At 39.7% G+C, this 288,358-nt stretch overlaps 12 protein-coding genes across 30 annotated transcripts; 3 read left to right on the top strand and 9 right to left on the bottom strand.

The window, feature by feature from the left end:
• Positions 1 to 17,941: 17,941 nt before the first annotated feature.
• Positions 17,942 to 96,355, bottom strand: LOC137125999 (neural-cadherin-like). Of its 4 annotated transcripts, none has more exons than XM_067502340.1 (33): positions 94,785 to 96,353; positions 73,085 to 73,282; positions 68,808 to 69,033; positions 68,258 to 68,462; positions 66,996 to 67,107; positions 63,860 to 64,109; positions 60,969 to 61,111; positions 59,275 to 59,447; positions 58,090 to 58,258; positions 57,286 to 57,456; positions 56,694 to 56,866; positions 51,203 to 51,370; positions 50,018 to 50,267; positions 48,098 to 48,225; positions 47,522 to 47,708; positions 45,989 to 46,132; positions 44,303 to 44,586; positions 42,299 to 43,907; positions 41,458 to 41,551; positions 40,462 to 40,646; positions 39,275 to 39,504; positions 38,569 to 38,846; positions 36,472 to 36,686; positions 34,937 to 35,064; positions 34,629 to 34,756; positions 32,767 to 32,890; positions 31,374 to 31,557; positions 30,976 to 31,142; positions 28,413 to 28,677; positions 27,585 to 27,768; positions 24,700 to 24,950; positions 19,561 to 19,715; positions 17,942 to 18,956 (listed from the first exon to the last, which is right to left on the bottom strand). In XM_067502340.1, exons 1-33 carry the CDS (start codon positions 95,782 to 95,784, stop codon positions 18,390 to 18,392), a joined length of 8,745 nt encoding a protein of 2,914 aa, XP_067358441.1. In that variant the 5' UTR covers positions 95,785 to 96,353; the 3' UTR covers positions 17,942 to 18,389. The 4 variants fall into 4 exon arrangements, with proteins under 4 accessions (XP_067358441.1, XP_067358443.1, XP_067358442.1 ...); XM_067502342.1 differs by having other exon boundaries at positions 38,755 to 38,846; XM_067502341.1 differs by lacking the exon at positions 51,203 to 51,370.
• Positions 96,356 to 101,165: 4,810 nt separating this feature from the next.
• Positions 101,166 to 123,555, bottom strand: mtss1la (MTSS I-BAR domain containing 2a). Of its 6 annotated transcripts, XM_067500271.1 has the most exons (17): positions 122,939 to 123,555; positions 120,022 to 120,083; positions 119,841 to 119,914; positions 109,101 to 109,185; positions 108,764 to 108,855; positions 108,603 to 108,677; positions 108,149 to 108,163; positions 106,837 to 106,994; positions 106,583 to 106,690; positions 106,216 to 106,313; positions 105,037 to 105,060; positions 104,804 to 104,936; positions 104,092 to 104,166; positions 103,696 to 103,851; positions 103,191 to 103,367; positions 102,908 to 103,073; positions 101,166 to 102,653 (listed from the first exon to the last, which is right to left on the bottom strand). In XM_067500271.1, exons 1-17 carry the CDS (start codon positions 123,005 to 123,007, stop codon positions 101,833 to 101,835), a joined length of 2,388 nt encoding a protein of 795 aa, XP_067356372.1. In that variant the 5' UTR covers positions 123,008 to 123,555; the 3' UTR covers positions 101,166 to 101,832. The 6 variants fall into 6 exon arrangements, with proteins under 6 accessions (XP_067356372.1, XP_067356373.1, XP_067356376.1 ...); XM_067500272.1 differs by lacking the exon at positions 108,149 to 108,163; XM_067500275.1 differs by lacking the exon at positions 103,696 to 103,851 and having other exon boundaries at positions 122,939 to 123,554.
• An 8,483-nt stretch (positions 123,556 to 132,038) lies between these two features.
• On the bottom strand, positions 132,039 to 137,488 carry mapk12a (mitogen-activated protein kinase 12a). Of its 3 annotated transcripts, none has more exons than XM_067500279.1 (12): positions 136,999 to 137,488; positions 136,102 to 136,231; positions 135,856 to 135,914; positions 135,653 to 135,764; positions 135,529 to 135,558; positions 135,275 to 135,322; positions 134,942 to 135,056; positions 133,923 to 133,994; positions 133,676 to 133,755; positions 133,443 to 133,521; positions 133,175 to 133,348; positions 132,039 to 133,009 (listed from the first exon to the last, which is right to left on the bottom strand). In XM_067500279.1, exons 1-12 carry the CDS (start codon positions 137,115 to 137,117, stop codon positions 132,942 to 132,944), a joined length of 1,086 nt encoding a protein of 361 aa, XP_067356380.1. In that variant the 5' UTR covers positions 137,118 to 137,488; the 3' UTR covers positions 132,039 to 132,941. The 3 variants fall into 3 exon arrangements, with proteins under 3 accessions (XP_067356380.1, XP_067356381.1, XP_067356382.1); XM_067500280.1 differs by having other exon boundaries at positions 137,028 to 137,487; XM_067500281.1 differs by lacking the exon at positions 136,999 to 137,488 and adding an exon at positions 136,435 to 136,984.
• A 339-nt stretch (positions 137,489 to 137,827) lies between these two features.
• On the bottom strand, positions 137,828 to 144,158 carry selenoo1 (selenoprotein O1). The gene is made up of 9 exons (XM_067500278.1): positions 143,523 to 144,158; positions 143,070 to 143,273; positions 141,953 to 142,130; positions 141,523 to 141,653; positions 141,074 to 141,351; positions 140,788 to 140,956; positions 139,628 to 139,813; positions 139,226 to 139,382; positions 137,828 to 139,041 (listed from the first exon to the last, which is right to left on the bottom strand). Exons 1-9 carry the CDS (start codon positions 144,074 to 144,076, stop codon positions 138,817 to 138,819), a joined length of 2,082 nt encoding a protein of 693 aa, XP_067356379.1. The 5' UTR covers positions 144,077 to 144,158; the 3' UTR covers positions 137,828 to 138,816.
• A 502-nt stretch (positions 144,159 to 144,660) lies between these two features.
• Positions 144,661 to 152,590, bottom strand: trabd (TraB domain containing). The gene is given in 11 exon segments (XM_067501889.1): positions 144,661 to 147,396; positions 147,502 to 147,598; positions 148,246 to 148,418; positions 149,430 to 149,569; positions 149,665 to 149,775; positions 150,294 to 150,434; positions 150,778 to 150,944; positions 151,575 to 151,641; positions 151,944 to 151,984; positions 152,484 to 152,545; positions 152,547 to 152,590. Coding segments are annotated over 11 exon segments (1,200 nt in total). The 5' UTR covers positions 152,576 to 152,590; the 3' UTR covers positions 144,661 to 147,224.
• Positions 152,591 to 153,432: 842 nt separating this feature from the next.
• On the bottom strand, positions 153,433 to 161,474 carry panx2 (pannexin 2). Of its 3 annotated transcripts, XM_067501886.1 has the most exons (7): positions 161,230 to 161,474; positions 159,505 to 159,617; positions 158,768 to 159,418; positions 156,584 to 157,698; positions 155,529 to 155,664; positions 155,180 to 155,365; positions 153,433 to 154,778 (listed from the first exon to the last, which is right to left on the bottom strand). In XM_067501886.1, exons 3-7 carry the CDS (start codon positions 158,994 to 158,996, stop codon positions 154,456 to 154,458), a joined length of 1,989 nt encoding a protein of 662 aa, XP_067357987.1. In that variant the 5' UTR covers positions 158,997 to 159,418; positions 159,505 to 159,617; positions 161,230 to 161,474; the 3' UTR covers positions 153,433 to 154,455. The 3 variants fall into 3 exon arrangements, with proteins under 3 accessions (XP_067357987.1, XP_067357988.1, XP_067357989.1); XM_067501887.1 differs by having other exon boundaries at positions 159,505 to 161,474; XM_067501888.1 differs by lacking the exon at positions 159,505 to 159,617.
• A 1,397-nt stretch (positions 161,475 to 162,871) lies between these two features.
• Positions 162,872 to 168,131, bottom strand: mlc1 (modulator of VRAC current 1). 2 transcript variants are annotated; one of them, XM_067501878.1, is made up of 12 exons: positions 167,700 to 168,119; positions 167,009 to 167,327; positions 166,403 to 166,492; positions 166,155 to 166,208; positions 165,956 to 166,057; positions 165,725 to 165,826; positions 165,561 to 165,632; positions 165,355 to 165,471; positions 165,167 to 165,223; positions 164,291 to 164,413; positions 163,956 to 164,117; positions 162,872 to 163,670 (listed from the first exon to the last, which is right to left on the bottom strand). In XM_067501878.1, exons 2-12 carry the CDS (start codon positions 167,264 to 167,266, stop codon positions 163,590 to 163,592), a joined length of 1,218 nt encoding a protein of 405 aa, XP_067357979.1. In that variant the 5' UTR covers positions 167,267 to 167,327; positions 167,700 to 168,119; the 3' UTR covers positions 162,872 to 163,589. The 2 variants fall into 2 exon arrangements, with proteins under 2 accessions (XP_067357979.1, XP_067357980.1); XM_067501879.1 differs by lacking the exons at positions 165,956 to 166,057; positions 166,155 to 166,208 and having other exon boundaries at positions 167,700 to 168,131.
• A 3,100-nt stretch (positions 168,132 to 171,231) lies between these two features.
• btbd11b (BTB (POZ) domain containing 11b) lies at positions 171,232 to 235,612 on the bottom strand. 2 transcript variants are annotated; one of them, XM_067501876.1, is made up of 17 exons: positions 234,476 to 235,612; positions 193,138 to 193,290; positions 185,689 to 185,893; positions 183,075 to 183,227; positions 182,614 to 182,779; positions 181,971 to 182,060; positions 180,050 to 180,151; positions 178,238 to 178,331; positions 177,805 to 177,940; positions 176,760 to 176,980; positions 176,465 to 176,643; positions 173,551 to 173,656; positions 173,139 to 173,241; positions 172,791 to 172,872; positions 172,631 to 172,699; positions 172,339 to 172,452; positions 171,232 to 172,240 (listed from the first exon to the last, which is right to left on the bottom strand). In XM_067501876.1, exons 1-17 carry the CDS (start codon positions 235,326 to 235,328, stop codon positions 172,031 to 172,033), a joined length of 3,036 nt encoding a protein of 1,011 aa, XP_067357977.1. In that variant the 5' UTR covers positions 235,329 to 235,612; the 3' UTR covers positions 171,232 to 172,030. The 2 variants fall into 2 exon arrangements, with proteins under 2 accessions (XP_067357977.1, XP_067357978.1); XM_067501877.1 differs by lacking the exon at positions 180,050 to 180,151.
• Positions 235,613 to 238,932: 3,320 nt separating this feature from the next.
• On the top strand, positions 238,933 to 249,422 carry cry1b (cryptochrome circadian regulator 1b). The gene is made up of 11 exons (XM_067502211.1): positions 238,933 to 239,940; positions 243,511 to 243,619; positions 244,356 to 244,498; positions 244,637 to 244,821; positions 245,833 to 245,921; positions 246,141 to 246,281; positions 246,406 to 246,717; positions 246,822 to 246,973; positions 247,187 to 247,389; positions 248,007 to 248,144; positions 248,444 to 249,422. The coding sequence occupies exons 1-11, from the start codon at positions 239,783 to 239,785 to the stop codon at positions 248,521 to 248,523; spliced, it is 1,710 nt and encodes a 569-aa protein (XP_067358312.1). The 5' UTR covers positions 238,933 to 239,782; the 3' UTR covers positions 248,524 to 249,422.
• A 1,440-nt stretch (positions 249,423 to 250,862) lies between these two features.
• zgc:153031 lies at positions 250,863 to 256,994 on the top strand. 3 transcript variants are annotated; one of them, XM_067501951.1, is made up of 7 exons: positions 250,863 to 251,027; positions 251,954 to 252,003; positions 252,236 to 252,341; positions 252,480 to 252,606; positions 253,018 to 253,133; positions 253,682 to 253,778; positions 256,863 to 256,994. In XM_067501951.1, the coding sequence occupies exons 1-6, from the start codon at positions 250,915 to 250,917 to the stop codon at positions 253,773 to 253,775; spliced, it is 606 nt and encodes a 201-aa protein (XP_067358052.1). In that variant the 5' UTR covers positions 250,863 to 250,914; the 3' UTR covers positions 253,776 to 253,778; positions 256,863 to 256,994. The 3 variants fall into 3 exon arrangements, with proteins under 3 accessions (XP_067358052.1, XP_067358051.1, XP_067358050.1); XM_067501950.1 differs by lacking the exon at positions 256,863 to 256,994 and adding an exon at positions 254,620 to 254,756; XM_067501949.1 differs by lacking the exon at positions 256,863 to 256,994 and having other exon boundaries at positions 253,682 to 254,529.
• A 173-nt stretch (positions 256,995 to 257,167) lies between these two features.
• mterf2 (mitochondrial transcription termination factor 2) lies at positions 257,168 to 261,203 on the bottom strand. The gene is made up of 2 exons (XM_067501947.1): positions 261,106 to 261,203; positions 257,168 to 260,158 (listed from the first exon to the last, which is right to left on the bottom strand). The coding sequence occupies exon 2, from the start codon at positions 260,131 to 260,133 to the stop codon at positions 259,006 to 259,008; it is 1,128 nt and encodes a 375-aa protein (XP_067358048.1). The 5' UTR covers positions 260,134 to 260,158; positions 261,106 to 261,203; the 3' UTR covers positions 257,168 to 259,005.
• A 13,763-nt stretch (positions 261,204 to 274,966) lies between these two features.
• Positions 274,967 to 281,843, top strand: si:ch73-62b13.1 (Carbohydrate sulfotransferase 1-like). Of its 3 annotated transcripts, none has more exons than XM_067502623.1 (4): positions 274,969 to 275,762; positions 278,690 to 278,832; positions 278,924 to 279,095; positions 279,957 to 281,843. In XM_067502623.1, exons 2-4 carry the CDS (start codon positions 278,728 to 278,730, stop codon positions 281,081 to 281,083), a joined length of 1,404 nt encoding a protein of 467 aa, XP_067358724.1. In that variant the 5' UTR covers positions 274,969 to 275,762; positions 278,690 to 278,727; the 3' UTR covers positions 281,084 to 281,843. The 3 variants fall into 3 exon arrangements, with proteins under 3 accessions (XP_067358726.1, XP_067358724.1, XP_067358723.1); XM_067502622.1 differs by having other exon boundaries at positions 274,970 to 275,593; XM_067502625.1 differs by lacking the exon at positions 278,690 to 278,832 and having other exon boundaries at positions 274,967 to 275,593.
• The last annotated feature ends 6,515 nt before the right edge of the window (positions 281,844 to 288,358 follow it).

Raw genomic sequence — 288,358 nt, 5'->3', positions numbered from 1 at the left:
ATGATTGAAATAACACAGAGGGTCTTTTATCAAGTCAGTGCCAAAGTAATTTAAGCCAATTTAGACATACATTTTATTTTTGCTGGAGGCTTCAAGGTTTCAAACACTGTGATTTACTGGTGCGCAGTGGAAGTTGACTGAAAGATGAATGATTGCTCATCTACAAGTTATTTCAACAGCACATTCACCTGCGCATATGCAGGAGTAACTCTACTAATATATTCATTTAGGAGGGGAGGGAGGGGTCAGGGGTGTGGTTGAGGCTCTTGACTCACTAGCAAGGTCAGGCAAGGTTCACTTTAAATGCAATGCACAATCCCAGAAGGATGAATATTTAGGTTCATCTTCTCCACTGTGAGCCATGTTTAATTTATTATAATTACAGAAAGTCTGACTGAAGGCAGCGTGTTTATGAGCAGCGGTAACAACCCCAACATAACCCTATTATGGAGGGGTTACGTTTCCCCCTGGAATCAGTGTAAAAGACGTGACCTGAAACAGCTCAGGACAGGTTAATGAAGCTACATTTGGGATATGCATCTCATTATAGCAGCCAGAGGGAAGGTCACTAAACACTACTGTTTACCTTAGCCCACTGCATTACAGACTCATCCATGAAAAGTAGAGCAATATGTACCACAACACCAGCAAATCATCACATTGCTATGGCATGACTCGGATACTAAAAGCTTGCGTTGCACTTAGGAAAGGTCATGTGCATATGTCCCACGGCGAACGCGACCACCATGTCTGACCTGTTGTTAAAGCGATGATAGCAATTGTTTTACGCCAGATGAGCCTGATACACAATATGATTTAGAAGCCATAAAAAGCGATGAGGTAGTGTTGATCTCTCCGACAGCTATCACAGCTGATGAATGATTGAGCTTTGGACGGGCTTGAAGCCGACGACGGGAGGCCACGAGAAGGTGCGTGTTCATTTATGCGGCGGCATATCGCAGCCAAAAGCAGTGTGTGGCACTGCTGTCTGTGCCCGCATGCGGAGCGTGGCATTAGTCAGAGTGTGTAAAGCCCTACCAGTCAGATGGGAGACGTGTTGAGGGAGATGAATGGGAGGCAGGTTCACTTTATTACTGTCACTCTGCTCTCTCCCAGTCTGCCTCAACCTCCCCACTACCACTCATCCATTAATCACATGTTACTGCTTTCCCCCATCCTCTCTCACTGTCTATTTCTCCTCCCTCCACCTTTCTACTCCTCCTTCATTGCTCAGCTCTCCATCTATCCTTTGTGTCATTCACAATTGCATCACTTTTTCCAAACTCTTGCTTACTTTCTTTCTTTACGCCCCCTTTCTATCATCCCATCAAGCCCTGCTTGTCCCACATTGTGGTCTTACATAAAAAAATGAGCCTCACATAAGAAAAACTGTAAATCAGTATAAAAAAGACAATTCTCTTCTGTTGGACTGGGCTACACCAGCTTTCTCATTGGTGTAAAGTTCTTGGTGACTGCTTACAAGTTGCTTACTAGCGAATAATATGATAGCTACTTAAGTAACGTGTTAATAGGGTGCAAGAAAACATTGGTATAATAATTCAATGAAAAACAATCAGCTATGAAAAGATGAAGATGCTGTGCGTCATATACAACCAAACTGCCATACTGACAGTTTTAGAGCTCATAGTTAACACCTATTCAACAGTCAATCCTTTTTAAACCTTTAATTCTTTAGTGCATATATGCAGAATTGTGTTTTAGATGTGTATTTCAAATCTAAAGAAAGCTATATTTTAATGCTAACTTAACCAAGCCTGGCATAAGGACATAATACATGATGTCATAAATGACATAGATTGACAGTGTTTTGTCTGTTGGTATTGTGTTAATTTTGTGCAATTTAAAATAAAATCTTCCCAATTTATTGCTACACCATTATTAAATGGCATTATCTTCAAGCATCACCTCAGATATTTTGAGCATATTTCATATTACCTGCTTTGAGTAAGCTAACATTATCTTTGTCAGCTAGATACGCAACAATAAGCCTACACCTTGCACTGACTGGGTGTAAATATGTCATGGCAACTCTTCTTGCTGATCTTCGCTTAATGATTAGTGTGTGTGTGTGTGTGGTCCAACCTTGACACATAACCCCTTTAAGTTAACAGTTGATTACATATGTAACCATAACTAGTCTAACTAATCTAAGCATCTTATTCCTGGTCCACAAAGATACAGACTGTTAGGGGTCAGACCATATGCAGTGAATGGCTGAGACACTACAGATCGGAGCGGAGCAGCAGCATTACCCTGCAGTGATGCCACCAGCTCTCCCTCTGTCCCAGCAGCTATCAGCCTCTCTGCAGCTCCCATGGGCCACACGTCAGACAGTAGTGCTGTGTTGATGCTTTTGCTACATACTGTGTGTGTGTATATATATATATATATATATATATATATATATATATATATATATATATATAGCCAGCTAGCTTTGGCTCTCAGGGGTACCTGGATGAGCTGTGTGCTACTTGGAAACCCGACCAGAGAGGGAGGAGGGAGAGAGGGAGGAGAGGCCCTGTAGGCCGACCATGCCGCCGCTCCCCCAGATCCTACCAGCTAATGGGTCGGCAGGGATTTGGGGAGGGGGGTGGAGCTGGACAGAGACGGATGGCTCCTGACAAACACACACTGACAGCCAGTGAATACAGGGCAGCCTAGCAGAAAGGTCAGAGCAGGGATGGATAAAGGACCGCTTGACTTTCAAAGTTTCACTCTGCTTGGTGCCACCGCACTGTTTACGGCTCGTCAGTTGGTTTTTCTGTCAAGTTTGATGCCCTAACCTCTGTGTCTTTACGCACCAAAATGTTTTAGATTCCTCAAAAAAAGAACTTGCATGTTATGCAGTACACAAACAGATTTGTCCCCACATTTAAAAAATGACAGCAATTTCCAAAATGACTATGACTTTAAAATGTCCAAATCCAAGGCTAACGCATACAGTATATTCAGCAGCACTGACATTCTCATTAAGTCTCTACTAAGCTGTGTACCTTCAAGGAGAGAGTATCAAACCCTTTCTAAATGAACTAATCTGGTGTTCACCCTAGAGGCTCAGTTACTGTGTGTGTATGTGTTTGTGCGTAGGTGATGTGTTTATTGACTCCGGTAGAGGAGTGGATAAGAGGAGAGCCTCTGACTGAAGAACACTGATCCAGTCAGATGTCAAAGGCCCTCAGAACTGCCTCTAATGGGGCCCCAGAGACTCTCTATCTCTCTTTCACCCTCTCCCCTTTTCTCTCCCTGCCTCACTGGCTCTCTATAGCCAGTCCCTCTGTGTCTGTCCCATTACACTTTGTGAATGCACTGTTACATGTGTGTAAATTACAAAACTGCAAATTTTACTATGTAAAGTTAAGTTCACCTTCAAAAGTGCCACCCAGATAATTCTGCCACTTTCATGCAAAGAAAAATGGAAGGGAAACATAAGGCCAGGTCCAGGCTTTGCCATGCCATGTAAGCAGATAGAGAACAGGTTGATATTTTAGGAATGACTCTAATTTACTTACTGGGAGTTAGATGAGCTGATTGATTGCATTACACAAAGATACCACTAGGAGTTGGATTGGTTCGCTTTGCACAAAACCAGGCAACAGGGGAATTTCCAAAAATCTTTAAATACTTGCTAATTGCTGAATTGCAAATTCAATGCATGCCAGTGAAATGCTATAGATTTTGCATGGACTCCTTCAGTGATCCTTTAGAATATGGCAGTGTGTGTTTCATTTTGCTATTTTGTGGCTGGCAGATTCTTCCACACTGTGGGGCAGCAGTGACTCAGCTGGTTGAGTGGTCACCTATCAAACATAAGGGTTTGTGGCCTGATTCCCTTGGCCATACCTCAAAATGTGCCTGGGCAAGACACTACATGCCCACATCTAAGTGCCGGATCCCAAGCCTAATAAAAATCGGGGAGGGTTCCGTCAGGACCGGCAGCAGCATCAAAACGTGTGCAAAGTCAATGTGAGAATTAAACGCTTCTCCGAGCCTGTGGGATAAAGAAAAAAAGATGTTTATTCAAAATGTAGATTTCTACATGGCTGCAAGCACTGACAACGGTCATGCCTGCCCTGATTACATATGTAGCTGTCCACACTTTCTTAGAATGAGCCTCATCATGTGAGATCAGTGAGGACACCCCTCGTCAGCGGACAGGAAGAACCGGAAGGGACAGTTCCCGCCATGACGTCCACTTCTCCCACTGCTCCCAGAAGGCCATGCTTCAGCCATGTGTCCATCATCACTGTCGGGAGGCGTCCATTTTTTAGTCCTCGCATCCTCCATCATAGGCGCCCCTGTCTCTTTGACGAGTCGTGTGACCTTTTCCCCACGTCAGATGTTGTACTCAGTTACTTCAGGGCAGCGGCTGAGTGTCAAAATGTGGTCCTGTTTGTGTCTGTTGACTCTGGTAATGGTTTTACCCAAAGAGCACCACTCTGGAGTGAAACAGGAGATGATCTGACATGACAGAGGTGACACAGACAAAGCTAGCCTAGCTGTGTTCATGGAGGTGGCCCTGGCACTATGGAAGGCGTCCTATTAAGACAGAACTCACTGTTCATTAGCAGCATGGTGGACAGCAGATCATCGAACAAACACCAAAGAAATAGTGTATTTGTACATATGTGGGTACATGTTTCTGACACCTCGAAGGCAACACGGGGGCACTGCACAGTCAGTTTTAGCATGGATACATAGATGATCAAAGAAAAACAACTCTGATGTACAGTCAGTGTCACAGATTGTTGTAAACTAGCCCTTTTTTGGAAAGCAGACTTGAATCTGAAATAGACTTTCACCTGATTACATGGAGATGGATTACATGGATTACACTCATCTGTGTATGAATTAAGAAGCAAATACAGGATAGTGGACATACTGTACAGTAGCTAATGCCAGACAGACAGTGTGTGTCTTTCCACCATGTCATAACCCCTTTTCTTCTCCTTCATTACATTTCATAGGGTGGACAAAACACATCGTGCTCACACACCATTGCCTGATCATGTTAGTGTTGACTGTGGCACCAGAGTGGGCGTCCACTGGTCTCCCCCATCTTTTTTTACCCCCCACTGCTACTGTACAATAACTTGGACAAGGGTCAGTCTAACCATGCCCTTTGAAAAGCAACACTTTCCTGTACATTAACTGCACACTGCTTAATTTTATGTCTGAAAACGTCGCCTACACAGTTTTGAGTGCTATGTATCATCATAAATCTGTCATGGTTTCATGGCAAGTGCATTATAAAGGGCTTAAAAAAACAGTATGTATTTCAGCATGCACACACACACACGCACGCGCGCATAAACACACACACACACACACACACTTTTGTACAGTTTATTTGGACATGTATTTGCTCCAGTGAAACACCCCTTAACTGATGGTCTTGTTCCAGCATTTAAACTTGTTTGAAAGACCTGTTTGAAGCCTTGAACATTTGGTGTTAATAGGGCAGAACGGCAGGGTGTATTTGATAACCACAGCAGCTACAGTATGACATCCACAGCCAAACTATGGCTACCAGGCAAACAACCACCACACCCTCGATCCATTTTTATTGTATTTGAGCAGCAGTGTTATATTTCCTGGCCTCCCCTTAGCACCACACACACAGGGCACTCCAAACAAAAAATCCATACTATCGACCCGCCAATGTCACCACAATTACTCTTCCCAAACAGCCATTGAGGACAAATTACATCTGCACTGCCTTTTCACCCGGTCAGTATGGCTGAGCAGTAGCCCCCTCACAGCAGCACCTCCTCCTTGTCCTCTTCATTCTCAGCCTCCCGTCTCCATCCCTCCATTTGCCCCCTAACTAAATGTCTGAATGGCAATATGTAGAGAGAGGGGTCACAACAAGAGACGAGACAGCAAAAGAGCTAAAGTGCCAGAGCTTAGACTAAACATAATAAGAGACGTTTCATGAAATAGACCTTCAGCTTATCACTGATCACACAATTTTAAGTCATTTGGGCTGCTGGCAAGAAATGTGCAACAGTTTTTCTGGTTGGCCACTCATTATCAAAGTGGAGATTTTCCCTGCATTGACATGTAGCGTGGGCCACCCAAATAAATAAATAAATAAATAAATAAATAAATAAATAAAAAGAAAAACCAATAAAAAACCTATGCATATGTCCTATTGTAATAGGTGATATTCCAATAACATCTTCCTCCCAGTGGCAGATTGAAGCAAAGAGCTGCATCTTCCTCTGCACCCGGGCAGGCCTCCAGTAGGTAATCTCGCTCTGAGGTGTGAAGAAAACCACTTCCCATGTTTACATGAATACAGAAGCCCAACACCACAGAAAACTCTCTGGTATTGATTTCCCCGTCTGTATACACTGCCAAAATCATTTATTCACTATCGGCAGCAGAGCTAGCAACAACCAGCATTTAATGCTCTTAGCTATTAAGTTTCTTTGCAAGTAATCTCAGAGAACGTTGTCCCCCATCCAACAGCAGACAGGGTGATTGAATTTTCCTGATGTTACGATGGCCCAGGAGGACATTTAAATGACTTCTTGTGCAGGTGGTGTATACCTGGGTGTCAGAGTTTGATTCTGTTTCAGACAGAGTGTAGGTCCCCTTTCTGAATCAGGATCATCAGTCACCACCCACACGCACTCACACACACACACACACACACACTCACTTACACACTCAGTACTTTTCACCTTCATCTTAAACAATGAAACGCTCTACACTCTTTTAACTGTAATAGCTCCAATGCCAGCTACTCAGTATTTCTGCTCATAGAAGCAGTCGTGTAGAACTGCTTCTCTCTAAGGTGCATCGGTGCCCACAGTAATATTTTCTGCAATTGTTTCTAAGGCTGGAATCAGAGCAGATTCTTTTCTTATTGTTTCTAGATCTGGAACAACATGCAGACACAGCAGAGGTGAATTTGCAGCAGTCAAAGTAGGAAGTGCATATTGCCTTTCATAAACACATAGGATATTATTTATTTTCTTTCATTTGAAATGAAAGAATTTTTTTTATCTAAGCTTATTCTGATGAATTTTTAAAAAAATCAATCAGGCAGTGACTAGCTTATATATCACATTTCATTCTTATAGATATAAATGTTATTCATAAACAACACCTCCACCCAAGAAAGTTTTTTTTCACTGAGAATAAGAATATGCAAAAAAAGCTGTTTTTTTTTTTTTTTTAAGAGCAGCAGAGAAGCAAAGAAAATAAATCTCTGCTTTGGTAGTAAACGTGGCAGCATCAAGCCGTACATCAACAAAATCTCATCTTCTTGAACTTGAATGATTTGAATGACAGAAGATATTTGATGGAAGTCATTTTCACAGAATCATGTGTACAGTATGTTACTAGGAGACTGTTATATTTCAGATGGAAGAGATGAAACACTTCTGCCGTGCTTTAGATACGAGAAGATTATAAACAAATCAGACATTTTAAACAATTTTGTAACACAAAAATGTATCCAAATAAATCAAAACTGCCTCCAATCCACAAGACAAACTATTACACTCCCTGTCTAGAATTTGCATTAATGCAAAAATGTGCATTATGACACTAAAGCTCCACCTATCAAGAGATTGTGTGTGTGTGAGGGGAATCATTCATGCATCTGTAAGTGTGTATGTGAATGATATATGGTGATCAGTCACAGGAGGGTTTTTACTGCGTGATTATTTCTGCTGTGACACTAACGAGCTTCGGCTGCAGATCCACTGCAGACCAATTACACTGGAGAACGAGGCTGCTTGCTTATTACACTCAGATAATCAGCGGGTTTTACCCTCCACGTTACAGCTTCTGCTACACACATGAACATTTGATTTTCTCAGGATGTGCATGAGCTGACTGCTGCAGTTTTATTTCCACATATGTGCCAATATTACTGCTCTGCTATTGTCTGTGATGCTGTGCTGTCTATATAGAGGAACTCCAGCTTGTTGATTTATCACTCCTGCATTGTGTTTCCTGAGCTCTCCACTCGATTGTATATTTGGTGCACCAATATGCCACCTCTGCATGTGTCAGATTGTGGCCAGGCTTGGTATGAGGGATTTGTGACTGGAGGGGGACCCTGCATTAAGGAGACCTATGAGCATCGAGAAGATGAGGGGAGAAAGAGGGATCAAAATCTTTGTATTCAGTGACTGGGTATTCGAGACAGCACTGTCAGCACTTTCCACAAAGAGTTACAGAAAACCAGGGAGGGTGGTAGGGGAGATCTTTTGATGTATACTGTACCAGTGTGTGTGTGTGTGTGTGTGTGTTCGTGCGGCACGTGACACGCTCTAATCACCTTAATTATTTCCTCTAATTACCTGCAAACAGCTAATGAATTCCTCAGGAATCCTATCATGTTGTGTATGTGCTCACATCATCATCCGTTTTGCACGGCTGCCATTAATTTGCTCATAAACAAATACAATTAGCATAAAATGTTTCATTACAGGCTCATATATCTGGTTTAGTCTCTGGTAAGGATTTGAAACAGCTGAATAACACACACACACTAAAATAGGATCTTTTTGTTGCATTTCCTCTCTCACTTTACAAATGGTGTGAAGACATGAGTGCGGTCCAGAAAAATATTTCATGGTGTGTATGTTTGCTGTCCTTGGGGATGTGGATGTGCGTACTAGTTTGCATGTTTGCACGACCCCGTGTTTGTTATTTGTGTGTTATTTTTTCGCTTTAGAAATTTTCCATCCAAGGTCGTTCGTAGAAGAGGGACAATGCACTCGGTGGACTGATGATGAATGTGTACATTTCATGACAACAAAAGCATAATGACCTTATTCTATAATGAATGGATTCATCATTAAAAATCTCTGGCCTGCGGCAAAGTCTTTTTTGCATATTCTGATGTCACCTCCTCTCTGAACATCACATGCATTTGTACTCTATGCCTCTGGTGTACGTGTGTGTGTATGTCCTCATGTGTTTGCGTTTCTATTTGTGCACTCTGCATATGTGTGTATCCCCTGTGCGTTGTATGTGTGGTGCACCACCAGATCAGACACAGCAAACTACACCACCCATTAACACAGTCATGCAGCATGCTAGCTCAAACAGACTGGGGTTCAATTACTCTTGTCATAGACATGTTTATGGAAACGCTCTTGTTTATGTAACTAATGCCTTCATGATTGCAGAGTGTGTATGCAGCATCTTTCCTCAGATAATTAGCAATGAACCCCCCAATGGAGACTCCGTCCTACACAATGTCACCAAATCCAACAGTGAGAAACCATGTTTATAAAATCCTGAGACAATGTTGTAACTGTATTGTAAAATGTGCTTTGCAAGTTGCACATGATCTGAAGTGTTAAAAACCTTGCTTTTACTGTAATAATGATGTTTCAACTACAGCACATGTCTCAGAGGTGATATTCCCCATTTAGCAACAAAAGCTTAAAAATTGCACAGGCCATTTCAAGTCACAGATGTGTGTGGTTTTCTATGCTGGAACAAATATGAAATGTAAGTACTTATAACAAAAAGACTATCCACCAGCCTATAAAACTGTCTACATTTGCTCAACTACAGTAAAATTATTAATGATCAATCAGTAATAATAACCTAATGTAAATATATTAGTATTATCCAATGACAAGTGACTTTTTGTGCGACGAGTACTTTAAACATTTGATAATTTTGCTAATAATACTTTATTATATGTCATTGTCGATGCCTGATTTGCATTTTTATAAAGCAGTATTATAGTTACACCAGTTATTCCGACTTTAGCAATGTTGAGACAAAAAGAAAATCTCTAGCTTTTATTTGCCAATGTTTCCTCAGTCTTGCTTCCACGAAGAGACATTTATTGGCTGCACAAACACAGCACTGATTGATTGACAGTGGTCAATTATCAGTGAGTCTCTGTGCTGTATTGATCCCTGAGCAAGATTAGTATCTTTTTTCTGGCTCTCTGTCCTGCAGGTCATGTAACATGCTCTGACCCTGCCATGGATACAAATGGCACATACATTTCCTGAACCGCTCCAAATGTCAACTGTCAGACAGGAGCACAGAGAATGGGGGGCAGAAAGTGGTTTGGGGTAAACTCAGAATCCTAAGTATACACCTTTATCAGACTATAGGACACAGTAAAGCTGCAGAGATGTCTCTTGTTATAAAATAGTAATTATGTCACTTGACAGGTTTGCATCTCCTTCTCGTATAGAGCTTGTCAGTTTCATTATGTCTGCCCAGCAGGTATGCATTTTTAAAAAGCAAAGAAGGTAAAAACACTAGCACTAAATCACCCTTCTCAATAAACACTTTGAAATTGAAATTGAAATATCTAATACAGAGCGACAGTGTTACTAGGCAAGCGACCACACCAGTGCTTTTCATAGATAAAGAAGTCTGGTGAATGCAGAAGCCACAAAGGATCTACTGTACAGCATCGGGGGAGGAAGCAGTGGAGTCCGGGTGCCAAGTTGAGAATTCAGAGCTTCCCCTCTGTCTGTAGTCAGGTGGGATGACAGGGGGCGAGTGCTGGTTGGTGGCTCTTCGGCGGCACTGACAGCCTGTCACAGGGAGATCACTGCCACATGCCTGTCTGTCCACAATGCTGACGGCTGACCCGTCCAACATGGCCCGGCCCGCTGGTCATGCCATCCCTGTCTGCTGTTGGACGTCTCTGACAGCTGACAAGACACCTGGGACACGGCAGGCAGGGGCCAGAGCACTGCTACCTGTATAGACATCAGGATTTACTGCTGCCAAGGAAAAGAGAAGAAAGAAAAGTGGAGGAGGAGAAGGAGGAGAAGGAGGAGGAGGAGAGAGAGGATACACACATACTGGACAAGCACTTAAAGTATCACATAGTGAAGCATATAAAATCTATTATTAAGAACAATAAGGCTTTGTCTCCAATTAGTGAGACTTTGTCATCAATTCTTGTCTAAACATGGAAACACACTACAGTTAATACAGCATATCCTGGCTTTTGACAAAAACATGTGTGTCTGTGTGTCTGTGAAATCGGGGGGGGGGGGGGGGGGGGGCAGTGTGAGTGTGTCTAAGTGTGCATTGTTTGTGTGTGCGTATTACATTTTTCATAGCATAACTCCCTTTAGATGTGGAGACAAAGGAGGCTGGCGGCTAGAGTCTGGGCTGCTGAAACATATGGGCCATGTCATTTATCACGTCTGTTGGTGAAGGAATGAGAACCCATCAGTGGCCTGGCATTGATCCCTGTATGGGCCAGCCATTGTTTCCAGCAGCACCTGGTGGAGTTCTGTCTGCAGTAATGGGGAAGAGGCGACACAAAGAGGGGAGAGGATTAGTTTGGAAAGGGGGGTGGTAACTGTTTCTAGGCTACTCTTTTGGAGCACCAGAAAACTGGAAACTAAAGTTTAACTTTTATATTAGTAGTTTGTAGTTGTATTTTCTCTGATCATTGAAAAACGTCCTGCTTGATTTGGCAATACACTGCTGCTGTGTTGTGATACTACGAATCCCTTCATTCTGAGGGCAAGATTTCTTTAGAAAAACAACACAAAAGTAACTGTTGAATCTGTTTACAGGCCAAGCAAATATAATTAAAATCCCTAACAATAGGTTCATATTCTGTCTATCTGCCTTTGATAGTACATATGTATACATCACAGCATAAAAGTACAAAGAAAAAAGTTTAAATACATTTAGCTCCTGCAAGTACAGCGAAATGCAGGATTGCAGCATTTTTCCACACTGTGCAAACATGTTGTTAGAACAAAGAGGAAACCATAACTTAAAAAAAGAAATATGAATAATAACATTGCAAAGATAGGAGATAGAGGTATTTGTAACATTTAAATGTCTCTGTATGCTTTGCCGCTGCTTGGCTGTGTGCCCACATACAGCATACCAAGAAATGATGTGCACATAAATACAGATTATATTTTGAGGCTCTGAAAAGAAGCTGTAATATTTTCACCTGGCTTTGTTAAAAACACATTTGCTTACTCAGCATTGTTTGTCTGCAGTAATTCATCACATAGGCTTGAGCTATTGATGGAGCCAGCATCCGTTAGCAGGCCCCTGTCAATGATTCACTCACTAAGCCCATCTGTCAGGCGCCCTCTGTTTCTCCCCTCTTCCTCCCCACCACTGCTGTTCAGCTCAACCCTCCTCTTCCTCAGTGATGGATGGACAGACTCCTTGACAGCCCTGAATGGCCACATTCAACATAAGAACACAGGTTCACTTTCTCATATGTAATGCCCCTGCAATATTCAATCAATTATTGTCTCAAAGTCACCTGTGGCATAGAATAAAAACCAATTACAACTTTTGAAGAGAGACGCTGTGTAGGAAGGTGATTTCCGTAGGTGATTGCTAACTATTTGAGTATTCACAGCCCAGGACAGTGATCAATAAGTCAACTCCTCACAAAATCCATCATGATTGTGCCATTAAATGCTCCCAATACAGTCAATGATAAACTGTAGCCAGCGCATTTCTGGGAGGAGGTGGTGCATCCTTGCAGAGTGGAGTGTCGGTGCACTGAACCACACAGGGAGAGGATGAAGTATCTAACTGTCTAAAAAGAAACCTGAGGATCTTCATGTGAGCACTGATCAGTGGTGTGAGTCAGAGCTCAGGTGTGGCGAAGAGAGCCACCTGTGGGTGGTTGATGAAAACTGCAAGATGGTATTATGTAAAACTAGTCAGACTATAGCAAATAGACAAAAACTGCATCTGTCACTGAGGGTCAAGTTTCCATTTTGGCATCAGAAACAGTAATTGAGAGGTGAGATTAGTCGTTTTTATGGAGTTGTCTCTTTGATTATATGATTTTTGTCAGCAGATAGTTCTCCTCAATTGTGGAATTGTGTTAACAATTTCCTTCTGAAGACTTTTGTGAAAATGTTCCCCATGTTGACTTAAAAACTGAAGTCCTAAAGATATTCAAGAGAATGCAGATGAAAAACAAAAGAAATTAATTTCATTCTGTAGTTACTGTTGATTTAGGGACAGTGCAGAAAAAACACAGGATGTCAGTACCATGGAAAAAAAATTAACTGCTCAGAAGAAAGTATTGTAGTGGTAAGTAGATTTTACACATTGTACTAATTTACCTAAGTAAATTTACGTAAACACTGTACTTAAGTATAATTCGGGGAAATTTCAAGTCTAACTACAATGGTTGTACTTTTACTCTAAATTTACTTGAGAACTCTATAGTGACTAGTTAATTTTCATATTCAGAAATGCAAAACACATAATTATACAAATCTTTGGATCTACAGTGTAATATCCACAAGCTACCCACCATTGCTTCATGTAATTCAAACTTAAATGGCCAAAAAAGGTGTGTAAGGTTTTTACACTAAGCTCCAATATTACCAGCTTCAACATTATTGCGATCAACATGTGAATGATGTAATGATTACAGTATGATGCAAATTAAAATCAAATACATTAAAGTAAAGAGCTAGTCTACATAAAGTACTTTTTTCTTTTTGTACTTCAAGTACTATTAAGATGAAACTTGTGTAGTTTTTACTTAAGTAACATTTTAATGAAGTAACTAACCCTAACCCTACTTGTAACAGACTATTTCTACACTGCTGTGTTGACACTTCCAGAAATAGGATTGGAGCCAGCTGCATATGACAAATCACACCTTTATGACACAATGTTCACCCCTGAACTATCATTGGTAAGTATTTTTCAAACTATTCCTACAAAGAAAGTCATAAATATATTTATTTTTAGAAAAATCTATCAACAAAGACAATATTATACATACAGAGGTCAACACTATACATGCAGCCTGATCTAACATTCTGGTTTATTATCTCTTACCAAGTTTTACCTTTAGCAGTATTATTTGGTAGCTGGATAGCTGAATGCTCTTCTTGGCACAATCGGTGGAGGAGCTCACTTAAATGGGTTGTTTTGTTGCCTCTTAGCCAATAGTTTTTAGCTATACAGGAAATGCAGATGTAGTCCTCAGAGACTGTTTGTATTGAATTTACCACAGTGGGACCTGTTGCTACCCCCTTTTGAATCTGCAGTGTTTGTTTGTGTGCTTGTTGTTTTTATTCCCCCCAAAAACCCATTACCCAAACTATACTCAAACACTGCATCCTGCCTCATCCTGTCCTTGTGATTCTTCTTTTGCATGCAGTAATCACCCAATCTCATACTGTAATGCAAATCCAAGATTCAGAATAAGGTAGAGAATACCAAATAATAGTGTTCTTTGTTATTAGTAGTGCTTAGTCTGGTACTTATTTACTGATGTTAACATGCTGCATGTGGCACATTTAAGAACCATGACAGTCTAGCTCAGAAAAAAACAGGTTTCCCTTACATCCACATAGGGAACAGAAAACTGTAAGTAAGGTGTAGTCACTGGATCCCCAGCTGTGAAGAGATAACTGCAGCTTTCACTTACCCCCTGAGAACCCGGGCCCTCAGAGGTGACCCCCCCACATTAAACTTGAATGCTCGTGTCCTGTCTGCTCACCGAGTTGTCGTGTATGCTGTGTCGCTCTGTCACAAGACATGTCCCACATTTGCAGCCGCCATCGTTGGCCAGCAGGATGAGAGCGTCTGTCAGGAGAGCTGACACACATGCCACTTTACTGGGCGACTGACAGAGGGCCACGCCACACTGTCACTTCTCCCAGATCTATTGCCTGAGGATAAACACGGACACACACACACACACACACACACACACACACACACACACACACACACACACGTTAATAACACAAGAGTAAACAGAGCTGGAATCTCAGAGAGTGACTGACTGACAGTGTGACTGGATGACCGGCTGGGGCTGTGGAAGCTGGATCTCTGTGTCACCCCTCATTCCTACGATGTCCAGCTGTCACATCAAACACTCTGGTGCTCCGCCTCCAGACTAAACCCAACCACCACCACCTTCCTCCACCCCCGCCTTCTGCACTGAGATCTCATCAGAAATGTATCCTGTAGAGCAGGAGGACACCCGGACTCGTCCATCTAGATAGTCCCTGAGTAAACACAGTCATGCTGGTGGTATTCTATTGATTCTGTTGTGATTCAAATTATGTAATGATCACAGACCTGATGTAGAGGGTTTGTTAATTTAAGGGTTTTAAACTTGTGGGAACTATAGACTGGTGACGATAAAACACACTGTCACTATAAATTGAGCTTACAACAAGCTTCTTAACCACTTCAATGCTTCTCCACTTCTCTGGACGATATTAAAAGGATGAACAACACATGCCATCTAGTGTCATTTAGCAGTGGTGGAAAGTATTATATAGTACTATAGTATAGTTGAGTACATGTACTCAAGTACTGTATTTGTGATATTTACTATGTGTTGATTTATACTTCTACTTCACTATAATTTAAAGGGAACTATTGTAACATTTTACTCCACTTCATCATCTGAAAGCCAGGATGTATTCAGATTCTATACTTACTAAAAGTACTGTGTTCCATTCAGTAAAAGTACTCAGTAGCTCAGTTTGCAGAGCAGTTGTCGATGGGTCACAGGGCCACTGGTTTGACTTCTGGTCCTCCTGGCTGCAATTTCCCTGGGCAAGTTTGCTACTTGTTTATGAGTTGTTTTCATAAAAGGGTCTGCTAAAGTTCAGGGTCGCCACAGCAGATCATTTACGCTGGATGCCCTTTCTGACCCAACCCACCCCAATTTCTAGCGGGCTTGGACGGGCACTGCACAGCTGGGGATGGGAAAGGGGATCAGTGACACTTCGACATATAGCCGGGACTCGGGATCGATTTCTCCAACCCACATCCAACCCACATCCAAACCTCGGAATAAAATAAAGTAAAAAAAGCCTCATATTTGAAATCTGGAATTTCTGCTATTTACTTTTTACAAATTTTACTGGTTAATATGTTTCAGTAAAGCTTAAAAAAACAACATATTGTTAAAGCATGAACCAGTGGATTTTAACATTTAAGTTTGTGATTTCTTATAAAACCAGTGTCTAACTAGGGCTCCCATCTCAGTTTTCCCAGATCTGAGCGAATGTTTGCGCACCAAAGAGACAGTTTCAATATAAACATCAGAAATGGTTTCATTTGAAATAAAAAGTAAACTATTTTCAGTATATTGGTTTTCTGCATAAATTGGTCATAAAATGTGATCTGTATTGTGACCAAAGTCACAATTTGACACAACATTAACAAACACAATATTTCCAAGCTGATAAAACACATTCATGATCTTCCATGTCTTTAAGGAACAAACCATATAAAGTCCAATCACAGAAACACAAATGAAGGTGTGGTTTAGGATTATAATGAAAAAAAAAACACTCGGTGTCAGTATGTCAGATATTCGTTAGTCCACAGTTAGAAATATTGTCTATAAATAGAGACAATTTGGTATTTTGGCTGCTCTCTATAGAAGTGGGCACCCAGGTAAGATCATTCCAAAGGCAGAATGGATTAAAATCTCTGTTCATATGTTAACCATAAGCAAAATACTGAATAGGTATGATATTCATGGTGGGACACATGGAGGAAGCCATTGCTCTCCAAACAATCTGTCTTGTTGACAGAGATGTGTTGGACAACACTATCACACATGTTGGTCAATATTCAGATATTTCTACCCAGATATTTAGATGGGTAGACATCTTAGGAATGTGAAACTCCTATCATCTGATTCACATAACCTTTATACATATTTAACCAACATTCATTCAGAATGGTTCCCATGATGCAGTTTTAAGTTTGCTCTTGTATATCTGGCTGCTTTTGCTGCAGCAAATAGACTTACAGTGACCTCTAATGGTAAAAAGGTAAAATCCACCCATTTACATAAATGTTGGCACATTTCTTTTTCTAATCATTTGTAGTTTTGCAATGAATAAAGAGCACTCTCTTTATTCCAAAGCATTCTGATCATAGTGACACCTGGAAGCTGCCTGGAATAACTACACTCCTTATGCAAACACTCCTTGCTCTACTTTTAGAACTAAAACTCTTTGATATAAATTGTAATTCATTATGCTAAAGATAACCAACCAACTTGTTCAAGGATCCTTAGATCCCAATAAAGGAAATCCCATATGGACACAGAGATAAACTAAATCTGACATGAATAAACTGTAGTGTGAGTAGCTCATCAATAGGTGGCAGTGTGCATTCACATAACATTTACTTCTGAGCTCACTGAACACAATTGAAGTATAATTTAGCAACATTAATAACCGCCAAGAAAAGATGATGTGATGTAGCATAAATGTTGCTTATTGGGTCCACACTAATTTCATATGTACACATTAACACTAATGAATACAAAATAGATACAGCTAATAAAAACTCTGCTGTGAATTGAAAACGCCTTTTTACCTCTCAGATTAGCTTGCTGCATCATGTAGGTGTAGATGGGCCCAAAAGCAACATCCAAGACCATCAGCTGGATGCAGCAGCTCTGTGCGCTTCCCCGGCGGCTTCAGTGTCACAGCTGTTTAACTCCAGTAATGCTGGCAAATTAAGTGTGGTGTAGGGCAGCCTGCTGGGACCCTCATACTTTTGAGTTTGTACTAGAGACTTCCAGAAGCTCAGGTCAGAAGGCTACAGGCTCTGGATATGAATGGTTAATCCTGCAATTGACTTTGTTCTTCTCATCAGAGCTTCATTGCTGGTAATATTTAGCTGAATAAAACAAGAACAGATGTTAAGGTTTATTTCTTAGTCATGATTCATCCTAATCACTGCCAGGAATAAAGGAAGATAAATAAACCAGAACAACACAGACAGATTATTCATGTGTAGGTAATACGAAAGACATCTTTACTTTGTGCCTGCAGACCAAAAAAAATAAAAAAATAAAAAAGCCTGACCAACGACTGATGATGAAAGTTGGCTTGAACTTCAAAAATAGGAGATTTGAAGATCACTAATGTGGACTCCTGTTTGAACACGATCAAGCTCAGAATACTATCAAAGATATTCATTTATTTAAAAGGAAAAAGATAATACAAATGAAACAAAATGATTTTGTCACATAAACGGTTTCATGAGCCATTAACAGAAATCTCTCACAGGAAACTTGTTTGCTGTCTTGCAGACATTACTCATATGAGATTTATAACATATGAAGTTTTGACACAGGGCACCTTCAAAAAGTGCTTTCTGTGAAGTAAATGCTGTACAAGTAAACAATACAACACATCTGGTCATTCATTGGTAAACATCTTTTATATCAAAGAACTTAAATGTTCAAAGTTTCATCAATACAGTACAATAGCAGACTTCACATAGACTCTGGAAACGTCCCAGTCTCAGAGTATTTCACATTTAATTATCTCCCTCTGGATTTCCAACACCATCTTCTGATTAGTGTTGCTTCTCTGCAGCCTTCAGTTCTGTTTCTCTGAGCTGCCTCACCCACTCTTCTCACAGTTCAGCTGCCCTCTGCTCTCCTTCAGTTTGTCTCTCTTGTCCTCCGGAGCTTTTGAGTCTCCTCTCAAATCGCTAACCACAGCTCGGAGCGTTTTGAACCTGTCCAGCCGGGTGCTCTGGGCCCCCTGGAGCCTGACTTCCGAACCCTGAGATGCACTGAGGGAGCTGAGGGAGTGCACAGCCGTCAGGCCGCGCTCCTTACCAGAGGGACGACGCGGCATGGTCATAGTGCCGAGCTCCCCTGGGTGCTCCATGTCCCTGATGACCTCACACAAGTATCGGGCCAGATCCTGGCTGGAGAAGGAGAGGGTTTTCTGGGACCGGCGGAAGGTCAGAGGGGACGGCAGCATTTCTGCCTCGGAGGGGGGGATGGCCAGACGCAGGGCAATAGCTGCACTGCCATTTCCATTAGACACTGCCTTTTTATTGTTGTCCTGGGGAAGCTTGGTCTGTGGGTACGAGATGATGCTTTGTGGATAGCTGTAGCGAAGGGACTGTGCTGGGCTGGGCTGGAGGGAGCGCTGCAGCTCCACCATATTAAAGGCATTCTGAGGAAACAACAACAACAAAACAAGCAGGGAAGGAAAAAAAGGATAAATAAGAAAAAAAGTGCCTATTTTTTCCCGTATAACGTTTTAAGAAATTCAGGAGATAATGAAAAACATCATTGCCACATGACACCAATTGGTGCACAAAGCAGTTTAGCTCGGCTAATACCTCTGCTAGCAAATGGACCTGTTCATCAGATTAACGTGAGGATTCACCATGTAGGAAGAGCAACAACAGCACTATTGATTAGCCAAGTAATTAATTATCTGATTGCAGTCAGGGTTTGCTATTTCCAGCACTATTAAAACCATGGCATTAACAGCCAGTGGTGTATACTTGCTTAATTTCAGCTAATTGACTCACATTGGTGGATCTCAAGGGAACTGATATTTGGTTTTCTATCCAAGGCAACAATAAACACTGTTCTCTATCAAATGTTAATGTTTGCTAGTGTCCCCTTCATACTTGTTTCCATGCTTTTTAGATAGTCCTCGAATATAGTATAGTGACATTTAAAATGCATAACCACAGTAATGAGAACTTAGAGACGTGTCATATTTTCTTTGCCTTCCTGACTAACAATTTGTGTGTGCATATGCTTACCTGGTCTTGCTCCCCTCCACCTTCTTCGTCATAGTTGAGCACATTTTCTCGAATATCCTCCCACTCGCCGTGGTGAGCAGACACATGGTACACACCCTCCTTCAGGCCCTTGTGCCTCCTCCAGCAGGAGTAGAGAAACAGGCCCAGCATCAACACTGAGGGGTGCCAGAGAGCATGTTAACACAGCAGGAGCACTCGCACATAATTAAAATGAGATTCTGAGCAGAAAAACATATCTTTGGGTGTAAATGGAATTGACAACGTGAGCGGAAAGTGATGATACAACACTGAAATACAAGTAAACACCACATGCAATGATAGCACTCTGCATGTATTTGTCATCAAGTGTAATAAAACACTCCTTAACCGATAATGTAGACTAATAATATTTAACTGTAAATGGATTTTCCATTGCATTGATTTGTCCTGTAAGTCCTATTAGTTGCACTGACTCTTACAGTTAAGACATACTAATGGAACATACATGGAAACTGAGGCACCACCTTTTCCACCTATTCCCTTTGATGTTGCCTCTGTTTCCTGTCTTATCAAAGACCACAGTTCCTTGGAAACCTATTAACAGAATTTGTACTCCTCCCAGCTTAAACTCAAAGCCTCCGTGGCTCGGCTGAACGCAGAGAGGAATGCTGCAGGAGCCGAGCAGGAAAGGTCCTAAAGCATACACATCAATCACAGCTATTGTGTGCTGAATTATACAACATGCTGGACTGACCTTTAAAGTCCATTAATCTCAACCAATATTTTTTTCCCATCTGCCATCCCTATTTCTCTTTTTCCTTCCTCACTATCTGTTTTTACTAGTTCACACTTTGACTCTCTTTCTTTTTATCTCCGTAATTCGTTTTTTCTCTCCCTATACTGGAACTTGCCTCTCTTTTTTCTTCTTTCTCACTCATTAAGCCCCTGACTTTTCCTATTTTTCAGTCTCTCTCTGGCCCCTGTCTGGCCTCTGCTTTTATTTCTCACACTAGATAGGATCCATTTTAACCGGAATAGTTTATATGTTATGTGCTAAGTATCAGTTTAATTGGAAATCTTCAGAGAAATGCAGGGTAATCACATTAGTCTGGATTTTTAAAGTAATTGCTTCGAAAGAGAATATTGCACTTTGGGGTCACTCTAACAGGCAGGTACTCATAAACAAAGACAGAAAAACAACTCCCTCGGGGCTAACCTCGGCTAAAAAAATGTTATCGCAATTAAAAATGATTATCTGTTTATTCAGTGGCTGAAACATCTTTAACACACTTGCTGCTATACTTGTCCATTGCGATGCTGCTCTTGTATCACATAAAAAAAGACTGTAAAGCCCCCTTCCCCCCGCTTCAGAGCTGCCCATTGATATCGATCAGCTGACCCGACTTCTTCGCCACTGAGAGCCCTCATAAAAACACCAGAATGTTGATGAGACCCTGCACAACCAAATGCCGGCATTCCCTCTCACCTCCAAAATTACCTGCTCTGAAGTGCTGCCCAGAAATCTGCACTCACCTCACCCCTTAACATCACCTGAACTGGAATTAAACACACACCTATATAGGAGAGGAGTTCGATACTCATCTTAGAGGGGCTGAAGAATAACCCACAATCCCAACCACAACTAAACACATACTCTAGCACAGTGGTTGCCAGTTACACCTACAACCAAAACTGCCTGGAGTTATGTATGTGTATGTGTGTGTGTGTGTGCAGCTACAATATCACTCTGGGTGAAGAACAAACATCACAGTCATTCATCAATCAATAATGCTGCTGCCTCTTTGCCCTCTAACTGTTACTGTAAACAGGGTATTATGTTGTTAGCCTGGACCAGACTGTGCATTACAAATGAGAGTCAAGTAAACAAGTACAACATAGCTTGATCAAAACGCTTTGAATGTAGCTCCAGTCTGAAGTTAATTAGAAAAAATGAGCTGTGAGGTAGATGAAACATCAACATCTGGGAGAAAGGAAGGCCAACGAGCAGAAGGAAATGAACATTTTTTATTTATAATTCTCTAAGGGAATAAAAAGATTGGGCACTTTACATGATCACTTGGCATCCACAAACCCACATGGGAAGCTTTCTTCCTTTGTTCAAAAACAGATTTGATGCTGGACTTATGAGGCTTGGTCAGACAACAGCTCATCTGGCTCTGTCAATAACACGTACTGAGCTCACATTCTGGTCGCCTGTGATGGCTTATTTAAAACTTAATAATGGATGATCAGTTTAACTTTTAATGCACATTGAGGCAGAGTAGGAGTCCCCCTTTAATTTAGCACCCAGCTAGTAGTCTTGCTTAGTGCAGCGAGTGTGCATGTATTTATGGTAGTGGTTCCTGTGGTGATGAGAGTCCTTGTTAAACACCTGCATCTTGTTTAACCAGATGTTCAATAAACCCAACCTATGGATTCCTTTTACAGCATTCAGGACAGTACTTTTGCTTTAATTTTGAAAAATGAATAATTAACTTAATTATATGACTAATTTCAAGATGTAAAATTTTATTACCTATAATGGTATACTGTAATATTGTTATATAGAGTAATTCTAGTAATAAAGGAATCTTGAAACTTGAATTACAGGTTATGCATCTTGTTGAGGTGAAAAGTTTGAGCTTTGAATATAAATACCTCATCTGCGACAATGGGTAAGCTACTTGAAATAGACTGTAACTTCTTTTACTTAGCATGCAAGCAACACATGAATTTTCATGAATGAAGCCAAGGCCGCACTTTATCATCTTTGAATTCATTATCAAATATTGAAGAACGCTTTTTATGTTTCACTCTCAAGTGTCAGAATAAATGATGTCCCAATACTAGCCACATGCCCTGGAGGGAATGTTGAGTCAGTTATAGAGGCAGGGACAGTGTATTGAATTGCCCAAGTGTTTTATAAGCCTGTCTTTGACAGAAAGACTCATAAACAGTGATGTGGCCCTACAGAGGGTAGAGAGTGAAACAACATGAAAGTCACTTGGATGCACGCACACACACACACACACAAACTAAAATTAACTAAACCCTTCAAGATTGACCACAAATGTATTTTTTGTGATGTCTCTTTATATTGAATCTTGATCGAAATAAATCTTAAAAAAAATCTTGTAACACCTTCGACCCTGCAATTTTATTAAAATCTTTACACCAACAGGCCAGCGTCATATCCTTTAATAGGTTCAGGTTTAGAGCTGAAACATTTAGTTGATTAATCGTCTGACAGGAAATTAATCAGAAACAATTCTGAGACAACTGATAATAATTTGTTTACAACAAAGTCACCAAATGTAAATTTTCACCTATAAAAAAAATATTTGGGTTTTGTTATTTAGAAAATAGACTAGACTAGTGACATGATATTTTCAGGTTTCTCAAATTTTATAGATGAATTCATCAAAATAGATGTTTAACTGATGATCAAAAACTAGTTAACTGCAGACATAGATCACATCTTAACTAATCCGCACAATTTTCTCGCCTAAATTGATAATTGTATTGAATTGTATTGTATTTTTTCATATTACAATGTATCATTATATTGATATTTCTTTTCTTTTTCTTTTCTTTACATATTTCATACATAAATGTATAATCTGTAAAGACAAATGATGATGCTGGTCTCTGAACCCTTGCCTACTTTGTGATCACATAAATTCTCTTTCTTCTTTGCAAATAAATAAAATACTTGCTAAAAGCTTAAACACTAAAATATAAAATGTGTTTTTTTTCCAAATTAATAAAATATATCCTTACATTTTAAACTGCTACAATAAATGTATTAAAATTTCAAAATCACAGTTGTGCTCCTATCTAAGTGCAGGCTTAGCTCAATTGACAAGTCAAAGTAATCAAAGCAGGGAAGGCCTTCAAATTCGCACATTCAAAGCTTCATAATTCGTATAATATCTATTAAATATTTTATTAAAACCTCAATTTTAAAATAATAGAAAACATAGTCCTTGGTGGGCAGCTAAGACTGGATATTTTTTCATGATAGGATGTAAAACCAGAAGCAAGCTGTTAAATTGTTCCCCAGTGACCATGCTTTAAGATTCTACATTACAAACTCAACAAACTAGTTTCTTGAAAGTTTTGAGAGAAGATACAAAATACATACATATTTCCTATACAATTTCTTTTGTAAGTGGTTAAAATGTTTAGCATCTTGTATTTTGGTAAAAAATGTTTCTGAAGATGAACAATAGCAGTGGGGTACTGCTATTGTTCTCTGTTTTTCTTCCATGTTGCTTGCTGCCAGATATCTGACCATATGAATCTTGGCCCAGGTTTTGTCCATTTAGCCAACAAACTCCTTTTCATTAGTAGATTTTAGCTACTGCCCTCAAGAGCGTAATTTTTATGAAAATCAAGAAACACTTACCTAACCTTTAGTAAATATTGAACTAGAATGACCTGCTCATACTTTGAAGGTTTTTCTTGTGGTGTACAGCTCCAAATATTGTACATAACACTGAATTGCACAATATGGACACATTTGGCAGACTTGGGAAAATGGAAATGTACAGAGAAAGAAAAGAAAAAAAAACATCAAGGGAGTAAAACGAGTGGATGGTGGGATATAAAATAAGTTGGACAGATAAAAAGTAAGGCTCAGAGTGAAATTGACTTCTGAAGTCAGAGCGTAACATTGGAAGAGACAGGAGACACAGAAGTGATGAAAAATATAGAAAAACACATAAAGAAGCTCCCAATATCTCCTGGGACACTTACAGTACAGCTTCCATGTGAATCACAAATTAAAACATACACTGTTTCCCTCCTTGCTTTTGTTCCATTGAATATATTTGTTTCATGCCTCCACCAACCTCCCATGGATAAATCACATCCTGGAACAACTCGAGAGATCAATACAGCTACAAGATACGTGTATGAATAGATTTCACAGAAGCAAGCATGGACAGAAAACAAATAAAAAGAGTGGATGTTACAGATAAAAGCAAACAATGGGGAAAAATGGCATGAAGATGACAACAAACAAAAATAAAAATACAATGAACTGAAAAATCAATGTATTAAAGACAAAAAATAAATATAAAAGACATTAAAAACATGGGAAGAGTTGATAACGGTGTCTTTACCACAGGTAAAATATGACATAGTCGATATAGCTACCTAGAAAGGCCATGACACAGATGCTTATGGCGAACATGGAGCTGAGGCTGAGGCTGTTGCTGTCCTCGTTGTGGAACATGGCAAGAGCCACCTCACAGTGCCGTCCCCGGTAGCCCTCACTGCAGTGGCACGAGTAGCGGGATGGAGAGTGAGCCACACAGGTGCCATGGCGACACGGCCGGCTGGCACAGAGTGTGTAGACACACACTTTGCCCAGGGAACTCTCCTTGGTCAGGTGGCCTGAAGGGCACCTATTCAGAGAAGAGACTATTGTAAAGCAAAGACAAGAGACACTTGGGAACTGTCAGATAAAGAGAACAGTGAATTCTATAGAGCTATGAAACCTAAGCTGACAGTGTAAAAATAAATCCCCCAGGAGTTACACTTTATATCAGATTCAAAGGCATGGTTATAATGTCGACTTGTACTTTAAGAAAAGAGAAAAAGAAACTAACAGGCTAAGATTGGCTTAGCAGTTGTTGTCCCTCTAGTATATTTGTAAAAAATCCTCTGAATATTATTCACCTATGCCCTTGCTTCTCTCTGTGCTTTGTATCCTGAGGCTGTGCTGCAATCACAGAATATGGATATTCAACCAAAGTGAAAAGTCACACACTGGTTTTGAGTCTTGAAATCATAACCAGGAGACTTAGTGGTCCTGCAGAGTTTAAAGGGGCAGCAGAGACTCTGATAGCCACTGCTTTTGTACACTATTCACCCAGGTTGACATGATATTAGACACACAGGGCTGAACTCAGCCTAGCTGCCATCTGGTGGACATTCACATTTCAAGTGTTTTGCAGGGAACTCTGAGCAGATGATAAATACACAAATTAATGCATGTTCAATTTTCATCTTTACGTGCATCCTTGTAAAATATGTGAGCATAGTGTAATACTTACTGTAATACAGGGTGGACAAATATCCTTTCAATACCCCCTTGTAGTAAAACGCTTAGAGAAAGTGTTGTAACCAATGACTATAGCATTTATTAAAATTAAATGTATTGCTTAATGAGTAGCAGGCAATTATATGACATAAATCCTAGGGTTGCAATTTTTAAATAGAAGTTACTAAGAAAAATGAGCAAGTATTTGTATATATATTTATAATATTTATATAATATTTTGTCTCCTTTGATGCAGTTTTCTGACACCAATCAGCACATTATCCTGCTGAAACAGGGCACTGCCATCAGAAAATATAATTGCAATAAAGTGATGCACAAGGTCAGCAAAAACGTTTAGGTAGGTGACAGTATGTCAAACCGACACGATCCACACAAATACCAGGACAAAGGTTTCTAGCAGAACACCAAGCACTGCACATTACTTATACTTCTTATTGTGTATCTCTCCCCCAGGTAAACAACAAACATGTAACCTCCTCAGGTCCACAGTCCAGTGATGCTCACATGACCACTGTGGCCACTTTGACAATGGACAGGCGTCAGCACACAGGAAGCTGCAATGAACTGTGCATTCGGACATTTGTCCATCATAACCAGACTTGAAAATTTCAGCAGTTTGTGCTACAGCATCTCTTCTGCAGAAGTGAACCAAACGTGCCACGGTTCACCCCTCACATGCATCAGTGAGCCTATGAGCCTATGAGCCTAGTGAGCCCATGACTTTGTTGCAGTTTTACTGTTTCACGGATCTCTTTTGGTTGATACCGCCCTTTATATACCAGAACACCACACAAGATCTGCTGTTTTGGAGATGTTTTGACACACTACATTGGGTATCACAATTTGGCCTTTCTCAGAAGTGTTCAGATTCTTACAATTGGCAATTTTTCCTGCTTCCCACACATCAATTTCAAATACTGACTGTTTATTTGCTGCCTAATACAGTATATTCCACCCGTTGCCAGGTGAGATTGTAACGAGATGATCAATGTTATTCACTTCACTGGTCAGTAGTTTTAATGTTGTGGTGGACTTATGTATCTGTCTCATAAGCTGCTAAATGGTTAGCAGGGAGCGTACAGTGGGTCTTTAGAGCTTTTTTTTCCCTGAGAACAGCTTCCTAAACAACACTATGTGAGCTGTGAAAGTGAACACCAAAATAAAACTCAGTATAAAACTCAGAGAAGCTGCTGCTATCAACTCAGGTGATAATTATCTGCAGGCTAATCACTACAAACGAGCCCTTTCACAGTGTCATCTGATACATTGAGCTGTAGATTCACATCAATTACTGCATCCAGATTTCCCAACACAAGTTTTTAATATATACTTTTTGATTTTTTCATTAGTTTCAGATGTGTTTAAAATACTGACCATCGCTGACCGTTTTATCATATTGCTCCAACATAAAGCACATATGAGTAACATTCGTGTACAAAATACGGTCAAATAAACTCTGTTGCTATTCACATTCTTTTATTATCATTGAATTGTTTGTTCATCTCTGCACAATAATGTCAGGATTGTTAAAGTTGTTCCCTTTGATATACAGTATGATATTTTCAGACCAATGCACCTGCTATTTGGTGATTTTTTATTTAGTCAATCCTTTCTGATGTTTATGAAAATCTATGCATCTAACTGTTTATTCTCAATTAAAGATGGCAAATGATAACAAACTGGGTTTAAATTACTGTGACCCACCACTGTGATCATTTTCAATTCCTATTTAAAGAGGATTACATTATTTTTATTACATAACATTACATTCATACAGTGCAGGTGTGTCAGTCTTGACATCATTTGGTATTTGTGAGATCAGCGTCAGTGTTACAGTACTAATTTTATTATAAGCGAGGATGTGGTATGCATTTCTTGTCTTTGGATGTATGTGTGCAAATATTTACAGAATGTGCCTGGCAACTGTAGTGCCTCATTAACATCCTGTATTATTTATTCTGTATATGTGCAGCACCTGCATTCATGATGTCTCCAGAGGTCCACGCAGACCAAGGGAGGGGAGCAGTTATGTTTCCTGCAGGCTTCTGAAGAGCAGCCGAAGGTGACGCCCTGCGAAGTGACCACCTGAAGGCCCTCTGAAGGCTGCTCCAGATCCAGGGGGACAGAACGCCCATTAAATCTCACATCCCGCAAACATCCTGGTAGAGCACAACAGAAACATAAAAAAAAAGCAGGAGGAGGCAAGAAAAAAGTCTAACAAGAAAAAAGCAATAAGACACCAGTCCTCAGGCAAAATCTTTTATGGACATATTTATGCCACTGCAGGGGTGCAGGCTCAAAAAAATAGACACATGCATTGACGCACATTAACTGACTTTTCTGACACACCTGCAAACCAACACACATGCACGCTCCCCTGCCCGTAACACATAAACAGCCTGAGGCTAAGCTGCCAGTGTGGACTTTTTATTGTAGCAAATTTTTCTCTGCTGGTTAGTATGCTCACTCTGTGGGAAGCATGAGGTGTAGCGCATCATTTAAAGAGAGATCAACACTAACGATTCACGATTTCTCTAATCTACTTGAAACTTTGGGATCAAAACATCTTTGGGCCAGGTTGTGAGATATGAAGGCTCCAGGAATTGGTGAAGAAAGCATTAAATCATTTATGTATGCACTCCTTTAAGTAACTTTGAGAAAATACCCAAAAATAATGAAAATACTTTGCTAATTCATTCATCTTATCAACTGAACAATTATTAAATATGTTCACTCACTTTTCTTGATATCTAACTTACTTAACTCACTCCCACCCTACCAAAATACATCAGCAGCCACGCACCGAGGAAGCTCCAGTTGAGTCTTGATGGAAAAGAGTTTCCAAGTATCACCCCTGAGGGGTCGATAATGATCTCCTGACTCTGCCCTGGCGAGGCTGTAACCTCTCGCCGTCCACCACCTCCATCCAGTCGCAGTGTAAACTCTCTGCCGTAACGATCCAGCTCCACTTCATGCCACTCCCCATCATCAAGGCGGTGGTATGGCAGAGTAATGTTGTAGTCTCCATCACCAAGGTTGAATAAAGCTGACAGAAGACCCTGAATGACCTGAGATACCAAATAGTACATATGTTATTTGAAATTCAAGCAGGGGAAGCTTGGAAAAAAGATTATGTTAAATTAAATTTAATTACATTTCTCGATGGGTCTCATATTTAAGGGGTCAAAACTCTACAACTCTGCATTGTCATTGTCACAAGCTAGTGTTTCTGTGATCAGCTGCAGTAACATTATGGTCATAGTCTGTATTTCAAGGCTTGAAATAGTTGTCAAAACTGTGAAATGAGGTGACACACATTCCAGTTTGATGGACCTGGACTCTTGCCATATTGTGCTGTGCTTATTAGCAAAAACAGATCTTAACAACATAGCATAACAACATTATAAGAAGTAGGTCAGATCCCATGGTAGATAAAGGCAGCAAAGGTTGGGCCAGGAAAGAATTGTGAAACTTAACTATCAGGGAAAGAATATACTGTATGTAGTGTACCTGCGAAAAAAATCTTGTTACACTTTCAGTGCTAAAAATTAAATCAGCAATTTGTAGCCATAATAATTGGTGGCAATCCCAAACCCATCACTGCATGGCAGAAGTTGGAGTCATCCCAAAGGGAAGGTATACTGGAAACAACAATTATCATTAGCAGTTAAGGATGAGTGAACACAATGGGCGCAACCAATGAGGTCCCTCATAACTGCACCTTGTACAGTAATGCCCAAAGCTGAATTAGAAACAGTATCAAAAGATTATACACATTCAGCTCTGCTTGAATTAACGATTGTTCCCTCAGCATGGGCATCTCAAATGCATCTCCTCCACTAGACAAACACACACACACACACACAAATGCACACGCAGTAAAGTAAGTATGCTTTCAGTACTTCATCCTACCCTGGAGTCAACAACAAATAGGAGCAAAGGAAATATTAATACTCATGAAAAAATATGATGATACAGACTTTTTGTAATGTTTCTGTAATTTTTGTAGAGTTTTACTGTTGTTAAGGGTTAGTGCTTTTTGACAAAGCAGTGTATGCCAGTCGCACCGGAAAAACTCCTCCACAGGCTGCATTAGATAAATGTTTTCTTTACAGAGACACTATACTCCTCAGAGAGCTGCATGGTGTTTATACCCAGCTAGCCCCTAGTAACCTTTGTGTGAAAGTGTGGTTATTTATTCAGTGCGCACTCTAACCCATATCTACTCTTAAGAAAAAGGGGGAGAGAGACAGCTCTTTAAATTAGGGTGTGCTGTTGGCAAACACACCATGCTTGTGCTCAAGTGTTTCTAAGAGCTTTCAGACAACCAGGCTGAAAATGGTTCAGCGTGCTGCCGCAGACAGACATCAGATGTTTTATACAGCTCACCAATTCAGCTCCAGAGAGGGTTTCACAGAGAGAGGCTTCAGGGCCCACATACAGTGAATGCTACAGTCTTTTACTTTTCCTGTCACAGCGGTGCTGCAACAAGGGAAGAGGACAACATTGTTTTTCCTTATGTTGTCTAAAGACCCAAAGAAGAACAAGAGATGAGGGTGATGCTTTAAACCATGCTGTCTAACAAATAACAAGCACAGACAAGATGTTTTTAAAGAGAGACCAGTGTTGTGGAATACACCACAACGGGACAGGTTCACTGCAAACAGCTGACCTGTAAGTTGGCGAAAAGTGACAGTCATAACAGAGACATTTACTTCCAGGTGCTGTTCACACTTGGCCTGTCTGTCAACGAGACGAAAAGCTTTGACAAGAAACACTGGCTTCATATCCACTCAGGAATATGTCAGGCAGAAGAAGCAAGCTATTATTGGAGGTTTGGCAAAGTGAAGTAGACTTGTCTCTTGAAGAAAACGTGCCGTGTGAGCAACACTCCACCCCAGTTGCCGCAAAGAGAACAGCATGCATACAGACATCAATTTGAGCTCACCACTTGGAGCAAGCTCTGTCAAAACCCTCAAGCACAGAGCAGGGGATCTGACCTTCATTCAAGAGTATGCCCTTGAATTGCGATGCACACATTGGCTTTCTTACCATACTGAACTGTGTTTGAAACAGTAACCAGAGATAGAAATAACCTTGAACAAAGCAGGGCTTAATTTTTTAAATAGCATCTTCTCAATAGCAACATTCTGCAGACTTACTGAAAGACCTTGTCGAGAACATACATATGTCAATCACCAGCCCCCACAGTATCCACCCATTTGTCTCCAACCCTGATATTACTCACTCTCAGCTTGACAAGCATTTGCAGCAATCATTGTCTGGATTCTCATCATCATTTTAGGGCTCACAAACAAGACAATCAGAGCTGTCAAGGTGGAGGGTAGCGACCAGTCATGACTCACCTCTAAACGCAGGTATTCATTCTGATCCAGGGAGAGCAGGCTGAGAATGACACTGGCAGCAGCACGGGTCCGGACTCCAAGTTGAACTCGTGTCTGTCGCGCAGGGAGGGACCACAACAGCTGGAACTGAATGTGGCTTCGGCCATCAAAGGAGAACTCTGGAGCCGCTTGTTATTGAAAAACATAATTTTTTTCACTTAATTCAGCTGTCATATGGGAAATACACAAGGATATTACTGCGGGGTCATATTGCTCTACCAAAGCACTTTATGTAAGTCAAAAAGTCATCTTCTTACAGGAAGATGTACCAGATAAATTGTATGGAACAATGGGATGTTGCTCCACAGAAACTCCACTAACTCAGAAAACCTCAATTAAAAGCAATTTTATATACTCACCTTGATCACAGTGTGGCCCGGTAAACCCAGATTCACACAGGCAACTGAAGGAGCCCCACTTGCCATCACAGCGACCCCTTTTTCCACAGGAGGGAAGTTGCTCTGTGTTGGTACATTGGTCATCAATAAGAGAACAGCCTGGCACTGTGTTGGAGGATTCAGCTGGGGAACCAAGGTCATAGAGCTAAATGGAAGAAGAACATCAGAAAAATATGACTGCACTGAAGGGAGAAAAAAAAAAGGCTGGATATCTCTGTCCTTGCAATCTTATTGGAAAGGAAATTTGATCACAAAGACAAAGAAAATTGCATATTATTAAATGTAAGATAATAGAGTTTAAATGGGATTGTTTAATCATATGTTCATATCAGACCATTTTGATTTATCTTTTCTAAAAACATTCACAATTCATAATGCTATGATTGCTTTTAAGATAACTATAAAATACTTATTGGCCCCTCTTAGGGGGGTTTAAATGTGAAGAGAAATACAAAATATGAAATGTAACCTAAAACCCTAAATAAACTAAAAACTGCATTTCCAGAGAAGTTAGAATGTTGTGTTAAAATGTAAGTTACATAACCAATCCATTAAATGTAATAACAAAACACTATTCTGCTTCTCAATACTTATTTTCACTTTTGAAAGTCAGGTATGTTTTGGTGTATTTACTTCTGATATTATGACTCTATATTTACATACTTTGTTAGAGTTTGTCATGTACTGTAGGAGGAACACACACTGCTCTCAGCTGTTTAACAATATTCTACAGATTCAGTTTTTAGTAAAGAAACAACACAATGCAGAGATGAAGAATAGTGTAAGAAAGTAAGCATGGACATAAACAATGCTGTTTTAAGACTGAACTTGCAAATTTTCTATGAGGGTCCCCCTCACTATGTTATTTAATCCTCATAATTTTAAGTGTTTTAGTCAAAACAACTTAACAGAAACTTTACAGAGTGTCATTAAGTACAACTCTGGAGGGAAAACTACTTGTAAAGCCGTATGTTTGTTCTGCAGTTTTACCACAATAATATAAATTCTCAGGCAACTGTTTAATAAACAAAAAAGCAATGAAAAAAAAAGCAATGATAAATATGGCAATGAGCATGGATAGAATAATTACATTGACCAAACTCTCTGTAGCTCCAGATGCACAGAGAGTGACAGGGACTTTGACCCGAATTAAAAACTTAACTCGGTAAGTGACATCAACTTTAAAAGATTTTCTAATGTAGCCTTGAGGCCTCATTTACTGTAGATACCTACTGAAGTGCAGTTCCAAACAGGTAAATAATAAGAGGATACTATACAGTAAATTATTCATCCAAGCTATTCATCTGAAAAGAAGCCTCACATGGTAGGTGTATAGAAAAGTCTGCCATACTACCTTGCTGTCCACAAGCAGGTTCCTTAGACACCCAGTAAAGTGTTTGTGCTGCAATTGTGGGTATTCATAAGATAGGTTCTCACTGACCCCTCCGAGCTGCAATACATGACTTCCATTCAGATACCTGAGAAAGAACGACGAAAGGCATCTTTCAATATACAAGTAAACAGGCACCACGTAAGGTCTCATGGTTACAATTTAAAACAGACCTTGCAATAAAAAGAAAGAAAATTAAAGTAAAAGTAAAGAAAAGCACACAACATATGCTGCTGAAGTTAAGATGCAAGCTTTATTCTTTTCTTGCTGATGCTGTCATCACATTTACTACTTCCTGACAACAAATATGACATCCTATTATTGTTCTGTTGCTCTTATTTTGAAACTATATGCGTGATGGGTAAATTACATTTTCCTGAAATCATCAAAATGCAAATGGATTCAGCACGGCACCTCTGGTCTTGTTGAAACTGAAGCTGGCTAGACAGAACAGGGTACATCACAGACAGCTATATTTATGGCTAATTATAGCTTGTTAAGTGGCAAGTCTTTCTTATTAGTGACATCGCTGTATTATCTAGTACTACCTGTGCAACCTAAAAACAAGTTTCTTGTTTTAGGGGTGAAGCTCAAACATACATACATTGTTAAACTTCATTAACTCATTGCTAAATTGCACGTCAAAGCAATGAGCACAGTGCCAAGCCAACAGTGAGGGAAAACAAACTCAGCTGGGGCAAAGCAAAGCCCCCATAGTCTGTACAGACACACAGTCAGAAAGATTAGTTTGTATTTTATGTCAGAGAATTTGATCAACAGTTTCCTCCCTCCAGAGCAGAAAGACATTAAGAAATTGGACAATGTGAGCCTAAAGCAGTCTGAGCTGCTACTTGATGTGATTTTGATAAACAATGCAGCTGGTACATAAACATAGTTTTAGAATTATTAGAACATAACCTGTAGGAGTATGTGATTTTTGTATAAAAAGTTGAGGGAGTTTTGAGGGTACATGGGTTGTTATGAGTTTTTATAAGTGTATGACTTCGAGGAAATATATGATTGATGCTAATTATTTGGACAAAACCAACAATAAAAAGATCAAATTTGTTAATTTGAATCCCACTTTAAGACCCAAATTAAGCTGTATGTGATCATCACAGTCAGTCCGTTAAACAATAGCTAACACTGATTTATGCAAATAGTAATACAAAAACTACAGTTACAAATGTTACTAAGCATTGCATGCCAGGCTATAATAAATTAAAGCAAATATTAAAGAAATAAAGTCTAATAGGGCACAGCAATCAGGTCTTTTCATTTCCTTCCAACGAAGTTGTTTGATTTCTAAAACTGAGAGAACAAGGATTCTCTACCTCTATCTATTAATTAATGTGCATAAATAAAGTATGCCTTTTTGCTAAATGCCTGTATTTTAAAAAAATGACTTAATTCTTAATTTGTATAACTTAGCAAATTGCTGCCACAGTGATTTTGATTGCTAATTCTCTGCTCTATAGAGGAATGTTTACCCCCGTGGGAGCATGGGACATTTAGACACTGTCTCCAAGGGCCAAGCTTACTCTTACAATGAAAATTGTAAACAACAGAAACACAGATAGATAAGTAGTTTGCAACCATAGCAAAGTACCAGAAATTCTCTTGAGAATTTGTAAACCCTAATTGTTGGCTATTTAAATTTATTTTAGCAAAACAAATATAATTAATAAATTCAATGTATTCTTTAACTTTATTTTATCTTGTGATTCACAATTGGAGGCCTCTCTTAAGAAGAGCTGCTACTCCAGTGTTTTATTGTGCTGGTTAGAAGTAGTTCATTAATTAATTAAGTAGTTCATTGCGCATACTTGTCTCTGTTGGGTGTGACCCCCCAGATTTCACAGGATGAACGGTCCTCTGTCATTGCCCATGAGTCCACACCTTCTGTCTCCATGACAATTGCACTAGAACATCGATCGAGAGTGAAGCGCACTTCCTTTAATTTGGGGAGAGGGAAGAGAGGTCATCATTGCTGCATGTGTGAAAGTGTGACTAAATTGTAGCAAGACAACCTCTAAATATCACTCAACTTGTTTTAATTTGACATTTTCTCCATACACTAGGAGTAAAAAAGAGCAGCATATAAAAGGCACTAGCATTAGTGCACTCCACTTACCTTACTGTTGCTTTTTACATCAAGGCGATGCCAGCGCCTGTCAGCCACCCCAATGTTATTTGTTAACTGAAGAACCAGGGTCCCAGACCCATGGTTAATTTTCAGACTGGGAGTCCCACCAATCAGCTCTAAAGAATTAACACTAGGTAAATAAACATTATCCCTAAGTTTTTTACCCCCCCAAAACCTCAAAACAATTCTTACAGATTTGTACAGTGAAAAGATAGCTCAGCTTGCTTGCACAGAGAAATACTACAGGCAAAAAGAAAAAAGTGATGAAATGCACTGCATAAGAAAAGAAAGCTGGCAAGATGCAAATAACTACTTTGTGTAGGCATGGGGAAAAACCCAAGGGAAGCATGAACATCTCACCTCAAAACAAACATTCTGTATGAACAACAAACAGAATATGACAATACAACACAGCTGGATTATACAGTACTGTAGCTAGAAATGACACCCGACACAAGATGACAGGAAGTAGTTACACATGATTGTGTAGCAGGAAATAACTCAATTTAACTAAATTACTTACTGGTTAAGTTAACCCTAGTGTTGTTAACAGCAAAATAAGTTATACGGTTATATTCTTAGATGAGGTGAATCCCACAGACAAAACCAAATTTACCTTCATCATATCTGATATGGAGGCAGAAGCTTGAGACACAAATATCTCAAAATCAAAACATTAAGAGTGCACAGCTAGATAGTGGTAAATTAGAAAGTGTCATTAGGATAAAACTGTGTATATGCATGTAAGAAGCAGTATTATTGCTACATCACTGTCATCAAAACACAGAATTGTTACTGGTTTCACATTTAATGATGTTTATCAGGCCCATAAAAATTACTTAAATAACAAAATGTACCTTTATTTTTTATTATCAGCTTCATAGTGATCAGCATTTTCCTGGTCTTTGTTTTCTGCACCAGTTTTCATCTACTAATTTAGTAAGGCAACACTAACTATTATATCAATTAGTAATAATTATAATAAAAAGGCTCTTTAGTTGGATTTTTGTGGAATTAAACATTATTCTTCAGAAAGTGCATCACTATTTATACATTTGTTGTAAGAGTGAAGTCTACCTACCCATCGCTATACTCGATCACCTATTCAGTTTGATCAAAATTTAACTACTGTGCTTCACCTGGAGGATTTAGAGACTTTGTCAGACAAGAGGAAATCCTGCTGATGTGTCTTTGAGTATGAATCTGACTGTCTACCATCCATTCTGCTGAGAAGCAGGAGTAAGCAAAAACAGAATCCCTTCTGGCACACGACAAAGCATTACATACACAATAAGCTGTAAAACTGGGTTGCTCATGTACCACCGCATTAAGTACTTACTATATAACTCAGTGGAGTGAGCGCTCATATCCCTCAGGAGTACACTAACGAACAAAATTTGCCTCATATATCTGATTAGCTACCACCCAGTAATTAAACACACAAAATTAACTTCCAAGTTTTAGTGCAATAAAGGCCCAAAGGCCCCTTGGTGCACATCTAATTATCCAGACTCATTCTTTACCTATGGCGATGTAGTCCTCAGCATCTCCAGGCATGAGAGTAGCCAAAGGGCCGGCATACAAAAGCAGTCCGTCATCTTCTTCTGTCATAAACTCCAGTGAAAGATGGCTATCAAAGCACGGCCTTATGGGGGGAAACCAGGCATAGCCGTTGCCAAGGAAACTAAGTCTCGTTTGCTGACAGTTTGGCCCCTCAAGCTGTGGAGGGCAGTGGCACCTGTAGCACAGAAGGGAACAGTGAGGGAAATCAAAGCAAAACATTGGAAAGAAACAATCAGTGTTGTTCACATTTTGTGCTTGGAGAAATCTTTACATTGTTCATTCTGTGGATCTATGTGAGGTGACCTTTTTTTTGCAGATATGACAGTGTTGAATTATGCTCGAACACACTGGCTGTCAATGGACTGCTAAGAAACACTTTTATCAATCAACTGTTTGCATTAACCACGTAGCCATGAATATTCAGTTCTACATTAAAACAATTAGCTACGAACACAACATTACTCATGTCTATGCTTTATCTTTCATGGCTACCCAAGCTCAACCCCCCGGAGACTGTTCCTGCTCCACACATCACATCTCCTTTGTTAGGCCATAATTAATTTTATTTCTCTCACTTTTCTATGCACTGCACCACTGATGATTTCCTGTACTTTTTTCTCAATTATCCCCACCAACCTTCTTCTTATTTTTAAGGTATTACACACTCTGGTTGATATGTGTGCAACTGCCTCTTCTTGCACTTATCTACTTTGATTAGAGCTTTAGTGTTAAGGATCATTGCTCTTGTAGAGACTGGAAATTAAATGTTTTCCACGGCTCTCTTCAATGTGTTGTTGCGTATGCACTGTAATCGAAAATATTACTAATCATAGAAAACACCCAAAAGCAAGCGATACAGGCAGAGATCAGAAACAGCCCATTCAATCACTATGATGGCAGAGGTGGAAGGGACCAGTTGATCTCATCCTGTCCCTCCACTGCAGGCATGTGAGACAAGCTGGCTTTGCTGATAATGTCAAAGCCATCTATTTTCATGCAGTGTCTGAGAAAGGCTGTGTGTACTGACGCTGTTAGGGGCTGTTTCTCCCCATCAGTGTTTATTCTGCAGAGGGGCAACACATGTCAGGAATACTGATCCACACGCAGCAAAAGGGACGGCTTATTCTGAGTGTAGCCTTATGCATAGATATGCACGTATGTGCCAAGCATAACACCTTACTCTTTCGCTGGTCTTTCATGTGATTTATGAGAGCAATGCCAATCCAAATCAAGAAGTACAGGGCACGTTTTTCTCACTTTCTGACTGTCAATACCTGATTAGCTGCTGTCTAAATTTTGCCTATTAAGCTTCGATGACAGTGGACAGAACCAAAAATTGGATTCATTATGGATTTGTTGCATTCACATGAAAGCACATATGGGGAAATATTTTTCTTTTTGATGAGATATGCACAGAGGTAACGATAAGAGCTCTGTAAATTCTCACACTGAAGAATATGTTTTTGACAAAGTTGTATGTTCATGTAAATGGCATTAAATGGGGTTTTGAGAGGTCGTGAGGTTCCCTATATTTATTTAATCTGAGCATTATTGTGTGCATGAAAAGAACTGCATGCTGTTTCTTGTGCATCTCCCACAGAGGCCTATTCCTTAGGACGTGAGGGGCCTTCATACTGACTGCAAGACATTCATTACTATTTAGGGTTAATATTCACAGTAATGGCTAATAGCCTTGATACAAAAACTATGTTCCATATGTTTATTAATATTATGTTCTGCAAAGTTTGCACCAAAATCTGCCATCAAACTCAATTTCAAATTCATGGCAAGATACACAAGAAAACATCCACATACAAGTAAATTGCTAACATGGATAATGGACCAAAGTCTTTTCAAAAATCCTGCTAGTCGATATTCAGCTGAAGACACGGCAGGACCGCTCAAGCAAGTTAGGTCAAATTGGAGATACAATTTTTCTCACAAAGGTTGGAATTAGTAATTCTGTCCTGTCAAAATCAGTATCTATTACTGTTTGCCCTCTTTCGGAGCACTACTTAACTCTAGTCCTCCTGAACAACTTTAGGCATGTCTCTCACCTGTAACCATTCTGGGAGTCGACACAGGTCCCACCATTAAGGCAGGGGTTACTGGTGTAAGAAGAGCACGGTTGGTGGGTCATTTCCCTTGCAGCGCAACCACACACAGCGAAGGTAGCCACTTTCACTGAGACCAAGGATAAAACACCTGAGTCTAACAGGGTGGGCGTGTCACCGATGCTTAACTGTGTAGAGCAGCCTCCGGATGTCTTGCAGTGTGTGCGCACACACTCATCTACCTGCACCTGGCTCACATTCACGCGCAGCAGTGACTGCAGCTGCAGAGTCAAAAAAGGGAAGAAGGGAGTAGATGAGAGGGACAAAAATAGGATTTATAATAAATGGTAGTAAGAATACAAACAGGTAAGCAATGACATACGTTTAGAGGCCTAATCTACGTAAATACTTTGGATTTTCTATAATTGTTTGTTTTTAAAGGAGCAATGTGGCAGAGTTGACAGGTGAATTAAATTGATTCTCAGTTAAAATATCGCTGACAGGAAGGAAATAAAAAGGAGTAGGGACATAGACAACAAATGATTGGACAAGGAGACATGACAGGGCCAACCAATACACAGACAGAAAGTTGGTGTGAAAATAAAAAGGCAGATGAAAAGCCCAGTTATCGCTTCCCCTCAAGCTCCCAAGTGTATCATTTGATATATGAGCATTGATTTCTATCTATCAGACAAGATGGTACATATACCTTCTTTTTATATGCTGCGAGGACACCGTGTAGTTTCTCTGGGCGTAGGTAGCCATTATCGGTCAGAACATAGAAATGGATGTCTACTGTTTTATCTTCTACATCTGCTATGCTGAAAATGTTGACACTCCCCGGTCTGACAGACAGGGTTTCGGACAGGAAGTCCCAGAACATCTCAAGCCGACTCTTCCCCTCGACGTAAGAGTCAATAAAATCTTTTGCTGTGATGCCTGCAGGAGACAAAGATAGCAGGGGTTCATGCAACAAACACTACTGACTGGTCAGTATCAACTACAGAGTTGATCAAAGTCCTGATTGCGTTAGCGCAAAAGGCAGCCTAACATCTCCCTGTATTTATACACTTTGTTCCTAATTCATCCATAAAGTGACACACTTAAGCACAAATCATTGATTTCTAAAGTAAAATACATTCAGGGGTCTTGAAGGAGTGCCTTCTACAAAATATTTTAATGACCCGAGGATCAATCACACTTGTTGTGCTACCTTCCAATAATGTCCTGGGAATGTGGGTATTCAACTTTAATCCCCAAAAATGATAAGGACTTGCAGTCAGAAGCATCCATAATAACCTTTGCCTCTGTTCGCCGAATGGCTTTTTAAATGTCAAGGACTTTACCTGAGACTTCCAAATTGACCTTTATAACTCCGATTTGCTCTGAGAGACTGACAGAAAAATGAACACTGTAACATTAACTTCAGAGTGTTGAAGAATAATAAGAAGGAAACTATTACCAACATGCAATGTGAACAGTCCCTTTACAATGCTTAGAAACGTTAAATAATGCAAGTACAAAAAGTTTTCTTGACAGCCCATTATTTCAGTGTTAACTGGATTGACAACCTGATAATCATTCAATGAAAAGTACCAATTTATTCATGCCTGTGGCAGATGCTGCCTCTTTCAACATTAGCTCCAAAAAGAATTATAAAAACAGCAGTAACAAAGACCAAGCGTTCTAGTTTTTGGAGGATGAGTGAAAGAGGGAATCAAATTGAAAAACTATTATTTTATATTTTTTTTAACTGATAGTTCTGTGGGTCATGTAGAGACTATAGAAACTGATTTAAAATAATAACCGTCCACCTGTTGAGATACAAGTTACTCAAAATTAACCAGCTGTATATGCCAGCAGGTGAGTTAGTGTTTCTGCACTTTTTGACACTACCTGTCAAACGGAGCGAAGCAGATGACAGGATAGCCTTTTCCTCCAGCTCCTTGACATGAACTCTTACACCTGACATCACATCGGGCCACACCCCATCCGATACACTGACCCTCAACCAGTAGCTGCCGGCTGGAGTGTTCTGTCGAATGGTCAACACTCCCGAGCTTTGGTTCAGGCTGAAGTATCTGAATAAAAAAGGCAGAGGAGGCGTTAGGAAGTAGAGGACAGCTTCAGTGGAAGATGAGAGCAAGAAAAAAGAAGACAAGTGGCTTCTTTTGTTTCTGAGCTGTTGTTCAGAGGAAAAAATACCGGACAGATACAAGACAGACAAATAGAGAATTGGTCAGCAGTACCTGGGTTTCCTCCAAAAGGAAGTGGATGCGAATTTTTTTTGAACATGCAAACAAAGAAACAGAAAAACAAAAAACACCAAGAGAAACGATATATATCTCAGGCTTTAAAAAATCTTCTAAAGGAGCTTGATAGTTGTCATGGTAACTGTCAGAATATGTTTTATGAATAAAACAAATGTGCAATTGGTATTTCTAATCTGATCTTGAGGGTGTGAATGCTAAATAGCTGATGGAGATCCCTGATGGAGTCTGTGCTGTGCTCATACAGAGTGTTTCATTACGGTAAGATCATACAGGTGGATTGAGATTGCTTAGTTTGTTGGAATCTGATTGCATTTTCCAGAATGGCAATCACTGTTGACAGCTATGATTAAAGTCCCTTTGGATAGTGTAGCTTATATTAGAGGCCAGGAAATTGGATCTAAGATTAGCTGAAGTACCTGTTAGGCATGTTTCAGGCCGAGTCATATCACTGAAAGAGGCCTTGTTACAGAAAATAGCTATATCCTTTTTCTTTTACAAATTGTACTCTGTTGGCAGTTCTTCTTGTACTGTCTTGCTTTAGCACTTGTACTTGTACAGCACATTTGGAGATCAGCATGTTTTCAGAAAAAATTATATGCATTTAACAGTGAGCTCTTACTTGGCTGCGCTTGTCTCCAGAGTGTAGCTCTTGTTGTCCCAGTCATCAGGATCTGGGGCATACACCTTCCCCAGTGCTGCATTTGCCATCCTTCCTGTTCAATGTAAAAACACACACCCACACATTTACACACACGCAAATGCACATTGATTTCATCTGACCAGAATCTGCTGATGCCAACACTTATCTTTTTGTCCCTCTCTTCTCCTTATCTTGCATTCTTGCATTCTGTTCTACTTATTATGCTCATAACTGTGGAGCCCCACTGCTGGAATGAATAGGCTCTCTGTGCTCCACTTCAGACAGCGTGGAGCTTAAGGAAGCAGGGCTATCTCAGTATGGATTATGTTATTATCGACCTGCAGTGCCAGAGAACTGCAGCAGGGTAAACAATGGCAGCCTGGATGACTCACAGAGCTCCTGATTTCCACAATTACTAAAAGTGCCATGTAAGTGAGTGTGCGATCAAAACACTAACAAGCCAGCATACCTAACCAACTTACCTGAAGGGTAAAATGAATGAAAGAGGGCAAAAAAAAGAATTCATGGTCCTTATCGTAATGTGATGTTCAGATGAGCTTAGGGCGTGAGGCTGGCAAGTGGAGAATGTGCTGAAGGCTTGAGAAAGGATTTGACAATGATATTACCATAACAAAACACTGTTAAAAAGTAAAAGGAAGAGCGCAATTATGAATTCCAGACAACATCAAGCAGGTGTGGAATAACTTTTCCCTTCAGCTGTAGCCTCAGTTTTCCCTCTTTACTCAAGCGTTGCCTGCAGTGAAAAGCTCTGTTACAACAACAGGGAGCAAAGAGAAAGAAATTAGAGTGAGAAACTCACCCTTGTGGCTATGCACATAGACATCTTTCTCCCCTCCCTGATGGGCGTTATCATTCTGGTCACCGATGGTGATGGTGAGTGTGTTTGTGGCTGTCATTGGTGGATTGCCGCTGTCAGTCATAATCACCGGCAGGTGAAACTCACTCTGCCTTTCCCTGTCAAATCTCCGTAGGGCAGTCAGTGTGGCGGAGCCGTTCCCGTGATCCTGTAGGTGGAAGTCAATGGAGTAAAGTGAGGGTAAAGAGAGAGAAAAAGGAGGCCCGTGCTCTGGGGAGTCTCTGTCCACAACATGAAGCAGAGTTGAGCTCCTGTTGAGCCAGACCACTTGAGGTGCTGGACTGTTCTCCCATAGCACAGGGGTGTAGTCTATCTCCAACTCAGGGCCGTTGTCATTCATGTCTAGCAGCGTTAAGTGGACCGTGACACTGCCAGTCAGTGCTGGGTTACCCTGGTCTGTCGCCATGACGACAAGCTCATAACCTGCCACTGTCTCCCTATCCAGCGGGCTGGCAACTGTGACCATACCAGCTTGGCTGACTGTAAAATGTCCATATGGGTCAGACTGAGGGAGAATGCTGTACAAAATGTCCCCGTTCAAACCTGAGTCAGAGTCAGTGGCCACAACCTGAATGATGCTGGTTCCTACAGTTGTGTCCTCAGGCAGAGGCAAAAGAAGATTGGAGCTTGGGGCAAAAACAGGGGCATTATCATTCTCATCCTCCACTAAAACCAGACAGTGGATAAGGCTAGAGTAGTCAGAGTCTTCCACTTTGATGGTAAGATTAAACCGCTGCTGTCCTGGCTTCTCAAAGTCAAGTTTCTGCTTCAGTCTCAGAGTGCCTGTCTGATCCAGTCTGCGGCTGACTATGTAGAATTGTTGCTCTGGGTCTCCAGCCACCACGCTGAATGTCAGCTGTCCATACGTGCCTGCGTCAGGGTCCACAGCGTTCAACTCCAGAATAGAAGCATCTTCTTTGGTGGTCTCTGGCACATGAGCACCACACCAGTCCATTTTAAATTTTGGGATGTGGTCATTGATGTCTGTCACTAGTATAGTAGCAGTAGCTGTACCTGTCATACCTCCACCATCCCTTGCCTCCACTACTAGCAGGTGGCTGTCAGCAAACTCCCTGTCCAGACCATCTGCTGCCACAGATATGGTGCCGGTGGTGGAATCAATAGAGAAAAGCTCCACGTTGTTTGCGTTGTGTGCATTCTCTGTAATCCGATAGGTGAGGATTGCATTCTGACCTACGGCTGCGTCGTCAAGGTCTAGTGCTGTCATTTCCACAACAAACGTTCCAGGAGTTGAGTTTTCTGCTACACTACTATGGCAATTATCAGGCGCACACGAAAAGGTGGGGGCATTGTCATTGATGTCCCACACATTGATAATAACATCCGTAAAACCAGTAAGTCCCTCGCCTTCTTCATCCGTTGCCATAACAACAAAGCGCCAGACGGCACGCTCTTCTCGGTCTAAGGTGCGCTGGGCATACATCTCTCCGGTGATGTCGTTGATCATAAAGTGTGACTCTGCCCCTTGGCCATGAATAGAGTACCGTATCGCACCCTGATCTGCATCTTTGTCTGGGTCATTAGCTGTCACCTGTGGAAATAAAGACAACTTTTTTTTAAAAACGGGTACCTATTCATCTAGTCAGCTGCCAATCACTCTTCTTTGCTTTTGGAAGTTTCTAGACAGTTCATTTAGGTGTTTGCCCTTTTTCCTGACCACCTACAGTCAATTAAAGAAATGAAGTCGGATCAGGCATGTCTGACAGCCTCACTTCTGTCTCTCTAACTTAACAGAATGACAATTTTATAATGTTTCAAACCACAGAAATGTAGAAAAAAGGATGATAGCAAACAAATAAACATATTAGACTAAAGAAAGTGTAATGTAAAAATACATGTATATATACAAATAGTGACCATATACAGCTAAGATTTTGATATAAAACGTATATCAACTTCTTAGCAGTACTCATCTCAGCCTCTCACCTGTAGTACAAACACAGGTGATCCATCAAGCTCCTCTGTGACAGATGCATAATATTCGTTCATTGAGAACACGGGTGCCTCGTCATTCTTATTAACCACAGTAACCACCACTGCGGCATAGTCTTCCCACTTTCCATCAGAGGCTAGAACCAGTAGCTTGTATCTCTTCTGTTGTTCATAGTCCAGTGGTTGCGCAATAAAGATTGTCCCCACCTCTGGCTCGATGTCAAAAACACCACCCTTGTTTCCGGACGTTATCTGGTAACGTAGCTTGGCATTGGCCCCTGTGACAGGAATTACAAAAAGCATGATTGAGAATGTGATGAAGTAGTCCTGGTTAACAGTTTTTGTAAAACAGTTAATGAAATCTGAAGTTAAAACAAAGGCGCTTTAACATTTTGATGATTTACACATTTCCTCAATCTTTTAATCTCTGCGTGCTGAATACTTTTTTATTGTCCCTTTCCTTACTCTTAGCAGCATTACTATAATTCTGGCATCAACAGAAGGGTATAAACACAAGGGTATAACATCTTATTGTCTCTGAGACTGGAGCATTAGTGGGTTTTCAGGTATCCCTTTCTTGATTTGATTACTTAATTAAATAGAAACTTTGTACCTCGTCTCCTCAGCTTTAATCAGATACTAATTTAAAAACGTGTTCAGAAAAAAGTAAAAGGGAATCACAGAGTGAAAACAGCCTAATGCACTTTGATAGTGCCCTCCAGGGAATGATTTTGAGGCCTAAGAGCTGGTAGAGGATGTAGCTGACTAAAGACAAAGTCGATATCTAAATGTATCTAGTGTCTCCATGGAGACCATCCAATCTAGTGGTTTAGCACTGGAATAGATAAGATAATCTCCTTGAATGCACAGTCGTTGCTTTCAATCATTTCATTGGGTTAAAGTAGCTACAATCCCAGTTAAATACACTAATCTGTACTATTAACACAACCCTTGCCGACAAAGTGCTCTCTGCCTCCCACAGAGATCTGGAAGGCTTACAACAGTCAAGCCCAGGGTGGAGTTTTTAAACAGACAGATTGAGTGTGGCCTCTGAGCCGCAAGTGCAACAGTATTGTAACTTTAATGTTGGGGGTTGGTGTTATTCCACAGCTATTCTTCATTAGTATTGCAGCTCAGCCTAAGCTGCACCCCCGCTCACCATAAATACTTGATTAACGGACCTAAACATGCCTGATAAAGGGATCTTATGCTACTGCTGTACAGAGGATGAGCAACTGCTTTATTGCTTAAATCCCGCCCACCTACTGTGTGGGAGCGTGTCACTCTTTTTGGAACATATGTGCTACCATGCATTGCTAAGCACTCAAATGGCTACTGCTAAATCTAACACAGTGCATGATTTTAGCAGAGCTCCTATATCCAGATTGGGAAAGACTGCCCATAGATACAGTTTATGCCAGCCATCTTGTCTTGCAAAAGAGTCTCTATTTGGCTCACTGCTGGAAAAAATGAGCTATAGACTGCCACTATTATTCGAAGAAGGGGTGTCTGGTGAATTATAGAGAAAGTGCAATTTGGAAACTTGTGTAAAGTTTCAAACTGGCTCACAAAACTTTATATTGGTTCTGGTTGGCTAGCTTCTTCAACCTTTATTTCTGGGAAGTAGTATTAGGAAAATCTCCTTGGGATCTCCTCAGTGTACTGCCTCATCAAGCGTACCTTCATCCTCATCATTAGCGCTAACAGTCACAACAGCCAGGCCCACATCTGCATTCTCGTCGACACCGACTTCATACAGCCGCTGAGCGAAGACTGGCTTGTTGTCGTTGACGTCGCTGATGAAAACCCTCACATACGCTGTGTCTGCAAGAATGACAGAGTGGCAGAAGATTAAACAACACAACACACCAGACACACACAAACGCACACAGTTAGCCAAACACTGTTTGCATGTATTCCCCCTCCATCTGGTTATTGATTCTACAATTCATTGCCATTGTTTAGCGGGGAAGAGGCACTTAACCCGACGCAATGTGCCTCACTGACATGAAAATCAGACAAAACATTACTCACAAAGACGTGCAATAAATTACATAAATTATTCATTTTGTCAGGAGTTTATTGGTTTAACAGGGCTAACAGTTTTCTACAGAGAGAATAAAAGCAATGGGGGTAAACCTCTTTGAGAAACTGCTGTTTTGCAGGGACTAGATAAAGAACCTCTCTACTGGGAAGGTTAAATATTTATGAGATGACAAGTGTTTGTTTTATATCTGTGCCCCCGTCATTACACTGTTTATTTCTTTAGTTAGAAAAAGTAAATTATCTGCTCAATGAAGGCATAGGTGACATGTTAATTTGGAGCTTTAACTAAGAGATGATGGTGCTGGAAGGTGGCCCTTTTTTCACAGCTTGTTTTTACATTTCCCCTTCCTCTTGGTGTTTCCCCAAAGGAAAAGACGCAGAGAGACAGGTAACGTTTGTAGAGGAGATGATGCCCTTCTGGATGTGAGAGATATGTTGCGCAAGACACATCTAAGTCTCATTGCAAATGCTAAGCAGCCCTGGCAACCATGGAGAAAAGGCTTTGCTGCTCCAAAACATAACCCTTTACCCCTAATACTTCCTCCCCAAGCACTGGCAAAAGACGCACTCCTTAATATAAACATCATATTCCACCATTCTAGATACAGACTGAGGTTTAAAGACTGCCAAAATGTCACAAAGTGAACATGGTAAACAAACACAGGCTGGACTGGTTAAATATTAAACAACAAAAATTAAAAGTAAAGGGAGAAAAAAAGGAGTTATAGCATAAACAGTGTCAAGAAATCTCTAAGCTACTTTCACGTGGAAAAGAGTGAGGCTGTCTGGTCATGGTAGTGGAATAAATCAAATTAAGATTCACTTCTCAACATCAATCCCAAGGTGTAAACGAATGTAATGTAATGCCAATGCAGTCTGTTTAAAACACAGTGCACAGAGGAAGCACTCTTCGTGGTTAAGTTTTCAGTACTGCCCTGCAGGCTTATGGGGAATGTACAATGCTGTTTTTTATGAATAGGACACTGCACCAGGGCAGAGGTCACTTTAAAGTTAAGTCTGCCAACTTCATTAAAGACTTACAACCAAAGGATAAGGACAAAAGGTAGGAATATTTTCTATGAAATAAATCAACATGCAAACTCATGAGCTTTTTAATGCTAAAAGTAAAAAAAAAAAAAAAGCATTAAAATCCCCACAATGTCTAACCTGTGTTGGCCTGTTTGTTCCTTCCAGGTCGCGCTGACTCTTGGCCATCTTCCGACTGAACTTCTAACAAATGGGAGCTGCGAGCCTCACGATCGAACACAGCTTCAGTGTAGATGATCCCAAGTTCGGGGTCAATGCGAAACAGACGGTGGTCACCACTGCTGTCACTCAGTAGTGAGTATGTGATCTGTGGAGCACATGGGAATTTGGAAATAAAGTTACTTTAAGTTATTTCAAGCAATAACCTGTAGAACTAGTAGAAATTAAAGGCTTTGTAGCTGAAAATGTCAGGGGGTCTCTATTACCCTCACAGAGTCTGTCTTCTCATTACAGGCAAAACCAGATCGATATACTCTGTCCCACTAATATTATCACACTCAATCACACAGTTTCCAACACTACCTCTAGAACACTTTGACAGCTCTGGAACAAAAGCTTTCCAGTAGAGGAATTTTGGTGTGACTAGAAGCATGCCCCTTCTAGTGAACCATGGATGGTGCAGTAAGGAAAAAGAATCTGTAGATGTGGCTGAAGACATTTCTGAAGAGAACACAATAGAAATAGATAAGCACAAACCTGTCCATTAAGACCAAGGTCTTTGTCGTGAGCAGAAACTTGGAGAACCATTGTCCCTATCTGAGCTCCTTCTGTCACCAAGGCCTCGTAGATGGAGGAGGTGAAAAATGGCACATTGTCATTGACATCTTAGGAGAAAAGAGAAATTTAGAGGCAAATTGATAATGTGCTAATTTCCAGACAGTAGTTAGTTAATACATTCTCTTGCATCCAAAGCTGAAGCCTTTCCTACTGCTCTGTCTACACATAAACCTAAAAACAAGCTGAACAGCTACAAATACACACACACACAGACAAACACAATCACAGTTTGATGCAAAAGTGTATGTCAAAGTATGTCACAAAGAGTAAAAGAATTTCTTCACTAATATGATATTCAACTTTAGTCTATGATGACTTCGGCATGATTGTCACAAACTAATGGGAAAGATCTTTTGATGTTGTACATTCTGGTAGAATCAACTGGGGGGTGCTGTAGCTCAGTTGGTAAGGCAGTCGTCCAGAGCTGGGATCAATCCCTAGTCCCAGATATATGTCGAAGTGTCTCTGGGCAAGACACTGGACCCTCAAAAGCCCATTCCCATCCCCAGCTGCAGAGTGCCACTCTAAGCCCGGTACAAACTGGGGATGGTTGTGTCAGGAAGGGCATACAGCTTAAAAACTGAGCCAAATCAACACGCGGACAATGACCCGCTGTGGCGACCCTGAACTCACGGGATAAGCCAAAAGAATAACAACACATTCTGGTAAAATCAAAAGTTTTCAAAAACAACTGCAGACTCCTCAGGGTTATTGCACATTCAGTTGTTCTTTCATTAGAAACAAAGTAATGTTTAATTAATTAATTTATTAAAGGGGAGGCAAACATTTCTTAACTCTCTTTGACCGTTTTTGTTACTTCTGATGATAAATGAACATTTGTACAAGATGAATGTGTAATGTTATTTTAGTGGCAAGTCTATGTCAGGGCCAACACAACGACACAAACACAGACAGACAACCATTTACACACACACACACACACACACATACACACAGACACACTCAAGGGCTTTATTAGAATATCCAACATTATCCAACATGTGGCCTTTTAAGTAGAAATTACATTTATCCTGAATTACGGTTTTATTCAGATGTAGTCTACTCCCATGCAGCTATCACCAAACGTTGTCAGATTCATTATTGTTGCCTCAATAGCGTTAATTGCCTGATTACAGAACAAGAATACAATATCATGACATACAGTATACCAAATTCAACAATAGTATACCTCATATCTGTAAACTGTCTGGGATGAATATATGCATGACAGCACCCTGTCATTCTCTTTATCACTCAGGATTCTTTAGGTGGGGATCAAAGCACGGTAGACAAACTGCTCAAGTGTGTCTATTCAATATCCCATATGACATTACTAATAACTAAAAATCATACCTTTTGAATTGAACCTATCAATAGTACGTTGTGTATCTTATATGGTAGGATACGCATGGTAAGTTATTATTTACTTTTGTTGCAGCCTTCATAGAAGTCCATTTCACATGCGCTCGAGCCCAAGTGCTAGTTGATAGTTTACCGTAAATTTCAGATATTCCTGGATTAACAGCAAGACAGAGAGGACTGAACTTTGTAGAAAAGTATAGGCAGAAGCGGTTACAGCTAAAGCATGGAAATAATGATGGTAGATGAGAGTGTAGACAAGTTGTACGGATGTGGTTAAAAGCATGTTACAAAGACATGAGAAATAGCCTCAAATGACAAGTCCTCAGCATCTCAGTGTAGCAAATAATTCTTATACTTTCATCATTTTAAAACCTAGATTTATACAATGGATGACTTATTTAATCATTCATTTGGCTGGGTGTTGATCTGTTGATTTAAATTTTTGTTGAAAGAACAAAGACATACAAGAAATCATACCTGTAATATTGACGTAAACTGTAGTGAAAGCCGCAAGAGGAACTGCGGCAACGTTCTGTGCTCTGACCCGGAGAGAGAAAAAGGGCGTGGTTTCATAGTCCAGCGGCTCAGACACCAGAATAGATGCAGACCCATCTTCTCGGTTGGGGGAGAGGTAGAAACGAACTGGCATATTTGTTTCAGGGACCATCCCATCCTCGAGGTTGTAGGTCACCCTTGGGTCACCCAAATGAGAGGTTGCTTTGATTGTCTGAATAGGATGACAAGTTACATCATGATTTTTCATGACTGAAAGCTGGGAATTTTGGGTTATGATAAAACTAGTCAAGATTGACTCAAAAAAGCAGAAAACAAGCCTGAGCAACACTTATTTGCTTCTGGTTGAGAGTGAGATGAGAAACTGTTACGTGTGTCCACTAAGTACAGAACTGGGACCAAGAGATAACTAGATCATCATAATGATTGGAAGCAGGGGGAAACAGTTCCTCTACACAAAGTTAAGATAAAAATCTACCAGAGTTACAGTCTAAACAGGCTACCTGCTAATTTCATTACAACATATCCAAATGTTCTAAAGCTAATCTAAATTAAGTCTATTGACCAAAACTTGAATTGCTCCATTACTTTGTTATCTATCAATATTATAATGTTATAACTCATGTTTGGTTTGTAGTCTGACACAAAGAATGGTTATTTCAGATTTTGATCACTGCGACCACTGACTATTTGAGTAAGAATCAGTGTAGGATGAGAGTCAAACCTGCTGCCTGAGCCCTGAAATAACCTCTTATCTCAAAGCGAATCCCCTTGTGAAGACCTTGGGGAAAATGTTGTGCTCTTCAGATTGACAGCTATATAATTTCCACATCAAAAAAGACAATTTCAATGGATTTAATTAGCCTGGAGTCATTAAACTTGTATAGCACCATGTGATCCAATGTAAGCTTTCTCCTACATCATCAAACTAAAACATGTTTACAGATGACAAGCTTTAAAAGGTGTAGACTAAGCGCAGACAGAACACAGCATCTGAACACCGCTCAGACTATGTACTAATCTGGGTAAGTATGCAAACAAACATTTAGTTGAATCACTTACAGCACCTCAATATGTTACGTATTAGCGATACCAGCATAACAACATATGGCTTAATATGTTCGCAATCATAGTAACATGAACATGTACCACTATGGGTGTGTCCCTGGCAGTGTTCTCAGGGATGACAACACTGTAGCTCTCTTTTTCCCACTGTGGAGGCTGATTCTTCACATTGGTAATGGTGACTGCGAGCTCCACAGAAGTGCTTCGGTTGCCCCCATCAGTTGCTATGATGTCCCACGTGATATAGGTCCTCTGTAGTCAATAGTGACAATTCTATTAGTAAAATCATCATCATGCTGCTGTAACAATTACTTGTTTTTCTTAAAAACATTTATTTATTTTTTAAATATGTTTTTAAAACAATCATTTGACTTGTTTCCCATGCAAAAGGCAAAGCACATTATAATTTCTGATTTTAAAACATGAGAATTTGCTCTTTTCCATTAACTTGAATTTTGTTAAATATTAAAAATTTTAAGGGCTTTATTATGCAAATTAGACCCACCTTAATTTTGCAAATTAGACCCACGGTAAAGCAATTCATTTGAAGAGGTCAACTTGTACCATGCAGGAATATGCAATGGTAAACAAAGTAGCTTACATGCCAAATCACACAGTCACTGTTGCAGTGCAATATATTCACATGCCCAATGTGTCAGAAATAGTAAAAAAACTAACATACAATCAGTAATTTTAGAGTTGTTTATATAATTTGTCTTGAGCCTGCAGGGTGGCAGTGTGCTGGGAGAAACTAGTGTTTAAATAGAGCTCTCTGCAATCTGAATAGGTGTGTTGCTAACACTGAGTAATCAGCTCATGATCAGTTGGCCTGCAGTAATGACTTTGTGTTCCTGCCTGAACTCAAACTTTTTCTTTGAACTCCACTGAGGAAATTATTTAATTAATCCAAGAACAGTTTCCTTAGCTCAGGTGGCACAAAACCTGCTCCGTTTTGTTACAGTGCTATAGTTGAACCGCTAACAAATGTGCAGTGCTGTGCAGGTAAAGCTTTAAATTTCCTTATGAGGTTGTTAGAGAAGGGCTGCACAATATATTGGGCTCGATCGGAATCAACTGGGCTTCGCCTGGAAAGCGGAAAAGAGCAGGCTGCAGCATCAGGGGCCGGTCACAAAATCTGCAGTTAAGTCGGACAGTTTCCCAACATTCTAACTTTCTAGTAAAGCTATCATCTATAAAGAAAACTATGAATCATCATGTGGGTATCAATCCATATTAAATAAAATGTTACCAGATAACTATTAAAAATTATGCACTCATTCTTCATAACCTTTATCTATTTGTTCTTCTTAAAATTTGCATTTGTTCTTAATTTAAAATTCTACACAAGGATCTGTGTTTATGGCTTAACCTCCATATGACTCATATATCTACCATGAAACTGATTAAAATACTCATGAAATGCAGTCATCATCAGTTTACTGCGGTTCATAAATGATCTGACTGATTTGATTTGAGCTGCATAAATGCAAAACAATCAGTCAAAATACATACATTTGCAATTTTGATCTCTTTTATATTTGGACTATCAGGGCTTCACATCTGTGCAGATTTCTTTGTAAGATGCCACTAATCACATACCACTAACCATACCTTTCTGTGATATTTAACACTTTAAAACTTTAATAATTACTGTTTATTTCATATGCTATACTGTTAGCTGTAGAACACACACTGTGAACAATGTGTAATATGAACTAATGTATTTAGGCTCCAGTAAATCATTACAATTATTCTGTTTACAGAATTGATCTTCTCAGTAAAATAATAAAACCATAATTTACTCCAATTTTAGGGTTCTAGGATACATGCAGTTGGTGGAGTGTTGCATGCCATGGATGTACAGTATAAGAAAACTTTATACCAGATATAACATGGTATATTTATTACTGCTTAGTGGTACTCTGAAAAAATATTCTCATTCTTCCAGATTCCAGCCTTTAAAATTACCCAGATGATTTTTTACGTTTCCAGGTTTTTTGATCCATAGAGCATCAGCACTAGCGGGCTCTCCTCCAGTCATGCCTATTTGCTCCCCACACACATTAATGGGAATTATCAGTTTTTTCACTATTGTGCAGCCCTAAATACATTAGTGTGAAACTGGTTAAACTAGACAATGTTGAAATTCATCAATACACACACCAGAGTGAATAAAAAAAAAAACATCTAAAATTGCTTTTTTCTCCCACACATGGTCATTTAAGCACTCACAATAAAAGTGAACGGCTAAATGGCTACTACTTTGCTCAAATAAAAATTCAATTGTTAAGATGTAACATTTCACCTACCAGCTGCATTACTCTATCAATGCAAATCATAGCCTGGCAATGAATTATTGTGCTGCAGATGCCAGATAAAAAGAAATCTGACTCAACTTAAAAATGACATCTTCATATTCGTGGGACAATTCAATTAGTATTTATGAACAGTAAAATTGTTTTCCACAGCTTGAAACCAGAGAAAGAAAATTATACACCATAAATGTTAAATGTGGATCGTAGCAGCAGCTGCTGTGACAATACATAAATGACTGACTGACTTTGTTGTAACATCCAGGTAAGGTTTAAACGTAGATTTGTGTCAGATCTGAACCAGGAATTATCCATAAAACATTCTGGATATGATCACAGCAACATTTTACAACCCCAATTCCAAGAAAGTTGGGAAGATGTGAAAACATAAACAAAAACAGAATGCAATTATTTGCAAATCTCATGAATCCATATTTTATTCACAATAGAACATAAACAACATATCAGATGTTCACCATTTCATGGAAAATATTAGCTTATTTTGAAATTGATGGAAGCAGCACATCTCAAAAAAGTTGGTGCAACAAAAGGCTGGAAAAGTAATTGCCAGCATTTGACAACTAATTAGGTTAATTTAATATGACTGGATATAGAGGTAACATTTCAGAGAGGCAGAGCCTCTTGAATATAAAGATGGGCACATGTTCACCAATCTATGACAAACTGTGCCAAAAAAATGTGGAACAATTTTAGAAAAATGTTCCTTAACGTAAATTGGCAAAAAATATGAACATCCCACCCTCTACGGGATATAATATCATCAAAAGATCCAGGGAATCAGGACGAATCTCTGTGCACAAGGTACAAGGCCGAAGGTCAAAATTGGAATTATGAAATCTTTGGGCCCTCAGCTGGCACTGCATTAAAAAAGGCATGATTCTCTACTGGACATCACTGCATTGGCTCATGAACACTTCCAGAAATCACTGTCTATGAACACAGTTCACCGTGCAAAATGTTAGTTAAAGCTGTATCGCGCAACAAATAAGCCAAATTTGAACACAATCCTGAAACGCAGCTGTGTTCTCTGACCCAAATCTAATTTAAAATGTTTTGAGGCAAAATGGAAAACTGTTCTATGGTCAGATGTATCAAACTTTTAAACTCCTTTTGGAAAGAATGGATTCTGTGCCCTGTGGATTAAAGAGGAGAGGGGACATCCACCTTGTTATCAGCTGACAGTTCAAAAGCCAGCATCTCCGATGGTATGGTGGTGCATTAGTGCCTATGGTGTGGGCAGCTTACACATCTGGAAAGGCACCATCAATGCTGGAAATTACATAGGGGTGTAACATATGCTCCCATCCAGACAACGTCTCTTTCAGGGAAGGACTTGCATATTTCAGCAAGACAATGCTAAACCACGTACCATATTCATCACAACAGCATGGCTTTACAGGAGAACAGTCCGGGTGCTGAACTGACCTGCCTGAAGTACAGACCTTTCACCAACATTTGGCAGATCATACAATGCAAAATCCAGCAACAAAGGCCCAGAATGGGACAACATTCCTCTACTAAAACTCTAGAAACTGGTCTTCTCACTTCCCAGATGTTTATAGGCAGTTGTTAAAAGAGGCAATGCTACACAATAGTAAACATGAACCTCTTCTAACTTTTTTGAGATGTATTGCTGCAATCAAATCAATTCAAAATGAGCTGATATTTTCCATGAAATGGTGAAATTTCTCAGTTTCAACATCTAATATAGTATGTTGTTTATTTTCTATTTTGAATAAAATTTAGGATGATGAGATTTGCAAATCTTTGTATTCTGTACATTTTCTACACTGAATTTTCCACAGAGCTGTTCTACACAGTGTCCTGTCACTGCATGACCTTGGCACTGGTTGTGATCTCTTAGGGCACAGAATTATCTGCTGTTGTTCAACGGACTATGTCATTCAAATTCCACTGAAATGCTGCAAGTCATCTGGGAACTTCGCTGCATACTCTATAGTGAAGTGAACATTCGGGCTTAATACTTGTTGAATGTAATCAGAGGCTATCATAAAAAAATCAAAGTAAAACAATGTCTCCGACAAGTCAAGACATTTACCATTCAATTAAGGGTCTTTTTAGTCTTAGTTACTATACAAAGGTTATGGAAGATTCAAATAGCTTCTGAAACCGTTCTAAAATATGCAACAGCTTTGGTGAGTGAGGTTTTAGGCTTAACATTTTCAATTTTGCATGAAGTCAGCAGCAGAATTGCCAGAGAAATCTAACACCAGCACTCAAAAAAAGTATGTTAAATAATAAAAGGCTCTATAGTACGATAGCACATCTCTTGCCAAAGAACTTCTGCATATGAATAAGTAAAAGCGCAAAATAGGAAGAAGGCTACAGAAAAACATGGTAGCCTACAACACACCTATCAAAAATGTAAAAAATATAACACTGACACTATAAATCAATTAAAGATCATAATTAGTTCACAAATATCAACTACTGAAGGGCAGCTTGCAAAGCCTTTTTGCTAGATGTCATGTTAAATACAAACGTAACTAAAAGAATTCATCTTTAACAAAAGTTAAATTAATCTTGAAAGAAATTATCTTTGTAGCAAATGGCTGATCGGCTTAGTTTTTGAGAAATTGTTATCATTGAAGTAACCATGCGCTGCAAGTTCAAAATCTTTTTAATATTTATTATTTTAATACAAAAAAAGGCTCAAAATGCATGACTTGTCTTAAGCAGCTGCATGCTGTCAGCCTCCATTGAGAATTTAAATGAAAAGGTTTTGAATCCAACTTAATAAAGCCAGAGTGTTTAAGATGGACAAAGAGTATTGGTTTGTGATAATTAGCTTCTTAAAAACATGTGCCATTCATTTATGAACAGCATGTCTTACTTGACAACTACCGCACGTTAAGATAGAGGATTTCTTAATGCATATTTAAAGGACAGCCTTTACTAACAGACCAAGAAACAGAACTATAGACATCAAATATAACCACAGGAATCCAAAGCTGCTAACATCTATTTTAATTATTTGTTTAGCCTGAATTAGTCCCTCCATCTTCTCTCTCAGTGGTCTTTCCACATGCAGCACCACTGGGAGTACACATAACTCAGAGTAGGAGTAGCAGACAGAGGCACTTTGAGGTGGCTCATTCATTAACTTAGTTGACACAAACACACAGGCTGTCACTAAATACAGAGTGTGTGTGTGTGTGTGTGTGTGTGTGTTGGTGTGCATGTGCTAGCTGACAGAGAGGCTGATAAAACTGCTGACTGACCTGTGATATGGGCTGGTTAACGTAGACCCATCCGGTCACAGGGTTGACGCGCAGGTACTCCGGCTGCTCCAGGGACATTGAATAAGTGATAGCTGCATTAGTCCCGAAGTCGTCATCATGAGCAGCTACACGCAGGAAACTGGTACCAACCAAAGTGTCTTCTCTCAGAAAGTCTACAGGGGATAGAAATAATGTTTGTACTTTGTTGGTCAAAGAGCAGTATTTTATAAGGCTGAGAGCATTATATGGTAAAGTTCAAGTATAATGAATCTATATGATGAGTTTGCTCTGACGTAAAAATAATTTAGATATTTTTAGATATTTTATAACAATTAGAATATTTATTAAGCAAGGGAATTATTGGCATTTCATATTGTCAAAAATTAAACCCAATCTATACAGGTATTTACTGCATTTACATTCAAATACACATTCTGTGTAAAATTACAAAATAAAAATAAAACCAAACATTGCACGCCATACAACTCCATCCCACCCTGTTTATGTCAACGTTTTTAAGGGTCCTGGTTTTGGGCCCTTTTTATTAATTTCATTTGGATACAAGCACATACACGTTTTTGCCACCACTTACACTCATAGCGCAAATTCTCAAACTTGGGGCTGTTATCATTCTGATCCAGTATTTGGACAGTGAGCTGACAGATGCCAATGAGTGGCTCTTCCGCCCAATCAGTGGCCGTTACTGTAACCGAATACTCTCTCTGCCGCTCCCGGTCGAATCGCCTTGCTGTAACAATCACTCCTGTAAACACAAAACACTAATCAGCCCATTCCCTGACTCCCAACAAACCTACATGCATGAACAGATATAGACTCATTAGTATATTCAGCAGGACTCCAATCCATCCTTCCATCTCTCTATCTACATCTTAACCAGTAAAGAAATATAAATTAATTTTAAGTAATTTGAGCATTCCTTTTAAGTGCAGTGACTCTGTTATTAAATCTTGAGATGAAGAAGATAGGACAGAAGCCTAAAAGAAAGTGATTGACAGAATAGCATGTTGACTGCACGTGTTAGGACTTCAGAAAAGCTTCTTGTGGCCATTTTGCCTTTCCCTTTATTATGAAGAATCTGTTTTATATATCCTTTTGTCTTGGGTTGAGTGCAGTGCTTTACATCTTTATACTAAGTAGTCACACTGAGCATCACCAGATTAAGTGAAATGATGATTGATAGAAAGGTTTTGGCATTTGAGTCATATTCCTAAGAATATCAATTTGAAATATGTGTACACAAATTTCCTCCTTCTCTCATATTTCAGCTCAACTGCAATGCCCATTATAGATGTGAATTACCATTTAAAACAGTAAACTATGTGCTCTGTATCTGATTGAGACCTATTTTATCCCAGACAATCTGTGACTCCGCTACCTGTGTCTGGATGAATTTTGAAGGCAGGCATGACGCTGTCTCTGTGCATTAAGCCGTATTTGACTTTTCCATTTGCTCCCTCATCTGCATCCACAGCATGCACTTGCAACACAAAAGTCCCCGTTGGCTGGTTCTCCAGCACTGAAGCCTGCTCACGATATTGCTGGCACTGAGATAGAGAGAGGTAGGGGGTGGGAGAGAGGAGACACAAATACAAGAAGCAATACTCATATATGAGAATATATTGTCAGAATGGGTAACATTAATGAGAATACAGGATCAAAGAAAATAGACTCTTTAAATGGATGGTCACTACACAAGCATAGGAGGTACTTGTTGGAAGCACAATATTAAAGTTATGGATACAGTAGTGCATATGTGGTAACACAAACACTTGAGTGGATTTCTTTTGAAGCCACAGCTTTGCCTTGGCCATAAATTCAACCCAGATAAAGGGCTGATCCATGGATTCTGTTGTTTTAATTGTTTTTGTTATCAGATATACTCTTTCAACAAAATGACCATGAAAGACAGGGAGGGAAATGGATGAAAGGAGGTGAGGAAATGATAGGTATAAGAATAATGCAAGGGTTAATGGGACAAGATGACACAGACAGTATGGCCTATAAGTAGCTGTTCATAAAAAAAAAATCACATAATATTCAACATAAGGTCACGGTAGCCTAGATAGTTCAGTGATGTGACTTGATATTTAAACACATCAAGTTGCCAAGACTTCCCGACAACTCAAAAGACCTCAGGAGTATGTCTACTGCTAAAGTTCAAGTCATTCCTAATTAAGGAGGAAGTTAATTAAACAGGTATAGTATATTGTGATGATATTGCTTTTTTTTTTTCATAAATTAATTGAAATCCCCATGAAGTGCCTAAAGATAGAGTGGGTGTGCGGCTAATCAGAACTCATGGGAAAACAGAGGAGAGAGACGTAGGCCAGGGAAATAAGAAAGCCTGGGCCAAAAATATAGCAGAACTGAAGGGTGAGGAGATACCACTCTCATGTCTGTACTGCAAATATGTTAGAGCCAGCAGCTTGTTAGCTTAGTTCAGAATTACAAGTAAAAACAGGTGCTGATGGCTGCTCAGCAACTGGCCCCAATCACTTTGAACAGAGGAAGGCTCTGTAAGAAAAAGATCAGTACCAGTTTTGCCTAAAAATATCCTCACCTCCTCAAATACAGGTTTGTTGTTGTTGACATCATCCACCCCAACAATAACCCGTGCAGTGGAGGAGAGAGGCTGTGGTCCACCCGATGCATTGTCATCTGTGGCCGTTACATTCAGGATGTACTCCAGGCCTTGAAGTTTGGGCAGGGGAGTGGAGCGGAGACGAATCAAACCTACAAAGAACCCAGGCCCATTAAATTACACATTGTAAAACATGGTCAAACCTAACAGAACAGGCATTCCATTAGTCATCAAGCAGGATGTTACTACCACTGTGGCACCACATGGTTAAGGAGGAGCTATTAATAAAAACAAAGCAGAAAATTCATGCTGCATGTTGTTCTGAAAATCGGGTCGAGAAATGGTAGAGAAGTGGTAGATAGTCACCTCAGAAGTCTAAAGGAAGGTAAAAAACTGATTATAGACTAAATCCAAAAACCAATTTCACAGTGGTGATTTTGTCACATTTCCAATCTAAGAATTCCATACTCTCTTATACAAAGATGCCTGTCCTGCTCAAGCACTTGAGCATAAAGCAGTAAGCGACTCAGGTAAGAAGTTAACCAGGCTCAGCAGATGCCTATTAACTGTTCCTCTCTCCCTCTTTGTCTGCTTTCATGTGAAAGTCAAGATAAAAGTTGAGATAAAAGGATGCAGCATCTGAGTCAACATCTTTCTCGCAATAGTATTACAAAAAGAAATCTGAGGTTGCAGGACGAGCACGAAGCTTGTGATGTGTAGTGGGGAGCTTGTTGAAGTGTGAGCATGGGGAGTTTTTTTTTTGTTTTCTTGTTGTTTCTATTCATCTCTTTCAGTGCTCTTGATTAAAGACAACACAGCATGCTGATACACACAGATGTGAGGGCCTGACTTTCCTCTCTCCCAATTTACTTAGGAGCCTTGCTGCCCACAGAGCAGAGAAGGGCCCTAGCTCCTAATAACAATGTATGATGTTGACAGCACAGCAACACTACATTAAAATAACTGAACTGTGGGATGTACACGGTAATTCTTCCAGCTTAAATGTCAACCTTGTTTACAAATGTGACATGAGCTCCAGCAGCTATTCAATGAGCCAGCACATATACAGTAAATGGGAAGCTGCATAGTGGTGTCCCTGCACCCAGAGCATATCAGCCTTAGCATTTTGCTGCTCTGAGAATACAGAAAAAGGGTGGAAAGGAATATAAAAAGATGACACAAAAGAAAGAGGAGCCGGCAGAGCGCAGCCTAAAGATTGTCAGCTATGATAGAGCAGTTGTTGTGAAATTGAATTGAAAGGGTTGGGTGACAAATGTCACAGCGATTGCTACTGGTTTCGGATCAAAGGGTAAATAAAAGAGATAAACTGTGCAGTCACCAATTCTAGAAAGCTCAAAAACATGGGGGACATTCCTCTTTGTGCTTGCAAAAAGAAAAAGCCACGTGAGGACATTTCCTAAGCAGTGTCATCGTTTATACTTATGACATCAATAACAGAAGTGTGGCACTCGTATTGAAATTACAGCTTTTAATATCAGCTTTCAATATGATTCCTTATCCTTTCGTTGACATTGAAACTAGAGGGATTTCACTGCACACCACTGTTTTGGGAGTACAGTGGAGAAAATGGAATGTGTGATTTGACGTAAAGCCTGTCAATTAGGGCAAGAGCAGCAAATATGGAGCCTGCTCCACAAATTAAGATATATCACCTTTCTGGCTGTCAATGACAAAGTTTCCTTCTTCATTGCCTGCTGCTATAGAGTAGATTATACCGTCACCATCAGGGTCTTTGGCCAGAACTGTGGCAACAAGGGTGTTGGGGCCCGCGTCCTCAGAAACAAATGTGCGATATCTGCAAAGAGGAGAGGTACTTTAACAAGTACAAAAAAATGGAGAATACACACAAAAGTCTCACAGCAAAGATATAAACACACCCAGACGGGTAATATGAATCATTTACACAGTCCAAAGCATCAGCGGGCTGATTAGACTCATAGTTGTCGATTTTGCTTGTCACTATGATTTAACCTGTCCTCTTACTGGCCAGACTAGAAACAAATGACAATGTCTACAGGGAAGTCATTGAATAAATAGCACTTCCACATACCCAGCCCACTGTGGGCCATTTGATCCAGGCCCTTTTAAAATGTCAACACTGATTTGCTTTCTCTGTGGTGCTGGGCAGTGAGTTTCCCAGCAAGACACAAGAGACTGATGTGCCACTGTTGTACACAGCACAATGGGGTGGAGATAAACTGTGTGACTTGGCGGACACAGGGATGAAGAGAAATGGAAAACAGAGCAAAACAAGTGAGAGACTAGCAGGTGACAAAAAGGAAGGCTGGCACTGAAGTGACAGGTAACTTGATATGTGGGAGTGAGAGAGAAGAGTGGGAGGAAAGCGCAAGCCGGATAGACGAAGAAGAGGCAGATATAACAGGGGGCGGTATTCTGACAGAGTTTGAGTTGACTCGTCAGCAGAACTCATCCCCAGTGAGATTTTGTGCTGTATCCTCTCCTAATGTATGTGTGCCAGTATGTGTGTCTGCGAGGGGGTGTCGGTGTCTGTGCTGAGAAGTCAGAGGTGATTGATGGTTTACAGAAGAACGCTGATGGGTGATTCATCTCCGCCAGCCACGGCAGTCTCCGTGGCAACATGAGTGACCTGTAATCTGTCACCCGGCTCAGAGGCCACCTCTCCGCAGCTCTGTGGGATGAGACATATACACTCCCTCCGCTTTTCTTCCTCAAGCATCTCCCTACATCTCACTGAACTGTGAAGTTATACTCAGAGAGAATATGCCTGTCTGCCTGTCTGTCTGTCTGTCTGGCCTGCAAGTCTGGCTATTTGCATATCCATAGGCTCTCTGCTTGTCTGTCCCACACTTCAATCACTTTTAGCCTCTCTAAAACTCATTCGGATGTGAAGTGAGAGGACATGCCAAGGAACACTAGCCTGTCCAATTACATGTCTAAGTGTCTCAATTAGACTTAGTTCATAAACATCAAAGTATGCATCAGTCTGCCTCTACAGTACATGTCCTCCTCTTTGTTTTTATGGGCATTTTGACCTCTTCTGCACTCTTAAAATTTATCCTTAACTCAGTAAGCCACAGTATTGTGAAGCGTCCAACACAACCCACCTGGCAAAGTGCCTGAATTTCTATCTGTCTGCTGGTCTGGCAAGAGTATTTGTCTGACCGCCGACAGGCTTCTCTGTTTATCTGCATATCTGACTGGCTGTCTCCTGTCTACTTGCTGTGTATGTTTTGGTATTCTATACTTGCTTGCCCTGCAACCATGTTTCAGTATGTGTTTTTCTCCTCAGTTTTATGTTTGTCTGCCAACATCTCCACCTTTCTGCCCGCCTGTTTGTTTGGCTCTGTGTCTAGCCACCGACCGAGACTGACACCTGACAATGCAATGGGTAACAGAGGTCCGCAACATACTTCTTCGAAGGTCAGGGAAACATGACTGGCAGGACATGCGGCTTACTCATTTGGGGGAATAAATGCAGCAGATCCACAGTGACAGTTTCTGCCCACCCACTCACACAGCTTTGCCAAAAAGGTGGTTGAGGACACACCGGATTGCATCTGTATGACAGTTTGCTGCTTACCTTTAGAGGATCCAAAAATAAACCTCAGAGAGAGCTGTTTGAATGTTCTATTTTACTACAATACTGAATAAGAGACATTTTTAGCAAATTTCCAGAACATGTTTGGACAGCAACAATATCATACTTAATGTATGTAATGCAATGTATTGTTTAGATGCCAGGTGGTTGTGATTAGCACACCAAGTAAAATATATGGAGTTTTACTGGTAGAGGTTTTATTACAGCAGTCTTGATGCAAGTTGGCCACTGAGCATGGCAGGACTCCCAGCATCAAATATTACTGCAATGAATAGCCTGAAGGAAGGCAGGACTGTGATGTGTGATGTAACGACCTATATATCTGTGATGCAACTACCTTGCCTGCTCAAAGAGCAAAGCATCGATATAATGAAATATGATCAGCTGGTGAATCAGAGATAAAAAATTGCCAGCAGGAGGAACGTTATTTAAACTTGTTTCGTGGTGGCAAATTTTTATCATCTTAGCTGGTTAAAGCCAATTTTTTTTGTTTTTATAATTTTAGGCATCAGTAACTACACTATGTAATGTATGTCACATATTAAGCGTACCTTAGGCATCTTTAGAGCAAATATACACATTATTGTGTATCTAAAGATCATCATAACATTTGCACACATAAATAAAAACTCACAATCTAACACTTTTGTGTCTTGGCCATGCACTTTTTCCACCCAGTACATGGTCTGCAATGTTTTTTGAACTCAATAGGAATGTATTATTATCCACATACACTATATCAATATAAATTTTCTCTTAAAAGTTCACATTAAGGCTGGGATTAAAATTTTGAAGGAAATAATATTTTTAACATTATATTTTATGTTTATTGTTTGCTAAGAGGGTATGGGGTGGAATGAGAAAATAAACAGCAAATGGTCAAAATGAACAGAAAATGAAGAAAATAGACGCATGTAAGAATTAACAGTTGCGCATATAAGTTTAAGTTATAAAGCTGCTCACACAGGCTGGGAGAACTCAGGAGCCTCATCGTTGATATTTGCCATCCTCACACGGACCGTGGCAGTGCCAGAGTGAGGCTCATCCCCACCGTCCACTGCCATCACCACAAATTCATAAAGATGGTTAGGTTTCTCATAGTCCAGCCGTGCTGCAGGGAAAACGGTCCCATGAGGTGAAATGCTGAAGTCCGCGCTGAGAGTGTAATAGGTGAGCTCAGCGTTTAATCCTGAGTCACAATCCGTGGCCAAAACTGACAAGAGGGAAGACAGCACACAAGACCCATCAATTAACAGTTAATCGAAATGGGCTGATGAAATGGCATCAGCTGATGAATATGTTGACGTCTGTGTAGATCACTATCTCTTTATGGCCTTGCTAAACACGTAATAGATCATAGGCCCTGACAGCTACAATTACTAGCACACAAACTGCACTGTGGCCCTCCAGAATGATTACCATCATTTACAAAAATAAGTCTAAAGACAGCAAAAAGACTGTGTGAGATGAAGGAGTTGTATTTTCTGTAGTGTTTCAAAATAATTTTTTCTCTGAAGTAATTACACAGAAAAAAAGAAAGATTTATATCTAATGTGTGTTGGGATTTCTTTTTCTACCGCTACAGTGTGTATTGACAGACTTGGTTTACTGTATGGTGAATTTAACTTAAAATTGTTTCATGCACAGCCCCTTAAGCTCATATCACTTGCATATTCTTTTGATGTGTTTATTTCCTCCATGTCAAGCATCACCACTAGCAGCCTGTGCATCTCAGTACTTCATTCTCCTTCCATCTCAATTTTCTGTAATACTTCTATAAAAACAATTCAGTATTTTTGACTAAACAATGTGTTTATACTCTAATAAAGATGAATGAATGAGTAACTGTACTTTAAACCTCATTGTCACTAATGTTTCACAGTATATTTTCTTTACCATCAACCCAGAAGAAGCAATGTTGATGGTATAAAGGGGATTTCAGTCCCTGGTTTTCCAAAATGTTGCTATTTCATTATTCTGCAGTCCACCAGCTTAAGAAATTAATTCCCCACAATGTTTGTGCCCCTTGAACTGGATTCCTGATACATCCTGCATTTGTACTATAAAGTGCAAACATTAGTGTGCTGTATCAGCTACATTCTTTTTGTAGCATGAAGATATACAGTAACTTTCGCATTGGCAGGTCTCTCAGAAGACTGCCTGTCTTCACTCTCTCTAGCTTTGATCCCACCGCTGCTGGTTTTTTTCCTTCCACGTACTGGTTGTCTTCTTTTTTTGTTGATATTTTATTGGGTGCCATTTTCTCCTACTGTTGCCTCTGCAGTGCCAACAATTTCTAACCCTCCAGGCTGTGTATTCGAATGTTTTCAGATTAAATTTGTTCCATGTTTCAAAGCCAGAATGCACTACTTTTTTTTTTATTAATCACAAAAATCACCTATGGTAGTTTATGGGGGTGGGGGCTAAGAGTCTTTAAACTGGTTGTGTATCAGCTTCTGTATTATATGTGTGTGTCTGTCTCTCTCTCTCTCTCTCTATATATATATATATATAGATACATAGATAGATAGATATAGATATAGATATATATATATATATATATAGAGAGAGAGAGAGAGAGAGAGAGATTTTAACAATATCACACAAGAGGGAGAACTGTTGTATATCGGCACGGCTGTGGTGCGATCATAGGCACTAGGCCAAAGACGCTGAAGATGTCACAACAACATGACCTCGAATGTGATATTGCTTTTATACTACAGTTGTACAAATGCTATTTATTAGTTGAGTATAATACGCAACAACAGATTATTGTTTGTTTATTTAATCAGTTATATAGCTCCACCAACACAAATAGATCTGAAACTGTACCTGACTTGACTTGCATCATAGACAAAGAGCACATTTCTACACACTAGCTTAACTACACGTTACAGCAAGCCGTGGTCAGCTATTTTTATTCATGTACATTTATCTGTATGCTTCCACTTATGGTGCAACCAGAGAACAAAGTGTCTGTTGAGATTCGCTTTGGTGGTACCACTGTGGTGGTACATAGTTTGGTATAATGTAGCAGTAAGCGCTCGCCTGACATTGTAATTAAGCAGAGGGATACATACGGTTAAGCGTCACAGTGCTGTTATACTCTTATCAGCGCTCATGGAATGCCTCTTGTCCAATCAAATTGCTTGGTTGGAACTAGCTTTTATATAATGATAGATGTATATAGATATATAGATATTTGTATAATTTTCATTTCATCTTTTAATTTCATTTTTATTATTGTCTTTTTTTGGGGGGGTTTCTATTTATCTAAATCTGATTTGGTTTATAAATGTATATCTTTTTATTATAATGGCCATTAATAATTATATTTAATCTTTTATTAGTCTTGTTGTCTTATAGTTATAATTTCAATTGTTACTGCCCTTTAGTGTTTAGTGTGTCTTTTTGTCAACTATTCTTTTTTAATATTCTTGTTTTGTGGGCAATATTATTACTGTTTTGACTGTTTTTAATCTTTTTTCATTGTTTAGTAAACCTTTTATCAATCATCTGTTAAACACTTTGAATTGCATTAATCTGTATAAAAGGTGCTATATAAATACAATTTTGATTGATTGATTGTTTGATTGAGCTAGCCCTAGTTAATTTAGGAGCATAAAAGGACCATTTTTCTCTCTAGACTGTAGCTAAAACACATCTCATATGTAAAGTAACTTGCATCATTTTTTTTCTAGTAGCAAAGAAGGAAAACTGTCTGTAGCGCTATCTCTTTGAGGTCATACTACGTTATGAAGCAAACATTGGGATCTGATCTGAAATATGTGTACATATTTCTTTACACCATCCACAAAAATACATACATAGTGTCTTTGTACCAACAACTTTAGTTCAATACTGTATAATTGAGATTATGGTCACAGAGCTGAAAGATCATTTAGTTTATTTTAGCAGAAAAGGAAGCATTGTGGGTCTGTAAGCTTAAACAATGACTAAAGGTCTGAAGTGCAGCTTTGGCTTTCTCCCAAAATACATCTATTGTTTTCCAGTAGAAAAAGTGAGTTTTTAGGTAGTTTCTCTGACCACTTCAAAAAGAAACAGATGGAAGTGAAATATAGGGTCAGAAGATTCTCACCCTGCAGCAGAGACGTTGCCGTGGTTACAGTCTCAGGGACTCCATCCACACTGTAGATGGATTGGAGGAACTCTGGGACACAATCGTTCTCATCTGTTATCAACACCTGAACCTGATTAGCACCAGTGTGATGGGATGAGAGGAGAAGAGTGGAGAAGAGCAGAGGAGAAAAAAGGAGAGGAGGGAAAGGGAGAGGAAAGGAGAGGAGAGGAGAGACAAATCAGAGTAGAATACAAAATTAGTCTCTCCCTAATAACCCTCAAATCCAGGAGACAGCCACATGAAATTCTCTGCACAGAAAACTGACCTCAAAACTTAATCGAAATTGCATTTTATAGTTTCACAAGTTGCCAGTTCAACACATAGTTTATCTTCCACTTCATGATTTCCCTGAGTCAAAAATAGAAATTTTCTGAGCATGTGTGTGCCTCACTGTGTGTTTTTGACAAAGGCCCTTAGCCGCCATGCGCCCTACAAGCTCCCTGTCACCACTGTGTGTAAAGTGTGAAGTGACAGCTGAGTAATAGTCCTGAAATAGCTGGGATAGGTTTTCCCAGTCTCCATCTCCTTCTCCGCAACATGCAGCTGAGCAGAAGGAGGTTTTGCATTTTGCCTGCTAAATCCATGCGCCTGACGTGATAATTGGGTAACAAAATAGTGGAATTAATTATTTAAATGATACTGAATTCATGAATAGTTTATATGAAAATATTCGTTTATGAATGAAGTTTTGAGATTTTAAGTTTCCATTGCAAATGCGTTACAGTGTGTTGTATATTTTTTAAAGTTCATCTTCAGATCACACTCAAAAAGTGTGAAAAGAGTGAAACAATATGTAAAAATAAATCACTTGAGCCACCCAGTCCACTTGTTAACATTTAAAACCAATTAGCCATGCCATTGCTGTAGTCAAAAACAAAATCAGCTTCTTTTCCTTTGTGGTTATCTGCAAGTGGTGTGATGTCAGTAGGTCAACACTGAGATCATTGCTGTTAATACAGCCTAAGCTGATATTTCAGCTGATATGAGCCATAGCAATCTGGTATGTCTGAGAGCTTTAAGAAAGTCTGGTGGGAGATTACAAGACAGCAAATTTTTAAAAATCCAGTTTTTATTTTTATTTTAGTTGAATTTAGTGGTAAAAGCAAACACTTGTATGACAGATGCAATAATAAAACATCAGAGTAGAGCTCAGGTTTGGGATTAGTTTATCTGAGTGCATGAAATTTTTGCTGCCTGTATCACTCTCTAATTAAACTAACCTCTGTGGCAGTGCTGAGGCTGCTGGGCTCCTCGCTGGCACGCACCATCAGCAGGTAGCGTCTCTGGTCACTCTCATAATCCAGTGTCCTGGTTAGACTAATCTCCCCTGTCTCTTGCCGAATGACGAAGAGGCTGCTGGGATTGATCAGCAGGCTGTAGCTGACTGGCTGCCTCTGGAAGGAAATGGCAAACACCCCCAGAAAGCTGCCGAATAAAGAGACAGTTATTAAAAAACAGTAAGACAACAGTGTTCCCTATTTCAGTAGCACACGTGTTGAATAGAAACCTTGTTTGCTAAAATCACTAATAAAGTCACTGTCATGAAATTATGAAAGTGTAATGAAATCAGTTACAATATGGCCCATTGGCTGTGTGCATAAACATGGTCAATCAGTACATGTCAGTTCTGTATAGTTATGTTTTTTTAAGATTAGGAAGTTTGCTTGACTAATGCTGTGTGATGCTATGCCAATTTTTGCTTTTATACTGTAAATAAAGATTTTCTCTGCAGAGAAGAGAGAAAGTGCATGTTATCATGTGTGTACTCACGGCTGTCCTTCAGGTGTATTCTCAGGTATGGAGATAGCGTAGCTTGCATTGGTGAACTGTGGCGCTCTGGCTCCTGCCACCACAGACAGCATGGCAGGGGCACTGCGGCTGCCCAGACCATCAAGGGCCACTACGCTTAACAAGTACTCTCTGTCCCTCTGAAGAACCAGCCCTGTGGTCACCACCTGGCCTGTCTTCTTTTCCACTGCAAAGCAGCCGTCACCGCCTACAGGGAAATATAATGACAATATATTCTAGAGCTGGATTCAAACCAACCCAGTAATGCTGGCTTGAATACAAATCTTAAATGTTACAGGAATGCCAGTTTAAAATTGTCTTGCAGAGGTCACACCACATAAAGACTCACATATGGGAATACTGTATGAATAAACTCACAAAAACACCTAAAAGTTCATTTTAACCATGATGTTATCACTCTAACACAGACTCAACTACGATAAAGAACCACATTAGAACTCACAAGTACATCTTCAGATTAGTTTGGTGTTTTGTGGCATTTCTGCAACCAAGCAAACTGTTGAGGTAAAATCTTTTTTGCATGTTACTCTGTTAGAATATTCTACAGGTTTTTTCATTTTTATTTAATTTTACAGTTTTGTGTGTGTATTCCTTATAAGAAATTAGACCAATTGGTTATTTTAAGGTTATCAATCTATTTTTAGTTTTTTAGCAGTAACAAACATCCCTAGGGCAGAGAATGAGCTGGAATAACAGAGGCCACATTTTTTGAAGACATGATCTTTCTGATGTTATAAAGTATAGCAACATAATATGCCGAAATAACCATAATTTAGCATGTTCAGAGAAAGATCTCTTTCCGACTTTGTTGGAGCAAGCAAAGCAGAGCTGATCTGGGCTGAGTAATATTGTGCTGAACTAAAGGTGGGTGATGTCACCAGGAGTTCAAGTACAGTAAATACACTTAGGTAGGCTTAGATCCACACTGAGAAAATAGAGTTTTCTGGTGGGAAGAACACATTAAGCTTGGCATCATCAGCATAGTGTAGTAGTGGTAAGAAAAATTTGAGCAGCTATTTGGAACCTTTGAGGTGTTTACGTATTTGAAAGAAAAAGGCCTCGAGCACAGTTTGAACCTGACAGCCTCACAGGTCTAAGGGGAATTTCAGTGTTTGTTCTTAGTAGCTTTGAATATCGAGTAAAACATAAAATAAAAAAAAAATCCTTCCTTCCTTTCCAAAAATGATTTCCTTTTGTATGTGATGTATACCATAAACCAGAACATGATAAATGTTGTTTTTACTGTCAGACACAATCTTGTGTTTTGAACTAGAGAAAAACGTTTGCACCTGTTACCTTGTAAATCCTGTAAAGTGTGATTCATCCAAATAACTACCACTTTGCCAGCTTTATCAATCTGCTGATACAGTAGTTTACTGTACATTTACATAGTCGAGGCTAAAATTGTATATTGTATATTTGTACTTTTCTGCTACCAGAACAAACCAGTTAACACTTAGTGCTCTTGAACTGCTGTGAAAAAAATAGATTTTACCATAATACATTATTAATACATATATATTAAAAGATGTTTACCATTGAAGCAATCATGTGATTGTATCACCCTTGGGTGATCATGTTTGCATTTTAGTTTTTGAGTTCATAGGGTGTGTAGCTACAGATTTATGTAAAATGTCATCATAAAGAGAACACAGATTTCTAAATCATTTGAAACCTGTTTTTCATTGACAATAGGTTTCAAAAAATCAAAATATCAAATGGCTAGAATAAGTAAGGCACCCCCACAATATCACAGATACTGACATTTAAATTGTGCACTAAAAATAAGTCAGATCATATTTCTCCTTTACACTACGGAAGATGTGATAGCCATGATTTCCAAGAATAATTAACTTTTCTTCACTCTGTTTAGAAGGTGGTGAAGTTTCTGGATCATGTGTATGCATGGTTGTTTACACTGACAATGTACACTGTGTACACTGACAATGGTTTTCAGAAAAGCTTCTAAGCCCATGCATTTATTTCCACAAAAGAGTCTTGCCTGTTTTTTATGTGCAGCTTGAGGGCCATCCAATACTGTTGTTTGGCCTTGTCTCTTGCATACAGAGATTACTCTGGATACACGGAATGCTTTCATGACATTATGTACCATAGATGAAAATATTTTTGCAATTTTATTTTTAGAAACATTATTCTTGAGGTGTTGAACATGCATTTTTTCACAAAGGTCATTTCACCCCATCCTTACTTTTTTAATACATAATCATGACATTAACCTGTTGCCACTTAAGCTCATTATTTGTGAGATGTCCTACCAGGTAATCATTTTTACCATTACATAGATTTTCCAATTTTTTGTTGCCTCTAACCCAACTTTTACTATTTACAATCATAAAATGTTTAGAAAATGACAGCATTTTCTTTTTTTATATTTTATACAACATCCTAGCTTTAATGGAAATAAGGTTTGCAGATGACAGAAGGCTCAAATAGTATTTATGATTGCAAATTTATAAGAAATAAGAGAGAAACAAAGAAAGAACAAAAATTAAAAATTAAGAAAAGAAAGAAAAGTTAAAAAAATAAATTATACTTTCCAAAAATGTGTTTTATAATCCAAATTTCTCTCCCATATAATGATGTTGCATATTTTAAAATCTAGGCTGTTTATATCTGTGTTTCCTATATAGTCTTATTTTTAAAATGTTTAACTATTATCAGACTGCACATGGACGTATATGTATGTATTTAAAACTAATTTGCTCCCAAAGACATTGTTTTATTTTCTCGTAATGCGAGCTGACTTCTCTAATCTTTCTCTAGCATACAATAAAAGGATCTTTAATGTAAAAGTTACAGGTTCTTGTAGATTTCCATTCTATAAAATAATAATATTCATTATGCTACATAGTGACTTCTGTTACTTCTAATACTTTGTGTTTACCAGATTTCATAGTCTCTTATTGTCATAAAGTATTTTTACTGCACAATTGATATTGAAGAACCATGTGACATTTTCACCAGAAAAGTATTTTGTTTCTATCATGCATTAGGATATGTTCAAGTACAAAAGAATTTGTGGGTGGGAAAAACACATATTCCTGTCATTTATTTGACACTATTGCACAGTTGGTGGCAGTGCTGTGCCAGTAGCAACACACCAACAAAGAAGAAAAAGGCTGTTAGCACACAATAATATAACAACTGCAGGGTTTTTAAAAATATTAAAAAAATAGTTTTTCTGAATGTTTAATGAGAAAAAAATGCACTCAATGTGTGACAACATGTCTGACCTCAAAACACTTATAGTGCTGTTAGATGTCTAACAGTAACTTTTGTTTACAAGAAAACTCCACATGGCAACTTTAAATAAAAGATTCAAATACTTTTCTCACTGGTGTTAAATACTCAAAAATGGGGTCAGACAGACTGACTTGGTTAATCAAAAGGCCAAGCACTCTCATCCTCTTGAGGTCTTAAAACTTAAGCAGGATAAGAGTGTTGGTTAATACATGTGAAATCATAAAATTGGATCTTAAACACTTTGAATTGAAATACATTTTTATATACAAGTTTTAGTGGCAAACCCTGTGCATATATGAGTTGTTGGTATGGCCTTACAGCCCAAGAATACCTTGAGATAAATATGGTTTAACTCACACCAGGGAGCTGAGGGATGAACTAGTTCAAGTTAGAAGGATGTCCGTAGTGCTTTGTGAAGCCCCATTGGCAAGATTACCCCCCTCCCCCACCCCCATCTCTGACATGCCAACAAACGTCTATCCCTTCTACCAATGGGGGGTCTACCACTATGGCAGGCTTCCAACAGCTCACTGTAAGTGTTTTTATGTGTAAGTGTGTGTTTGCATGATTCTGTGTGTATGAAAAAGAGAGAAGCAGACAGATAGGCAAGAGTCACGATAAGTGCACAAACAAATGTGTGAAAGCTTCTGGCTGTGTTAGTGATTGTGTGTATGTGTGTGCAGGACAAAGAGAGAAGGACAGAGATACAGAGGCAGAGAGAGACAGGGTGACAGAAAGACAGAGAGACTAATGGACACCTAAAAAGTGTATGAATGCATGAATGAATGTGTGAATGCCTGTGGCTATCTGTCTGAGGAACTCTGCTGGTGTCTGACTAGTTGTGTTTATTTCCGAGACTTTATAGCCTGTCAACCTATTTTAACAACAACACAATCTATTTTAATACTACCTACCTCGTAAACAATGTCTGTGTATGTGGTGTGTTTGTTTCTGTGTGTGTGTTTTTGTCTTACCATCTGACAAAAAGTATTCAACCTCCCCGCTTTTGCCCTCATCCCTATCGTAAGCTTGGAGCTGGTAGACAAACGTTCCCGCTGAGGCCTCAGGGGACACTACAGCCAGGTAAGGGTACGGCTTCATATTCCACTCAGGGATGTTGTCGTTGACATCAGTGATCTTCAGCTTCACCTTGTTCAGGTACCAGTCTTGGCCTGAGGGATAGAGTAGAGATAGTGATGGAGCTGTGCTTAGCAAAAGTGACAGCTGTCATGTAACTGTATGTGTAGAAGAGAGACAAGCAGTCAGGGAATCCAACGCAACGGCAAGCAGCGACTTAGCGGGGGTACAGGTATGTTAGATATGAACCCTCTCCATTAGATGGCAAAACATAATGCTGCAGTCTTAGAATAATCTCATGGATCACTGTGTGAACTAATAAAAATACACTCTTGATTCAGCTCAGAGTTGTGGTCAAAGTCAATAACTGCACTTTAGAGTGTGCAATTTATTCACTATTATTCCACTTATTTTCCTGAGAAATAGCTGCTGAGTTTGGGAGATTGTTGTAAGTCAAAGTCAGGAGTGTTTTTGGGCCCAAGGTGGAGGTTGGTGGATGTGATATCATCCAACCATTATCCATCAGGGTTCCCATCCAGGCATCGAGACAACCAAGTTCCCATGAGAGAGAATCTCAGCCACAGTCTCATCTACCAAGTCTGTGTAAAGCTACCTTGATCTTTCCTTAGGGGCCTACGGATGATGTCTCATGGCTGCAGGCATTTTGTCGCCTGAACACTGCCTCACTGGAGTGAATAAGAAGATTCCAGGAATCCAATTACCAACTTGCTCACCCTGAACCGGGGCAGACAGCAAGCCTGCACAGCAGTGCCCAAGGACAAGCAGCATATAACTGCAATTGCCATCTCTATGACAGGAGCATAGCGTGCTTTTTGCTTCAACTAATAGTAGGAGATCATTACCCACATTAAATACCATGACACAATCTGGAAACAATGCGCACAAAACACTCCTGACATTGTCACGGGCCCAATCTAGGGCACTTTTTGTGCAGACAATATCCCTGCAAAGTAGAGCAAGTTAAAGAGTTTTGAGCTAAGACCCTATTTTCACAAATATTGGCTGTAATCTTGTGTCAGTGTGGCATGAAGGAATGTCGGAAGAGCTGCCAACCAGTTCAGTAGGCTGCGTACCACAGAGGCCATCTGCCTCGCCCCAGAGAAGCAGAAACCCCCTGCCAGGACAAACACACACCAACACATGCTCACATTGATATGAACACATACACAAAAATCTGAGATGTGCGCAAGTTGTCCCATCACATCCAGACACAAGCTTGCACACTTGACGTGGCTGATATCAGCATATTTCCTTCTGTCCTCCTGTCTTTCACTCAGACATTTGCACAAAGACAAACACACACACACAAACACACACTAGTACACAGTAACACACAGAGGTGAGTTACCTAAGGGCTAAAAGTAACTATGGATTTCAAATCCCATTATGTAAAGGTCTCCTGTGTGTGGCCTCGGGCTATATATGTACTTTTTAATCCAAGACAAAAGCAGCAGGAGTTTGCGATGCATCCTTTCACCACCTGAGGGCTGACTCAACAGATGTGCTGTTGCTGTAAAAAACAGTTTTACTTTGCTGGTTTCCCTTAAATTGTGTAAAATAATTTCTCGCTATAGTCTATCATAGCTGACAATTTGAAACTATAAGTTGGTAATGACCAGTGCGTGCATACAGCAAAAGTCTTCAAAGAATATAAAACTCTTACAGAACTTACAGAACCTTATATTCATTCACATGAGTTGGAAAGCAGAATACAGATGCTGAAATCAGTTCAGTTCTTTTTCTTTTTCAACTTGCTTATGGTTAAGATGCATTTTGATGGAAAATACAAAGTGTTGCATTCCAGACAAGCTCTGGAGTGTTCACAACTGAAACACAATAGCTATAAAGTGTGTGACAGCTCCTAAAAGGATTGTTAGAGGGATAATAACAGAGGGAGGAAGAAGCTAGAGGAGAGAATTAATCGAGCTTTCTGCTCTGCTTTAAAGTTGCTCTGCAGAGAGCAAAGTTCTGACTCGGATCTGACGATATTTTGTTTTGGATAAATAGCCACTGTATCGTGGGGGCAGAGAAACTAATCAATGTTAAGATGCTATCTCCTAAAATGTCGACAGCAGCAGTTTATGCAGTTTAAGCCAGCTCATCCTGCCCTGTACGATGTAACAATCCTTTCGTGATGAATAATGAGAAAGGATAAAGATTCTATTGCAAAGTAGAGGGGTTTAAAAGGCACTTAATCAAAAAGAAATCAGAGCTCCAGCACTTAACATTTAGTTGATTATCAAATCTTTGTGGGGAGTGGTGCAAGACACATTCCTTGCCTCATGCTTGTTGGTGTCTTTCTCAGCCATGTCTCTGTGGTAATGGTGGTGATGATTTTACAAGGCTCCGTCTAATTAGCTTGTTACATAGAGACTAATCAGAGCCAAGGCAGATAATTAGAGCCTATCAACTCTGGAATGATAATGAAGAATGTACTAGTGCATGTGCATGCGTGCGCTTGTGAGGTAAGAGACGGCCTGTGTGCACAGGCAAGCGAAAGTTCGTGCAGCATATTCTAAGGTTGCAAACATGTGCAAGTTCTGTCTGATCAAGGGAGTTAAGTAGAGAGCAGATGTGACCGATGCCCCATGAGCCCCAAACTGAAACATCCTGCCTCACCTGAGTGAGACAAAAGAAGCGATCAAATAACCAGGCAGAGCAAAAGCTCACAGGCTCCACAGTGTTTAAAGTCAAATATGCTTTCTGCACTTGGTGTGAGGAAAAGCTGGTCTATACTGTACACTACAATCCCATACAGATAAGAGCATGTGCTGGGCGACTAACATTATAATGTATCATAAAAACGTGGTTGACAGAGGTGCGTTGTGTGGTTGGCCAAGGCTCAGTATGCAGTGTGTGTGAATGTGTGTGTGTCTGTGTGTGTGAACTGCACATGAGTGTGTGTTCCATATCACTGCAAGCTATTCTGTTGATGTTTCCTGCTGTTAATCCTCTTCTTGGGTAGTTGCTATATAAAGCTGCTAAGTGGCTTGAAAAAAAAAGTTGTCTCAAGTGCTTCTGTGCACATATACACTGCCCACAGTACAAGGACACTGAGTGTGTGTGTGGGAAGGGGATGAGAGGAAACAAAGTAACAGGGAGACGCACAGAAACACAAATATATCTACAGAGGGAGAGAGATATGGGCAGGCAGCATGGAAAAAGGAGTATTGTGTGATGCTTAGCAGAAAACGTAAAATAACATTACAGGCACAAGAGCACAAGGAAGGCACAGCAAACAGTGCAGCACATCAGTGGGTGCTGGGAGTATCTATGCTTGAAAAGAAAGTATGCAGTAGCAGAACACAAACCACAAGAGGAGACAATTAGGACCATAGAACACACAGTATAATTAATAACAGAGGGTTTTTCTTATGGATCCCTTGTTCCTCCTACATCTAGTGAGAAAGGAAATTAAGATACAAATATTTCTGTGTGGAATTAAACAAATTGCATCGGCAAGCATAAATATCAATGGCCCGTGCGAGACATGGAATTTCAGAGGTGCTTTTTTTGCGGTAACTGAATGGAAAGTGAAAATCAGCTCAATGGGGGAGTAATAAGGTACATTAGCCAAATGTTTGCAGTGTTAAGGAAGCTCTATTCTAAGCCGCCCACCCCACATCTCTGTGCTTAAAGCAGTGTGTGAAGCCGTCAGCAGGAGATCAACACGCTAAAAGCACTGGGAATAGAAATCTATTAACTCAGGGATCCCAGCACCACACACCTTGGACTCTCCAGCAGCTCAGAATGGCTGACACACTAACCATGTAAACATGCACACAGGCATTTTCATTCCAGAACAATTACAAATGGTAGACATCTTCAGGTTGTGCACATTTTTCACTTCAATTCTGCATCTCTGCAGAAAATGCACATTAAAAATATTCTATAAATTGCTCTTTACCATAATTTGCTTTTAACAACTATATCTGCGAAGCCTATAGCTGCAAGTAGTAAAACAAAATTAAGATATGCAACACAGACATGTACAAAAACATTGACATAGCAGCTGTGATAGCACAGATTACTGAGGGACCATTTTAGTTCATCTCCTTAGTAGGTCTTTAAATGGTGCCTGCTTTACATTTTAATATATTTAAATTGAACAACAATTTACTAAATCATCTTGCAGGCAGGCAAAACAAATGTCTGTATAAAATAGTTAGTGTCTAAATACACCTCTTCTCTACAAAAATGTACATTTATTTAATTTAATGATTTCTTGGACAGATATTGTTAGATTGCTGTGAATTTCTGTATCAACTGAGGACTCATCCCCTTCACCATATTACTGACTCACTCACTATTGTACCTCTACACCAAAAAGCAGGTACATGTATAGATAAATGAGTGACTCATGAGCCAGGACGAAAACACAAAAGATTCAGAACTAGCAATTATTTCTGCAGTACATCTAAGCCCTAAACTCTGCTCCTTACAGCACATATTCATAAAATTGATGATGTACAGTATGTTCTATGACCCTTAATGTGTAGTTTAAAAACGTAAAGAATGAATGAATGAAGTTGTGGACCGATGGATGGGTGGCTATTTCCTATCAGACCGTCCTTCGTGGTGGACTCCTTTTTTCTTGTAGTCCCACCAAAAAGTACAAAACCCATGTAATCTCTTTTGTTTTATTGCTTTGAACAGAAAAAAATGTGCCCTATTCACTCACATAAAGGACGATTAGGTGAGGAGCAAGTGTTGAATAGAGACATATTGGTATTATACAGCCTGCAGAGAAAAAAATATATAATTTAGCAGAAATATGAGAAATGTCATTTAAAATAAATATGGCCAATGATTTACTATTTTTCTTAACATGTCAATTTCAGTATTTACTGAAATATACTAATAATGCCAGTCCAGTTTTCCACACAGTACTAAACATTTCATAATTACCTTTGCTCTGTGGTGTGTTACAATTCCTAACAACTACCAATCAATTAATGAAAATAGCTAGTGATTAAAGAAAACATGTTTGTTGTTGGCTGAAAAAGAGAACATTTGACTAATGATCAACAGCCACTGTTCAGGTGTTGTTTTGGAACTGCACAAATGACATTGTGCCACATAATCACCATCTCCTCCCACATTTCCTTGGTAATGCTAGGGAAATCCAACATCCACTGTTTAATTCAGATTAGGTACCTTTGCTGCTGGTCATCCTCCCTGTCTCTCAGTGTTTGGCTTTCTCTAGTCAAGTCCAATACTGATTTAACCCCTCATAGACTTGAAATGTTGTTTTAAACAGTTTATATCATACAGCTTTAAACCGTGTATCAAAGAAAAGTAGATTAAACCTGAACTTAAAGTTTGGTTCCAGGAGTATCCTCACTTTGTATATTTCTATTGATGCAATTGAAGATTAATGTGTCTTTTCAGTAAGTTCTGTTTTTTGCTAAACATAGGACATGGCCATTGTCTCAGAGCACTGTCCTCTGTTTCTGCGTAGGGCTGCTCAGTTTCTTGTCATGGCAGACACTGGGAATTTTCAAGGCATGATAGGCAAGCCGTACATAATAATCTTTATAATAGTGTTCCAATAAGACATATCAGTGAGTGAGTGGCTAAATACCAGAACCCTGGGACTGACTCACCTAAATGTGATGCCGCCATGATTAAAATTAATAATTCCGCCTGTGCTTTTCCTACTGTGACAAGTCAAAATGTCTGCTCTGAAAAGAGTCTATTGTGTGAAAATTATGATGCTTGCCTGAAAGAGATTGAACAATGTAGCATTTGCATTTCAAACAAAACATGCATGAGGAAAAGTCTTTTTTTTTTTTTTTTTTGCTTTTAATATTGAGATTAGTGTGATATTACGCTTGTAAGTTGTAGCATGCTGATGCAACATCCCAAACAGACATCATTTGAACATAAAGTGACAGAAGAAAACAAAAAAACAAAAAAAAAAACAAAAAAAAAACATCCATGACTGAAATGTTAGTCACTTTCAAAATGACTCATCAAACCCCTGCTAGCCATAAAGATGAGGATACAAATTTATCCATCTGGGCTAATCAAAATGTCATATCTGTGCTGAAAAACAAAACCTTTCCTCTATTTGTTTAAACTGTTCAGGTTTTAGCCCAGTTTCCCTCAGTCAAAAGAAAATGCCACTAGAACAGGTGTAAAATTGGTGAGTGTTTAATTGGTGTAAAAAATATATTAATTTTGAGAAACATTTAGTTAATACATAAGTTGACAGTGACAAATTAATTAATGCAATGGAATCAAATGAAAGAGAAATTCAGATGTTATGCTAATAAAAACAGAAATTCTCCTGGCACAAATCACATGTGTCTCCATTGTTGCTTTAAATAATGAATTTGTCTAAGATTCAATATGATTGTTAAATGTTATATGAAAAATAATAATACAATAAATGTATCATCTTACATATATTGGTATCAGTCTACTGTAGGATAACTCTTTAACCCAGAATCCTGGAGCAGGTAGGGTTGTTGAAAAATGCAGGTAGAAAATGAGAGCCAGAAATTTTTAGGGAATAAAAGCTGAATCATAGAGATTGATAAGAAACCCCACTTCAAATAGTTTAAGGGTTTTTCGATTATTTCATTCCCTCAAAATCTGTTTATGTTTCTGATGTAAAATCTTCAAATATTTATTTAAAGGGACAAGATTACTTTCAAGTCAATAGCTGTCAATGGAGCAAATTCCAATTTCCATCATACCAAAATGCTTGGCTTCCTTTTAAAAGAAATGTGAGTCATGCTATCATGGATCTTTGTAGTCATGTTGCTACATTCATCATATAGCAAAGTATAACACACAACAGAGTGAATACTATGAAAATATTCATGGTTGTGTTTGTTGTTATGGCTCATTTTTTTGTCCTGTTCTTTATGCTGATGCTGAGAAATATTGCTGGAAACTGTACAGCCGGAAGTTTTACAGCAAGACCTGAGACACATACTGTATTTTTACCCTGTCACGGTTCTCATATCCTTTACAGGGCCAAGCTGATCACTGACTGTGACTCTTAATAATCAATCTATAAAAAAAACATGCTTAGATGCGTCCAAAAGCCTATATTGGAAGTAATACTTTTTCATAATCACTTGTGCACTGAACTCCTTCCATGGAAATACACTTTAAAGTTTTTCTTCAACTACCAAACCAAGGTAAGGCCTAAAAACACCCTTTTGATCTCACACAAGTGATCACATTTACTCTAACACACAGACCTCAAGGTACATACACTGAGCTTAAACTAAGCTTTGTCATTTAACTCTCTTGACATTTGTGTAAAGGTTACTTTGGTTGCACCCCTGGCAACACATTGCAATAAAGAGAGATGATTAATCATACTGCTGACAGCATCTTCCTTATCAAAGTTGTCATTTTTACTTATGGATGAGCAGAAAAATGTTTAACATAAAATCTAATTTTATATTTGACTGAGTCATATATCTGCAAACAGTCTCTTAACAACCCTTGTCATTGCCCACCACATTACAAAAGTTCAAATGTACAGTCGGTGCCAGAGGCTGTTGAACCCTCCTCTTATACCACTTTTCATTAAAAGAATTGTAAATTTCCATCATTGGAAGAAATCTTCAAGACTGTCGATTAATCAAGCATATATTAACCTTTCATCTAACACACTAATTAGAATATATGAATGAGCATAAAACTTACAGAAAGGAAAATTAATAAATCTGTCAGCAAAAGATGCAGATCACAAAGGCATTTTCCTAACTGATGGATGTTAAATTTAGATTACAAAATTGATACACACAAAACCTGTAGAAATATTCTGTACAGTATGTTAATTATTGTTGGGAAAAGACCTCACAAGATCATCTAATGACACTGATAAAATTCTAGTTATTTAGAAAATGTAAGTGTGTAACTGTAACACAGTGTCATATGTAAAAGTAGCAACATCTCAAGGTGAAAATACATGACGTATTTTCAGATACAAAAAGGGCCTCACTAGAAAAACAGACTGTCATTTAACTTTTTTGGACCATAATCAATGATGCATGTGTAAGCAGCATTCAATGATGAGCTGCTCCGATGTTTAGATTTTATTAAATTGCCCTGCACTTTCACATAGGTGCACCTTTTAGCTAACTATAACTCCACTCCAAAGTTGGGTGGAGTTTATATTGATTTATCTGGGTCACCAAGCTCCCATCCTTAACTTCCACCTCAACAGGTGAAGCTAATTTATGTCAGGTTTAGAGAGATGGAAATCTAATTACAGAAAGAAAAAACATTTGTGTGTATGTGTACAATAGTGTGCATGTCCTTTACTCTTGGGTGGTTTAAAGCAGTGTTCCCCACCTAGAAGAAAGAAATTCTACTTTTTTAACTATACGGTATAGATCAACGGCTTTTGCCTTGTCCCTTCAGCACCAAGGCAGCCCTTGGTGGCTGGGTGGGGCCAGGGTGGGTTTCCATTGCACAGCCTGCTGCATCCCAACCTGATGCTCTACCTATTGAGCCAACCAGGCCCCCTAATTTCACTATACAGGACAGTATATTATTTATTTGTTTATTATAATATTTCAGTTAGAACCAGAAAAACAAGCTGCTTCAAATAACAAATAATACAAAGCTCAAAGTATCCTTGAGACAATCCTTGAAGACAAACCTGGATAGTATTCATTGATGCAGTCTACTACTCAGTGGTGAAATGTGAAACTGTCAGAAAAAACTGTCAAAAAAATCTGTTCATAAAATTAGGGAGCAAGATGTGGCGCTGCCTCTTTACTACCAATTTTAGTGGTACTGCAACAAAAATACCCATTATGCCCAACAATCATTTTCTCCATTGACTATAGTCGTAAACAGGACATCTGTAAGACTGTTGAAATGATAGGTGTAAAGAGTAAAGGATGGCGTGTTAAGAAGTTAAAAAAATATTGTTTGCTCTCGAACGGCTTAAATATTGTCCTCCTAAACCTAGGTCTACATTAGCATTTTAGATAACAAACTAGCGACCCACCTGAGTTTTGATTGGCCTACGGCACCGCAAAAAGCAGGGAGCTGCAATAGGAAGCAACAGCTCCTTAAACCACAATGACTCATTTTTAATTCCTACCCATTATATTAACAAGTTGTCACTTTTAAACACTGAATTGCTTGACTTTGGACAAAGCTACTGTGTTTCAAGCTAGTGTTTTTCCCAAGCTTTTGCACTAACATCTGGTTAAACATGCATGATCTTTAGCATGTCTGTAGTACATCAGCAAGATTATCTTGCAAACATACATATATACTGGCATTTGTATCTGTCTGTAGCTACAAAGCAATGCATAACAATGAGTTGAAGTGCTCATTACTGTTTAAAGTAGGAAAATAAAATAGTTGGCAAACAGTGAACATCAACAAAGCCTACAATTTTCCATCAGGACCTGCACAACAGAACAACAAACGCATAAAAACAGGCTTAAATTCCACTTGCAATTTGAGAAAATGCTAAATATGCCTAAATATAAAGCTAACAGGACCGACTGCTCCAAAAAATATCAATATTAGTCTTACAGCATAATGAGGAAAGTAACAAGTTGAATGTTGAATGTAGGATAATAATTTTCTTAGCCGTGAGAAAGAAGATACAGTGTTGGTGTTTTCACCTCTTAAGTGGCTTCAAAGCTGCGAAGCCCTGATTAAAAATGCTTCACTGCCCTCTGTCTCTCATCTAGCTTTTGAAACATTCTAAACAACAGTGTTAACTGAAGGTATATTGTAAGATTAATTATTTAGAGTTAAAAGCTCTAACAAAACCTGTAGTCAGCCCATTTGTTGTGTAAGAATAAGATCTTAAGACCTAAAAATGTATTGGAAGGCAGCATACACTAAGTGGCTAAAAAGGGCATTCAATTACAGCAGTTCTATTCTCATTTATATAAAGGTCTGTGTTTTCTTCGAGCTTTTGATGGGCAGGTTAAAAAACAAACAACTGAAGCTTTGTGGGTGTGATGAAATTAAAATGAGTGAGTGACTGACAGTGTGTGGGATTTCTTTCTTCTTTTGAAATTAAATGGGGGTGAAATAACTGTGTAGACAGGTATTAGGTTCCATTTACATAAGCACTACATTAGTAGTCAAGTATTGTATCTTCACAACTATCTGTGATATCTAACATAATTAGATCTGGGTGTGAAGTATGCTTTTCTGTTCTCAAATTTGTGACATCGCTACTATGCAAACAGAGACTTGGTGTAGAAATAATATGCACTCAAGCATATGTACAGTGCAGTTTATGGTGCACTCACCCATACTTTCACCCACGAACCTGGTACACTACAAATGGCATGGATGTGCAGCAGCACACATGTACGCCCTATCACACAGCTCACGGCAGAGACCAGACTTTTGGAAAGGCGACAGGGGGAGGTAATCTAAATGACATTGCAAGAAGGAATATTCCAGTGCAATCTCTTAGTAAGAGGATCTAACGTGTTCAGATATAAATTGTTGTTTGGCCTCTCCCTGCCCTTCCTTGCACCTCGCTCTAGGTTTTATTTTTCTGCCAGCAGCAGGGAACGTGGTGTGTATGTTTTCCCATTTTTGTGTCTTTCTGCATCTCAGAGTATTTAACTTTTATTGAATTGTGTCTTGTTTGTGCATTTGTGGGCCTTCTTGTGTGCTGTAGATTGTATCGGAATGTGTGGATGTGATGTAATTGTGGGGCACATTTGTGCAGTGTGTTGCTGGTGTACAAATCTATAACTATAACTGTGTACACATGTGTTTGTGTGTTTTCAGTAGATAGTAGATGATGCTTCTATGCACCCCTCAGCTCACTCTTGCCTGAGGTTAAGCGGAAAGAAGTTCTACGAAACCCACTGCAACTACAGCAAAAAAAGCATTCCTAGAGGAGTGAAGAGAAGACATGGGAAGAGAAGAGAAGAGGAAATAACAGATGATACCACATTGCTCTCTTTCATTCCAGCCAAAGGTGCACTGTTCATACAAGAGGCTTTCATTTGGTCATTAGTCTCTATCAGTGCCCGTCTGTTAGTGTTAGTGTGTGTCAGAGAGCTATCTTTCTCTCTTGCACTGGCTTGATGATAGCGAGGTAATATCAGCTTTATGATGGTATGACTATAATGATGGGGATGGGAGAGTTGTCAGCATGTGAGGGCAGGAAACAGTGAAAAAAGTGAGTTTCTCTGTGTGTAGATACAAAAGCACACATCTGTGCCATTTCTCTCTATGCATACACATGCGTATGAGCGTGCGCATATTTGTGGACAAATGTGGAACAAGGTCCAACTCCTACTGCTCTCCCCATCGCTGAATGGGCTGTAAATGGAGAGTAATGAGGGAGTACTTTCATGGCAGATGTGCCCTCCTTGCAACACTGTTTTACCCTGAGACTGTAAAATTGACCCAAGCGAGACATCAGCAGGCAAGCAGCCACTGGCTGCTCTGATTAAACTCTGTATGTGTTGTGGAAATCTGAATCGCTTGTTCGCTAAGTTTGCCTCACAGTGCTGTGCCGCAGGAAGTAAGAGTAACTGTCATTCGACATAGCACCTAGAGTCACATTAAACGACAAAAGCCCTGGCAGTGTAAGCTAGGCCCAAAATCTGTTAGGGGGCCATCTTCTTCAGTGGAGTGTGAAATTATTTTAGCTCTCTGCTCATTATAGGATTTTAAAATGCATTATAGTTAGGGCTTTTATGGTGTGCTGCGGTATTAATTCAATTTGCCTCATTCACACTTTCTTATTATCATGCTCAGTTCAAGCTACAGGGGAGGAAGCTGCTGAGCGGTGCTCCTCCACCTTATCTCTAAAGGATATAAACTACACTACCCAGCTCAATCAGAGGCAGCACGGATTGCTCCATCCATTTGCCCACTTTTGCTGTGTCTCCCCCTCTCTTGTTTTCTACATGCTGCTTCTTGTGGCGACCTCCATCTCTCTTTCCATCCTCCATCCTTCCCCCTATTTCCTTTTGAGTTGGTGATTGATGTGGGTTGTTCTCAGAGCCCTTTCAATATCCTTCCATAAAAACGAAGAGACACAAACACACACAGCCAGTGCACGGTCAAAGATGCCAGCACAAAAAAACACATACCAGGGCAAGGAAGAAGCAACAGAGGGAGCCGCACAGGTTTAATGGGAAAACAAGCAACAGTGTATGGGTGAGACAGCATTAATCTATCACTGCAACCAGAACCTGGGTCTGTGTTTGTTTAGCAGGCCAGAGAAGGAGGCATTTGGGGAACACCCTATCACCGTCTCCTATTGTCCAAAGGAAGACTAATGTGTTAGATTGTAAATGTATTCCCATAGAAGTACAGCAGATTATTATGGAGCACCAGTGTGAGGGTGGACTCAAGCTCTGACAGTGTTCCTACAATGCAAATGCTGCCCGCGCACATAAATTAACAGTGACAAAACACACATTGACATGATTCGTCTATTGTTTGCACTGTGTGCGCGCACACACACACACGCACACACACATACACACAACATGCTATGCACTACACAAGTCACATGTATTAAACTGTAACTCAGCATGTGAGTGCAGTTTGGCTTATTGGTGATGGGGGAAGAGAAAGAGAGGATAAAGTCCTCATTTAGACATCTAATCCAGTGAGCAGTCTGTCCTGTGCGGACCATCATCTCCTGTCATTAGTAGCAGGCCAGCAAGATTAAACAAGATCAATGTTTATCACCCACTGTGTGTGAGGAACCAAGTGTTAAAACTCCCCCACCACACCACAATTTATCACAATAGTTCCTGTCACTGCAGCTTTAAGAACTGAAATCTATGATTATGTTTAACATATGTAGTAAAGAGCAATATTAATCAATTTTAATGCCTCAAATCTGTGATAATGTTCACAGTGGATCAACATGATCTCCTATTAACATTTTTAAAAAGTAATGCTCCATCAGTAGGATTTGCTGTAAATATAGGGTGACCTCACAGTCAATCCAAATATTAAGACTAGCTGAGTGACTCATTTGTAACTTTGAGGACACAATTATTCATGCTGCTAGCTAAACATTTAGGGAGAGATCCTCAATTCAGTGTTTGACAGACACAGGCATTTTCTCAGTAAGAGATATCTATCAAAATCAAGTTAACACACACTCACACAATTAATTATTGAAATTACTTGATTAAACAGCAGCTGTGGTTTCGGGGCAGAAAGGGCAGCAGTAATTACGACTTAATAACTTTTGAAAATGAAAACTGCAAAACTGTGGGCACAGTCTCAACAAAAAAATATGCAGTTCAAGCGCAGGACATTTAAAAAAAACTTTAAATTCTCACTTTTTACTGTACTTTCTTTCATTTCCTTTGTTCAAAAAAAGGGTCATGAGGGCTGCTGCAATAAACTTTGTGCTCTCAGTTCCGGGTCTTAATCCTTAATATGTGGCAGTGGTGCGTGTCTGTGTGTTTCCATGGCAAGGCCGACACTAGTAACGACACAGCAGCATCCCTATCCCATCCTTCTCGGCACATCATAAGACTGTAGAGACCATATGGTCTGATTAGTCGACAGAATTAAGCCCTGCACTGTCGAGGCAGAAAGAAAATACAAGATAGAAGGAAAGCCAAACACTCTGACTGGTTCAGACACAAATTGATAACTGGAACAGAGTTAACCACACACACAGACACACACACAGACACACACACACTTTCATGCTCCACTTGCACAGGCACCTGAGCCGAGTTTGGAACAGACATAATAGAAATTTCAAAATACAGATGGGAAGAATATAAAAGCCTACACAAGACAATCCAATCTACATCAGAAGCAAGAACCTTCTTTTTTAAGTCTTGCTTTGTGTTTTTAAAATGTTTGTATATATATATATACATGCATATGTATGTTGCACTCTTGCACAAAAACCCAGACTCACTCACTGTAAAACATCCATTTAACAGCACATGTAGGGCATGTTCTTTGCTATGTGAACAGTCCTAAGAGGCACTCTGTTTTCTCTGCATCAAAGACACCTGCTTCTGTAATCAGTCATCCTTCAGCTTTGATGGACACTATGTTTCTGCTTCCTAGAATTGATTAAATAACTGAACTATGAGCTGGACATAATCTTCAAACACATTTTCCAATCTGAGCTGCATTTGCTTTCTACTTAGTCTGTTTGATTGCCAGTCAGACTGAAATTTTTGCAAAAGTCGTTTTCTTCATTCTACTATCTCTTTGTGTATGACAGTAATTTTCATCTTTTCAACAAAAGCCACATTCTCACTGTGCAAATTGGTGTCGCGCAATTACTGCAATTTCTACAATTTGTGCGCTTTACTCCAAAGCAAAGTTCATGGCATGTCAAAACATCTCACTAGGCAACTTGGCCAACCATGTGATCTTTTTTCTTGCATTAAAAATCTCCTTGTTCACAGTTCAACCACCAAAGCTTTCAAAGCTGTCTGTGTCCTCTGTGTTTATCACTGGCTCCTTGGGCCACCGAGAGTGAAGCTGCAACTATTCTTACACTCAGTTAATTGGACCTTGGGGTACAAAAGGTTGAGAAATTCAAGACCAAATAGAAAAATAAGTACAAGCATTGAATTCACACAACATATCCCTGCACTAGCTCCAGTTTTCCAATGTTCATTCTATCCTATACGCCGACTTGTCTAAAAGGCTGATTCATTAGAGTGCTTCAGGACAGTTTTATCAGCCACTGGACTCAATCACACACGTACCTCTCTGCAAGTTCGTAAACTTTCAGCAACAGTCTGTCACAACCTATTCTGCAACATATAAATTGTTGTTTAAAGTGATGTTTTGTGACTGAGAGCAAAACAGCTCCTAGTTAATCAATAGCACAAAATCAATTCAGCTCTCACTTGGGAAATGCCACAGAGAGGCTATCCAGCATGCAAAGATGGAGCCAAAACAAAAGTTTCAGATGGACAAGGAAAGTGGCAGGTCTTGAGAGAAAAAGGCAATGAAATAAACTGCTACTGTGTTTATCACAAATCATTCCAAATGTAGCCAATGAAATCAAACACAACAGCAGAAAATGTAATTATGCCAACAAAACCCTCAAACTCAAACATTTGTCTTCTACTAAGCTGGTGTCAGATTTAGTAAAACAAAACCTTCTCCACTGGTGATAAGCTCCTGGTACAATGTGTAAGCAGTGGTCATTTATCACACAGGTAGACACCAGGTTGCACAAAGGAATTCTGGGAAACTCTGCTGTTGGAGGTCAGCGAGACATTTACCTGACAGCGCCTGCCTCCGTTCAATGTCTAGAGTTGACAATGTCTGTGGTAATGGGCATCAATAATGCAGACCCTTGGCCAGATAAAAACACGACTGTCCTCACAGCACTATGCCAAATGCAGCACTCACATCCCCCGCTACTACTCACACAAGAAGCTTGGATAATTTACAGTTTGTGGGTCGAGTGTTGAGGTTCTGCTGTAATGAGGCACTGTATACCTAGCTCATGTAAACAGAATGACAGACGTATGCATACGCACCCATTTTTCATTTTCATAATTACTGCGTTCTTAAAAATTAAGTCATCTTATTGTTCAGCATGCATTTACAAATATCTTCTTCCCTTTCAATGTCCTTGTTCTTCAGGCACTAAGAATTCAGCAATGTGATCTGGTACCAGCGTCGATAGTGACCTTATTAAGCCGACTGAGTATTGACCAGACATGACTGATTCACCTTAAGTGCAATTTCTGCCACTGGAATTACTATGCATTGTAACATTTGATTTTCTGCTGTACATTCTATTTGTTAATTATTTTAATCAACTTAGTTTTTTGTGGGACAGGATTCTCTGGAGACTGGAGCATCATTTGTTTTTGTCCAATGAGAGCATATGTTTATGTTCAAGTGACAAAAATGAGAAGGACACTTACAAAGAACAGATTTTGTTTACTCTGAAGTTACAACTTTTAGTCTAGGGAAAAAAGAGAGTGTTCGGATCCATACTCAGCAAATCAGCAAATACCTTCATTTAAGTCATCAGAATTGGTATTCGGAGACAAAATCCAATTGGTACATCCCTACCTGCTAGATGCCACACACTATTCTGCTTTCTCTCTCTATCTTTTGTTTTCTACCTTCATTCCAAAGGGCAGGTCATACGTTTTTATCATCTTCTCTCCATTTGCCCCCCAACAATCTTCAGACATCTACTAGCACACACTGCCCTTTTCACAGCTCTTTGGTACTATATTTCTTCCCACCTCCTTGTGCCCTGTAGACATCCACTCTGCACTACAGGCTAGAGTACATGTACACCTCATTCCCCTCCTGCCACCCCAATAGTTTCCCACTTCTGCCCTCTAACCATCTGACAATTATTTTTCACCAAGCTGACCTCTCATCAGCAGTCTACAACTCCCTGCCTCTGATCTAGCTGCCCTTTACTTATCTTCAGTAAAGCTTCGCAGGGAAAAACAATCTCACACAGAGGCATGCATTTACGCAGTCCTTCTCATCTTTCATCAGGTTTCTTACCTTTGCCTCAGTTCCTGTTCATAAAGCCACATTCTGTGACCATGCCCCAACATTACCGCTTGTCCTAACCTTTCATACCGCTGATAGTAGTGTATCCTGTAGCTTTTAAATAACTCTTCTTCATGTGCAGAGGAGTTACTTTCCAACATCTCTTCAGGTTCTCTCAATTCCATCTTAAAACAATCACAAACACACACACACACACACACACCACCTACATACACAATGTCAGATACATGTCAGGACTGTAGAGAAGAGAGGACTGCAGGGATGTTGAATGGACACATCAATTTGATATCCCAGAGACCACAGAGCAGAAATCAGAATACTGCTGGTTATAGCTTCCTAGTATGTCAAAACTAAACCATCTAAACATCTGCTCTGGGGATATCTGGATACTGAAGGACAATTCTAACATTAAATATGTGCACAAACACCATCAACATTAGCAGTGTGGATGAAAAAAAAAATACTCATGTATATTCACATGCATGCTGACAATCAAACAGAAGATAAAGCATAATCACCGCAGGCTTATTTTTTACTAAATTGAATAAATGCAGACAGCTTTTTGTTAAATTGTTTTCTACTTAAACTAACAGCCCCACAGTCACAAATTACCAACAAAAATAAGATGGGGTCTCTTCTCAATTCATTTCACATCACAAGGGGAATATGCAAATTTAGTGGGATGGGGACAAGTAGGAGGGAGGAAATTGGATTAAAGACAGCATGAGGCGAGATGCTAACTATGAGTAAGAAGGAGGAAAGAGAGCAGAAGAAAGTTCCCTGACAAAACAGGCTGAGAAGAGGTGATTACCACAAGCTGAATGACACCCTGTCCACATATACCTAAAAGACAGGGAAAAACCACTCCAATATCCTCCACTTCAACTCACAAAGGACTGCACCATTTGTTCAATACTCCTAACCCGCCAAATACCATTAACAGATTCTTACTCAGGTACATAGAAAAGGATTTTTCAGGTGGGACAACCAAAAGCAAAAATTCCTCACCAATACAAATCTAAACTGACGTCCTCTGTGGACCAGCGAAAATCCTTTACAGGAAGAGCTGCTGAGGTCCCTCACTCCCTCTCCTCAAAACAACACCACATAACCAGTTTCTGTGAGTCATGAGTCATGGCCTACTTCCACTGCCTCTCGCTTTTTTCCCCCTTATACCGCTGGTTTGATACACAGAAGCTATGTCAGAAAAATATCACTTCATTGTTTTCTCTGGGGATTTTTGGTGTACCAAATATAGTTTAGAAGGTAAATACTTCTCCAACATTACCAAGGGATCTAGTCAAGGAGAAATAAGGAATACTTTCATAGGGCCTTAAATAAGAACAGACACCTTAGATAAATAAGGTGAAACTGCTGCTTGCTAGATTTGATGCATCGGAGTGAGAGAAACAGTATCAAAGCTTATCAGGGGGTCTCTGTACATGCAGTAAAGTCTTAATTAGATCCCAACCCCCTAAAATGTATTATTTTGATCTCTGAATACGTACAGCTATGTAAAAAAATCATTCTGTAATGAATTTAAACAATTTTTTTGGAGTAAAGCAAAATTCTAAGTAAAGCAAGTTAAGTCAAAATGTTTGTTTAGGACAGCACAGTTTTGTAGTGGCTCGCACTGCCACATCACAGCGAGAAGATCCCCGGTTTGAATCCACAGCTGGCTGCTGCCTTTCTTTGTGGAGTTTGCATTTTCTTCCTGTGTTTCCTTGGTTTTTCTTCCTGGGCTTCCTCCCACAATCCAAAGACATGCATGTTAGGTCAATTGGTGACTCTAAATTGCGCTTATGTGTTAATGTATGAATGTTGGTTCTGAGTACAGACTGAAGACCTGTTCGTGGGTGCACCCTGCCTTTCACCCAATGGCAGCTGGGCCTCCCCACAACCCTGAACAGGATAGCCGGTCACAGATAAAGGATGGATGAATAGATGTTTGGTCAGTGTTTTCAAAACAGAAAGTAATTTGTAACTTTTGCGGTGTAAATAAACAATAATATAATGAATGAATTACAGTGCCATGATGGTATTATGCATTATAGGAAAATTACTTCAGAAATGAGCATGAACAAAGAAGCCCAAGCTGGTTAAACAATACAAGTGATCACACTGACCAGTGATATCTGACAGTATGTTGCATAATTACATTACTGATTTCTACTGATTTCTGAAATGTAAAAATCTCAACAGTATCTATTAATATCAGTAGCAGCAGATATGAGAGTAGTTCATATGTGGCTGCAATTCCTGTGTCGAACCTGTGCAAACTAGTGTGTGACAGGCTGTAGCCTGTCCTAACAGTAAAATATATTGATGCCACATACTTGGTTAATTGTTATTCAAATAAACCTATTAACATTGTTTAACACAACTGACTCCAGGGACGGTGTTTAAACGTGTCACGTCTTGCCGCCACGGGGTGGAACAGAGTATGAGTCTTTTGCAAGCACATTTTCTTTCAGGTAAGTATGTCAACGAGGCTGTACCCCATACTGGGAGTAATCTAACACTGCTGTTCCATCTCTCCCTTATCCGCAGTGTGCCAAAATAATTTATCTGAGATATCTAAGTGTCAAAGTAGACTTTTTAATCTCCATTTGAACAGCACAAATAGCTCCTCTGATGGCTCTAATCATAACACTGTAGCCACAGCAAATGTATTAACATAAGAAAGCCTTGTATGGTAACTATTTCATGCCCATATTAACAAAGTAATGAACAAATTCACTATACATTTAGTACATTTACTAGTCAACAGGTAGACACACTTTTCCCCCACACAGAATAGATCAACGGCTTTCGGCTTGACCCTTCAGGTGTCGCCACAGTGGAACATGTTCCGCATGTCGATTTGGCTTGACTTTTCACACCGGATGCCTCCCATTTTATCCGGGCTGGGGACCGGCACCAAGATAGCCCGCTGTGGCTGGGCCACGCCTGAGGAGGTGGGATTCAAACCTGCAACCTTCTACATCACAACCCAATGCTCTACCACTGAGCCACCAGGCCCCGTATTTTTTACCTACACAGAATAAACATTTAAATAACTGCGACAGCAAACATTAACCAGATGTGCAGTGGAACGATCATTAGCCATACATTCACATGTATGTTAGAAGAGACTACTGTATGGTAATAGCGGTAACAGCAAAGGTGGTACGTAATTATGCTGCAAGTATTGAAAGCCTCGGGGTTAGAATAAATGTGACAGGCTTAGTTTACAGATGGTCCAGGCAAAAGGGAAAAAAATCTGAAAAAGTGTACAATGATGCTGCAATAAGAACAGTCTGTACTATTACAGAGTTACAAGAAAGTACTGAGCCTTTGTAACTGTCTCTGAGAAGTGTTCATCTCTGGCTCTGGTTTTTTGCTTTGTCATGCTGTAGTGAATTGTGCTAAAGTTTACCTATTATTTTGTCCACATCATGACATGAATAATGTTTTAAATATTTTTAAGCTCAACTCTGAATGCTGCTGACTTGAGTGATGTTTGATGTGCTAGTAGACAGTAGCCTGACAGTTCTTTCTGTTTGACATTCAGCAGGTGACTGTCAGCACCACGGACAGCTCTGTGCTACAGAGGGTTCACAGGGGTAGAATTGGGAGAGACGTAGCAACACATTGGGCCCTATTAAAACCGTTGTTATTGTACCTGGGGTCAGTTTTCGGGACCATGCAGTCTCACACTTGCATACAAACAACACCTGCAAACACAGGTGCCCACATACAAAGCATCTCAATCATCCTTTCTTTAATGCGTCTATGAGGTCAGTCCTTTATCTGTAAGACAGACCACACATTTATTGCAACACCAAAGCAAACCCACAAAGCAAACCCATGGTTTGCAAAGAAGGCAAATTCACATGGGTTAAATCTCTAAAGATAAAATCCAGCTAAAATGGACTCCTTCACTCAGAGAGACGTGTATGCAAGGATTGGGAATTAGACAAGCAGAAGAAAGGCTTGTCCTCCCAGACTCCTGTCAGGATCCTCTGTGGAAAGCTGTAGTCACAGCATAAAGGACATGCCATGCCTTTGATCACCAGAGGAGAGTTTTGCAGGTGAGAGAGGTAAAATGGAGGAAGGTATCTGAATATCTGTCAGGCTAGAGCAGCTTTTCTCTGTCATGCATCTGTTGAAAAAAAAAAAACGTCAGAATTCTGACTATTTCTGCTCTCTCTGAAAAACCTCAAGACACCCCCTTGCAGGAACGTGTCCCAATCAGGCATGCAATTATAATCTGGAACATGCTGTGCAATGTAACAGCAGCAGGAAATTCAAATGACAACAGCACACACTGCTTCCTGCACACCATGTAGCTCAATTACAAAGCAAATCATTTAGATTTTTTTTTCTAGATTGTTTTTAGTCTCGAAGTTGAACTTTCGGTGGAGTTCGAAAGTCTTAAACATCGGTTTCACCTTTCCTCCAAGAATTTGAGGGGTTGCCAGAATGTGGCAGTGCTACTTCAAATCCCTGGGACTAGAGAGTGAATGAGAGGAGGATTAGATGGGTAATGCCAGTAGATGAGAGAGAAAGGGTCGCAGTGGTTTGCCACTCTGCAAGGATTAGCTCCGAAAACAACTTCACAGTCAAAACTATGTCAATCAAGGACATAATTCAGCCACTTCACAAAGGCCATTTAACATAAACTAAAAAACTCACCCTCGCCCTGCTACACACAAGCTTGTAAGATTGAGCTATAATTGAAATATCTCATGCATATCATAATAAATTAGGCAAATGTCAGAGTACACGAAAAATCTCTCCACTGAATGTTGCACGGCAATTTATTTCAGGTACAGTGTGTGGATGGATAGATGATAACGAGGCACACCTGTGGAATAAGCCAATGCTGCATATACACTGGCAGCTCTATATGAATGTGATGGAAATGACAGGCCTGTTCGGGGACTCCACTGATGAAGTGTGAGGTGTCCAGATGGCAGCATAGTTTTACCATGTGCAGCAGTCTATTAAAATAGGGCACGATCACCACAAAGCAATAAATTCCTGGGGAAAGGAGAGGGGGTGGGGGATGTGACCCAACTTTAGTGCAGATTAATAGAGGAATAATCTACACACCTCTTTTATCTTGAATCTTAACACTGAGCTCCACGAAAGGCTCTGTCTCCCTATCCAGCCTCCTGGTTATCGTGATATCTCCACTGTCGCGTGCAACACTGATGGGAGAGCTCTCAGACTCCGGGTAAATCAACTCGTAGGAGGCTGACTGAAACCTGGCGGGACTCAGGCTCGCTATAACAGAGCCGATGCTGGCGTCTTCTGACACATTTAGAGAAACCACAGTGCCAGGGTCAAGTAAAGCTCTTGGCGACCGCCCTGCCCTTCCTGACCCCGATAAATCAGCAGGACGCGTCGCCCACCGGTGTGGAGAAATAGTAACCACTACACCTTTACTTGTCAGAGGGGGCCAGCCGTGATCCCTGGCAAATACACAGAATTTGACTTCCGAGGGGAGTCCCAGAATAGAGTCAACCAGCAAAACTTCGCCTGTTTTCGGGACAACATAGAAACTGCTATTTTTGGGGACAGAAATATATGTCAACTCTGCGTTCTTGCCGCTGTCTGCGTCGACGGCGTCGATCTTGTAAACCACGCTACGGAGAGCAGTGGTGTCATCTAAAGTTATGTGAAGGGTGTCTGCACTGCGAAAAGTCGGCTCGTGGTCGTTGGCGTCCAAAACATCCACTTTTATCGACGCAACCTCGAAGACGACAGACTCCGATACGCAGGTCTGGCAACACAGACCCAAGCTCAGCATGTATTCTGAGCGAGCCTCTCGGTCCAAAACCCTGGAAGTTTTAAGCAATATGTTTCCCCGTTTGTGGTAGGCGAACGCGCGGAAATCTTCACTGCCATTTCCATACAGTTGGAAGTGCATCCCGGGGACTGGACACCATTTTTGCGCGTTGATGCGCCTCACCGGAATGCTGAGTCCGTTCACTTTAGAAGCCGTCGGCGAGTTCTCAAAAATATGCCCGTGAAAGAAAGGCAGCCGCTCCTGTATTTGATATCCAGCAGCCGGTGTCAAAAGGCAGCATAACAAAACACCCCAAATCATTTTGGTGCCAAGTTATGTACCTCCAAGCGGCTCAGGTGTAGAAAATCATTTCAAAAAGAAAGACAAGCACTTGAGAAACACTTCCCACATAGTTATACTCCATACGATCCTTCCAGGAGATGTCTCTGAACTTTAAGCTTTTTCATCATTGGAGGTCCACGTAGCACATCTGCGTGCGGGCAGACCACAGCGCTGCAGGCAGCTGGCTGTATTCGTACCCAGCGTTCAGCACCAGAGCGCCCGTACAGCGCCAAGCGCGGGGGCGTGGCGGCGCACGGGGACGGAGCTCCTCGGTGAACCCCACCCTGTGTGGTGGTCAGGAGGGTCCCCCCCTTAAACCTCTCCACGCCGGCTGAGCCTGTGCACACGCTGCGAGAGCCTTGGTAAGCCCCTCAGCGTAAAGAAGTGCTGGTAGATTGAAAATCACTCATCCTTTCTGTCCAGAGAAAAGTCGAGTGAACACACATGCGACACTGTGTCTGGAGACCAACAAATACTGGCGTCCGTGGAGCAGTTAGACGCGAACACTTTTACAGCGCAGCTGTTGAAACTACTCATGCGCTGCACTCACCTTCCTCTCTGCCTGGGCCAGGCTCTAAACTTTAGGTTACACTTCCCATAAGGCACTGCATTTCTGCAGTAGCACACCCACACAATCATGTTTCATTCACAGCTTGTACAAACTACAAAACGGCACCAATATAAATGCAAATTCTAGGATCTGAGCTGTTAAACTGTGTAAACAGGATGATTTAAACCAGCCTACACTGAAGAGCTCCATATGTCGTTGTAAGTAGTGTTATATGCACACCAGAGTTCAAATTAACACCGTGATTGCTCTTCCTTCCCCTTCCCACTCTGCTAGCATGCCAAGCACCCAGAGCTCTCTAAACCTAATCTGTAGGTGGCTACTACTAATTGCCATAGACTGCACACTTCCAATTCCCCTTTCCTCTCTGTGCGTGTCAAGTCAGAAGACTAAATATTACATGGAATGAAAGGCTTTGAATTGTCAAAGAGATAAGGAAATAATGGGCTACAGAGCAAGGTTGTATGCTCTATTGAGTTTGTCTCTTATGTCAGCCTTTACTTTAGACATACTTGGATCAATTTTCATATGCACTGGATATATAATGCAATGCCAAAGGTTGTTTTCTACTCATACACACTGTAGGTTACATTTGTATTCAGTTTGAAAATTCATCAAAGCTCCTGCTGAAAGATCCGTATCAATTTGAAACCACAATCCATCACTGCAATTTTATCTGAATCCACTCTCTGCAGTAAACTGTTCTTTTCAGGCAATAACTCTGGTAACTGGCAGCGAGACCCAAGACAATTTTGAATCGCAGCCTGCAGCTGGAGCACAAAGCTCATATTGGTTGATCGCTGTATTCTTTTACGTGTGACACAAATGGTGGGCTGTATCACCAGGAAACAGGAGCCATCTCACAGTCACAGGTGTTTTTACAACCGCTGGCCTGAAGAAGGAATGACAGTTCAAAAACAAGAGCGTAAAAATACCCTCAGACCATAATATGACACATTTTGCTGAATACTGATAGGAAAAGTAACATCAATGATTCTGTCATTTAAAGTGAAATTGTGATATCTAAAACAGGCACTGACTAAACTGACTGAGGGGACTTGATTCTCTATTCTGCTATATAACTTTTCTTTGAACTTCCTAAGTGCTTCATGAATGCAAATCACATCCTGTCTTTTATCATGTTGTCTCACATGGTGAAATCCGCTGTGACTGCCAGCATGGGAGATAGCTGTAGCAAAGGCTAATTCAATCACAGGGCCAGGCCAGAGTGTGAGGGACAGTTTACTTGAAGGCTGCAGCAGTTATCAACTGTGATGAAACACTAACATACACCATATAAAAACAACAAACCTGTAATAAATTTTCAAAGATTGTGGTCTTATCATCCCTCCTCTTCAACAAATAACTGAGAGCTGCAAGGCATTAAAAATTTTACAATGAAGAAGGCAGCCAATGAACATTAGACAGCTTCATGCTTACCTAATGAATAATTGACCGAAACAATTCCTTTCCCTCAAACAGAGGCAGATGCAGCTTCTGTAGACAAAGGTTGGAGCCTTGTAGCATTTAAACCATTCCACCTTTGTTTCCATGCTGCTCACAGACAAGAGATGATGGGATTGGATTTCCATAGAGTAACTTCTATGTTCTGAAAGTGGCAGGTTGTCTATTATTCATCCTGGAAAAAGGTCTAGTTAAAAAAAAAATAGAAAATGATGGAAAGTAATTTTAAGAGGACTTGGCAGTAACATTAGTTAATAGGCAGTTTATGCCACAGAGTAAGTAGAGTGTTTAAAATGTCTTAAAATAAACCAAAGTCAATGAAATAATTGGCTGAAACAGACAGGTTTATTACAGAATGACAGGACAATTAAAATAAATGACTAAGCATGCTGCTCTCTGGTTGCTATTCATCTGTGAATAGTGAACATTTCCTACCCCACGTTTGACTGGAAGCTGCAAAGAGCCATTTCTGGAAACACAGTGACACTTGACAGGAGCAGCAGTTCTGTAGCACTTTTCATTGTAGCGTTCCTGTGTGTAAGGGACCCTCAGGACATTTGCCCTCATCACAACCTGAAGGCAAAAAAACAGTGAGAGGAACTGGATAAATATAAAGCCATTTCCCTCATGTATTAGATACAGCTAATTAGATTTAATCTGTGATACCCTTAAGGTTTCTACCACTTACTGTAGTGTTTAATCAGTCCTGTAGAACCTATATCTGTTTATTAATAGTTTTTTTTTCAATATTGAGCAATGTGTCCAACCTGATTCAGAATTTACCTTTCACTTTCCCTGAAAAACATCACAAACATCAACAAAACTAAACCATCTCATTACCGTGCATCTTTTTATCCCTTTTCTCTGAGATTGCTCCTAAAAGCTCATGTTTTGTTCATTGAAAGACTCAGTGAGTATAATAACATGAGAACAACAACCACTTTGAAAGGAAAATACCAAAAATAATTCCATGATTAATGCATAGGCTTTTGTTTTGATATAAACAAAACAAGAAACTTCAGGGCCACATCTCGTCTGAGGAGCGCTTTTATTATATCTACATTCTGATTAGAGGAGCCTGGGGTCGTCTCAGTGATTAGCGCAGTAAGGAAATGAGCAGTGATTTGAACACTATATCGTTGTAGCCCCAAACAATCACGACTTCCACATTAAAAGATTCCTCACATCATCAAAAGACAGAGGAGATAGTGATTGAAAAATAAGAGAAAATAGAAATTAGCAGTGCCCTGTGTCCCCCTCGCTCTTCCTACCTAAGAGGTGAGATTTGGGAAAGAAGCAGTTATAATGTTCTCTTTGAAACACAGTTTAGAGACTGAGAACATTGCCTCGGATGCACAATGGAACTGCTCAGTTCTTTTTCTCAGTTAATTATCCCAGCAAGCCCAAACCATTAGGCAGGTTTCCATTACTCGACCAGTTCAAGGCTATGAACTAATAGTGCAAATTCAATAATGTGCTATTTATGAAGCTGAGAGGATTATGAGGGACCCATTTGGGGAGAGTATGAAAAACACTGAAGGCTTCCTGAGTGGAGCAGGCTAATCATTTCTTTATTCGTGGTGGTTCAGCAGCATCTCTCATGTGATTTACACATGTAGACAAACCTAATTATTATTAAACCCTCCCCCCCAAATTTATTCATGGGCAGACCATGGCTGTCTGATCTTCATTATCTATACCCTTCAATTTTCTTTGCAAATCACTGGAAATATCAGCGATGACTCAGTGTCAGGGAATAAAATACTGAAGACCCTTTTCGTCTGAAAAACACATTCAACCCTGCCTCAGTCTTCCACTAATATAAATGCAATTGTTCCTTTTTTCCAAGGTACACCGTTAAGTGGCCTTTCACTAAAAGTTGCTCTAAATGGACTTTATGCTCATTTATCATACTGTGGCTTCCAACAGAGGTGCAGCCAAAACCCTCATCAGTGTTGGAAAATGTTTTATATAATCTGTTTAGGAGCTGATGAGGAGCATTTCCTCCAGCTCCTAGGAACATACATCTCACATAGCCCACTTGTTTGTTAGGGGTCTGTTTTCTCAAATACAGTTAAGCTGGTAACACTGGCCAAAATAAACAGGCAGTTTATCGAAATGTAAATATGCAGAACCCTATATTTTACTGAAAACATAAACACTCCTCTGTTTTTGTGAGCTAACCTATATGTTGGTTTTTAGACTTTTTGTAATTGGGGAAAACACTTTGGGTTTCTTTGTAAACATTAAAGGTCAGTATGCTAGCAAAGGCTGGTCTTTCCCACCGTTTTCCTTGTGTAACAATTGTTTTTGGTTCCTGAATCCTATATCTCCTTACCTTCTTCTTGTCTTTGTTACCCCACTTTTTATGCATCTCTCCTCAACGCCAAATCTCTTTACTGAGACAGAAAAGTCCAAGAACTTCCTCCATTACGGCTCCTATTGGCCTCCTATTGGCGATACGGTTTCTCGCTCGGCCGCACTGAAGGGCCTTTGGCGCCCTCATCTGTGACGTTGTGGAACTGCATGATGGGAAAAGTTACAGAAAACTGACCGTAACATTAAACTGCAAAATAGTGACACACTGCTCCATGTTTAAATTGGTTTTCAGGCAAACCGACTAACCTACATCGTTTTCACGAGTGTATATAAAACAGCAGACAGGTGTCAGTGAAGACTCCCAAAGAAGTATAGTCATTCCTCCTGCTCATATTGTCCATCAAGATGTCTTTTTTTTTTTAAGTCCTTTCACTGGAAGGGAGGGGGGCAATATCCATAGTCCTTGTTCTATGCAAAGATATATTCAAATATGTATTAAATATGTAAAGTTGACTCAGGCTTTGTCTGAAGTAAAATTGCAGTTAAAGGAAAGCGAAAATGAAAATATAAAGTTTGACCTAAACATGCAGAAACTTTGGTAGATATCCATGTAATGTGAATGATTAGGAAGTGTGAAACCTTATGTTGACAGATTAACTTTTTACTTATTTACTCCTATTTACTATTCTTGTATTAACGGGGCGAATAAAATCAGTTTCAGTGTTCACATGAGCACCTGACTGTGAGTAAGTTTTTACTCACAGTAAGCTTTAAGATTGTTGTACTGGAAAAATTGTGAAATAATGATTAACTACATTTAGGTAAAAAAAGAGTAGATAAGTACAACAACAACAAAAAAGCCATGAAAATTACTGTAATTATAGCAACATAGACTACATGTCAGCAACCTTTTGACAAATGTAGTGAAATATTTGTGTGCCTGACCACAATGATGATGACTTTACTATTAATTAATAAGAATAGTAGATTTTCTGACAAGCACCATAAATTCATTTAACAGTAAAAAGCGTGTTTAATTGCAGAATATATATTGACAGTACAGTACAGCAATAAAAACACTGCCATATTCTTCTTCTATTTTACATGACTTACACAGCTGCTGCTCAGCTTTATGAAACAAAACAGTAATACGGTACTTGTACAGTAACGATGAGAAACACAACATACAGACAGACCCATCACTTTCTGAAGACAGGTGGCTGTGTTAATAAAGAAATGCACAACATCATAATAATCATAAGAGCAAGAACAAAGAAAGAGCATTTGATCCCTATAGTATTGATGGCTTTATTACAGGGTCTACGGGGACTAACTGGGCTGAAGCAACTGGTCAAACGGGGAGCAGTAACAGCCACAGAGCCCACACACAAGGATGCAAACAAATAAAATAAAATAAAAAATACAAAAACTAAGAATAAAACAAAAAAAACATGGATTACTTTGTACGTATGCAATACATACATGACACGAAATAATTTGACACTGTCCACAGTCACTCATTACTTGTCAACTGGCCTTCAATCACCATGTTACGTGCTGTTTTTTAAGTGTGCCTTTGTTCACATATTACATAAAAGCTTTTGCATTTCACTACAAAACTTCAGTTTCTACAAACAGGCACAAGCTGCTTCTTAGCAGCTGTTCTCCTCCAGCAACTACCGCAGGATCCTTGGAGCCGATCGGTCATCAGTCACCGTCTTGCGGAGCTTGACCCCCCGGCGTATTGACACCAGCACGTCTACATCCTCCTGAGATGCAGAGAATGGCTCTTTGGGTACACATGGAGCTGGATCCCCGGGCAGTGAGCTGGGGAAGGGGAAATGACCCTCACCAAGGGCGTGGGCACTGGCTGCCAGCTCTCCTATCTTTTCTACCAGGCTGTGGCGGTTGGCAGCGAGCAGAGGGTCCTCCTCAGCATTGTGAGCAGCCATGCAAGGGGCCTGCTGGGCATAAACCGTCCTGTCCCCTCCTCCTCCTCCTCCTCCTCCTCCTCCACAGCCCCAAGCTGTTTCAGGGAGGCTCATCCGCTTTGGAGAAGCCCTCATGTAGTCAGCAACAGATGGGTCATCACCATACAAAAACTCCTCGCTGCCTGCATGATGAGGGGATGGGTTGGCATACCCCGGAGAGTCTGGTACTGTGGGGGTCTTAACTGGCACAATGGGGGGCCGGATGGGAATGGGGCCAGATGTGGATGGCGTGCGCCTCACACTAGTTTTGGAGGATGGAGTCCGGCGAATAGTAGCCGTCCCAGAGGCGATGGCTCCAGAGCCACTTCCCCCTACATTATTGGAACTTCCCTGCAGGGTCTTACCTGCAGGCAGACCTGCAGTGCTAGCAGGTCTCTTGGTTTGAATCATTCGGCGGTAGCTCTGAGCAATGTTACTATGGCGTGGGATGGTGGAGGACTTGTCAAAATCTGTCTGCCCTTCATTGTCAGCGTCCCCATTGAGAGAGTAGCACTCATAATCTGAGCCTAGAAGTGACAGTGAGTCATGAATATCTATTTTGTTTTATACTAAAAGCTAAAAATACTCACAACAATGCATTGAATTCATTTTGAACCTTGTTTTTACATAACAATTTACTGGACTCACTTTGACAATAAAGGCAAAAGTGCAGTACTTTTAAAATAAGTGCAGATTCCAGTGAAAATTAAATGGAAAATTAACACCAAAATACATACATTCTGTGCAATATGTGCATGCCTCATTCTAAAGGAATAGTTACCTTGTGAGGGTATTGTATCTTCAGAGCAGGAGGGGGTGTTTGTCTGGGTACTGTAGCCACTCGAGTATTGCAAAGAGTCCCTGCTGCTTTTCTGGTGCTCCATACTCAAGCCTCTGGTCAGAACCATAGCTAGAGTGCAGGCTGCTGGAGAGATGGGCTCACCATGCTGAAGCACACACATTTATAAAGCAGGTAGGAAGTGCATAAAGATTAGCACATATTTGCATATGCAGTTCAACATGCTACAGTCCCTAATGCATACAAATTTATAAACTGACCCTACCTTGGCTGCAGTGTTTCCTGGGCCAATTCTGGCTCTGTGAGGATCATCTGGTTGTATCCCAGAATGCCCCTGTGGACTGGGTGGAGCCTCCAGTTCTCTCATCTTATCCATAGATCCCCTCCTACGCTGCAGAGTACTGGCCAATGATGGCTCACAGGAACTCAATTTGGCCCAGTCCTGCAGCAGCAGAAGTAACAATGAGACTGAGACTTTTCCAACAGAGCATCTCCAGCATTTGCCATCCAACAGTCATACAATCATATAAACAAGGAAGCTGCTGATTTGCCATGTGAACTGGTCACAGGCAGAGTAAGATATGGGCAGACTAGAGTAGGCTGTGTCAGTGTTGAGAGGAAAGATTGCAAAGCTAAGCTTAATAAGCAAAAGCAAAATTGTGAGGTTAATGTTTATGCTGATTAATGTGCACAAAAGCAATAAAACACAAAAAGCAAAGAAGCAACAAAGTTTAAACAGAGAAAAAAACAAATTGCAAATGAAAACAAACCTTCCAGCTAGGAACCTTTGATGTGGGTGAGGAAGTTTTGGATCCAGTGTGGTGGTTAAATGTGGGGGACGCAGGAAGTATGACAGAAAGAGGCCTGATGATGCCAGTGTGTGAGAAAGCAGGGCGGAAGGTACCGAAGGATGAGCATGAGCCAAACTGCAGGATGGACAGACAAGTCTGAGTCAGAGTGCTCAACATCCACGAACAGTCCACGTCAAACCGCACTGCGGCTGTCAAGTAGAGCTCACAGGGCTCTTTAAACTATAGATAGTAATGAGTCAATGGCCCTGCACATTGTCTGTGGTTGTGTCTGAATGTGAGTGTGCGTGTGTGAGTGTGCGTGTGTTTGTCTGTGTAATAAAGCAAGAAGACTGGTGAGACACATGAAGTACTAACCGCTGTTGGAGAATTGCACTCGCTCACAGACTGGCAGGTTTCTGAAGCCTCAGAGGAGGCTGAGCTTGTTGATTTCTGGGGAAGGGAAAATGTAGTAAAGACAGTGAAGGGGAAGAGGAAATTGGGGGTGGGGCACATAGGTAGGTGTTAGAGATGAGAGATGCATAGAAAGAGGGTCAGAGTTGGAGAAGAGTGTTGATGAGCTTTAGAAAGTGGGCGGTATTTTCGTCTCTGAGGGGATCTATAGACCACAGTCTAGATCGAAAATAAGCCACCCTGTAAGATCATTTATTCAGAAAAAGAACATTGCATCAGTTGGTGTGCTGCTGTACTCTGCAATCCGTTGAGGAGGAGTGGGAGTCTGAATAACTTTATCCAACCAGTGGGGTAAGACATCAACATTTGCAAATGCTAAAGCTCTATTGCAGCGAGGAGGCATTTGACAGTCAACTTCCTAATGAGGCTATGGGTTTGTGTCATAAATAAATAACAAACATAATAACAAAATAAACAAATATATATCCCAATCCAGAGTGAAGATACCAGATGTAAATGGACTGTTAAAAAGAGAATTGTTGCAGAGAAAGTAATATTGTTGCTGTGCCCTTCTTGCCCTGCAGCAGGAAACCCTGAAGCTTCCAAGTAAGCTTTTGTTCCCTTATTTCCTCCTGATCAAAGAAGAAAACTTTAGTATTGCGGATCGGACTGCTACCTGGCTGGCGATGTCAGAGGGCATGGGCGACGGAGGCTTAGAATAGGTGTTGGCGTCCTGGGAGACGAAGCCTGAGTCATGGGAGGAGACGCTGCTGAGCCGATGGGCTCCTGCAGAGGGCATCTGGAGGAGACTGTTGACAGGATATAACATCAGTACAGAACAAAACTCAACATACAATATGAATATAATACAGGATTTCGATCATGATTCTAGTCCAGATTTTTTTTTACCTCTTGTTTCGTTCTGAAACACGCCTTTTTGGTAGAATTAATGTGTAGGCAATGGCAAAAACAGAAAAAGCTAAATGAAAAATTGATCACAAAAGCTGTGAACATGAAGGCAGTGTTATGTGAAAATTCTAAATGATGCCATTCTCCTAATTTTAGTGCATCAAAGAGCATTAAAGAGTTCTCTCTTCTTTGATTTTTCTTTCCCTCTGAACATTAACAGCTGTCTTTTTGCATTTTGTCTCTTGCTCTGTCATTCTCACTCAACGTTGCTTCTCTTTGTCACCCACGCATTATAAAATGTGCAACTTGTGCTTCTCACCCTCACACTACACTGCTCTCCCACTCCTACTCCCCTTCTCCCTCTGGAATATCTGAAGCTATCATTTTTTTCTTAATCTCCGTCCTCTAGGAGGCAGTTTACAGAGGAATTGCAAATTGCATATGACAAACTAAACCATCCTAATGATTTACAACTGGACCACATCCTTAGTTCTCTCTGTGTCTTTTTTTAAGCATTCAAGTGTTTTTTTACTGTGCTATCCTGAAGACCTTTGTCTCTTGATCACATAAGTATCATTGTTGTAATGGGAAAGACCCATAGCACTAATCTTGTCACGCACATCTGTATCATGAACAGTTTTTCTACTAGCAAAAACAAAAACTGAGAAATGTACAACAGTCAAGGTTTTTTCTCTAAGATTAAAAAAAAGCTGACATTTAGGAGAGCTTTTCAGACTAACCTTATTTCATACTGCAAACTATACATTTACAACCTGAAGCTTTAAGCCTAAAGCTGTCTCTTCACTTTCAGACTGTGGTGCTTCATCGCTTTGGACCTAAACTGGCTGTAAGAAGCTTGTGAGCTGTAAATCGGCCAGGAGCAAGAGCTAAGAAGCTAGCAAGATATCCTACGTACTGCATGTTGAGTGACCTATTCATACAGCCTTTAATATTTGATTCCTTTGCTACTGTATGAATAAGTGGGTTAATATTAAGAAAAGTAATATATGTTCAAAACAGATTCAGTATGAATGCAATCCACTCAATACCACACAATACAGATCACATCCTCTTATACAGTATTTACTCACTGCCCAACATTGCCCAACACACAAATTTGAAGAAACTAAACAGAAAAAAAAAGCAAAAACATATATGTGTGTATAGATAGCTATGTACCTGCACATACTGCTCTTCCTGGAGCCGGTGCTGCTAGGGGAGGAGGGAGGTGTCTGGTAGGACCAGCTGTAATCTGAGCCTTTCAGGTCTCGAATAACCTTTGACAACACGAATGAAAAGTACTTACAAAAGCATACATCATAAGAAATTATCTCTAATAAACATTGCTAAACCTCCACACAAGCGTTAGACATTATGTGTCAAACACTGGCAGTGACATACACGATATAATCTATTTTATTATTTTATTTTGTTATTAGCAAAGGTTACTAAAACAGGGGCAGTGTATTCTTTTAATATTTTTTAAGGCTTTAATAAAAGTTGTTGGACGTTTTGATACAAAGAAAAAAAATTAAGCATCTGTTACCTGCTCACTTGCTGGTGGCAACTTGTGTGGGTCTTCAGTCAATACAGTAAGGTCATCAACAATAGGCTGTAAGTGTGTTATCTCTCCCAGCATGGCCACCTCTACATTCTAAAGAGAGAAAAGAGAATTTATTGAAATAACCAGCTGAACTAAAAACAACAAGAGTTATCCAAGTAAAATATCTTTTTACATCAATTGCTACTTAGACTCACTTTCTACAACTCTCAGGTGTACAAAGGCTAAATGTTCCTCACCACCACAGGCTGCAGCAGGTTAATGAATGTACAGTAACGCCCTCTCTCCTCCAGGAGTGCTCTGCGCACTGCCTGCTTCTCTGTCTCCTCCATCAGCAGGTACAAATCACTGACGTCCTGCATGGCACTGTCCAACTGGGGGCGCAAGTTTCCCCGGCCTGTGCAAGGCAAAACAAGGGTACAGGGATGCCACAGAAGAGGGATGACAGAGTGAGGACAGATAGAAGTGAGTAATGATAGATAAAACAGGAGGCAAGGAAGTGGAATGTCAAGATATTGGGAAATGAAGGGGGGGTGGTGATTCATTATGGAAGAAGAGTGTACACAGTCCAGGGTGGAGAGAAAGTAAAAATGACAGATGATTAGAACACAAAATGATAAACTGCTTGTATACTACAGGTCAATGCACTGGCAAACACTAAACTCAAATGATTCATGTTCATGGGAATGACAAGACACTAAAGCATGTCATCAATCACGTTGCTGCACAGCAGCTTGGAGGTTCTGAAATGCGTGTGATTACAAAAACACTACTGTACAGAATATCACAGGTCAATCAAGACTGCATACCACAGTGACACTAGCTGATAAATGAAAGAAGGCAAAAGAATGAAAGGATTAAATGAGATGTCAAACTGTTGCTTGATTATGATAAGACACACACGCACACAAAAACTGCCAGTAAACCATTTCACAACAGTCTACATTATATTCAATTCTAGCATTTTTGTTTAGCATCGCCACAAGCAATCTTTATTGTAATTTATAATACAGTGTAAACGAATTTACAGTTTTAAATGATCGGGATCATATGAAGCTTTGTGTAAATTTTACATTGCATGTTGCTACATTTAAGGTCATGCCCATGCTACAGCACTCTGTTGACTATAGCAGACAGCACATTTTATACGTGGCTAGTTTTAACTGTTAAAAGGTATCTACAGATAGCCCATGTGCATTTAATACAGCAATTATGATCCATTAAGATACTATAGTAGAGCCATAAAATAAAGAAGTTAAGATCTCTGAAAGAACATGTAGCTGTCATTATGGAGAGAACTGTCTGCTGACAGCAAAGAAATTGAAACTTAAATTAAATTACATTAAAATACTATATTTTTAAAAAGTTGAATTTAGTTGGTAAGCTATCTAGCTTACAAAAATGAATGGTTGGTATTAATCTTGTCATGTTACTTTATTTGAGAATAAGAATATTTTGTAAAGATGTCAGCAGGTTTTTGAGCGGCAGTTTGTTGTAAAGATGAAAATATCAAGTGATGTTTTCATTCAGTACAAAACACACCAGACATACCTAGAATTTCTACAGCTAGAGGAAATAGCCAGAAAGAAATAGAGGAAGGGTTGCACAAACAGGCAGGGAGGAGGAGACACAGAAAAACAGGCAGTGTTAGCTACATTAAATCAGGCACATTGCATGTTTCTGACGAGCCTGTACCACTGGTGTAAGTTCTGTATGTAAACAAGAGTTTGATTACAACCAGCAGTAGGGGCTTATGCAACCACAGCCAGTAAAAACGACAATTTCTTTTCATTTATAAGGTATAGCTGACAAACCACCCACAGCAGGACAAGAGCCTCTGAAAGTGTGCCAGGCATCCGGATTTTACTAGATTTGTCACTTCCAGCTCTACACTCTAGATGGCACTACTTAACATGAACCACTATTATAGGCCATGGGCTTGCAGCAAAGCAGACTTCATTAGTATCAGGCTAAAAAGTTCTCAGTTCTTAAGAGATTTCCTCACCTTTTCTTGCTTTTTTCTGGAGTTTTATGGTATCTAAAGACTTCCTTTTTATTTCCTGACGAGACCGCTTGTATTCTGTGGAGAACAAGTCCAAGGCAAAAACCTATCAATTTCAGTCCAATACACAGTCCATATATTATTAGTTTTTCCTGGATGTTCACCTTTGGCATGGTCTTTGTCCAGCTGGTAAGCCGTCTTCTTCCATTCCTCCATTTTGTCCTGAAGTGGCGTAACTAGGCCTTCCATAAGAACACTAGAGTGAAAAGACCCAACATGTGGGGAGACAGTGAGTGAACAAGGTGCAAAACAAACACCTTTATTGCAGAACACACACACACACACACACACACACACAGACACACAGCAGAAGAGCAGCAGATGGGCAGAAAGGTCAAACGTGATGTGAGGGAACTTGTAAACACAATAATCTTGTCAAAGCAGGAGAAAGGAGAAAATTGCAGTGGAGGGGAAAATACAAAAAGCACAGGAGACACTTACTTGGTGAAGTGGCGTAATTTTGTCTCAATGCTGCGATGACGCATACACATCCTTGTCAGAGCTGAGCCAATGTCCCTGGTGGCACCTAGTAAAGACAATGTGAAAAGCAAACAAAATGTTACCTACGATGTAAGAGCCATTAAAAATCAGAGACATGTCTGTTGGCCTATGGTTTTTAACCTAAATATGGTTTACGAGCATGAGACACATCAGGGGAGGATTTTGAAAGGTCTAATTCTCTCCTGTCAGATTCTCAGGTTTCTCTGCACAGGTGTTTTCAGCTACAGCCACTAGGGGGACAAGTGCTGATTGTAAAATTGTCACATATGTTCACGGGAAGCAACTTGACATAGTGCTTGAAAACTAAAAGCCTACACTCCTTCATAACCTCTTTTCAAAACATGTTTTTTTTTCCTTTGACGCATGCTTGCACAATTGTCATTACAGTGTAAATAACAGCTTGTGGGAATTGGTTACTGTACTTTTCCTCTCTGCTCAAGTGTAATTAAATGGGGTCTTAAGCCCCTAAAGCCAAGGCTGGCCCACTGTCTCACTGATGGTTCACAGGCCCATGTAATATGTGGAAGCGCTGATCCTGTTGTAATCTGGGCCACATAGGGCTAATCTGAGGGTCTTCAAATACACACACACACACACACAAACACACACAGAGGGCATCTCTGAGCTGCAGACAGGCCACATAGAGTCACATGTGAAACTGCAACTGTACATGAATCATTTTTGGAATGAGCACACACAGGTTTTTGTGTGCGGTGTGACAGGTGGTGTGATTTACCAAACCCCCACCCTTCTCGAAGCTCTCACCCCCTCTATCCTGGAGGGAAAAGGAGGGAACCCAGTAAGGGGATATCCCTCTATTCTTCCCTGCCTGCTCTGCCTTTCCTGTTCTCTCTGTGTCCACCATTCATACATGGTGAACAAGGAGAGAGAAAGAGAAACTGGTTCTAGCCTGTACTGCAAAAACAAGCAGAAAGAAGGTGTGATGTGCTGAATAAAACAAACAAACAAAAAAATATGACTAATGTGACAGGTCTGAAATCAGATGTGTAAAGAGGGCTCCAGAGGGTTGTCCGGTGAGAATTGTGCCCCTTTCCAGATATTACATAAAGAAATTAGGTTACTGTCTCCAGTGAATATCACATCACATTGTTAGAAAAAGACCATTTCACTCCATCTCTTGACTGTCAAATGTCACAGAAGTTCAAAGACACTAAGCAACAGAACTGGACTCCTAACAGGACCTGTTCATCAACCAGATGTAGTATGACTTGAGTTCTGAGTCTACATTTTCTAGTACTAAGAGGGAGGGAGGATTAGAGGTGAAATATCATCTAGCTGTACCACATACAAGCATTTAACAGCAGCAGGATGTGAGTGTGGAACCTATATCTTGAGGTGTTGCTATTGCAAAATATGTGTCCCTCTTCAAAAAGATTAGCGTTGAGTATCTGTCCTATAAGTGTCTCTATGACACTGGTTTAGTGCTTCATAAAAGTCAAGAGCAAACGGCACTGAGGAAGTACATATGTGCACACAGGACATGTTATTGCTCCAGGTTATTGCTCCAGTTAAAAGCATTAGAGGAAGCGTTCTCTACATTACAGCTCTTGCAGGGAAAACATGCAGGATGGAAGGCTGGAAGACTGGATGGAAGACTGAAGGAGGGTGTAATGTGGGGTCTTTTATCAAAAAAAAACAGGCTTTCCCAATGTCACTGTCAGCCAATGAGAGTCCCCAACCCCCACTCTTCTGTCCCATCCCCACCTGCCAAAATCCCTTCCTCTCCCCTCCTTTTCCCTCCCGTCTCCTCCTTGTCCCTCCTGGTGAGGGATCAGCTGAAAGCTACATCCTGGGGAGGTCCAGAGGCTTCCTGCTCATGTCCATGAGTTCTGCTGGCCTCTGGCCTTGACCGGATGGACAGGGACAGGGTGAGTCACTCCCAGCACCCTGCATGCACACAGGCGTGTGACTGAAAGTAGCCAACTAGAAAGACTCAAAGGTCTTCCAAAATGTACATATTTCTTAGATCACTCCTCTATTGCAGTTCCTGAGGTTTCTTCCTCTTTTCTCACCCCTAAAAGTTGCTCCTTTACATTGTTGTTTTGTGGGTGCTTTTCGTTATCCAAGCTCTTTAGGGCAATTTTTACAATGAATCAATTTTATACATTTTATTTTGGGTTATATAAATAGGATTTGCTTCATATCTAAATCCAATATTATTCGATTATGTGTTAGCTTGGAAGCAATCTAAAAGTGTATAACTGCTTAACCGGAAAACTTATTATTAAGCAGACCTGGACCTCTGGGATTTAGGGGGAGCACTTATAGTAGACACCCACACATGCATTAATTAAGCAAAACACAGACAAGGATGGAAGTGAGCAGTTATGCAACCCAGTCATAAATCCTAAAAGATGGAGCAAACAACTGGGAGCAACTCAACAGTGTAGCAATGTGTGGTTCACCTGGCACCTGGTTCAGTATATAACCAAGCACAAAGGAAAAAGCCACACTGTCTGCTATGTTGAAAAGTTGTTTGTTGGTAGGAAGGACAAGCCCCCAGCTGTTAAGTTGTGTTGGGAACCTTAAGCTCCAAAATCCAAGACCAGCATAATGTGTTTAAAGCATTTAGTGAGTGGTTCAGTCCAGAGCTCTGGTTCTGATTAACTCGACTGATTCCTCAGGGTAAGGAGGAGAGTTTTAATAGGGCTGCTTTATAAAGGGCTCCTGCCAGGAGCCTGCCTCCTAGCTCCTGGCAGGAGCCCTCATTCCCCAATGTTTTCAACGTGAGAGCTTAGCTTAACTATCTCGTTCTTTCAGCATTTAAACCCTTCACCTTAGCTAAAGTTTCATTTGCACTCACGACTACTGAGCTGGAGCAATATTCTGCTGCAGTTAAACTCAAGCGGTATTCGACTCCTCACACGTTGAGGGAGCCCTATCCCTTTCTCTGCTTTCTCAGTCGGTGAAGCATATTTACAGGGGTAAAGAACAGTGAGGTACAGAACATCCTCACGGTCACACTTCCAGAAATATGAAATGCCTTTTACTTGTTAAGCTCTCATACAGCCACTGTTGGTCAGAGTGATTCCATTTTCCTAGAGACAACAGTTATTTCTCACGTTGGCAACTTGTCCATTGAGCTGACTGCAGCTGGCACAGGTGGTAAAGGCAGAAGGTCTAACTATCACTCACCCTTTTTGAATGCTGAACTGGCAGGGACACAGCAGAGACCACTGATAGATCAAAAGTGCTGTGGAGTTATAAGGGAGGAGAGTGGAGGATGATATAGAGTACACACTGTCGAGGTGCCAGCTGTATTCAGCCAGTCAGGGGCAGAGGAAGTGTTAGCTGGCCGCTGCAGGTGCAAAAGCCACTGCCAAGATAAAAATCTCCCGAAGAACACATTCATGTAATACTTTCTAGCATGATAAGCTCTTATTCTGAATTTGTCAGCTTCACTGGGCCTGTTTAGTAAAGCAAATATGCAGCCGAGATTTCTGAATTCAAAACCTGATGAAACATAGTTTACTCACATTATCAAAAACTCACTTCAAAGCACAGCTAGAGCTCTGGCAGTGGAGCTCAGTGGGAGCAATGTGCAATATACATAAAGCAGCATCTCCTTTCTTCTGCTGCATGGGAAGCAATAGCCTCTGATGGAGAGAAGAGGGTTAAAACTGCCACAGGTGGACATTGATTGTGGAACAAGAGCACCGTGCTACATGCCTGCAGCCAGAGAGAAACAGATCTAACTGAAGTTCCACAAATTGTAGATGACAGACACACAGTGTATAACTCCTTTGAAGAGCTCTCCAGAATCGTTCTAATTTAAAATAAGTATTTCGCAAGTATTTTGAAGGGACAAAAATGTTATATTAACATTTACAAATATTAACATAAAGCTTAGTCTTTAAGCTATAAGCTATAAGCTATATTTCTAGAGTAAAAATTAAAAGAGAATTCAGAGCCTTTGTGTCGCTTCCTTACATGTGGAATGCCTCTTCTTACCAAAAACAACACTAATGAAAGGCAGAGGAAACAGCCTTGAGATCAATTGTTTTAGTCACACACACTCATCTCATTGTTGTCTGGCCACACAGTACACACAGCATGTTTCACCTCTGGATCAGAAACATTCACAGATGCAGACAGACCCCATCCTCATGTGGCGTAAACATGTTCTGGAGTTCATTAAGATGAGAGTCAAGGAGCAGGAGGAGAGCAAGGAGGAAGCGATATTTTTCTGCTGGTGGGGCTTCCTGTAGAGGGACATAAATTCTGCTAAAAATAGAAAATGTACTGCACTGAGTAGTAGACATGTACTGCATCATGCAATTAATAGAAAGAACATGACCTTCTTTCTATCAATCACTGTTCCACCTTAACATGGAACCACAACTACATTTATTTGGAAATTAAACTCTTTTTAGTTTGATGTTTTCCATACCAATATTTAAAGCATTTTGGCCTCAATTCACTTGAAAAGTTGCAAATCATTTAAATAAATGTAATAGATTATGTTTAAAAACATCTCTCCAGTTGTTTCAGTCAGCCTCTGTTGATTAAACTATGCATCTATCAATTTTCATTCCCCGTTTTAAAGTCCTCCTCTACATTCCTCTATAGTGTGTATTTTCCCTCCCCTCTCCAGCTTCTTCAAGGCCAGCTTAGTCTTCAGGATATAGCGGAACACAGTGTTCTTCTCAAGTCTCATGTTTGTCTACTTAGTTTGGTATTTGCCCTCAGAATGTAAGTGACGCAGAGCCAGAAGATTGGTTTTCACTGCCATTAGTATTCCCCCCTCTTTCATCTGTTCTTCACATCATTGTTCCAGTCACTTTACCCTTTACTTTTTGGAAGTAGTACTTTTAATACATCCCCAATTCAAAAAAAGTTGGGACGATGTGTAAAACTTAAATATAAACGGAATGCAATGATTTCCAAATCTCACAAACCCATATTTTATTCACAGTAGAACATAAACAACATATCAGATGTTGAAACTGAGACATTTTACCACTTCATGTTCATTTTGAATTTGATGTCAGCAACACATCTCAAAAAAGTTGGAACAGGGCGATCTTTACCTTTGTGCAGCATCCCTTCTTCTTTTAACAGCTTTCTGTAAACCTGGGAAGTGAGGAGATCGGTTGCTGGAGTTTGGGAGAGGAATGTTATCCTATTATTTTCTGATGCATAATTCTAGCTGCTCAACAGTCCTGGGCCTTTGTTGCCGGATGTATCATTTTAAGAGGCACCAAATGTTTTCTATAGGTTAAAGGTCTGGACTGCAACCCCTATGTAATTTTCAGCCTTGATGGTGCCTTTCAAGGTGTGTAAGCTGCCCACACCATAGGCACTAATGCACCCCCATACTATCAGAGATGCAATGGCTTTTGAACTGTCTGCTGATAACAAGCTGGGTAGTCCCTCTCCTCTTTAGTGTGCAGGACACAGCATCCATGGTTTCCAAAAAGAATAGAAAGTCCCCCACATCTAGGTTTGACCTTTGGCCTTGTCCCTTGCGCACAGAGATTGAACCTCTACCCACTTTACATTAGAGAGGTTTGCCTATCTGAAATGTTCCTTCTATACCCAGTCATGTTAATGACCTGCCAATTAACCTAATTAGTTGTCAAATGTTCCTTCATTTATTTGCAGCAATTACTTTTCCAGCCTCTTGTTGCTCCTGTTCCAACTTTTCTGAGATGTGTTGCTGCTATGAAATTCAAAATGAGCTAATATTTTCCATGAAATGGTGAAATGTCTCAGTTTCAACATCTGATATGTTTTTTATGTTCTATTGTGAATAAAATATGGGTTGATGAGATTTGCAAATGATTGCATTCCGCTTTTACCTACCATTGACACATTGTGCCAACTTTTTTCAAAATGGGGTTGTAGATGGAAAACATGCATTTGCTAGATTTGAAGTTGAAGTGCACAAATTCTGAGAGTCATGTTCAATACCATCTGACAAACAAGAGGTTTTTGTCAATTCTAAACGTAACATTGTGGCTGGAGGTGATGAAATGTCCGAGGAGCCTAGACAAGAATCAGCAAAATGGCAAAGAAGACCATAAAAAAACCCACAAACATTTAATGATTTTATGACTGTATATAAAATGATTAAATGTTAAATAAGTTTCTATTATCAAAAAGAGAAAAGCCAATCATTTTTGTTCATATATATTTTTTGCACATTGAGCAACTACAAATTTCCCTTTTTTAGTTAGTTTTAGTCCCTTTTTTACAATTTCAATTAAAGTTTATTTTAAAATAATTTATCAAGAGTGAGGCTAATTGTTGCAATTAAAATATATTAAACATTTTTATTATAATTTTTGCAATTGTTCACCATTTTTTGTTACTTCTGATGATGAAGGAATATTAGTACTAGCTGAATGTGTATTATTATATTTTAGTCTGCATCCCCTTACATTGAAATGGCATATAAGCAGATGCAAACCCAAAACCTAACTTAATAATAATGTACATTCAGCTGGTACAAATGTTCTTTCATTAAATGTAAGAGGCAGATTTAACCTTCTTGACCTGGTACATAAGCACAATGCAGGCTCATCCCAGACTTGAACATGAAATGACAAGCTTGTTGTATGTCCCTGCTGGTCACATGGGCACACTCTCAGTATTTGACCTGTTTGTAAAAATAGCTGCACTGTTGAGATGGTGTGGACTGTAGAACTGTAATCCCCTGATCTGACTCTACACTAGGCCATGGCCACATCTCATCCATACGAGGCTGTCCAGATGGCGAGTAGGGATATCCGTCCCATCTGCCAACCTAGAGAAGCACAGCAGCCAAGCAGATTACGGCTTCGCTGACACACTGATCTACTAGCATAACTCCACTGTGTATGGACAATATGCGTAAGAATAAAAAGACCGTAGGACAAACTAAAGGAACTTGCAATGAGCCACTGAAACATTATGTCCATGTGTATCAGTGTGTGTACTCTGCAGGCTCTTGCTCACAGATGTAAAGAATTACAGGTTTTGTCTAAGTTTAACATAAACTCACAGTGCATTGCAATTTGGCCAGTGATTCCAGAGCGTAGATTTTCAAAGCTAGGGGTGGCTGATCAGGAAGGGAAGGCAGCCTGTGTCTGTGTGTTACAGAGTGGGGCTAAGAGGATTAGCAAAACGCCTCTGCCTAGCCTGGATACTCAGAGCTGTGGAAATCCTACTGCAATCACTACCCCCACCCAGGCACCCCCAGTAGATTTAAATCATTCTCCAAAATATACAGAGCATCTATCTCATACTCTGATGGATCATTAGCCCTGAACTACCAGCTCCATGACCCCTGTCTAATTCAACCATGTCCTAAAATGGAAAACATGAAGTCAACCTTCTATTAAAACACAGCAGCCTAGCAACAACAAAACACCAAACATGGAACCTCCAAATAAGTCTGGTACACTACATACATCACAAAACTATTTAATGTGAATGACAAAAATGCTCTAGACAGCACACCAAAAACTATTAGGTTGACCATTTTAACAACGAAACACTGCAAAGAGCTGCAGGGCCTCAAACTAAGTCCCAGGAAAGATGGGTGTTGAAACATGAGACATTTATCATTAAAAGGCTACAACTCTCTAAATACATGCATCTAATACAGACTTTGAGGTTGGGGGACCTTTATTGAACCCAGATGCAAGCCAGCAGTACACTGAGCAAGACATGCCTCCCGACATAGATCAATCAGCACAGTTTAGAGAAACATTGCTGTCGGACACAGTGCCAAAAGGCCTGGCAGCCGACTGCCCCAGCTGCTTCATAAAACACAGACGCTGACGCCACAATCATGACCATAAACTCTAAAAATGGACTACATGAACAGGACGAAGCTTGAAGACGATCGCAGACCAAGGTTGTTTGACATTCGAACAAGTGAACACAGAATGGAGTTTGTGTGAGAGGGAAAACGAGGGGATGATCCCAAATAGATAGATACAGATACAGTTGTTATGAGTATACAAGAAAAGCTGACCTCCAAACTTAGGGGCAGAAATCATGAAATTTTCTTTCATTCATTAAACGCTTTCCCAGGATCTATTAAGAAAGAGTGAATACAGAGAAATGTTGCTTTCCTTGGCAGGAAAACATGTTCAGTCTGGATACTGTGTCTAAGGGTTAAAGGGGTTAGAGGCTGAGTGTGTCAAAGGTAGATTAAAGGAAGCTGAAGAAGAATGTGATGAAACTTCCAGCTGTGCCAGCAGCTGCAGCTCGTCCCCGAACACAAGAGTGGAATGGGGGTGACAGCAATGACAGCCAACAGTTCATAGCCAAGGCCAGCCCCCTGTGGTGCAATCAGCCCTATATGGCTATGTAGACACTGAGGCAAACTTGATCGCTGCAAGAAGACAGACTTATATACTCATGGGGGAACCAAACAGAAAGACACAGAGAGAAAGACATCCAGAGGCAAAAACTGAGTTCCATTTGTCCATTATGAGAAATTATGTCTTCTCAACTTAAAAACAGAGAAAATATAACCTTGTAAAAGTACAATTCATGGCAAAACTTATGTATTGAATTGCATTGCATTAGATTTGTAGATGTACGTAATACAGTGTCCAGGGACTGTATTACACACACACACACACACACACACACACACACGAACACACACACACACACACACACACACACACACACACACACACACACACACACACACACACACACACACACACACACACACACACCCTTGGCATCCTGCTGGTAAATACAAACCATAAAAAGGCCTCACGGAAAGCAGCAAGCACCAAATGCCTACAGAGACTAAGAAAAGTACTGAAAAGTCAGCTAAATGGGAAAACAAGGTCCAGGCTATCAACGCCTACACCATGCTAGTCATCAGATACTGGCATAATAAGCTGGACAAAATAGGAGATAGAGGCCTTTGACATTAAGACAAGGAAGCTGCTTACAATACATGGAGGGTTTCAGCACAAATGCAGTATCCTGAGACTGTACAGTGATTGAAAGGAAGGAAACCAAGGACTAGGGAGCGTCAGAGCCACTATCCAGGATGAAACAACAAAGATCCATGATTACTTAGGAAGATAGCCTCATACGATGACGTGTTTAGTGAATATCTCAGGCAGAAGAAACCCAAGGAGAAAGAGAAGGAGGACCAGGAACCATCTTGAAAGAAAAAACTCCTGCACTGTATGTACCACAAGTCGGGGTACACCATGACAGGCAGGATTCCAGGTGCAGGCTGTGCAAAAATGCCCCTGAGCTTGAGAAATACTAAGGGCTCAAAGAAGAGTTAGAAAAGATGTGGAAGCTGAAGGCACAAGTGGTCCTCATGGTAACTGAAACACTGGGACTGTCACCCCCAGATCGAGAGGACTGGCTCCAGCAGATTCCAGGAACAACTTCAAAGATCTCTGGGTGCCACTGATATATGTAGCAAAATGGAAATGCATCAATTCATTGTTGAAACATTTCAGAGCATTGTGGTGAAAGACGAGCTTCCACAGAGACGGAGCACAGCTAAAAGCTAAAAGACTGTTTCCAATTTATAACCATATAAAAAAGCAGAAACAAACTTTGAGATGCGGTAACCATCAAATGCTGGATAAACATACTGCTTTATGTGTCCATCAGCTAATCAACGTTTACACTGTTTCATTAGTTCCTTTCTCATTAACTGCTCTCATACAGTCTGTAGACTGGGAAGGATGAGTTTAATCCTAAACTTAATGCCCCTGGGAGAGGAGCGTGAGTGTGAGTGGGCATTTGAGTGACACACTTACAAGGATTTTATGCATCTATAGCATCAGTTTCCTTGCAGTTCCCTTTCATCTCTCTCTGGTCCATCTATCACACAGACTTTTTCCTTACTTTTAAGAAACCTTTTTTGTGTTCCTCTTTGAAGTTGTATACCTCTGTTTTACTAAAACAGGCTGTCAGCTGTTAGCAGCTAGCAGGTTGACCCTAATCTACCTTACTTCATCTTGCACTGCTCATGTACATCCCAATTAAGAATCATAGCAGAAAACTGTGCATCACTGCTGATGAAATGCCTCTTTAGTTACTTCATCCAACAGTAAGTGGTCAGTCTCTAGGCTGGTACCTGTTTAAAAGCATGACCTAATATGACCTGTAAGGTCAGGTGGCTGGCTACCATCTGTCATTCTTCGAATATCTGTGGTGAATGCTTTGTTACAACTGCACCCGTTCGCAGGGGTTTTTTGACCTACATACTGCTCTCGACGATCAACTCCTAAGAAATCTGTGTTAATCAGCTGCCACCCTGCTCAGCCAGTCTGCTGCTGCTAGCTGGGCGACAAAGCAGGATCAGGAGGCCTCATTAAGTCCGAAGAAACAATAAGCTCAGATTTTCACTTTTCTGAGCCACCTCCTCCCACAGCTTCTCCCACATTATCCATTATAGGGTGGCAGAAACATATCCTGGAGTTGGCACACTGCCTATCTACTTATTGCTTCTGTCTTACACCAAGTGTAGCTTGGACAACATGGTTTAGAAGCAACTAGAAAAATGTGTGAATTTGAAACAATAACTGTTTTAGTGAACACTGTAGCACCATTCAAAGTACAGAGAATGATGGATTTTTAAGTAAGGGAGGGTCAGGAGGACAATCAGTGTGCAACACCTCATGATGGAAATAGATTGTTTGGCTAAAAGCATTGACTGAAAACCATCCTTCTTACCTCTAGAGTTGGTAGCCATATCTGCAACCTTCTGAAAGGCATCTAAGAAGGCCACTGCTGCCAGAATTGTGGTCCTGTAAATACATGGGCACACATTATAGGTCCACGGCTGCATTAGAGAGTCTGACAATACTGCATAAGAATGTTTTTTCTCTAGGTTGATCATTCAACTACTTCTCACCTGAGTTGAGAGTGCAGTTTTGTGGCCTTGGCACTGAAGTCTTCCCACACAGGGTAAGAGCTCTGATAAGAGAAGGGAATATAAATTAGGTGAATCAATATCCCACCAAGCAGATTCAAGTGCACATACTGTCAAACAATCACATTGTATGCATACAGATCTGAGAATGCATAAAGTTCCCTGCAACAGGATCTGGAGAGCTTGATAAAAATTCAATATCACCTTTATTCACTGTAAATGCATTGTCTCCCTCTAATACACTGATCAGATACTAAGTGAACTAAGGCTGATAAGGCTGCAATAACTCTAAAAGCTTGTCTTAAAATCCTTAGGTTAGACATAGGTTTGTGTACATGCTCCATGCTCTGACTTGTCTCTGAAAAGGTTAGCATGATTTCATGTTATTACTGTCCTTGAACAGCCATCACTCTCTTCACTCATTCTTTGCACTGAGCTGGTATGTGGTTTTACATGTTGGCTTGTCTGTGCATGTGTATGCATGATTAGCAAAAGGTATCACGATTGTTTAAGTGCATGGGGCAAGTAGCATAGCCAGTCTTTTAAAAATCTGGACTGCATTTACCCCACGATCACCACACACTGCCTTGAGCTGTAGGAGTTGCATCCAAACATAACACATTCAAGGCTCAATCCCATTAGAGCAAGATTTTAAGCTCTAGAGAAAGGAGAGGAAGGGCATAACCCCCAGGTGTTTCTTTGATGGAGAGGATTCCAAAGTGGCCACACAATCTGACCATATATATATATATATATATATATATATATATATATATATATATATATATATATATATATATATATATATATATATATATATCTCGAGCAATCTGGAAACAGTCACTTTTGGTATAATGGATATTCTAGGAACAACAGCCTTTACCAGCTACTCTGGGCTTTTAGAAATGATTGACCAGCATCATACCTAACCAAAATGTTTGCCTTGAAGCTCCCAGCCTTGCTTTCTGCACTTGACTCTAACAGGTGTCTAATTAGCTTGTGTGGCCTGTGACTCTCTGGGGCAACAGGGAGGCACTGCCAAGACAGCTGAGGGAGGAGGTGAAGAAGCGGGCATGGAAGTATGGGGGGGGGGGCATTTCTCTCTTCATCCACACCCAGCAGAGCCCAGGGAGCATGAGAGAAAAGAGTGAAGGGTAGAGAAAAATCTCTTCCACCTTTGCATTGTCATACACTTGAGGGTGATGTTGGTATCCTCAGAGCTTGTGGGCAGTGTTGCTCATGAGCATTTACCAAACACAGCCCTGCATCTTTCTGAGCAATAGCTGTTGCTGATTTAATTCTTGATTGCTGATGTAATTCAGATGAATCACTGTATTGCTTTTCACCCTCTACCTCCTCTTCTACCACCACCTACTCTTTTACATGATTTCTTGCTTCTAGCTACAGAAGACAGTTATATAACCAACAGGTGCTGCTTGCATTAACATATTTTGTTTGTACAGTGTGCAAGGCAGCCTAAGTTTTCTAAGTGCACTTTATGTGTAGGTAAGTGTACACTATACTGTAACATTGTTCACAGGAAAGCCATGCTGCCACAGTGTTCCTGGGGGGTAAAGCTGTTCCGGCCCAGCCAGGCGGCAGGAATGAGGTCAGATGTCTGTCTCAGACAGTGGACATAAACACTGTGCTGACTCAGGGCTTCAGTCTCATTCATCTGCACTGCTTATCAATACACAGACATTTTTCTTTTTTCAAGAGCCCATGGCTCTCTCTCTCTCTCTCTCTGACACTGGCATGAGCAGGATGAAACCAAACCAATGATGCCAATAGCTGAGAGCTGATTTCATTGGATGCTGACAAATGAGGAACCACAAATAGTCTGTCCAAAGGCACCATGGCCAGTGATCAATATAAAATCTGCTAGGTGGAAAGTGCAGTCTAATGCTTGACTTATTCACTGTGATAAACACACTGAAGCATGAGCGTTTGGAACAATGAGAAGACAGGGACCTGCCTCTAGGCCTTGATGAATACGTTCACACTTTCCATCTGTTGTCGTGAACAACAGACCACCCTGGCTCAACTTCCTTGACGTGACCCCTCCCCCAACACACAAACATGCACACTTGCATGTGTGTGATAGAAAAAGGGAGACATTCAGCAAGTTGAGATAAGTTAAATATGTTGATAGCTGGAGAACTTGTGATGCACAGAAATAATAAGCAAAACAAGTCTATTCCAGGTTCACTAAGGTCTGTGTCAAATGGGTAAAGTATATATTACCCAAGTATTGAGTTCCTGCCACAAGGCCATACATCCAGAAGCACAATCAATAACCTTTTATGCCAGCTTGTTTTCCAGGCAGTTGAGATGATGGAGCCTGTTATTTTCTTTCAGAGCACCATTCAATGTATGAAATTTAATTCAGAAAACCTTGCAAACTTGTATGGAGGAGAAACAGTTGTTTGGGTTCAAATGACATCCCAGGACATTTGTGGGGTCAGGATAAAAAAGAAAATCGTAATTATTTGCCACTTTTTATTTATATATTTTACTTCTATGGCTTTTTTTAAATAAAGCCATACTATATGATGTTGCTAAATTTTGACCATTAGACCAAACACATAAGGCCTCAACAAAATCAATCGTTTTTTTTCCCTTACCTCTACATTAAAACATATGGTAACATATTTTATGGTACGGAGATGAACTGAAAGGCTGTGTTGTTGTTGAATGAAGGGGGTGTCCTGACAGACCTGCTGCACATTATGCAAATAACACAAAGGGAAACATGTTTCATCTCAATTTCTCCTGCAGCGGTGTTTTCAGTGGAGGACCCGGTGAAAGACAAAGGCAATAAAAATATTCATCTGATTAGACAAAGCGCAACAACAAAGGTCAGATAAAACCTCACTCTACTTTATTATACGTGCGTTACCTTCATATCGTTCACGATGGCCTGGAATAAGCCGCCCAGCGCTCCACACTCCTTCTCTGCCGACTCCATTGTGTCAAAAACAAATAAAAATCTCGTGGAAAGATAGCAAAAATAAGATTTTTTGTCCAGGGTTTTCAAACACCGGCCCTGGAGATCGTTGTCTGTTTCATCCGCCCTTCGTTGTGCTATCCGACAACAACGCCGCCAGCAGCGGAGAGGATGCGAAGCCGCAAAGCCCACAGGCAGCAGCCTGCGGAACGCACAAACAAAAAGAAATGTGCTGCTCGATGGCACCGAGCGCTGCTGCTCTGTCCGCCGCCGCTACTCGCCTCTCGTACCTACGGAAGGATGATGGAGCAGGGACCGCGGGAACTAAAGTCGGGAAACATGGAGCGCACATGCACTGTGGCTCATCGTCATCACCGCGTTAAGACAAACAACCAATAGATCACAATTGAAGGGAAAAGGGCAGAAGGAGGAGGAGGAGGGGGCACCACGGGAGATGGGATCTGTCGCAGGTCTGAGAGACGAGGGGACGCACTCCGTTGTTGGCGGAGCAGATGTTTCGGAGTTGGAGTCTCCCGTAATAAGATCCATGGGAATGGGAAGGGCTGGTCAAGTGATTTGTCTTCAAAGGGGGAGGAGGGGACAATGAGAAACACTCCCTTCTTCCAAACCCATGTGAACTAAAGTGAAGTGTGACGTTAGCGTCTCCCCACTTTCTAACTTAAGTGCAAAGTAATATTTCCTAAGTGAACTAGTAAACACGTGCACCGCGTCAAAGCGAGTTTAATGTTCATGAAATAGTAGCAAATGGGCCACGATCACCGCACCTGGCAGAAGTTAACTAATCCCCCGAATAAACGAGAGAAGACAGTGAATGTTAGCTAAGTAAAATCAAAATGATATACTCTGACTTGAATAAACAGTAAAACATATACGGAAATTAGCATAAAGCTAATTTAAAGCTAAACAAATGTTAGGTTAGTTTAGCTCAGGGGAAAAGTAGCTTAGCTCTGAAGGGTGAAGTGGCCTATTCCACCTGCCAGTTCTTCAGAGGAGACACTTTATTTTAACCAGTGACTTTACATAAACTATGAGGACTAAAAATTACACTTTATGGTTTAACCAGTGGATATACTCCAAATGAATCTTTTTTTTTAATATTTCTATAAGGTGGAAACAACCTGGTAGCCTTTTGTAGTTAACTAATTTGCTGCTATGGCTATGCTAAAATGAACAGTGCATGTCTGTAAACTACAATATACTGTTAGAAATACAAACAGCACTAAACTAACATATAATGTGTGAACTGTATTTACTGACAAACTCCAACTAGTTTCTACTCTGCAGGTAAAAGGCCAGTGGTGATAGGGCCTAATTTATTATTAACATCACTCTCAAATTAGAATATATATGGCAAGAAACTGAATAGCCATATTCCATGAATTATTCCATTAGAGTAGGTATATATTATTTGGAAGCTTTGAATTAATGAATCTAACATGTTACTGTAAATTAATAAACAGTACATTTATATCAGGTTAATCGGGATTTGGCAGTCTAGCATAACCCACCACATTGAATGTGGGAGAGTTAGATGCCAATAGAGAGTTTTATCTTAACCACATAATAAACTGGTTTGTTATGAAGTGGCTATGAGGGACCTGGGTCACCCCACATCACTCCTGATAAATATGCCATCACGTTATACTCGCAGGCCACTTTATTAAGAACACCTAATAAAGGCACACCTAATAAAGTTCAGCAGCTCATTAATGCAAATATCTAATCATTTAGTCATATGGCCACAGCTCAATGCATTTAGAAATGTTGACATGGTCAAAATGATCTGATGAAGTTAAAACTGAGCATCAGAATGGGAAAGAAAGAGAATTTAAGTGACTTTGAACATGACATGGTTGTTGGTGCCAGACAGGCTGGCCTGAGTATTTCAGAAACTGCTGATAGGACCACAGTATACCCATCTTCTTATGACTACTTCCGGCAGGGAAACATGCCATGTCACAAGCTAAATTCATCATAAAGTGGTTTCTTGAACATTACAATGAGTTCACTGTACTCAATTGGCCTCCACTGTCACCAGATCTCAATCCAATAAAGCACATTTGGGATGTGGTGGAACAGTAGATTCTCATCATGGTTTTGCTCCCGACAAATTTTCAGCAACTGTCTGATGCTGTCATGTCAATGTGAAACAGAATCTCTAAGGAATGTTTCCTGCACCTTGTTGAATCAATGCCACAAACAATTAGGGCAGTTCTGAAGGCAAAATGGACTCAAACTTGGGATTGGCAAGATGTACCTAATAAAGTGGCCGGTGAGTGTATTACTCTGCCATACACCTCTGTTTTTCTTTCTCACAGGAGAGCTTCCTCTCTACTTAATATAAATCATTTATTTGTCCAGCCAACAACTGCAGCCTATGTCAGCAAACAGAACAACCCTGGGCAGGGAAATATGTCTCTCCATATTTCAGAGAGATTATTTTTCCAAATCATGTCTCTCTTTTACCACAGTTTCCTCTGCTTCCCTTGGTCAATGACAGTAAAGTTTGCTTAGACAGCAGTTACACAACGTGTTGTATTATGTAATAACGCCCTTAATACTTATTGGTGCAGGAACTAAATGTAACATGAGAATAACAGAAAGAAAGTATAATATTTATATATACACACACTTTATTGATGCCATGGGAAACAGCTGCACGTGTTTGATGGTGCTGCTACAGGGTTTTCAGTATCTTGTCCAAGAACAATTTGGCGTGACCAAGACAAACCAGGATCTAAACCACCAATCCTAACCCTACTGCTCTGCCAACTGAGCCTGGGCCACCTATTCTGTATTTTTATTAACTTGTGGTAACTAGATTTAGAAACTATGTCTGGTTTGGTATCTCCTGGCCATGTGGACAGACATGAGGTAGAGAGAGTAGGACTGCAGCCAATCCCTGTGCTCTGGCCACAGCACTCACTGGCATCTTTAAGAAAACAACTATAAAACAAAAGCTATCCCTAACACAGATGCTGACATTCCTCACTATCACCATCATCCCGCCTACCTTCAGTAAAAAGGGTCTGTTCTGTTCTCTGCTGCATGTGCATCTACGAGAGTTCCCCTAATTCAGCCAGGATGGGTTTTACTAAGCGGAGAAAACGCAAGTATATGCGTTGCCCCACTCTCACAGTATAGCTGTACAACTGAAAGCAATCATCAGCCCTAAACACATCAAGCTGGACTCACACAATTTTGAAGGCTTATATAACTGACTTTAAAGGCTTTAACTTCTGGATACATTTTCATCCACCCTTGTGCGATAATGCCTGTTTATTTTTCACCCTTCACACAGGCTGTGTGTTTCACTTCATTCATACAAGAGAGCAGAAGAAAACACGTTTTAATTCCATTAGCAGAGGAAACAAAATCTGACCTTTACTCAGCTTGTAGATAAGTATTTAAAATCTGGATAACATTATGTCTGATATTGTAAAACTTAGTTATATAAGGCTAGAAGGTGGGAACTTTAAAGCAAATGCCTGTTTAATTTCCTAATCTTGCCTTACCTTCTGCTTCCATCCACTTCCTGCTCCATCTGCATGGCATTACAGGTTCTGGCTAACCTTGATCCAGACTCAGAACCAGCTCCCCTGGATAAAAAAATAATAGAGACCTGACTTCAGAGCAAAGGCCAAATCGTGATTCAGCTGGAGCCTTTGTCGTCAATAATTTTTCACACATAGTGAAGGATAAACTGTGAGCCTCCTAATGACGTCATGGCTGAGGTCATGGCTGAGGTCACAGCTGAGGTCTTGTGCTCAATTGACTATAAATTCAATCAAGATTTGTCATCCGCGTCTGGTGAGACTGTTGTTCAAGTCATCTTCTGTAATGCTTACTTTAAACCTATAGTGAACTTACCTGCAGGGAGTCTTAAGGACACATGCATCATGTGAATGTAGGCTGGGCTTCTTGCATGGTTGATGATAAGAGAACAACACCTTTATTATTCCCCCCATGCAGGCAGAAAAAGAAACTGATACTACTAAACACGAGGAGAAACTGCAGAATTGTATTATGCAACATGATTGAGAATTATTTTTCACAGTGAAAGCATGTCACTGTTGGAATCTGGCTCAACATAATAAATTTAAGCTGCTGTTCTCTGGCTGTGAGAGAAGTAGAATAGCATAGCAACTACAAATTTTCATAGCCGCCTTTAAAAGCATGCATTAGGCACTGAGCGTTTGCTCTCTAGTCACTATTCATTTGACACTTGCGTACTTACTGTTACTTAACTGCTAAGGTTAAGTGTGCACCGAAAGGATTTTGTCCTCTGAGGGCTAATGGAAGTGCTAGAAGCAACTTGAAAATGTGTCAGAATAATTAAATTGCTCTGCTCACACAAATGTCAAGGTGTTATTGTTCTAGGAATATTTTCATAGCTTTGAAGGGGAAGAACTTTTACACTTTATTTGACTTGACTTAGATTTTTGCTTGCCTTGTACCTCACTTGTAAGTCGCTTTGGATAAAAGCGTCTGCTAAATGACTAAATGTAAATGTAATGTAAATATATTTCATCTGCATGGCTTTAAAAAAACAACTTAAGAAAAATATACAATTTTTATTGTAAATATTTTCTAAATGTGCCTGCATCAAACAGCGATCGCACAGAAGGCAGTAGAGAAATGTGCTCTTACTAGTAACGATAGGAATATTACATTATTAAACATGTATTAAATATTAGATTTCTGTGTAAAAATCTAAGGATTTCAATCAAGGTTAGGGAATGTGTAATATTTAAAATATTTGTTGTATAACCTTCAATATGGAAAGGAAGTAGCGATCAATTTTATCCTCATTCTTAATTTGCTATAATGAAATGCATTGATATATTTATAAAATAAAAAAAACAGTAACTTTCTTACCTTCCAGCAGGAAGCTGTTTTTCCACCACTGGCAAGCACAAATGTAATTTTACTCCTTAAATCGCTGTACATTATTTTTTCCTATGGTAATTCAGTCTGGGTGGAATGTTTGATTATAGTGGTAGGAATTTCCATCAATTGCAAGTATTTGAGTATTTGGGGAATTTGTGCCTTTATTTTATAGGTCATAGCAAGGAGTAGACAGGAAACATAAGGAAATGGGGTGTGACATGCAGCAAAGGTCTCTAGGCAGACTAAAACCCAGGATGCTGGAGCTAAATGGCACCCTAACATTCAGCTATCCAGGTGCAAATATTTCAGCTATGATGACAAAAAATTAGGTGCTTCTTAGATGTACAGGAACTATTAAACAACAAGCTGTGCCCTGCAACCTGAAGCCAAGCTAGAGTTATAAGTATTGGCTCAGCAGCTGGCTCCCATTGCTCCTGCAGGTCAGAGGAGCGTGAGTGCTTTCAGCAGCGTAAAGCCTTTCTAAATGTGACACACCAAAACCCCACACATCAACACATCACAGATGGACACAGAGTTGTCCTGGGAGAGGGAGCACAGTCTTTGGTATGCACTCTTTGCATTGCATATCCCACAGAAGTCTTTAAACAGAGTGTGGAAAGCTAATGAATGAGCTAATGTAAACTAAACTGCCCCTTCTGGATGAGATAGACTCTCCCTTGAGCTTTCTGCATGTCTTTCTTTTCATCTTCCCTTCCTTTACTTTCATCCACCCATCGTCTCCCACTAGTAATCTGACATCTCCATGCTCTTTGTTCCAATCCCCTGCTCTTCCTCTGTCTTATTATTACTTCTTCAGTCTCCCAGTATTTAGTTCACCCACCCAAGTCCTGGTGCCCCTCCTGGTGGGCTCACCAGCTCTGTGTGAGCCTGTTGAATTTCCAATATAGTTTACCTGGCATGTGCTGCTATTTTGCTGAAGGGTCCCGTAGACACATGTGCTTCTGTATAGTACATCAAGATCAACAGATACAGTACAGGCTCAGGCACGTGCAAAAGCAGAAAAAAACTTTGTGAGGTGTCGGGTGTTCAAGTTAGACAGAAACCAAGACAGAGAACACAATAATGTGCTGAGCCATGTGAGTCTGTGTATTGAGAGTTCTGCTTGACCTCCTTATACAAACAAACAAACAAACAAACAAACAAACAAACAAACAAACAAACAAACAAACAAACAAACACTGGGACAGAAAGACAAACGCAGTGGTTGTGAAGCTGAAAACTATAAACACAGAAATGTATATACTAAAGTAAACTAATAGAAAACTAAACCTTTTGTCAATCTTTGGAAGCGATTAAGTATAATTTCCTTCTCTTTTAAAAGTGGAAAATGTTTTTTCAAGCTGGACTTTTTGAACAGCAGTGTGTGCAAACCCCAAAATAAAACTTAAGCCACATTTGGTGCACAGCTCTACATTCTTTTCTTGCTGTTTAGCTGCAGAAGCATGTGTCAAAATTATTATTATTTATTTATTTTTGCTCTCATCCAATATACATCTCCTTTCTCTAAAAACTTCCCTGACACATGTAGCCATGTATAGGGAAAAGCAGACATCTATAAACTTGTCACAGAGCTGCAGCAGTAACACAGACTCAAAGTGACATCTGGAACTAAGCACATGGGGAGTCACATGGGGAACATTATGTACATGTACCCTGATGTGTAAAAATATAATCCATGTAAAAGTCTTGAAAGACAACGGCATTCAGCAGTTAGTTGATTTTCACTTCCACTCGCGGTAAAAATCTAAGCAATTTATCTTCACTGAGCCCAGTTTATTTGATCTCCAGCAAGGACGTGACAACACAAGTTATTTGGAGAATAACCACCATCACTGATGATGCTCTGTCGATGTGGTTCATTTCAATTAAAACTGATGAACTCAGATGGAAATGAAGAGCTTTAACAGTGACAGCCTTGGCTCCTATTTATGAAACCATTAGCTATCAGAGTTCCTGCTGTGAAATAAATGAAATCCACTAAAAAGTTTCCAAGCTTTGACACTGTTAAAAATCTCTCATACACAGCAACTAAAAATAGCTCTGCGCAGTGTTCAAGGTAAAGGATCGCAGCAAAGACAGTGTTGATCCACTCACCAGGGTAAGATTCACAGTGATATGCTTTCCTCAATCATATAAAACAAACACTGGTATAAGTAAATTCCACTTGAAGAAAAGAGATTGACCCAAGTCAGATCAGTGTTTGGGCATCGCTGCCATTCCACACTTACTCCCCACTGAGTCAGTATAATCTCAAATGTATGGAAGTGCGTGTACTCAACTGTGCACGCCATTTGGTATCTGTGTATCCACACTTGAACTCTACACTGTATTTGTGTGTCCGAGGAAATATGCTGCTTGAATTCAATGAGCTCTGAAAACAAACCGCAGGGTCAGAAAACAAGACAGAGTGAGGGAGTCCATCTATGTGTTTGTGTGCGAGAGGTTGTGGGGTAAAAAATGTGCTTTTCCCTCTTTTTTCCTGTCTGCAGTGGGAACAGAACTCTCTGACTTTTCAGTGAACTATCAAACAGAGCAAGCACCCCCATCCCCCTTAATACGTTTGTGTGTGTGTGTGTGTGTCTGTGTGTGTGAGTGAGTTGAGGACACAACATGCACCATGGGTTTGGTTTGGAGAAGCCCAGGGCCAGAAAGGAAGCTTGTCCTCTGGGGAGTCACCCTTGGGAGTGAAGGATCTGGAGGTTACTCAAGACAAGCTTGTTAAATTCAACACCCACCAGTCGAGAATGCATGTGGAGATATGAGCAGAATCAAAAAGCAAACTTTAGAAGCTTTCTGCAAGAATGTTTAAACATGTGTTCATCAATCATAATACAAAAAAAAAACATTGTCAGTGTTTTTTGCAAATAGTACATCCCCACATCTACAACTAAATCTGGGCTTATGACAATGCTAATGACAATGCTTACACACAGAGGTTGTAGAGTGCAATGCTGTCATTGTTGACTGTCTTTTGAGCATGATGCCATTTGATAATTCACATTCAACATAAAATCCGGCTGAGTGGGAGGGACACAGGAATCCCTTTAGTTTTTTGACATGAGGATGAACTTAAGCACATTCAACAGCTCTAAATGTCTGTATTAAATGTTTTGCCAATCCATACAATTACACAGGAGAAAATTTTTAAAAATATGTATCTGCTGGTGGAGTTGGAGAAGTCAGGGAATTTCTGGACATCCCCTGGGGACCTTAAAAGAGGATAAATGCGATGAAACCTCCCTCTGATTTCCCCATATTAAAATATTTCTTTACTTCTAGCTGAAAAATGCCTCCAGATGACATCACTTGGAGGAACCTTCAGTTCAGATTATGTTATCTTGTTGCTCGTACTATGGAGTTTGTAATCATGGTCAGCCTGCTCCTTCAGATGACATCACCTGGATGTTTTTACAGCTAGACATATTTGCAGAGATATATTTTAATATAGGAATGACAGAGGAAGGTTTAAAAGCTTTAATGTTCATTTACACCCTAAACTAAAGCCATAGAAAGCAGGTTGAAAATTGGTAAAGTCGCCTTTCAATATATGTAAAACATTTCATAGACATCTATTATCACCTGAGCTATTTCATCACAGAACCAAAGATAGTTCACTCGTAACAGTGGTGGTGACAAGACAGTGCTGTCTGAAGAGATACCAATTCAGCCTGTTTACATGCTGCCACCCAGTGTTAGTTTATAGGTACAGTGTGAAAAGTCCCTCCCTCCTTAAAGGGTTGGACAGCATACTGTATATACGGATATGATCCATCCCTTGGCTGCTTAACCAATACATGAAACTAAAATGCAGGATTCCTTTTTAAAATCCTGTCTCTTGTAAATCCCGGCAGCTTTACTGTAACACTCTTCTAAATTGTAACAGTACAACTTCAAGGACATGGTAGTATTTATAGCAGTATTCTTTTTTAATCTATGGCGTGTACAGTGACTCCTATGTAAATTAAATGGTTCCTTGTTGGCCTGTATTACCCATTTGCTTCCAGTGTTTAGACAATTTTGTACAATTTAATTTGTGAATTTTCTCTGTGCTCTCTGTGTGTGGCAGGGTTCAAAATAACAGAGTAAATGCGTTTGCGACAAAAAACACATGTACAATTGCTTCATTTTGAATGAGATTTTTTAATAAAAACTTTATCAGTAGTGTTACTAACATCAATTCTAAACTCAACATAGGACATAACTTTCGTGCAACATTCCGTTTAAACAAAAACATTATTTTTGTGTGTATTTTCATGTGAGTGCATACCCTGCTGGGATTGATTTCAGATGATCAGTAGCTCAGCAGTATTATGTCATTATCATTAAGGCCACATGGAAGATTGATGAGGTTACAGCACACAAACACACAGACATACATATTCACAAAGGCACATTTGAAAGAGTCTTGGGGAGAAATAGTTTAAAAATGAAATATTATTACTGTGAATCAAATTAATAAATATTTTATTTATTCATAATGCAATGATTATCAAATGACAAAGATACAAATGATACATCAGACAATGGGTGGTAGCAATTCTACCAAATATTCTCACTAAAAATATTTGGTAGAAATTTCTCTCTTTTTAGGAAAATTTCTATTTTCTATTAAATAAAATGTGATCTGCAATTTCTTGATTTGTATTTGGAATTAATGTATGTAAACCACTCTGACATAAATTGAAAATGAACTTGGATAAGCAGGTCAAATAATACAACCAATTTTCAATGCATGGTCATGGTCGTTTTGTTACTTAGTTACAAAATATATTAATATTATGAGACTTAAATCAGTTATGAAAAAGTGAGTTTGCATCCTCATCACTGTAGTGCTCAAAAGCTCTAACGATAGATTTAAGAATTGAGCTACTTGGGCCAAAATTATGCTGTCGAATTCCAAATTTTTTGACAACAATGACAAATCCACAAGTGGGAGGTCGTTAAAATTGTGATCAGAGGGTTTTAACAGTTTAGATCAAGACACAAAGACTTTGTTCTGGCTGTGTAGTTAACTCTTTGTGCTCTACAGCGAGGTTTCCTTGGACTCTGGCACAACTGGCTTAAAGTTCAAGATCTCTGTGAAGGTGTGACCTGAAGGAAGAACAGCCAGACACTGATCAGTGAAACATACATAACAGCTCATCCTGTCTTATGCTTTCTCCCTTTGCCCTTTTTACTTCTAACATTACATCCTCAATTGTTTACTAATTTTTATGGCTGCAGCACACAACTATCTGTCCTTCCCTTTATCCTTACGTTTCCAGTGGTCCAGTGGCAGGTCTGTGTTGTCTAGCGAGTAGTCATATGGCTTTGGTTGTGTCTCCTCCTCTGGCTCTCTGAACTCATCGAAGTAAGGCAACATTAGAGCCTCTGCAGCAGTTACCCTGCTCTGTGGATCCAGCAGTAGCATGCACTCTAGCACTGACACAGCTGGGGAAGGAGGGAAAACAGAATGAGTACAAAGTTGAAACAGAAAAGTTAAAATAAAAACACTATATATTTTAAAAGTCTATGCATGAGCTACCTTGTGGATTAGTTGTGCACAACACCTTGTGGAGGTCTTTCTTTTCCACTTTTGGAAGACCTCTGATGTAACATCTGGCCTAGGGGAAGAAATCTGTGCTTTTAAAAATGTATATTCATTTGTGTGTGAGGTTTATGTATGTTAACCTACTGATATAGTTACAGTATAATGCCAAACTAAATTGAAAGAGTGCATCTTTAAATTCCTGCATGTGTTGCATAGTCTGCACTCACATCTTCAGAGTCTAGTTTTGAAATAAATTCCTGTGTTGGTGTTCCTGTGATTTTCATGATTTCAGTCAGCTGATCTAGATCTGAGGAGATGGGGTCAAGGTTCCATGATGCACACTCGGGGTAATTATTTCAAATAAATTAAGGAGAGAATTGAGTAATTCTGCAAACAAAACAAATCAAATACATTCCACTATATTTTCACTCTATTAAAGTGTTTAAGGAAAAGGTTGGAAAGATAAAAGGATACGGTCATTGCCTTTGAAAAGAGGTTTCCCTTGCAGCATCTCTGCCATGATGCAGCCAACAGACCAAATGTCCACTGAAGAAGAGACAAACACCCACAGTTAAAACTCCAAATACCGTAAAGACTTAATCATAGGGCCAGCAGTGGCTCAGTTGGTAGAGTGGTCCCCTACTGACCATAGGGTCGGAGGTTCGCACATTTGACCACAAGTCACAAGTGCCCCTGGCCCCGACACTGAACCCCTAACAGCCCATCCCCATCCTTAGCTGTCCAGTGCCGTTCCCAACCCTAGTAGAAAATTAGGGAGGGTTCCGTCAAGAAGGGCATCCGCCGTAAAAACTGTGCCAAATCAACATGCAGACAAATGATCTGCTGTGGTGACCCTGAACTCACGGGATAAGCCAAAAGGAAAAAACAAAAAACAAAACAAAACACAAAAGCGTAAAGACTTAATCACATTGGAAGCCAGTAACCATGATTTCCCAGACAGCATCAGTGTTATTAGGTTGCTGCAGTAAGAGAGCGCTGCCTAGCGTGTAACTCTTATTTCTATTTGCCTTCATTGAACCATATCTCCACTTTGACTCAAAACATGGTTCAGCATTGTTTAAAAAATGTTTTATCCCCTCAGCATGCTGTAATTTTATTAGGTGTATGTTACCATTGTATTACTAGTTTGTTTTCGTTATAGACCCATTTTTCACAATAATAAAAGATATATCAGAGTAACAGACGAGGAAAAATGTCTCTCCTGACTGCAAATTCAGAAGACCAGAATGCATTACAACCACAAGACATTTTAGAAAATATAAGTAAGCAACAAGACTCAGCCTGTTCTAGTGAGGTTATAAATGTCAAAGCTGAAGCAGTAGCTCTGAGTTGAGCGGAGAACACAAAATAAACTAATTCAACATCATAAAATAACACAAGGTTTAGGTGCTAACGAGGGGCACTGAAGGTGACACACTGATGAAAGACGACAATTTGAAAATGTGTTTTTCATTTAATTAGGTCTCAATTACCAGTCTGGGTGTAGTGCATCCAGCTCAGGATGACCTCTGGGGCTCTGTACCAGCGAGTCACAACATACCCCGTCATTTCACTGTCTGCCTGCCGTGCCAAACCAAAGTCCAAGATCTGACAGAACATGCACAGAGACATTGCAGAGTTATACAAAACAAAATGAACAAGTCTGACTTTGGCACATTACTTAAAAATAAAAATGTGACACTGAAATTGTGGGCAAGTCCGCATTGATGATTTTACTATTACAATTTTTTCGTATGTTCAAAATTCAACTGAAGACACCTGGTAGATTGTGTTTGTTTGAGTTATCAGGGTGTGTCCAACTGTACCTTGAGCTCGCAGTCTTGGTTGATGGCGAGGTTTCCTGGTTTGAGGTCCTGGAAAAATGTACATTAATAAACAAACCATGATTGCGACACTGTGTATGTAGCAAAAATGCAAGAGGGAAACTAAAATCCAGTCATAACAGGGTAATATAAAGAAACGGCAGCTGTGTTTTCAATTAGATAAGATCGTGCGAATGCAGTATTTATCTCACATTTATGTGGTGGAAATATAAATACGTATTAAAAACCCAACTTACTCTGTGAATTATACCAGTAGAATGAATATACTGTAGATAATAAGAGTATAACATGGATTAATTCAACAGAACAATTGAGCTCAAGTGATAAAGCAATAAACATGATCAAAGCAGAGGCCTCTACCTTCAGCCCTCTGAGCATCTGATAAACCAAATATTGAATTTTTTCTTCAGACAGCCTTTGCATTTTCATCAGCTTCCCTAGATCTGTCCCCATAAACGGCATCACTAGATAACTAAAAGAAGAAAACAACCATATGAGGAGGAATTTTTCATGCAAGTTGTAGACATGTTGTACAATTTAATACCCTAATCAGCTTCACTTACAAATCCTGGAATCTGTCCATTGACAGGTCAGCAGTGAAAACATCTAACAGGCCAATCACCTGGATTGAACAGAAATATACGAAGGTAGGGACACTGTTTTACTTTTTGGGTTATTTTAAATTAACATGCTTTTTAACCATAAATGTTTAGTGTTAAAACTCAATCTAGTCATTATGTTACACTGAAACAGCCCAGCTTTTCATGAGGACATGTTGCTTAACAGCTATTGATTATGTCATGTCTCACATTTTCATGTTTCATGTGTTTGAGAAGCCTCAGCTCCCTGTAGGCCCGCTTGGCAAAGAGCTCCGACTGGAAAGGTCTGTAGAGCTTCTTGATTGCCACTTTGACTCCTTTTCTGCTGTCCACTGCTGAGCTGAAAGAATAAACCACAGGTCGTGAAAAAGACAAGCTGACGAGCAACATGATCTATGAGGAAATGTGAGCATAATCTGGTCCAGGAACTTCCCTGAAATCAGGGGAAAATGATATCACTATTCCCTCTGACCCTCTATGAGATATGAGATGCTATTGAGAATGATTTTTGTCGTCAATTGAAACCTGTGCTTACACACACACCGTGTCTTTCAACTTTTCTTTATCTGCTACAGCCAGCTTGTCTGTAGCACGCAGGTCCATCTCCACATTGTACTCGACTAAATTGTGACCCAGTGATGTGTTACATGCATGTAATGTTTTATCAAGTTGCTTTCACTGCGTTGGGGCGGTGAAGTAACCGCCCCCAGAGTTAATCAGTGATAACAAAGGGGCCGCGTGCTGCGCGACGCACGAACGGTGCTTAAACAGCAGCTTTTCATTGTTGTGATTTAGGTAAACGTGGGTCAGTGCATCTCCATTCACCCACCACCACCTCACCAATTTATGAAATTAGAAAAAGTCAGAAAAAGCAGGGATAATTGTGGTCAAGTGATTTTATCGTGCGAGCGTCTCCATCACATGAGGAAGTGAAGCAGCATGTGTTGTACACGGCGCACGGAGATTTTGTCTTTTGTCTGTCTGTGGCACAGTGCTGCTGCCCGTGTGGCACCATCTGTTCTGACCGCGTCTCTGTCGCCGTGTTCCACCTAAAACAGCAGTGCGACCACAGTAAAAGCTTTTCGTAGTTCCGCAGGTTTCACTTACCAAACCGTACCGTACGCCCCGGTCCCCACCTGTTTCAGATCCCGGTACCGCTCCGGTACTTCCCACGAAGTTTTGTTGATTTCTTGACGGTAGTACCCAGGTCTGAGTCGCTTTGTCATGTTACCTACTGGAATAAACAATTGACTGCTCTACGAGAGGTTGCTCTTTGGTTGTTTGTCTCTTCCGACGCTACACTCCCAGATCCCACCTATGCGCTCACGCTCAATCATTGCGCAGCTCTGGTTGCCAGAAGCTCGGGACGCACCCTGAGGTTACCACAGCCACTCCCGAGTTCTGCCTAAGGGCTACAACAATAAGGTAGAAAGCAACCTGGAATGTGACTCGAGTGTACGGGCTAACAACACGACCATAAAATGGGCTGGCAGGTGCGCACAATTTGAAGTTGGCCAAGCGCTTTGACTTCCTCAGCTTTGTGCAGCGGGTAGGGTGAACAAAGACATGTTGGAACGCAAGTGTTACTGACGCACAGAGGGGAAGAAACCCGTTTCTGCAGCACCTTGGTGTAGGCGTAAATTGTGGTTACACAAATTCTAGCTGCGATCACGTTTCCAGGAAATACAACACAAAATAGCTTTGGTTTCATAAACAAAGTGGGAATTTTACATTGTTTCAGCGATGGCGGTGGTGACACTTAAAGTTGCTTATGTAACCATGGAGCAATGCTTAGTTCCACTATTAGTTTATGAAACATACGTGGAGGTGGAGTAAAAATAAAAAGCAGCTATGATAGGTATGCAAAATACAGCGACACAGTAGCTAACGACGGCTCGATTTATTAAGGTATGTTAAGGCTTTAACAACTCAGGGAACCACACATTTAGTTTATTTTTAACCAAAAATACATTTCTGAAACAATGTAATTTTATGTCCATTACTACTAATCTGAATTCATCCTGAGTCAAATCAAGCAGTCATTGCTGCTGGTCCTATGACCTTTAAAAAAAATCACGAATGGGTATGTCTTGTTTTTTTTCCTTTTACTAATCATGATTGATTGTGTAACAATAATCCCACAATCTAGTGCAAACTTCCCCCACTGAACTAAAAGAGTCAAATATGTACTCCCTCCCCCCCCCCCCAACTCTACTCCAATAATTGTCTGAATACTTAATGAACAACAGACACCAAAAAGTATTAAAGTTATGCTTTTGGCTCTGTGCATATAAAGTTTTACTACGTGTCAGAAGAAGATGTTTTCTCTTATAAGAAAATATATTGTGCATGTTTATCTACTGCGGCATATTAGTTAAAGTGCAGTCTCTCTCTTTCAACTACAAACACACACCATATTTTTTGGTATGCTGAGGCAACTCTCTACATGTTGTCAGACTCAGACCGGTCACTTGTGGGAGGACTTGTAGTCTGAGACGTCATTAATAGCTAACTAAACACCAAACAGACAGGGAACACATTATCAAATTAATTAAAATTCCTCTAATGTTGATGATAAAACCAACTGCAACATGTTTCAAGCTGTAATATCAAGCCAGAATATCACACAAAGCCATTTCACGCAGGATGCGAAGCTTCTCCAGGCATGGCAGCACCATATTTGTCATTAAATGCTTTTCTACCACCAAACTCCACTCATTCCCTGTCTGCTTTGTGTCAGGTAGGTTGCATATGGGATGTCGTGCCTCGTGCTAACTTCGCTGATGCTGCTGCCTGCCAAACTGATAGAGAGTTGTACAGTGACTAAAAAAAAGTCAGCAGTGACTAAAGGTACAAAATTATAAACTGTAAGACCAGTAAACTCTCTTGTCATTTAAAGCAGGCAAGCTAATGCTCAGGAAGTTTTTATGAAGATCATGTGACACAGATTTCATGAGCCCAAGCAGGGGGCTTGCTGTCATAAGGAACGGGATTTCTGGTTGAAGAAGTAGATGCGGCCTCTTGTTGTGGCTCCTCTCCTTCATCTCTCTCTCCCTCTTCGGTTGTGCCGCCCCGGCCCACCCAAGCGGGAAGCTCCAAACCAGGCTGTGCAGAAAAAGGCCTCTGCAGAACCGTGAGGACACGTTGGACCTAAAGCACAGAGAGTGAGTGAGAGTGAATTGAGTGAGTGCAACTTTAGCTCATTCTACTACTCATTTTGAAAATAACTTAATTTTTTTCCAACCAGATGCGCAACAGGCTGAAATCAAGTAACACTGACATTGGAGTATGGAGAATTAAGATTAAAGTAGTGTACAGTGGGTTTGACCCTGACCTCAGAGAAGTCTCCATTCTCAGCAGCTTCTATAGCATTCTGGGCAATGTAGTTCCTGAGTACTACGCGAGGATTGGTGCTGTCCATCACCCTCACCCTCTCCTTCTGCACGGCCTGCACATCGCTCTGGCCCTCCAACTCCCGAGCCAGACGCTTCCTGTGGCAGCGATAACAAAAACCACTCAGACGGTTACGGTAATGGAACAATGTTAGACTCATCCCCCCCATTTCCTTTTCTTTCTCGGAGTCTACCGTTTTTTATCAGTAACACTTCCCACCCATCCCTCTCCGCCCCTTAAAAACTCTCATCCAGTCCATGTAGTATCCCCACCACATGCTCGTTTTTTTTTTGTTCATTAATTTGTTTAGATACAGTATCTTGCCTTTTTCCCTCTGTCTCACCTATAGTGTTTGATCCAATTTGTCCACTCCTCAGCCTGTTTGGGTTTCAGCTCTTCCTGACTGGTCTCCATCAAGTCTTTCAGTCTGCTGAGTCTCTCTAATTGCCTTGCTATTGTCATCCTGTCTGAGATCATCTGGAACAGTGCTGGATTACTCTGAACCATAGAGAGCAGCATAGCCAGTTCGCTATTAACATAGGAAACAACAGTTATAACTTTTATAAGCATGTTGGAGAAACCAGAGGACCAGTGTAGCCAGGGCAGGTTTTCTCTATTGATATATATCCAAATGGAAAACAGTATGAGATAAACACAGACATGACTAGCTTTATTTTACACTTACTTCTACTGTCAAAGTTTACATACACCCCAGATCAAGCCTGGGTAGACAATACTATAAGATATCTCAATGATAGGATGCACATGATCACATGATTTTTCTTTTATCTACTATCCAGGTGTTTAAAATAATAACATATGTAAATACCAATAGTGGATGTTGGAAGCAATAATGTAAAAACCATGTCAGCTTGAACATAATACAAATGTTTTGCTGTTCTTAAAACTTACATGAAGGCTACAACAAGTGTAATATTAGTTCTATGGATGGCAGTAAAACTATGTGAATTGGACACATTCTTGTGCACAGGGAATCCCGGGGGATTCCCAAAGTGTCCTTGAACTGAACCTCAAGTTGCTCCCAGTGGGTCAGGTTAGCACAGTACAGTAGCCACCGCCATCTGTGTGTGTGTGAATCAGAAGCAACACTGTAAAGCCCAAGATAAGCAACCGTTTACTAGTAACATGGCATTTTATACTGGCTAGTGTGTAAGACGCAATTTTGAACACATGGTGGCGGCAAAGTAAAAGTCAGGAATGTGGATTAAACTTCTGGGGACATCAAAGTTCCGCTGCAAATTTAATTTAAATGTGGCTTTTAATGTTTGATCAAAGATAACGTACAATATGTCAAAGTGTTGGGTCATGAGAATATTTGATCTTACAGTGGTACGAGGAAAAGGGTCATAAATAAAATCAAGAATGATAGTAAATTAGGACTAATCTACTATCAGTCACTCTGAAATGTTAACTATGCTCTGTTTGAGTATTAAATATGAGAACTGGGTGTGTAGGTATAGACACTTGTGCTGGCTGACTCACCGTGGATCCATAGTGGGTTTGTTAGCAGCCTTGAGCTCCTCTAATGAGGCGCACTTCTCCAACAAGAGGTCTGCTGCTTGTTTGACAATGTTCTCTTCTACCTCACTTTCTCCATCAGTGGGACAGGGAATCTGACTCAAACTGCGGAAGGTGTTGGTAAAGTCAGCACCTGCAGGAGAGGCACAGGGAAGATTACTGTATTGATGTAATTATAAATTGTATTTACAAACATGTTAGATGAAATAGTCTTGGAATCATGTATAATGATTTATTACTCTCATCCTACCTGTGTTGTGCATGGTCTGCAGCAGTTCAGTGATCAGGATTTCATCCTCGGACTCCTCCTTCTTTATTAAGCCCAGTTTCTTCCTCATGTTGTCTAGGTAGAATTTATTATACAGACCCAAGTACTCATCCATAACAGCTTCGGCCCGGTCCCGTGGTAGCTCTGGAGCAAGAGCCTCTGCCAACTTCACTAGGTTCCACCTGCAGATAGCTGGCTGGGCCTGGTAGGAGTAACGGCCAGAGTTGTCGGAAGCATTGCAAATGAAATCTGGATCAAACCTGACAGAGATAAGGTAAGTTCATTTCTTTGAAGTATGATGAAGATGTATAGCAGGCTCCAGCACACTACAGTGGGATATAGTTTGACTTAATAATTAAATAATCATAGTCGACCATCAAACTAGTGGATCAATCAGGCCAACTGGTCATAAAAATCTGCAAATGCCTCACCTGTCCATAAAACCATATGGACCATAGTCCAGCGTGACTCCCAGGATGCTCATGTTGTCTGTGTTGAGGACTCCATGACAGAAACCTACACACTGCCACTGCGCTACGAGACGAGCCGTACGAAGCATCACCTGCAAACAGGAAGAGAAGACTAAATCTCATATTACAGAGTGTTGAAGTATATGTCCAAAAAACAATTAAATGAGGAAAATGTCAAAGACAGTGGGACACAGTGACTCAGCTTATGCAGCCACTGAACAATTTACCGCAGATTAACAGAATAAGATGATCCAAACGTTCTTGCCTTCAAACTGTAATGGTGTAAAGGTGTTGAGTCAGCAACACACTGATTTTAATAAACCTTGTAGAACACTGAATTTTTACAACTATTGCCAAAGTGTTGTGTAACTTGTCACTCAGGTGCTCTGACCTCTCTGAAGAAAGCCACATTCCTCTCCACTCGGTCAGGGTAATTCTGCTGGATCTCAGGATAAAACATCTCAATGACGTAATCCATCATCTGACTTCGAATCTCATCATGCCCATAGCTGGGACCCTGACGGCCTGTGAATTCATCTGCCGGCTTAAAGATTTCAAAGGATCCAAACCTGTGCGCACACACACACAAACCCCACAGCCTGATACTACAGTTGTTAAAAAAAATTTTCAAACCGAATTTTAGAAATGTCTGTACATTTCTTAAAAAGAAAAAACTAAAATGATCACATTGGCCTAAGTAATCAGACCATTTACTCAATACTTTGTTGAAGCACTCTTGGCAGCAATTATAGCCTCAAGTCTCCGCTGCCATTCTTCTTTACAAATCCTCTGAAGCCTATTAAAGTTGGATCAGGACCGTTGGTGGACAGCCATTTTTAGGTCTCTCCAGATATATCCAGTTGAGTACATAAAGAGTTGTCCATAAGCCCCTGCTGTGTTATTTTGGCTGTGTGCTTAGGACTGTTGTCATGTTGGAAAGCCTAAGCTTAGTCCTGAGCGCTATGAGACAGGTTTTCATTGAGGATATCTCTGCACTTTACTCCATCCAGCTTTCACTCAATCCTGACCAGTCTCCCAGTCCCTGCTGCTGAATAACACCCCCCACAGCATGATGCTGCTGCCACCACCATGCTTCACTGTAGCGATGATATTGGGAAGGTGATGTGTGGTGCCTTGTTTCCTCCAGACATAATGTTTAGAATTAATGCCAAACAGTTCAATTTTGGTTTCATCAGAGAAGAAAATCTTTTTTCTAACACTGTGGGAACCCTTCAGGTGCTTTTTGTGTTTTGCATTGAGGAGAGGCTCAGTTTGGTCGAATGATCAGCTCTTTACCACTCCAATCAAGGTGTAGACACATCTCAGAAAAGATCGAGAGAAATGCGAGGCACCTGTGTCTTTCATGTGCTGTTGCAAAGGGTCAAAATACTACTGGCTATTGTCATATTTCAGTTTTTACTTTTTTACTGATTTGCAAAAATTTTAAAGTCCACTCGCCAGATGATCTGGGAACCATTGTTGATAGAATGAAGATTATATGCACTCACCTGAGGAAGGTGGGAGCAATGCGGAGCACCACAGAGCATCTTTCATGGCGAGGATTACCGCTGTAGTACACATCCCGGATGACCCTGCTGTCTGAGGTCACTATTGAACCTGCTCTGGTGGTGGGAATACCCAGGAAGAACATCGCCTCACTGCACAGGAATTCTCTTATACTGGAGCGTAGGACCTTACGACCATCTGCTTGTCTAGGGAGGACAGAACAGCCAGGTCATACAACACAGTAAAAACTAAAAATCTTCCTCATTGTGCTGGTAGAAGTTTTTCGGTTTCAACTGTATTGAGGTTTAATGGTTTTTCTGAAACTCATCTTCCCCTCTTTGCCTCAGTTCCATCGTCTTTAACTTTTTTCTTTTGTATTAGCAGTATAAGTGATTTTATGTTTAGAACAGTATCATCCGTGCCGAAAATACAAACTGTTTTTCTATTTAGTATACCTGGAGTAAGGAGTCAGTCCAGCACCTTTAACCTGAATCTCCCACCGCCCGCTCGGGTTTTCCCGGAGCAGTTCAGGATCTTGCCCGGGAGGCACCTTAACCTCCCCCAGGTAGCAGGCCGCCCCATCGCCCAGCTGCCCGGCGAACTGGCCGAACTGGTGGCCGCAGTAACAGTGTGCAGCGGGCTCGGATCCAGGCATAACTTTGGAGCCGCTGAGATACTCTGGCCCCAGCCGATCGTTCATGACCTCCTCTCCGTCCAGCCCCAGCAGAGCGAGGGCTTCATGCGACACAGCCACGAACCGAGGATTTGTTAGTGGCTGCGGCTTTACCCGGGAGAAACAGGCTCCTTTTACCTGCCGCACCCCCGGTTCATCGGACGGGTCCAGAGGAAGTTTCCTGAGGGCGACGTTTTCAAATTCGAGCCGCTCTAGCGCGGAACGGCTCAGAGCCAGACCCATGTCGTTCATCCCGACCGAGGCGAGGAGCCTGAACACCGAAACACCGGGGAGAAAGATGCCTGACGATCCCAGCCGAGCACCTAAACAAGCCATCCAACTACGGCCATCGGTCTGCTTCTGTTCACTTGCGCAGTTGCTAACTAGTTATTAATCCACAGGATGTTTGCAAGACAGCGGTGCAACATTGTTATTTTTCCGATAGAAAACGACAAACGCGGAACTAAATGGGCAAAATCCATCTTAAATACAAATTAAGATAGTGGGGTTAAGGTTGGGTAATAAGCTATAATAATATAATTCTTCTCGTTTATCCATATTCACAAATTTAATATGATTACACACACAAGTTTTGGCCACTCTGTTTAGAGGGAGCTAAAATTTAGAACCTCTTCTTATAATGCACTCCAGTAGGACTCTGTTACCCACTATGACCTCAAAAATAAACTAGATCTCAATAATAAAAAGAATAAATTATCACGTTTCTGACAGTTTCAGTTGAAAAACTGAGAAATTATAACATGAAAGTAGAATTCATGGCAGAGCTGTGTGTGTGTAATATATATATATATATATATATATATATATATATATATATATATATATATATATATATATATATATATATATATATATATATATATAATTTTGCAGGTACAATTAAACACAAAGAAAACATATTTGAAACAAATAGTAGCTCTTTACTTAAAATTATTTTATATTTCATTACAGTATTTAAGATTCAATATTTGGTTTGTTTACAATGAAAATACAACACACAGGTGCAGGGATGCAGTCTTAAATATTTAATAATTCTCCTAAAAAAATTATATGGCAATGAGGCAGATAAACAATGCTTTGTTTTGACTGCATGATGAACTGAAAGACAAGGCTACATGACTAATTTCCTCTGCATTTTCACCATTTTTATTTCTTCAAAACAATTATTTCTGAGTTGGAAGACAGATTATCTGAGTTAATGTGTGGATACTTTGCATTTAGTCTGATGTTTTTAAGATGACATGACAATGCTTGAGTTACTCAAAACCCTAATTAATTCATGGGACAATTTTTGCAAACCTTATAAATACACCTGTTATGTACATAACTTACTGTACATTACTTCAAATAAACACTAGAAAAGCCTGGAAATTAATGCTGGTTTATATCCTTGCAATTACAATATTAATATATTATAACATTTATATAATTATATTGTTATTGAGACTGTTGAACATAATTGGACATCTCACTCATGAAAAGGTTGACATTTAGCCAAATTTTAAACGTACAATAAGAAACTCTGCATTGTGGATATATAGATCAGCCTCAGCAGAGTAATCGATCTGAGGGTCAAAAGGCAGCAGTGACAGCAGTGTAAGGCTTTACCTCCCAACTGACCACCATTGTTTGTCTGTTTACTTCATCATAAGCTCTTCATCAAAACACTTCCATGACAAATTTCCCTTCACGAGAAATCATTATAATAAAGTTAAATCCTTAATTGGACTTAAATTCCTTTTCCCGTGTTACGATGAGACCAGGAAGTGATGCATATATAATAAAAGAACAAACAGCTGGTGCACTAAATGTACTGTAGATGTTCTCTTGTTAAGGTTTTCCGACATGGCTTTCAATACATGATGCATATTTTTAAAATCAGGTCAGAGGGATGGTACCAATTAAACATGAAGGTGCCTCATATTGGAGGCACAATCAAATGTACAAATCACAAAATGAATGGATGGCTTATACTGAGGCACATTTAAGCTTGTTTTGTGTCAGAACTCTCTCGAATGTATGAGTGACCATAAAATGCAGGGGAAATGGTACCATTTCCATAAAACCAAGAAAAAACAAGTTAAATCGCACTATTCGGGGCAATATTATGAGAAAAGATGTCTACTATATCTCAAATTAATAAAAAAGGAAAGATTAGTTGCATATAGTTGACCATTAGCCCTTAGAGCTGAAATATGAGGCACTTGTCTGTTGATTCAGGCAGGACAGTGCACATGGGGAAGGAGTCAATTTTGCCTATTGTAATCCTGTATGTGAGTTTTGAAGATGCATTTAAAAGAGATTTTTAAAGAAATAAGAATGTGATATTTAACTTTGTAATTTAGAGAGTTTCGTACATTTACCCCACACCACATAGGTTACTATTATCTTTGTGAAATTTCATTATTAAAATTTGATAACTTGATATTTTACTTTCTTTTACCTTTCACGGTCTCCAAGACTTCACCAGTTTCTTATAAAGTGCTGGACATAAATTGTGCCAGTTACCAAAAAAACTAACAAAAACAAAACAAAACACAAAAAACAACAACAACAATGGATGGCACCAAGGAGACAGTGGCAGAAAAGTCAGAAATATAGCGCTGTCATATTAGGACCGTTGACTGAAGATGATTCTAATGATACTTATCAAATTTAATCCGTAAGTAAAGCCGTTTTTACACAGAGGTTCACTCTCCATAAAAAACACAGTCCATCTCATTGACTGGAATGGAGTAAGTGTTTTATCCCGGCAAGATTAGAATCCAAAACAGTTCAGTGTCGCACTGCGCAATAGTTAGATCAGGTTTAACTTTACTGGAACACGATATTACATCTGCCAGGCACATGCATGCATTCCTTGTGGATTAACTTGCAATGTGAATGCAGTATTTCTGCTGTTTCTCTCTTGGTCTTCACGACCAATCATCTTGCTTTCCGAAGTGGTTGAATCCTGTCTGCGATTATTACAAACCCCTGTGCTGTCCTTTGGCTTCCAATATGTTTAAACACATACCTGGGTTCCTCCAATTGGAGTTCCCAGATCATATTACATTGTCCCACTACATGAAACACTGCCAAATCAACATAGCCCACTGTGTTGTTTAAACATTGAGCAAATATCTGTGTAAATCCAGCCTGGTGGAGAATGTATTTTCTATTCTAAAGTAATTATTTTCAATTGTAAACTTTTAAAAAAAAAAATGTACGATTTGCACAAAATACAAAAAAAAAAAAAAGTACTGTCATGGTCTCTTTGGCAGTACAGCCCTGCTGTGTCTACAGGGACATAAACACGAGGTAGGGGTCCCTTGGCCCCGAGGTCCTTGTTGGTTATATAGTGGAACTGGGGAAGTCTTTCCTCCAGCCTCTCCTCCTGTTTTTAAGGCGATTGGTGTGATAGATGCATTGCTTTCATAAATCAAAGGTCATGTCTTTGATGGCTTAGCAAACACCGGTGGTATCAAGCATGGGGCAGCCGCAGAGTCTCCAGTACAGACTGGACTGTAGGTAAAGACAGCAGGGCTCTACCTAACCTCCCTCCAGTACGGTAGCAGGCATATCCCAGCATTCCCATCATGACACCCTTAATGACCATGCGCAGAACCCAGCCAAAACGAGAGGGAGGTGCAACACTGAGGAAAAGATACATAAAATACAAAGTAAGGGGCAGAAGCACCAAGACATAATTACTGCAAGTTTCTATTCCACAATATATCATAACAAAAAGAAAAACATACCTCATTATTTCATTAATGTTGAGCTGCTTCTCCCAGTTTTTTTCTATGCCGGGAACATGACCCATCCCTACAACTCCTACCACCACAGCAGGCACTTCTATGAAACAATATAAAATATTTTGTTAACAAAAACTGTGTACAATTCTACATATATTTATATAATCATGCATGAAACCAGTTTAACAAAAAGGGTTAAACCTATGTAGCAAGTGTCTGGACTTTCCTCCAGTACAGAAACAAGCGCACAGCTGATAAACATTTTATTGATATAGTGTTTACATTTGTAAAAAATGAAGAAAGAGAGTACAAAGTGTACCAGTTTCTTTGAAATATACTATATAAAAGTCCATGCTAATATGCTAATCATATTAAAAATGACTAAGCATTTTCAGTATCCACAGCAATACTTCATAACTACAATATCGGTCCATCAATTATGCAACAATTTAAACAACAAAAATATGATGACAGGTATTCAAATGTATGCACTTCTGACAGTAAATCTAAAAAAGTAAAATACTGAATACTGAATTGTAATAAGCAATGTATTTGTATAAAAAAGAAAGAAAGAAAGACAGGACAGTTAATGTGACGTGAATAAAGATGTCTGTGTGTGTCAACCTAATGTATACAACTCATATGATATACATACACTGGAACATTAAAATATATAAAATCTATATATTGAAGATTACGATGCAACAAAAGCATATTGAGAACTAGTTTAAGCAGTGTAATACATACTCTGGGCATTAGGTGGGGCCTCCACACAGCATGTAGCCTGTCGGAGTGTGTGCGTGAGGTAGATGTCTCTTTCGGCCACAATGGTCTGATGGAGAGCAGGGAACTCGCCGATCATCTCAGACATAGTCTGCTCCAGCAGGTCCTTCTGTTTGCACTTCTCAACATCCTCCTTACTGAAACAGACATGGTCAGCTTGAGGTCATGTATGAAGAAGAAACGTTTGTTTCCTGTTGGAATGTAAATTATTCTGCGATACTGAAGGAAGTAAAGAATATGCAACACCTATGCATATCCTATAGGAATATGCATAGGTGGGAACCTATGGGAATGTAACATTAATTCTAAGGCTTAATCGATGCATATTTTACATATTGGTAAAATGTGTGTTGGTACACATTCCCTAGTTCTAACAGAACAGATAGCCATCACAGTCATGCATACACTATAGTTGTTTTTTCCACCAAACAGAAAAGGCTAAAAACAAAAAACATACTGCTCGAAAAAATATTTCCAGTTTTTAAAATAATTTGCTAATTAGCATTTAAATTTTAACGTTTTCAAAACAACGTTTTCATAAAACGAAAACTTCCGATGAGAAAACATCACAATACAATAACTGACAGTTTTGCTTTTCAGAAAGCTGCTTCTTTGCAAATATTTTTGTAATTAAAATTTCGTAATAGTAAGATTTTTGGGTCAAAAAAGTAAGGATATGCAGATAGATCCTCTTAGATTCAGAATACATCTCTACTCTAAAATGTTTTACTCTAAATGAGTAGTGTTTAAAACAGTTTTTCTTAGTAGCTTTGCTTTATTTCTCAATACATCAATATTATGTCAATTAATTAAGTAATTAAGTTAGTAATTAAGGTATTAAGTTAATGATACATTCGTCAAAACAGTTTATGTATTTAGCACACCACTACATTTAATTAGCAAAATGATGTATCTCACCCAAAACCTTTTGTGTTTCCAAAATGTTCATATTGCACCTATAATTAATCATTTCCTGAAATGTGTTAAACCATGCTATTTTTAGCAAAGAATGAAAAATGCTTTAATATTTCCCTGGACAACCTAAATGTTATGGAGAATGTCAATATTGTCGTTTAAAGGTTTGAAAGTTAAGCCAAAAAACTAACTTATGATGCATTGCACTAAAAGTATTTAAGATGAGAATATACCTGATTGGATCTGACAGAAAACATAGACCCCATGCTAGACGGGCCTTTTGCCACAGACTGAGGGCAGCAATAGCCCTCTTGAACGTCACAGGGATTGGCCTGTCCCCAAGGTGAAATTTACAGAATGGCACCTTTCCAGCCTGTGTGGGAAGAAAAACTTCAAGAATAAAAAATGTAAAATAAAAACACAAAATGAAATTATTGTCCACTTTTTAACTATTATTGCACGTTTTACCTCTTTGAAGGCCTCTCTAAACTCTCCTCCAGGAGCCATGCCCAGTTGCTCTGTGATGTGAGCTGAAACTTTGAGCAGGAGAATCTGCATCAGGCCAGACATCAGCCCATTCTGCCAAACACAGAGGGCAGAAATACGTATTCACCGAGGGAAAGACATGCTTTGAATGGTAATTCTTTAAACTCGGGCAGTTAACAGTCAAACCGTTTTTACTGAGGTTTAATCATGCATGAGCTTCAAACATCAGTGCATTTACACTCAGTAACACACCAAGGAGTCAAAATGTAACACAAACCAATGGTTGTGCAATAAATTTTCACATTTAATCTCTAACATTTATACATTTTGTCTCAATTGGTTTTAGAGAAATGGGAATTAAACTGTATGAAATAAACTGTATGATTATTTTGTAGGCTCTAGTTTGTTGAAGCTTTACTCCTGCTTCCAGTCATAGAACAAGAGCTGAATCTATTTGTAAGGCCATCATTTTTATTAATCATTGTATTCTTACTGATCTTGTTTCAGTGCTACTGTATTTCTCTTCATTCCTCAATTCCCAATTTTATCTTGCTGTTGCTGTTTACCACACATCTACTGTTGCTTAATTCCCTTCCTTTTTAAAGCCTGACCTGCTTGATGGCCTGCTGAACCTTGTCCAGGTTTATGTCTTTGGCTTCCCTCAGCAGTGTATTCTCATCCATCTTTAACATAGACACCCTATACTGGCACAACTCCACCACCACCACGTCTGGCTGCACAGCACGGATTGTCTGTGAGAGGGAGAAAAAGAGCAGTAGGTATGTAAGAGAGGAGAGACAGAGTTAGAGCAAGAAAGCAGAAACAGCTATTGAGCAGTGAGAAAGGAAGTAAACACAAAAAAAATCAATATGGAAGGTAAAAAACAAGATAAGGCTTAGCAAAATAGTAATGCCAACCTAATTACAGTATATACAGCAGGCCAACACATCATCATTTCAGGGTGTTACTCTGTAGCACCTATACATATTCACAGAAATACTCCATTATTTCACAGCTAACTCACAATATATCACATCTTAAATGGGCATAAAGTCTACATTCCACAAATACTGCTGTACATTCTCATTAACTCACTGCGGCCACATCCTTTTTGCTGCTATCACTGAAGTGGGCGGTGCCAACGAGGTACAGGATGCTACCGTCAGGGGCAGTAAGGCAGGTCACCGTCTCTGGAAGTTCAGGGGATGATTGGCGCCGCTGAGCTCGTAACTGCCAAAGCAGCTCCACTGCTTCACCATCCGCTAAACATTAAAAATGGAAAAAGAAAAATGCATAAAGGAAACTACAGGCTTTTCTGCCTTTTTACATGTACTATGACAAATTACCATTCGTATATATTTGTAGAATTATCCTTTTTCTTGAAACCATTAGCTATAGATTTATAGTTATTTACATTTCAGCCCTTTTCACACAGGCAGCATTTCAACTAATGGTGGAGAAGACTTAAGTTTACTCTTTACTAATCTTTTACTGAAGTCTAGAGACATGTCTGCTTGCTAGAAGAAAGAAAAGAATGAGGAACTAGAAAAAGGCTAGAAAAAACACAGGGTATAGAATTGTGAGAATTTTACAATGGTATCATGTAGATTTAAGATGTAAATGGGAAAAACAATAAAATGGAAACAGCAAAGTATCCAGACTCACAAAAATGTAAAGATACTTTATATCCTAACTAATTTTGTGCAATAAAAACAATGACACATTGAACAGTTGCTTTTTTAAAGAGGTATTAACCATCTTTCTGATGAAACACAGTTCACACAAGGTACACAAACAAGCGCTCCCACACAAGTGTGCGCATAAACACGCACGCACGCACGCACACACACACACACACACACACACACACAGTAATGAAAAAAACAGCCTACAGAGCCCTGGTGGTAAGCATGGCAGTTCATCCTCTGAAGGATCCTCTGATGGGCCGACTGACTCATCCTGTCAGACAAAAAAAAAAAAAAAAACGTTTAGACATAACAAACATCATAGAGATCACTCCTGACCACTTCTAGCCAGTTTGAGAAACAGAAATCTCAAAACACTCAAGTTAAATTAAAACTGCAATAGCTCTAAAACAACTTCTGAGGTTTCCTCATATTTCATATTTCTGAAACATATGAGCTGCAGATGTCCTGCTCTCACTGGGGTGACAGGACATCTGGCAAAACTTCAATCAAAATCAATACGGCTTCTCTCTCTCCCTCTCTCTAACACACACACAAATAGAAGTATGTACAAACCTCTGAATTGTTGTCTTGGTCCATGTTTGAAGCACTTACAGCTGCGTGTGAAAGAGAGCAGAATAGGGACATACTGTACATTACCACCATGCAGGGTTCACGGACCAAATCGTGAGGCGTTCATTGACCGTAAATGCTTACGTTGCTTTAAATGTTACCCGGGCGAACAGTTTTAAACGCTTTAACGCTGTAAAGTAAAACAGTCAATGCCTTATGGTAATAAATCAAAGTAATATACTTATGTTTTTAAGAGCCTGAAGTTGCGCCGCTGGAGTAGAAATACCGGTGCAGGTCTACCAGACAGCTAGCGACAATTCACATACGGGGCTGCTAATAACGTTGACACACAACTCATCGATTTGGCTAGCTACCGGATGGTGTAACAGCTAACCAAGCTAATGTCGCCTAGCAAGTCTAACAGGAATTTAGTCAAATCATTCACGTTTAAACGCAATAGTTTTACAACAAATATTCCCACTCTCAGACCCAATATATCTGGCAGCACAGAAAACAGTTGTTTCAAAACACATATGAACTCACTGAGCAAGCCAACCCGTCTGTCAGGGTGCTCTTCGCCAGTACAGCAGCACAGTGCTCGCTGAAACTGACAGCCGCGGTGCATTCTGGTACATGTAGTTAGAGAAACACGCACTTGTTACAAAGGATGTTTAATTAATTAACATTTTACACAATACAATCAAAGTCTATATTGTCTTCTCCACGTTTCGTCTTCTCTCTACTACTATCTAAACGTGAAAACCTACACATCAGGTTTACAGAGCTGTGTTACAACTTATGACATGCTCTTACACACACTCGTGCTACTAGTCTTAAAGTGCTTTCGGATGCATTTTGTGTGCTTGAGCAGTGTAAGAAGGGGATTTCGAACCAACTTGTGAGGTGACAGTGATATGGACTATATGGAAGCTGTAGTCATGTTTATTTATTTGAATGCCTCAGATGAAAAGATGCGTACTGTAGGTTATACAATGACAGGTCCACCTAGGCTATACAATAAGTGGTGCCCTGGCAAAAGGACAGAAGTCTTCTACAGTAAATGTCATGTTGGTATATTAGTCAGTGCAGATAGTTTCTTTACTGGAGTTCCTGTAATCATTTTTGCAGCTGCGAGAAACGATTACGAAGAGATTGTGGTGGAAACCCAAGCTTATCCTCTTGTCCAGTGAATCCTTTCCTTTAAAAAGTGCCAACATATACTCAGTTTTATAACAAACAACAGAGCAACTTTTTAAACTATTTATACCTCCATGAGGTTGTCGGTCATCAAGCGGATGTTGCACAATGCGACATAGGGCAGAAGTTTGTAAAAAAAAAAACTTAGATAGTGTCAGACAAGCTAAAGATAACAGCCATCTTATAATAAATTTTTGAGTGAGTAACAATTCAGCAACTAATCACTTTTCACAACTCCTTTACCAGTAGATTCCACCAGAAAACAATATATAACAATATATGTCGTATACTTTACCTTGAGTCCAGCTCCATTCATCACAGCATGACTGAGCATTCAGGAAGAAAGCACCCACTGCACTTTTAGTAGATTTCACAACAGACAGTTTCTCTGTGCAATGTTTCGCTTGTCACAAACCACACTTACATTGTAGAGTCTGCTGTTGCTTTATAGTTTATGCCAATTTAGTGATTATTAATGTCATGCAAAGATATTGAAGTGAAGATCGGACACTTTCCCGATTAGTGGTGAAATGGCAACGATAAAGCCATGAAAAGTGTGTTATATATTTAACACCCAACAAACACTGTGTCATATACAGTGTCTATACATGTTGAGCTTTTTGTGAAATATGATGCTGTAAGCGCAAACATTATTGCCACAAGTATATTGTGATCTTTTGCATAATATTTGTGCAGATCTCAACAATTGTGTTATGTTAGCTACCTTTCTACTTGGCTATAGGGATAAAGGGACTAAGCGATATCGCATGTTTAAAATACATTTGTCTGAAGCCATAATGCAGTACTCTTTACAAATATGCATTTCTAAGGTTTATGTCATTTTTAAAAGAAAGCTCAACCATCTCTCAGTCTGTCTTTATACCATAGCGATATAGGTGGTTGATCTTGCACTGTAGCACCCTGTGGTTGTTGAGTTATAATCACTGCTGGTTTTCATTGGAGGGTGAGTAACTGTACACAGTCATCCTGAGACATGAATGTGACATCATTTCCTACAGTAAAACTCTGGTCAACATCATCAAATACACACATTTCTGTATGCATTTATACCCTCTAATTAACTCTCTCCTTCAAATGTTGCAGTTTAGTATGTATTTACGTGTCCAGTGGTTCTTCATGTAATTATACCACTGTCCCATTTCTGCACAAAAGTCAGCCCAGTCCACTTAGAAGGATCAAGGAAGTGTGGGTTAGTTCAAAGTACACTAGAGGTGGCTGTTGATAGGAGGTGATTGACGTGGTGGTCGTGTACATTGAACAGAGTAAAGAAGAGGAATCTCAATCTTGCTCCTCTCCTTCAACACTGTCCAGCGACAATGAGCTCCCCAGGTCTCTCTACCAGTCTGTCTCTACAATTTTCATCATCCTCCTCTTGCTCAAAGAGACTATGATGCATACTCAGCAGCTGGTGAGTGGGTGCTCTGGTCAGGGGTGGTGGCTGAGAAGCAGGGTTTTCTGGCTGGGTGAGAGGCTCCTCTTGAGGAGGAGGAGATGACTTGGGACTGAGTGGATCCTCACTGGATGGTGGGTTCGGGCTTAAGCCATTTACGTATGTGGTGGTTGGCAGGGTCACTTTAGAAAAGGCAGTATGTGTGGATTCTGGAGAGCAAACCTTGGTCTCTGAGAAAGCAACCAGGAAATACCCAACAGCAAAAAGAAAGTGAGGATTAGAGAAAAGATAAAGTCAGTCTTCTGTACTGTCTTAAACGTCAACTGCATTTTGAGACTTATGTCTAATTGCCAAGTGTTGCCTAGAAAGCTGGGGCACTTACAGCTACCTTTAAGGTAAAATCATTCTTTTTACTGTTTTGCTTTCACAAAACAGAGCCTAATTGATTTATGTACATTCCACCTTGTGCATGCTGAAAATGAAAATGCCAACATGTGCAACATTACTTAATAATGGCAATCATTGGATTAAGCTGGGGATGCTGTCTGCTACTGTTAATTCCTAGAAACTTTGATGCAAAGGGTTGAAGTGAAATTTGATTAATTTTGTCTGAAATAGAAAAAAGACCTACCTGTAATTGCACCAGACACATGAACAATAGTGTGTGTGCCTTCAAGAAAAACTGTGTCCATGTTGTGCTGTGAGGGAAGAGGTTCTATGGTTGTTGCTTCCAACTTGGGTTTACGAATGGTCAGCATGTACGGGTGAACATCCAGAGAGAAGTTACGAGTGTGCTTTTTGTCCATTCCAATTAGATCTATGATTGAACACAAACACACTTAAAGGCAATATAGAAAATAACTGCAGAAAAGCAGTTTGTATTATTAGTTTAGTATAATGGAATGCAAGCAAATGAAATGAAATAAAATGTGTTACTGAACATGTTGCATACTTTGAGTACCATTGGTAGTATTGCATACCTTTTGCTGACGAAAACTGTGTGCTCTTGTTATCCAGAAGTGGTGCAATGAAGCTGTCTGCTGCTGTCTTTCGTCTGAGCGGTTTGGGCTTCTCAGGCTTGGCGTTATTTTCCGGACGTGCTAGGGCAAGGGGTTCCTTTGCAATGGACAGAAAACACAAATACTGCTTATGATATTATAGCTTAACTACAGTGCAGGTGGGCAGAAGCAACAGTTAAAGTAGGACTGTAATACTAGTAAATAAGAGCCACTTTCTGTGGCTCCTCAGAGAAAGAGCTGATATGGCACAGTTGGAAACATCTTAACCAGAGGTCTTGAGTCTTTTAAGTGAGTTTTCAGACTCTATCTGATTTAGTGCCTAGTACAGATTAAATCATTGTATGGTTGACTTTAATAATCTGTTAGATGACAGTAATTACAGTAATTACAGTAATTACTTCAACACTGAGTTTAACTCATCATTAGATTTAAATAATTAATACAAGTAGTCAAACTTCAAGACTGTCTAAAATACAGTTTGTTTTTTAACTCATAAATAAAACAAATCTCTAAACAGCCTTATTCCTTCTGTGTATTATTGCTAAATTGGGAGCATCCTGTCTCAACTTGTCCATGAATGTGTTACTTCCAGACCGAACTATTCTCACTCCCTACTGTTAGGATGTCTGAATCACTCCCTAATAACAAAGTGTCACAATAACTTATTTAAACTAACATGTATTACTTTACCTTAGCTTAAAAAGCCTTCGATTAATCCAAAATGCTGCAGCTAGAATCTTTACTGACTAAAGATAGCAAGAGAGATCATATTTCTTCTTCATTAGCTTCTCTCTAGTTGCTCCCCATTTAATGAAGAATATAATTTAAAACCATCCTCCTTACATACACAGCCCTACTGGTCAAGCTGGATTGTATCTTAATGACCTTATAGTTCTAGATTACCACAGTACAACTCTTGACTTATGAATTGCTGCAATATAAATAAAGTTGAATTGAATTTATAATTTAATAACCGTCACTAGTATTTTTATAGCAGAATAGTTAAGCAGTCTCACCTTGAATGACTGAGGAAGAGGATTTGAAGATGGGATCCATTTAATCTTCTTGCGGGGCCGTTTGATGACCAGCGGCTCGCTGCCTATCTCTCCCATTCTGAGATCAGAGGGATCCATATTGGGGTCCATTGTTTGTATCCCAGACTCCCTCATAGTGGGTGTGGCATCATGGTTGGACTGTGCAAGAGCAGCCAACAACTGCCTGACCACATTGTCATACATGAGGTCGCTCTCATTAGTAATAAAGTCCAGCCGGTTGAGTGATTTGATGTGGTCCCTGTTCTCGTTGCAGAACATTGCCAGGATGTTGATATCACAGAACTGAGACTTCTGCCAGCGTCTCCGTGTTTTGATGCCAACTTTGTGCAGCTTGTCAAATACAAAGTTGGACTTACGCACCACAAACAAATGCAGCAAATTAACCAGGATAATGAGGTTCATGGTGCACAGCAGAGTGATATCTACTGCTGCCATGATGCGCTGCAGCTGCACAGCAGGCAGCTTACAGTTGACCCTGAGCTTCAGTTCTGGATAGCTGCTAATGTCTGGTGGCTCACCCAGTGCACAGGTGAACTCATTCTGCCTTTGGCGTGCGTAGTAGGCACTCAGGTAGGAAATGGGAATGGAACTCAGGCAGATTATAGCCAGGTGGCGAGCCAGGTAAAGCTTAGCAAGAAAGTTACTTTGGCCTCGTCTCTCTAGGTATTTCTCAAACAGGTTCTGCTCAGGGCTCTTCTCCTTCTCTGCATTCTCTATAATCTCCCGTCTCTCACGCTCAGTTATGCCAGGTCCTTTGGATTGGATCTGCTTCTCGATTTTTGGGGCTCGGCCCTCAGCAGCTCGATGATAGCAATTATCAATCTCTTGAAGCAGGAAATTGAGCTCTGAAGTGAGCCGTGTAGAGGCGAGGAATTCCCAGCCCAAAGCAGGAATGTACATAATTCCAGCAAAGGCCAGCAGAGCATAGGGTAGAAACTTGTGCTCGAACAGTGAAGGCCAAAGATGAGACTCCACACCGGGGAGAGCATCACGAAGCTCTGTCCAGCAGTAGCCTCTTGCATACAATGCCTGGTCTCTGGTGAAGTTGTGCGGTGTGTAACAGTAGATGGACTCCTCTGTTAAAAAGAGGAATGGAAATCATCAGTTTCAACATCACTTTAATACAAACAATGAATATATTTTACAAGAATGTTTCATTCAGAAATGTATATTTATAATTTAAATGGATGCAATTTGTATATAACTATTTATAAAAGTCACACATCTCCCTCATCTCTGTTTCAGTTTAATAAGTACGCTGTCTCATAAGCCTTTAGAATATTTCATCAGTTAACCACAAAGTGCAGTGTGTTTCTAACAATTCTCACTCTGCTTTTTGAAATGAGAGAAGCATCTGCATGCTCAGATAGAGGAAATGAGAACACTTCTTCTGTCAGGGTTGTTCTTTATCCACTCAGTTGTCTATTAAGTGCAAGTGGTTGCGGAAAGTCCACTTTTAAATACTGTTTCAAATGATTTAATTTGTTTTTCTGAATGAACTTTACTATCTTGGTTGAAATTATGAAACAAAGTAAGTCATGTTCCAATGGCATTACATTGCTACAATCACAGAGGACAGGATGCTTTCCTTAAGAATTAATTAATTGTAGAAAATGTCTTGTACATCATTAGAAAGAAATTCTGAGTTGTATAAACACTAACATTTTTCTGCTACTAAAGCTAAATGCTCAGTCCCAGCTGGATAAATGCTGCTCTGCAGAGTCTGACTCAGCAATTAATCTCTTTCATCTATTGCTTCCCCTTTGGCTTCTAACCAAAAACCCTTCTATTTAGGCCTCTTTAATATCAATCCCCTCATATTTCCATACTGTCCTCCTCACATTTGAACCCTTTCTAATTCTCCCTTGCTGCTCCTTTTCCTTTACTACCTAATCTTCTGAGCTGCATACCTAACTTTTATATAGTTGTGTATATTAAAGTGTATCTTTGAATTTTGCTGCTGCAAAAGAAACAAAGTGCAATGTAGTGTACATTTCAAAACTGTAACAGCCCTGTGCCAGATGTTTAACTGTTTTTTGCAAACATGTAAGTTGGTCCAAAATACCATGTTTTCTAACAGCTGCTATTGTACCTCAGATATCCTAACGTTGGTAATAAACCCCCTCTACTGGCCAAGCATCTCACCTGCAAAGTTCCTAGTGAAGACGAGGGTGACCAGCAGGATGGGGATGATGACCGTCCCTATAGTTACAACACGATCAAAGGGCAGCTCCAGTTTGAGTTGCACCATGAGGCCAGCCAGTGCCCCACCCCTCTCATCCTGAGAGGAGCCTGGCATGATGAGCTCCTTCAGCTTCTCGCCAGCGAGTAGAGCTGTGGCCATGTCTAAGTTCTGATCGAGGATGTTCTGCATCCGGAACAAATAGGATGCACACTACAACTCCCCTCTGGGCTGAAGAGGAGACCAGGAGCTCCCGGAAGTTAAACACTCCTCGATACAGTCCGACAGGCACACACACACAGAAATGTGTGGCCGACTTCAGCCCCTGTCACCATGTGTGGGAGAGAAGCTGCTCATATTGTGGCCTTTAAAACTTTGTGTACAGTTTCCCACCACTCTTCTCGTTTAGAAGAACCAATAATGTTCAGACACACATTACTCACTCAGTGTCTTCTGTGTGCTTCCCCCCCCCCACGTATCCACAGCGCCTGACCTCAGTCTGCACACTGTGTGGCAGGTTGAGGAATGAGCACACTTTAGGAGGTGCTCTTGCAATTCCAGAGTAAGAGTTGTTATGTGATCTTCAGTCAGAAGACTCTCTGACCAATCCTTTCCTGCAAGATTAATAATCAGTTAGGGTGGTATACAGTGTGTACATTCTTTTTACAAAAGGTACAGTGAGAAGGCAATTTAGACTCACCAATTAACTGGAGCACCCGGAGGAAGCCCACGCAAGCACAGAGAGAACATGCAAACTGCACAAAAAAAAGTCATAGGAAGCAGCTCTGCCAACTTCTAGCTTTGAGGCGGCACCTTCAACCAAAAAAGTATGTAAAATAGATAAATAGTGCAAGAGTCTTTCAAATAATAAGCCATAGTGATCATTTATTTTGCTGTCTTCATGAAAGCTCCCTTTCCGTGTATATGCATGGATCTGCATATGTTTGCACAGTAATTGTGCAGGGTGGATCACCAGCTGTTGCAGGCTCCTTTCACTTGAAGGTTATTTAAATGTCCTTCATGAGGAGTGTGAATACTTCACCCCTACCTATCAGTGTTAATGATGGGAAGGAGTCAAATCCTTGTTTTCTAATTTCCTCTTTCTCTTTCCTATATCTCTCATCATTGCTCCCAGTGCCCTCCTTTCATTTTCATATCATTAGTCACAAATGCAGCTCATCTATGAAATCCTTCAAATACCAGGGCCTCAAGTCCAGGACTGGAAAGCCTACTTAATATCTTGGAGAGTGGAACCTTGAGACTGTGTACAGGGGAATACAGGGCAGCAATTACCATTCTCTGGTCAGATTTACAGCAATCTCACCAGAGTGGTGAGACAGAGGCTACATACAGTATGTTAATGCTAACATTATGCAATAATTGGTTTTATGGGTGAAAAGGAGAACCGGATGTCCCTTATGAGATTATCAAACATAAGATTTTACACTCTTTTCTGCATATACTGCCTTGCGTCCCCAAGTTAACTTTGTCCAAATCCTTAAACACTGTCTCAAGGAAGATCAGAGGAGAAATAAAGTTTGCATAATTTATATTTAAAGGGCCAGCTTCACATTTTAGGTGGTCAGTTGGAGGCTGCACTGCTGTCTGTGAACTACTGGCACAGGTCCAGCACAACAGATTTTGCTCCTCAGTTGGGACATGCAACCACTATTTAGAGAGGGAATCCCACATTCCTTGGGTACCACAGCATCCCACTTGGCTTTGACCAATACACCCAGCTCCAAAGATGTAGACGAAGGACAACAAGAGAAGGAGCTGTGTGAATTAGGTGATGGCACAACTTTTAGAGTATCACACTTGGTCTCACACAAATTTGACAAGATGCTTGTAGCAGTTAATGAGAGATTTAGGAAGCTGTAAACTATTTTACAAGGCATCAAGTGTTTTCTCACGTCTGTAAGTCACTATGGGAACACTGCAGGAACATTTCATAAGGACGAGAAGATCATCGTGTCCTAGTTAGCTCGTGTTGGGCGAGGATAGTTCTTCCCGCTGTATCCTTACAAGCTGTGTGGATCTGACAGACGCCGAGAGACTCGTAACCTCAAGGACTCCCATCAGAGACATTGCAATGAGTCGCAGCTGACTGCCCGCCTGCCTGCAGGAGACGATGTTTTTCAGCACCTGAGCAGCGGACAGCTCCCGAATTGCCAGAGACAAGCTGTTTAACATCAAGTGTAGCGACTGAATGTGTACGAGTATGTGTGTGAGTGTGTTTCTCTGTGTGTGTGTGTGCGTGTGTGTGTGAGACAATCAAGGAAATCCTCTGAGATGCTCAGTATCCGAATCAGCTGTCTACCTGTCCACCCTGGAGAGACTGACGTCGGAACCGCCAATATTTCTCCTCTGGTGCTAACAAACGAGATGTGTGCATGCAGTGGGGAAATAATACAAATGCACTCACCACGTCTCGCTGCATCAGCCGGCACGGGAAGAGTTAATCTGCAGTGCGGGCGAGCAGCTACAGCATGTATCCGAGAACACCGGTTTGTTCCGCCTCCACCTCCCCTCCACACACACAGCTCCACTCCTTCCACCTCTCGCCTCCTTTCCTCTCCCCTCCCTGCCCTGCCTCTTCCTCAGACACAAGGGATGAGATAACACATTAAGATTCTCCAGTTCATCACATCATCTCGCTTCTCTCCCTGCAGTTAACCGAATTAACGCACGATGACTCACAAGCTGTTTTTTTTTTTTTTTTTTTGGCAGTGGTGCTTAAAAATAAACTCCGTTGCACTTATCAAAATTCTAGTAACTCTGTAATAATGCTTACAGGTTAACTAAGGAAAGATTACAGATTAAGGTTCAAATGAACATTACTGAAACGTTGTAGTTAATATTATGTATTTTATTCCCAATAAAATACATTTACACCTGTGCCAAATGTAATTAATCATCAAGGCTGTAGGACTAAGTCTTGGCTGTATAGTCTTGGTGAATAATTTCATGCCGGCTTTTACATCCGTTCAGATCCTCTTTCACTTAAAGTATTTACTTTTACATTGATAGTTTTATCAAATCTTATGGCAACAAGCACAGTTAACAGTGAAGGAGGAGGTCACTCAAATAGTGGGTGTGGTGAACATTTGGGTATTCTGACTTTCAAAGTCAGAAGTATTGAAGAAGTATTCTGACTGACAAAGCAACAGCATTTAAGTGCCTAATCCATGATTGATAAATTGACTGATTGGGCATAAATCAGGGCAGCATAAACCAATGCTTTATTAAAATATAATTGTTAGTAGTGTTCTTGTAAAATGACTCATGTTATCGCCACATGACAGCAGTATTTGAAGCAGCAGCCTGTAACCTCAGGCACCCTCTGCCTCCTATCTGGGATTCTTCTGGCTACAAGTCCCAGTGAGCACGCCCCCGATGTTTGTCAGCTGCTGGATGGACCACAAGTCAGTGTTTCCTCAATCCGGTTTCTGCTGGTTAGAGAAGCCACTCTCTGTTTGTTTCCAAATATAGTCTCTCTGTCGCTCTTCCTCTCTCTGTCTGTGTGTTACTGCAGAGATCTTGGTGATCTTCATGTATAAGATGTGATGCAGCTTCCTGCTTCCTGTCATGAAAGTAATAAAAAATGCAAAAGAATGCACCATCCTGGGAAAGACAAACAAGCTCTGCCAAGAATTCTACTTTTACAAAGCTCATTATATTTAGTTTATGCTAAATAGACTGAAATGTGTTTTATGTTTATTTCTGAGGTCATTGCTAAAGACATGATTGCAATTTGTTGTCTAGCAGCTGTAAATGGGAGAGAGAGATATTATTAAGTTTAGGTAGACTATATCTTAATCAAGTTTAAGTTAATTACAACAGCAATCGTCAAAAACAATGTAAAACCCCAGAAATTAGGAAGTTGAGTGTATATTTCATGCATAATGGTAAGGTGCATTTCCAAAGAAGACAAGCAAAAACATATGAACCAGCACAAGTCATCTAGAGTCTATGCATGACACCTTCACATCACTGCAAATAATCAATGGGGTTTTGTTTTTTTGTCGTGTCAGTTAAATTTTATATAAAACACAGATGTCCTTAGATGCAGTGGATGAGTTTTTATTTTTCTAAATAAGATAGAAATTTAGGTAAAACTCTTTACACCAGTTAAAACAGTATCTCGGCAATAAAACAGTCGATCAATTCCACAAAGACATGAAGAGGCTTATTACGGACTTACAGACAAGTGAGTGGTAAGATAATAATCTGCTACACATTTAAACATGTTTCACGAGTTGTTTTAAGATCAATTACATTTGTGGAAAATGCTCCAATAAACTGTATGTAGCTGATTTTAAACAAGACACCACATATTTCTCATTACAGATAATTCTCTGTAAAAAAGACCTCAAAATGACCCAATAACACTGATATAAATGTACAGTTCTGAATGCAATTTTATACACACTCGTGGTTGTCATGCTATTGAGTAACCTTGAAAATATTTCTGACAAAAGTGCATCCATTAAACCAGACTCATTCCAATCATTTAATCCATTAAAAGTTGTACATGATGTAAAATATTTATGCCACTCCTCACTAAAGTAAGTGGGCAACAAAAGTGGACAAAAAAAAACCTAGTAAACATCGAAGCAAAGTGCACAGAGCATTATCTAAATACCTTAGTCCAAAACAATAAATCAAAAATCATATTCTTACATTGCCTTCATTTTTAAAATGTTCTCTGCTTGAGAGTAAGCTGAGGTTTATTCAACCAATTTTGCACTTCTCAATGAACGTCTTCATTTATTTTGGGGTTCTTTATGGAGCCATTTGGACCACAACCGCCTTCCAGGCTCTGTCCTTGTCAAAGTCTGACAGTGTCCCATTGGATGTTTGCTTCTGATGAGGCAAAACAGGAAAAGTGAGGAGAAGAGAGATGAAATGTGAAAGGGGAAGAATGACATAATTGAGACAAATGAGATGTAAAAAATGAGCAGCACAATGTTATTTTGTATGTATGATAAGGTGATTCCTTGTTATGTAGCTAACAAGTCTAACAGCTGGATGAAAATTAAATGTATCACATTACATCTGTCTCTTGCTGGAAGTGGAGTGACAGACATGAAGAGAAACGAACAAACAGACACATCTGTTCATTTGTATCCACATCTGCACCTGCCTCACCTCACAGTAATGAGTTGTGGTGTGCATGCTGTCATTGTACTCCGGAGCCCCCATGCGGAGCTGACTCTTGTAGGAGGCACAGTGCACCACAGTGGCTGAAGTTAGAACTGCCTGCACCAACAGCAGCACCATCAGAATCAGCAACAGAATGTCGTATGATTTCTGAAGCACACAGACAAACGTACGCCAGACGAAATTCTGAATGAGAGTTCTCAGAAATCAAATTTCACAGTTCTTCTAAAATGATGCCATTGATTTCACATACAAAATGAGGTCAAGGCTGGATGGGTAAAACCTGCACATTGCTTAATACATTTTCACTTCATTAAACTCACCTTGGCTGTTGACACATCATGCAGAAAAATTTCAATAAAGCTGATCACACTACATGAGAGGAAGCCGGAGGCTGAAAAGAGCAGGGGAGACGTCACGCTGCTGATGGCAATCAGCACCTCCACCTGAAAGACACCAAGAAGACAGAACACAGAGGATCAGAGAAAAAGAGGATAATAGAATTGTAGAACTAGAAGAAAAAGGACATAAATACAGTTAACTGGGATTTTTCCGATGAAGATTATAGTTTCCTAGCAGACAGATACAGCAGTATCAGAGTGTACATAGAGCTCAAGACTATTGAACTGTTACAAAGTTTAATAGCCACAACCTGAAAAAAGCATAGTCTCCTATAGCCTTAAATATGAAACGCAGAAAGGCCAACAAAGTCACATCCCTGGAGACTGCAGCGGACCTCTAATGTAAGCAGGTGGTAATAGATTAGATAAGTGTTCACAGAAACTAAATTAAATTCTGAATTAGCTGGGAGCCTCTGAACAGAACACAAGATCTGTGTCACATGAGACATCAGATTAAAACAAAACACTTAACATGTTAGTCACAAGAAGAGTCTACAGGGACACCTAAATTTTGTTGTGATGGAAAAAGAAAGAACAGTAGAGTATTGATTATGGAGGCAACAAGAGAATTAAGACATTCTATCTGTCACTGCCAAGCTCTAGGAAAATAACTGTCATTTAGCTTTATAGTTTAGGGAGTTAATCAAATCTGACACTGACTTTTATAATTGAACATCATCTTTGTAACAATATTAGAAGAAGCATTTTAAAATGAATGATATTCTGATATATGCTCATGGGGATTCATATGAAAGCAAACAGAATCGGACCCAGGAGACTACTGTGGGGTACACTCACCAGACATTTGTTGGGGTATTCTGACACAACGTGACTTGCAATAGCACTGGGAAAACACTGCAAAAGAATAAAGATCAGGTATAAAGATATGTGATAAGGCTTGTTATGTAATAACAACATCTTGATTTTCATTATGACCCATAATCCCAGTCTTAAGGATAAGTGAAGATAAGGTAAGGATAACGTACAGCCACAAGGATCCAGAAAAATGTTACAGACAAGTAGGGGCCAGGTAGCAAAGTATCCATGTTTAGGGCTATAATGCCTCCAAATACTGCAGAGATTCCCACAATCACCTCAATGACCTAACAGAGACATTTCTTTGTTACTTATACAGACACACTGGAACCAGACAGTAGCATCGAAGTTGCAAAGAAACTGTAAAACTACTCACAGAATATGCCTTGAGTAGTCGAGTGGGGAAGACTGCAGGGGTTATAACCATAGGTCTGTTATATGTCACAGGCTAGAAGATGGATGTAAAGATTAAGAGAAATAAGAATGGAAGCGTGAAACTTCAGGGAGGGCAAGAGAGGAGATGGAACAAAAGCAATCAACCTTTCTATGGCAGCAGCAGTCCTCTGCAGAGCGTGCTGACAGGATGACGGTGCTGGCCATAAGCACCTCCAGCAAAATCATCAAAATAAGGTTAAAGTTGATCTGAGGAAAAAGAGCAGGAGGATGAGAAGATGCAATATACAAAGATTAAAGAAAAAATAATAGTAAACATCCTTAATGTGCTAATACACAAACAATTTGATTAGTTTATATCATATTACTACAGTTTACATTGACAGCTGAAGGGTTCAGGACCAATTTACAACCAAACCAAACCAGGCAGGTGGTTGTAACAGCAAATGTGGACACATATAGAACTTGGAAATCTGACACCTTAAAAAAAAAAAACAAGAAAATTTAACATCTGCATTAGAACAATTTTCATTAGAACAAATCTTTTCTGCCTTTAGTTTGTTCACGGTTTACTTACTGCAACAAGTCTGTTCTTGGCAATGGCAAAACTAGCTATAGCTGCAGGGAGACCCTGTGAAGAATGGCACCAAATGAGCTGCTGTGTTTATCTGTTTAGCAGATTCTGCTTTTCATTATTCTGAAAATTATGTGTTTCACATGACAGTTTAATCTGCAAAATTTAATATAAACTCATTAAGATATAATAGAGCCAGTGAGGCTTCTTCAGCACATAAATGTGATTGGGATTACATGATGGTCACTTACAGAGCCTGCAGCACAGCGCAGGTAGTCCATGGCAACAGGAAACACATTTCCCAGGTATAGAGAGAAACCAGATGTGATGAGCAGACTTCCCTGCAGACACACACACATGCAGACAGACATGTACATACAAATACAGACACTCATAAACGCATTCAGCAGGTAAGGCTACATGTATCATGTCACTGAACAAAAAACTGCATAAGTCTCTACTGTGTCCTTCATAATCAGATACAGCACAATACACATGCTAAGACAAACTGATGACAATTAAAATACGGAACCCTCGTCAAGTTTATGAGTTTTATCTCCTCAGGGTAAATGTTCATACACTTTTCTGACGATACATTTCCAACTTATCATATTACTGCACCTGAATTGTTTTGGACAATGCAATAGATTGTGACCTGAAAAAGTTTCTTCTTGATTGAATGTGGAAACACAAATCAAGATTTTTTTGTTGCCATCACACTCAAACGTTCAAGACTGGGATACTCCCTAATCAGTAAAAGATGACCCCAAACTTTTGCATTTGTGTGTTATGGATTAAAATAGAAAAATCTTGTGTGTGTCTCCTTCGTAACTCTCCCTGACCATCTTTCCTCTCACCCCTATGAGGACACTGTAGAGCCAGGCCCTGTAGCTGAAGCAGGGATGCTTTAAGGGCTCCGGCTGGGCCAGCTGCAGGTCACTGGCCCTCACGTCCACTGTGTAGCTGTCCCGCTCAGGTCTATCCCGCTCCCGCCTGTCTGGTCTTCTCTCCACTCCCCTGTCACCCCTTCGTCCCAGGGTCTCACCACCCCGCTCAAGAGTGGACATGTGGCTGTAGGTGAACTCCTCTCTGGCTGACAGTTCCTCACGCTGCATCACTGCAACAGTCGGTCATTAACTTCAGATGGTATGAGAGAAAATGAGTTCGGATCCCCGCCTGTGGTAACGGGAGAAAATAGACAATTCCAGCAGTGAAATTTACAGCAACAGCAGAGATGTAAATAGATCAGATACAGAAAGGCCTATGGCTAAAAATCTATAAAATTTCAGGTCCTTAACTGGTTTTCAGCATGTGTGCTCACAGCTAGTAATGTTACTCCGTATATTTCAAATTCAAGGTGTAAAATCAACAAAACAAAAAACTAGTAAAAAATATATAGGACCAAAATGTATTGCTAGACTACTTATCATGCTGTGTTACAAAAAACCCTTCCCCTCCTTTTTGTCTGCTCAAGCCAAGAAAGTCCCACTTACTCTAGCTTCCTCTTTATCACTGCTTTTTATTTGACATTTCTCCCTCCACACTTACCTGTTGTTGAGTTTTTTTGCAGAATCTCAAAATACTGTCCAACAAAAGTATCGTTCAACAGCTGAGATCAAACCTCTACAATGAAGACAGCTTGTTTTTGTCTGCAGCTCCTGTTGCACCCCATCTCTCTCCCCCACATTTACACTCTTTTCACCCCCACTGTCCTTTTTTTCTCTCTCTCCCTTTCTCCCTGTACACGATGTTTCTCAGAAACTGTTCTGAAACTTTTTTTCTTTGAGGCCTTCAAAGCATGGAGCTAGAACACATGGCTCTTGTGCTGCCAGCCTACTTTCTGCCAAAAGAGAGAGAGTCTGTGCATGTCAACAAGGGGAGGATGAAGGGGCTCAAACTGGGGGCAGAGTTAGGGCAAACCCCTTTTTTACCCTCCCCTCTCCTCACACACAAATGCACATCAACCCACTCACAAAACAGAACAACTGACACTAAGAAATATGCATATGGTGACCCACAAAAGTTGTGTATTTAGAAATTCCACAATTTCATCATCTTCAGTGTCAAATAGTTTGTTTTGCCTAATGTTGAAATAGCAAAGTGAAAAAACAGAAAAGTTATTTTCATTAACATAATTTTGAATACTCATCAGAAGTATCAAAAATAATCAAGGAGTGTATAAAAGGCAAGTTAAAATACAAATTGCATTGGTGCAAAAGTTGACAACATAATGATAATGAATTATTAAACTAATATTAAAAATAGAAAGTCTGAACAAAAGGCCAACAACCCCTAATGCTTAATGAGTGGCACCAGGTGTGTATTACATTGGGCTTAAACTTTAAGTTGGTAAGTGGACAGATCTCCAGGGAGAGTGTTAAACAGTTAGCTGAGAGCAACACAAACAATGGGTTTAGTAAGGAAAGCCTCAAAATGAAACTGGTAAACCTTCATAAGGCCAGGGCGGGATATAAAAATAGTTAAAAGGCTTTTATATATACCAGTAACAACTGCAAATGCCTTATTCAATAAATGGAAGAAATGTGGACACAGTAAAACTCTGGTGGAAGACCAAGGAAAAAGAACTCAAAGAGGCCACAGAAAACTAGCTTGAGAGCTACATTAGAATCCAAAAAAGTGTGTGTAGTGAGAAAAAGCCTGCCTTTGAGGAGAGGTTCACTGCAGTGGTTTTCAATGTGGTGGAGCCTCGCCGATGTTTTGGGGGTGTGTGTCTGCATGAGGAACTGGAGCTCTGCATAAAGTGGACGCAAGAATGAATGTAAACAAATGCCAGAAGATTTTAAAGCAAAGCCTCCTACCATCAGCCAACAACGTAAAAATGGCAGTGGATCCTATAAGTGAATGTTTTCCCAGAACCTTCCAACTCTCTAGACTTTAATATTGTTTTAAACCTGTGGATTGCAAATGAGGACATACAAACTATTAGTCAACATCTCATAAAAGGGGATGCAATCATTTGCAATCATATAATTTCAATTATTTAACTTTCTTTTTAGTACACTCTTTGACCATTCTTGCTAGTTTGAAAAACATGTTTTACTTATTTTGCCATTTTAAAGTAAGGAGATGCAGAGCGTTGTACTGTTTCTCTGTAGTGCTCCCCTCACGGTGTCCCTTGGTGTGACTATGCGCTCTACTTGCACTTCACAGCCCAGTAAATTAAGATGCCCAGCGGTGCTTTAGAAAAGAGGCAACAGAGACATTTCCATGACTTAATCACATGGTCTCTTGTCTGACACAATTAATCTGATTAACGATATGTAATTTGAGCTTCAAGTAAGATTTTCCTTATTACTCATTCACAAGTAAATACTATTGAATGATCTTGTGAATGTGTGTTCATTGTGTCACTACATAGGCATGTACATGTATGTGTGCCTCAGGATTCCATTCACTCTTTAACACAGTGCAAGCATTCTCTGCTACAAATTGTTCCTGGGCGGCAGTAACCATGGTGACTCCTTAACAACTGCTGTCACTCGTCCCTTGCTATTGTAGTGTCTCCACCTCAATACACACACAGATACACACACACACACACACAAAGCAAGAGAGGGAGAGACACTGCAAATACCATTGAAGAAAGAAAACTATATTGCAACAGCTTTTGCCTAGAAACAATAAAGAGGATCTGAGGAATAACACCACTTAGATGAAAAACTATTCAATTAAATTCAGCTGGAAATCTAAAAATCCCAAAAAGGCATGTCTGTGTTTTCTCTCTGGTCTCTTCCACTCAGTTGACAGAGACAAAATGGACCCAAACAAGCCCCGAGTATCATGCTACCCCTGACATTTACGTCACATTAAGAGAAATAAATATCAGTATCATGTCTAGCAAGTGTCAGGGATCGCGGGCAAAATGACTAAAATAAAAGTAAAGGTCATCTAATGGCATGCAGAATCCCTTGGCATTTATTTTAAACTGATACAAAGTTTGTGTCTGCATGGGAGGTGGGAGAGGACTTCTCATCATCAGCATCTCCTTGACAGCAGCAGAACAGAGTCACAGAAAGGCCACAGGTGGCCAGTGAATTCAAACCGGGGACGTTCTAGCTGCTAACCACCAGGGTGCCCGTAAACAGCACTACATTGTAATTTTACTTTTACCGCAGTTCCATGTATTTGGGGTCTTGGGACACATTTAATCATTTTTCATTTCCTTTCATGAGATAACAGAACAGTGGTTGGTCCAGTGTGTTCAAAAGTGGGGCTATTCAGAGGACATGGCCAGACTGAAAACATTACCAAAAAACCTTTACACCTGCCTTATTAGCTATATACATACTGTGACTTGCTCATGTTCATTATACTTACTGTACTACATGTTTCCATATGCATCAGTGGCTGTAGGCAAAGCATAAAAACACAAGACTTGTGTTTGATAACTAAAATAAAAGCCTAGTGAAAACCTCCAAGTAGCATTATCTCACAACTAACATGGTATTAGTTTGCTACTAAAATTATGCATGTTATGGCTAACATAAATAAGTGTGATGTAAAAAGTTACTTCTTTAAGTAAAATTTTCATGTCTTTTTTGTCATTGATTTCAGGCAGTTTATCCAAGACTGTATTGGCTTGAGCACATGGGTGCCACATTAAACAACCTCCCAGCTGAGATCTAACCTTTTAGCTGCAGAGAACAAAAACTAACAGGACAGCCTTCAAAAGTTCAAACGGAATAATAGATGGCCCCTTTTGCGGGTGATTTTGAGCTACAGACTCAAACACAACAGTCTAAGAGCTGATTTGTTGTAGTCTTTATATTAATCTCTATAGAGGAAAACTATACCAAGCCACACATATACAAGTCATGTTGTTTAACAGATCTGGAAAACAGCTGACAGCATATTGTTCCCAGTTCAGGCCCAGAGCCACTTGTACAAAACGACAACACCATTTGACTGCTACACATTTATAGTGACCCATGCTGATGATAAAAATGTTCTTACACAAGCGTGAAAGTAGCTGCTCAACATATCCTCCCAAAGTTTCAGACAAAAAAACAAAAGAAACAAAAACAAACTAAACAAAAAAATAAAATAAAAATCACAGTCATCCAACTGACATGCAACATTTAAACACAAATATTAAAAGCTTTTTTGTTTTTACAGCAATACCAAACATTAAGACACATGAGAAAACATTTTTGATATAGACATTAACTTACATTATCAATAGCTCTGTTTTTATGAACAATATTTACAAAGTAAGAGTGGAAGGAAAAGTCTTTCCCAAAGTCCTTTTTTGCATCAGTCATATTACAAGCACTGTTTTTCTTGTTTGGCTTTAAAGAGAAATCAACAGATAATTGAATGTTAGTGACGACTATATAAATTAATTACTCTGTACACGTCTACTTATTTGAGCAAATAATTACAACCTGAGGCAGCACTTCTTCCTCACAACCAGGAAGTGATGCACTGATGGCTTATCACATTACACATCTGACTGCAGTGTTTGTCCTCTGAGTTTCGGTAGTCCCACCTGATTCATTCAGATTACCCTGCATGATGTTCTATATAGCTGAGAAACTCTTGCTGAACAAGACACATTGTTACAGTAATGTGTGTAGTTGGCAGATTGTGGCATAACACAACTATCTTGTGACAGTAATTGTATGTTTATTCATAGTAGACAGACATCGACAAGGTGGAGAGACAGACTTGTTACCATCTGTGCTAAGATAACACAAAGCATATTAGCAGTTGATGAGCACAGGGACAAAGATCATTGCTTGTCCATCAGTTAAATTTTTTCTTTTTACTTGAAAGGATCTGGCACTCATTACAGTGTTGAGCCTCTGATATCGGTCTAATAAATACTCTCTTTTTCTGTGTTAAGAAAGGTCAGGAGCTCAGACGATGGATCCCTTTGAAGAGGACAGGTGTATTGACTGGATGCGGATCGCCAGGGTTTTCTCTATGTCCTGCAGGATGTCACAGCTGGGGCTATCTGGAGGTGCATCATACAGCAGCTGCTTGAATGGTTCTAACTCAATCAGGATAACCATGTTCTTCAGGAAGTAGCCCTCTATGTAGGACGCCAAGTCTGGAGCATCAAGGAACTTCAAGAACAAAGGGAGAAAAGTTTTCTGTTTTGTTTTTTTTACACACTGACACTAACTTTGTGTGTATTTCTGAGAGTTTGTAATTCTGTTTGCACCTTGGTGTGGTTGTAGATGTCCACACACGTTTCTGTGTTGATGTTCTTGGAGCAGATAATTTCACAGTGCCTCTGTAGTGCCTCCAGCTGAAAGAACTTGGCTGCAGACAGGAGCTGCAACCACAACTAATTAATATTAACAACTATGAAGGTTGATCACTTATGCAGGTGTGGTAGTGAGTCTTAATATTGTAAAATATTTCATAAAATAACCCAAAACAAATGTATTATTGTACAGAATAAATTACAACTACTAGGACTGCAGGGAAAACCAGAGCCAAAATGTCCAAACCTCCATAACATCTGTGTTTCTGATGTGCAGAGCGTCAGTCCCTCCACAGTACAGATACTGCATAACCAGCTGAAAGGATAAACCCGTATTACAAAGCAACTTCATAAAGCAAGTAGATCCTGTAGATCCAAAATCTGTCCTGTTTATAGTATAGTATTACCTGAAAAATTTGATATTTGACATTGCTGATTTCAATGCATGTATTTTCACCACAGGGTCTGTTTGCTAGAAGAGACTTAAACCTTGAAAGACATGAGAGTGTGAGAGAGAAAGAGAGAGAGAGGCATCACACCTTGGACTGGGAAAGGTAAGACCTTCAGTTTAATACATTATGAGACTGATGTAGAAATCAGTTTTCATGAGTTATTTCCACCGTAGTTCTACAAATACATCCTCTGTCCTATGATCCTCAAGTACCATAAGTAAAAACTCTCATATAATCATTTTAGTGGGGAAAAATGCAGTTAATTTTGTGCTAATGCATGTTGAAAGTCACATGCACAGTTACCTGCTGGAAGCTGTGAAGAGGAGGACTTTGTGGGCATAAAATGGCTTCCCCTCCACCAAAAAGGTCACATCTGACATTTCTTTATTGTTCAGGAAGTGAGGATCTGAAAGACATTATGGCCAGAAAACCTTTTTTTAGATGTACACCTTAGCCTTACGAACCATTCTACACAGATTTAAACTACACATACGCAGGAATTTTATTTTACAGTTTCTATTGCAGTGACTGAACATTAGGTGGCAACATGTGCTCTTCCCAGTACAGTGATACTTTTAAGAAATTATTGGCAACAGCTGGCTTAAAAAATACATCAAAAGAGTGCTTCTGAAGGGCTGTAATTATGGATTTTTTCATGTTGTCAAACAGTAGATTTCAGAGTAACAACTTTTAAATGATAAAGACAGGCCCTCACCTAGACGTGATGACTGCTTCTTCTTGATCTCTGTCAGTTTGGGGATGGGGTAAGGGCCATAACACTGGGTGAAGATCGCAGAAAGCTGCTGACTGATCACTTCATTCTGACACAGCACAAACAGAATAACAAAACAGTAGAGCGTAAGAGGAACTGCTTGGGTGGGGGGCAGTGATCAACCGTCATCCAGGAGTTCACATTAGGCAAGGACACAAGCACTTACTGTAGTCCTCTCCTACACAAACATGCCCAACACAATTAACAGTTCAGCGAGAGAGGTTAAGCTTCTGCAGGCTTTTATCAAGCTAAATGTTAAAGAAAATGCTCCTATAAGTCACATCTCACTCCTTTCAAAAGGGATCAGATGAATGTTACTTCTTACAATTCCTCAGAGATTATTGTGATGGTAAACTGTGAAAGGCTACAGCTAGGATCCTGAGAAAGACAAAAAGACAGAACAGCAAGAGCTTTTTATCCTAACACCTAACTTTCCATTGTGTGTGTGTGTGTGTGTGTGTGTGTGTGTGTGTAGGTGTGTGTGTGTGTGTGTGTGTGTGTGTGTGTGTGTGTGTGTGTGTGTGTGTGTGTGTGTGTGTGTGTGTGTGCATAACACTATAAGCCCCTTGTGTGCAGTCAGGCTGCTGGCTTTTAGTGAAGCATGATGCCAACAAACAGCTATTAACTGCCTCCTATTCCACCAGGGACAAATGTATGTTTGTGTATCTTCATCCACATTAAATTGCCAGACACAATGTAATAAATAAACAGATGACATAAATGGATCGATGCCAAGATATAGCAAGATACATATAGATATAGTAGACAAACAGACAGGCAGATAGAAAGATAGATAGACAGATAGACAGATAGATAGATAGATAGATAGATAGGTAGATAGATAGATAGATAGATAGATAGATAGATAGATAGATAGATAGATAGATAGATAGATAGATAGATAGATAGATAGGCACATGAAAAAACTGTTAAAGCATGGATCAGTTGAGTCAGGTTTTCTGGCTTTTAATTAATTCCTGGCTAAGTGCAGGGTCGGTCCCAGCGGCTTTTAAAAATACTGTCGTCCAGCCTCTTGTTAAGAAGCCAAATCTAGACCCCTCGTTGTTGCCTTATCATACAAGATTGTTTTTATTCAGCTACAGCCATTTTTTGAGAGACAATGGCATTGAAGAAAAATTTCAGCCTGGTTTTATGTCAAAACTCTGCACTGAGTCTGCATTCCTAAAAACTAATAGTGACATTCTGTTGGCCGAGATCCTGTTGGTGCTTTTAGACCTCTCTGCTGCAGGCATCTCAGCTACTGTACTATAAGTGCCTTTGCAGGGTCTTGGAACCCTGGCTCCACATCTGAAGATTCTTGTAAAAAACAGGGTGATGTTTGATAGTGATCTGAGATTTAATAAACAGAACAACTCTGTTGGGAAGTACAGCTTTCTCCAGCTGAGGTTGTAATCCAAACTCAAGTTATTCCTTTCATTAATTATTTTTAAATAGCAATAAATGCATTTACCACCTCCAGATGCTGCCACTTGTCTTTTGACTAAAACCAGAAAATTCAACAGGATCTGGACTCTCTTCACTGGCTTCCAGTTTTTTGTTTGTTTTTTTGAGCTGATTGAAGTTGTTGATTCAGTTTCTTTTCGATGTGCCAAGGGCCAAATAGCAACGCTGGGGTGAATATGCTTTTGCTGTGTTAGCCCCTAAATAATGGAACAGTTTACTCCTGAATGTCAGAGCACCCTCAGACCTGGCAACCTGTTTTTTTTCCTCGGCTTTTAATGCAAATTAGAGTGTGATACTTTCTTTTAATTACTTATTTATTGATTTTTATTCCTTGTGATCAATCGTATTTTACTTTTATGAATTTATTTTGTGTATGTGAAGTACTTGTTACAGTTTTAATTTGAATCTAGTCATAATAAAAAAAAAACTGTAGTTATCCTTATTCTCATTTTGAATATTTTAAATTAGGTATATTGTGCTTAGTAAAAATTTCTATACAGACACCAACAATTCATAATATGACTATTCAAAATGTGGATTATTACTAGAAAAATTCCACCTCCACATCTGTGGATATCTGTTGATGGGTAAATCGGATGCCATTCCAACATAAAAAGGGTTCAATGACTATCCACAATACTACCCTGGATATCCATAATAGCATTTCTAGTATTTCTAGTATTAAAATTTTATTAGAGAGAGAGTGTACTTTGATTTATTGTTAAAACTGCTCGCCATATAAGGCCAACAGACTATCTTGCAGAGGAAAGATAAACAGCTGGTACCTTGATGTCATGGTGGTAAAAACAGTGATAGGGGTCCCTGAGGCCATCATAGAGATGAGGGTCACTGGCCCCACCATACATCAGCCAAGACAGAGAGACAAGGTCTGACACTGTAACAATCCACTGCGTGTGTGTGCGTATGTATTTATGCTCATATCAGCATTAACTTGCTGACAAGGCAATGCTAAGATAAGACAGAGAAGACAAAACAAAGCGAGGTGCAAGAAGGGAAAATGATATGCTGTTTTAGATCTAAAGAAGCATACCATGATATTATGAGCTTAAGTAATAAGACAAGGCCATGATTTGATGAGAAGCAACAGAGAGAAGCAGGAGGCATATCATAAATAAATATCATTTCAGGTACTTGATACTAAGGGCTCTGGGGCTCTGTCAGTCTGTGTGAAGCTGATGACCTGACTATGAAGTGACAGCCATAAGAAAGGGGCCCAGTAAACAGAGTAGACAAAATTGAAATGAAGATGTAAGCATTTTGAAGATAGATCTTAATATGCATGTGTATTTTACTGCAATAAACTAGTATAAAGTAATACAAGAAAAAACTGAAATTGAAAATCATCTAACAGGTGACACAGACAGTGCAGTACCTTGCTGGCTCTGAGGATCTGAAACATGAGTGGCAGGCCATGTGTGATGAGCTCCTCAGTGTACTCATCTTCCTCGATGCAGCTGAACTCTTTCAGAAGACCCTGGATCAGAGGTCGACGGTGCTGATGGAAACATGTACGCAATGACTCCAACCACGTGTGCAAAGTCCATGGGACCCCTGAGAAGTTACAGAGGTAAATGCAGTAAAGGCACGAATCCCAAACATGAATGTAGAGCATGTGGTACTGCAAACATGGCATGCAGATGTTTTATAAAGTTTTTCAAGCAACTCACCTAGGCTCCGTATATCTATTGTGATGTCTACGTGCCCGTGTTCTGCACTATGGTACATGGCTTCTTTCAGGGCTTTAAGTTTGGCCTTGCCCGTTCGAATCAGGTCAAGCTGAGATGGACTTCTACCTTCCAGCTCTGAACCTTCTGCCAGGATCTCCTCCAGGGACAAGACATCCCCTTTTCCCTTCTCTGTATGGGATAACAGCTTTCGAAACACATTTCTAGAAGAAAAAAAAGTACAAAAACAGATATTTGATATTCGATGGGTCTACGTTGGCTGCCAGAACCAAGATAATTGTTCTGTTTTTGCATAGTTTGAGTTTTGAGGGGTCTCATGCACTGAGCTTGTGTCTTCTGCTGTAGTGGTTTGTGCAGTGGCAAAACGTCACCGCATGGCAAATAGGTACATTTTCTTGTTTTAAGTATCTTACAGCTTGCATTGTTATTTCTGCATAAGGCTGGATTTTGATTACCAGGTATAGCTCATTTTATGCAAAAAGACACTTATCTATCTTGAAAAGTGGAATAGTTACTGGTGTTAAAAAGGTGTATGAAGTAGCTGCTGTAGGGGCTGAATCATTTGTACTCAATGGTTTTATGTAATGATACATTTTTAAAAGAAAAAAATAGATTTGAAGCATGTTTATTTGTGTAATTATGTGACAACAGAATGAAAAATGAATGAGTTGGACACAATTAAGTCCATAACAAACATGAACTACTTAGCATTGGCTACAGGGTTTTAGAGGTATATAATATTATTAATATTAAACTAAATAAAATATTAGATTTCTTTCCACATATGGACTCGTTTTTTTTTGCAATGCAATTTAAATTCAACATGAACAGGACAATGATTGACAAAATTACTGATTTCAAAAAGGGACATGCCACAAATTTGTGGACACGCTCTGTTTAGTGTGTGTCTGTGTATAAAAAAGATGATCTGCTGGAAACAGTTTGAACAGAAGGTTTTGCTCCACATTCTGAGTGTGTATTAACTATTGAACATTTGTGTGTGTGTGTGTGTGTGTGTGTGACATACCTGTGTCCATGAGCTGCTGCCAGGCTGTAGGAGTTCATGTCTCCCTGTGGTGCAGTGGAGATGCCGTTACGGTACATGGTTCCCACCATGGGGTCTGCTCCCCTCTCCAGCAGCAAACTCACCAGCTCAAAGTTACCTGTGCATGAAAAAGCAGTTTATACAAAGTATACAGGCAATAAGATTAAACCAGAACGAGACAGAGAGAAAGATGAGCAGGCAGCAAACGTTTGATCATTTGTTCTGCATGCATGCCTTCATTTGTCTTTATTTTTCCAGCCCCCAGAATAAATATGCCTCTAAAGTCATAAGTCATCCAGCGATCATGCAGACAGTCAGGTTGTGATCAGCTGGTTATAGATGGCCAGCTGGTGCTGTCAGCATGGTACAGTACAGCAGGATGGGAGGCAGAGGATTGGGGAGTCACACTGTGTACCTGCAGCAGCAGCCAGTTGCAGCGGTGTCTCTGTATAGTTCTCCATCCCTTCCTGCAGGGACCCTTCCACATTGGCTTTGGCATCCAGCAAGAGCTGCAGAGGTCAGGTGGAGACATGGAGGGGTGTCAGAGACAGAGAGCCGTAGACAGAGAGAGGGGAGGGTAAGAAGGGGAGGTCATTTGGCTACAGACTCAGACTAGTAGTCGACTGGGAAAGGTTGGCAAATCTTTATACGGCTCATAAACACATGAAGAAATGTCTAACTAATTTTTAGACCTTTTGTTTTCAAAACACCCTGTTCTCCATAGCCAATCTTTAGATTTCCTGTAACTGTCTGGTAATTGCTTTCACTGTTTAAGTAATAATTTAACATTTTGTATATTTTTTCGCGGAGACTCTCAAATCTGCCTTATAAAAATGACTTTAAAAGTTTTCATTATGATTAAAATAATGACATACACGATGCTAGAGGTTGACCAGGGCTGTTTCTCCATCTCTTCAATCTTTATGCTTTGTGAGATTGAAGCTAACCATAGTTCCAGCCCAATGTTATAATGTAGATATGAGTGATATAAATCTTCACATTCAAATAATTTTTTTTCCCAGTATATCAAACTAATATTTTTCTGCTTGCTTACTGTATATTTATTTAATTATTGATTTCAAAATTGATCTGAGCATAAACCACTTAGATGCATCATCTTCTTTTCGTGGGCAACTGAAACAAAAAACACAAAATAAGACACACATAAAGATTATCCTAAAATCCCCTATTACTGTCACGAAATGATAAAAATAAATCTTAAATTACACTACTAATAAATAAAGTAACAATATAACATGTAACTATAACTACAAACAAAAGAAAGAAGATGTACATTTCAGGTAAGCAGCAGAGAAACCTTAAAAATATGTAAATAGGTCATTGATCTGAGAGAACTTGGTCAATTATTCCAATCTGATGATGATGTTTTAAATGTATACGTCCTTGTTCCAATTTCTTCAAAAATAACTTTTAGTTCTCTCTAAACATATTACCATTTACTTAATAGGTTGTTAATAAACTGTAATTATTTTATATTTAAAGTTTAAGTATTTAAATTAACAAATAATTATGCTTATCCAGTGTTTGAAAATGATTAACAATGGATAAACAATGCTGCAGATTTATGTCATCTAATAGAATAAAAAATAGCTTGCAATTATAATTAATTTCCTGGGAAGCTGAGTGCAGAAACGAGAATGTGATGAGTTTAATGACAATACACTTTTGGGATTTTTAAATGTATTCTTCCTTTTTTCAGATGTCCTCAAAGATTAAACTGTGATGTGGTTAAATCATTAAATTCCATTAAAATGTAATGATTCAAAATCCAATTGACAGAGCATTTGGAGGGCAAACTGAATTAGTTAAGTGAGTTCGATGACAATTAAAGGCTTTGTTTCCACTTTCCAGTTGCTAAATGCAGAGTTTGATCCATTCGTTCAAAAATAGTAATTGACAGGAGGAGGCCATGTTCAGCCCTGAAGAATGAGCAGCAAATGTCTCCCATACTGATAAAAAGATTAAAGTGGTACATCACATAGATAGCATGTCAATAATCTTACAAAAATGAAAATAAAAAAAGAGAGGCAGGAGAAAACTCGTAGTGGAGAACCATCATCATCATCATCATCATCATCATCATCATCATCATCACCACCACCGACAACAAGCTTTGATGACAAACTGACAATGATGACCAACCATGAGCTGAAGCACAACGAGAGATCATAATGAGAGAATCACAGGTGAGAGAGGATGTCACTACCTGCACCACAGGCACATGTCCGTGTAACACAGCAAAAGTGAGGGGCGTCGCCTGCCGTGTTTCAGGAAAGACTGAGGGGTGCTTGTGCACTGAGTTTGGCACCTGGGGAAGGGACACAGGTGGGTGGGTTGGGTGGGTAGGAGGGAGAAAGGTGAGGGAGAGAGATATGAAGCCATTAAAAGTACTACATGGCCTACGGAGCACAAGACAAGCAGTTTCAGGGAGGACAGAGGGGGGACTGGATGCTCTAAAGTAGAAATCAGAGTAATTAACTAGGAACCCCAGGGCTGCAGAGGACATCCTGTCACTCTGTTCGCTTTATAATGAACACAATGGATTGATCTGTCTAGTTAGGCTTCGTTGTAATGGTTTCACTCGGATCTCTTCACCCTCCACTGTGGGTTTCGCTGATGGGGTTCTGACCCGACCTCTCTAAGGCTCATCTCTATGGTTATGCTGCAATGAATGAATGAGCCAAATGAAAGCATGACATACATGAGACACGGTCACATGAACAAAGCACAAAGGTACATATTTTTCCTCATGCGGCTCTGGGGAAAAGGGGACCTGGAAAAATCTGCACACCCAAAAGAAACACTTTACAATCCACAAAGGAATTTTTGTTTCATGACTCAAGTACGAATAAACTAATCATCACTAATACCAATAATACAAAAACCTAAAACATGTTGTGGTTTTATTAACAAACATTAATGAATTGTTCTGCCACAATCAGCATTAACACCAATTGCTCCGCACTTTAGTATCCTAGTACTATACCCATTGGTACTGAATGCTCACATTTAGTCACTTGGCAGATGCTTTTATTCAAAGCAACTTACAAGTGAAGAACACACACCAGGGGCAATTTTGGCTTCAGTGTCTTGTCCAAGGACACTTCAAAGTGTCATGTGGCAGGGAGGAACCAGGACCCAAACCACTAGCCCTTAAATTCACGGATGACTGCTTTACCAACGGAGCCACAGCTGCCACATTTAGAGAAAATACTTAAGAGAGTATAGTTTATTTCTCTTTTCATCTAAAATGGCCCACTTCCTTCACTTTCTTATTCATGAGTCTCTTGTTCTCTTCTACTATACCGTAATTTATAAGCCAGTACATCAGCAGTCTGTAAGTAATACTTTTTACCTGATTCATACAACATACAAAATTAGACTAATTACTATTAGTCTTCATGTTTTCAAATTTAGAACCAGATGTATAGAATTGGTCTAAAACAAGGACATTTATTTTAGTTGACAGTGCTTTGTGCTTTGCCCGGGGGGTCATGAATACAATGGGTGGGTGGGTGGATGCTGGGTGTTGAATTACAATGCAATTCAACACTGACACAATGGCTGATGGGACATGATGTTGATATGGCTATGACTATCTAAAAAACTAAGATTATGAGGCGCCAACTGAACAACTTCTCCGATGCCTGCACAGTGTTATAGGATGCCAGCTCAATTCTCTGCAGACTGCAGTTTGCTTAAATTCAGACAAACTGTTTTCCCTTGATGGAGAGAAAAAAATGACTCAGCAGCAAACCTCCGTGTCATGTTTTATGCTCTAAATACTTAAATGGAAGTGGTTTTCTATGCACATATTGCATTTTCACTGTGGTTGTATATTAGCAGTAAGTGCCTCCTGATCCTCAGCTCCTATACATTTTACAAACATGACACATACAGGCGGTCAAGACAAGGAAGGGGAGATGAGGGACAGCATGTTTGGCTTTCTCCAATTAAAACAAAGAAGTAGTTGCATAAATAGATGTAGATCTATTTTATCCAGAAAGAAAAGACTCCATTCAAGCGGGCTCCATTGTGATAGGTTGTTTCTGTCTATACTTCCATTATTTGACTGATCTCCACAGTATTAATCCCCGAATGGCAGAATAAACTTCACCACAACTCACCTCGTTGTTAATATCAGCTCCCGCATCCAGCAGCATCTGTACCATGGCCTCGTCTCCACGGACACAAGCATACATCAGTGGGGTCATCCCCTACGAAAGGGACAGGTACAGAGAAGAAGAAGAATGAGATCATTTCAGGTAGGGAGTGTCATTGAAACACCAAGTCTATCTTAAAGGCTTTGTTTGAGAGTCAGTAAAATAATATTCTGCCACTAGGTTTCAAAGGATTAAATATGAATCAATATTTCCTCACGGCTGTCAGAGACATGAGCAGAAACTTACTGTCTTATACACTGTGTGTGAAAGTTTCTGCTTATATTATTCTTTAATGGTGATTTTCACATGGACAGTCATTGGAGTTACACTTGCAGTGCTCCCTTGATGATTTACTGTACTGGTGGTAGTCATGCTATAATGCAGAGCTCCTTGGCAGGAAAGCTGCAGGAAAAAATATGTCAGAATAAGCTTTAATATGTATGACTGCCTTTCTGCCAACAAGTCTGCACAGTGCTCGGAGGTGAGGGAGCCACAGTTTACCATGCAGACAAACAAAATGTTCTCCTCTACAGACTGTATGTGTGTATCAGTGTTGAAAAAAAGTGCCTGCATATGCATTATTTAATATGTTGACTGTGTCTCTAACCTGCTCACTCACGCTGTTGATACCGCCTGGCCCTAGCAGGCTGACAGCCTGCTTCACCAGGTCGGTGCGTCCACAGCTAAGCATGCGGAAGCCCAGGTCCTGCAGGAACTTTGCCTCAGTAGAGGCAGCATCCAGTTTCCTTGAGGCACAGAAGCAGTCATCCGTTCTGAAGAGCAAAGCGCACAAAGTGATTCACAGCACAAATTTTTATTTTTTTTTAATGTTTGCAATGCACCATATTTTCCCTAAATATTTGACAACATTTATTTTTTAACAGAATAGGTAGCTTGAGTGTGTGGGAAATGGGCATATATTTTCATCTGCGTGTTATTGAAGTGCGTTCTTAGCTGAGTTCACATGTATGCCACTTGGGTTTTTGTTTTTTTTTTAAGTGCAGAGGAAGTAGCTGGGTGCACACACGCTATGCAGCCTGAAGGCAAGTACGCTGCTTACAGCCATACCGGAGCTGGCGGGGCTCACAGTCCACTCCAGGCAGCAGCAGTCTGGCAGCCTGCCGAACATCATCGCTGTCCACTGAGAAGCTGCGTCTGTGTTCGGTGTGAACCACGGCCACACGTACCCACTCCATCAGAGGTGGCAGCACCAAAAATGGTCTGCAGGGGGAGATAAAAGCACATGTTGTTGCCACCAGAGACACAATGAACTTCAGACATCCTAAACACTTGCAAGGTAAATCAATCTAATACAGAATTTGCATACATATGTATTTTAGATCCTGCCCTGTGCAGCAGCTGTTTGAGAACGTGAGACACTCCATCGAGACTTTGATTTGAGGAAACCTAAATTGAGCAAATCATACCATAAATTATAGACCACAGATTCTAGCTTTAAAGACAATGATAACATTTTCTTTGCATGTATCTTTTACTCATCCTGTGTAAGAATTTACTGGAAACCATGGAAACTATATGTTGGAAGGTATATCTGCATGTTGTTACATTTGGTGCTTTGTTTCTGTACTGACATCAATATCATGGATATACACCTTCAGTTAAACGAAAAAGCAAGACGTCACACACGGGCCTTTATTCACAAAAACATACCAATATTTTCTAACCCTTAAAGTTGCTCATGATCCAACTTGGTCTGCTCCTATAGGATTCACTGTTTAAACATCAAGGCTGCCTTAATGTGAACCTAGACTGTCCTTCACACATGCTTGGCCCATATCTGTCACTCACTTTCAATTAGTCAGTCATCAAAGATACTCTGAATTGATGAGAGGATTATTTAATAGGAATTTGATGTGCTGAGAAACCTCTTTTGTTTAACTTACTTCAAAGGAGCCTGTAGCCACGAGACGTTATTGCATTCACAGACTTCGTTAAAGAAGCACACAACACCTAATCAAGAGGCAGGGCACCTATAAGTGGCGATCCATTCTCTCACAACCTCAGTGGAAACACTAGATCACAAGGAGTTCAAGGTCTTGTTGTTTCCATGCAGACCTCTTTGAAGAATTGCAATAAAGTGCAGACATTCCTGAGGTGGCTGTTGTAATCTTAAAGCTTTCTCTAAGTTTGGCCCTGGTAATGTGCTTAAACATGACTAAAACAAACACGCTTAAAATGCGATTTTCTTTTACAAATGGTGATTTGAGCTAAAAACACAGGGGACACACATTAGCTGATAATTTTCTCCACTGCAGGCAAATGTCTGGAGCCCCAGAGGAAGCCTGCTTAGGCTCAGCTGTTTCCCACCTCTACTGAAGCTTCGCAGGGTTTCCATTAGACCATAGGAAATACTGAATAGTGCAAGGCATAAATGGCACCAATTAATACAAAGAGAAAAGAAATAGCTCCTAAAGCTAGAAGTAAAGGTGCTTGTGCAGTGCAGAGACTGTGTGGACTTTTCTGTTCTTTGCTCTCTTGACTTGTGGGAAATAAATGAACTGTTAAAAAATTACAAGATGTAGTATAAAGGACTTAGCAATATGGAAAAATTGCCTATCCCTTATGACATTCCAGCATAAGTCACTAACGCAGTCCTACAGCGGCAGGCTGATAATGTCCCACTAGGTCAGCGGCAGTAATTATCAGCACTGACTGGGTACATGTGTGTTACAAAAGCCAGTAAGTTGACAATTCACTTATATGAAACTGTACTTTCCTTGCAGAGGAAAACATCTGGTATGCCATTTCAGAGGAAGGCACAGAAAGCCAGAATTATAATAGTAGAACAGTATGCAGAGGTGTACAGTTACAGCCGAATGATCTCTACAGAAGGAACAGTACCACTGTGTCTATAAAGTCATATGCTGAGGTGAAAAGCAGGGCAGGGCGGGAGTGTGAATTGTGGATAACTGAAGGGAGTTTCCATTTTGTCTCACTGTGGTCTTATGGCGTCTTTTTATTATTGGCCTGTTGAACATTAAAGGTGCAGGTTTTTTATTGTCCTATAGCACAGAATGAGGTGCAGATGGATTAATCAATATCAGATGCTTCTATTACTCTGCCTTTCTTTGTAGTGATGCTGGTTGTAAAAATACATTTTAAGGCAATGTGAAACATTTTAATATAATTACTTTAATTAAATACTGCAGTATTTAATATTCTCAGCCCTTTATTCAAATGTAAGGGCATGAAGGGATGATTTTCTTCTATTTAATTCCTTTTGTTGAAATGCCCAAAACCAGAGTAAACAAGGTTTTTCTGATTTGACTTTCTGACCCCATCTAAAAAAATATAAATCATTAAAAATGAACATATCTTTTCTTTAAAAAACTAAGTAATTTCCTCAAACAGCCGTGCAGTTTAATTTCTAGCAAATGTGTATACCAATCTTGGACTATTTTTTGCTGATACATTTACAGCAGCAAGACAGTGCTAAACTACTGAGGCCAAGTTCACTGTAATGAACCATGTCACCCACTGGAAAAATGCATACTGATGTCTTTTTTTTAAAATTTTGGACATTCTGTAACATTCATGCTATGTCAGGCGCATTGCTAGTTTCACGGTTTAGTCTTTAGTCTTAGTCTTAGTATGTGTGTAGTTTAGATGTGTTGATGAACCTAATGCTCTTATCTAACTTTTCTTTGGGTTTGCCTCTCACCTCTCTGTTTGCAAGGTAACCTTGGAGGGCTCCACATTGGGGTTCTCCCACTCCATCTGAGGGCAGTGCATGAAGTAACATAGCGTGTAGATTGCCTCGGGCGACCACTGAATCACACTGCTCTTATGGTGGATCGGTGTCCCATTGTTGTGGTTCTTCACATATAGCGGCTGTAGATGGTGCGTGGCTCGGGACACCAGGTCACCTAAACAGGAAATAAAAATACATACAAGGAGTCACAAAAGCAGCAGGGAATTCATGTGCAGGCACACTCGGAGGCAAACCAGAAAAGACAGCAATATTTTGAACATGCGGCCTTTAATAAGACGTTAGGGAATCATCCTCATTCCTCCCAGCCCCCTTAGAGCTTACTCTGTCAGGGGAAATCGAGAGTTTCCACGCACCACAGTCAGGAAAAAGACAGGGTTCATCCCAGTTTCTTATGTGCAACTCACAGAGGGAGTGCAGGAGAATAAGCTTGCTCAGGACTGCGCATTGTGAAGAATGAATATTTATGGATAAATATTAGCTAGTCCAAGCTATTTCCTCTGCATAATTTGTCAGTACTTTAAGGTCATCCAGTTGGGCTCGAAAAATCAAAGCTTTAGAGGACTCTGTTAGTAAGAATGTTAATATTCTGTGGGTGTGTTGGAAAAGCATGATCAGTCCTGTTTTAATACTAAGGGGCCGGTACTCTTTTAGTGCAGCAAATTCAGTTAATCAAAAACAAATTGGAAGTTACTTTCACAGCCAGCCAGATTGTTAGCATGACTACCCACTTTATGAAAACATTATGCATGCGGCACCTGATATATTGAGTGAAAGAGTACTTACTTGAAAAACAACCCTGTAATATTACAGCATGGACTCAAATCCAATTTCACTGAATCCTGTCAGATTTGTGTCGCTTCTCCTTCCTGGCTAGACCCAGTGCACTATGAAAAAAATGTAATGAAATTCTGAAGCGTGGTTGATCTAAAAAAATACTGTGTCATATTGTTCTGGTCAATTTGATACTATTCAAGAAAAAAAGTAATAGAGCATGATGGCACTTAGTTTCCCAGTCTGAATGAACAATATGGTATAGTATGTCTGTCTATAAAACTGAGAGCGGGAACAAATAGTCATTCCCATGGACAGAAAGGTTTGTTTAGCATCACAATTGTGCTGTTTGGCGCTTGCCAAGATTCCATTTAGCCTCACAATGTAAGGGGAAAGTGTGAAAAGGATGCCTGAATGAGGGAAGAGCATTCATGCAACAAAACAGCCAATCTCTCAACTGTCCTTTGGGAACATTGGTGTTGTGCTGATGGAGAAATGTGCTGGACATCATCCACTGATGGAACGACGAGGAAACATTATACCAGCAATGACCATCTCTTCTAGAAACTTTAAGTTGAAGGTTTTTGCGAAGGTTCTGCTGCTCCTCCCTCATCAGTCTCTTACTATAATTGTAATAACAAGGAGCTTAGATAAGCTTATGACTATGAGGTGGTCAATAACAGCCAGTTCTCATGGCTTATTTGTGCTGACCTGTGACTTTACCAGTGCTGGCAGAGGATGCTGGCAGAGAGGAAGAGGAAGATGATTTCTAAAACTGAATGACAACATCAGTAGTGAGATTACTGCCACTCCTTCAGCAGGTGTACAGTTGTTTTACATGACACAGAGCTCTGAGGATTATTTGTATAGTTTAAGTAAGTATACTGTTGCAGTTTAATATGCTAAAACATCCATATACTTTTCATTATAAGATTAAATCCCTGAATTGATACCTCATCTTGGATAATTAATTCTTTATGTTAACATGAAGAAGAGAGATGAAGGATGCCCACAGCAGATTCTGCTCCTCGGGTATCTCAGGGAATACATTACTCTAGGTTTCAAAGCTTTCAAATCCCTTTAAAACAGCAAATATGCTAGATTCAAAAGTCTAATGCCGCTGCTTTGATTTATACGGGATTTGGTTAGAGGTGGCACCTTTAGGGTCAATAACTAACAATGCAGCACCCAAATTACAACCAAAGTTTTAATTTTGAAAGTGTGCTCTTTTGAAAAATAGGAATCTACTCTCATTTTCTGATGAAGCTATTATATTCAAGCTTTTGTAAATACACATTGGCCATCTTTTCTTTGGGTATTGATGAATAGGCCATTGCTGTACCATGAAGCTGATGCCCTCATCACAATTCCTGTGTTTCATTATTTTCTGCTATGCGGCTGTGATTATGTTTAACGCTCACCTGTGGCCGTCCTGACTCAACAAGATGCTAGGCTGTTCTTCCTGCCATTAGTTTTGTCCACCAGACAGAGCGTGTAACCACTACACATATTAGATAACACGGAGGCAACAGACATTTAATGCAGCTGTTGCATGTATACTGTTACACAAAAGGCTTATATTGTTGAATCACATACAGACAGATTGTATAATTCTTGCAGAAGGGTATGTAACTTTCATTATATAAAGATTGCATTGAGCCTATCATTCAAAATCACCATCATGAAGAAAAACACTATAGTCAACCCATTTTTTTTTAACAACGACCTCTAAAAACATTTTTCTTTTCCCATCCTTATAATTTTTTTTTTACTTTCACAAGATAAAATACATGGTTAGTCTGTGGCATTAAGATGTAAGTACTATGTTCAGTCATATTCCATATGCTCTTACAGCTGCCACAACAAAACAATGTTTGAAAGGCTAAAACACTTAGAGGCTAACAGCCTGATGCCATAGCACTAGATGTGGAAATAGCAAAAATGAAAAGCACTTGATGAATCAATTTTCTTGCTTTTCTTGTGAAAATGCACTTTTAGAATCTGAAATTGATTTTTGCTTCATGTCCAGTAATAATAATGTTTTTATAATCTTTTTTAATCAGCATAAATATCTAATAATAATATTGTATGACAAAGTACCCACTGGGAGATGGAAGAATATAGATGATTCATTAATACCAACATTAATATTTTAGTGCCAAATATAGTTCCAGTTAATGAATTTTGCAAACAAGTTAAAAGGGCACGACGAGCATGACAACGTAGTCAATGAGTAGCCATTACAGCAAGTATACAGGAAATGAAATTAAAGAAGAAACTCTTTATTTTGAAGTGCAGGTGAGGGCTGCTGTGAGCAGAAGTGGAGAGAATGATGACTAGATGAGGGTTTTTGTTTTCTTTACAGAGAAATATTATTTAGCATATCACAGTCTCACAGTTTTAACATTTTTCTAATTGTCCAGAGCTCAACAGACACAGAGAGCTGGATTTCCAGATTAAAAGGGAGAAAAATTAAGAGGCTGACTTAGGGCTGTGTCATATCAAATCATATATCGTATATAAGCGATAAGTCCTCTCCATGATAAAATCTGTCCTGTCTTGGTATTGACAATATAGCTATTTAATGTGGATATCTCATATAAGACAAAAAAACAAACAAAAAAAAAAAAACTGCAATATGGAACTTAAACTTTCTGAATCTGGTTTAAAAGAATCCCACAAAATGTTGTTTCTCTCTCCAACTAAAATACCAGAGCAAATACGTTTTGTGAAAAATGCTCATTTACTGAAACTTGGATGAGAAGATTGACTGACGTGTTGATTTTTTTAAACAGCCAATAGGACATAACTTGTTCATTAGTGAATTTCAGCTGTTTCCTCCTGTTTACAGCCGTAATACTAAGTGGAGTAACACGCATGTCGGAGGTATCAACCTTGTCACGTAACTCAGGGGATGTAAGAAAATGTGGATTTCTTAAAATGTCAAAGGATTCCTTTAAAGTTAAAGCTGCCAGGTAGATCATTTGACTTTCATTGATTGGTAATATGTTTTAGGTTGTAAATTTATGTGTGGAGCTCGTACATGCAGAATATTATGACCTTTACCTAATCTAAGAAGAAAGTTGGAGAAACTGGGTCAATTGCTAATTCAATCCAAGCTGCTAGTGGTTGCGTCGTTTGTCAAGCCAGACATATCAATCAGCACACCAAGGTCACAGCCATTTGACCTTGCTTTAGTGTTGTTGTGCTGCTATTCCCCAGTTATATTGATAAAAACTCTATAAGTGAAGAAAGACTACGTGTATTTTTTATCCTCCGTACATCGTTGTCACTGAAACTAGATTGAGTAACATACTGTATACACCACTGCAAGGAACATACCTGAAGGAGGATGTTGTCAGGCATGACTGAGTGCCAATGACACAATCCTAATAATTGCAGTATGTGCGGGGATGTCATTTCAAATATGCTAATTTGGCATTTAGGCAGAAGAGAAAATGAGAAAATACAAAGAGGTAAAAAGTAGGAAACCTCTAAAATTGAGTCTAAATGCCAGTGCAAAAGACAGTCTCTGCACAGGATGCAAATTTTACTGCGCTGGAGCCATCATTTTTGTGCATGAAATTTGTTTTAGGCAATCAAACTCTCATCTGTCTTTCTACCCAATCTCCTCAGCTTTTATTCTCTTTTTGCTTCTCATCATGCTCTCTTTCACATACACTCTGTGACAGTTCGATAGTGCAATCCCAGCCAACTATTCAGCTTTTCTCAATTATTCTCTTTTTGCCGAATGGGATGTGAGCGTTTGCAAATCCTATAGTTATTTACAGAATTCCCCTCCAGAGGTAATAACATTACCACCGGACTGAGCTCTGTTATTATTCACTGGCGGTTCTGTTGTCCCACAGTGCATATGCATTGTCAACATAACAGAATGAGTCCTTGGTTGACCTCATCAATACAACATGAAAAGGGAATGGCTGGTGATTTGGCTCGGCACTGTGCCCCAACCCTCCCACCTCAGTCCTGAGAAAATATACAGTGAGGAGAATTGGCTGCTGTTTAATCTGATGATAAATGTTTACAGTAGACATGGTACAAGAAATATGTTTAGAGCCTTGTCTTGATATAGAGATGTTTTAGCAATGGAAACAGACCCTGCAGCCCTTTCCCTATTTTTTTAATTTAAAGAGTAAAACAGTACGTTCTTCAAGTTAATGTTGAACAAGCAGGGAAACAGGACAAGTATAAGGATCTGAACAACTTTAAAAAGAGACAAATTATAATTGCAACACAACTGGGACAGAGCACCTACAAAACAGCAGGTATTGTGGGGTGTTCCTAGTATGTAGTGGTTAGTATCTAAAAGTGGACCAAGAAAGCATAACCAAGGCTCACTGATGAAAGCAGTTCTGCTGGGATTCCTGAGTCCTGCTGTTCATGTAGAATTTAATAAACATTGCTGCAGATCAAGCCCACCTGTTTATGGAAATGCTATTACCTAATGGCAGGGGTTTCTTTCAGCAGGATAATGCACACTGTCACAGTGCAAAAATAACTCTGTATTGGTTTGAGGAACAACACAAATATTTAAGCATACGTGAAATGTGCTTGGAAAACAAGTCCAAGTATCAATGAATGCCCACCACACAACCTAAGAGACTGCAATTATATGCTGCGCCCATCTTGGTGCCAAATACTAGAGGAGACCTTCAGAGGATATTATGCAGGTGGTTTTAATGTTGTGGCTGATCATTGTATGTACTCTGCAACAGAGCTTTCCACTACAGATTTGTCGAGGTTTCTATCAAAGTTGTCAGAATGTTATTATTATTATTAATAATACATAAATTGAACTCCTACTCCTATGGAAAGTACATTGTAATGTTTAATTGTATTTAGAAATCATTATGATGTTAATTATTCTTGGAAAAAAAAGAGTACATTGTGAGTGGACACATTCAATCAAGATTTAGAAGGCTTGCAAATTGCAAAAAGCTAAAATAATTTTTAATTAAAGGCTGCAGTTCTTTAGAATTATGCTCACTGACAGTACAAGTCCCAGTGATTCACTTTCATTTATATACTGTAGGCGCATGCACATGCATAGCCAGATTACGATGCAGTGATCTACTGATAGAGTGGGACAATATTTGAGTTATTATACGTCACATTATCATATGAGTCAAAAATATCATCCCACTCAAATATGAAGATGAGCAGAGCTGCACATTTACAATAAAGCCTTTCTTTCATTGTACCAAGGCATAGTAGTGCTCTACAGTGCAAGAAGTAGTACATTAGTAAATGTTTATTTGCTGAGGCTGGTGAGAATGTCATTAATTCAGCAGGTATATTGGTCAGAAATCAAAGTACTGGTGACATTAAGGTCAGATAACAGTGCTAGAATAAAATTTGCGGCATCATCAGAGTCAATTAAAATCATCATCTGGTGACAATAAATGTCTGTACAAAATTGGCAATCCATTCATTAGCTGTTGGGATATTTTTAGTCATGACTAAAGTCGTTGACCAACAGATTAAAAGACCAGCTGACAAAATGACATGTCAATAACATGGGTAATGGTACATGGTGAAAAAAAAGGCTCAGCTAAGGCAAAACAGCTCTTTTATTAGGTGGTTCAATTACTGCTTCACAAGCAGTTCAGACCAAGTATTGAAAAGGGTGTATTTTTGGCATGAAAATGGTCAAACTTAACTCTTAATTATCTGCCCAAAATAGCAGTTTACAGTGATTCCAGCCTCAAAACACAGCTACAAGCTTTTGGACATATTGCGCTAAGCCTAATTCAGAAGACAAAAACACACAGACCTTTTAAAAAACTGTCATAAATATGCTCCTATAACAGCCTGTACTGTTCTGAGAAGACCTCATCATTTCGTTCCCGTCTCTAAGAACATATACTGTACAGCCACCCATGGGCATTTTTCAAAAAGACATATTGAAAGACCACAGTAGGAAAAGCACAGGTGTTAATAATAAAAAGGAATAATGGCTGAACTCTATTTAGCTGTTTCAGTTTAGGGACACTGGTTTTGTGAATGCTGGCTCACTGTCACACTGTCATGGCTTACCGGGCCATTGTTAATATTATTAGTTGCACCTGCACTTTCACTGCTATGACAACTTAAATTGTCTCCTGTGAGCCTATTAGTGAGGCCAGGTACTGGTGTTGGATGATAAGACTTGGCTAACAGCTATGCTAACATTCATCCCAAATGTGGATGAGCCTGAAGTCAGGGTTTTGTAGAGAACAGTCAGGTTCTTCCACATGAAAGTTGGAAAAAACTATTTTCTGTGGGTTTCGGTCTGTGCATGCAGGCATTGTCATGTTGAAACAGGAAAGGCGTTATTATAAAAAATCTTATCAGAATCCTCAACTGGGGAGCCTATCCACCAGAGAGATTGGGTGGGTAAATGCTGTGGTCAAAGGCCCTCTGACTACAGAGAGGATTATTGGAGGGATTATTGGGGGGCCAACGTTAGTCCCTGGTTGGAGTTCTCCAACCAGAAATTCACCCAAACACATTTTCTTTCTCTCTCTCTCACACACACACACAAACACACACACACACACACACACACACACACCTACACACACACACACACACACACACACACACACACACACACACACAACTCACTGAGCTCAGAAATGCTGCCCACTCTGGTGGCCAGTAAACATTGTTCAATGGAACGCAGGTCAGACTGACTATAGGCGTTCCCATCTCCGCTCTTCCCCGCTCGCTGCTGCTGATCCCTGTGAAGAGTCAGACCCTCAGGTAGGCTGAGCACACCTGGGAAGGAGAGTAAGAGATAAATTAGTATTTGGGCATCAAAGAACTTGTTTTGGTTGAGACTGTATTTACTCACAACAGGGCTTCAGGGCAATACAATTTATCATTATCATTAATGTATCATTAATGTATTCATGTATTAATGCAGCTGTAGCTTAGTTAGTAAGGCAGTTGTTCACGGACCACAGGGTCAGTGGTTCAATCCCCTGTCCTGGCTATATATTGAAGTGTCTATGGGCAAGACACCCAACACCCAACACCCCATTCCCATCCCCAGCTGTGCAGTGCTGGTCCAAGCCCCGTAGAAATTGGGGATGGTTGCGTCAGGAAGGGCATCCGGCATAAAAACTGTGCAAAATCAACATGCGGACAATGATCTGCTGTGGCGACCCTGAACTCACAGGATAAGTAAAAAAAATAAAATAAAAAAATTATATTAAGAAGCAGTTCTAGTATTTTGGTCACCCTATATGTCTATATCTATATTTATATCTAGTTAATATCTAATTATGCCTTGTGCACCTGTCATACAATTCTCTCAAAGGTAATGTTGTGTAATATTTCAGTCATTTGAAATAAACACACCTCTGTGTATTAGTTACTCTTCTTTACTCTGAGAGTGTCATACAATAGCAGACTACTCTTCGTTTTTTTTTTTGTTTTTTTTTCAGTTTTTCATTCCTCTGCAGCCTTCTTACTGTTTGCAGGGTGTCAACTCATAAAATTTCTCTAAGCAGTGACTCTTGGATTAGCCCCCTAATAAATTAAAGGTAGCATTCGTTATTCATTTTTTGGGAGCAAACAGATACTTAATAAGATAATTAATTTGGATGGTATCTAATGGGGCAAAGGGAGATTCTTGTGGGTTATGCTAGAAGCAGCTTATATAGTCTCTAGCCTCAAAAAGCAATTATGTACAGGTTACAAAGTTTGGTACACTCATTTCTATCAAATTCCATATGTCACACATGCCATTTTTATACTTAAATCCAAAAGATGCCATCTCAAGTGACATTTAGGGCTACTATTTAAATTTTGAGCTTTATCTCTGGAAACACCAAATACCAAATCAGTGAAGGTTTAAACTGAAGAGTACATCATCTTATTTGTTTGTGTTTTTTTTAGTAAATAAATAGTAGAAATTAATTGTACTAATTTGATTTACAAGTATAGGGACATTATTAAGGGAAAACATCGGGAAATATATTTTTCTGATTGATGAGTAAGGCACACTTTTTAGGTTTAGGGTTAGGGTTAGGGTTAGAGAATTACTGACAACCTGCAAAACTCTGGAATAACATCATCACCATTGGCTGCACCAGTGTCAGGTGTCTTAAGCCACTACAGTTTTAATCCAATGCCCCGGAGGAGCCAACAAGGTCAATTATGAAGAAAAGAAATGTACATTGTTTTTCAGCAGAATTGTGTCTGAAGCGATTACTGTGAAACTCCTCCTTTATTACTTTCATTGCTCAAAATGTGCCCTCTTTGGTGAGCAGTTGTGCAAACTCCAGGAAATCCATCTTAAACCATTTAAAACAGCAGGAGGGATACCCTGGCACCTCATGCTCACTTTCTTCTCAAACAATTATACACCAAAGTAAATACCCCACTCAAGCACAACCACAGAATTCATGACGCACCTATTTTATTGAGCACAGACTACAGGCCTCCTGGTGTGATTTGGTGGAATACTGCACTGCAGGCGCCATAATTTTCATAATTGACTAAAGGATAAAAAAGATCCCATTCACCTTAAACCTGGCCCTATCGTGTTTGCTTTATTTATTTATCTATATATTTGACTTTAGTTGAATTTTCTGCTGGAGGTTGCTCAGCCCATAGTAGTAATCAGATTTGACTGTTCATGCAAAAATGCATCTTGAAGGGATTTAGAAGGGCAACAACTGAAAACAACCAAAAACACATGGCACAGAGTCCGTGAAGGCCTGGAGAATGGGGAAAAAGAGCCAGGAGAGGACTGGACAGCCTTTGGAAAACAATGGGTAGCAGGAATCCGGCAAACTAGAGACAGGGGTTCAGAGCACACTGATGTATTGGCCAAGAGCTTCACCATGGGGGAATGCACTCAGCTGCTCAGGACTGGAGCTTTTGATTAGCAACTGGAGGGTCGGACAGTCACATACATGACAGGACTAGAGGCTTAACAAATGAACTGGCAGAGAATGAATAAAAGTGAGTGACCTATACTGGGGAGACTGATTAAAACAGAAAACAGGTGTCTGGGTTAGAGAAAGCCAAAGTAGAGGTGAAGGGACCAGGTGTGAGTGTATGTGTAAGGCTGATAACTGGGAACAGGGACAAAGAGAAAAAGAGACAAAATATAAAAGAAAACTGTGACAAAAAGGAAAAAATGTATAATGACCACATAAGGCATAATAAACCGTTTCCACTAGATATTATGACATTTAGTAATTTTGGCGCATTTATACAAAGGCACAAGCAGAGGAGCTAATTTAAACTGAGTGTCTTGCTTATACATCAGAGGAGCAGAGGATTGAACTGCCAACCCTGTGGCTGGTCCCCAACCTGTTCTACCTCCTGAGCCACACCCTCCCCTGGCCACAAACTATGGTTGAGTCTCATCTAACTGCTTCAATTTCAAGGTACTTCAATTTCAAGCATTGTGCATGCTGTCTGATTGTTATGGATTATTGCAGAGCTGCTCTTTGGCATAGGCTACAAGTACAGTTTGCCTAGCACCTAAAATCACAGTGTTACACTTTTGCCTTGAACATTGCTGGTTTCAGACTCTGTCTAACTCTGACCAAACAAAGTAGAATGTAGTCCAGCAGAAGGATCAATATGTCTGTGTACAAACTGAGAGAGTCTGTGTACACTTTGCATGTGGTACAGCAGCTCTAATTTCATTAATACTTTTTTTTAAAAAATGCTGTAGACTTATTCAGTGCCTTTCTGCACTGCAAACATGTAATCAGCAGTGTCCATGATGAACCCCCCCCACCGGCAAAGCTGTCACTACATTTTTTTGTCCAAGCAAATGTGCACATATTGTTTCCTTTGAGGAATAACTTTTTTTTCTAGTGAATTATTACAAGGAGTTTTTATCAACTGCAACAGGGCTAATATTTTCAATAGTGGCATTACTGAAATTGTTACACTTGTTACACATAATTACAAGATAATCTACTGTATTTACCTTATATTTTTCTAATATAATATTGTTTAAACACAATATTACTGTATATACTTAAGTAAAAACAGATTATTGTTACACGTGTGATTTTAACTCTGCAGCTCCTTAACCTTGGTTCAAGGAACTAACACGACCAGCTGACAGCTCTCAGGATAGACTCAGGCAAGGTGACTCACTGGTTGTCTACGTCCTAATGCAAGGCACTGTCTACCCTCAGGGAGGAACTGATGGAGCACTTACATGCCAGCCAGCCAGACAGCCACTCTCTCTGTGTCTGTTTGCGTGATGAGAGATCTAGTGTGTATTTTCCTTGTGACTGACACTGCAGCCGAAGTCTAATGTTCTCAGGTACACATACAGTAACATGCAAAATATGTTTGTTATTTAAGTGTTCTGGATATCATCATAATATTATAACATTTGGTTATTGATTTTGGATGTAAAATGATGAGAGATAATATTAGGCAATTGTCCCCTTTTAAGTGGAGCAGCCGTATTTTATGTCTAGCAGCTATTTAGTGATGCTGATTGGAGACTAGAGTAGTACATGTAGTAGTAGTAAAAGTAGAGGAGGATGAATGATACTCCAAGCAAGATAAATAACGAGGAGATGCAGCACAGTTACACATATTCCACAATCTGTCAGGTCAAAAAAGAAATCATTTAACAAAGCAGTTAAAAGCCAAGATATTACAAATGACAAATTCACTTTTGACAAGGCAGTGTTTCTTTTTTGTAATTTTACGTATTTGTTTAACTTTGTATTTACGAATTTGCCTTCAAAGGAATAGCTTGACATTTGTAAACATTATATCCTTCATGTCTGTAAGGTAAGTACAGTCCTAAGATAACAGCTAGCAGGCGGTTCATTTGGATTTGCATTAAGACTAGAAAATGGGAAAACATGGTTCTTCCACCAAATTTCACCCTGATCATGTAGTGTATGTGTGTATGTGTCAAGTTCAGCATCTGAATGAACTAAGAACTCGCCAGATACCTAATTTAAAAAAGATTTTTACCTCATGAAATGACCAGACTTTATTTCCATCCAGCTAACTGCATATTTCTATTGATTTTATGTGCAATTACACCACATTCTGTCTTAATACACAATAACAAGGATGAGTAGCTGTTTCAGAATGATAATAGCCAAAATGTCATCATTAATTGCTGATGAATTGACATTTTTAAACTTAGGTTTTTTGCTCTCGTTTGTCTTCTTCTATGTGTTTGAGCTAAGCTCAGCTAACTAACTAACTTACTAACTAACTTACTAACTAACTTACTAACTAACTAACTAACTAAAAGCTGACAGAAGCAGTTGCAAAAATGCACATGCAAATTCTATGTTTTCACCACAGAAATGTAGAGCTTAGGAGCTTTGGTCAAAGACATAATACTACGCAAGAACAAGCAAACATTACAATGCCCTTAATTTTGACTTATTTTTCTGTATTTGCCATACATACATTTGTCATACAACTACTGTAGTTTGGATCCACTCTTATTTGTCACAGGGCTGACTAGAGCAGTGGGGCAGGAATGCTGACCTCGATGTCACTCCTACCCTGCACTTAAATCTATTTTGGAAAAACACACAGGGAAACGCACATCCCAAAAGACACTGCTACACTGCAGGAATAAGTCAAGCTGTTATTTGGCAACTCATGATAACGCAAATTGTCATAAATGTATATATAAGCAGAAGGACAACACTAAAGCATTACTCGGATAAAAAAAGTCATTGAGATCTGACTGCAACGTAATTGCCAAGTAGGCAGTGTGACAGAATGAAAGCAAAGCAGAAAAAATACAAACAGCTTGATGCAAACACACTTTGAGTGATGGCAGAGAACACAAGATATAGACTGTTCTTATCACACTATTATGGCTCTAAAGGGTTAATCGTGTTGTTATTGTGCATGGATCATACAAGTGCTGCCCCACTCTGGGCTTAGGCTCTGTTCTGCCAGGACAGATGGTTACCATATGTATACCAAGCGAGCAATCGTAGGGGGAGATGTAGTGAGATGGAAAGCAGGAAACTGAGTAGTGACGTGTGTTAAGAAGTGTTAAAATGCCTTTCCTACTCTAAATGGCTGCTTAATTCATTTTCAATAATTTCCACTGCGTGTTAAGCTGCAAAAGTAGAATTTTAAATATGAAACTGTTTTTAAAAAGTAGTGTTGGAACTGTAAGTCCCCAGAGGTACAATCTTGGTTTGGGTTCTCAGGTGACCACATTATGGTCTGAGGCAGCAACAAGTCTTAAATGGGTTGGTCCTGTGCCAGCAACAGGGGTAGAAAGAAACACTGTACAACCACAAGTCCTGTGAGAAAATACATGTACATATGCAAATGTCTGGTTAAATTAGAAAACTGGCAGAAGGAGAAGACATGAACCACAAATGCATACAAACACATGAATGCTAATATACAACCAGGAACTGCAAACAAGTTAATAACAAGCCATGTTGCATAGAACAGCAAAGTGGTTGCATAGAAAAGCAGACACACAGTGATAATTATTGGTAATTAAAAAGTTTTAATCCCAGGCACTTGTCTAGTTGAAGTGTGACATGCTCTACAGAGAGAAGAATGTGTTTAAATAGAACCAAACTGAATATTTCCAACTGCTGGGCAGTCTGCTAAAGATCTTTTTACTTTCCCTAACAGAGAGGACTGAAAACGCTCTTGCATTTTCATCATTTGTCACTCTGAGAGACACACACAAGCCTCTTAATGCCTTCTTACACAAATATGAGTAAACCACCAAAGGAAACACATGAAAACTGCGGTTTATTTTTGTGTTAAGTAAGAAAAACCTGCTGTGGGCACATCAAACCCATTATTCTCGGTTTTCAAATAGGTAATAACAATACCTGCAATATGAATGAGATACTTTCTTGATCCTTCATCAACACCACTCCCACACATGAAGGTCAGAGGTCTGATACAGCACCTCTTGGAGCTGATAGTGATTTACTGCCTCCCATCTAATCCATGGACACTTCAATAAGCACACAATCCAGTTAATCAGTTTATTACTCTGCTGCCCTCTGCCGTGTTGCTACTTCACTTGTTACATGTGAATGATGCATACGTGCGAACACCCTTTTATTGACTCGAGCCCATTAGACCAAATCAAGAAGCAAACAGAATGCACTCATACTGATTCAGTCCATTCTATTTTTTGCCCACCCTTGTTCGGCAGCCTCTGAATTACAAAGCTTTTCCAATAGGTAAGCACTATTTTCTAACAGGGTATCTACTTAATCTGTAAAATTGGTTCTTAAAGCTGTGCTACGCAATATTTTTTTTTACTGTAATAACAGTTATCAACCATGGCTCAACCAAACTTTCAAGCATATTTTAGCTGATTTTGGGTTTTTTAAGTTGTTTTCAGTAAACAGCCTTATAAAAAAAATTACTCAAGGCTGCATTTAGTGAATCAATTTGCTGCTTATTTCTGCAGCTCTCAGGTGGTGGAAAATGTGTTGGGGTGAAAAAAAACGAGTGCAGCTTTAAAAATGCAATTTGTGATTCCCACTGAAATTTAAAGAGTGAATAATTATTTAACCACTTATTACTGATTATATTTCTATTATTTCGATTATGATGTAGGGATATCTTTTCACTTGGACATAAAATTATCTTTCTTGTAAAAACATTCCAAATTTAAATCAACCATTATTCAATGCTGTGATAAAACCAAGCTTCCAAAAGCTTGACTAGTTTTATAGGAACTGTTAACAAATATTTCGTTGAATCATTGCAGGCAGCTTAGCAATAGCAACTCGGAATAATTAAAACGAGACAGACATGAATAAGTCAAGTTTGAAAACACACATGCAAGTATGCAAGTCCATGTCACACATTAGTCCATAAATTCAAACACACACGGATGGAGGACTTGTGACCGATGCACAACAAGGCCACAACTAGAATTACGCAATCTCCTTCAATTAGAGGGAAACCAGCCTCCCTGCAGGATGTGTGTTATTCCACCCTGAGGTAGCAGCTCTCATGCTATTATTTCTCTCTTTTCATCTTATTTCTTCTGTCAAGGTTAATATGTCTGCATGTAATATCAGTGAGTTGCACGCTTCCCGCAGGATGCTTTCCAGACAATGCTGGCAATCAGCAGCAGCAGGGAAAAATCTAGAGTCACTGAGCCATAATTTTTCTGCTCACCCTGTTTTACAGCAGCACTACATGTACAGTATTTTCTCCACTACAATTATTTAATTTAATGATCCGATATGGAGTAAAAGAAAAAAAGGGGGTTGTGTGGTCTTTTACGTTTTAAGAAAATCCAAGAATGAGTTGCTGCCAATTACAACTCTGAAAAATGCTACATTCTGAAGTAATTGCTCATTTAGCACTGAGGGCATTGGAGAATATGACTAATGTCATAAAAAGAGATTTGCAGTTTGGGGATATTTCCCTATGGGTCATTTTAGGGGGGTGACATCATATTGGTCATGACATTACATGAAAACTCTAAAAAGCATCATAAATGTGAAGCAAAGCACAAAGTAGGTAAGATCCTAAATCCTTAAAGAAGCAAAGGTACAGTCACTGTGCAGTGTGTGTGCTCATGTGTGTGTGTGTGTGTGTGTGTGTGAGTGAGAGAGAGAGAGAGAGAGAGAGAGAGAGAGAGAGAGAGAGAGAGAGAGAGAGACAGAAAGAGAAAGAGATAAGTGGGTTTTCCAAGAAAGTGTGTGGGTTATATCAGAATTGCTCGTCAAAAATGAAACAAACCACAACTCTCATGAACTATGAATAGTGTTTACCAACATTTTTTACATCAGCTGTTCCTAATAAATATTTCTGCACATTTATGTAACCCTGATTTGATGCTGCAGAGACTCTGCATTACCTTTTCTTGTGAGAAAACCTACTGAGCTGCAACTATTTCTACTCTCCCTCTTTACAAGGGCAAATTTCATTTGCCCTTTTCATTTCATCAAGAGTAAATGTCGCTTTTAAAAGCGAAAGATTCAGCGTGAAAGAGATGGAAAACATTGGCAATAAAGGGAAGAGGATGATTCAATATTTTCAGGTCAAATAATTTCAGAAAGCATCGGTTTTGAGGAGTGATGATAAATGTTGAGACCAGAATATTGTAATCCAAAGCGCAGTTTGTGGAGGTTGAATGAGTTGGACATCGAAAATGCTTTTGTTCTCAAATCAACACAGTTCATTGATAACTGTGGTACCTTTGTATTATTATTTTTTAAATGTCAAGATACCACTTGGAAAGACAGAAAATAACAAATTAACTGATCCACACCACACCATACACACCTTCTTCTATGTCATAGAGCTCCATTGTTCTTCTAGTAAGTATTAGAAACACATCATTGTACAGGAAAAATGCACTTTCCTATGTTTTCTTATTCTTTAGCAACAATAGAAAGCATATCTTTCAATTCCCTCTTATTCAGTGGTATTGTTTTCACGATAGCATGACGCTCAGGGAATCCATCCTTCCTCTGTTCTGCCTTGCACTCCATCTCAGGGCTTTGCTCTATACATGTACGCCTCGCCATGCTCAGCACAGCCCCGCTGGCATTATTCATCTTTAATTTAAAAAGAATAAGAATGGCGCAAAAGTTCATAATGAAGTGGAAATTGCTAAAATTCTCTGATGGTCAGAGGGAAGAGTCTTGTCAATGTGTGTCAATGTGAATATGTCTGCACTAGTGTTTTGTAAGTCGAGGTCCCAGGATGTGTCAACAGCACCTTTCCATGCTCCATGCTACCGCTATGTTTTCAAAAAGTTCCACACTGTAGCATTAATTTGATCTAAAATGAAATTAATTGAATAGCATTTTAGTATTGAAAGTATTTTAATTTGTCTTTGCACCTTTGATTACAATTTCTTATTCAGTAATTTCAAAACGCCTTGATACGCTGTAAAATAGAAGACATGCAATTAAAGGCAGATTTCAGGTTAACATAAAAGATGCATTTACCAACATTACACATAAACTTCCATCTCATTTCTTTATATCTACCTATTTCTCTAAGACCCTTTCATTTGTCTTAAATGTTACTCAGTCACAGTAAACTACTGTATGTGTAAAAGACATCTAGTACCAACACCTAAGTGCTTGCGATAAAATTGATCTCTATTTTCTCCTTGCCCCTCCCAGGAGTCTGATGTCTGCAAACTGGCAGAAATAATCTGATAACTGCTGCCATCCCAGCAGACGGGCCAGAGCCTGCTGTCTTGTGCGTCACAACAGAGTCACCTCAAGTGCATGCCTCGCCCTCTCGTTCCTCATTTACTTTCTAAATGCTGGCTTGTTATATTGACGGTTAGCAGATACGTCAGTCATCACTCACCTGCAATGAAAACACAATGCATGATGTCCATTCCCTGTTCTCCCGGTTTATTTAAAAGATAAAAATGCAATGTCACTGTGCTGTATATATGTATGTGTGTGTGTGTATTCAGATAATTGTGTATTTTCCTGGCATGTTTGTTTGCCTTTATGTATTGCTACATGTGTTTATGCATGCATGTTTGCTATTTTGTAATCCCTTTTAAAAAACATTTAATATATGAGCACAGCAGCCAGCTCTTGACAGTAAAAAAGCATTTTCAAAAAATGGCTTGAGCGACTTCTCTGAGTTTCTTTTCTGAATGTTGACTCATTACTCTTACTTGAGTTTTTCAGGATGGGAGACTTGCAATTTATGAGGCATAGAGCTCCAAATTGCTTCGTAATTGTTTAACTCACCTAGTGTAATCTATCATTCTGACTTTGCAAAGTGGCTGCTTGCAGCACTGACACTGAATGGAAGTGGGCTATGCCTGGTGATGAGACCTGAGGCTGTGTGCAGCTCCCTGTTGCTTCTCCCCTATTCTAGTCCCCTCCTCTGAGGGATGACCCTCACTGCTGCAGGCTACTGTTAAGAAATATCGCTGTCATTTTTAAAATGCGATAGCACCCCTATCAGAAGTGTGAACAAAGCTGAGATCCTAATGGGAGGAGCCCCACTGATCTCAACTGTAGTGCTTATTATGGAAAATGTGGAAAATCTGATGAAAAACAATGCCCTCTTTGTTAAACCCAGTGAGGGAACCACTGCTCACACAATTAGGGGTGAGAATTGGTCAAGCTGTAATTGAGCAATTTGCTACATCACTCACTAAATTAGCAGGAAAGCTCATCTTTAAAAACCATGTCCTGTTACACATGTAACCCATCAAATACAAGTGACAGAGAAAGTGCTGCTACAGTAACTTGTGCATCACAAACAGACATTAGCTACACAAAACGCATGCATCACTTAAGGTTTTAAACAAGGAAATGTTCCGTAAGCAGGATTGTTACTGCAGGCTAAAACTGTCGAAGCCTGCGCCAACAGAACATCCTTCAACGAAACAAACAAACCAAGCCAAAGCAAATAAGATATCGCATTTTGGTTGTCTGCCCTGCACCAACTGACTTGAGTCAGCTGCAGGCAGCAGGTAGGTTATCCCTCCAGCTCCTCCAGGTTCTCCCCCACATGTTTTCCCAGCCTCTCCCGCAGGCATACTGCTTCTGCTGTGAAAAGCACGGTGGGTGGAGGAGGCTGGCTGGCAGGGAGCAGCCACTTTAAATCCAAATATAAAGACATGAATCTGGAACATGCACACCGTTCTCACACACACTTCAACTCTCTGTGCACACATTTCGACATACACATCTGTAGTATATTTGCACGTGCAAACACATACACATAGAATATCTGTCTCCTCCCTTTTTGCTTTTTAAGGCTGCAGAGTTGTGAGATTCATGTGCAGTGCATGCCAGGAATATAAATGCAAAAAGAGAGTCATTGTTGAAACAGCCAAGTTCAGTGTTCACTCTCTGCTCAGTTCTTGAGGTGGGGTTCATGTAAAACAGACAGTTAGCACAAAACTCAAACTGTGTAGTAGTGTATGTGTGTTCTGACCTCACACTCAATAAAAAAATCTCTTGCAAAATGTTTCTGAAAGACTTGATTCTCACAGCACGATAAATCAGGAGCATAGCGTTTCCCTTCTTCATGTTTATACCCTTCTTCCTTCAGTGATTCCTTTTCCCCATGAATGCATCATTGCTGCTTCACCCCTCTAACCAGCACAGCTACATGTCCCATCACAGCGTTGCATCCCTTATCCCTCCCAGGTCTGTGAAGGAGATGCACAGTCTATCATCATCATCATCAGGTCACTCATGCTCAACTCATTAGCGATAATTAATGGTGGCCATGTCCCACACTGCCCTGGGCACTATGGAGTCCAAATCTAACCCGAACTAGCTCCACCCAAAGCAACCAAAGCAAACACAAGTTGTTTTTCTGCTTGGCTGGCTGTGGCACTTCATCCGTACAGCTTAATGGACTTGGCTGCATTGCCAGAAATGGAAATTGGCCAACACCAGAGAAAAAAATTGACCTTTTAAAAATGAAGGCACTTCTGTATATATCAGTTTCTTCATGGAGAATGATAGTCTAACTTTGAAGTAAAGCGAAACATATTGCTTTGAAAATTATGGCTCTTCTACGCATGACCACATGCATTAATACCTCAACAGTATCAAAACGAAGTAGCTATGAATAGGGACTAAACATACTAACCTATGAAGCCAAATGTTTTGCTTGCCTCATTTCACCACTTCAGGCCAACGTCTATGTTCCCAAAGTCAGTGAAGCATAAAGGCAAGTCAAGTACAGAGAGTTTCCGTAAAGATTAGCCCACAGATGCCAAAGAACGATATTATTCAATAAATGACTGGTTGAATACTACTGCACAAAAAAAAAAAAAAAACACTTTTTAGGCAGTCATTATAAATTGCATTGTGTGAGCAAATGACATGAGGATTCAAGGAGTTATAAGCCTTTTGCCAGGCATATGAGGCCTGTGTCTTGTTCAGCAAAATGAGAGCACAAATACCCACAGACCTGTCGCAGTTTAATATCATGCTGTCAACAGTGTTAAAGTCTCCATACTGGTATTAATAGGCTTATGATTTCTGCTCAAACTGCGATTCATTCTTCTTGTTGCTTTGCCTGCTAGTAATGGGTTCCATAATAGATTTTCTCTGTTTGTGTTACCTAGTGCCCTTAAGCCATTAAGAGCAGTCTCTTCTGTTTTCACAATAGACACTCTCATATGCATTATATAATGCTGACTTGGCTGCCAGGGGTATTACAGCCAAGTCCTTGATGGAGGGTATTTATTTGAATAGAGGGCCTACACATCAAGCTTAAATGTGCCTTCTAGATTTTTCCACACTCAGTGGCCTGTTTCAATCAGAAGCTCAATCAAAGTTAAAAGCTCGGTGTGGCCATTAGACTTGTTGCCATCACTTATTTTCTTTTAATTATCTCCAGCAGCTTAGCCACGAGTGACCCTCGTGTGTGTGTTTGGTATAAGCTCATGTTTTTTGCACAATGACAGTAAAGCGTGCCATGCTGATGAAGTGCTATGGGACCCGCCTCTTTGAGCACGAGTATGTTTGTGTCTCTTATTAGATTAGGCTGCATGTCTGCATGCAAGGTCACAAATCGTCCTTTGACTCATTTCATATATGATAATTTTTAAAACGTGGTTGAAGTCTATATGAATCAGTTCATGCTATGTCACATTTATGTCATCAGTCCTGCAGCTACATCAGGATGGCTGAAGGATGAAGGATGCATGATGGTGAGAATGCCTTTACATACATGTCAGGAGGCATTAACCAAGGTTTTCCACCATATACAGTAGATGGACCCAATCAAATAATTTCTGGCTAATTAAACAGGAATATGTCATTCTGAAGGTGAGCCACTGCTAGTTTCACAAAGCAACAAACAGTGTCAAACTGTAACCAGAGTCTTGAAATTACCTGACAGCGTAATCTGAAGGGCACAGCTGAGATAAGAGCATTTGCAGGTCGAGTCTTTTTTTAATAATGAAATAAAAATGACAGAGCTATAAAGTTACAGTACATTTGTTTTGTTCATCTGTTACTGTGGGATTCTTGCTTAAGGCTAAACACAAAGCTATTTTTAGGTGACCCGCTACACCTATTGACATATTTGTTTTAGGATCTCCCCTCCCTGGCTATTAAAGGATTTAACCCACTCAGACAAATTCAGTGTATTCATGGCTTGCCAAAAGTCTGCCTACATATTATCACAACGATACTGTATATTTATCCAGCATTTCTTTCTCTTTTTACATTATTTGAAGTTCACGCCGAACCTCTGCAGGGAACTGTCTGGACCAAACAGATTGATGTGGAAGCAAAATAGTTAAGAATAAGTAGAGAAATATGTGTCCTCAACATATCCAGTGATGGTGCTGCATTGAAAGCAAACAGCAAAATTACACTAAGTGTCTCACGCTGACATCTTGAAAATCGAAGTGCAGTTCCTCAAAGTTAAGAGTTCAAGTTTTAAAGGGGTTTTAGGAGCCATTGTTGGGCAGCCATTTGTCCTTTCATGGTACTAGTGCGAGCCTTTCCATAAACATCCAAGTGTGTATGTTATTTATATAAGCTCTTATACAACAATAGCACAGATATTTAAAACTGAAAACAAGGCAACAGGTTATTTTCTCTGTCCAGTCCCACACAGACACAAAAAAATATATATAAATATTTAAATGCAATTTTCTTACAGTTAAGAGGTGGACGGGCTGGTTCTTCATGGGGAAATATTAAGGTCTCCAACTGCGAATTGAAGCTCAGCAAATGGATCATGCAGCAACAGAAAGACCCTAAACACACAAATCAATTTACTAAAGCATAATCAAAGACAATGAGATGTGATTTTTTGGAATAGACAAGTCAATGTCCCGCCTTTAATACTATGGACCTGATGTAGGCAGTTCATACAAGAAAGCCAACCATCCTCCCAAAGTTGAAGCTGTTGTGTGATACAGAAAATTGGAAATGGTTGACAAACTTTGAAGCCCCACTGTAAGGGCCTTGACACACCAACCTGACAATCAGCCATCAGTCATTAGTCAGACCAGCATCAGCAACTTCTCAGCCAATTAAACATGGACAACTAGTCCACCTACTGAACCACAACCACCCCAATGTGTTGAATTGGTGTTGGTCCCATAGGTGATAGAGGCCACTACTCTCATCGGGTGTTCATAGGGGCGGCTGTAGCTCAGTTGGTAAAGGCAGTCATCCACGAACCACAGGGTGAGTGGTTCGATGCCCTATATGTCAACTACCCTGGGCAAGGCACTGAACCCCAAGGCACTGAACCCCTAACAGCCCATTCCCCTCCCTAGCTGTGCAGTGCTGGTCCAAGCCCGGTAGAAATTGGGGAGGGTTGCGTCAGGAAGGCCATCCGGCGTAAAAACTGTGCCAAATCTTAACAAATCAGTGCACGGTACTAAATCAATCAACACCAGTACAATTTGTAGCTTCTTATCAAACAATTGCTTCCTTATAAGTAAATACAAACCGTCTGCTGTCTCACAACCCCAACAAGAGTCTGATTTAATTATTCTAAATAATCCCTAAGATATTAACTTATCTAAAGCAAATGTCTAATGTGAGAGCATTTATAAAATCAATAACATATGCAAACATTGTGTTTCCACAGATGAATCAATGAAGATAATAATTACATAATAAATTCTAAAGCAAAACTCAAAAGTGGAAGTTATGAAGATCAAAGACAAAGGTAGTATGCTGAAAGAAAATAATTATAAAAATCAAATATGGTTTGGTTCCCACTTACACTAAAATCCCAGTGGGAAGGTACAGGGCATTGCCTGTTCTTGTGCAGCTACATTTAGGTGTACTGTATTTTGCCTGTCCCAGTACACCAAGCAATAACTGTGAGCAGCTACAACTGAGAGGAAATGGCTAAAAATTAATTTCTTAGCTCACAGGAAGAAAAATATTACTTTGTTCATGAAGGTGGAATGAGTCAGTGAATTTATGGAAGGTGGGTGGACAGGGAAATACCAAATCTGTTGTGAGAGCTGCCACTCCTGGAGAAAATGTGATCAAAATCAAAGTCAGACTTGATGTGGTCAGATAGCACAGCAGGTTGTGTATTCGGAGGTGCTGTGACAGGAGGATCCAGCAGATGAGGTGAATAAAAGGAAAATGCTAGTGAGTTCACATCAGAGGTGAAGCAGCAGTGCTTAAGGGCTAAATGGCAACAGTTTGTTGCAAAGTCAACCTTATGATTAGTCAGTGTCTTAGAGTGCAGTTCAAAGCAGATGATTTGTGTAAAGAGAAAGTAGGAGATTTTGCAAGGCTGTAGGAGGCGATAAACAGCTCTCCCCTAGTACAATAAGAACCTAATATTTGATATGTTAAATTGTTAGTATAGGATTGTTTGTTGCATATACATACACACACAAACACACACACACACACACACACACACATATACACATATATATATATATATATATATATATATATATATATATATATATATATATATATATATATATATATATATATATATATATATATATATATATAGTTATATATAGTTATATATAGTTATATATATATATATATATATATAACTCTTTGCCAATGGGGACTGCAGACTACAGTGCTATAAGAGGCAGACTACAGTGCTATAAGAGGACTACAGTGCTATGCACTTTAACTTCTATCCATCACACTGACAATTGGTTTATTTTGTCGTACCACCAGATTTAGCTTAAATAAAAACCAGTTTGTACAGAGTATTAATTCTGGTATGTTTTTAAAAATTGTCTCGCCCAGTAAAACTCACAGCAGCTGGTGTCTAGGCTTTCTACAAAGCTTACAATCACATTTCACTAAAGGTAGAAGTTTTGCTCTTTTCTGTTATTCTGTTCTGTTAAGCAATGCAAAATTATCAAATAACTTTCATATATGCACCCTGTACCCTGTCCTCTGCATCCCCTTCTCTCACACCAACTATCTTCATGTCCTCTCTCACTACATCCATAAATCTCCTCTTTGGCCTTCCTCTAGACCTCCTGCCTGGCAGCTCCAACTTCAGCATCCTTCTACCTGCTACCTTCAGCTCTGCCTCCTGTCTTTTTATTAGTGCCACTGTCTCTCACCACCGTCTTGAACCCCTTTCCTTTCATTCTCGCTGATACTTTTTTATCACACAACCCACATGACACTTTTCTCCATCCGTTCCAAGCTGCTTTCACAAGCCTCTTCACCTCTTTTCCACACTCTCCATTGCTCTGAACCATTGACCCTAAGTACTTAAAGCCATCTGCTTTCCAGAGCAGACCTCCACCTCTCTAGAGTTTCCACTCATGCTCCTTGCTCCCACTACAGATCACAATGTCATCTGCAAACATCATAGTCCACAGAGATTCCTGTCTAACCTCATCTGTCAGCCTGTCCATCACCAGAGCAAACAAGAAGGGGCTCAGAACCGATCCTTGATGCAGACCCACCTCCACCTTGAACTCATCTGTCACACCTACAGCACACCTCACCACGATCTTACAGCTCTAATACATGTCCTGCACCACTCTAACATACTTCTCTGCCACTCCAGACTCCTCATACAATACCACAGCTCCTCTCTCGGCACCCTGTCATACACTGTCTCTAAATCTACAAAGACACAATGCTACTCCCTATGACCTCTGTACTTCTCCATCAGCATCCTCAAAGCAAATACTGTATCTAGGCATGAAACCATATTGCTGTTCACAAATGTTGACCTCTGCCCTTAGCCTAGGTTCCACTACTCTTTCCCACAACTTCATTGTTTGGATCATCAACTTTATTCCTCTGTAGTTGCCACAGCTCTGCACATCTCCCTTGTTCTTAAAAATAGGGACCAGTACACTTCTCCTTCATTCCTCTGGCATCCTCTCACTCTCCAAGATCTTGTTAAACAAACTAGTCAGAAACTCTACTGCCACCTCTCCCAGACACTTCCATACCTGCACAGGTATGTCATCAGGACCTAACCCGCTGCACATCCTTCCCATCTCTATCTCTTTGTCTGGCCAACCTTTACAAATCCACCTCTCTCCCCTTAGTGTCCAACCTAGCATACAAGTCCTCATATGGTCTTTGTTTGTCCTTTGCCACCACTGCCTTCACCTTACACTGCATCTCCCTGTGTTCCTGTCTACTCTCCTAGGTTCTCTCAGTGTCCCACTTCTTTTTAGCTAACCTCTTTTTCTGTATACACTCTTGAACTTCCCATCCTTGTGCGTTCCTGTCCTGAAGACCAAACCTGCCCATCACATTCTCATCACCTCTGTTCCCTTCACCAACATGTCCATTGAAATCTGCACCAATCACCACTTTCTTACTCTGTTGATGCTCTGCATCACTTCATCTAACTCACTCCAGAGTTTCTCCTTCTCTTCTAACTCACATCCTACCTGTGGGGCATAACCACTCACAACATTGAACATCACCCCTTCAATTTCCAGCTTGACTCATCAACCTGTCTGATACTCTTTTCACCTCTAGAAAATTCCTCACAAAATCCTCTTTCAGGAAACTCCTACTCCATTTTTCTTCCTATTCTCTTCCTATCTGAACCCTGCTTCTAAGCTTCGAGCCTTGCTACCTTTCCACCTGGTCTCTACCCTCTCTAGCCATCCCTATCCTAGTCCCAACATTTAAAGTCTCTACGTTCATTCCTACACTCTTGGCTTTCCTCTTCTCTCTCTGCCTACAAACATGCCTTCCTCCTCTCCTTCTTCAACCAAAAGTAGTCCAAATTCCACCGGCACGCTGTAGGGCATTGTTAACCCGGACCACGACCAATCTAGTATGGAAGTCAGATCTGTTGTGAAAGTCATGATTTACATGTTTATTTGGCATGTGTTCTATGCCGGATGCCCTTCCAGACACAACCCTCTGCATTTACCCAGACTTGAGAATGGCACAAGAAGACACTGGCTTGTGTCTCCTTGTGGTTGTACTTATTTACTAGTACTCATTCAAAATATAAAGGTTTTTTGTGGAAATTCAGTCATTCATTGATTGTTTCTTTGCAGTCTTGTAGTCCACCACCCACTCCCAATAAAGAAATGATTATTCTGCCTTGCAGCAATGTCAAACAGGCAGACACCACATGCCAAAGACAAATAGAAACTTACAGATTTACAGCACTGTGACATCATAGACAAGACATTGACAATTGGGGTTTAGTGATCGGTTGGCTGGTGGAAACTGCCTTTTCACTGTACAGTTTTTGCCTTTGTATTGTGTAGAAATACAATTAGTTTCTTCTAAGAAACTAATTCATTCTTGTGATTGTGTTTACTTTTAGAAATGTGAGGTTCAGTTACTTAACAAACACTTTTTCTGGAAGAAATACTAAGATAGAGACAAAACACGATGCTCAAGTTTGTTTAAATTATGAATAATATCAAAATTAAACAATTTCAGACAAAACAAAAACTAAAAAAACTCTTTACACCACACTGCAGCACACTTCTAGAGTGTACTATATCTTGCCTAAACACTGATAATCAGTTATGTAAAATATGTCACTAAACCCATTCAGAATTCAGAAATATAAAGAGGGTAATCATAATGCATTTTTTTTTCACTTATTCAGATTTTATATAATTGATTGGATCCCTTTAGGGTTAATGCTTCATGGTATACCACAGTACATTAATGCTTTCTATTGAACTAATCAAGCACAAACAAACAAAATAAAACAAGCAAATCCTGAGCTCCTAAACTCTGTGCCTCTTAGTTTTTAATTACGTTTCGATTTTGGTGAAATCAGAATGATAACTACCTACAAACACCCACCCATATACATTCACTCACTCTCACACACACACACACACACACACACACACACACACACACACACACACACAAACAAATTACAATATAATACAAATTACTCTGTTAATCATGCAGTTTTGTTACTGAATTGGCCAATCAGCATCAAAGGTAGAGGGAATGCGCAAAAATACCTGACTAATATCTCTATGATCAATAAAGTTAATTAAAGTGAGACTTCTATGCTGCTTTACATTTGTACTTTAAATTAACAAGAGAACAATGTGCTAGTTTCTGATCTGTAATGTAAAAGTAAATGGGCTATGGTATGAACATCCGAAATAAAGGAGAGTCAGTAAAGTAATTACAGGCAAATGGTTTACCGAATGAGAAATGAGGAGGTGCTTCAGTGGAGATTGAGCTTGTGAAAAGAAAGAAAGTCACTGGACTCATGTCAGAAAAGCAGCTTGTGATACACCGGTGCCACTAGGCCTCTGCAGAGAAGGGGAGGTTTTTGGCAATGGATGTCTGGCAAGTCATTCATATCCTCCCTGAGGGAATGCTGTTTATTCTCCGGTTATTTACTCAAGGTAAAAACAAGAGAAAATCACCGATAAAGCCACTGTAGCACTGTTAGAGTAAGGAGATGAATTTTCTTTTATCAGTCAGATTCATGAAAACACCTTCAACTTGTGAAAAAAAAACACTATGCTTTAAGTTTGCTACTGAGGCAGGATTCAGGATTCTCATCAGACACAGTAACCCTCTGAATGACATGTAATCTGACTCTGCAGAAGATGCCTCTGTACTAAACCATACCAATGCTCCATGACAGGCTTTGCCCGTGTGTGTATGTGTGTGTGTGTGCATAAAGGTTGGTGAGCATGCACACAGTCACAGACATACAAACAGATCTGTGTGTGTTTTTCCTCCTCTGGCCTCAGCGAAACTACAGTTTTAATAATTCACTCTGACTCTGATGAAAGCGACTCTATATGGCTCCAAGGGACATTAAAACATCCAGTGCTGCCAAATATTATTTTGTGCAACACAGGCTGTACAGTACATATGCTTATACTGTTTTTGTAGAGGTGTACTCACCTTCCTATACCGTCCTGACTTTTGTGGTTGAGTGAGTATGGCAAAAAGTCGCCGCACAGTCAGGGGTTCACCTCACAGTACAAAAAATGTAAGGGACTGTAAGAGAATTATTAGAGAGGCATAGTGGGTCAGGGAAGCTGGCGAGTGTTGACCTTATTTTTCGAGAAAGGCAGTACGTGTGGAGTGTTTCCAACCATCTTTTTGCTATGTTTTTGACCACCAGTGGTGGCATACGGTATTCCACTACACAGACAGGCACAACCAGATGCATAATACATCATTAGTGGAAGGGCCAGGGTTCAATAATGGTCAATCAAATCAGTTCCTCTCATCCTCTTTGAAAGCAGCAAAGGTGGGGGGGACAACCTCTATCTCCTTGTATGACGAGAAGTTCCTAAATTAACAAAACACACACAACACTGCATTTATTCTTGTAAAGCTTCGCAAACATGCTGTCAAAGGTAGAACCAATAGACTGCTGATGTATGCTGGTGAAGCAGCTGGGGCTGGATATACTGGACTGTGTATTGTGTGATCAGTTAGGTTATAGATGAATTCATTTACACTGATCAAATACTAAAACCAAATCAATGAGTTTAATTAAAAAATAGCAGTTGAAAAGGGTTCAAATAGAAAAAAATGGAATACACTTGTCATATTTAAACCTATTATTTAAATCTAACAAATGATAGTTTGAAGCATACATTATTTCTTGATAATGTAAAAAGTGCAGCAAAAAGCCATGCTTGCCATAATTAAAAAGCGTATTTGACACTGGTTTGGTGATAGGAAAATTGCAAAACAGGTGCAGATTATAAAAAATACACTTGCATACATTGCATAAAAACTGCAACTGGACTAATAAAGTAATATCTTTTTTTTGTTTGTTTATTCAGTTTTATACAGAGCCAGGATGAATTCTTCATTTGTGAGACATATTGTTAATTAAAAGAATTGTTTACATTTTGAGATTTAATGCAGTCTTCCAGACAGCTGATTTCATACATCTCAAGCTATGTTGTCCACTTATCTAATTCATATATATTTTCATTAAGTTGTATTTAGAGATAGAAAGAAAACACTGAGCTACACATCAGAATCCTGCTTGTGCATGTTTCACTCATTCTTTGGCTGGAACAACCTCTCACTGTAATAGTGGCTGGAATATTCCCTCTCTTGTTTTGTTTGCATTCCAATAAATATGTCATTTAGGGATATTTAAGGAAGGATATGCGACTTACTTACAGTACATGCCTACAACATACAAAGGGGGAGGGCTCACCCTAGTGAATTAAGCATATTTGTTGGGAACCAGAAGAGGAGTGGAGTCCAGGAGGACAAATAAACAATAAACACACCAACAAAGACAGTGTGATGTAGAGTGATGAATTGTATCAGGAAAAGAGGTAAGCAAAAAATCAAAAGAGAAAATCAATGAAAACAGGGAGCCAGTGATGGACAGTCAATAGACCTGAGCGGATCTGGAGACGACACAGCTAGCAACTGAGAGTCACTTCTCCTGTCATCAAATATTATGGAGATACAGCCTGTCAAGATGTGGCTATCAATCAACAGAGAAAAGGCTTCTGCTGTCTCTCGAAATGACCTTGTGATGCAAAAGAGACCAAAATACAATGTGAAGGTTGGAGCGCAGTCGCAAATGCACTTTGGTGCGGAAAGTGTGATTGTGTGTCTGCCTCTGGGCTGTGCGAGCAGGACAGAACCGCCTGCAGTAGCATGTGAAACACAATCGCCCCCGTCAGCTCCAGGTCAGCAACTTTTACAGCACCAAAATAGGTCTTTGCTGTCGACCCCTGTAATCAGTGTTTAAAAGCACCACCATATTACAGTTCATCTAGCTTTTCTCTCCCATTTAGCTTCTCTTATGTTTAGCAAACAGCGCCTGGACGCGGCTTAAAATAAGGACACAGGAACAAAGGAAGCCTTGCAAAATGTTGTGACTGCCCGTTGTTCTGTAGAAACAAACAACCATGCCTAAGCACACATCCTGAGGGTGTTGATACCAGAAGAGCCACGATGACATCAATAGCTGGAGGCAGCCGAAGCCACTGGCCTGCAGCCATTCAGTTAAAGGCTCCAAGATGTAGATCTCCACCCACCCTCATGTTGCCTCGAGGAACTGAAGGGCTGCAACCGGAGGGCTGACAGACCGCTGGCTTACCCATCCAGAACACTGCACTGATTGACCAGAAACTTCCATAGACATAACAGTCATACATGAAGCTGACTGGGGAGAGGGAGTGAGGGCAGCAGAGTAAATTGTTGGATTGACTTAACACGAGTGGGAAGCAATAAAGATCTCCACCACACAAACTAATGACTACAACATGCAGACTGCAGGGCGCAGTCCCTCCCTCTCCCTTTTTTTTTCTCTTTTTGCTCCATGTCTTGGGAAAAACCTTGGGAAAAACTTGGTCCACAATAGAGAACAAAGTTGGCATTTCATAACGTAACACAGAACAAAAAGTAATTCAGTGTTTTATTTTGAAATTGATTCGGTCATAGTGTTAATTATGCTGTTATGGAAAATACAACTGAATTATGCTAATGTAGAATTAACAGCTACTATGCCAAATGAATGGAAATGACCTTTCTCTGAATGTCCACTCTTTATCTGTTAAATTAATTGAGTGGTTTGTCTAAACTATCCAGCAGGAAGAATGATATCTAATAACAGCCAGTACAGCTGCCAGACAACATTTTTCTATGTGCAGCCTGGCAAAGACAAAAAGCAATAACAGTATCAAAGCAGAAGGGACTGCAGTGAATGAACAGAGGGGGGGAATGAGCTAGTTCACAGGGTGATGTCCTGATTCTCTTTGTAGGTGTGTACGGTTTTTGACTTGCAGGTGTCCAGGTGTCCGTAAAAAAAGGCTTGTGTCCTTAATCAAACATAAAAGGAAAAATGCCCTACAGGCCTCGGCTGTGGAATGAGGGCAGGATGATACAGAAAGTGTTTGAGACAGGTGGAGGCTTTCACCTTCTCTTTTCAAAGTCACACTTCATCATGGCTGCATAATCAGTGTTGGTACTTCTTCTTGGTACTTCTTTGCATTAGGTGGCATGAATATAAATGAGGAATACAAGTGCTGTTTTCATATAATATGCTGTTTCAGACAGCGCTTGCCATAGCACCTTGACTTACAGAGGATCACATATTCCACCTGCAATATTAGTACACAGTGAATTACTGGGACCAAAATTGTATGGTCATTATTCAACCGGCTATTTGTCTAGACAACTTTAAAAAAAGTTTAGATATTTTAAAATTTGTTCCAATATACAACATTCAAAACAACAAATTAGAGCATATACAGTTCAGAAAGAATGTTACAGAAATATTTCTACTAATGTGTCAAACTTTACAATAAAAGTATAAATAATAAAACATAAAGGTTATTATGTTTTTGAGTCCATAGCTTTTTTTCATTGCCGTATTGAATTGTATCATACTGTATGGGGATTCGGCTATTGTGTTACTGTGTGTTGCATCTGTGCAGTCCCAGTGTTGAACTAGTTTTAGAGGCACATTTCCATCATCGTGCAGACCCCCGTCCACAGCTGAACTTTCAGGATGATCCTTCACCGATCTGACATGCGCTGATTAAACTCTGCAGTGTAGCCAGTTGAATGGTATGACTCTGTTGCTCATGGATTGATTTCATTTTTTATGTAGTCAGATGTTTTTTGGCTATCCTCCAGCTGTGCCAGTGGTTTAGAGAGATCACAATTCACAAGAGGTTGACAGAGAGCCATTAGCCATCTGGATGGTGTGAGGCAGCCATATAGATCTCCCTGTGCTTTATAGGCATGTGTCTCCCATAAGCCCTCAGTTTCTCTTTACTCTTCGACTCCTCATGGAACAATGGACTCCCAACCAAATAAATGTTTTTGTCACTGATTCTACTTTTTTCCTCAACTGCTCCCTGATGCTACAGTCAACTTATTCCCACAAACAGGGGTTATACAGTTGGGAGACTTTCAATGTGAGTGACAATTTCAAGTTTAAGGTAACAGCTCACAGGATTTATTTTATTTTGTACATGGAAAAAGTGATTTGCTGTACTCTTCAGTTCTGATTGGAGCTGGCTGAGTTCAGTAAAAAGCTGGATCAGACGAAAGATGTGGGCAAAGACGACAGCAGAGACTGTCAGGAGGGCACACAGGGTGAGAGATCAGAGACACAGTATGACATATTAATCTCCTTCCCCCTGGGGAACCTGACACCACCAGAACACAACAGGTAAGAGCGGAAATTCAGTCCACAGTTGTCACCACAGAGTTTGGTGCCCAATATACCATCAATTTTATACAAAATGGTACAATCGCCATGTGATCACAGATCTTGTTATGGATTAAATGTTGTTGGGAACAAAGCTAACAACAGGGCCAAAAACTCATTGTATGACCAATAACACCTCTAAAGCTGGCAACAAATAGTATAATATTGTTTTTTACCCACACACAAACAGAAATTTGAAAATAACTATGGATTCGTGAGTAACATGCAAGTATTCCCTAGAGATTAAGACACCATTTGGTCCCTAGTATTTTTGTTCTCTTTCGGCTTAACTCTGGCACAGGTTTTTTATGCTGGATGCCCTACCTGATGCAACCCTCCCCAATTTTACCAATTTTGGGACTGGCACTCAGAAATACACTATCTTTTGCAACCTGAACAGCTGAGGGTAAGCAGTTTGTGGGTTTCAGTGTCTTGTTTGGACACACTGCCGCCCCACTGGCTGTAGCGAGAGTCACAAAGAGTCCCATTATTCATTTCACCCTGTTTTCAGGCTAATCATATCTTAAAACTAGCTCTGTAATTCAATAAATTGTTCTTTGGTTTGGGAGCTACTCACTTGAGGAGAAAATTAATATTGTCTCTTCCCTGTTCACTAAATATGAAGCTAGGGCCACCAAGAGATTATATTAGCTCAACATGAAAAACCGAGAGCAAAAGGAAAAGTTCACTAATTAACATGTCCTAACTTGTATGAGCAATCCCTGTGGAACTGCTTTTGGCTAACTCTGCACAGGCTCCACAATAAAAGAAAATATGTATTTTACAAAACGTCAAACTGATTCTTTAATACAAATGACATAAGACAGCAAATATTCTTTAAAGAATACAATTTGACCTATATTTTGAATTTGTATCTAAATGTTTATACATTTCAATAACCCCAAAAGATTAGAGAAATAAATGGTGGTAACCGTATGTTCTCTATTCCCTTTCTACCAGTTAAGTGAATATTGTCAATGTAATGTGTGCTTGGTGGAACTGTTGTCATAATAGACCTTTCTTTGTGTGGCTTACTGCCATCTTTCCTTCATTACAGTATGGGCCTAAAAACCCAAAAGACTATTGTGATCACATCCCAAGCATGTGGGTCCCCTCTGTTCAGTACGCCACTTCATCCAAATAGGTCCAGTGAGGAGCTGTGTGGTGTGATGTCATGGGGCAATTTTCATTACCAAAGCTGCTTGCGATCATGTTAAATCCACACAACTGCAGACACAGATGAGATAATGAATGGTTACAAATAAAACACTGTACCATGCAACCAATGGGGATACTGTGAAGGAGCAGCTGAGTGAGTTTCTGTATATGCAAGGACAAAAACGACTAATATAAAAGAGTTCATCCCATAAACACTAATCAAATAATCTGCTCCATCACACTTAAAACTGAGGGTGCTTTAAAACTCCTTTCTCTTGAGCTGTGCCCTCAGTGATATTACTGTAGTGGTCTGAGCCCCCAGAGAGGAGCTGTTACATACTGTTAAAACCCCATCATGATGGGTTGCAGAGTTATCCACTACAATATCAAAAGCACATTCAGTGAGTTTGTAAATCCACATAAAGCTCAGCCAACATTTGACTACAAAGCGGCACTACAGAACACAGTGAATAAAGGTAGCCTTGTGCCTTTGTTCGTTTGTTTAGGGTCCTCATTTCTAAGATATTACATGCTAAATTTTTGTATTACACATTGGCTGGGGATTATTTTCACCACTCAACTCCAGCTGGCTTGGTGTACAATGTACATTGAGTATTAGAAAACACTCAAACAAGACACTTCATAATTTCTGTCAAAGCAGCTCCAGCAAACGCTCCAGTGTTACGTGAGGAACAGCACAACAAATGAGATCCAGCCACATTATCTAATTTCCTTATGTTGAGAAACTGAGTGGATTGGACTGTCACAGTAAAGCATAACCTAATGATTCTACTGAAGCTGTTCCCTTAATGGAAAGCGCGTGCAACAGAGGAGCAAAACTTCATACATCTAATAACTATATCTTGAGTAATTTCTCATGTTGACTGGAGATTTGTGCTTACAATGTATGAATAGTATATGTTTTTGGAGACAAACTGCCTCCATAGGCTCTTACTCTATACACATGTTGTCCCTAAGAAATGCTAAATTTCACCATCTCTGAAAAGATAATAGTGTTCTGCCAGAGAAAATAAAACTACATATGATCTAAAGAACGTAATGGAGCCTGATGAGCATCCATGACTTGTTTCATTATTAAAACTATGAACTGCCAGTTTGCCAGAGTCCACTACTGTCTCTCTGAAAGTGAGGGATGGAAGCCAAATAAACACAACATGACAGCTTCACATTTATCCTGCAATACATCCAAACAGTTATTCTCATGAGACAAAATGAGGTGGGAGGAGCTGTCTCTTTCTTTTAACAACAGTTATAATAGTAATGCAAACTTGTCCTATCCTCTGATAAATTCAAAGGTTGATAATGCAAACTGGTTTCCCAAAGTTATTTGGCTTTTCCTTCATATTCAATATATTTTATACTGCACATACTTCAAACTGTCTATATCAGGACTTATCATGAAGCCAATCACAGACCAGTAGTTGAGTTGCTTTCTAATGTCTTTTTGGTAGAAAAAAAAAAGGAACAGAAATATTTATCTGATCCAGGGTCCCCAGCTCAAAATCATTCTTGCTGTGTTCTCATTTTTCTCTTGCTGACAATCAGACCTCAAGAGAAATGCCTCGTGTGAGAAATCGGACATGATTTATTTGCTGGAGTTTCCCTCACAAGGAGGAGACATTTCAACTCTCTGCACAGGAATTGTACAGCTCATGGTTCCTCAACTTCGATTATTCATAAAATGACCCTCATTGTCAAGCATCAGTCTTCACACATTCACTATTCACCTTCACAATGTCTGACCTAAAACTGAGTACAATCAATTGTGTTATCCCTCAAATCAGAAATCCAATACGCCTTTTGATGGAAACAGATTACATGGGGTAAGGTCACCTCTCAACCTGTCAGAATGAATATGCAAAAAACTTTGCAAAAAAAAAAAAATCTTTTTGTGATTCTTAAGTAGTCATCCTTGTCCATGGAGAAAATCAAATCTCTTTGGCTTATCAAAGTATACTGTGACTTTAGAGTCACAGTGAGAATGTGTTTCATGAGAACAAAGTAACGTGTTCTCACCCATATCAGTCAATGTGAGGCGGGGATTACCCAGGCCCACTGCGGTAAACAACATGACAGATAGGATGATGTTTCACCTCCCAGTCGTGTATGTATGGTATATATTTTAATATCTAATACATGCATGAGTAATTATACTGTCACTTTTTTTCTCTCTCTCCTAACTGTTTAACCTTCCAGAGGTGACATGAGGAATGCAGTCAGCCTTATATTAGGTTGAATCTGACCTCATTGTTTCATCCATTTAAACCTGAAATCAGCCTGAAAATCAATGCTAGCTTTATATTGTCTGCTCTGCACTTTGGGGCAGCAAAGAGCAAAGAAGAGGGAAAGCAGGGAGCACTGCAGCTGATACTGAGGAAATAATGTTGGGTTTTGGTGTGTATGGATTTAAGTCATTTACTGAATCTCCCACAGTTACTCAACACCCCCTTAAGCTGCAGCAGATGAAACAGACACTTGTGATGTCTACGCGATAATCTTTTTGCCCCCACTGGGGGCAACACATGGGTCAACATCACTCATATTCCCTAAGGCTGCTTCTCTTTGCGTTTGTTATTGTTATCAAACAGCCAGAAGTGGTGAGAGAGGGCAAAGGGCAGGGTCTCTTTCTTAATTCCCCCAACCCATTTTTACACAGGAACCTGCCTTAGAACATCACCCAGCAGATAGCTGCAGCCAGGGTGTCAGAAGGCATCATGAGTGAGGATAAAAAAAAAACAGAGAACAGCACGAAAGCTTAAGGAGAAGTAGGAGAAATTTACATAAGCCAATTAAGCTGATCTCTTTTCTTTGCAACAATGATCTAAGGGCCCACACATGTGATGGGCAATGCTACAGGTACAGTGGCATGTGTTGTGTTTAATAGGACAGCACAACAGTTTACTATCTCCTTATTCTCAAGTCCAGGACCAAGATTTTAAGGTCTGAATGAGGTTGCTTTCAGGTAATATCATGAGCAGCTCTCATTCAAACATTACCAACACCAACATACCCCAGTAAAAGCAGTAAAAGTACCCATCATACCAAATGGGCCATTTCAGATACACATACACATATATTATGAGATGATCAATATTTAGACGGATGCTCCAGATTCAAAATAAAAATGGTAAGGTGAAGCTGGACCAATTTTTGTCCTGGGTATTTTCAGTGCATTATGCTTTTAAACACAATAATCTGTGTGCACTGCATATAAACTACATAACAAATCTAAGAATTGTAGTTGAACAGAAGCATAGAATGAGAAATTATAAAAAAGCATTTCAAAATTGTTCTTTTGTGTTGCACTTTTAAATGTAGCTAGTTACTCACTCGCGGGGCCGTAATGGCTTTGCAGGATGAACATGTGAATACAAAACTATCACAGCCAGAAACTTCAAAAAACATCCAGCCGTATTCTTTTGACTAACCCTCACAATTATCAACCACCCCACACACTGTACCTCACTCATCAGCGGTACAGTGTGTGTTGCACCTCATGCTTCCCTCACTGATCTGTTGTCATCCATCTTTCGGCTGTATGGTCACTGTGGCAGCTTTGCTTTTAGGTGACACTTAGCCTACTTGGATCAAGTCACTGACAGGCAAGCAAATAGAGCAAATTGGATGGCTGCAGCTTCCCCTGCCAGCTGAGCCGACCCTAATAGTTCACTTCAGATCTTGGCTCAGCCCTCTCTCATCCGTGTCTCTCACACACACACACACGCACACAAATTGTGCAGACTCATGTTTTCAAGCTCTAAGTCCCAATGTTTTTCACCTTGTTTCATATTCTGCTCCTCTCAATAACTCTCAGTATGTCATGACCTACTGTGCACACTTTACATGGTCTAACACAAAAGTGCAGCGGAGGTTAAATATCATTTCATTCACTGTGTGAGTTTTTCAGGTGTGCAAAAGGTTACAATAGCTAAAATTGGTTTTGCAATCAGTCATCATTGCCTGTAGACCATCAATAATTTATATCCTCGATGCTGAATATGCCTGGATCTGACATTTTCAGAAATGGGACTGCGACTTCAGTGTCGTCCTTTTAGAAATATTCTATAATAAAGGTTAATGATTTTAGTTTCACACCATGGTCCTCTCATCTTCAAGAGGACCATAAAGACAAGTCTCTTTCTAGATAAAGGCCTGAACTTGATACTACACTATTGGGGAGGCCTCTTACATTATAGATCTCCTTCTGTAGCAGGGGGTGACAGAATTTTATTAATATATGTACCTAAATCAATCGGCTTAGGATCCTGCTCACCAGAATATGGGATCTGACACATACCAAATCACATTAGGAAAGTATTAAAGAAAAAAAGGTTGCAGATAAAGATGATCTGCTGCCATGAGTAATTGATATTAGCCAGAAGTTATTAGTTTGGGATTTGGCAATAGAGTTCAATAGTTAGGGTTAGGAAAAGTCTACTTCCAGAAAAACATGTTCTACTTCTAGCTGTCCACTATCTTTTTGACAGTCTGTGATCTTTGGTTGCAGGAAGGTGCCTCTCAAAACATCTGGTGTAACACAGAAATGATTCACTGCCACATGCTTGAATCTAAAAAAAAAAAATGTGTAATTGCTTAATTTATTTTTCAGTAGGTTTAGAGATTATCTGAAAGTAGAGATCTGAAGTACATCCTCCCAGGGCTCAGCCTTTCCTTTTACAAAACAGACTTCCAGTTGCGAGTGACGTGTGTGGATCAGAGTTGAGTGGCCAAGCTGATGCAACATCAAGCCAGGTACAAAACTGACAGGCAAACCTGTTTCACCAGCAGTGTGTCATCCTCTCATCACCCCTTATTCTGTGACTCAGAGAGCCTTCAGAATGTCTGTCTGTTCAAAGAGAGACAATGGCTGAACTAAAACAAGAGCCAGTGCATAATGACAAGGCTGAGTCATTTATAGTGGCTTTTAATGACTATTGTTGTGTGGCATTGGTGTAGGAGTTTCCCAGAAATTTGCTTGTGTTATTAACATTGAGGACAATTCACTGTAAACAAATTTTTTTTTGGTCATGTCACAAATTAAAATTCTTGTTACAGAGTTGAGCTCTGTCAAAGGTAGTTGTAAACTCCTAAGAGAGCAAACAAGCCAACCCCCAAAATGTCAAAGTACAGTAGAGGCATGTAATTATCTACTGTGAAATGGTAATCCCTGACACAAGTGAAAAAGTATTCGCACTTAGGACTTTAACACATTACTCTGCTTGTAAAGCATTATTGTTGAACACTGGCTTTGACCAACTGAAGTAAGTAATTCACCTCTGTAATTTTGAATTATTGTGCACATGCTGTAACAAACAATGTGAACCCCTGCAGAAGTACACAAACTCACTGCTTAAGTAAATGTGCAAGTATTTGCCTAAAACAAATACTACAAATAGTACCTGTCAAAATTTGTGCATGAACACAACTAAATGTGATGTTACTGATACTATAAATGTCAAAGTTTCATCCAGATTTATCCACCAAATTCTCAAAGGTAAAAATCACAGCAAAGAAAACATTCAGGAAGTTAATGGACAAAGTCACCAAGAAACAAAAACACAGCTGGTAAAGTACAAGCTGATTCTAACCACTTCATGTAATGAAAGGTGGTTATCCATAATAATAATACATCATCATTTATTTGTTATTAATTTTTGTATTAATAAGTTCATCTGAAAAAAGCAACTAGTAACTAAAGCTGTAAAATAAATGTAGTGCAGTATAAGTAAGAGTACCCTAAACTGGAAGCACTCCAGCAAAGTACAAGCACCATAAAATTGTAGTAATGTACAGTGCTTAAGTAAAAGTATTTAGGTACTTATGTACTTATGCCAATTATTTAATTATTCTAAACTGTGTAGAACCATGTACACTTGACCTAAAAAAACTCAACATCCCAAAGTTTATTTATCTTTTGCCAGTTGTTTTACTCAGCCTTTCCCTAAATCCCACTGTTAGTAATATTTTGGATAGGTTCTATTTCATCTGTAATCATGACGTAAGTGTGTCATTATTTTCTGACTTTGAAGACTTAAATCCTAACAAGTCCTTTAAAACGGGACAGAATGAGGGTTTAGTAGAGCAGGATGTGCCAATAAAGATATTTTTCCCATAGGAAAGTTAGAGGGATAATGAACACAATATCCAGGTGAAATCTTATTTAGATACACTAGTGCAAAGCAATATTTACCTTTTGTGTTTATTGTACACTACCCTGCTAATAACAAAGCCTACAGTGAAATGTATGAAAGGCAGAAGTTACAGTTGCTGTATGCATCTGTCTTTCCACAGAGTGGTTATTATTCTGCCAGTTTCTGATCCACCTTGAGAATGTAATTGGGGTAAAGAAGGAACCAGCATATGTTAGTAATAAAACATGTCATGAACAAAATAGGCATATACCTTCTCCTGTTGTAATCTGTACCATATGCTGCTAGTTCAGATAGGGGCTGAGAAAAATCACTCAGTGGGAGTGAAGGAAAAAAGACATCCAACATTTAGCAGTTTAATTGCAAATTTGGAGAAAAAGCTGTCAAATATGTGACCCTAACAAAAGAAAAAAGTTGTTTTGTCTGACAGATTTCTCATCGACTTCATCTCACATCACTCATACACATCACAGAGCCCTGCCCACTTTATGGCACCAACTGCTGTTACAGATTGTAGCTCGATGCGAAGGAGATCTGTCATGGTTTGCAAACGTGTCATGTGCCGGGCAGAGGCTCCCCAGTGGGGCCTTCCTCATCTGCTTTGACTGAGCTATTAGTGCCCAGCCAGATATGTAGGATGGGACAATGGGGATCACTCCTCCAAGGCAGAGGCAGAATATGGACTCATTATTTCTGAATAACAAAGCTAGACTGAAACAGAGGAAAGAAAATGAAGAAGCAAGACAGATGGAATGAGAAAGCAGTTGAGAAATGAGACAGTGAGGCAAAGACGGAGAGGGAGTGAGGAGAGACAAGTGGCTAAATCTGTCAGGCCTTAAGATCTAATTATGGTAATATCACAGTGAAAAATAGAATGAGAAAGTGTCCATTCACTTTACACAAACATGCATACAGTACATATGCAAGCCTACATACATAGTCCAAAGGTCAGTGCCATGGGCTCTTATGAGATACAGTTCCAGTGGAACAGAATCAGTACTGCATCAGCAAGACCACCAGCCCCTTGGGCACTATTAAACCCAGTACCAGCCTTTCCTTATGTTGCTTCATTGCCCAAAAGCAAGCCTATATGGAAAATTGAAAAAAAAAAAAAAAATACTAACTTCAAAAAAGAATTGTTTGGGCTGACATAAAAAAATAAAAATCAAACTATGAGAAGTGCATGAGGTCATATCATTTGTATTTTTACAGGCATCTGGGGATTTACATAAGAAATGTACACACAGTGAACACTCCATTCCTGATTCCAGCACTTGTAAGCCTATGCACCACTTTATTAGTTACACCTTGCTTGTGGGTGGACCCCCTTTTGCCTTATGAACTGCCTTAGTTGTTCACGGCATAGATTTAACAAGGTTTTTTTGCCCAGAGAACTCTCGCTCATTGGACATTTTCTCTTTTTCAGACTATTCTCTGTAAACCCTAGAGATGGTTGCACATGAAAATCCTACTAGATCAGCATTTTCTGAAAATCTCAGGCTAGCTCGTCTGGCACAAACAACCATTTTGATGCTCAGTTTGAAGTTCAGTAAATCATTGTGACCCTGTCTATATCCATACATGCATTGAGCTGGTGCAAAATGATTGGCCAATTATATATTTGGATTAATGAGCAGTTGAACAGGTAAACCCAATAAAGTAGCTACTCAGTGTATATTTAAAATGATTAATTTCAGATCAATAAAGATCAATAAAAGCAACTATTCAGCTGTTATAAATAAATGTAGTCTGATGCTAATTCTGATTGCTTTGAACATTAAAGAGCAATATTTAATAGTAAGATTATTTAACTGTAGATATTTCCTGGAGAAAACTAGAAAAGTTCAGTTATAATTTGTTTACTTAATTTCACTTTTCATATCCACTCATGAATTTAAAGGATCTGATACTGGCTTCAATATTTGTACAATCTTAGTTACATCCCTGTGTATTTTTAACATATAGACACCCCAACAGACCAGAATGCATTGCAGCCCCAAGACATATCAGAAGAGGTTTTCTCCACTACAGTACAAAACTACTACTATTATGAATTGAAGCACAGCTGGGCGATTCCTGCAAAGCATTCTGGAAAATGTGGGAAAGCAAGTGCTAGATAAGACTGAGGCAAGGTGGCCATATTCGTTTTGATATAATAATGTAATCAGATTTTATTGCAGATTGTAAGAATTTAAAGTTCATTTTTATTCTAAACCACAGAGATGCCTGTGCATGTTTCAGTAATGTCACAAAAGGCAGCAGTGATTACCATAAGCCAGTGTATATATCCATATATCCAAGGACAATTATGTATGTCTTCCACTAAAAGCATATGTTTATTCCATGGAAATGCTGGCATGTCAAAAGCAGAGTGCATTTATTTCTGTCACATGAACTGAATCTACTCTGTGTTTATGCAGCTGATGGCTCTGCATTTCTCATGTCCCACAAAAAAAACACACACAGTGGTTTATAGAAGACTGAAATGATAGAAGTTTAGCTCCCCACAGTCACCTCAGAACTCCAGACATGTGCACATCCCCACGGCTTAGTGTATCATAGCCATAGATTTGCCAAAACTACAGGAGAGTTTAACAGGTTTAAAAAGTTTTCTTTACCTTGACTAATCCTCTGTACATTTTCAGGATACTCAAGGTTAAGGAAATGATAAAATATGATTAATAATCCCTAAAGAAATCGTTTGGAAATTTGGGGAAATACACATATTTTAAACTGTGCTATATCAATCCCAGCACAAAGACAAGATGCAGTGGAAAGCAACTGCTGTTCTACCATCTGCTACACCTCACCATGCTCTGCACCACTCTTCAAGTTCAAATTACAATAAATAGGAAGCTGCAAAATTTACTAATCAAGCTGAAATAGTTTAAATTCTTTGACTGGTTAGAAGGACAAGCCTCACTCCACATAAATGTGTGAGATGCTAAAGTTGAAGTGAGTTGAACAAAAAGTAGGAGAGCTGGGAGCTGTCCCATCCATCCCAAAGAACTCATCTAAGCTGTTCTCAAATAGGACTTAAATGCTGCTCTGGGCAGATAAGAGCCCCTCTTCACAGTGATTCGATGAGGGACTGACTGGCTCTGTGTGGCGCTGGCCTGCTGGTTAATTTGGGGAAATGATGTACCGATATGACAATATTATCTGCTGAGAATAATATCAGAAACACACACACACATGGAGGAGGTTAACTGTCACTGCAGATGGTTTTCTCACAAGGAAAAGAACCTATTTGCAAAGTTGCTGCTGGCAGGTCCTCTTACTGTCATTTTGTATTTGCATGATTAAACAACAGGTGAGATTATGTAGGCATAGCTGGATTAGCATAATGCTGCTTATCACTGGTGTTGGCCACAATGAGACAGGATTTTCTAGGTAATCTGGAAACTTTCCTTGTAAGTTGGTAAAAGTCCTCTACATGTATGTTAGTAAATACTTAGGAAGTTAGGTCAAAGATCATCAACTGTGAATTCAGAAATATTTTTTCGTGCCCTGACATGCACCTTTCACTATGAGACATATCACTTATCTTATAGTGCCAAGACAATTTCTTTGAATTTGGCTTAGCATTTCACTTACTTCAAAGTGGGGAGAAAAGTCAAAAGCTTGTTTACCTGTATATTTTTCACTGTTTCCAGCCAGACTGGGTGTTATTTAAGCAGGATAAAATCCCTCTATATAACAACAGGGCTTCAGTGCTGCAAAAACACAGTGCAGTAGATACTGATGCTTTAGATGCCTCACCTAACTAATCCACTTGCTGGTACTTGTTTGCTCAGACTCTTCTTCCTGCTATAATAAGACATTGCTTGTCTAGGTCTCATCTGTCACCCACAGCTTCTCTTATGGATTTTCCTGTTTTGATCCTTGCCATCTGTGCCTCTTTTTCTCCCTCTGCTTTTCTTCCAAAGTCGACATCATGAACAATTCATTCTTAGCCTCAACTTCAGAGTATTTGGCTTCACAGTAATTGTTCATTACATTACTCTGGCCTATCACTATACATTCTCCATATTTTAAGACTTAATAAAGAATACTGAGAAAGGGAGAAAGGTAAAGCTGCACTTGCCACTTGTGATTAACCCAGAAGAATTTGTCTGGACGGAAATGAATTTCTCCTAAAGCCAGAAATCTCCCTCAATAATATCGCCCAGAGATAAAAAGCAATAAAGCTTTTCCACTGATGATAAATTGGAAGTAAAACACATTGTTCAAGTGAATTCAAAGCAATAAGGGCACATTCTCTAGGTTAACACTGTCAGGGCTACAATGAAGTAAATTGTATTTTAGTGTAAAAGGTCAAGTGTCAAAGTAAAAAAAAAAAAAGTCCAAGCTGCAGGTCCAGCAGTTTTTTCTCAACTGATATGACAGTGTAGAAACTGGTCCTTATTATATTATATTATTTTTCTTTAAATTAAATTGCAAGACAAAGTATTGTAGGTGCTGCCAGCTGAGTGCAGAATTAATCTATCACTATTTCCTTTTCATCAACTGCAGCAAACTTTCCTGGAGCTTTGATGCTGGATCAGGCTCCATGTCATATCAACGTTCCTCATCCCACCGCCAAACCTTGCTTCCAAGCAATGTGTGACTGTGAATGTGTATGTCCCTCTCTGTGCACACAAATAAATCTGTTGCTGCTTTAAATGGGTATGCTGCTGCGTAAGGGTTTCCCTAGCACAGTTGCATCTAACGCCCAGACATAATGGGGACTGGTCTCCATCGGTACAGAGTGGTACCATTGCAGGTGGCAGTCATTCCTGTCTGTCTGCCTTCCCCACAGCATGTGTGCACCAGCCACTGATCTCACACATCAATGTCAACTGTTTAGTAAAGAACAAAAGACCTGAGAATGAAACGGGACTTGCACTCTCTCACCCCTGTGAAGCCCTACTGTAAAAGCATAAGGCCCACATCATACTCTGAACAAGTGCACCATTTATTATGGTTTTCACACATGTCTGTATCTGGGAGGGCTCACTTTTAAATGATGAATGGTGAGTGTAGGGCCAGGCATATCATATTCTGCAGTTTGAACACAAGGTTTTAAAGTAAAAATCCTACGTCAGTTAAACACTGAACGCTTAAATCTTTTGACAATGCTAACAGCAGTGCGGATTAGTGATGGTGATAGCAAAATCTATTTTCCAGTTAAAAAAAGGTAAGCGTAAAGAGAGAAGAATGTCTCTCAGCATCATGCCCAGTTGTTCAAATTACCCCAAATTACCTCTCAGCAGTGTTGTATTTCAAAAGCTACTGGCAACAGCTCCGCAAACATGCAAGTTGTTTGCAAGCTGCACTAACTTTATACTGTGCCTGCTAAAGGTAAAAAATTTGGCTTCTCTGACAGCTCTATGGTGGATTTCCTTCTGTATGACTGATCTTATGAATGAAAATTAATAAATGTAACTTAACACAGAAATACGTTTGTCTTCTTTCAGAAAGACACCAAAAACACACTTTTATCTTCTGCCATGTATTTGCATAAGGGACTAAATAGCGCATATAAAAATAATATTTAGCTTATATTAACAACAGCAGCTCTTTTTTCAGGCATTTCATCAATTACCTACCTAAAAGTTCATGGCTACCTAGTGGCACGTTAGAGAAGTTAACACCTTTAGAGATAAAGAAATTTTATTCTTGATTATTTAACTTTAGTGCTAATATAAGACTCAAAATCAATCAATTCTGCAATGTGTAGCAGAGCATGGAGAACCCTCCCTTTTGTTGCTCGACTAAAGTGTGCTGTGCTCTGTCACACTTTCAGGTAGTCATCATTATGAAATTATATTAAATGAGAACGCTCGAAATTTACTAATCAAGCAGAAATAAGTGAAATTCTCTTGGTTATTTAAAACCGTGGCAGCAATGGAGGTTTTTTGAAAATCAGGTCAGACATGTAACTTTCTTTCAATGTTAATCAGAACAAGAAAATAACACTTACATTTTTGGTGGTATGTTACTTTGAAAGAACTTTGAGGTGACTTTTACCTATAAATCTCTCAACTAAATCAGCTCTGCCAAGACATGCAAGTCATTGCACAGTTAAGTGTGATTAGAAACTCGTCCTCAAGGTTTTACGTGTCCCTGAGCACTGGATATCACATTCCACTATACATTGTCTATAACGTGCACATGTCCTTAAGGAAATCAAAGAATCACTGTGTTCCTGTGTCTAGTGGGAGCCATAAGAAACATCCCATCATATAAAGTAGTTTCCTGTTCTGACAGAATAACATAGCTGAAGGAGGGAAACCCAACACCTACCTGCACATAGCACTGAGTCAGAGATGGTGAAAGGAGCCCCTGACATCTTGACTTACGTGTATGTCTGAGTGAGTGTGTAAATGTGTGTCGGTTTTGTGTGTGGGAGGCTGGCCATATGTTAGATGTGTCAATGCGGAACTGAGCTGAAGTAGGTGTGAATAGAAAATGTAGCATAGGATAATTATGGATCCCGTGCTATGGACAGATGTATCAATTCAAGGAAGTAGCAACAGAAGGCTTAAATTTCCACTTGTTTGAATAAACTGAAGAACTACAAAGAAATACTTCCATGAATAATATATAACATTTGATGTAAACACTAAAACAACTTAGAACTACAGAACCTACATACTGGACTGCTCATATACTTATTTGCATTTTACCATACAACATTTATTTACAATTTATGAATCTTAACGATGGTTTTGTGTTAGTACAATTACAAATGGCTGCAGTTTCACAAATGTCGGCTGACTCCTTCTTGTCCAGAAGCTGTAACTTGTTAAAATCATCTCTTCTTGTTGGTAGTTATTGCTTCAGGAAAAGAAATTATCTCACGCATAATCTCCCTATAACACCATTAAATGTTGTTTTTATATTTCTCTGGGCTAAACAAACAAGATATAATGGTGATTTGAAGTGAAAAATAAAGTGTGACCCTTAACATTACTTGTAAGCAGGTATTGTTATCATTCAACAGGGGAAGTCTAGGTGTTTCGCCAAGACTTTCTCCTAAGCTGACAAAGAAAAACAAGTAGGCATGTTTCTAACAATATCTATATATAACACTTTTTAACCTTGTGCAGAAGACAAAATGAAGCCTCCCACCATTTTATGAGGTACCACATAAAAGTCCAACAAAGGATACATGACTAAAAAGCAAATCAGCTGTGAAGGAAAAGGTGCAACAAATATATTTATAAAGGCCCCCTGACAAAGCTGGATTACCTGTGTAAGCATAATATGGAAACATCACCTCAATTACTTCCACTTGGTGGAGAGAGAAAAATAGAGAATGGATGGAGTGATACAGAGGTTCATTCTGCCAGACAGTGGACCAGTTAAGGTCAACCCACCCTCGGGCTGACTGGCTGTTTGATGGTACTGAGAAGACAACAAATGATGCATTTGTGTCTTAGCCCTTACTGTCACCCCAGATAGAGGGTATCTTGAGGTTTAGAAGTCCTGCAGTGTGACAATGACAAACATGGTGGAGGGAGAAATCTCCCACATTATGAAACCTCCGGTATTAAGCCAACCAGTCATCTTCTGATGCCCAAACACTCCAATACTTAATTGGTAGGCACAGTATAGTGAACCAAAATAGTAAATTTGTGTCCCAGAAAACCTAAACAATGAGTTAAATAATAAAATGACATTACAAAGCACCATTCACATTTGATATAGACATCTGACCCACTACTATTTCAAAAAGATTAATATTAGCCACTTCAAAACTTTTTATGTTAGTAAACTACTGCCCAAATTACAACTATGACTAGCACTACTCACTATTAGCTTTGGGCATTACATCAATATTCCACATGCTCCAGATGTTTTTTTCTAGCATCTCATCCTATTCACGGGTCCAATGCATCACTGAACACTCACCACACCTCTTCTCCAGCTGAAGCTACACTGCATGCCAACTGGCGTAAGTGTGCACACTTACTGAATATTGACACTAAAACAGTATTCAATGTCAACACAGACAGTATGTGATCATAATGTAAATCTATCATCATTACAATGAAGCACACATGTGAGTCTGATTCTGGCTGTGGAACTTACACTGTAAAGGCACAGCAGGGTAAACAAACCGACATGCATGCTTTAACCAAAAGGTTCCACTGTAGCTCTAATACAAAGGGCTTCTGTTAAATAACATGCTCTTCTCAATGGCAGGCTTCTGTTGGTGATTCATCAATACATTCACAGAGTCTTAACTAACTTTCTGTGTGTGTGTGTGTGTGTGTGTGTGTGTGTGTGTGTGTGTGTGTGTCTTTCTCTCCTTCACTCTGTAACTCAGTTTTATTCACATCACTCTTCATAATGCATGATAGCACATAGGTCCCCCAAGGCCTTTCATTACATAAACCTGTTGCAAGAGGAGCCACACCAGCACTTTTACAACATCCATCAAACTGGGGGCCAAGCATGTGTTAGAGTGGTTTGTGATTTATTGCTGCTTAAGCAGCAGAGAAGTCTGAATAAAATTAACCTTACACTCAAAGCACACACCAAAAAGTATTCCTTAAAGGGTGACTTCACCAATTTACAACTTGCTTTCTATGGCTTTAGTTGGGTTTAAATGTACATTAAGCTTTTAAATTTCCCTCTGACTTCCCTATATAAAAATATTTCTCTACTTCGAGTTGAAAAACTCCTCCAGATGACATCACCATTACAACTTCATAGTAAGAGCAACAACATGACATAATCGTAACTGACGTTTCCTCCAAGTGATGTCATCTGGAGGCATTTTTCAGCTAGAAGTAGAGAGATATTTTAATATAGGGAAGTCAAAAGGAAATTTAATGGCATTTATTTACAAGTACTACCCAAACTAGAACCAAAAGAAGCAATGTGTGTGCCACAATCAGCAAATGTACACAAAAATAGAAGACTCCTTCCTCTTTTGGTGAAAAGAATGAAACTCACCTCTTCAGGCTAATTGACGGAAACCAATAGAGAGAGCCCCTTTCACTGAAAGCTCTCAGAGTGAGACATTAAGCCGGGGGATATCAAGCCCTACATCATCATTTTGTTTACTGACAAAACAGATTCAAACAGTATACAAGGAAGTTAATAAAGATATGCGAGAATAATGTCACTGCACAGAAGACGCAAAGGCAAGACTCTCTCATCCACACGATCTACCGTCAGTCGTCACCAGCCTGCAGCTCATGGAGCTATTTCAGCTGCATATTCTCTGACTGTTGTGTGTGAAAATAAAAGATTGTGGGCATAAAATTGTCACGTCCGGACAAGTGAATTTGCAGTCCTGACCTCTCTATATAAACCCTTACAGTAAAAAAGGTTGTATATTTCAGAGGAGACCATCGTGTTGAAAGAAGCGTGTGAACAGGCTTGGTGGGTTAATAGGCTAAATCCAGTTTGGCATTACTAATATAGGCTATACCCTTAGGTGGTAGGGGACTAGTAACAAATTACGCATAGGGATTAAAAATGTGTAGGACGAGTAGTGGGAAAAGAACCTGTCGCATTGAGTTAGAGAATTTATATCTCACCGCTTGCGTTTTTTCCACAAATCAGGTGTTGCCAGGGCTGCAGAGACCCCCACAGCTCTGCATCGCTGTTGATAGCCTGCTCCAGGGTTTCCACGGCGAGCTTGGGGATCCCGTTATCCCGCTCCAGCAGCGCGCTGCGCAGCACTCGTGCGAACACCTGGCGGAAGATGCTCTCCATGCACGCAGCCAGGTATATAGCAGCGTGCTCGTGAATCCTGACCGCAATCCTGCTGTCGACCATCCACCTGAAGAACTTCCCCACGTTGAAGGTGAGTCCACAACGCATCGACTTTCCCCGGCTGAACTTGTCCTCTTCCGTGCTCATGTTATAAAGGGACAAGGCACCGAGGGCCGCGCTGATGCAGTTGATCGAGACGCTCCACGACAGGACCATCTTTATGGCACTTTGGATCTCATATTTGGTGCACTTGGCGTAGCGCAAACTCAGGCGCTGCGCCTCCTTGGCGACCCTGACCAGGGCCCGGCTGACCAGCACTGAGAGCCTGAGCAGGACGTCCTGTGGGGGGGTCGGAATGTTCATCTCCTCGTCCCTGCTCAGTGCGCTCGCCACTTCCCCGAGGCTCCACGGCACATCCTCAAGCTCGGGTAGTTTAGCGCACTGCACGGTGCACTCCAGGATCTCGGCGTCTTCGACCAGGACCGTGTTAACAGTGTCCAGACTGTTGTGTCGACTGTGCATCGAGTCTGTTAAATGCCAGTAATTCGCTCCATGTGCTTCTGAGCAGCACAGCGACGCACTAGAAGATCTGAAGGAGTCGGCGGCTCCACCATAACCCGAGTCTAGCGTCAAATCCTCCAGGGTCCTCGCTACTGACTTGCTACTCCTTGCCATAACTGCACTTCATACTGTAAAAGAGGGCTTGGGAAAAGTTGAAGAAAAATAATAAAGACAGTGGAGATCCCACGAACTGTGCCAATAAATATTCAGCTTTTAAGAAAAGTCCATCCAAGGCTGTAGTATAAAGTTAAAGAGTAGTATCTCCCTACCGTGTGTTAGGAGTCACACAGTGCTATACCAGCTCAGTCCCTGACAGATGGAGGTGGGGCTGTGGCGAACCGAGACCAGCTGTCAGCCAATGGAGTCTCAGAATAAAGCAGCAAAGAGTTTTAATTGGATGGCTTCGAAGAATCAATGAAAGTCAATGATATACCTCATGTTAAGGCTTATTAATAAAAGTTGATGTAAACAATGAACAGTGCTTGTTTCATTATACAGAACATACTTTATCAAAAACTGAATTTCTCAAAACTTTGAAGAAAACAGAAATCCTTCAGGGGTTCTGGGTAAAATTAAAAGACAGAACTTACAGTGAATAATAAATCACATAGAGGCAGTTGCTTAACATAAACACGTTTAATGGACAAGTCCTCCAGAGTATCAGACTTTTCAGATATTTTCCGAGGGCCGATGTCTGATCGTAACATGACTCAAGACCATTAATAATAGATTGCATGCATAATGTATCCTTCTCTGTTCCTCTGGAGGGGAACTCATTGAAAAGATCTGAATTACTTTCAAGGTCATTTGCTGGGATCATTCACGTAGTCTGTAGCTGTTTTGTCTGTGTCTGTGGGATGTGATGAATCCTACGAAGTTTACATTTGAAGCCAGGATAAACACACGAGAGATTACAGTTTAAAATATGGTGAATTTAATATTTACTCTTAAACAACATAAAAATTGTTTTGGTGTAATGCTGAAAAAAAACAGGTCAGTGCAAACAAGTGTAGGTCCTGTATCAAAAATTACCCAAGAGTGGAAATAATTTAAAATGCTAGACAAAATAATTACCTCATGATCTGGAGATTGCTTATCTGTTGACTGGCGCTGAGTTTACATCTCAGATGCAGTAAGATTGTAGCTTCTGCATGTCACAGCAAGTGGGACCTCATTCTGGAGCAACAGTGAACCCTGGTGTTGTGCAGTCAAAACTGAGTTCATTGCCAGTGTGAAGCCATGTTTTCCCATAAGTTACACTAAATTTAAATAACTAACCAGAATTACATACTGTGTAGAGACATACAAATTTGATGGACAGATCTCCTGGTCCTCCTAAGTTGCAATCGTATTCATACAAAATTTTACAGATTGCCACACAGAACACTGTCATTGAAACCCTTTTATAAAATATAATAAAATAGGAGAAAGGATACCTAGGTGACCTAGCTTCCAAACATAACTTCCATCTCTAGTTTCACAGACAGTGAGATTGATTGTGTTTAAACACATATATTTATCTCACATACCTCACTGGTTGCTCTTTGACAGCTCAGTCCTTTTGGAAATAAAATCCTATGATGTTGAGCAATGAACAACAAAGCATTTATTGCTGTGTAATTTAGATATTCAAACTAACTTGGGCGATCTTTTATAATCCTGAAGGGTAATTTAATATCACACTTTCACACCTACATATGGTGCAAATTAGCCTTTCCAGCTGAGAGAATGCTGCTTTATTCAAATTTAATTTGGAAGGCACAGTGTGTCAGAGGGACCACAATTCACAATGGGGCCATGTTTAAAAAGGAAATATTTGTGGCAAAACACATCATATTCTGTATCAGCACAAACCAGTGTGAATCCTGTGGTGTCAGCATCACGTTTACAGCTGCATTGAAATATGTCAGCAACAACAGTGCATCATAAAAAGCTCACCATGACATTTGTATAGATTTTTTAATTCTAATTCCAATGTAGTCACCATCACTAGACCAAACCTTTAATACGTTATATTCAGTTTATGACCAACTACCAATAAAACTCATGACAGTACTTCTAAATCAGAGCCATATTATGCTGTATATGTTCTAATTGGGTTAGATAAATATATTAATATTACTATATGCTAATGTGGTAGACAAGGGCTACCTTATAAACAGATATCAGCATATATATCATCAATATGTGAGTAGGATAAGATTGTGTTTGGCTCAAACCCCTGCTGCAACAAGTGCAACATACGGACTGTTGTTTCACATTAGTCTTCATACTGTTGTGTTTAATTAGTACAATTGTTTCATATTTAGCTTATAAACAATAATAATAATAATAATTATAACAATATATACTTTATTGTAAATAGCACCGTCTGTATTTCTATCACAATTCAATATAGGATGTTGAACACATTGCTCAGTAGGGTACTAGTTATATTTTTAAGTCATATCAATCATTGAACAAAGCACTAAACAAAGAAAATAAAACCCTAGGCATAAAAATAAATCAGTCTTATTCTTCTTCTTTTAAAGCGATGGGAACGGGGGCTCTAAAAGTGTTTACAGTTCATATGAAAGCCTTTTTAAATACAATGCCTGGCTAAGACTACTATCTAGTGTCCGTTTGTAAAGCTATGCTCAATGGCAGGTTTTCTAACATGTTATTCCCAGTGACTATGGCCTATGACACAAATGCAGCATATTCCGGCCTATTTAAAAACAACACAGCATTGTTTAAGAGTAATCAAATCCTTGACATAAGTAACCAAAACAAACAAAAAATATATATATTTATGTTTTCAAAGAAACAACTAGAGAACATGAAAATGTCAGAAAACATGAGAACTTAGCACAATTTTTCAAAAGAAATAAGAAGGCAGAGAATTAAAAACTTCCACAGACATTACCAAACAATAGAAAAGGCTCCACCAACATCTGTGTTAGTTAGCAGGCGGTCTCTAGCCAAGCTGAACTCCCCATCAGATAGTTTTAATTTACAAGATCCTGTACATGTATTAACGTATAATAGTACATAAACTATAAATTCTAGTTCATGTTCTTCTCACTCTGGCTTTATGACATAAGAGAGCATGAACTGACTACACAAAGGAAAAAATATTCCCTTTTAGAAAATAGTTGCACAGAATGTGATTAAGATCAAAAAGGTTTTTTTTAGTTTTCAGTTTTTAAAATAAAAAAACATAATAAAAGAAATGTGAATGGAATATTGCCTAGTATAGTCTATGGAATGTCCTTTAAAGGGAATGCCCGGTGTACATGGAAGTGTCACATAATAACATGATGGGATCATTAGGAAAACCTTTAAATTTCTATCTAATGTTAGATATGAGAGAGAGAAATTAAAAAGTAAGTAGCGATACTGCCCAAAAGTTTTGGCAAACACAATAGAACAGCCAATATATTTTATGGTGAATTCCTGTTTAATAAAAATCTGTATATGATCAACCCTGGTGCAGAGTTACCAAATAGTAAGGTTACATATTCTCTCCAGTAGATTTATTATGACAACTTGTTTATGCAATTTACCGTGGCTCACATTGGCTACAGGCAAGGGTGGGCGGGGTTAGCTGTACACACGCATACCTGATTAAGTAGGTCTCAAGCCGTGTCCCGCCTCGCTGCGCGACATGTGCTAATCCGGGTACTTGTGGGCATGTCACGTAATTCACTCCAAAGCATCCGATGAGCTGCATTTATCAGAAATTTGCGAGATTTTTATAATTTTATTCCTTCTGTCTGAGAGCGAACTCTTATTTGAATTTAATGGAGAATAAGACAGAATGTTGACATTTAGATCGTTGTAAACAACCTTGAATGACGTGTAAGCGGGGGATAAGAAAGCACGTTAAGGAAACGTGACGAAAGAAAGGTTTCATAACGGCTCGTTCTGACCAATCCAAGCGCTCTGTTCGTCACCCGCGTGGTCCTGTAGGTGGATCTGTTGATACAGAAAGGACAGTTAACCTGGTCGACGACTTTATGAGTCGCTTCAATTTATACACAATTTTTTTTTATCGCGTTGGTGATTCGGCTGTGCGTTGACTTCGCGTAGACTAACGTTACATACGAAAACAAACTGGACACACGTTTGCGTTGGTAGTAGCTCGTGTTACATCGCCTTCACTCGCGCGTCGGCTGATAGCATACGAAAATAAAACAATTGAGCTAAATATCTCTGCTGTCAAACAACGGATGTTTTCTGGGTTAATTGCCGAAAATTGGTTCACTGTATCGTTGTTAGTAATTGACAAGTTGTGCTGATCTTTTTCTGCGTCTGCTGCGGTTACCAGCTGTTCACACATGCAGTCACCGATGTTCTGGACATTTACCTATGTGGATAAATCCATGGAGCAGGGTTAAGCTCAGACGAGCCATTAACACTACCCAACTACAGGTTACAGCAGGTTACATATATTTTGTCCCTGGATGTAAATGGACATTTAACTAATTTGCTACCAAACCAGCGTAAGAGGGCGCCTTTAGCTGTTTTTGGGGAACCTCTTCCCCTCACTCTGCACTCACCTTGGATAGATAACGAAGAGCGGCAAAATGGTGGCCAGCACTATTCACTGGTTCAGGAAGGGACTTCGGCTGCACGATAACCCGTCACTGAGGGAGTCTATCCGCAAAGCAGACACCTTGCGCTGCATCTACATCCTGGACCCCTGGTTCGCAGGGTCATCCAATGTGGGCATCAACAGATGGAGGTAAGGAGTGGGGTAAGATGTGAGTGCTGTACGGACTCAAATGTTTAACAGATAAGTTTATCATCACTTGCTTTGAACCCCAAATCTGGTGAAACCGTCCACCGACTTTATGAATATCTCTCAGTGCAAATATTGCACAAACAGAAATATGGAAGTGAAGTGTGGTTTTGATTAGACTGACAAATCCTGCACTGTAAAGGGATCAGAGGTCTAAATGCTTTCAGACTTTGTTTGGTGTTACTGCCCACATGTCCGTGGTCATTTAAATTCAATATGCTGTAGTGCATAATTTACTCATCTGGGAATAAATGGAATGAAGAAGTGTTGGCCTTTGTGAAGGCTGCTGGCAGAAAGCCTGATACCTGTCATGATGATATAGGTAGTTTTAACTACTTCCTCCTTAAGTCTGCTGCCCAGCCCTGAAGAGAAATGAGAAACTGCTGACAAATTGTGTCAGTGAGTTATGGCTATTACATCATGCCCACCACCAGCCTTGACCTACATTAAAACACACAGTGTACCACCCTACTTACTTTAGTCAGCCACTCCAATATTTTTTACATCTGGTTCATCACAGTCCACATTGCTTAGATTTCTAAACATTGTGAACTGGTCAGTACTTTGAGGTTGCTGCTGCTGTTGTCCTGTTTACTGTTCATGTGTGGAGTGTCTGTAAAAACAATCATTAAAAATTATTCATATGTAATGGCAAATGTTGAAGAAAACCCAAGATAGCGAATGCTAGTTTTACAGTATCAAAATCTTGAATGGAATGAATCACTGTTCATGTTTATAATGCACCAGAATTTTTTCTTGCAACAGTATTGATTATAAGATCATTTCAAAATTTAAAAGTTAGCAAGGAGCTAAGGACACCAAGCTCATTTTATGAAGAAATGGCAATCAACAAAGCTTGTTTTTTAGGAATCTATAAACAGACTTAAAAGGCAGCTCTCTTCAAGTCCTTGTTTGTATGAAGTTATTATACATATTTGATCACTGATCTTTAAAAATGTACAAAAATGTAAAAAAGTTGCACATGGCATGTTTGGAGTAAGTTCAAGTTTGTTGTTACTTTAAAACACACATGCGGTGTTTCCATACCAATTTATTCTGTTTCCCACCCACTCGACCACTCCACTAATTTTAGTTTTATAATAAATATAAATTATAATTTATGTTTAATAGCTGTTATTGCTACTGTAATGGCTAACTTGGTTACCCTCCAGGTATAAATTTGGTTGCTTTGTGTTCCATGATACAGCCTTACAGGGCCTTGCCATTGTGGCATTTTAAATTAAATCCAGACAGTGTGTTGTTTTTTAAAAACAGTTGTTTTAATGTTGAGTTATTAGGTATGGAAGCCTAGAACAGCCAATGGATGCTGTTAGTTTTTTTGCCATTATCTCGTAATAAGATCATTATCTTGAGATAACAATATAATTTCACGAAATACAGTTGGTTCCTTAGTGAATATATACTATTTGATGTTTAGTATGACTTTGTGAATGTGTTACTATAATGGTTAGTGGTGAGAGTATTTAGATAAACAGTGCTCCCCTAATCTCTCATATCACTGTCGTTCAGAAAGAGCAGCACATGCCAGGGGCACCTTTAAAGGCATTTTTCAATTGTATGTGTTTTCTTATTCTGACATTATTGTGATCACCTGGAACACGTCCATCAAGTTAACGTTCTGCCCCCCATGGCTCATGGACAGCGCCAGTGTCCTGCAAACATTGATATATTGATAATGTGCCCTGCAAATAGTGCACAGGATTTGCGTGTGCCCACCAGCTGTGGACCTTGATTAAATCATGGTAAATTATGCCATGATTATAAATAACCATTCACCTCAACACATATAACTTGGTTTACTGTCTGTTATTTCAAAGGAACAGAGACACATTACTCCCATACCTTCAGACCCTCTGTCTTTGTAATTTTTCAGCAATTCATATTTTATTCTGAAAATACTTTACAGCTCTTTTGACGGTGGGATTTTACAACATGAGAATGTAGAAGACTGATAAAGAATTGGATTGATGTAGGCTAATAATAAACATAGATTGTTTGTTTGTTTGTTTTGGATTCAGAATTCAGAATAAGACAGATGAAAAATGCCCTTAAAATTGGACCTGGCACCAGCTGCTCTTTCAGCACCACAGTGATGTGGAGGTCAGGGGAGTTTACCTAAGTTATCTTAAGACTTGACCACTAAGGGAAAACATTAACACTAGGGCTGCACCTATTGATTATTTTTTCGATTAATCTATCAATTATTTTCCCAGCTGTTATTATTCACTGGGTCACCCGTGGAGAAAGACAAAGACATCACCTAAAGTATTTCACAATTGCACCAGTCTATCCTGAATAAAACTCAGGATTTAACAAGAGTTCGTACTCAGCAAGAAACATGTTGCTGTTTATGATAATTGCAGCGGCACAGAGTTATTGAATCCTCAAGTGCTTTACATCATTCTGTCTATAGATTCCATGTTCAGTCATTGCTAAAAATGCTTACTTTTCATTGTTTCAGCTGCATATGAAAAGTGGCCAGCATTCTGTATCCAAACAAGCTCACATCTAAGCATCTATGAAAAGGACTGGGCTTCAGTGAGCCTGTAAACCAATCAAAGCCTGGGACACTAACCCACAACTTAACTTGGTGGTTGTTACAGCCAACTAATGGTGTACTTTCCCTGTGATGATGCAATTATGTTGTAGCCAATGAAATAATGGTATCAGGGATGCATAGTTTGCAGGCACCCTGTAAAAGGGAATTTTGCCTATTTTACTGCATATATGGGGCAGCACACTCACCAGGCGCACACAGTAAGCACAACTTTCCGGATTCCACATACAGTCATGTTACTTCCTATTTACGAATCGTTGACACACATTACTTTAGTCATAGATGTATTTACGTAATTGATTCAGTTGATGCATCACCCCACCCATAATTAACACAGTCATACGAAACATCAAACGGCCTATATTCACTGTTAAGCCAAATCACAATTTATTACACAAACTATACAGGATAAGCTTTTGATATGACCTACAAAAGCTGAGTAATTTGGAGTTTGCTAAATTATCTTGTTATATCGAGCTAACTGCACAAATAAGGGAGATGATAGCATCCATGGCCTCTCTTTACTGTTACATTTCACTATAAAGCTAACTTCAGTCGCATTGACCATTCTGTTCCAGTAAAGGTTATTAAGCCCTGGAGCCTGTATTGCAAAGATCAAATTAGATGGTTAGTCTGCCAGTTAAACGTGAGGCTCATTTCTAACTGGTTTAGATTACCATGGTAACTATGCAACATGACATGACTTCTTTCAAATGATCAGACCTGTCAACCTGTCAGAGAAAACCTGTCAACAGTCTGATGATGACTGAGCCATCAGTTTACAGGAAAATTAGAATCAATGTTCCCACAGGATCCTAACTTTAGACTAGAGCTAAGAAGGTGATAAACAGCAATTCTTAGTTGCCAAGTTACTTCAGTTGTTTTTTTTTTATAAATAAATAAATAAATAAAATTTGTTCTTCTTTTTGTTCCAGGTTTTTGTTGCAGTGTTTAGAGGACCTGGATGCCAGCTTGCGCAAACTCAACTCCCGTTTGTTTGTCATCAGAGGACAGCCTACAGATGTCTTCCCTCGTCTTTTTAAGGTGTGAGAAAGTTAGAAAAGCGTAACTAAGTTTGGATGTGATAAGGTCTAATACTGTCCTTTGCTGTGCTGTATATGTAAATAATCTATTAAAAGTCTCTTAATGCAGCAACACAATTTGCAGCCTTTGCAAGGTCCCTCCTGAATGATTTCATGGACATTAACCATGGCTATATATAAATATTTATTTTTTCATGTAAACATTTAAAAAAAAATAATACTTTGATCTAGAAATATTTTTTAAGATTGACTAATAACTTTACCTCTTGCTCATGATATTTGAATCAAAAATAAGATTTATTATTAAACGACGCCTTCACTGATATTGAACTTGCTTCTTTTAGTTTGGGTGGTACATGTAAATAACTGCCACTAACTTCCCTATATTTAAATATTTCTTTTTCTAGCTGAAAATCACCTAGAAAAATTGCTTATACTATGAAGGTTGTAATCATGGTTAACCTGGTTTTATAGAGCTCCTCCAGATGACATCATCTGAACTACTAATAAAAAAAACTTCCTCAGGGTGACGTCATCTGGAGGAGTTTTTCAGCTAGAAGCAAAGAAATATTTTAATATAGGTAAGTCAGAAAGAAGTTTAAAAGCCAAAATGTACGTTTATACTCTAAACTAAGTTTATTGAAAGCAAGTTGAAATTTGGCGAAGTTGCCCTTTGACATATGTCAGTCTGCTTTTTATTTACAGTACAATATTGTGTGCATTACATTCTTCTTCAGGAATGGAAGATCACCCATTTATCTTATGAATATGACTCTGAGCCATTTGGCAAGGAACGTGACGCGGCCATCCAAAAACTAGCCAGTGAGGCTGGTGTAGAGGTCATTGTGCGGATTTCACACACCCTCTATGATCTAGACAAGTGAGTGACTATCAGTATTAGTTTAAACAACTGCCCTATTGTAATAAACTTGTTTGAAAGCATGTAGATCCTGACTACCTGCTCTGTGTGTGCATAGGTTTTAAAGTATTCTCTTAAAATAATATTTCTTACTTAAAGGATAATAGAACTCAATGGTGGTCAACCTCCTCTTACATACAAGCACTTCCAGGCCATCATCAACCATATGGATGCTGTGGAGCTGTCTGTAGAGACAATTACATCTGAGGTCATCAAAACATGCTCCACACCCATCAGCGAGGACCATGATGACAAATTTGGGGTACCCTCCTTAGAAGAGCTTGGTAAGATTCTAAAGTCCTTTCCAAATATGCACAGCTTTTCTTTAATCTGACTGCATCTGAACATGTCCGCTTCATGTCTGAACGAGGACCCTGGTTATTTTTCTGTAAAAGTCTTGACCGCAATCTTACTAGGTTTGGCCTAGTAACACTTACAGTGCACATTACTTTCAGAAAAGGACAAGTCTAAACTGCATCTAGTAGCTGTGCACATCAAATCAAATAAAAATTTCTAATTAAAATGGTGAATATTAATACTGAAGAAACAAGTGTCAGCTTTAAAGGATAATTTGGTAAGGTTTTTTGGTTTCTAAATATATCCTATTGTCCACAATCACCATACACATCCTAAAGCCTGCACTGAATCCTCTCTATTCACACATCAGCCAGACACACCACCAGACTCCCCTGGATGATATTTTTCTTTAATATTATTATTTATAAATAATGTTGTGCCATATGGTCTGATATATATTATATCAGACACGGAGGTGATATAATATTTACAAAGGCCAGGCTGCAGTTGACAAAAACAATAGAAAAATAGACTAGTGGCATGCATGAACATTTTTTTTCACTGGTGAAACAAAACTCAACATCTTTTAAAATGATTGAAATTGAAGTGAGGAAAAATGAAAGAGCCCTGGGCCCAAAGCATAGTAACTCATCTGTCAAACATGATGGTAAGAAAGTTTGTGAATGTTTGGCTGCCTCTAGAAGAAGAATGGCGTTTATTGATGATTTCATTGCTCACTTCTCCACAGCATAAACGTGAAGATATAAATGAGATTTTTCTGTGGTAAATTACGTGCAAATGCACCAAAACCGATTGGATGACATTAAATAGTTGAGTAGGACAACAATCCATAACTGACAGCCGAAGCTGCAAAAGAGCTTTTCAGAGTGAAGAGTTGTTTTATTACAGGTTAAATGTGCTGATGCAAAGAGCCTGAAGAAGAAAAAAATGAAAAGGCTAACTGTCCAGTTCCAATTCTTTTTTTGTTTGTTTTTTAGGTTTTGAAACAGAAGGTCTGACCACACCAGTATGGCCAGGTGGAGAAACAGAAGGCCTCGTGAGACTGGAGCGGCATTTGGAGAGAAAGGTAAAAGAACCTTTTTCTTTAAAAACCAAGGAATAAAAAAAAACACATCTGTCCTTACATTTGTCCACAGACATCACCAGATAATTGTGGACACCCTGTTTATTCCACTCACATCCAGTGATTACACTCCACCAGTTGCATGCAATATCACAATCAAAAGTGTCTTAATTTCTCTGCAACCTTTGTTGTAGTTAATGCTGACTGAGCATCTTATTGCAGGCATGGGTGGCAAACTTTGAGCGCCCACGTATGAACGCCAACTCCCTGCTGGCAAGTCCCACAGGCCTCAGCCCCTACCTGCGCTTTGGATGTCTCTCTTGTCGTCTCTTTTACTTCAAACTCACTGAGCTGTACAGAAAGGTATGAATAACTACAGTGACACATGCAGTTATTCCAGTTAAAACAAAACAAAAGCGGTTAATTGATAACAGATAGATGATGAACCAGTTAATTCCTGTGACTTCTGTGTGCCCCCTACTATCAGGTCAAGAAAAACAGCACCCCACCACTTTCCCTGTATGGCCAGCTGTTGTGGAGGGAGTTCTTCTATACAACTGCCACCAACAACCCCTGCTTTGACAAGATGGAGGGAAACCCTGTGTGTGTCCGGATCCCTTGGGACCGAAACCCAGAGGCACTGGCCAAGTGGGCAGAAGGACGGACAGGATTTCCTTGGATAGATGCCATTATGACTCAACTGAAAAATGAAGGCTGGATCCATCATTTGGCGAGGCATGCTGTGGCCTGTTTTCTCACCAGGGGAGACCTCTGGATCAGTTGGGAGGAAGGCATGAGGGTAAGAGTAGAGAAAAAGATATATCAGTTGTATGCATATGGTAATTCAGAGAAAAGTTAGAGTAAATTAAGGTACATATTTGCTGACAACATGCCAATGTACAGGTCTTTGAAGAGTTGCTGTTGGATGCAGACTGGAGTGTAAATGCTGGCAGCTGGATGTGGCTCTCTTGCAGTTCATTTTTCCAGCAGTTTTTCCACTGTTATTGCCCAGTGGGATTTGGAAGACGCACTGACCCCAGTGGAGACTACATACGGTCAGTCAAGATTTTCAACTTGCGTCAGTTAATATACAAATACTGGTCTTTCATAAGCTGACAGTGTTGTGGTTAGTTAAGCCCTCTGCTGTCAGGGGCTGTCAAATATTTCTGTAGTGTGCTCCATTCATTTGTTTTATCTACATGTACATCATGTTTCACCAAATGTTAAACTGTCCTACGCATCTTGAAGATTTCTTCCTCTGCTTCCAGGCGTTATTTGCCCGTATTGAGGGGTTTTCCATCCAGATATATCTATGATCCCTGGAATGCCCCAGAGGAAGTGCAGAAGGCAGCCAAGTGTATCATTGGGGTACACTACCCCAAGCCCATGGTGAGCCATGCTGAGGCCAGCCGAATCAACCTAGAGCGGCTGAAGCAAATTTACCAGCAGCTTTCCTGCTACAGAGGACTAGGTAGGGACATGATTAACATACTAATAAAACTCACACATACTTTTAATTTCATCAAATGTTTTTTATATCTAGAGTGCTGCCTGTGTCTTTTTTTTGTTTTCCAAAATAAAATAAAAAAAATAACCATGCAGTGCTTCTACCAAAAATGGTAGAATAATTACTGCCAGATTGTGTTGTGTCTTCAGAACAAATCTCTCATCTCTATATTGTAATCAGAAAGTGTTACTGTATTACTGCTGCTATTTGAAGCCTAAAAGGTTTCAGAAGGTTATTATTTGAAACATAATGTCATATATTAACCTTTGCAAATATTAAATGTTCGTGCTAGTGTCAATTTTGCAACATCAGACTAGAGTCTTAACAGTTTGATGTTGGCATTGTTTTGGCATAGCCTCAGTCTACAGTTAGTGTCAAATGATTCCTTGACCTCAGAGCAGAAAATTCATAATTTTTTTTCTCAAAAAACTACCATACAAACATTATCACCAGTCAGCAGTTGTTTTAATGCTTTCAGCATTAAGGTCCTATGGGGTTAAAAAAACATATTTACTTAATGTTCATCTTTTACTCAAACAAGTGTACTCTTGTAAATAAATAAAAATTTGTTCCATTTTCAGGTCTGCTGGCAACAGTACCTTCCAATCCCAACAATGGTGCAAAAGGCAGTGGTGTAGCAGACATCAACACAGGGACCAATGAAGCTCCAGGAGGATCTTCTAAAGACCCATCCATCAAGGGAGGGACATCTCAAACAGGTACACATGTTTGCATGTGAATTCCCACATGCAATATAATGTACAATGCAGACAAGATACTAAACATTTTATTAGGTTTTATCTGAATATTGGGCTTTAATACAGAACACAACTGAACTGTTATTCTGCCATAAACACCAGGGATAATACAGTGTCTGCCCTAAGCAAGTTGCTACACTGTGAATGAAGTGTATCTATGTCCCCCTGTTGATTTAATTTATCCAAAATGTATTCATTTACAATTTATAATGTATTTTGATACAAAATTAATTTATTATATTTGATGTATTTAAATGTAGAAAGAAAGTCGACACAGAAGCGGTGCCATGAAGAAACTCCACCTGAAAGCAGCCCTAAATGCTGGAGGCAGAGCAAATAAGCTGCCAAAGGTGGATGTGAGGAGTCGTATCTGTAGTTACCCTGGTAGCACCCTCTCCTGCATCGCCCTCAGCTAATAGAAAGTAAAACCTCCACTGTAACTGATATGTGGAGGAAACAAAATGGTGGCATTGGGTCAAGCTCCACTGTTAGATTTTTGTCTCGAGGAACTCTATAAACTACGTATTTGTAATGTCACACTTCTCAGGAACAGAGGGGGGATAAGAATAAATCGTATTTGAGAAGAACCAACTGCATGGTAAAATAAAAAACTAATGTACAAAGTCTTCACATCAGGATGTTGTGAGGCCATCTTGTTGTCTTCCACTGCAGTATATCACTGCACATGTAATGAAACAAACTATCCAGTAGACTGTTACAGCATAACTTGTGAACTGAACCTTTTGATTATATCCTGTGTGCTCAAGCCTCTTGACCTTTATTGTGATAATGTAAAAACCTGAAATATGATTGCATCTTGGTGAATCCTGTAAATCATTGAAGAGGCTGTGGATGACTTTGGATGATATTTAAAGACCCCAGATAAAACACAGATTATCTTTTCTGAAAGTTTTTATATCAAGGATATGGAGTCAACTGTCATGAATGTACATAATGTAAGATTTGGAACACAAATGTTGGTATGTACACTAGTAAATAAAAGTAGGGTTGGCACTAAAGCAAGCCTTATAAAGGCTGGCCAGTATTTTACAAAGATTTGTTTTTGATTTCAAACTTTTGTATATTTGGCACAGCTGTTTTGTAAATAATGTTACCAACTCAAACGTTTTCCCAGGAGTGCATGTGCATTGCTCTCCTATATGATTGCAAATCTATTATTTTTGTATAAAGAATGACAAATTCTAACTGTATTGACATGACAATAAAATACAAAAAACATTTTTGTATCTTTATTTAATTCATACAATAACATAGCTGGGATCATGTTGCCCACAACAATGAATAGCTTTTTAAAAAACTGACCCTCCTGTTTGTCATTTTGCATCACTTGGGATGGGAGAGGAAATGTCTTTTTCATTGATAAATGAAAATTGATCTCATGCAGACATTTTGATTTAAACAAGAAAAAGGACAACATGCACCTTTAACTACGACTGTATTACACGGAGGTGTTGCAGGTCCAGGGTCCTTGTTTGCATGTTTGCACTTGAGATTCTAAATCTGAAGAAATGAGAACACCTTTGCCCCACACAAATGTCACACAAACCTGAGTTTAGGCTAACAACAACTTATCCTAACTTTAAAATTAACTTAATTTTGAAGCAATCTGGATTAGAATTTTGAAAACAACCAACAGGGGATCCACAAAAACTTCTTTCTTATCCTGATGCTCAGTATGAAAAGCAGACATATTAGACAGTACAAATCATTCACCTGTCCATATGTTTTTTCTTTATTACCACTTTGAATGACAGTCAAATTATCTCTATGAAGATCTACAGTATACATATATTAAAAACCCAATCAGCATTTGTGGCAGCAGAAAATTACTGAACAATTATGGAGCTTATTAAGATAAGTGAAACCTGAAAAAGACCTAATCACCTATGCACTGTGATTGCTACCTGCCGGGTAACAATATGCATTGTTTTTATTTGTTTTGTGTGTGTTTGTTTTGTTTTAATTCTGCTTTTTATTCACAGTAAACAAACAGGGTTTGTTTCTTTTTTTGTAAGCCTGGGTCAGGAACTCATATTATCCACTATTCAAAGTAAATAGTAAAACAAGGGCAAGTCCAGGTGGTGCCAGTTTTTTTTTTATTGACACGTACCTGTGTGAACTTTGAGCGAAAGAACTTGAGATAGTGTGTAGCTTATCACATAAATGCCTGTAGGTTGTACCTTCTATCCTGTTATTTTTTTCCAGCTACATCGATTGTCTAGTACAGTAGAAAAGTGTTTGGTGTTGACCTCTTTGCGGAAGTCATTAATATGTCTTAGATTCAATTATTTAATTACTACATTGTTTTCACTATTAAAAGATCATTCGTTTACTTCTTGCAGGTTTTTGCGGTTTATTTTGAATTCCCTACAAGACTTAACATGTGCTTATAGATCTTTCACACCGTGTAAACTAAATTAGAGACGGTGTACTATACATAATATGTTTTTGCCATCACTCATGTAATCCTCAAAGCCCCTTGTGAGTGATTCACGTTGCTGTCTGATCACACAGTGTATTGACACTGCGTCGGGTTGTGGGAAGAATTGGGCTTCCAGTGTCCAGGATGCACTCAAACTCCGCCGTGTCCAATGGCAGCTCTAGGGCGGTGGGAGGGTATTGTAGGGTTCAAACCTCAATAAATGTTCCACCCTTGCAGACGTAGTTCCTGTTGTGGATCCGAGTCGCCAGTCTGCAGGTTCTGTGTGAGATGGAGATGGAAAAGAGCCGGAGCACAGTGCAGAAGAAACCCATTCGAGTCATTGCAGCTGTTTGCAATAACATGGGGATCGGGAAAGATGGAAAACTGCCCTGGGATTTACCGTAAGAGTGAAACTGTTAGTAATAACCTTTGTTATATCCTATAGGGTATATATCGTCGACAGCCCAGTTATTCTGATGATGACAGGTTACATAACATCTTTAGACTTTACATCACTGGACCTTCATTTTGAAAGTTTACATGTGTGCAGTAAGACCGTCAGGCATAAGTCCATGGGTTATTTCTTTTTTCCAAATAATCAACTGGTCCAAAGTGACGCGTGAGAATTATTACAAAAACGTTCTTATATGTGCTCATAGCTACATTTTAGAGTCTTGTAACCCATTTAATAAATAGTTTTAAATAGAGGGATTTAAGTATTATTTAGGACTTAATAAGGGAACTTTAAGTATTTCTTAATGTCAGAAGATATCAGAATTCTCATAAGTGACTGTTGATTCTTTTATTGATAAAAACACTTCAAAATTTTGTTTTGAGTTATATTTATTTTTCACGGTGCCTGTAAGCAGGCCTTGGACTGGTGCCCTACTGGGACTGTACAAGAAAATTGTAGTGTTAAATTGAGCATATAATTTAACCCATATAATGGGATATTGGTCTGCACTTATAAAGCACTTATTGGCACTCAAAGCACTTTAAACTGCTTCTTATTGACCCATTCACACTCACGATCACAAACACATGGGGGAGCTACTATGCAGGTGGCCAACACTCATCAGGAGCAACTAAGTTGGGTTCAGTGTCTTGCTCAAGGACACTTTGACATGTGACCAGAGGAGCTGGGGATTGAACCAACAACTGTGAGATTAGTGGGCAACTGCTCTACCTTCCTGCACCCCAGTCACCCCCTAGTTTTTGCATCATATTGTGACTGACTTACTTTTATATCTTATTTGGGATACTATTATTTAGTAACAGCTGATTGTTTTTGTTTTTGAATTACATTAACAAAATGTGACTTTCCCAGGTCTGAGTTCCAGTACTTTCTGAACATGGTCACCAGGGTGTCAAGCCCAGGTATTTTATCACTCTTAACATCACTTTATAATACACCTCAGCATATTATTCATACATTTCAAATCGGGATGTTTTGTCTAGTTTTCAATATTATTTGCTACTGACTCAATGCATTTGGTACCTAAGTATTACTGCGTTTTGACCCTCAGGCCGGAAATATGGGTCATCATCAGAGACACAAGAGCCACAGTTTAATTGAGATGTGGAGCTTAGTGCCATGTTTTTATTTCAGGAAAAATGAACTTGATGATCTGGGGGAAGCTGTGCTGGTATTCTCATCCACACAATATGCTCCCTTTGGACAATACCCTACATGTGGTGCTGAGTACCACACTCAAGTAAGTCATTTCCCTTTCTTTCTGTCTTGCTAATAAACACATACAGCGTCAACAATGGGAGAAAGAAACTTTAGGGTCATTAGAAAGGAATCTTATACTTTCACTGTTAGTTGATCTTGTCTATCTTTTTTCTCATAGCACAGTTCCAGATCATGCCCACTTCCTGTGCAAAGACTTTGAGAGTGCTGTTCACATGGCTACAAAGATCCCCCTTGCTAACCTAATAGAAACCATATGGATTGTGGGTGGGACACAAGTTTACAAGGTAAACTGGTTTTAGCATCTCATTGTAATAAGGTGGAGAACAGGACAGGCAGGTTTAAACCAGTCAGGGATTCACAGGCTATAGGTGCCGAAACAAGGATTCCTACACTGTCACACATAATTGGGATGTTGCCTCATTTGCAATATACTTGAAAGTCTGAAACAAGAGGCATATCTTGACATGGACAGGTTATCTTGACATGTTAAAAGTGTAAGCAATAAAACTACAAATGGCTGAATTCCATTTAGCTGAACTGGTTTTATGGTCCCCCTGTCATGGTTTACTGGAACACTACACTTTAATTGATCACACCCCAGAACAGCTGATAATTAAAAATTGTTAACTTTAATGTGAACTATTAATAGTGTCATTGTGACCGAATTCTTCTTCCTGCTTCTTGTTTGTGACCAGGACGCGTTGAAGCATCCCTGGTGTGACTTGGTTTACCTCACAGACATCATGGCTGATTTTGACTGTGACACTTTCTTCCCCGAGTTTGACAAAGAAACATTTAAATTGCAACAAAGGTGTGTGTTTATCTCATCCTCAGACTATTGTGGTTCTGATCTGGTTCAGATCCGTGGCCCCCTGAACATCTTCTGATGTGCATTATGGTCCATTAAACATCATAATTGTTTTAAATGCATAGTTAAAGGTTTAAACATATCAAGCATTGTACCGCCCCAGGAGAAGGTGATTACAAAGCTAATGTCAGCACTTTGTTTCTAAGTGAATCTGCTGACTTTGCTGGTCAGTAATCTCACAGCGAGCCTGGCTGAAAAGCAATGTTGCTTTAATCACATTTCATTTGAATAGTAAACAATGTTTACAAAAGATTTATTCTTGCTTTGATTATTTGGTATTATGATTGATTTTTATCATAATTGTTGACTGTTATTGAAGAAATCTGTACGTTTTGCTGGTTTTGTGAGTTTTCTTCAATAATAAAAGCCAAATTTTACATTATTCAATGTTCTATCCCTGGCTGTTTATATTATTTTATTATATAGCCTATTCATTTTATTCTGATATTCAGCACTCTAATTAATATATTTTTCTCTTTTTTCCATTTAAGATTTCCTGGTGTAACAAGTGAAATTCAAGAGGAGAAGGGGATTAAGTACAAATTTCAAGTATACAAGAAGGAGATTGGTGATGACTGTAGATAACAGGTACAGAAACAGACAAATATGACGTTATCAGAAAACAGTCAAAATGTGCCGTTGCTCTGTGATTTTTCAGACGTGCTGCTAAAAACCAAAGTTCAGCAAACACTGTAACATGGAGAATTCCAGCTAGTGTAAGAATGAACCTATACTCTTCTCTATTGTATGAGAAACTTGAAAACACTGTGAACGTCAGAAACTTTAACAGCAGTTTAGTTTTTCTACCTGAGTACTTACTGTATGTGTTTTTAGTCTTTTTTATTATTTTCATTTGTTCTTTTTGGCAACAGGTTCTATAATAATAATAATACATTTAACTTATATAGCACATTTCAAGGAAATCAAAGAGGCTTAAAAGATGTTCTGGAAGGAAAACTTTCCTGCCACCCTCAGCTGTCTCTTTGTCACATCTTGTCACCATTTCCATCTTGTCCTCCTCCTCAGCAATATTGCAGCTGCACAGAAATATACTTGTCAGTGAGTCAGTTAGCAGCCTACATCAATGACAGCCTGCACAGTCACAGCAGATCTGCTCCTTTCTAAGAAACATGACAAATACCATTTTAGAAAGTGATCAGAATATTATTTGACTGGTTTGCTTTGATACTGAAACAAATATTTTTACTTATATGGATATATGGAAAAATGTTACATTGTTTAACTTTGATGTTGTTGACATTTACTGGTGAAGATTTTTACCCTAGTTTTATGTGAAAGCCTTTTAACGAAATTAAATATATAATTAACATTTTAATAAGCAAGTACTTGACTTTTTCTGGGATAAAAAAAATTTATAAAAATAAAATTAAAATAAAAAAATGTTGTATGTGATGCCTTTGACAACTAGGTGGCGACAAAACAACGAGACAAGGGACAGACAGCCAACCTTTACACTGCCAGTATCATGTCCAGATTCCACCACCAGCTTCTTGTCAAGGCATTTAGTTTTATTTTATATCACACACAGGGCAGTACCTTTCTCAGACAGGTTTATAATAAATACATAATATATAAAACACTCCGTATTTATTCTGTAAATAACTATCTTCAAACCTAATTGGTCAGCATTTAATGTTCTTAAATTTGCTATGAAATCACTTGTGTAATGACAATAGTTCTCTAATGACAGTTCCCAGCTTAGTTGTCTAACGGCAACTGGACAGACAACTTTCACTAGATCTAAAATTTGAACTCACACTCAAGGTGTGGCATAGAATTGCAGTCCAGCCACATTGTTTATCTCCACTCTATTTCAGTGAGTTTGCTTTTGTTTCCACAACAAAACATGAACTACAGAGAAAATATTTGCAGTTCCCGGCTTAGTTCATCTCAACCACCATAACCAGAGAAGAGGTTTGATTGGTTGTCTAGGTTGAGTAAAAACACTTCTGTTATTGTGCAGCGAGATGGGACTTTGAAGCTGTAGTTTATCTGAAAAAATTCAATTGACATATGTTTGTCTCATTAAACTCACAATAGAAGTTAATCTACCAATAATATAGCTAATCACAAAATGAGAGCCGTTACAAGTGACTAAGGAATTCACAAAGTTGCATATTCCAGAGATTAAACAAAGAGCCCTTTGTTACAAAAGATGTTTTGAATTGTGCTAGCAGGTAAAACGTAGGTGTGATTATTGACTTTGAGGATAATAACAATGTACAAACCCTATTTCAGGAAACTGCTTGTAACACACACACAAACACACATATATATATTCAGAAAAAGTTAGGGATATTTGTCTTTCAGGTAAGATTTATGGTTCATGATACACGTGATATTATATCAAGAAAGTTGAGCATTTAAGTAGAATCATGCAATGGTAATTTCTTCATGTGGGTATACTATAACAAAAAACATCAGTGTCTCAATAACATGTAAATGGGTTAGTCATCATATTGTTTTCATGATGTCAAATTGTGAAGAGCAGGATGAAGAGGGCTGTTTAAATACAAATTGTCATTAAACCAGAACATTTAGGGGTCGAATTATAGATTAGACAACTGAAAAATTGAACGATTTGACATGTGCATTGAAAAGTTTAGAGAAAGTTAAATTAAGTTCAACTGTAATAGTGGATTTTAGGTGCATTTTGAAATTTCACCTGAAAGCTGAATATCCCTAACTTTTTGTGAGTACACACACACACACACACAATCCTTGCATGTACTTTTTATTTACATTTTATACAATTTGCCAGGTAAGCCATTATAGTGAGCCACCAGGCTCAAATCAAGGAGCCTGTTACATTTGATTTTAACAAGAACAGTATTCTGACTGTCAAGGACACATAGTGACAACTACTGCAGTAAATGGTTGATAACATTATAAAATCAGTCATAAATGAATGATTTTGAAGATGGAGTGATACAGCCAGTGTTAAAATCCCAACAGACTACGCTTCACCACAAGTTAAATTACAAGTAGTGACAGATTAGTCTATGTTTCAAAGTTGCGAATCTCAGATGCAATGTTCAATATATAGAAAGTTATTTACCTCTTGTGCGTTCAACATCCATCAATGTGACATTTATTTTCCTCCTGCAGCATGTACAGTGTTATTTGTGTTGTGTCACCAGGGTGCTGGTAGGTTTCAGAGACAAGTAATGACAGAAAAAGTTTGTGGTGTAGGTGGGAAGGAAAGTTGAGCTGGGTGCACACACTGATATTCCAGATGCAAATGTTTGAATAAGCTAAGAGCAGGGTGGAAACGACTTTTAGTCTGTTTTAAAATACTGTCATTTTAGCCTTTCCTAGTAAACATAAGATTTACATTGGTTTGTTTTATTATTTAAAATAATTAAATATTTAAAAAATATTTATAAGCTTCTTTCAAAGAATGTACTTTGAAACAAGCGTAACTCACACAAACTTCAAATAAGGAATATTTACTGCAGCAATGGGCATACATGCTCTGGATTCATGCTGGAAATCATAGCTTTTAATTGCAGATGTCATCAGTTTCTGATGAGGTAGGACCCCATAAAAGCAATATGTTACGCTAATATTAACCAGTGTCATGCGTGAAATGAAAAAGTACAATTTATGCTCCCTCGTATTAACCTCTCTGGCTTGTCTGTGTAATTCAAGAGGACAGCACAAGATGACATGGCAGTCAAAAAAGGACAAGAGGACATTGTAGAAGAAATAGAGGTGACTTGGATTTTTACAGCTGAGGCCTAGGTGTGTCCCTCACCTTTATAGAGCACTATTAACGAGACTCAGCCTTGCAACATGATGCCTTAAAGAAATTGTCACAGATACGTGTATACAATTAGTCATCATCTGTACATCAGCTGTAGTGCACTTGAGGTACTGTTGTAGCGCTTTGAGGTTCCACGTTGTGAATGGAAAATGAACTCTAGTGAAGCATCCATCTGCTGAGTTCAAATTCATTACCAGATGCACTCACATTCACATCATCTGCCCAGTGGCTATTGCCATGACTACGGGACCATGCTGAGTGATGAAGACAGCAGCAGATGGGAAGTGGAGTTGTTAACATATACACCTTCCCACTCCTCCTCGTCCTCCCTCAGGATACACGAGTTCGCTCTCTCTTTGTTGCGACCCCCATCGTCCATAAAATGACAGCACGAGAACCTTGAGGCATAAAGTGGCTTCGTGGTTTCTTTTGCAGTGAAGCTCACTCCTATTAAAAGAACCTCTTAAGCATGGTTTAGGGGCTTTTGCTCGCTTCCAAACATTAAAGCACATTCAAAACAAGACAGCAACTGTTTTACTGTGCTACAATCTCTTGGTTTAGACAATGCTCAGTTCTCAAGCCCAAGATTGTGTATTGATTTTGTGGCTCACATGAAAATAACTGCGGCCACTAACCTTAAAGCAGTTCCGTTACCTTCATAAGATATATACAGACATGAAAACCTTATTAATAGAAGCACACATATTGGAAGATCAATTTTGCATAAAAGACTGAAACTCAAATGCTTTTTGAATAGATTGCAGAGTGTGCTCAAATAAACCACTTTTAACCCAAATCAAAAGAACTACATTTTCCTTCCCACCCTTTAAGAAAAAAAAAGCTCATTGTGTGGCTGCATTTGAATTCATTTGAAATGACAATGAAGTGACATCTCAGTAGCGAAATAGCTTATAATAAAGTGTCTCCATCTGTAAAGTAACAATAAAAATCTGAGACACAGTTTGATTTCCTCCCTGAGGGGAACAGTCGTGCTGCCAAGAACATTGTGTGAAAATGAGACTCTTGCACAGGCAGTAAATAAAATGTGTTGGAGATCTTTGTTTGTCCTCAGTTTTACTCTGTAATACATTTGATAGACCTGTCAGCACGTCTGTCATTACACACTAACGTCATGCAGCGTTTTATCACTTGTTACTGTGATAACTTGTAAATAAGATATAATAAATTATTTTGTTGGCAAGGGACTACAAATTGTCACATGACATATTAAGATACCAATACACTTGTCTCACTTTTTGATATCACTCTAAGAAGTCATTATATACCAGAACTCATCTTTTCCAACCTTAATTCACACCTGGATATACTGTCCTGCTTTTCATAATGCTACCACCATACTCCCCAAGAAATAGTGTGTGATCACAGGTTTCTACAAGTGAGAGTTTTTACTTTGATACATTCTTACATTTAGTGTTAAGATTCACACTAATTAGAGCAAAACCACAACTTGAAAGAGCTTTGTCACACAACTCACGAGTATTTTGTTGGATTTTGATTAGTTTTGAGAAATTTTGGAAACTGGATGAGAATAACGACAAATTTTCTTCCTCTTCACTGTCAAGATTCACTAAAAATCAACGGCATTCGGCTTGTCCCTTCAGGGGTCATGGGTCCCTTCACACAGCAGTGTGTGTTCCACACGTTGATTTGGCATGACCTTTTTACGCTGGATTTCCCTCCTGCCAAAGGCCTCGCATTTTATCAGGGCTCGGAACTGACACCAAGGTGGCTGGGTGGGATTCAAGCCACGCTGCCTTCTGCATCCCAACCCAATGCTCTACCACTGAGCCACCAGGCCCCCTTACTGTCAAGATTCACTGTCAAATTCAAAATGACACCCTTGTAATTTGTCACAAACATCTGATTATAAAGTAAATGCCTGAAGTGAGTGCACCTTTAGAATTAAGATGCAATAACCTGATACTTGGGTTCATACTGTATAAATAATCAAAAAAACAGTTTATATCCAGCAGCTTTAATCCACTTGTTAGAACACCGCATAACATGTCAGTCATCTACTTGCAAGGGGGCAACAGGGTTAAAAAGCGGTCTCTCTCTGTGTATTTGTAATTTTCCACAGCTCATCTCAAAATCCTTCTTAGTGCCATTTAAGACCTCCAAACTTCCTTTCCTTATGTCATAACCATGTGCCCGCAGTCGCTGGATCCGGTAATTCACAATCTGTGTGGTCAATTCCATTACAGTTGGAGTCTCTATGATTTGAGACATACTGATTCCAGCACTTAGGAGGCCCTTAAAGCGCTCGGCCAAAATAGATTCAGAGTAGTAAAGTAACGCTGGGCAAATGAGGATGATGTCCCGCAGCTTTTCGTCAGAGCAGCCCATAGTGTCCTGGGAGTATTCTAGGGTACGACACATGCTATGTGGGTTCAGCTCTATAACAAATCCCCTGAGCTTGGAGAGAAGGTGGAGGAGCTCTGCTGTACTAAAGCCCTTGTCTTTCAGAAAGAGCAGGTTCTGCCTCAGCACATTGGGGTGCTTAAGGAGAACATAGGGGTTCTGGCTCAGCAGTTTCTGAAGCCAAATCTTCATGTTTGCCTCTTGTCCCCCGAGCTCCTGGTAGGCCTGTAGAAGGGTGTGCACCATGACCTCATTCTGTTCTATTGGTTGGCTGAAACTCTGGGGAGCACTAGCCATTAGTTTGGAGATAATGCGCTTGTTGATGTTTAAGCTCTGAAAGTAAGTGATGTTGTTCCGTTGGTTGTCATGGTAACTGGAGGACGTGAAGAAAGAGGCTGGAAATTTCTCAATAATACCAACCAGTTCCTTCTGGTTTGGACACACTGATATCCACAGTTCCTTCTGAGCCTGCATCTGGCCTGGGTGACAAAGAACCGCCTCAGGATGAACAGCAAAGATCTGAGCAATTGTGGAGACTGAGGCTCCCATGTCCTTCAGCAGCTTGGCAATTTCTTTGGCGTAGGCTGGACTCTGATGAAGGACCCAGCCCTTAAGTTTACGGATCCTCTGTATATCCACAGAGTGATCATAAAGAGCCTCCACTGTCTGCTGGTTCTCTGCCGAGTTCAGTGTTGTATATAATCTGAGGTGTAAAGATAAAGCTGTAACACGTTGGCAATGGAGCCACAGCGATGTTGTGATTAGGCGCAACATTGAGACAAAACCCTGAGCAATTATCCTAAGAGAGTGAGAGAAAAAGGAACAGTAGGTGACAACCAAACAGGCAGCTAACAAACCTACTTACTAAAACCACAAGTTCTAGCTTCTAAAATAGAACACAGAGATATTTTATGACAGCAAAAGCAGAGAATTGCACACTCCCAAATATAAAATGCAATACACACGATAGCAACTGTGGTCATGCCCTGTGAGGTTAGAGCTCTGGGCAGGCCAGACATGTCCTTCTATTAGGACAGGTGAGAAACCATTAGGACTCTCATTATATTCTTTATTTTGTCCCCTAGTAAAAACAAATTAAATGGAACCAAAAATATTTGTTGAAATATGTTGGAGACAGCAATTAACGCTGCTTCTCTACCAGAAAACCGTGACACTCTTACCTGTATTATATTTAACTTTACATACTGTTTATCTAAAGGTATTAAGGCTGTTAAGACATTGTTAAATTGACTCTTGGCTTGGGATTATCCACTTGTTGACTTTTCTGTGTAAGTAATAACACTCATTACAGCGTTGCTTTCGAATCCCAAGTTACATTACAGCAGGCAATTTTTATTTTGCACAGCCAGCGCCAGATTTTTCATAGTGAAATATGGCAAAGAGTGAGCCAATTCGTCGAGCCTCCGAAACATTAGATACGATGGTTGATCCACTGTCAATCACAGCTGGACAGCATTATCCAGGTATATAAACCTTTAAGAATAACTCATATTTTTTTGGACTAGCGTTTAACATATTAGGTGGTTAGAATGCTAGCTAACTGCTAGAAGAAAAAGTAACAGACACGCGAACCTAACACCACTGCACATCGCAAGAAGTCATGAATTAACTTTGGGATTAGCATAATGTTGGACTGAGGTAAGGAAATGCATTTAAAATGTAGTAGCACAATGATCTCAAAAGTAGATGTATTTTTAATATATATCTCTATATTGTTACAATTACCTGCAGCAGCATACACAGGACGTGACGTTTTGTTATTTCACTGATTTCTTCTTCTACAGTTTTGTCTTGTTTTGACGGCGACATGCAGTGGCGGTTTATGGTACTACAACAAGCCAGAACAAAGACCCATCGAATACGACCCTGATTATACCCCGAATATGACAACCCTCACATCAAAAGTTACATTTTGATGTCACACTTGGTCTTAAATAGCCTTGAGATTTTTCAAGTAAAAATATTTTATATTCAGAATGCTGAAGCCTCTATGTTGAAGTGAGTGTGGATTTTTATTGACTCACTTTGCTTCCGTCTTTTCAAGGCTCTGCTGCTTTATTGCAGTCCATATGTCCAGTAATTAAATAAATTTGGCAAAAATCTGTAGCTCAAACAGCAGTTGGTGTGCCTCCAAACCCTGCAGCATACGGGGCTCTGATGAGCATAATCAGCGCTGCGCTGAATTGGACTTAGCACACTGAGAGTTTTCTCGCAGTTGGTGCTTAATCATGATGCTTGATCACCAGCTCTACAAGCTGTTCCTTCAGCAGCACGGGAACTGCTGCTGCTGAGTGGGTAGCTGGGTTCATTACAGTCTATGTACTAGTAAACAGATGATATGCCTCAAAGGAAAACATTGGTGCTTCTTTCTTTTTTAAAACCCAATATGTTGATGAGAGTGAACTGGTTATTCCAATACACTGTTCATCTTATTAGAGTTTAAACCTCATGCCCCAAGAAATGCCAAAATGAGAGGATTAAAGAACTTCTTTTTTTTTTTTACGAGGTTGAATATGATTTATAGGAAAGGACCTTTAATTCTAGAGGATGCATCAGTATAAAACATGTGGGCCTGCAAGGAACAGAATGTCATTCACTCTTCTCTTTGTAGTCAACTAGATGGTTCCGCTATATTTATTTTTTTAATCAAAGCCTTAAAAAAAACTTACACAATGAAAATATTCCATTGTTTGCTCCTTTTGTCTCTGCTGCAATGAAGAACATAAAGGCTAAAAAAAAACAACGACTAAAAGCCATCAGAAGCACTAAGAAGCTGGTAATAGCAAGGTGCAACCTGCATACTGGGAATTGAAAATATGTAAAATACATCAAGTTTCTTCATCTGTCTGGGACTGAGATCAAATGTGACTTCCACTAAAATGGAAAGTCCATTGTTTTCTTCCTGCCCGGGTTGTGTAACTTGCTTATGCTTGAAACACAAACACATTCTCACGTATTGTTCTCACTGTTACTTAGCAATGTTTACACATTTAAATTGTAGATGCAAAAAAATAAAGAGACAGAAATAAAGAGCGACAAGACGTTGACACAAAGATATAAACAAATACAACGAACTGGAAAAGGAAAGAGGATACTCTAAATTGCCAGAGGACAACAGAAGCAAAATATGACACAGACTGTCGAACCTAACGCAAACTTGGTCCTGCTTTATGGACAGATTAGTCAGTTTACCTAACTTTCATCGTCCTTGCCCAGACATCACCTCAATAAAGAGTTTCATTCTCAGATAATACCAAAGCCACAAATTCACATAGCTTCTGCACAGGGGGTTGAAGTACAGGTTTTTCCCAGGCTTTTCCTCTGTTACCTAAATACCAGATTAACAATCTTTGTCCTTGCCCATTGTTGGGCTTTGCATCGTGTGCCACAGCTTTAACCTTGTGTTTCTCCCAATGTGACTTCCTTGTTTTGCATTTTAGATGCAGCACAAACCACTTTGAAAATGCTCAGGATTAAGTGAATGGAAATATTTATTACCACAAAGAATATAAAAGATGCCAAGCAAAATATCTTATTAAGTAATAAACATAATTTTTATATTTACCTTATTATACTTACCTACTTCTTGCATAGTGTGATTAAAAAACAGAATACACACTAATAATTAATGAAAGCTGTGCCTTGACATATGATGAACTGCGAAATACATATGTAAATAATATTCATAATAATAATAATCATGCTAATAATACAAAGTCTAGGTTTATAAGGCAATGATTAAATCACTTAAAGGCAGAAAAGTTTATAATTTTTATTACTATTTTTGTGTTGCTTATCATATTACGCAACTTACACTTTGTGAAACTGATAAAGCTTGATAGTGACAACAGAAATAATATAGTGATAGTTGCCTGGTAAAGCAAACACACTATATGAGTATGAATTTAGAGAAAACTGAATGCATTTTCAATTGTGCAATATCACACTTGGAACACTCCCTTTAACTGTTGTCAGGTGAAAACCTGTCCAACGACCTATATGTTAATGTACCATCAGGAAATGTTTCTGTGTGCTTGTAAGTATGTGTGTGTGTGTGTGTGTGTGTCTGTGTGTGTGTGTTTGCGTGTGCGTGTGTGTGTTTGTATGTCTGTGTGCCAGTGTGAATGTGTTCCTCTGTCTGTGACTAGGACTGAAACTGAAACTATGTGGAGGCGGAACTTAAGTGACAAACCACAGAGGATATATTAAAAGACGTGTAGTCTTTGCACAGTTGCCAGAAGTAGGACCCGGACATTCAGGCAACATGACACCCATTCGGTGTCTTGAGTTTCTGCTTTTCCTCCTCCTTCATGAGACGCACAGTCAGACGCCAGAGCCCAGGTTCAGAGTACTGGGAAGCAATATCGAGTTGGGATACTGTTTTGGTGTGGATTATATTGTTGTTTATAGATCTGGTCCAGAAGGAAATGAGCTGCTGGGCAACTCCTCAGCAAGCGCACCTATCACACCTCCTGTAGACCTACGGGGCCGTATCCAGGTCAACCACCATGAATCCCTCCTGGGGCTGCAGATCAGGAAACTCACACACATGGACTCTGGGACTTACAGAAAGGAGTGCTGGACGAACCTTACACTAGTTAGCCAGCTCACCCAGCAACTCTTTGTGTGCAATGAGGAGGTTGAATCCAAGGAAATCATCATGAAGGAAGGAGCAAAAACAACTCAGCTTCTGTGCAACAGCTCTTCGACTAGGCTAGAAGGGACCTCAGTACGCTGGTACTTTGAAATGTATCCACATTATAAGACTACACTCTTCCTGGATACCACTGTGTCGTTGAAGCCTTTGGAGCTGCAGAGTGTTGTCGAGGTCAAAGACAAAGGGGCATTGCTTGTGCTTGACAACAGCATGTTAGAGATTAACCACCACTTTTACTGTCTTGTGATCAAAGGTGACAATTGCCTCAGCCTCCAAAACATGTACACGCAGGACTATAGTGAGAGTTGGGACATTTATGCCTCACCAGGAGATACAGTAGTGCTAAATTGTCCCTCTTATGGTCATGATCAGCATTGGGAGACGCCGCTGGGGTACATGAATGATACCAGCAAGATGAAAAATCAGATGTACATATCATCCAAGGACAAAAACTTCTCATTGGTGATTCCTTCGGCCTCTGATGAGTTTGCTGGGGAATATTCATGTATCTCCTCTTCATTTGAGATGCACTACCTACTGGTCTTTTGCCCCAGAAAAACTGCTTTACCGTCCCAAAAGTTTGTTTCTGAAGGCGAGGACGTTGTGTTAGATTGTGATACTGACCAAGATGACCATACAGTGCAGTGGTATCGCCAACAAACATCAATGGAGTATGAACTTATCTATGATTCAAACAAAATCACATTTCTCAGTCCAAAGGATCTGAGGGAAAGACTGACTAAGCCTAAAAGTGGCTACTCTCTGAGAATTTCCAATCTGAAGATGAAAGATTCAGGGTCGTACTTTTGTGTTGTTTTTGAAGGCACCAAATTCTCGTTTTATGAGTATGATGATATCATAACTGATTATGATGAGGAATATTTAGTTGAAAGCTGGAATAATTCACACAAGTGCATCTTGAAGCAGGAGACTTTTTTGATCATAAGCAACTCTCGGGCTCAGCCCTTCCCCATCCCAACAGCACATGTACCCACTAGAGTTATTGCATGTACTGTGATAGGATTGGTGGTGCTGGTTGTAGCGATAGCTGTAGTGATTGTTTTAAAGCAGACAGGAAAGCTCAATTGCACAGGAACACCTTCCCCTTCTAGGCAGGAATTAAATCTGAAACGGGATCCTAGTTGTACTAAGAAGTTAACTAAGGGTGAACAGGGTGTAGTTTAACAGTTTAACTTATATGCAATTGACATGAACTGCAACATGGAAATTTGTCCATAAAGCACCTCTATATTCAACAATTTTCACCAGTTGATGATTGAGAAAAGGTTGTATTCATAACACATTGTATTTTTATTACCTTCTCCATCTTAGGTGGTAATGACCTATGCTAAATTATACACATGGTGCTCTTGTCACCCACATAGCTCTGTATAACTTTTTTATTATTATCTGATGACCTAAAATGTGACATGGCTATAATCCATCAACAGATTGTTTGAATACCAGTAAGACAAAGAACAGACAGAAGTGTTCTGATGGAAAGCGAAACCAAACTACAGAGTCTTTATATTGTGATTCTTACAGAACATATGACCCACTAACATAATGAATATAACTGTAGACTTTTTAGCTCATCTAGTTTAACTGGTAAAGATTTGTGTTAAATGTATTCACTGGTTAGTTGCTGATTTTGTTTGGAAGGTGGACAATGTCCATGGACATTGCTGTTACTCGAAGGCCGCTGTCAGATGACACCTATATAGTTTTTCTTCCCACACACCACCTTTATCTAAGATGGTATTTTCCAACTTGAACACATCTGATCTAGAGTAGGGCAGAAACAGATTGAAAGCAGCAGCCATCGAGGACAGGAATGTGACCAACCCTGATCTAAAGCATTTTTGCTTAAACAAGTCTAATGAGATCAATGACATAAGACCAGAGCAGTAAAGCTGCAGGCAGTAAGATAATAACATTGAACTTAAAGATGCTAAAATTTTCTGTGGAACCAAGAGTTGATGATAATTTTTTGTGGCTTGTTTAGAGCACGTTAGACGAAGGGATGATGGCAGATTTCTACGTCAAATTGCAGGGCACTTTTTACACTTTTTATTTTCCCATAGTGGAAGTGGAAGAGAGATTTTGTTTAAAATGTTGTTTGTTTGTTTAATATATACCTGGTGCATTTTTTCATGTTATAAAAACCAAAGAGAACCAAGAAAATCAAAGAAACAGACACAAGCTGCCAAAACTACTTTGATGTTTCCAAAAGGCTGGGATTTGATTTTTAGCTATGAAAAGAGAGAAGAAAAGCAGCAGTGTGTTTGGCAAATGTACATGTTTAATTATCTCACATTTCTGTGTTCAGGTTGTTCCATCTTTGATCAAAATGTACCTTAGACTATCTCATTGAACACCAAACAAATTGTAAAACTGAATCAATATCTGCTGTAGCTCCTGAGTACTGAGCAAGTTTAGCAGGACACTGCAGCAGAGTGAATAAGCATCGATCCAATTTTGCAGTTTACGTTTGCAAATCACAAAATGAGATACAGTATATAAAGTTATTATATGCATTATTGACTTCCTGACTCTGTTCATATTGATTCAACTGTGCATTTTATTGTACGTGCTAATATACAAAGGAATGTGTAGTTTATCTTTTACCAGAATATGAGCAGCTGCCACGGAGTCAGTGTGACTTAAAGTAATGCTTTGAAACTATTGTGCATTCAGAAACTAAAAGACTTGATTTTCTAATTTAAAGTGTATAAGTGCACTGAACAATACAAGGACTCAAGCATCACTATCATCAACTGCTGCATACAAAGTGGATCTGCATAGCTGTTGTTTGCCTCATTTGTAGCTGCAGGTGGTTTAACTGATCTATACATTTTTTTTATTCAGTCAACCTAGTGAAGTGTTTATAGTAATGTTTTCAACCTTTGACTACTTTTGACTACTATATAATAGTAGTGTTAGGACATCGTAGGTAAAACCTTCATTACTCCTCACAATTCTGTGCAGTAAACATGAAGCTGCCGCTTAGCCTGACTTAGCACAAAAACATAGAAAGACATACAACCCCCCTCCCCCCTAAAACACTTTATTTCTCCCAGAGACATAAGAATGTATTTTTATATTGAGTTAACTGGTGAGCTTTTAAAGTGCTGGTGTGCATTTTGTTTTCCTTTTGGACTGAGTCAGGAAAGTAGTTTTTCCTGTTTTCTCCAGATGATGGTGGTAGCACTAGTAATGTTGAATATCTTATTTCATCATAAAGATGCGATATAAATTTTGAGCTCTTACACAAATTTGGCAAAACACTAAAGCTTCTATGAGCAGTACAGTGTGTCTGTAGTGCTCTATTACACCCCTGTGTGCCCAAAATGAAACCACTGCAGCAAAATTCTTTGATAAGGAAATGTTTGTATATTGGGCAGCACAACAGTGGAGTGGTTCACGCCCCGGCCAGCTGTGGCCTTTTTGTATGTATTTTGCATGTTCTCCCTTTGCTTGCTTAAGTTTCATTCCAGGTACTCTGGTTTCCCTCCACAATCCAAAGAGATGCAGGTTAGGTTAATTGTTGAATCTAAAATTTCCCGTAGGTGTGAATGTGAGTGTGAATGCTTGTCTGTATGTCTCTCTCTGCGATAGACTGGCAACCTGTCCAGGGTGGACCCCACCTCTCACCCAATGTGAGGTTGAGATTGGCTCCACCCCCCTATGGCCCAAATAGGATAAGCAGTGACAGATAATGGATGGATGTTTGATATTTACTAAAAATGCTTTTTTTTTGGAGCTTTAGCATTTTTTGTCCTAACATCATTAAACTGTACCATGCAGTTAATAAAAAAATTATATTGCTACCTTTCAATCAAGTATTAAATAGTTTTATTTGTGGTGAAATCTTGCCACGAGCAGCTTCACAGCATTGTTGCTTAGACTAAACAATTTCACGTAAACTCTGCCTTGTCTGAAAATCCCCAGTCTGAGTTGTTTTCTGTGTCTCACACATGGCAGCATCTTAATTTAAAAAGACCTATTTTTCATTTATCGTTTACTTCTTTATTTTCATTGTATTCAACACTTTTGCCCAGCGAGTCAGTAAAAAAATTGATGATGTAAAATCCATTTTGAAGCCCCCCATCTTGCAAAACAATCTGGAGATGTTGTTTTTCAGCATATTTTCAGCTGCCAGATTCTATTACTCCCACACACTTAACCTTTCGGAGTCCTGATAAATATTTATGGTCCACGGCAGTGCCAATACATCCAAGGAAGAAATATGGTTTCTCTTATGAAATATTTGTGCAGCTGGTATGTATAAAATACAAAATTTTATTCTATCTTTGTTCTTAATTTGATGTTGCACCAACATTTGATACTACAGCTGCAGTGAATAGGTGACATTTCTGAAAGATATAAAGTAGAAACTGCTAACAGATGTTTACCTGTTGATTATATTATCTGTGTTTTTGGAATTATTACATAAAATAGATATTTCCATTATGTCTACAATTTTACAATCCTGGTATGAAGCACTTCTAGTAAAAATGCAAAAGTGTAAAAAATACATGGGCTAAGAATTTACAAATGTTATGAAAAGTGTTATATTTGCAGAGTTGAGGTCTGAACTAATCACAATAGCCAGGAGTTAGAGCAGGAATTTGGAAACAAAGTCATGCTTTGTTTTCCAAAATAAATCTATAATGGGGATTGGCAGAGGAAATGCACTTTGTCTTCATCCATAGCTTTGAGACGGGTCTCTACTTGTGAAGTGAATGAGAAATGAGAAAGGCTGAGGGACAGAAAATCTTCCATATTTGCCAGTTTGCCTTACATACACCCTTCATGGATTTGATTGATGGAGACACAGATGTGGAAGAGGAGCAGCTGTTCTGTGCTTTCAGGTGCGATTAAAAAAGGACTCGGTCACACAGAAAGGCCCCTGGAGGCCTCGGAGCACTGTGGAATTGGCACGCCTCAGAGAACAGCATCAGGCTTCCTTCAGTTTGTTACAATGACAGACTTTAAATGGATCAGCTTAATTGTCGCACCACCTCTCAGACCATCTGTGTATGTGGGAGGGTGCGTTTGAGCTCATGTATGTCTCACTCTATGCTGCACGTGTGTTCGACTTTAAGCAAACTTTGAAACATCCCTTTGACAGAGCAGAACTAAAGTTAGAAAAATAATCAATTAAATCAGCCAGGAAATTGTGTTTAGACACGTCGACTTAAAGTCTCTTGTTTTCACTCATACGACTTCTGCAGAACACACCAAGATGTGTGATTAGACTCCCAATTTGAAGATTATCTAAAGTTGTCTGCCTCTTACACACACGTGGACACGCACACACATACACATACACACACACACACACACATGCGCACGAACACACAGGTCCATTTCACTCATCAATACAACAATCAAAATCACAGTCGGTGGATGTTAACATGATCCCTCCCTCCCAGGGCACCTCTTTCTGTCAGGAGGCCATGTTCTGTGGAATCAGCACGTCTGCTTGGTGCTCCCTGGTGGCTGCTGGCCTGAGCCTGCTGAGGCTGAATCTGCTGTAATTTGCCAGGGCCATTACTCCCACAAATGTGATGGCTGTGAGCCCTACGAGTGTGAAACAGTTGGTGGGATAAAGAGCAAGAGCGATAGAGGAGGAGAGCAGGGAACCTCGCTATTGCTGCTGTCTAGCCACAGTGTCTGAGAGCGTGTGACGCATCATGCTAATGGCACCAATTATGCACCAGAGAGCACTCTTGATGGGCTGGTTTTACAGCAAAAAAACCCAAAACTGTGGGAGAAGACATTGCAGAGGGAGGCCGTTCAGTCCAAAAACAACCAAAAAAAGGGGACACAGAAGGGAGATGAGCCCCTTGGGGCTTTTCTTTCCTGATGGTGTTCTACTTGCTACCAGACATGTGGAGGTGTCTGGTTGGATCGCAGCCACTTAGCAATTTATGTCTGTTATTTTCACTGGGGCAATCCAAGCGAGACCAGGACCAATCAAACACTCTCAATAATAATGACTACTCTCTGGAAGTCGCAAAGACTCTCAGTACATTTGATTTGAAGTCTATAACCAAGAAAGTAGTGGGCGTGAGGCCGAGGTATGATATGTACTATATGTTAGAGAAAACTTCAACTCCCCTAAGTGATGAAAGTGCCTCACAAGTAATTTTTTTTAACCCCTAGAGTGATTGTTCTCATTGTCTATTGCTTACAAGCAAAAATGTATTTACCATTTCATGTATTGGTGCAGTAGATCCTAGAGGAATATTTTGTGCAGAGAGTCTTCTTACAAACAAAAAGACCCATCAAACAGTTAGACTTGAAAATTATTAGTCGTGTAATTGGCTGTTCTGTGAAAGTCTTGATCGGCACCAGGAGAAAAACTTTAAAGCTTAGAAAAGTTTTAATTTCACTGAATGGCATACCCACATGCATCCAGCAGATAATTACAAGTGTTTGCTCAGGAGCAGATTTATTTTTCACAAAGCAGGATTGAACAACACAACAGCAGAACTGACTTGTTCACGCGTGTGCAGATACTGTTAGATTAAAGTTGAAATTAAAAAAAGGAAGATCTCAGTCAACAGGGGAGTGAAATGAGACCATCTATATTCAAGAGATCACTCGTTCAGAAACAATCACACAGACGTGCGATGTGAACACGAGCCAGCACAGCCACACTTTTGATGCACAGATGGTGTATGTAAACTTTGTCATTCCCCCTCCCACTCCTCTCATCCTCTTCTCTGCTGCTCCTTTCCCTCATCCCTCATGTCCCATATTCTTCCTTCCTCTCATCATCCTGCGTGTATCTCAGCAGATTTCTATCACGCTGCCAGGAGCGAAGTACCTCGGCTTGCAACCCGTCCTGCCTAAATTTAATAAATGATTCTCTGCAAAATTGGCAAGCAAGGTTGGGACTCCACGGTTGGGTAAATGTTAGCTGAAAGCTTTGGTTCTGTAATTTGGAATTTTCAAAGAAAACATCTAGCGATGGGATTATCTAAGGGTGAGACAAATTTATTGCTTCCTCATCTCTGTAAATGGCTCACTAAACAGGACAGCAGAGAGACAACTGAGACGAGCCGGGTCAGGAGTTCTGTGGGTTTCAGGATAACAAGCAATCAAACTGTCTGACTGGGGCCAGCATTGTTGAATTTAATCATGACCTCCCATTAGCAGTAAAAAAAAAAGATCCATTATTAAAAATAAAGGGGGGGGGACGGCTTATTAAAAACGGCGCTTCTCAGTTTTAACAATAAGAACAGTAATCTCTTATTTTAAAAAATGATAATCTGTTCATCTGCTTTTTGAAAGGAATTCAGATAAGATTGATGTCACTCTCACATGTCCATGAGAAATAACAATATAAAGAGTAGAAACACAAGAAAGCTCCTGACCTGGCGTAAGGAAATCAACCTATCAGTTAGTAGCTGAACACATGTCCAGTGGCGCCCAAAGAAAATGTACATGGAGGTGGCCAGATAGTGGCAAACCAAACTGGTCGTCCTTGTGGTAAATCGGATTCACTTAAGCCCACGACTGTGCATTGCATGCACAGTCTTTGACTCTTTTTCATTAAAAGATAATATGTATGCGACACATTTACTTCAATCTTAAGAAACACACAAATTTATTTCTAATTATTTTCAATACAGCTTGATTTATTGTAGCTGTTTCAATACCTTGGCTCAACAAAACAAATTAAAAATATAATTTATTAATAAAAATTAAATAACAGGGTGTTTTCAAAACCAAACAGTCAAATTCTTTCAAAAAGTAAATTAAAGACAAATGATATATGCAGTTAATTAAAAATCAACATCATTCTTTTGAGAACAACTTAATTTGCCTGTCTTTTGGCAAAAACATACAAAAAATTATTAGGTTTGTGCTCTTTGCTCTCTTTTGTGAGGCAACTGAGTTAATGATTAAATACATTTATTTAACTTATGGTTTGTTCTTCTGCTTCTTTCTGGCAGACTGCACACCTGTCTGTATATTACCGCCCCCCATATGTGGAATTTGGAATTGCAGCTCCTCATTGCGCCAGCAACTCATTCAGTAGAAATTGGTGGGCAGCAGTTTTGTGTGTTTTTATTTATTTACTTACTCATGGTTTATTTATTTATCCATTGGGTTTTGCATTTATGTCTTGGATGAAGATGACTGTGCGGTTTGTATGAACTGAATATGATTTATTAAAGGGGGAAAGCTTCTCCAATTTTACCCCTTTGGGGGGCCATTGCACACATGCACACTTTCTGACTTACAGCTAACATCTAACACTTAAAACACTTGCATTTGTTTTTGGAATTAATAAACACACACTGCACAAGTTGTCCAGCAGATGAAGACAAAAATTAGCTTCGCTTTAAGTCTGGACACAACTTTAAAGGTGCTACTACGTGGAGCTGTTTATCCCTGTTTCCAGTCCTAATGCTAAGCTAAAGCTGGTGGCTGTAGATCTGCAACAACCCTAACCCTAAACAATTTCCCATGAGGCATAGGTGTTAACGGGCTAAATGTCATGTTGCATCAAATTCAGACGGGTCTGGATTGACAACAGGACAGAGAGGAGTGAAGAAGACAGTGGTGGTTTGTTCTATGGATGTGGATTACGAGGTGGTTCTATTGCCCACTCTATTTAAAAGCAATGAGGTAGCAAAAGCTTTAGAACCACATCTTATTATAATGCAAGTACGACTCCACTATGACCTTATTATTGACGGAGAGCAGAATTACCAGCTTTCTGACAGTTTCAACCTAAAAATTGAGAAATTATAACATTGTAAAGGTAGAATTCACGGCAGAGCTGCTGTATTGGATTGCATTAAATTGCACAGGTGTATCTAATAAAGTAGCCAGCGAGTGTATTTAATCAATACATTTTCAAAGGTGTGAGCTACAGTGAGATGCCACATCCAGTCTACTCCCACCATTAGCTTTAGGAACTTAATGCAATCTAGAATTTCTTTCATCTGTCACTGAGCGTGCTCATTTAAAATTAAAAAGTTTCTCCCTTATCAGCCTGGCACTTGTCTCAAAAAGCTGAAACGCGGCAGCTGGGAAAGAGCTTGTTTTTCAGATTTGCTTTTTTCACTTCAAAACAAACATGCATCGGTCACAAAATACACAGACAAACTTTATTGTGAAGTGGTTTTGTATCTAAAGGTTGCGGCTTTAGGTTTTAGCTGCAATTGCAACAGATTGATTCAGTCCGTCCTGCTGTTATTACGGCTGTGGTGTGAACCTGATGTGATTTTCTAGTGGTAAGCCACTTAAATTTATCCCGTGAATGTTTAGGACTTTGACCAAAGGCCTCCCAAAATGTATTTATTGAATCAACAATAATATCAGATAATAAAGTGCTTTCGCTATCTAAACACATGGTGAGAGCCACACTGCATATTGCTCTATTTCTTACTCCCAGAGCACAACTGCTCCGGTTTTACTTCAGCTCTCTATACAGACAGAAGTGTCTGTCTCATATAACTCTTGGCAAGAAAGCAAATGAGCATAGTTTTAATGAATTCAGTTCTTCCTTTAAATTAAATAATTGTTAATTTGCTGAGGCTTATTAATGTCCAACCAACAATAACTTTGGAGAAGTTCTTAGATGTACCAGTGAGAAATAGAGAAAGCTGGTGTGCCCTCTTTGCTGAATTAAATTTAGCGGTCTCTGCTGGCATACTAGTGGGTGAAATGAGATTTCTTTTCACTCGTTTATTACACTTACAGCAGGAAGGGCTGAATACAGGGACTGTCTTTTTTTTCACTCTCCCTCAAATGAGACGAGGTGTATAGAAACACAAGCTTTCCTCCACGGGGAAAGTTCCACCCTTAGACGACTTTTGTGAGACCTGCTTTCCCCACGTGACAAGCTGACTGACAGATAATCTGATTGACAGTTTGCATCTTTAAAAGAAGGTGGAAGGTGCAGAAGTTGCCAGGAAAGCTCAGATATAGAAAGTCAGTCAGCAAGCTTAGGAGACAAGGTGAACAGCGGAGAAATTCAGTGGAATTCAGCTAAGCATTTCCATCCACTTTATGATGAAAGAGTGCTGTCATGTTAAAGATCAGATATGGGGTAGATCAGAGCGAAGAAAAAGTGCAGATTGTTGATGATGACTCTGGAAGAGACAAAATGAAAGGCACAATGAAACTCCAAGGCACATCTGATTCTGTAGTCTGCAAATGTGCGTGGTGAGGAACAGGAGTGGGTATACCTAAACAGGGAGGCCCATGGAGGATTCAGCTTCCGCTCACAGAAAAATCAACTTTTTCTTATTGCCTGTTTCAAATCTCACGAAGAAAGTGTGGGGGTGTTTGGCTGCTCCGAGCCAGGGAATCAATGCTGTAGGCAGTCAGAGCGAGGGATCAGCGCAGAGAGGCGTGGAGGACAGGACACTCTTGTATCACTCACCAAGCGTTCTTGGCAGCTTGTTGTCCTTTGTGTGGTAAAACCATTGGTCAGTAATAAGCCGGAGCAATGTATCAACAGTAAAAAAAAAAAAAAGCTTCTTTCAGATTTCTGGACATCTGGCTCCCAATTTTGAGCTTCTGAGCTGATTTGGAGTATTCACTTGTAGTGCCTGAAAGATTTAAACACAGGTTCGACCGGGGGCAGAATAATTGGACAAACTTACCCCACACTCACAGAAGGTTTAAGACTTCAGATGCTTTGGCAACTCCTCCAACAGAAATTATAAAAGTGAGATGCAAAGACAACACTGCCAGTGAGTCTCATAAGAGACAAACTTCAGCCAGCACGAGTCTGCAAGGGCATATTTGAAAAGCCATAAACAGAATAGACCCCCATTCCCATGAGTAATTGAACTGTCACTGTTTAAATCTGACCTCACAGTAACCCGCCCAGGGCAATGACATGGTACCCATTTCTCCACACCAGTAGAGTCGGTAGCAGAGGGAGGAAGGGTGGGCCACACATCTGATGATTGCAGTCATCCTCAATGGAATGAGAAAAAAATCGAGGTCATTGTGCCACCGTAATCTCACGGGACATGTTTGCCTGCGTAGTGATCTATTTGAGGGTATAGTGAGAATCCCTGCAGAGACAGTGACAGAGACATGGCACTCTAAGAGTCATGAAGTGATTGTTCATGCCTGGCTGGAGCTGATGTAACCTGCCAGCATGAAATATATAAAAACGTTGTTATACCTGCAAACAGGTGGCAGCAGCAGCAGTATCACACTTAGTACATCTAACTGTGTAGTCTCTAGTGTTTTCACTGCCTCAGAGAGCACGTGTGTTTCCAAGACGTAATGAAACCGACCCTATGGCATCGAATGCGTAATACACAGCAAGGCAATCTTGCATCCAATCTAGAGACTAAGCTCCAGTAGGCTGTGTGGTCTCAGGAGGGGTGAGACATCCCTCCTCAGTCTCGCTGCTCTCCATCCACGGAGCGTCTCCAGCTCTGAATCCACTTCGGCTCTGGACACCGGCTTCAGCGCTCGATCCCCTGCCCCACATGCACACACTCTTACAAATGCCGCGTAGATGGACGGTTCGGAGAAATCCCGTATGATCGAGTGCAGCTGAGGGTAAGGCAACATTTTGTATTCATTGTGCTTTTTACGCGAAGCGAGCCGCAGCCGAGCTGCTCTCTAACAAACAATATGTGACATCGTGAAGATGTAGAAGAACAAGAGGGTGAAATATGCCAAGGATTTCTCTATACAAGGACTTAAAGCCTGTTTGCGGCACTCTGTGGTAAGTTTCTAGTAATCTCCTATACTTCAGCGACACATGGATCAGAGGGGAGGTGATGTCTGCTTATTTCATTCTATACAACAGCTGTTTATTAAATTCTAACCTCAGGAAACATCTTTGTCTGGATCCTGTTACGGTACTTACTCACTGCCAGTTTATCCTCGGTGTTTTCACAAAGGCATTTCTGTTATTCATCACTGTAATATCCGCTAAGATGGTTTAGATAAATGACGGGCTCAGGAGTTGCAGCTCTGCTTTCTTAATTTATGTTGTTGTTGTTGTTGTTGTTGTTTTTACTTATTTAAATCAACTCTAAACTTGTATTTATTATTCATCCTTTCCTCAGTTCATTGATTTTAATCATTTTAAATTGGAAAAAAGCATTCTCTTTCTCTCCCTCTGCATTGTTTGTGCAGAAACCGCACAGTGAGAGCAAACTACAGTCAATATCCAATAAAGGAAATATTCACTAGTAGACAACATCAGATGAAGCTGATCTTTTTCCTCTTCCTTCTTTCCTTCCTTCCTTCCTTCCTTCCTTCCTCTCCTCTCAGTACCTTTGCTCCATCTGTGTGTGCTGGAGTAATCACGTAGGACAACATTCATCGTCTCCTATCACAGGAGCTCCTCTGTAGCCCGGGGTCAGATGCGTCTCCTCTGCTCTCTGCCTGTGGCACTCTGTGTCTATGTGTTGGCTCAGAGAGAGAGAGAGAGAGAGAGAGAGAGAGATAGAGAGATAGAGAGAGAGAGAAAGAGAGAGAGAGAGAGAGAGAGAGATGGAGAACAGACTTGAAACTCCTCCTGGTTTTGCTACCATTGCTGTCTCTCTGTGTTTTCAAGGATTGATCATGAGGCACTGCCAATAAACAGCCTCATTCAGAGGATCTGTGAACACACCGAGGTGCTTTAATAGAAAAATCTTTAGCTCTGTCACATCCCTCAATCACTTGCATCCCAAATCCCTCAGTCCCACCCTCATCACTAACTTCTAACATCATTTGTTGCCTTTATTTTCCACAGAGGCAATTGCCTTTCTTGCACCACGCACAAATGTCATTATCTCCAACACTTTTGCTGCTAGCTATGTTATCAGCAGCAGCATTGCTTGTGCTCACTGAATTTACAACTCAAACCTGCCAGAAGAGCATGCACTGCACAGTGTAATCTGTGGCTGATCCTGTCCCCTAGGCTTTTATCCCCTGTAAGTACTGTTATTGTATGAGGGATATAAAAGCAGAGACCATCTGAAGCCCGCAGTCCCCTTCCAGCTGTTGACAGTGTCTGTTATTCCTGCTGTGAGTCCCGTTGCAGGGGGTGTTTTAAGCAAAGGAGAAAGGAGGACTTTGCAAATCAAATTGGTTTAATTCATTGAAGCATCTGTATTTATTCTCCAGAGGGCTACAGGGTGTGTAGCAGAGGTGCACTGAGCCCTGAGCCCATGACAGGCAACAAAAACAAAACCAGTCGCTGAGGAATCATGTGATGTGGCTGTCCATGGATGTCAGGACTGTCCATTTGATAGAATTTATTGTTTAAGTTTTAGAAATGGTAAAAAGGTTGTTCAAAGTTTTCCATCATCTGCAGTGATTCATCTGTACATTTCTCTGCCTTTTACTCTGTCTCCCTTGTCCTTCAACAGATGTACACACAGATCAAGCAGCTTTTGAGTTGTTCTAAAACAAGAGACAAACAGAACAGTGGCCCCGTTTCTGTCATCCTGTCTGCAACAGCCAGTCTAAGAGAGAAGTTCTCCCCCATGATGGGTTCATTCTGTGATTGCTGTTTTTAGCCGTATTAAAACCGAATGGTTCACAATGTCAGCTCGATTTCTTCTCCCATCACCCATAGAGTAAATGTCTTTGGTTTTGCACTGTTCGTGATTAATAGAACATCAAAAGCCGATCTCAGCTCAGTGTGATACATTCCTGAGGACATGAGTCTGCCAGGGACACATAAACATCCTTAATGAACAAGAGGCATACTGGAGAGAGACAAAGTGGCAGAAAGAGGGTGAAGAAGCAAACAGAAAGGCAATATTTATTTTAGTCAGTAATATGATGTATATGTACGTGTGGTTTTGATGATGATTGCCTTCCCACAGCCACTTTGAGTGATGGAGAGACACTTTGTGCCCAGGGATCTCATATGATTACCTACCATCAGTTTGACGCATAGGGACAAATGGATGGCACCACCTTTTTTTTTCCATTTTGAAATCCATTTGCAAAATCACATCTCCCTTTACTTGTTCATGCCCAGTGGCAAAGAACTTGGAAGTGTACAAAGGCAACTTCGCATCTATGTGAAGACAGCTATATTTATCTGGGTATGTAGCACTGCTGGGCTTAGAGGCTTAATTACCCAGAAGAGAGGAGAGCAAAAATGAAATGCAATTATGCAACTGTGCGAACACTGTCTGAAATAGTGAAGCTATTGTAGGTAGGGACATTACTGCCCTCATTTCTCAGTGAATGTCTGACCTTTGAGTTGTGTTTTTCTGCAGAACAAATATGAAGATCCTTTAAATTCTGAATCATTAATTTGTTTATTCAAAGTGTTTAAGCCCCAGTACTTTAGAAATGCTAAAATGTGCCATCTGTTTGCTCTCCCTGCACAGAGGGCACACCTTTGTGTTCTTTAAAAAATGATGTGTATGTCATTTTGAGGTGTGGTTTGAGATTTTGCTATATATGCTGAATTACTTTCTTTGCTAAGGTGAAATTATAGCCAGCAATCAATTACCTTAACCAAACACAACTGGACGTTTTTACGCTTGGTAATTGCTAAGGAAATGTTACACGCAATTTACAGAGGTTTAAAGGTCCAATGTTACATTAGGACAGACCTTACATTGGTTCCAGACCTCATGCTAAGTTAAACGAATAGCTTATAGCTGTCGTTTCATTCTTACTTTTTTACTCCATCAGAAAATGACAAAGAGTCTGACCTGGCAGGTGAAAGCTAGATGGGAAAAGTTAATGACACACACCTTGAAGCACCCTTGAGCAACGGTCACACATGCTTCAGCAAGAGCAACTCACTGGCCATCAGTAGTGCTGCAGGCGTAAATGTATGTAAGCTGCACATTTGTGAAGCTGAATTAAAAAGCAACAAAATGAAATCTCATTATGTGTGTCTCTGTGCCTCCACGGTGGTGTCAGTGTGAAGGATGTAGAGCCAGAGGTGGGGGCAGGATGGAGTGCTCCTGGAAGACGGTGCTGCTGCTGGTGTGTGCATCTCTGGGGGTCCAGTACACGGCTATTCGCACCCTGAGAGACTCATTGTCTGGACCCTGTCAGGGAGCCTACCGCTGCCAGACGAGACACTACAGAGGTACACCAGATTCTCTCACACACTGTGCAGCCTCATGACAAGAGAACATAAAGTCTGCAGGCGTATAGATACATGGTCATATTTAATGCAAAAAATGCCTAAATATTTTAAAATACATTTGTAATGGGATGGAACTGGTTGAGCAGCACCAACAGAGGCCACACACTCAACACTTGATCTATATTATGAGAAATATTGGTAATGTTAGATACACAGTATTGAAGCAGTTTTGAGGAAAACCTCCTGCAAAAAGACTTAGTAAAGAAAGACACAGCATTAAGAATCGAGCTGCGGATCATTAAAAGAGGGAACTCCCGAGATATGGGGAAGATAGAGAAATGAAATATGTGTGATTTGGTTTTACAATTACCCTCCAATTTATCTCCATTAATCCTCTCTCATAGCGCAGCTGTAGCTTGCAGGCACCAAGCTCCTGTGTACAAAAGTAACATCCCCTTTGCAATCAACTTCTCATCAGCAGTAATTACATGTTAGCTGTTTGCGCTATATTTAGAGATCCGCCATTTCATAAACCCCCTCGGTAACTACCAGCAGACAAGCAACTTACTCATGCATGTTTACCCTCTAAATTATTTAAGCTTTATTGGCTTGATTTAGTAGTTTACTTTCTCCTGGATTAAACTTTGGATGATAAACTGACTCACTTTCACTTTTATGAGCTGAAATCATTTCTGAAATAAGTGTAAAGATCTCTCCTTTTACTAGCGCCTGAATGAAGAAAACAAGTAAAACAGGTTGTAAAATGTATTATTTTAAACTATTAAATCCTTGTAAGAAATTTCTTGAAATTGATGTTCCTGCAACATTGTATGGGTTGAAAATAATTTTTTTTTCTTTAAGACTCCAGGTGGAGAACCTTGTGCGAATACAGTTGGATGTCTACCGAGTCACCACGGAAACATATCCTGCTATTTGCCACGACTCGCAGTGGCTCATCCTTCACCGGGCAGCTCCTCAACCAGCACCCAGGGATATTCTATGTGTTTGAGCCTCTCTATCATGTCCAACAGGCCTTCACCAACTCCAGCAGCAGGCTGCGTCGCACTCTGGACCGCAGGGCCCTGCTGGGAGCATATAGGGACCTCCTTCTCAATCTGTACACCTGCGACCTTAATTTCATGGAGAGTTACATCCGTCCGGAGCCCCAGGACCATGTCACAAGTTCTTTCTTTCGCCGAAGCTCCAGTCGTGCCCTCTGCTCCCCTCCTGTGTGCTTGGAAAGAGGCGATGCAGCAGCTTCTGATCCACCTGATGAAACCTGGTGTCCTAAGAAATGTGGGGCCCTGAACCTCACCTTAGCCTCTATGTCATGTCTGTCAAGAGGACATGTAGCCATAAAGACTGTACGAGTCCCAGAGGTGGGGGACCTGCGCACCCTTACTGAAGATCCACGTTTAGACATGAAGATCATTCACCTGGTCAGGGACCCAAGAGCCATTCTTGCCTCCCGCATGATGGCATTTTCTGACCAGTTTCGTGCTTGGAAAATATGGAACGCCACAGGGCGGCAGCCTCGATACGTGGACCTGTCGCAGATTACCAGCACCTGTAAGGACATAGCAGCATCTGCAGCACTGGGCCTGCAGAGACCAGCATGGCTGCGGGGACGTTACCTTCTGATCCGGTATGAAGACCTGGCATTGAACCCAACAGACAAAGCAAGAGAGATCTACAGGTTTGTGGGGCTGCAAATGGAAGACAGGGTGCGAATCTGGATTGCAAAGAACACCAACACCAACCTGTCGTCTCCATCTGAGTGGAACTACAGATACTCCACCACCAGAGACTCCAGGGTGACAGCAGAGAGCTGGAGGCTTCGTCTCAGCTTTGACATTGTGAGAGCTGTTCAGAATCTGTGTAATGACACCTTGGGCCTGCTGGGATACAAGCAGGTTCACTCTGCAGCTGAACTTAGAAACTTGTCCCATAGTTTAGTGGAACACAGACCATTTCAACCAGTCACATAGAAGATTTGACTGAAGGTAAAAAGAAAACTTGCTATTTATTTATAAATTTTAAATTAATTAATTTTCTTTGTCATGATGAAGATAAAATGAATGTATTTATCTTGTTTTTGAATAATCCCTAAAGGAATTTCATATTATTTGTATTTAACTCTTTGTGGTTTTGTTAAAGATTTTAAAAGTGCCAAATTGTGTGTGATGCTGGCAAAAGTATTGGTCCAAAATAAAGTTTATACTGCTGTATGTGTTCACATTTATGGGATTACGTTAGTATTCTCTCACCTAATTTCAGTGTTTACAGACTTAAAACAAAACAGAAAACACTTCAAAGACTCAGGTACCATTTCAGACTAAATCTGACCTTAAATGAAAGAAAAAAGTAAGGTTCCTGAAGGTGAGATGCACAGGAATCGAGGGGATTTATTTGGTAAAAAAAAAATAACAAGAAATTATAGTGCTTGCCTCCCAAGTGTCTCTAATGCATTTTGGAAAAGGATTAAAATGTCATATCTAGTAGGTAGGAAATCTTCACTGGTGAAATCCTCTGCATAGCAGCTCTGTTTCTGTATGAGGACGTTGAGGCATGTGATAATATTTTTGTTTTTCTTCAACTGTAAATCCTTATAGTAAATAATATAAATGCTGATTAACTGCTGCATTGAAACTCTGTTATGTATTGGATGTTTGGACATTTTGGTCAGTATATCTCTACTGTTGATCTTTTTTAGGCTTTTTAAAATAAATTGTCCAGATAATACACTCATTCCCACTGTTGAAATCTTCTTGCGACCATATTTGTTTGATGTGTACTTGATCCTGTAAGGAATGTGGATAAGTGTTCGGGTTGAAAACAGAAAATGTGACAAATTATTGTCTTTTATTTTGTAGTTGTTTTTGTAGTTTTTTTTATGTGTTTATTTTTTAATTTAAATCCTACTGTCTGTAGTAACAGATATGTTTTTGACTTAAGAGAACACATGCTGCACACACTGTTCCATTTTGAGTTAACTTTGAACCTAAAAGGAAAAAACAGTGGGATCATTTAGAAGTACCAGCTGTCTGCAGTGCAGTGTAGTCAGAGATTAGACAGCTGCAGGTTCTCTGCCAGTTCCACCATTTGAAATTGGTCTTTGTGTCTAAACAGAGAAAGGAAGTATGTCATCTCTAGACACCAGCCCATTTATTTCCGTGTAGAGCTGCTCTCTTGAGATAAATGCTGGAAGTAGTTTCTGAGGAAGAACTCATTGCATGAATCATAGTTGAACCGCTGATTGACTGTGATTTTCTTGCCTTTCAAATGCACACAGTGCATCTTCCTATGGAGGCTCCAATTGTCGCCCGCTGGGAACTGTGAGCTTTAATAGTTATGCCACTGAAAAAAGCCACTCCACAGTGAAAGAAAGTTTGCAATTTAAGTGGAACGGCCATGCTGCTCTGTGAGCACTATTAAATCCGAGGTGAAATAGTCTCTTTAATAATGTATTTTTAGACACCCAGTCCTTCCCATCCTTCCTGTAGCTGCCCTATAGCTGCTGACACCAGGGATATCTCAGTGCAGCCCAAAGAATTGATCTACATCCAGCTGTGGAGAAACAGGATTTAAGATGCATGGAGAAAAGAGCGGCCGTCTTTCTTTGAACTTAATCTGCAAGGCTACACAAACGGGCCATAAAGCAAAGCTTTATGACACCCAGGGAGATGTGCTTCATCGGTTTTTCCATCCCCACCCTGACACACAAAGCTGCAAGTGGCCTGAGTCAGCCGTCAGCTAATTACCCATTTCTTTTCCACTCGATACTGGCAAACCCTTCTTGTCTCCTTAACTGTGCTGACAAATTTAGGTTTTATCAATATTGGTAACATATATGAGGAGCATGCTGATTTGGAGAATGCAAAATAGCACATAGTTAATCTACTCCAGTGGTTCCCAACATTTTTGTTATATGCCCTACAGCCCTGACAGATGAACTGTACCCTCTTTATTTCAGCTATTACTCATTATTTATTACTGTTTAACCAGTATGTAAAACTATTTTAAGCGTCCCATTCATCAGTTACTGTTTATTTTTGTGCTATTCAAAATACATAAATTTCTTTTATTTATCTATTATTCATACCAATCTTCTATGTATTTTAACCATTTATCCAATAGCTTTTGCTAATTTAACTGTGTATTTAATACTTTAAGCTGGGGCCTGGTGGCTCATTGGTAGACCATTGGGTTGGAATGCAGACTGCAGCAGCTTCAAATCCCACCCCACCAGGTTTGGCCCCACCCAGCCACCAAGGGCAACCTCGGTGCCGGTCCCGAGCCCGAACAAAAAATGGGAGGGTTGCGGCAGGAAGGGTATCCGGCATAAAACACATGCCAAATCAACGTGCGGAACATGTTCTGCTGTGGCGACCCCTGAAGGGACAAGCCACAAGGCGTTGATCTATTCATTACTTTAACCTGTAAATCCATCAAACCACTCTAACAAAGTAGATTTCACACAGTCTGAACATTTTCATTGTAATAGCTGACTCATTGTGTGTATGTTGAGTTTAACTTGTAATATATGTTTTGTTTTAACCCATTACCACTGATCTAAGTCACTGAATGTTGCTGTGGCCGACCACAGTGCAGAGCAGGTGTAAGAGCAGCACATACAGTTATGAAATTAAAAAAGAAAAGTTTACCAAGCCACAATGTTAAAAGGTGTAGTGATCATTTTTATTCCGTAAACAGTCTGTGGTCATGCGGAGAGGGGCCATGCAGACATCAGTCACACTGACAGCTTCTGAGAATGCATGCAGGGCAACACTTTGACTTTCTTTCTGCTGTTTTTGGAATTAGGCAGTATGTTTCAAATGTCTAAAAGTTATTTTCAGATGTTTGGATGTTTGCTATGTTTTTTCCCTTTTATGTGTAAATATATGTTCCTCTTGCATCAGCTTGTGTGGGGAAGTTGAAATGTAGAAACAGCTTGGTGGTGGTGAACTGTGTTATTTGCATTTGTGTGGACAACAGAAAAAAGAGAAAGATTGACTTTGAATTTTAAGATTTTTTTCTTTCCCCACCAGCATAAGAAAGTCAAATAGCAGGATAAACTAAAAATTCTGTGAGGATGCAGGCCTGCTAGCAGCCCTTGAGTCGAGAGGGTTGCTCATCTACACAGGAAAGAGCAGTGGGCAAAAAGAGTTTTCCCACCAGGATCAGCAATGAATCATATGTATATAGCAGCTAATATCATGTTCATTAGACCCAGAATCAGCAGTTAACAATTTATCCTTTTTGACTTCCATGAAATAACTAAACAATTAAAAATCAAAGACATACCCATGGATGTCAGTGATGGACTTAGCAGCTCTATTACCCTCTCCCCTTCTGATAGGAAAGCACTGATTTAAGAAAGGTGTTAGTCTGATTAGAGCGGAACACACTGGATGTAGACAATCTTATTAAAACTTGTGAGGACTGGATAAACATCACCAAGAAACCATGTATCTTGTATCAGTTTTGCGTCAGCACTTATCTTTTTCACAGTACACTGTAGCATTTCTTTCAGCCTCTTAACAGCTGCTGTTGGCTGTTATTTCCATAGACTAAAAACAGTGTATCCCCTCTGAACATTTTATGTAATAACGTTTAAAAAGTGAGGACAAAATTCACAGAGTCTTCCTGACTTAAGGGCCCAGCAGTCGTTTCTCTATCGACACAACCATTAAAACCCCAGCAGCACTGGCACAAACAGTTTTCATTTTTCACTCTACTTACTGGAAGCTACAGACGTCATTTATTGTGAGATTAAGGAGCATTTAAGACTGAATGAAGCCACTTTGAGCCACAGTATCTTCATTACTGGAGCCACACAGGCCCTGAGCAGACAACAGCCTCTGTCACACCCATCTTTCAAATGCTGTTATTTCCCCCTGTGCGCACAGTACGGAAGCACACACGAGCACTCCACATGCACTCCTGCACTTCATTGGCCATCTTTAGATCTCAGCCTCTTCCTGTTCTGCTCCTCCTTTTCACAGCATCTGAAATATGTTTGCCTCCTCTTACAAAAAATCAAACTCTCTTAGTGAGTCTGTGAACTCGTTTGTAGTGAAAGTTACATTTTTATGACATCTCTCCCCAGTGTTGGTTTCCCGTGCAAGTTCACTCACAGATTATTTATTGTGTTTTCCACCGATCCTAATAATGGGTTTCATAGAGAACATCAAAAGGCCAGCTGGCAGAGCTGCATCTTGGGTACAACTCCTCAATGTAAATGCAAGCAGGCTCTTATCAAACTTCGCACCATCAGCAGTATCGTACACACTGCAGTTGAAAAAGAGACCAGTAAGTCTCTACAAGTATTTCATGTATAAGTAAATACACTTTCTGAAGCATAACAGTTATCTGAAGCAACAAATGCACGTATTCTTGGGATTCTTTATTAAGTCTCAGCGAGATCTAAATTGTGAGTTTACATCTCTACAATAATTAAATGCTCAATTGATCTCGTCTTTTATTGCTATTTTGGCTGCAAAACACACTCTGTGAGGGCATATGGTGATTGCTAAACTGCTGTGATACTGCAAAGGTTAATTAGGCATTTTACAATCTGAGATAATTGGCAATATTTAAGTTTTATAATTTCAAGAAGCATCTATAGGTTATAAAATGCCCGTGCTATTTTAAGCTCTTTTTTTCATGATGCACAATGAAGCCAGTAAAAGGAGCTCTGGCAAGCAAGGGAAAAAACATTACATGTAACACAACAGAATCAAACACAGGGCGAGTAACAACAGGCTACTTCTGCAGCTCCTCGGTGGGTAAATAAGTGAATTTTCATTGTTAGTCTGTTTTTGTACAGTGTGTCTCTGCTTGAAACTAATGAATGGTGGAAGTAACAGTCAGATGCTCTGCTGAAATGACAAAAAATTCAAAGAAGGACAAAAAAAAGGAAGCAAGGAAATTCTAACTTAGGTAAAAACATTGCAGACAGACCCAGGCTTCTGTGACTCATAAATCTAATATTTAACATTATTACGTAGATCGTTTGTTCTGATGCATCAATGTGTAATTTGTAGTAACTTTACACTTTAAGGCATACAAGGTTATTTAAAGCAAACCATTTGATTTAAGACTTTATAGACATGCTCCAGCTTTGCACTATTTTTTGGAGGGTTTTAAGTCAAAATATTAGAAAACACTGGTTTAATCATGACATCATTGTGATTTTCATTGTAAAAAATCTGGCAAATAAGCAGTAGCAAATACTAACAAATAGGTAGCGAAGGAGTTATTATAGATGTGTAGAGTGGAAATTTAAAAAGAATGTAAAGCAAAGGTACCTAAACTCGAATAAACCTCTCCTCAGGGTGCTCTCAGTAAAAACAGTACATCAGTCTATCTACCGCTGTTCAATCACACACACCTGACTCACACTCCACACCAGCCAGTTCCCAAACTCCTCTGAAAAATTTTACCCTGAGGAGAGGCTTTCTTCCGGAACATTTTGGAAAATCCAGTCCAAATCTTTTTCAAGTGAGCAGCACTCAGATGTTTTAGATGTGGCAACTAGTCTGCTGCCCCCTCTCTCCCTCCCCTACATCCCTCCATTCTCCACTCGCCACCCCTCTGCTGTTTGGCATCGCTCTCTTTCTTTCATTCCCAGCTCCACTTTGAGAGAACAGTAGGCGTGAAAATGTCTGTGGGATTTTTATTTTTTATTTTATTTTCTCTTCTCCCCTATGGAAGTCTTTTACATAAAGCACAGTTTGAGGCGTGGGCTGCAGTATCACAGAGGCAGTAGGAGGAAGGTGTGATCACAACCCTGCAGGCTCAGATCGGACACACGTCATGCTTTTCAGTCCTGGTCTGTGAGTTTGGTTTGGCCTCCGTATTTCCAGCCCACTCATCCCAGCTTGCAGCAGCTAAAGGTTTGGGGCAAGTTTGAAAAACAAAGGCTCTTGCAGTTTCAGTTTCCCTTTGTCTAGCTTTTACCTAACATATTTTGCATTGAACCAGTCCCAACTGCTAATATCCACGGCTCCCACTGTCTAGATAAAAGGTACACAGACACTGTCAGCAGTTCCTTAATAAATTTCCAACTAGCTTTAATTTTCAGACTCATCCATAATTCACCAACAGAGGGCACCGAACAGAACGTCATATAGCTGGATTAAAGGCCCAAGTACTGTATCTCTTCCTTTCTGTTTAATTTGAATAGATTTTATATTCATTGAAACTGCGTATGAGACATCCAATTTCAGTACATTAAAGGAAGGAGGAACAGCCTGGATGGATCAGAGACAGAAAGGGAGATGGACCTCGACTACCAAAATATCAGCACGTTCTGTGGACAGTGATATTTAAGATAATTAGCAGCTTGTTGCAAATATTGACCATTTTTATTGGCTGTCTTTGATGTAGATGCAGTATCTTTGAAAATAGGCAATTTTAATAGCATACTTATGGAAGTGCTTTACTTCCATAAAGTTTATACTGTACATTTATACTGTGAGGATATGAGTGGTACCTGTCCACAGTCATTTCATTTCATATCATATCTTGAAGTAATGGTTAATATCTTCCTTGGATACCACTTGAATACTTTCTAGATATTACCAGATATGAGATGAGGCACTATTTTGATATCAGAAATGCGATGTGTGTGAGATTCAAAATATGACAAGAATTGTGTTGAGATAATCTTATGTCCAGATTTTTAATAGTATCAAAGTCCAATCTGGAGATTTGATACAGTGAAGATTTCTCATATCTAAGAGTGTCCACAGGGATTTCATATTTTGGAGTATTTCTTATGGGATTTTTAGTAATATCTCGATTGTAAAGAACAAACTATAGCTGCCATTGATTTCCACTGTATCAACCTCGGCTAAGAGCAGGAGAATGTAAGACTCATGGTCGAAGTGATAAACTTAACAGATCGGTTTTTGCAAAGCACCAAAGCCCAAGTTCATAAAAATGGGACGCTGATTAAGCAGTCGACCAGACCACCAACCCACTGAAACACAAGGAGATTTCCAAGTGGCTGCATAAGTTTTAATATCTGATTTATGTGACCCAGAAAGGTCAAGCGAAGGAGTTGGAAGGCAAGTTATAGTTTATTGGACATAAGTGTAATGATGGGACAGATGGACTGACAGGGAAGCCCCCCAGTGTATCATTTTACCCTCCAGCCAATCAATGTGGGGGTTGTGTAGCACAAGCCAAGTGGAGTCGAGAATAATTTGGAAAGATAATTTTTCTTCATGGTTTTCTATAATTAGTATGATGGGAAC

Source organism: Channa argus, chromosome 4, assembly GCF_033026475.1.
Source record: "Channa argus isolate prfri chromosome 4, Channa argus male v1.0, whole genome shotgun sequence".
NCBI lineage: Eukaryota > Metazoa > Chordata > Actinopteri > Anabantiformes > Channidae > Channa > Channa argus.
Note: the sequence above shows the minus strand (reverse complement) of the source record. Positions and strands in the feature narration are given on the sequence as shown.

Bases quoted from the DNA above. Each gene is read 5' to 3' on its own strand.
- LOC137125999 (XM_067502340.1), bottom strand. From the start codon at position 95,784: ATGATTTGGGGTGTTTTGTTATGCTGCCTTTTGACACCGGCTGCTGGA. The intron at 47,709-48,097 runs GTTTGTGCTTAT...TGTGCTCCACAG, and splicing joins ACCTTGGTCTTAATGGACAG to ATCACATACTCACTACTGAG. The intron at 27,769-28,412 runs GTGCGTGGCTGC...GTGCTCTACCAG, and splicing joins ACTCAACTGGAGCTTCCTCG to GATGTTTGCGGGATGTGAGA.
- zgc:153031 (XM_067501951.1), top strand. From the start codon at position 250,915: ATGGAGATGGAAAAGAGCCGGAGCACAGTGCAGAAGAAACCCATTCGA. The intron at 251,028-251,953 runs GTAAGAGTGAAA...TGACTTTCCCAG, and splicing joins AAACTGCCCTGGGATTTACC to GTCTGAGTTCCAGTACTTTC. The intron at 252,004-252,235 runs GTATTTTATCAC...TTTTTATTTCAG, and splicing joins CACCAGGGTGTCAAGCCCAG to GAAAAATGAACTTGATGATC.
- si:ch73-62b13.1 (XM_067502623.1), top strand. From the start codon at position 278,728: ATGGGAAAAGTTAATGACACACACCTTGAAGCACCCTTGAGCAACGGT. The intron at 278,833-278,923 runs GTATGTAAGCTG...CGGTGGTGTCAG, and splicing joins GTAGTGCTGCAGGCGTAAAT to TGTGAAGGATGTAGAGCCAG. The intron at 279,096-279,956 runs GTACACCAGATT...TTTTTCTTTAAG, and splicing joins CCAGACGAGACACTACAGAG to ACTCCAGGTGGAGAACCTTG.
- mtss1la (XM_067500271.1), bottom strand. From the start codon at position 123,007: ATGGAGTCGGCAGAGAAGGAGTGTGGAGCGCTGGGCGGCTTATTCCAG. The intron at 108,678-108,763 runs GTGAACATCCAG...TGTTCTCCACAG, and splicing joins GGACAAAGACCATGCCAAAG to AATACAAGCGGTCTCGTCAG. The intron at 103,074-103,190 runs GTAGGGTCAGTT...TGTGTGCTTCAG, and splicing joins CAGGAAACACTGCAGCCAAG to CATGGTGAGCCCATCTCTCC.
- mlc1 (XM_067501878.1), bottom strand. From the start codon at position 167,266: ATGCAGCGTGAGGAACTGTCAGCCAGAGAGGAGTTCACCTACAGCCAC. The intron at 166,493-167,008 runs GTGAGAGGAAAG...GTGTGTCTGCAG, and splicing joins TCTACAGTGTCCTCATAGGG to GGAAGTCTGCTCATCACATC. The intron at 165,224-165,354 runs GTACGTTATCCT...ATTCTTTTGCAG, and splicing joins TTTTCTGGATCCTTGTGGCT to TGTTTTCCCAGTGCTATTGC.
- btbd11b (XM_067501876.1), bottom strand. From the start codon at position 235,328: ATGGCAAGGAGTAGCAAGTCAGTAGCGAGGACCCTGGAGGATTTGACG. The intron at 178,332-180,049 runs GTAGTGACATCC...TGACCTCTGCAG, and splicing joins GACATGTGCCTGTGGTGCAG to CTCTTGCTGGATGCCAAAGC. The intron at 172,873-173,138 runs GTAACTGTGCAT...ATGTCTTTCAAG, and splicing joins CTCTTCACAGCTTCCAGCAG to GTTTAAGTCTCTTCTAGCAA.
- panx2 (XM_067501887.1), bottom strand. From the start codon at position 158,996: ATGCAGAACATCCTCGATCAGAACTTAGACATGGCCACAGCTCTACTC. The intron at 155,366-155,528 runs GTATGCAATACT...GTTCAATCATAG, and splicing joins ACAGTTTTCGTCAGCAAAAG to ATCTAATTGGAATGGACAAA. The intron at 154,779-155,179 runs GTAGGTCTTTTT...TTGCTTTCTCAG, and splicing joins TGTGTCTGGTGCAATTACAG to AGACCAAGGTTTGCTCTCCA.
- mapk12a (XM_067500279.1), bottom strand. From the start codon at position 137,117: ATGACAAAGCGACTCAGACCTGGGTACTACCGTCAAGAAATCAACAAA. The intron at 135,057-135,274 runs GTACAGTTGGAC...ATGTTCTGTCAG, and splicing joins ACCAAGACTGCGAGCTCAAG to ATCTTGGACTTTGGTTTGGC. The intron at 133,522-133,675 runs GTGAGTGCAGAC...TTCTTCCCCTAG, and splicing joins CAAAACTAGACTCTGAAGAT to GCCAGATGTTACATCAGAGG.
- mterf2 (XM_067501947.1), bottom strand. From the start codon at position 260,133: ATGTTGCGCCTAATCACAACATCGCTGTGGCTCCATTGCCAACGTGTT.
- cry1b (XM_067502211.1), top strand. From the start codon at position 239,783: ATGGTGGCCAGCACTATTCACTGGTTCAGGAAGGGACTTCGGCTGCAC. The intron at 243,620-244,355 runs GTGTGAGAAAGT...ATTCTTCTTCAG, and splicing joins TCTTCCCTCGTCTTTTTAAG to GAATGGAAGATCACCCATTT. The intron at 246,282-246,405 runs GTATGAATAACT...CCCTACTATCAG, and splicing joins TCACTGAGCTGTACAGAAAG to GTCAAGAAAAACAGCACCCC.